The sequence below is a fragment of the Lemur catta genome, chromosome 1, assembly GCF_020740605.2.
Source record: "Lemur catta isolate mLemCat1 chromosome 1, mLemCat1.pri, whole genome shotgun sequence".
Taxonomy (NCBI): Eukaryota; Metazoa; Chordata; class Mammalia; order Primates; family Lemuridae; genus Lemur; species Lemur catta.
In genome coordinates, this window is record NC_059128.1 from 186,529,630 (window position 1) to 186,817,987 (window position 288,358).

The window sequence follows — 288,358 nt, forward strand, 5'->3', positions numbered from 1 at the left end:
TCATCCATTGATGGGTACTTAGATTGTTTCCATATCTTGGTGAATGTGAATAGTGCCGTGATAAACATGAAAGTACAGACATCTCCTCAATTTACTGATTTAAATTCCTTTGGATATATACCCAGTAGTGGGATTGCTGGATCATATGGTAGTTCTGTTTTTAATTTTTTGAGGAACCTCCAAAAGGTTTTCCATAATGGCTGTACTAATTTACATTCCCACCAACAGTGTATGAATTCTCTTTTCTCCCTGTCCTCACCAACACTTGTTATCCTTTGTCTTTTTGATAATAGCCATTCTAGCTAGGGTGAGGTGATAGCTCATTGTGGTTTTGATTTGCATTTCCCTGATGATTAGTGATGTTGAGCATTTTTTAGCAGTGCCCCAGTGCAGTGCTGGTCTCTGGGTCTGTGGGCTTTGGGTACAACTCAGCACTGAGTCAGCCTCTGGGGCCAAAAATTCTGGTCATGGTGGTCCAATGGCTAAAGCAGTAATGGGCTTAGGGACCTTGCCAGTCAACCTACTCTGAATCTCTGGACAGGCTTACCACCAAATGAAGTACCCAAACCATGTCTCTGCTGCCTTTTGAACTGGAGTTCTGCCTAGCTTCCCTCACCACCAATCCTCCCAGGGATCAGAGTCCCAGAATCCACCCTCTTTGGCTATGTCATCATTTTGATTGCAGAGCTGTCTACCTTCCAAACTTTTGCCTAGTCTCTTCTCTGGGAGCCTGTTAATGTAGTTCTCTACCTGTCAGTTCTGGAAGTTGCTGGATCTTCCCAGATCACCACCCATATCACCCAGCTGCCCAACCTGACAGGCCAGAAGACAGAGTGTTCTGCAGTGGGAAGCAGGGGTATGGGGTGTGTGGGTGGGAGCAAGGGGCAGTATGTGAGGAGGTCACCAAAGAGAGTTACTGTAAAAAAGGCCACATGGTCAGAAGGTGGATTGCCAAGAATAAAGCATCACAATGTTGCCCAGTTGAGCTTTGACTAGCTTAAAAGGTCTGGTCTTTGATTCCTTGTTGATGACTGCTGTGATGTATGTCTTAATCTGTTTGTGCTGCCATAACAAAATACATGCTACTGAGTAATTTATAAAGAACAGGAATTTAGTTCTCATAGTTCTGGAGGCTGGTATGTCCAAGATCAAGGTGCCAGCAGGTTTGGTGTCTGGTGAGGGTGTCTCTGCTTCTAAGATGGTGCCTTGAATGCTGCTTCCTCCAGAGGGGACAAACATTGTTTCTTCACATGGAGGACGAACAGAAGAGAGAACCCATTCTCTCAAGCCTTTATCAGGCCCCAATCCTGTTTATGAAGCTCTTCCCTGATGACTGAATCGCCTCCTAAAGGCCCCACCCCTTGATACTATCACATTGGTGATTAAGTTTCAAATTATGAATTTTGTGGGACACATTCAGACCACAGCAATGCACTTCTGTAGTTAGTGACTCTTTTTCATGACATTACCCTTTTCCCTCCCATTTGATCTCCTATCCCTGAATATTCTTCAGGTTTAACTCTGAGTATTTAGTCATCATAGGGATCTTCTTTCATATCAGGAGGTAGTTATTGTCATCACTGTTTTGTGCCGTAAGTGGTTGGATCTTATTCTTCAGGCTTGTATAAATGTCTGGAGATCTAAAAATCCATTTTCTCTGACAACTTGTTTATGTGTGTTCTCATATTTGCCATTCAGTAAAAGGCCTTTAACACAGAGGTTTTAATTTTCAAACAATAATTAGGAAAGAAAGCACTTCACGTGGCGGCAGAAGATTTCAGAGAAATTGCACCATCTTCTTCCTTAGTCCAAAAATATGTTGCTAAACCAGTAAGTTAAAGGGGTTACAATTTCTCCAAACTAAATAATTTCTTTTCCAAATCCTACCTAAAAGTGAGATTCACTAGGAAAATTTTGCCTTTTAGAGCAAGTCTAGGTTTTATTTATTTATTTTTTGCCTCAGCTGCTTCACTAACTGAAAACAAAACAAAACAAAGCACACATGGAGTAGAAGCTTTAAGCAAGTATGTTCTTACACCGTAAGAACACGAGACCCACTTGAGACCACCTGGATTGTTCCCACCTGGGAATAACAATTTGTGTTCCCAATTAAACTTCCTGAAATGTTCTCATAGGAAGCTCACATTTATGAACTTTTTAAGTAACCAGGAACTCTAAGTCCTGATAAAGTAAAGGGATTTAGCAGGAACTTTTCAGATATGAGGGCAATTTCTCCGCAGGCTACGTCTGTTGGATAACTGTATGGATCCCTTTCCTAACCACAAAGCAGTTGATCCCCGACTTGGAGAAGAACAGAATAGTGACCATTACTCATTGATGACTTTGTTGGGAGGAAAATAACGGCTTGTGGAGTTTTTGTCATCATAACAGATTAGATATCCTGAAAACCTCTCAATACAAAACACCTAGAAATGATGAATCAGATATAGCATATATTCTTTAAAATGTTGAGCTCACAAGAATACAGGGGACACCAAAATTGCTGAGGTGATGCTGTTACTAGTCCCCAGTCCTGCCTGGAGGGTATTTGGTGACCTTGGGGATCAAGAGGTTGGGGTTTCTGACGTGTGGGGACTAGAGGCACGGCTTCAAGCCATGCAAGGTGGGGAGGTGGAACCAAGTTTCTGCAAAATGACAAGGATCCTCACAAGGTCATGCCACCAAGAGAAAGATGCTCAGGCAAAGGGAGATGGCAAGTGACATTGTATGTTTCACCTGGGCTCTGGGTAGGAAAAAGTATTCAGCTTCTGCCTATATATGGTTTTGAGGTTTAATTTATATAATCTGAGTGGTCAGAAACTCCAAGTCAAGATAGTCACACGAAGTGGTCTAGTTTGATAGCACTTCTGCCACCCAGTAGAACGGGAAAATGAAGAAAACCTCTCCTGGCAGCCATGTGTGCTCACCAAGGGCTCCCTGGCCTGCCTGGTCTAGGGCCACTGTATGGTGGGGAGGGGAGCACAGCCTCGGTCCCTGCCCCAAGGGGCCTGGAGGTCAGGGGCCTGGAGCTGGCCTTGCTTGCCATCCTCCCACAGTGACGTGGGATGTGGTCGGTGACCCAAAACCCCGAGGGGAGACAATCCTCCCCAGGCGTGGGGATAGAGTGAGACACCTGCTTCCAAGAGTGTGGGAGGCAGGAGAAGAAGTCTCCTCTTGATCAGGGGGAAGCTAGTCCCCTCTAGTTGTGTGGGAATTGGGGGTGATGACTCAGTCTGGGTATTTTCTCATGTAGGGGTGGACTTGTCATTTCCTGCTGATGGAGCCAATTCTGGGAAGAGGCAGGAGTGGCCCCTCAGCATAGCCAGTACCCCTCTCCCTTCTGCCAGCTTCGGTCTTCTCAGGACTCTGCCCACTCCCGCGAGAGACACATGGAGGAGGAGGAAAGTATGGCTCTAGGCTTCTGACGGCCTGGTCCTGTGAACCAGTGACCTCTGAAGATGTTACACTGGGTTTCACCCGGGAGGAGTGGGGACTGCCGGACCTCAGATGGAAGTCCCTGTACTGGGAAGTGATGCTGGAGAACTGCAGGAACCTGGTCTCCGTGGAACATCAGCTTTCCAAGCCAGATGTGGTATCTCAGAGGAGGCAGAAGAGTTTTGGCCCATGGAGAGAGGAATTCCTCAAGACACCTTTCCAGAATATCCTGGGCCTCGGCTCCACCCTCAGTTGGATCCTCTTCCTGCCAGAGTCCCCTGATGAACATTGAAGTTGTTGAGGGCCTCATACTGAACCAGGAGTGGCTGGTCCACTGAATGCCCAGACCCTAGCCCTGTATGCTGAAGATGGGGGGCCTGAGCCCCAAAACCTTCAGAGAGCCAGTCCCATAGCTGGGCAAGCATCCTGACCCTGAGGCCACTCGCCAGAGGTTCTGAAAGTTCCTTTATGAGGATGTGACAGGTCCCCAAAAGGCCCTGGCCCAGCTTTGTGAGCTGTGTCACCAGTGGCTGTGGCCCGAGGTGTACTCCAAGGAGCAAGATGTGGAGCTGCTGGTGCTGGAGCAGCGCCTGGGGACACTGCCTGGGAAGCTGAGGACACGGCTAGAATCGCAGCACCTGGAGGACTGCCAGGGGCTAGTGGCCCTGGTGGAGGATGTGACCTGCACACCTGAGGGGGAGGCACTGCTTGCACAGCCTGCCCAGGTCCTGGCCTGCTCTCTTGAGGTCACTGCCCGGCAGGAGGAGAAGCAGGAGGAGGACCCGGCATCAGTGACGGTGCTTCCTAAGGAGCCAGTGACCTTCCAGGATGTGGCTGTGGACGTCAGCTGGGAGGAGTGGAGGCTGCTGGCCCCGACACAGAAGATCAAGTACCATGACATGATGCTGGAGACCTTCGGTCACCTGGTCTCTGTGGGGTGGGAGACTATGTTGGAAAGAAAACAGGTAACTCCAAATTTTGACATTCCTGAGCCGGAACCAGCCCATACCCTGAAAGCACAAGAATTCTCAAGGGATTGTGCCGAGTCCTCGACCTCAGAAGATGTCTTACAGGCTGGAATTCTGGAAGTCCCAGACACAGTGTTCAAACAAGTGAAGTCCGCTCAGGAAAAAGTCCTCCCTCAGAAAGAGCAGTGTGAAAGCCCTGGGACCCAGGCAAACCCTTGTCTCGATATAAGCCAAGTTTTGCTCCAGAAAATTCCTCCCAGAAAACTTTTGCACAAACGTGGCTCGCAGGTTAAAAGCATGACACGTAATTCACACGTACAATTTCATCAGAAGAGCTGTGAAAGGGACAAAGCCAGGAAAAGCAGTAGTTGTAGGAAAGCCTTTGGCTGGAGTGCTAAGCAGATTACATTTGTAAGAATTCCCAGGGGAAGCCAAGTTTGCCGATGCAGTGAATGTGGTAAAATGTTCTGGAACCTGAGATACTCCTCTGTGCGTAAAAAAACCACACTGGAGAGAGGCCCTGTGTGTGTCAGGACTGTGGGAAAGTGTGTTCAGAGCTAAGCCCTACCCATGTCAGGTCTGCAGAGAAGCCTTCCCCAGGGCTCCCACCTCATCAGGCAGCAGAGGACTCACGCTGGGGAGCGCCCCTCATCGGCGCAGCAAATGCGGAAAGGCCTCTGCCCGGAGCACGCACCCTATCAGGCACCAGAAAACCCACAACACGACAAAGTGGAAGAAGTAGCAGCCCACCTCATAGCCCTCAAATAAATTGAAGAAACACTGCCTTTTCATCTTGATCCTGCAATATAGCATGCACGGGTCTGGGTGGGAATTGGGACTGAACGTGAAAGAGAAGCATTGAGTGAGGACATTCCCAAGATCGAAGGACAGCCAGCACATAATGAGTAAACAAGAAAATGAGTGGGGAGTTGTTGTTAACATACTGGTTGGAAAAAAGATTTAATTTTTCAGTCAGTTGCTTTGCTATTATTGCTTCATTCATTAAAAGTGATACTAGTGGAATCTGAAAATGCTTATAATAAGTTATAAAGGTAGGTAATTAATAATCTGTGCACTGATATTATGTCCATGGTAAAGTATTTACATGTATGGACAAGGACTAAAAGAGAATGTGGATAAATAAACTACATATTTCTGTGTAGAAAAAAGAAGAGTGAGAGTTAATACAAACAAGAAGCAACGTGATTAGAGCCTCCCAAAAGGTCAAAAAATGAAAATATTAAGTACAATATGTTTTATTCAAAGTTATTAAAACAGTAAAATATAGATTAAACAATGACAATGGAATAAGATACTACTAAAAATACCTGGAAGATTCAAAAAAAGAAACAAATAAAAATTCTGGAAATAAAAATATAACCATTGAAATGAAAACTTGGTGTATGGGATAAACAGCAGGACACAGTCAGAGAAAGAATGAGTGAATTGTGAGATAACTCTAAGAGAATTATGTAGAATGTAGTACAAAGAGATGAAAAAATGGAAATATGAAAGATAGGCTAAAACATATGGAAGATAAGATGTGTAGGCCAAACATACATTTAGAAGGTAATTCATTCCATTTGTAGGTATTTTACTCCAAAGGAATGAAAACATGTCACGAAAAGATTTGTATAAGAATGTTCATAGTAGCCTTACTAGCGATAGCCAAAAAGTAGAAGCAACTCCAGTGTTTATCTGCTGGAGAATGGATAAACAAATTTTGGTATATTCATACAATGGGATTGTATTCGGCAATGAAAAGGAATGAACCATTAATGCACATAACCACATGGATGAACCTCAAAAATGTTATGTTGTGAGAATGAAGCCAGAGATAAGAGAATGCATACTATATGATCCCATTTATGTGAAGTTATAGAATAGGCTAATCTATGGTAGTTGTCACAGGGAAGGGGCATGAGGAAATTTCTGGGATGATAGTAACATTCTGTATCTTGTTTTGGGTGTTGATAACTTGGGTTTAGACAATTATTGAAACTCATATATTGAAAATGTGTGATATGTAAATTTTATTGCAGGTAAATTATTCCCTCCCCACCAAAATTAAAAGTTGAAAAGTGAAAAGAAGAAGAGAAACCAACCAAGGATACATGCCTGGAAAATGTAGAGAGTCCCTAAATTTTTTTTTTTTTTTAAGACAGGGTCTCACTCTGCTGCCTAGGCTAGACTGCAGTGGCGTGATCATAGCTCATTGCAATCTCAAACTCCTGGGCTCAGGCGATCCTCCTGGCTCAGCCTCCCAAGTATCTGGGACTATAGGCATGTGCCACCACGCCTGGCTAATTAAAAAAAATTTTTTTTGTAGAGATGGGGTCTTGCTATGTTGTTCAGGCTGGTCTCAAGCTCCTGGGCTCGAGTGATCCTCCCACCTCGGCCTCCCAAAGTGCTAGGATTACCAGTATAAGCCACCACTCCTGGCCACCCCTAAAAATTCATGTGAAAAAGCAAATAATAAAGGAATGTACACAAAATATAAACAGAAATTTCATAGAAGAGAAAATTTTTAGAGCCAATGAATACATGGAAAGTGGAAAGTACTAGAAATCATAGGAATACAAATGAAAACAACTCCATTTTGGTGCCTATCAGATATGTAAAAAAATTAAGTCTGAAATAATTCCAAAATGCTGACAAGGATGTAAGCAATGGGCATTTTCCTACACTGCAAGTGGGAGTTTAAATTGATACAATTATCCCTGCTTCCCTTGTCCTCTCCTTTAAAAAAAAAAAGACAAAAGAATAAAAAAAAAATCAATACAATCATTTTGAAGGATAATTTGGAAATATTTATTAAAGGTAAATTATGATCTAGCAATTCCACTCTGGGGTATACCCTAGGTCAGCAGTTCTTAAACTCTTTGGTCCCAGGATCCTTTTAAACTTTTAAAAATTGTTGAGAATACCAAAGAGATTTTTAAAATATGAGTTGTACCTATTTATATTTACCAAATTAGAAAATAAAATTGAGAAATTAAAAAATACATTCATTAAGTCATTTAACAAGCAAAAATAAGCCCATTATATGTTAACATGAATAACATATTTTATAAGGTAATTATATTTTCCCAAGCAAAAATTTTAGCAAGAAGAGTGGCATCATCTTACACTTCTGCAAATATGCTTGACTTAATAGAAGACAGCTGGATTCTGTTTCTGTATTCAGTTTCTTGTGGTATATTGTTTTGATTTCAGTATATGAAGAAAATACAGACACAAACAAATGTGGAAATGGAAAAGAGAGGAGTATCCTAATAGCTTTTTCAGATAATTGTGGCTATTCTTCTTTGATACTGTACCCAAAACTAACAAGTGGTAGTTTCTTAAAGGTTAGTTTGAAACCATATTAATGAGCTTTTAACACTCTGTTAATTGAAATCCATGGTTTATCTTGCATCTTGAGTGGACTTTTTATGCATACCTAATTTTGTAACATTTTGCATTGGTCATTTGGAAAATATTGGTTTACTGAATTTTATAGATTTTCAAAATGTTGATATGTTTACATTGTACAGTATCAGAAAAATCACCACAAATTTCATCAGAGAAATCATGAAATATTGAGAAGCTGTGCAGCTCACAGTGTTAAATTCAAGTTTTCAAAATGTCAAATTTTATTATCAACAATACTGTCAGTTTTCTGGCAGGCTCATATCATTCATTTTTGAGAAAATGTCTGCTAAATACCTAAGAGTTTAATAGTCAGTTTGCCAGTCATACTTTCAAATAAAGATGATGTTCTATGAAAAAAGGTAGTAGCTCATTTTACAACTCAAAATGTCACACAAGTGCTGGGCATGGTGGCTCACACCTGTAATCCTAGTACTCTGGGAGGTCGAGGCGGGAGGATTGCTCGAGGTCAGGAGTTCGAGACCAGCCTGAGCAAGAGCGAGACCCCCGTCTCTACTAAAAAATAGAAAGAAATTATCTGGACAACTAAAAATATAGAAAAAAAATTAGCCGGGCATGGTGGCGCATGCCTGTAGTCCCAGGTACTTACTCGGGAGGCTGAGGCAGAAGGATTGCTTGAGCCCAGGAGTTTGAGGTTGCTGTGAGCTAGGCTGATGCCATGGCACTCTAGCCAGGGCAAAAGAGGGAGATTCTGTCTCAAAAAAAAAAAAAAAAAAAAAAGTCACACAAGTGCTTTTTCTTGAGGTAACCATTGTACTTTGGTATGTAACAGAAGTACTTCATGCTTATTTCTCATTTTCATATACAGAATATTAAATAGATAATTATGCAACGGTATAAATTTAATAAAATGAATATTCTTCAATGAGTTTTTAAAGCTATCAGTGCACAGTAGTGAAGCATACAATCATTCCTAGTGTAGCTTGGTGCCACTGCCTTGATTTATGCTAAGGTGCTAGCAGTTTTACTTACTTTTGCTTTTGCACCATCAGTGTAAACGTCAATACAGTGAAAAAGGTAAATGTCATCTTCTCATTATTATGAAATTATTTTGGTCTCATGAATTGCTTGAAATGGTCTTGGGCCCATCAAGGGTCTCTGGCCCATACTTCAAAAATTGTTGGCTGAAGAAATATTTGACTTTGCATACGAAGAACCAGTATTTTGATTTTTTTGTTAATTTTTTTTGTTATTGCAAAGATCAGATCCCCCAGCAAGTGGATAAAAATTTGAATTATGCACAAAGGAATTATGTATCTCAACTAGAGATTAATATATCAAGATAGATAAGTCTTACAACCATGAGACTTGAAAATAGAGAGTCATGCAATATGACACAATTTATGTAAAGTTTAAATATATACAAAACAATATTATGTATTTTTTATAGATGTATATTGGGTAGTAAGCATGTATGGAAATGTATTGGAATGATAATTACCCAATTCAGGATAGTAGTTAGCTGTGTGAGATAGGAAAGGAATACATAGAGCTGGGGTCCCCAACTCCTGGGCCTGTTAGGAACCAGGCTGCACAGCTGGAGTTGAGTGGCAGGTGAGTGAGCAAAGCTTCATCTGTGTTTACAGCCACTTCCCATTGCTCGCATCACTGCCTAAGCTCCGCCTCCTGTCAGATCAGCAGGGGCAGTAGATTCTCATAGGAGCATGAACCCTACGGTAAACTGCACATGTGAGGGATCTAGGTTGTGCGCTCCTTATGAGAGTCTAATGCCTGATGATCTGAAGTGGAGCTGAGAAAGTGACTAGCACTGGGGAGCGGCTGCAGATACAGATTATCTTTAGCAGAGCAGTTTGCACAATAAATGTACTGTGCTTGAATCATACCGAAACCATTCCCATCCCCTACCAGCCTCGCCCGCAGGCCCCATCGGTAGAAAAATTGTCTTCCGTGAAACTGGTTCCTGGTGCCAAAAATGTTGGGGACCGCTGATATAGAGAGCTTCACATGCACTTGTAATGCTTTACTTCTAAGCTGAGGGGGGTTGTAAGGGGTTCATTATATTATTCTTCATAGCTTTTCTATTCTGAAGAATTTCATAATAAAGAGCAGACTATCTTTAATCATTCTTTCAAATTCTTTTTTGTGAAATTAAGCAGTCATATAGGTGAATTATTAGTATTGAAACTTTATAGCATGTAGCTATAAAGTCAGAGACTAACTTCGCAGTAACAGTGTAATTCCCCTTAGTAACATCACAAAAATTCCACCATATGGGTCTCCTTATTTTCCTTTGGTACCATGCCTACCAAAATTCAGTGCTTAGATTGGTTAATATTATCCCCAAGGCATCCATTCTTAGTCACATAAAGCATCTCTCAGTATCCCTTCTCCGTTGCAGGTATGAACCTGCTGTGTCCTGCCCCTATGGTGTTCCAGACCATCAATTTATTCTCTTGATATGTTTGGCATTCTCAGCAGACAGAGCTCTGTGTGGGTGTGCTATTTTAGTTCCATCTTCAGAGGCTGGCTCCTTGCCCTCTTAAACTTTGTCCCTGGAGTGGGCACACTTTGCTCTGCTCGTGTCACTATAACCTCAGCAGCCTCTGAACTTCTGCTCATTCCCCTGGAGCCTGTACTTTCCAGTGCTTTGAAATTTAAAACAGACTGGCTGGGCGTCAGTGTAGTGATGGCAGAGACAAAATTACACATAATTTTCATAATGCCTTTTTCATTTAGGGGGACATCACATTTTTCTCAGGGGCTTTTATTTAAAATAAACAACAAAGACAAAACCTTCACACCCTCTCGCTTTTTTGAAGCAGATATCCTAAATATGGAAATATTACATAAATAAATAATCGGGACCCTTGATTTCACTTGGATGAGCTTTGTGAAAGATTGCTTGAAAGTTGAACAGTTTCCCCCATTCCTCTACTCTAAAATATGTTTCCGACTTAATTGTGACGCACCAGATGTTGTTTGGGCTACATAGTTTTGAGCCCCCACCCCAATTACTTTTATTCATCCGGTACACTAGCATTGTGCTACTGGTTTTCACTCAGGAATGCTATTTTAAAAAAATTGTAACAATCTGTTAACCAATATGTTTTTAAACAATTCCTTGTTTTTCATTTTATCTCCTGTGGCACCCCTGTACCCTCCTTCTGGGCCCCCCACTCCATCATTCAAACTAGGCAGAAGCCATAATTGCCTCAGAAAAGGATGTTGAAAAGAAATTAGGGAGACGTAACAGTAAATTGTAAATGTTTGAATTTCAGAATAGATTTCTGAAACTTACAGCAGAGATAATACTTTGAGAAAATAGGGTTTTAAGTCTCAAAAGTCAGGATTTTGAGGCTAAAAAATCCGTAACTTTGAAGAACTAGGTTATGAACTTTGTTGCATAAATAATACATTTGGAAGGATCCTTGTTGAGAAGGGAGATTTGGGAAAACCTGAATAAATGGAGAATGCTCTGAGTTGACTGACTTTATCCTAAATTGACTAAGATTACTTTTTTGCCACCAGTTGAAATGGGATCCAGGGCTCACGACATAAATTAAGTTTGAATATGAAGAAATACAGAAGATTACATTATTTATATATTTGAATTTGTAAGCTAAGGTTTGTACCCTTATACACCCTTATGAAACATGCTTTGCCCTTATGGGGAGATATTGAGGCTGTTGTTGCTGTATTACAGTGTTCTCTTTGTGCAGCTCTGTAGGAAACATCTTGGGGTCTCAGTACTGGGAGAGCTTTTCTTCCTCTAGGTAACTGTTTATTCTTAGTCTGGGGAAACTGCAACTCATGAATCTGATTAAATGTCTCTGTTAACTGGCTGCATGGAAGCATTGTGTCAACTCTGAACACTATCTTTTGCTAGTATGTAGAACCTCGTGGGATGCATCTCATCTACTTACCTCGTCCTGGTGACTAGTCTCCCCACCTTGCTTTCCTTTTGCCCTTATCTCTTTATTTACTCTCAGTCTGGCTGGACTCTCTGGGAAGCGGACTCTGAGGCAGAGTTTAATGAGCAGGATGCTTATAAAGGAGTGCCCATGGGATCCACACCTGTGGAAGGGAGTGGAGAGGAATCAGGACTGGGAAGGGGGAGAAATTGAGCTTCAGTGCAGCTCCAAGCATACTCTAAGTGGAACACACATGGAGCTCTTCTTGCAGCTAGAATCAGCCCTCTGAGGTGTTCCAAGTTAAGCCTGAATGGCCGGGTCTTTATACTTCCTCCCCACCCATTCATTAGATGTCATCTGCCCCAGGAAGAGGCAAGAGGAAGAGACCTTGGCCAGGGGGTGCTCTGCAGCTGGTCAGTCCTTGAAGGGGATGATACGTAAGGCTGTCTGCCCGCAGCAGCCCCAGCAACCTGGGCCTTTCATTGAAAGGGCCTTGGTGATGCATCAGTGCCCACCAAACTTATTCTAAAAATCTAGTATATATTTCTCAAATCCAACACTTGTGAGAATAGTGTAAAAAAAGATTAAAAATCATAAATAATTTTTGGAACAAGACACAAAATAAGTACTTAAAAATAAGTGGCCCTTGTTCTCTCCCTTGCCCATTTGTGTTGTCTCATCTTAAATTTGATCCCGAGTCTTGGCACATGCAATCTCTCTTATTTGATCATAAGAGTGTGAAAGGAGAGGTCTAAAATAGAAGAAAATTCAATTTCTTCTTCAAGATCCAGGATCTTGTCATCTCTTCAGTGGAGGCTTAGCTGACCCCTCGTGGGCAGAGCTAGGTGCCCCCTCCCCTGTCTCCACCATGCCCCCACATCACGGTGCCACGATCTCTTTATATATTGATTCTCTCACAGACAGGACTCCCCTCAAACCTGACCCCCTTTGAATGTTCTCTTTATCAGGAATGGTGCTGCCACCAATCCACTGGTGCCAGAATTTTGGGGGCAGGTTCCCACCAATCACAAAGTCCTGCAATTTGTATTTCTAAAATATCTCTCTAACCCCCCATTTTTTCCCATTCCCAGGGCTACTACTTTCTTTCAAGCTCTCATTATAGTTCTTGTCTGGACTATTGTAATAGCTGTCTATCTTTCTCCCAGTTTCTATTCTTGCTTCCCCAACAATCCTTTCTCTGCACAGCAGTTAGAGTAATCTTATAAAAATGCAGACCTGCTCATATCATCCCTGCTTTAAACCTGTCCATAGCTCTCCCCCAGGGCCTGCATGACTTGCCCACCTCTCGACCTCACCACCTCCATACTGGCCTGTTTGGGTTCCTCCAATGTGCTGCATGCCTTTTTCCCCAGCGTCTTCTCACATTCTGTTCTTCTGGTCTACTTTTCTCCACCTCCCTCCTAGACTAATACCTCCTGCTCCTCCTCTCAATCTCAGTCTCTTTCTCCAGGAAGCCATCCTAACTTCCTAACTATCACAATCTATCAGCTGTGCTTCTTTACAGGATAAGTCATATTGCAATGTCATAATTAAGAAAAGACTTTAACATCTTTCTCTTCTACTAGGATATGTATTCCGCACAGTCTGGGACATTGGAATCGCCTTAGCATTCCCAATGACCAGCACAGGTCCTGCACATAGGAGGTGCTTTATGTATTGATTTACTTACTAAACAAAATGTACTTATTGTCTCAGTCTGTTTAGGCTGCTACAACAAAATATCTTAGACTGGATAACTCATAAACAACAGAAATTTATTTCTCACTGTGCTGGAGGCTGAGAAGTTCCACATCAGGGTGTCTTGTGAGGGCCTGTTCCTTATACCTGGCGCCTTCTAGCTGTGTCTTCACACAAGGGAAGGGCAAACAAGCTCCTCTGGGCCTCTTTTGTAAGGGCACTAATCCTACTCATGAGGGCAGAACCCTCATTGTCTAATCACCTCCCAAAGGCCCCACCTCTTAACATCACAACATTGAGGATTAGGTTTTAACATATGAATTTTGGGGGGTGGGGGACACAAATATTCAGACCATAGCATGTACTTACTGAGTTTCTTAAATGAATAGACAATTTATTTGTCACCTATCTTTGAGTCCCCATGCCCTAGCATGGTATCTGGCATATGTTGGGTGCTCAATAAGTATTTTTTTCTTCAGAGAAAGCTATGTTGCCCAGGCTGAAGTGTTGGGGCTATTCACAGGCACGATCGCAGCACACTATAGCCTCAAACTCCTGGGCTCAAGCAATCCTCCTGCCTCAGCTTTCTGAGCAGCTGGAACTACAGGTGCACACCACACATCTGGCTAATAGTGTTTGTTGAATGAATGACTGAATCAAACTATGTGAAGAGTTCTCTTTGGGAACAGGGAGCAGACATTATGTATGGCTGCAGGAGAGAGAACCCAGACTAAAGGTTAGAAATTATGGAAAGGCAGAATTTTCAAAAAAACAAATAACTTTAAGTGATGGGTATCCTAATGGGAACCATATTTGAACACCTCTATTCAACGTTTTTGAGTTTTGAATGATTACAAACAATTATCATTATTATTTATTTTTTTTCTGACTTTTCTACAATAAATGTTGTTTTCATAATCAGAAAAAGTTTATTTTAAAAAGATATGAACTGATGATAAAGTAATGGGCTCTCTGTCCCTAGAAGCATTTGAGCAGCTGGGAATGACACCTGCCAATAATGACAAGGGAGAAACTTCTCCATGGGAAGGGGAGGTTGAGTCTGGCAAGCTGTAAGATCCTTCCAACTGCAAGTGCCTGTGATGCTGTTAACTGAGTGATAAATGCTGAATCTCCTTTCTTAGAAGAATTTGGCCTAGTTTACTTGGCTGCCTCACATTCTGCCGGTGGCTTCATTACATTGGAACCTCACTGTGACAGTATTGGCTGCAGAGGAAGTTAATTTGTATTCACATGAGGATGATATAACAGCAGGATTTCAGGAGATAATAATATTATAGTGATGCCAAAAACATGAATATGTAGGAATGAGGTGTTTGTGTAGACAAACATAAGATATCCCTCTATGAAATATTTGAGTGAGTCTTGATCAAAATGTTTTCAAATCAGCACTTAAGGCACATATACCCTCAGTTTTATGGTTAATTGTCCAAGATAGATATTTCCAAAATGTGCTTTTGGCTAAATAAAAAAGATGAACCATATTCTGACTTTTGTGTTTATAAGCTAGTTTGGCAAACAAAATCATTGCTTTTCTCTCTCAAGAGAAAAAACATTTAGACCATTTCTTGCATAATATAATAGCTCTGAATTAAGAGAAAACAGAATATCTCCAAAGGAAATCTGGTGTGTAGAAGTGAATCTCTGTTAAAAACAGTGGAACACATAAAGTTTCTTCTGATTATATAAAATCCCAGTTGAAAGTGAGAAAGAGGGAGGGAGATGGAGTGAGAGGAGAGAGAGATTGGAAATACAGATATAAGATAAGATAATGAAGTAATAAGATTGATTTCTACAAAGCATATATGAAAACAATTGTTTTGTTATCAAAACACCTGTTTAAAAGTATATGTGTTCATATATGTTTATGGATATATACTATGGATATTATATTAATATTAACACGAGTGGACTGACAGTTAAAAAATAAAAAAAGGCAAAAATAATTCTAAGAGAATTCAAAAAAGGGAAAATTAGAATTTACTATTATTAGCACCCTTTGCCTTTGGTTTCCAATGTGGTCCCATGGAGCACTGTTAATCTAGGAACAAATGAGTCTGCCACTTGTTTAAGTCCTTTGCATTTTTACCTTATTTGAATACTTTATAACTCCTCCAGATGCTCAGTACCAAAGTGAATTCTAATACTTTTATTAATTGAAAGACAGAGGAAATGCAATTTTTTTCTATTCAGTGTAAGCTTTCAAAAGGTTTGTCTATAAAGACATAAAGGAGCTGTGTAAACACAATGTGTCTGATTATCATTTTGTAGAAAAACGTAGAAGAAAGCTCCAGGATTTCCCATTCCCTCATATGTCCCATACTCCCAGAAAGTTTTTCTTTGAAACAGACAAATTCAATATGTACTGGGATTGGAGGGGAGGAGGAATGAGAAGAATGTCAATATGGAATACGCTCTGCTAAGGCTGGAGTTCTCATGGCAGGACCCGGGAGCTAAACTTATCACCAGAGCCGGCTGCCTGTTGTGCCAAGCACATGGCTGTAGACCTGGCACAACCTTGTAACAGAAGGACCTCTGTGAGGAGGTAGAAATCTGCCTCATCAAAACACATGTAACAGAACCCTCCTCACCTGGGCAAGTACCTGCAAAACCCAGCCATGGGGATTGTCCTGCTCCCCTGAAGTTCATGCAGCCCACACCCATTCCGCCCATTCTGCTGTAGGTCTCCCTCTGCTCTTCCCTGCTTCTCCCACTTCCAGCCTGGCTCCAGACCTTGCTTCCCTACTCTTGTCTTTGGTATGATTGACTTTGAAAGTCTTTTCTGGAAATGCTCCCACTTGATCTGGAATTCCTCCTTAGACATCATCCTAATTTTATCCCTGGGCTCCCCAGTCTGTGACCGTGGGTAAAAGACACACCACACATGCTCCCTGTCTTCCTCTCTGCCATCTCGGGACACTCCTTACCCAGCTTCCCTGCCAGGGAAGGGGACTTGGGTAAAGGAGAGCACAGGAAGTAGGGTACAGAAACACGGCTTGTTTGTGGACATTATCCATCCTCAGCCCTCTCAAAAGAGAGGGCAAGCACCTACAGGAACGGCTGATGTCTTGCCTTTGGGGATGGACGCATTGGGGGCATTTTAACCACTATCTTTTACAATTTCTTACATTTGCAATATGCCTTATTGTTCACAAAAACTGTAACATACAGTTCTGATTACTGTGAAACAAACCTTTGTGAAACTGTTGATACTTACTTTTACTCATTGGTTTACATTTTGTTCCCCCACATTTTAACATCTCTGAAATTGGTAGGTGTTTCATAATCAGCAGTGTTTTGCCATCACTCTCCACCAGCAATAGCTGTGACTGGTGTCTGTAATTGCCTATTGGTGTGCAAACTTGGTCTTTCTTTGTGTTGTCACATCAGTTGATTTATGTGGATGGTCGACACTACATGTTACATGTGTTAATTGCTGTTTACTATGTCTTATGCATGTTACAATAAGATTTAACTTTGAAACAAGAAGTTATCATGTAGACAGAAAAGCACAGAAGCAGAGGAGTGGAATGAAGTGTGACGTTAATGAACCAAGGAGCCATCGTTGGAGAAGTGACCATGGTTCCATATGATCTTGCAAAGCAGCCACCAAATGTTTTGCCTAAGAAAGGAAGACATCAACACGTAGATAAATGTTTCATTTTCTTGTTGAAGTGGATACAAAAGAATTACCTCTCCACACACCGAGCCGTATACCTAAACTAAAGTCAGGAGAAACTGCCAAATCCCTCAGAATAGAAAAAAGACATTTTGAAGTGACAAAACCACTCATAGAACTATCGTTAACACATTACATCATAGTTTCCTTGGAGGATTTTTTTCCTTACTTAAGGGTAGATAAAAACTGAATTGTCTTTTTCAAGCATCTATTAAGTTAAAGCTTCTCTGCTGGATGCTTTTACATGACACGTATACCTCACACCAACTCTGCTCTGTAGCCATTATCATCCCCAATGTAAGTGTGAAAGATGAATAACTTGCACAGGTTGATAATCTAGATTTGGTGGAACAAGGGCTTGAATCCTCACACGTCTGTGCCCAGAGCCTGTGCCACGTTCCCTAGACTCTTCCGCCTCCATAGTCGTCTTTCTGATTTTCCAGTCCCTTTGTCTTTCAGGAGAATCTTTGGGGAGGCATGATCCCAAGGGGTCTACACCCTGGCGTTATTCTGAAACAAGATGATATCTTTTATTTTTATTGTTTTTTCATCTAAAAACTTAGATCTTGGGGAGTGGAAATCCTTACTAGGTCATTTAAGCTGTCATATTTATTTCTCTGCAACGCACCTTGAATTCAGCTCACATATTCTCTCACCTCATCTCACAGTTGTTTCCTAAAGTGAGTGATGCTTCCTTAGCCACATAACCTTTCTTTATGCCTGAGAATATGTCAGCACCACAAATAGGCCTGTAGGTGCCTATGGAAAGTAGGTGAATTGAAGATGACCCAGTAAATGCACTTGGCATGATCAGCCAAGGAACAAAACTCAGTATTAGAAAAGTATTGAACATTTATTCTTACCAAACTCCAGATTCTCAGAAATAACCAGATGAGATTTTCACACATAAACATTTATGCTTCCAAGGCTATCTGGGAGGGGAAAAAAAATGAAAACCACTTGGATTTCTGCGCATGATTATAATTTAATTCATACCAACATTTTTAAAGGTTTAAGCATGTTTAGAAAAGTGGTTTCTTCTTAGATGGGATCAGGAATGGCAGCTCTCTTGGGAAAGGCCAGTCTGTGGTAAACCAGCCGGCACCAGGGATGTAAATGCCAGAAATGTACGCGGGAAGCCGATGACTCTGAAATTCCTAGTGTGATTCTGAACCCAGGAGAATTTACTTGCATTTGGAATTACTGCATCATGGAATGAAACTGGAAAGATCATTATTCATATTTCATACATTTACTTCTTTTTAGATCCGGTTCAAAGGCACTGAGAGTTCTGTTCTAAACTAGAGGCATCCAATTCATTAAATCACAAGGACTGCGAAGCAAGTAGTAAAAATAATTTTTTTTCTACAAATTGAGCTGGTAGGGCCATTCTCTTCTTTCTTAGGCCAAGCATTCAGGGCAAAAATAATCAGGACATAGCTGTTGTTTTACCACAAGCTCTGGGCTATGAAAGGTTTGAGCACATTGTTGGTATTCAAATTGTTAATAACTAAAGCAATGTCACCTAATACTTTGTGACTATTTGGTACCAGTTTTTCCTAATTGATTAAAACAGCTAGAGTTATTCACTGACTCTTAAGAATGGGTTGGTAAATTTTAAAGCAATATTTAGAGAATCGTTTACAACTATACCTGTCCTCACCCTTTTCCTGCCCAACTTCATAGGAAAAAATGCCCCTCTAGTCCAAGGTGAGTCCCCTATGTATGCTCTGAATGTATACATCAAAGTTAAATATACCATCTGCCTCACCTCTCAACCTGTTGCTTCTGAATTTTCTCTCTCAGTGAATACCATCATCATCCCCCAAGTTTCCCAAGCACCTAGAAACCAGCAGAGACTCTTCCCTTCCCTCCTTCCCTTTCCATTCTTTTTTTTTTTGAGACAGAGTCTCACTCTGTTGCCCAGGGCTAGCATGCCATGGTGTCAACCTAGCTCACAGCAACCTCAAACTCCTGGGCTCAAGCAATCCTTCTGCCTCACAGTCTCCTGAGTAGCTGGGACTACAGGCATGCGCCACCATGCCTGGCTAATTTTTTCTACATATTTTTAGTTGTCCAGCTAATTTCTTTCTATTTTTAGTAGAGATAGGGTCTCGCTCTTGCTCAGGCTGGTCTCGAACTCCTGACCTTGAGCGATCCTCCCACCTCGGCCTCCCAGAATACTAGGATTACAGATGTGAGCCACTGCGCCCGGTCTCCTTTCCATTCTTATTCTCCAGCTCTATCCAATCCACTAGTGTCCTGTCCATTTTGCTAACTGAACATTTTTCCTTCCTATTTCTCTCTATTTCCTCTGTTACTACATCAGTCCACGTCCTCACCACCTTAGGAGAGCCTCAGAAATGGTCTCCCTGCTATGATTTGTGATAATCCTACAATATACTCTCTATATTATGAACAAGATTATCTTTCTGAATGAGCAAATCTGCTTAAAACCTTTTTTTTTTTTTTTTTTTGAGACAGAGTCTCACTTTGTTGCCCGGGCTAGAGTGAGTGCCATGGCGTCAGCCTAGCTCACAGCAACCTCAAACTCCTGGGCTTAAGCGATCCTACTGCCTCAGCCTCCTGAGTAGCTGGGACTACAGGCATGCGCCACCATGCCCGGCTAATTTTTTCTACATATTTTTAGTTGTCCAGCTAATTTCTTTCTATTTTTAGTAGAGACAGGGTCTCGCTTGCTCAGGCTGGTCTCGAACTCCTGACCTCGAGTGATCCTCCCACCTCGGCCTCCCAGAGTGCTAGGATTACAGGCGTGAGCCACTGCGCCTGGCCTCCTTTCCATTCTTATTCTCCAGCTCCATCCCATCCACTTAGTGTCCTGTACATTTTGCTAATTGAACATTTTTCCTTCCTATTTCTCTCTATTTCCTTTGTTACTACATCAGTCCAGGTCCTCAGCACCGTAGGAGAGCCTCAGAAATGGTCTCCCTGCTATGATTTGTGATATTCCTACAATATACTCTCTATACTATGAGCAAGATTATCTTTCTGAATGAGCCAATCTGCTTAAAACCTTTTAATGGTGCTTCACCATCTTAAGGAAAAAGTTTAAGATCCTGGGTGTGGAGCCAAGCCCTTCCTGCTATGGTCCCACAGAGCTGTTCAGCATCACTCTGTACTTTTCCCCATAGGCCCCTCATGTTTCAACCCAAGGAAGAACTTCCCATTTTGCAAATGGACCATGTTCCCTCTCCCTCCTTTGCGTTTTTGAGGCGGTTCTCTCTACTGACCATTTGCTCCTTGTTTGTCAACAGCATTCCTATTAGTTCTTTGAGCCTTGCTCATTCTCTAGTACCTCCGGCAGCAGTGAGGGAGCCTGCTCTGAGTTTAAAGTCACTCAATGCTGCCTTCTCCTGTGTTTCCATGGGATCCTGTGCACACCTTCATCAAGGCACTTGCCACACAGCATTTACGTTTTTGTTGCATGTGTCTGTCTCTCCCACTGCACTTGAAACTCCTGGAAGAGAGAAGCTGTGTCTATTATCTTTCTATCTCCAGGCCAAGCCTGGTACATGTTACTTAGTATGCACTCAATAAATTGCTGCCGAATAAAGGAGTTTCAATCCTTTCTATTACTTCTGGAAACGTTACTCAAGCAAAGTTATTTTTTCTTTTTCTGTATTTTTAATTCCATCTTTCCCTTAAGTCTCTTTCATCCTAAAAACAAAACACTTTCTTCATCTTAGCCCCATTGTGTTGAAAGGATAGTCCAATTATTGCTTTAAACTCCTAACCTCCCATTGATTCTTCAGCCCACTGAAATCTTAACTCCACCACTCCAGTGAAATCTTTCTTACCAATGACACCAGTTGCTTCCTAATTGTGAAAGTCAAGCTTTATCTTAAGTGATTATTCTTCAGGATTTCAAATTGTTGACCTCTTCTTTTTTTCCTGAAAAATCTTTACTAATTTGGCTTTTGTGACAAAGAGCCTTTATTAATTCTTTTTTCTTCGTATTCTTCCTGAGTAATTTCATATAATTTTGCATCTTCAGTGACTACTTATATATCCAATGAACTGAAATTTTGACTTCCAGGGCTCTATTTCCAATGGGTAATAACTTCTGTAACTTGTAATACCCTCAAACTTTACATGTTAAAACTGAATTAAGTTTACTTTCTCAAACATGGCTCCTTTTATATTTCTTATCCTAGTGAATTAGCAGTAGAGTCAGGGTGTTAATAACTTATAATATTTCTCCAGGCTTCTATACTACACTACACAATAAATTTCAAGAAAAAATTCTTCTCTATATGTATTCCAAATTAAATTTTGTATTAGACATTGCTGTATAACAAATCACCACAAATTTAGCAGTTAAAAACAGCGTGCATTTATTTTCTCAAAGTTTTTGTGGGTCAAGAGTCCAAGCATGGTTTAGCTGAGTCCTCTACTCAGAGCTTCACAAAGCTATAATCACGATGTTGGCTGGGGCTGGGCTCTAATCCGAGGCTCGGAGTCTTCTTTTGTGATCACATGATTATTAATAAAATTCATTTCTCTGCAGCTGTAGAACTTGAGGCAGCTTGCTTATTCAAGGCCAGTAGAAGAGAGAGTCTCTGACTTGCTCACCAACTTTTAAAGGACTCATCTGATTAGGTCAGGCCCACTCAGGATATCTCTTCAATTAACTCGAAGTCAGCTGATCAGAGACCTTAAGTAAACCTGCAAAATCTTTTCACCTTTGCTGCATAATGCAACATAATTATGGGAGAGACGATCTCATTGTCTTTGTCATATTCTATTAGTTAGAAGCAAGTTATAGGCCCCCGCCCACACTCAACAGGAAGAGGATTATACCAGGGCATGGGTCACTGGGAATCATTCTAGAATTCTGTCTACTATAGCTTAGTTAAAGAAATATATATGGGTAATAGAAAAAAACCAATAAATGTTTGTAATTTGGAGGCATTAAAAAGTTGAATACATAGAAGGAAATTATAGAACTTTAGTTTAAAATGTTAAAGTTTACTGGAGATGGCATATATTTTGAAGATAGAGAAAATGGTTTTCTATGCTTATTCTATCTTACAGTTACTGGTGTCGGCAGTAGATGTATCCAAATACCTAAACTTTAGATTATATTATATGAACCTAAAGGGAATAATTAAACAAGTAATTCTGAAAGATAGACATTTATAATAATTTCACAAGTGGCTTAATTTGAGGACCATTTTACCACATGTTAGACCCATTTTACTTAAGTGAGGATAATGTAATTATTAGTAAGTTATATGGTTTTTCTCAGTGTACATTAATTTAACTTTTCTAATAGGTTTTCTTTTTTTCCCTTTTTCTTTTAATACATTTGACAGACTGATTTTCATCAGAAGTGTGAATTTTTCCTCAGGATAGTTCAGGCATCTTTCAAAGTTGTTTCTTACAATTTTAAATGACATATCTACACAAGTATCTTTATCAGTGACTTGTTCCTTCCTGGCTCCCCACCATCTGAGGGCATTCTTGATAGCTCCTTTCCCTTGTGTGTACCAGACAGATATTCTGGAGTTAAAACAAAAGCTGTTAGGGTATGAAATTTACTAAGAATCCTGCCATTTTAGACTCCTCTTCTTAGGGACAACAATTCCACTGGTATTTAGTAAAAAACAACATGCTTGGTGAATTTATCTTGTTTTCTTGACATTGGCAATGATAACGCAATGCCTGTGGTGTACAATTGCGTGAGGATGGCTTGTAAATCCCTAGAGATATGTGGTTACTTCTCTACTTTCCCTCTCTTTTGCTTGGGCAACAGCCACATTGATGCATTGGAGCCATTCTTCTGCATTCTTCTCATCCTTGGCCTTGAAAACGTAGGTTTTATTGTCTGTGAAGATTTCGAAAGCCCGAGGGAGAGAGCGGTCCCTGCGTTTCTTGGCCACAGCTTTCACACTCTGTACTTTGCTGAGTTCTATTGGGGAGTCATCCGGATCGTCTTTCTGAAATGCATGGGAAGGAAAGAACATGAGCTGGCTCTTACTGTAGGCAAGGGTCTCTGACTACTGGAGAATTTTCCAAGAGGGCCAGAATCCTTTTGCTCTCTATGGCTCGAGATCTTTGTTATTTTGGGTGCTAAGGCCTCAAAGAGTCATTAGGATAATGGAAGGAGTGGGCAATTGAGCCTTTGTTATAACATTGTAACTTGGCATAAGATAGCCAATTTATAGAATATTATTATAAAGTGGGATTTGGGAAAAATGCTTAATTCACAGTTCTTAATTTCCTGTCTTTTTCTATTGATTTTAATACTATTAATAAAGTGCAGCAGTACAATTTGTAATACTATTAACTCAGAATTTCAGATAGTTTGGGAGTCATGAAATTGAATTTTCATTTGTGCTACTTCTAAGAAAGATTTGCCAAACCCTTAATTGAATGAACAAGGTTCCAGTGTTTGAATAGATAAAACTGTTTTTGAAACTCTAGGTAGCTTTGAAACCATGCTTTGTCTACAAACACTAAGTGAAGGAATATTTAATGATGTTATATTTGCCTGTTATCAAAGCAGAGGCTTAAGCATCTCTACAACACCAGCATCATCACACTAGGCTAGCATGAATAGTTTTGTTTTTAATTTTAATGTCTAGCTCTGACTTTATAGCATGAATAATTTTAAGGGATCAGATACTTCTTTAAAGCAATTTTGGGTCTTTACCTGAATACATTTCTTCTTCTTCTTTTTTTCTTTGCCTGCAACATTTTTCCTTCATATATATGTTATGTATATGATATATATGTTATATACATCATGCATATGTTATACATATTATATGTATATTTTTAGCCAGGGTCTTGCTCTGTCACCACTGGAGTGCAGTGGTATCATCATAGCTCGCTGCAATCTCAAACTCCTGAGCTTAAGTGATTGTCCTGCCTCAGTGTCCTGAGCAGCTGGGGCTACAGGTGTGCACCACCATGCCTAGCTAATATTTCTGTTTTTTGTAGAGACAGGATCTTACTATGTTGCTCAGGCTGGTTTCAAACTGCTGAACTTAACTGATCTTCCTGCCTCAGCCTTCCAAAATGCTACGATTCCAGGCACAAGCCATCATGCCTGGCCTGTTTTTTAATTTTTTTTTAAGCAGGGAGTATATTTGGTCTGAGTTTGCAATCCAGGAGCATAGATTCAAGTTGCCCTGAATATATGTTCCCTCCCTGAATACATTTTATCTACTGGAGAATGTATCTGTGGCTGAGAATCTTGCCAATTCTCCTTTCTCAGCTCTCCTCTTATAATAATCACCCTTCTTTCACTTTGCAATGAAAAGGCACCCTCCTCACCCACCTCATGCTTTCTACGGTGTATTGTCCAACATGGAAAAACCTCAGGAGCACCAAACAAAAAAGCAATTCAAAATATTGATGTCAGGAAAGTATCCATCAACCAAGGCAACATAGTCACTCCCCATCTATTTCATTAAGAGATGCATTTCCAATAGCATTTCCATTTTTTTAATGTTTAACAAATATTTATTAAATTTGGTATTATACTTGTGGATTTTCTTGAATGATATGACTTTTCAAAAATATAATTCAATAAGAAAAAAATCTTAACACTTAGAGACTAGTGGGCGCAAGAAATTAAAACAATTAAGTTTTAATATATATACTTAATTTTAGTGTAGTGAAAAATGGTAGGGAAATCAAGATAAAATGATGTGGGAGAAGTAGAACGGAAATACGATTTCAAAGAAAAAAGAAATGGTATAAACATTATTATTAAAGAAGAGCTAATTTATGTATCCATTTTTAAAAAAGGGCTGGTGTTAGGTATCGAAGTGCTATGGTATTTTATTCCAATGGTTACATTTAAATAAGAGATGTGTTCTTTTTACTTCAAAGTGTCAAATTTACAATTCAACAGAAATTACAGTTTGTGCAACTGTTTAAACACAGTAAAAAAAGTGTTGATGAAACTTAAAATGCTACAAGGTCTTGCATAGATTTTTCAAAATTCTTTTAGAGGATTTACAGGATAAAGTTTGAAGACATGTACACTAGCCAATACTTTATTTAGCCTAATTTGTTTTATAATAAGTATCTGATAGTAATACAATAGTATTTCTTTGCATAGAATTTCTATATATATAGAATAGTATTCCTATAGAATATAGAATAGTATTTTTACAGTACAGAAATTGATACATGGAGGAACTAATCAAGAAAATAAAAGGTTTCCTTCCTGATGTTAGGTTGAGGGGAATAAGCAAGAAAGAAAACAAAAAGTTACCATAGTAATTTAAAGAGGAACAATGAATCAACTAAGATAAGAATAGAAAGAAAGTCAAAGGACACTGTTTCTTAGCTAGTTGGTGGAGACCAAGACCTTAGGAATGCAAAAGTAAAAAATTACACTATAATCTTTCAACCTCAGTTCTCATTTTAAAATGCACATTTCTTTTATTTGAAAGGAAGGGCCTTTTACGATGTGGCTGAAGCTTCAGCAGGACTGCTGACCACTGGTAGTTATTGTGTCCCTGGAGATTAGAGGTATTTTGCTGTGGCCCCATGATATATTAAATTATTTCTCACTATTCCAGCCACATGTTCTGTTAGATTTCTGGAATGTAAAACCACTATTTCTTAATAAAGATGTCAAACAAGCTAGCTAATTATAAAATAGCTTATTCTTTAAGCTTCATTAAAAAGCCCTGAATCAAGAAGTATAAAGGTCATTATTTGAGTTCAGGAAAAACTCATTCCTATGGACTAAACTCTGCTTTGTCTCAAGGGAATCTGAGAAATCACTACATCTTTACTTCTATTCCTGATTTCTTGAATAAAAACAGCAAACTCATATGTTCATTTTAAATACTTGAAAAATGTTTCAGTGTGAACCTATGCTTAAAAACTATTGTTTCTCTAAATCTCTAATAACTGTCTAAATTGAACATACTATTATATTTCTCTTTCAAAAAGATCTTCAGCCACTGAAGAATCTATCTGTGTATGTCATAACACACCCAGATGAAAAAGGTAACATGAGATCAAAGTAGGTGTCACAAAAATATTTTTTTTATTTGAAAAATTAACAGGAAGTCATTAATTAAAAGAGTACTGGTTAGAATTTATCATAATTCAGTTACATTATTCTTGATTCCAGTTGAATAAAATGTTCAAATAAGTTTTTGTAAAAGAGGACTCTAAAGATATAGTGCATATATCTAGAATGAATTGCCATTTTTAACTAATTTAACTCCTTTCGTTCATTAATTCAGACACACTTTGGTGTATGTGATGGTTAAGCTTATTACGTGTCAACTTGATTGGGCTAAGGGATACCCAGATAGCTGGTAAAACATAATTTCTGGGTGTGTCTCTGAGAGTCCTTCTGGAAGAGATTAGCATTTGAATCAGTAGACTAGGAAAGAAGATCCACCCTCACCAATGTGGATGGGCATCATCCAATCCATTGTGGATTTGGATAGAACAAAAAGGTGGGGGGGAAGGTGAATTTGCTCTCTCTTCCTGAGTGGAGACATTTGTTTTCTCCTGCCCTTGGACATCAGAGCTTCTGGTTCTTGGGCCTTCAAACTCTGGGACTTATACCAGCATCTCCTTCCCCCGCTCCCAGGGGCTGTCAGGCATTTGGCCTTGGACTGAGAGTTTTCTTTTTTTTTTTTTTTTGAGAAAGAGTCTCACTCTGTTGCCTGGGTTAGAGTGCTGTGGCATCAGCCTAACTCACAGCAACCTTGAACTCCTGGGCTCAAACAATCCTGCCTCAGCCTCCCGAGTAGCTGGGATTACAGACATGTGCCACCATGCCTGGCTAATTTTTTCTATATACTTTTAGCTGTCCAGATCATTTCTTTCTATTTTTAGTAGAGACAGGGGTCTTGCTCTTGCTCAGGTTGATCTCGAACTCCTGACCTCGAGCGATCCTCCTCTTAGGCTTCCCAGAGTGCTAGGATTACAGGCGTGAGCCACCACGCCCGGCCTGGACTGAGAGTTATACCACTGATTCTCCTGATTCTCAGGTCTTAGGACACAGACTGAATTACAACAGTTTTTCTGGTTCTCTGGTTTGCTGACAGCATATTGTGGAACTTCTCAGCCTCCATAATTTCATGAGCCAATTCCCATAGTAAATCTCTTATATAACTATATTCATCCTATTGGTTCTGTTTCTGTCAAGAGCCATGACTAACACAGTTTACCATTGGCTCTGTATTTTAAGTATACATGGGGAGCAGTAGAGTATGCTGTTCCAGAGGTTTCCTACTGAAAATTCAGAATACAGATAACTACAGAGCATCTTATTCAGATTGAAAATTATGCTAAATGAATACTTATTAATTCTATTAGAATTGTATCCTATTTATTAACTGTATATTAAATGAATAAAAGATAATAATATTTTTCCCTAAACAAAATTGAACTTCATTGACTATAAAAGATATTTAAAATGAATCAGCCTCATTCTTTCCTTCCTGCCTACTGTCCCTCTTCCTTGGACCCCTACCTGCAAATATAACCTGTAGTTATAAACAAAAATCAGAGTCAATATCATAAGCCATAAATTTATGTAGGTGGCCCTCCAGGAAACAAAAGCCATGGTGTTTGAGTCCAGACCACCACGTAGTCCGTCTGCTAAAACTTAAGGCAACTCAAACAAGCTTCCATAATAAACTGAAGAGACAGTGAACCAACTAACACAGGAATGAACAGACTAGACAAAGGGAAATATGTAATCAAATAATGCTGTAATATTGTAAAATGGAGAAGGAAAAAATTATCAGGGTTCTGACTCAAGATAACATGCCTAGCCGGTTGGTGGAGATCAAAACCTCAAAAATGCAAGTGTAAGAGATGACAAAGGAACTTACAGACTTTCCTTTTTGAAACAGAAGTTGATTTCCAGCCAGTGTAAAATAACGAGTTTTCCACCTTTTGATGAACTTCCATCTGACTTGCTTCTCTTTAAGTTTTCCTTCTATGAGAGGCTGGCCATCTTGATTTACAACTGTGGAAGGTAACAGAATGATCAAGTCATTTATTTTCCATTATTTATTTGGCAAGTGATCAAAAAAGTCAGAATTGCACAGTGAACCAGAATCCAGTAAGCGTATCTGGAAAGTGGGCTCATAAATTAGGATTTTGCTTAACGTTTTCTCCTTTGTCCCTAAAAGAATGCACAATTCAGATATGATAATGAAAAATGTTGAAAACCTTCATTGAGATTTTCAAAAGGAATTAGTTCACAGAAAGAGCATCTGGGTAGCAATATTAAAGGTTCATCCGGATATCCAGCTTTCTGTGCTTCTTGGCTTCTCTGTTTCATAGTATTCTGTTCCTTAGGTTGGAATGACCAGATCAATTTAGAACAGTTTGAAATGTTGGCATAAAATATCTAGCATACCATAACCTTCATTTTGATTTCGTCAGTAACTAGGTAATAAAAAACAAATTTCCATTCTTTATGACACATGAACTGCTAGAAATATAGCTTTATAATCACAAACCAAGTATATTTAGCTTTTGGCAGCAAAAGTCAATGCAGCACTTCAAAAGGCATGTTTCCTAAAGCCATAACATTAAGCTACAAAGGCAAACTTACCCAATTCTTGTATTAATACATGTTATTTAACTCTCTGGAACACACAATCTCTCTTTTCCGTATTCTTATCTTCACCTAGTCAACAACTGATCATTTCATATTTCAACTAAAATGTTGCTTCTTTTGGGAAACTTTCCCCAAACCCAGACAAGAGTGGCTTCCCCTCTAAATGTTCTCATAGCACATTGTATATTTCTTTTATATCAGGTATTATCATTTGTAGATAGGTATTGTTTATCTGATGAATATCTTTCTTTCTCATCCAACTGGAAGGTCCACAAGGGCAGAGTCTTTGGTTTGTTCACTGTTGAATCACCAAGAATCTAACATAGTACCTAGTAAATAGTAGGAAGTCTATAAATATTTGTTGAATGAATGGATTAATTTTACATTGAAGCAGAGTGTGTATGATTACACATAATCATAGAATTAGAAGATACATTACTATATCAGAAGTTTAAATGTTGAACTGAAAATTTTCATTTTTCTTACCAACTACATAAGATTTATCCTTCAAATTCATATGAAAGCACATTATTTTAGCAGAAAGGGACAATGGAAAGCTCAATTTGGAGTAGGACAATATTTATTTATTTATATACATTTGTGTTCAATTTTCATAGCACCTTGAAAGTAATGAAATTTGTTCCATCTCTTTGGAAAAAATACGGACAGTTCCCATTTGACCATATGAACACATCTGTTTTTCCTATGCTACCATTTCTTTTTTTTTTTTAATTTTAGAGACAGAGTCTTTTTCTGTCACTCAGGCTAGAGTGCAATGTGCAGTGATAGCTCATTGTACCCTTAAACTCCTGGGCTCATGCAATCCTCTTGCCTCAGCCTCTTGAGTAGCTAGGACTATAGGCACATGCAACCACACCTGACTAATTTTTTGAGTTCGTTTTTTTTTTTGTAGAGATGAGGCCTTACTATATTGCCCAGGCTGGTCTCAAACTCCTGGCCTCAAGAGATCCTCCCACCTTGACCTCCCAAAGTGCTGGAATTACAGATGTGAGCCACTGTACCTGGCCTCTTTTTTTAATGTAGGTCAAATAACTACCTCATACAGGAGGATTTTCCACCTTGACAGAGCATTTTTAGGATAACAATAATGAAAGTATAGTTTTCATAAACAAAGTTCTATTAAGGCTAGTTTGGCTTTTTTAAAAAAAAGTTTTTGAAAAATTGAATAGTCTGACGACTATTCAATCAACTGTTCCATTGGCAACTCCAAATTAAGGCTAAAAACTGAGAATGCATATCAAATATATTGTTAGATAGTGATAAGGCCTAAGATGAAAATAGAATAGGAAGTGAGTGACTTGGTGGTTTGGCATGCATGCATTTAAGAGGTCAGGAAAGAACCTGGGCATTCAAAGTGACATGTGGTCTAAGACCTCAGTGATGAGAAGTTTCTGCCATCGTCTGAGACGCTCCCTGGTGGCCAGTACTGTGCATAGCAGAGGCCAGGGAAAGCAGAAACCGTGAAGGATAAATTGAAAATCAATCTCAAGAAAATTATTTCAGTGTTCTGCTTTGCTTTACTATGAATCATCTGATTTAGAGCATTTTTAAAGCTAGTAATGTGCTTTGAAAACTTAAATTTTCCATAAACATACTGGTGGCTTCCTTGGTGCAGCCCCACACTCTGCAGTGACCTCGATTAAAGCACTTACGACACCGCATCATCCCCCTGCGGTACACGTTCTCTGGGAACAGGGGCAGCCTTAGCACAGTGCCTGCCTGGGCTAGCGGCTCAGCACCTGCTTGTTAACGATGTGCTGCTGAGTCATAAAAACTGCGACAGTCTACCCGGGAGGAGGAAGAAAGTTTTAAGAGGGGAATCGAAGAGGAGGGAAAAGGGGGAAAATACATAAAAACCAAGAGCAACAAAAAACCCAACCCCATTTTCCGTGTTTTCAAATGTCAAAATATTACTAATCTAATTATAATGTTCAAGGATTTTGAATGAACTCAGAAGATTTAGGTTTGAGTCCTTTCAACCACCATTTTCTGATCAGCAAATACGAAATAGAAACCGTCCCCTCCCACTTAACAGGGAGGTTGAGAGGTCAAAAATCAAAACAAAGAAATGTCTGCGAGGATGCTAGGTACACAGCAAGGCAAAAGCACTACTGCTCCCACCCCGACTTTTAGTAAAGACTTTCCTTTCCAGTTTGTAATCACATTGCTTTCTTGCCATGGTTTTAATGGTAAGATGATTTGATGTAATGCCATTTAATAATGGTACATTTTTCCTGTCTTAGTCTCTCATATTTACTCAAAGAAGCATTTGAAATATTTATGATATCTGAGATGACTTTAAATCATGATCAGTATAGATAATGTTTAAGCACATGCATGTATCCTTTTGGATCTGACATCGTGGATTAGCTACTGTATTTCTCCTCAAGGCAGACCCGAATGAAGAGTGTGTGGGACAAAAGTCTGCAAGGAGCACTTGGCAAAAGTGTTGAAGGACTCTCTAGAGACAGGGGTGAATGGAATATAATGGCCATGACAGAGACTCAAGACAAAATGATAGGGTTACTAAGAACAAAGGATGAAGAACTTCAGAGATATTCTGCTAAGCAAAAAGTTTTCATTTTAGCTCAGTAAAACTTTATTCCAGGAAAAACGTCCATGAAATGGGTTTTAGGATGGAAATGTTAGCAGAACTTTATGGCAGCTGAATGTTAGGGCCGAAATTTAGGCATAAGGGTCAGCTTCAGATAATTCAGTAAAAGCCAGGCTATTTGTAGTTGCAAAATTAATCTTAAAATAGTTTCAAAAGACAAAGAAAAAAAAGACTTAAAACATTTCCAACTACAATCCCACATCTTAAAATTTTTTTAGCAGTTATGTCTGTCATAGGCAATTGGGCATGTGTTATTTTAATAGGTATATTGTCCATAGCATGTCCTTGTAAGCAAGTAATTCTCATATAACATCATGGCCTCTTCACAACCAAAACAAAGAATTAATTTTTTAAGGATTATCATATTCCATTTTTAAAATAACATGTGGCATGATCATGTACCTAAAATGATCTTATTTACATGTACCACATACAGGATATTCAATCAAGCATTTTCTCACTTTCTAACAACACATTATTTCATTCAAAGCACCACAATTTGGCTAAGACATTCTCTACTAACCTGGATCTGTTCCTTTCTTTAAATATCAACTGGCTGAAAAAGGTATGGATTATTCAACTGAATTCTCAAGTGCAGTTGGAACCCAAACTGTAACTGTGTTTATCAACAAAAGTTCTTTAGAATGCTAATACAAATGTTTATTCATTAATTGTACCCCTTTCTTTTTTTCTTTTTTTTTTTGTGAAACAGAGTTTTGCTCTGTTGCCCAGGCTAGAGTGCCATGGCGGCAGCCTAGCTCAAAGGAACCTCAGACTCCTGGGCTCAAGTAATCCTCCTGCCTCAGCCTCCCGAGTAGCTGGGACTACAGGCATGCGCCACCATGCCTGGCTAATTTTTTTTATATATGTTTTTAGCTGTCCATATAATTTCTTTCTATTTTTAGTAGAGACAGGGTCTCGTTCTTGCTCAGGCTAGTCTCGAACTCCTCACCTTGAGCGATCCTCCCGCCTCGGCCTCCCAGAGTGCTAGGATTATAGGCGTGAGCCACCGCACCCGGCCAATTGTACCTCTTTCTGCACCAAGAGTTGAAAATATTTATGTCAATAAAAAATGAATTTTGAAGGTGCTAATCTTCCTCAACATGTTGATGAATGAGAGTACAATATTAACAGATAGATCCCTTAGAGCAGAGAAGCCCACAGCAGAAAGGATAAAGCAATAAGGAATATTCATCTATTTATCCATCAGCCATTCATTCATCCATCTCACATGTGTTTTTGAACACAGATGGGCTGAAAGGCACTGTATTTAGATTTGAGGGGTTACCAAAGCCTGCTCACAGGGAGCTTGAATATCATCTTACAGGGGGAAATAAAGCATTTTACAAACTCCAGGTCAACGTGGAGTTTGACAAGTGCAACTGGAGAAGTATAAGCCAAGTGTTATAACATTCAAAAAGAGGAAATTCCACTTTCAGTTGAATGGAGGTGACATGAAAGCTGGGCCCTTGATGAAGAAGAGGGAAAGAATTTTCCAGAAAGAGTACAGAAAAGGATAGAGGCAGCAACAGAGAAGGGTGATGGAAAATACACAAAAGAACCTAAAGAAGCTGGAAGAATCAATTAACCCAGAAACAAGTGCATAAAGCAGTTGCTCTGGGACATCCATGGGCTGAGGACTGAGGGTATGAGCCAATTTAAGCTTTTCTAGTTATCAGATCTGGGAAAGAGACTGGGTATCAGTCATGGGGAGGTCAAACTGGACATCACTGGGAAGCTTTTCTGAAGCTTCACCAGAAAGGACTAATGAGGGGTAGAGCCTGTGAGGGTCCTGCCAGCACAGGCATGAAACCTCATGAACCCCAGATGGCAACAGCTATGGGTCATGCTGAATCTGGGTGGAAAACAGACTGTATCACAAGCTGAGCAACTGAGGGGAGTTAATAAAGGGACTGTTTACCTAGGTGTGAGTGAGGTGTAGGAAGAGTACTTTCAGGGGCCAGTAACCATGCAGGCATGACACCCTCTGTGTGAAGAGGAGAGGGGAAAGAGCAGTCAGAACCCAAGACCTGTACAGGGGGCACTGCCTGATAGGAGCTGTGGCCTGGAGCACAGGGCACCGCTGATCTCTGTGTCTGAGCAGGGAGGGAGCCCGCAAGTAAATGATGCGACCTCACTCTCCTCCCTCCCTCTGACCTCCAGCTGGTGTCCCCAGTGGTCCAGGGGAGCTGAAAGCCAGAGGTAAAGGGGCCTGTTTATGCAGGCACCGTGTGGTAGCCTTGTGGGACATGGAGCTGGGTGGGAGAGACGGGGAATAGCAGCGATTGAGCACAGGCTATGCATCAAATTGGGCCAAGTTGGAATATATGAGGGGACTTCACAAGTTTGTGGGAAAATGGAATCAAAAGGTAAAAATAAAAAACATAAACTTTATTTCTCAATAAAAACTCCATCAAGTTCAAGACACTTTTGTAACCAGCGATACCAGCCATTTAGTCCATCCCTGAAGAACGGAGGGTCCTGGGATTTTAACCATGTCAGTGCAGTCTACTTTGGTTTCCTTTGCCATTTTGAATGTACTGGGGAAGAGTTTAAGGAACACTTTCTCTCACTTGCTCCTCTGGTTAACTTGGACTTGTTTTTACCAAGTCTAATACATATCCTGTTCCAGCACGGCATCCTCTGATAGGCCATTCCTGATGTCCTCTGGCTGGTGTAGATACATCTTTTTTTTTTCTTTTATTTTGCGACAGAGTCTCACTGTGTTGCCCCTGGTAGAGTGAAGTGGCATCATCAAAGCTTACTGCAACCTCAAACTCCTGGGCTGAAGCGATCCTCCTGCCTCAGCCTCTCAAGTAGCTGGGACTATAGGCATGTGCCAGCTACTTTTTTCTATTTTTAGTAGAGATGGGGTCTCACTCTTGCTCAGGTTGGTCTCTAACTCCTGACCTCAAACAATCCTCCTGCCTTGGCTTCCCAGAGTGCTAGGATTATAGGTGTGAGCCACTGCACCAGCCAGTAAAGTCTTTTTTTATATTATTAACTGAAGAATAATGGTGTCCTTTAAAGGTTTTTTAGGATCAGAAAACAAAAAGAAGTCAGTAAGAGCCAAGTCAGGATTGTCAGGCAGACGCCGAATGATTTCCCATTGCCCTTGTTTGATGAGGCATGAGCAGGAGCACTGTCCTGGTAGAGGAGGACTCTTTGGTGCAGGCTTGCTGGGTGTTTTTCTGCTAAAGCTTTGGATAACTTTCTCAAATCACTCTCATAATAAACAGATGTTATTGTTCTTTGGCCCCTCAGAAAATCAACAAGCAAAATGCCTTGAGTATCCCCCAAAACTATTGCCATGACTTTTGTTCTTGACCAATCTGCTTTTGTTTTGGCTGGACCAAAGTATTTGTACCTGCAACTTGCCTACCTGAGTTTTTTCCCCACACTGTAGTAGCTTGTGCGCTACAGGCATGGTGGTGATTGCCTTCTTATGGAGGATTGCCTTATTAAAGGTAGAAAGAAGAAAAAGGGTGAAGACCCTGGGTCCAAAGATTAGCGAAAACTCCCTTTTATGTCTTGATGGTGGAATTGACTAGCAGTAAATGAGGTGCCTCCGGTGGTTTTTTCTCAGTTAATAAGAGAATTTAAAATCCAGGTAATTCTTGCTATGAAAGACTAAGTTCTGCTTTTTATCACCATTCATGAATTCTCCTATTCTTTTATTTACAATGCCTTTATTGAATACCTACCATGTATGAGGCACATGCCAGGTGATGAGGATACAAAGACAAATAAGACAGTCTCAATCTTTTTTTTTTAATTAGGAGAGAATTTATTTTAAAACTATCATCTTAAACTACAAGGATGTCCTTTAAACATCAAAATTAAACATGTCAAAGAAGAAGTCATATTGTCAAAATGTCCACTTAATCCAGCCAAACTACTCAAACTCAGCCTTTGCTGACTTTCTATAACCCCATTTTAAAAAGCATTTTTAAAAATTTTTTACTTTTAAAATTTTTTTTTCAAGACAGGGTCTCATTCTGTCATCCAGACTAGAGTGCGGTGGCATCATCATAGCTCACTACAACCTCAAACTTCCAGGCTCAAGTGATCCTCCTTCCTCAGCCTCCTGAGTAGCTAGGATTACGGGTACATGCCACCAGGCCTGGCTAATTTCTTTATATTTTAAATAGAGATGGGATCTTGTTCTTGCTCAGAGCTGGTCTCGAATTCCTGGGCTCAAGCAATCCTCCCACTTTGACCTCCCAAAGTGCTAGGATTACACGTGTGAGCCACTATGTCTGGCCGTTTTTCTTTTTTAAATAAGAGAAAGTAGACATACATATTGGTAAGTGCTAACTGTCCATATTTACACAGAGACACAGTGTACTCTCCGAGCCCAATATATAGAGAAAGGAGGGAAAAGGCTAGAATTCTCTACACTACTACTTCCAGCTTCCAGCAGAGTGAAAGGAGCAGGTGTTTCTTTTTTGCTGTAGAGCTTGGTGGTGTTGATTCCATACAGTTTTTGTTGAGACAGAAAGGGATAAAAATGAATTTGGAACAGAAAGGGGTAGAGATTCTTTTCCCATTGTATTCTGCTCAAGGTATTTCCCTGTCCCCGAAATAAGTTGAGAACCATGGTGTAGAGAAAAGAGACCTCAAGAAAAGGGCAACTAAGCACAAAAGGGGTGTGGGGGGGAGAAAGACTGCAACTTGCTCCCAGGGACTAGAGAAAATTTTTGAAAGGGAAGATTGAAATCCATCAGTGTTCTGTTAATCATCTTCTCCTTCATCCTGCTCTCTTTCCTCTTCTTCATCATCATGTTCATCTTTTTCACCTTCATCCTCACCCCCTTCTTCATCAATATCTTCTAAACTTTCTTCTTCATCATCATCATCTTCTCCTTCCCCTTCTTCAGCATCCATATCAGGAACCAAGTAGTACTGTAATGGATTTGGCCAAATATCATCTTTGATGACCTCTCCTAGTTTATCTGCACCTGCATCAGAATGGTCAGTAAACCAGGTAAAGAGGCTCTCTGGTTCCTAATGCTGCATCTTCCTGCTGGCTTTACTCTGCATTTGACTGAAATGTTTCATCAATTTTTTTTCTAGATTTCCATTTAATTTCAGTGGACTTTGAAGATGGATCACCACTCTCATTCAGATGAAATTCTTTGGAGAGAACTTTATTTTCAAAGTAAGGATTTTCGTCAAAATAAAAATCTATTCTGTAACCTGATTTATCATCTTCAAACTCTGTCACTTCAGCTTTGATCAACAAATTTAGTACCTCTTCGTCCTCCTCCTCAAGCAGTGCCCACACTTGTGGATGGCTGACAAATGTCACCCCACAAGTTGGGATTTTGGTGATCAATTTTGACCTCTTCTGAAAAATGGTTGGTGGAGTTGTTATATTTCTTTTCTACTTTCAAAATTTCCTCACTGGCTTGTTCATTAAGTCTGTCTACTTTATTTGGTACTTCATCAATATGTTCAATTGCTTCTTGATATTCTTTTTCTTTCTTTTTCAGCCAGCCCAGGGAGGCCCATGTGTCCTTGAGTGGTGGGGCAGTAGGTGGTCTTGGTTTCTACTTTTGAGGTGGGAGGGGAGACTGGCCTTTGGGGGCCATGCTGTGAGGAAAGTCTGAGAACCAGACTTCTTGGCTGGAGGAAGCTCAGAAAATGTGACAGTCTTAACCTTTGTGATGTAGAGGACTGCGGTAGGGAAGCTAGTACAGAGTCAACTGTAGTACAGTGGGACAAATAGCAGAACAGAGCCATGCACAGGATTTTACTGAAACACACTGAGCTGAATTCTCAGGGACAAGTAAGTAGCAGTTATGAAGGTGATGAGAAGAAGGCTATTCTGCAAAAAATAAAAAATCATGGCAAAGGGCCAAGGCTGAGGGAGGGGGCACTAAATGCCTTCTGGGAATGGTAACTCATTCGATGTGACTGGAACTTGGGAGGGAGCAGGGTGGGGACCGAGAGGCAAGAGATGAGGTGTGAAATTCACCATGAGGCCAATCCTAAAGAGCCTTGGGCATCATGCAAAGTGGAATCTGATGCTTTGTAATGTAACATAATGAAAAGTGATAATTTTTGTAGTCATACAATCCCTTTTATCTCAAGAGCACAAGAGTTCAATAATTCAGTCACCATTTTATTTGAAGAGTTGTTGCAATTCTGAATATCTTTCTAACCAATTATAATTTACTTAAACATAGTGTGCTGAATGCCATGTTTACTCCTGATTATAATAGGTCATGTAGGTCTATCCACAAAACTTCCTCTGGTATAGGCATATAGTTTACAGAGTAAGGGCACTGTCTTTGGAGCCAGACTTCAACTGAAGTCCAGAATCTGCTACTTATCAGCTGACTGGTCTTGGGCAAATTATTTCAACCTCACTGAGCTTCAGTTTCCTGTTCTCTAGAGTTGTTACGCTTAACAAGGGGCCAACACAAATGGCTATGCAGTTTGTTCACCACACAAGGGCACTCGGCCGAGGTGGTAAACGGGGGCTGAAATTCATCCCAAATTTTGCAGATTGAGCCTTATATCCCCAAGCGGACCACATCCACATAAATGAAGTCACATGAAAGTGCTGTGGAGCTTAACAGTGGCCTTGCTTAACTGACCCTTGGTCACAGTAAGGGATTAATAAATAGTAGCTGCTGTCATCATGACCATGGATCAATATGAAATGAACAAGATCATCCTTTTACTGTGATGATGAACAGGTGGTTTAAGAAATATAGTATCTTAAGGGCCTATATGACAGTGCTAGGAATAGTGATAGATTTCACAGTAAGGCCGGGAATTTTTTTAAGATTCCAGGCCTGCAGACTTTGAATTTATACCTTTAATAAAAATGCAGGTGTGAGAGGCAATTAAAAGAGTCCCAAAAGGAAGGCAAACTTTTTATTTTATTTTATTTTATTTTATTTCAGCTCATCATGGGGGTACATAAGTTCAGGTCATATACATTGTCCTTGTCCTGCCCATCCCCCCGAGTCAGAGTCCCAAGCGCGTCCATTCTCATTCTCCAGACAGTGCGCCTGGCACTCATCATGTATTCATACCTCCATCCCCTCCCCCACCCCACCTCCCCGGGTCTGCACCTTCAAGCATGACCATTCCCCAGAGGGTGCGCAACGCACTCGTCATGTAGGCATACACCCATCCCCTCCCCCCACCCCCCCATCCCAGTCTGATATCCAATTGGTATCCTTCCCCGATGTACATTTAGGTGATGATCAGGGAAACCAGTTTTCTGGTGAGTACATGTGATGCTTGTTTTTCCATTCTTTGGATACTTCACTTAGTATAATGGGTTCCAGCTCTCTCCAGGAGAACCAAAGAGATGTCGTATCATTGTTATTTCTTATAGCTGAGTAGTACTCCATGGTATACATATACCACAGTTTACTAATCCATTCGTGGATTGATGGGCACTTGGGTTATTTCCACATCTTTGCGATTGTGAATTGTGCTGCTATAAACATTCGGGTACAGGTGTCTTTGTTAAAGAATGACTTTTGTTCTTCTGGGTATATGCCCAATAATGGAATTGCTGGATCAAATGGTAGGTCTACTTGAATCTGTTTAAGGTATCTCCATATTGCTTTCCATAGGGGTTGCACTAGTTTGCATTCCCACCAGCAGTGTATGAGTGTTCCTGTCTCTCCGCATCCACGCCAACATGTGTTGTTTTGGGATTTTTTGATAAAGGCTATTCTCACCGGAGTTAAGTGGTATCTCATTGTGGTTTTGATTTGCATTTCCCTGATGATTAGGGATGTTGAGCATTTTTTGATACGTTTTTTGGCCATTCTTATGTCTTCTTTTGAAAAATTTCTATTCATGTCCTTTGCCCATTTTTTGATAGGATTGTTTGATTTTTTCTTGCTGATTTTCCTGAGTTCTAAATAGATTCTTGTTATCAGTCTTTTATCTGATGTGTAGTATGCGAAAATTTTTTCCCATTCTGTAGGCTGTCTGTTTATTTTCGTGACTGTTTCTTTGGCTGTGCAGAAGCTTTTTAATGTAATCAGGTCCCATTCGTTTATTTTTGTTGTTGCTGCGATTGCCTTAGGGGTTTTCTTCATAAATTCTTTGCCTAGACCAATGTCTGTGAGAGTCTTTCCTACATTTTCTTCTAGAATTCTAATCGTTTCCCATTTAAGGTTTAAATCTGTTATCCACCGTGATTTGATTTTTGTGAGAGGTGAAATCTGTGGGTCCTGTTTCAGTCTTCTACATGTGGCTATCCAGTTTTCCCAGCACCATTTATTGAATAGGGACTCTTGTCCCCAGAGTATGTTTTTGTCTATTTTGTCAAAGATTAGATGGTTATATGAGGATGGTTTTATATTTGGGTTTTCTGTTCTGTTCCACTGGTCTGTGTCCCTGCCCTTGTGCCAATACCAAGCAGTTTTAAGCACCACAGCTTTGTAGTATAGTTTGAAGTCTGGCAAATCAATACCTCCCATTTTGTTTTTATTGCTTAAGATTGCTTTTGCTATACGGGGTCTTCTCTGTTTCCATACAAAGTGTACAATTATTTTTTCTAAATCTGTGAAAAATGATGTTGGTAATTTAATAGGAATTGCATTGAATCTATAGATTACTTTGGGTAGTATAGACATTTTAACGATGTTAATTCTTCCAATCCATGAGCATGGTATGGATTTCCACTTATTTACGTGTTCTGCAATTTCCTTCCTTAGCGTTTCATAGTTCTCTTTATAGAGGTCCTTTACCTCTTTAGTTAAATATATTCCTAGATATTTTATTTTCTTTGTTGCTATTTTGAAAGGTATTGAGTCCTTAATTTGGTTCTCCGATTGAATGGTATTGGCATATATGAATGCCTCTGATTTGTGTGTATTGACTTTGTAACCTGAGACATTACTGAATTCGTTAATTAATTCCAGGAGTCTCTTGGTTGAGTCCTTGGGGTTTTCCAGATACAACATCATATCATCAGCAAAGAGTGAGAGTTTGATCTCTTCTGTCCCTATTTGGACACCTTTGATTCTGCTCTCTTGTCTGATAGCTCTCGCAAGGACTTCCAATACTATGTTGAAAAGTAATGGGGACAGTGGGCAGCCTTGTCTGGTTCCAGTTCTGAGTGGGAATGCTTTCAATTTTTCCCCATTCAGTATGATGTTGGCTGTGGGTTTGTCATATATGGCTTGTATTATTTTTAGGTAGGTCCCATTTATGCCTATGTTGTTAAGTGTTTTTATCATAAAAGGGTGTTGAATTTTGTCAAATGCTTTTTCTGCATCTATTGAGAGATCATATGGTCTTTATTTTTGCTTCTATTTATGTGGTTAATTACATTTATAGATTTTCGTATGTTGAACCACCCCTGCATCTCTGGGATGAAGCCTACTTGGTCGTGATGAATTATTTTTTTAATCAGCACTTGGATACGATTTGCTAGGATTTTATTGAGAATTTTTGCATCTACGTTCATGAGAGAAATTGGTCTGTAGTTTTCTTTTTTTGTTGCATCCTTTCCTGGTTTTGGTATCAATGTTATATTGGCTTGGTAGAATGTGTTGGGGAGAATTCCATCCTTCTCAATATTGAAGAATAGTTTATGTAGGATGGGCACCAGTTCATCTTTGTATGTATGGTAAAATTCAGGTGTGAACCCATCTGGACCCGGGCTTTTCTTTTTGGGAAGGTTTTTTATTGCTGTTTCAATTTCAGTTCTTGATATTGGTCTATTCAGGAATTCTATTTCTTCCTGATTGAGCTTGGGAAGGCTGTGTGTTTCTAAAAATTTGTCCATTTCCTCCTCATTTTCCAATTTGTGTGCATAAAGATTTTTGTAATATTCATGGATAATGTCATGGATCTCTGTGGCTTCGGTTGTGATTTCTCCTTTTATGTTCCTGATGGAAGTTATTAAAGATTTTTCTTTTCTGCTCTTGGTTAGTCTAGCCAGTGGTGTGTCTATTTTATTTATCTTTTCAAAGAACCAACTTTTTGTTTTATTAATTTCCCTTATAGTATTTTTGTTGTCTTTTTCATTTAATTCTGATTTGATCTTAACAATTTCTCGCCTTCTGCTGGGTTTGGGGTCAGTCTGTTCTTCTTTCTCCAGCTCTTTGAGTCTATTCACTAAGTTGTCTATTTGTAAGTTGTCTGTCTTTTTGAAATAGGCATTTATGGAAATGAATTTTCCTCTCAGGACTGCTTTAGCTGCATCCCATAGATTTTGATAAGTTGTGTCACCTTTGTCATTTAATTCAAAGAATGTTTTGATTTCTGACTTAATTTCTTCCTTTACAAAATTGTTATTCAGAAGAAGGTTGTTTAGCTTCCATGACTTTGAGTAGGAATGAGAGTTCCTGTTAGGGTTCATTATTACTTTTATTCCATTGTGATCTGAGAAGATGCAGGGTATGATTTCTATTTTTTTAATTTTTTTAAGACTTGCTTTATGGCCTAGGATATGGTCAATCTTAGAGAATGTTCTGTGAGCCGACGAGAAGAATGTATATTCAGTGGATTTCGGGTAGAATGTCCTGTAGATGTCAGTCAGGCCCATTTGTTCTAGCATTCTGTTTAAGTCTACTATGTCTTTGCTTATTTTCTGCTTGGAGGATCTGTCCTGTGCTGTCAGTGGGGTGTTAAAGTCTCCAACTATTAAAGTGTTGTTGTCTATCATTTGATTTAGATCGAGTAGGATTTGCTTTATGAATCTGGGTGCACCTAGATTGGGTGTATATATATTAAGTATGGTTATGTCTTCTTGTTGAATTGTGCCTTTCACCAGTATGTAGTAACCGTCTTTGTCTTTTATTACTTTTGTTGGTTTAAAGACTAAGTTATTGGAAATTAAAACTGCCACACCAGCTTTCTTTTGGCTACCATTTGCTTGAAATATCAAGTTCCATCCTTTTATTTTCAGTCTAAATGCATCTTTGCTGGTTAAGTGTGTTTCCTGAAGGCAGCAGATACTTGGTTTGTGTTTTTTTATCCATTGGCCCAGTCTATGTCTCTTGAGTGGGGAATTCAGGCCATTGACATTTAGTGAGAGAACTGATAATTGGGATAGATTTCTGTTTATCTTATTGGGTAGAACTTCTTTTCTATGTTTTCTCTCTTGAGCCATTGTGGTGGCTAGAATTTGATCTTTAGTTCTTGGGTGGTTTTACATTCATGGGTCTTTGTTGTGATGATCCGTGTGTAACTCTCTTTTGAGTACTTCTTGGAGGGGTGGTCTTGTCTTGGTGAATTCCCTCAGTCCTTGTTTATCTGAGAATGTCTTAATTTCTCCTTCATATAGAAAGCTTAGCTTAGCTGGGTACAAGATTCTAGGCTGGGCATTATTCTGTTTCAGAAGAGTGAGAATGGGGCCCCAACTTCTTCTTGCTTGTAAAGTTTCAGTTGAGAAATCTGGCGTAATTCTAATGGGTCTCCCTTTGTATGTTACTTGTTTCTTTCTCCTTACAGCTTGAAGAAGGGTCTCTTTAGTGGATATTTTGGTCAGTCTGATGACTATGTGGCGTGGTGTTTTCCTATTTGCTATGAATCTACCAGGGGTTCTTTGAGCTTCTTGGACCTGTATATCTAAAGTTTTAGCAAGGCCTGGGAAATTTTCTTCTATTATGTCTTCAAATAGTTTATCTAGCCCTTGCTTATTATCTTCTTCACCTTCAGGGATGCCTATAACTCTCACGTTAGGTTTCTTCACATAATCCCACATTTCTTGGAGACTCTGATCTTTTTTCTTATTTCTTTGCTCTATCTCTGTGACTGTCTTATTTAATTGGAAAGAGTTATCTTCGATCTCTGAGATTCTTTCTTCTATTTGATCTACCCTGTTCTTGAGACTTTCCACTGTGTTTTGTAGCTCCCTGAATAAATCCCTCATTTCTAGGAGTTCAGTTTGGTTTTTCTTCAATATGTCTATTTCTTTAGTGAATGTTTCTTCCAAATCCTGGAATTTTTTTGCGGTTTCTTTGCGTTGGATATCAATTTTTTCTTGTATATCATTCAGCTTATTTATAACCCAAGACTGAAATTCTTCTGGTAACATGTTGGTATTCTGAAACTGGCTTGTGCCAATTGGAGGAGAGTTGGTATTTCTCTTTGGGGGCGAGGTTTCCGTTTGGCTTTTTGTGCTCCCCATATTTTTCCACTGAGCCCTTCCCATCTGGCTCTATCGTTAGATCTTTTCTCACAGCTTTAGTCTAGTTAACAGCACGTCTTGTACTCTGTTCTTAGGCTGTGAAACAGTCTAGGTATGTTGCTTCCTTTGTCTATAGGGGGAGACTGTTGTGTGCTGTTTAGAGTTTTTTTTCTATCTCAGTTGGGGGACTGCTTCTGATGGGTCCACCCCCAGAGGGTTGGCTTGACCTAAGACCAGTTTGGCAAGTTAAATCACTGTGTTGTGGACTTTCAGTTAGTAGGCAGGATTCACACTATTTGCAAGCAGAAAGCCTCTTCTCCCTCTCTTTTTCTTTTCCTTCCTTCTTCTTGTTTTTTTTTTTTTCTCCTTTCCTCTTCCTTCTTCTTCCCCCCCGACTTCAAACTTTTTTTTTTTTTTTTTTTTTTTGAGTAACTGATCCATTTATTCACCAAGACTGTCATTTCCCAGCAAATCCAGTAACATGTTGTGCTGCGTTGGGAGTATTTGCTATGTTTCCTGTGGATGCTCCCTTTTATTCCCAGACTTCCTGCTTATTCTTGTGACAGGCTGGAAGGAGTGACAATATACAGTATAACTACTATTCACATGGCACACTGATTTCCATCCAGACTCAGAAATTCCTTATACTTAAGACAATTTTGTCTCAAAAGTATTGCATTGTGCACAAGCAACTCATATTTGAGACTGTCATGAGTTTATTTGTGATATTTAAATTTCTAGATATCCTTTCCTGATTGTTAAAGATAAATGGCTTCAAAAGAAGGCATATTCTGAAAGAAAAAATATAAACCCCAAATACTTAGTTTTTAAGTAAGAACTGAAAAAAAGGTACAGTATGTTATTTTTTTCTCCCTTCAAATCACTGCTTCTGAGAATTATGACTCCTATATAGTCTATGGGGAATTTCTTTGTATATGTAGAAAGTTTCAAATCAACTTCAATCCCCTCTTGTGGTTTTACTGATTTTTTTTTTTGTGTGTGTGTCTGTGTGTGCCATTTCTAAGAAAGCCAACTATAATTACAGAGGATGTTCTTAAAAAAGGATACAAGCATTAAATGAGGGGGACATAGGAGCCACATTTAGTAGACTGAGTGCCTGTGGTTTTTGAAATTGCCAGGATCATAACAAACGGTATGTTTCTTGTGAATATCCAGGCAGTGCTTTAGAGTCAGGCAGTGTTTTAGAGTGCCATATTTCTTTACTTGTAGTGAATAAACAAGGAGGCATAATCAGCACTGATGTTGTAACATCTTACAAGGTGAGGTGGGGACCAAAATAGGACAAACTATGTTTGACAGTAACCCTTTTAGGGCACTGGCACATGTGACTGAATGGCTTCCTCTCAGTAATTTCATATCCATTAAAACATAGTGTGCTTTCTAGGCTTCTCTGATCAATCACTGATGTATCGATCCAAAAAAGCTGCAGAACTACTATTTTATAAGCCTTAAAAACTATGTGCTCTGAGAGCAACTTATATGAGAATTATCTGCTGGTTTGTTAAAATGCACAATCCAAAGCATTATCCTCAATCTACCTAATCAAAATTGGGGGGTGGGGTGAGGGACCCTGCATTTTTAACAAAGTCCCCAGGTGATTCTATGTTGCTCAAAAACTTCTAAGAAATAATTAGCATCTTCGTGGTAGGTGACAGTAATAGGTCATATGATATACGAAAGAGTAAAGCTGCAAAACCAAAAGTAGGGGGAAAATTGTTATGACCTTTCTATGAAATTAAAGAATGAGAAGGCAGTATGAGATCATATTCACGTTCTTGGCTTCAGTCAATAGTGTTACAGAAAAAATGTTCAGAATTAATGTTTGTGGAATTTGACTTATTGTGTTATAAGTGAGAAAAAAATGCTAAGGGCACTTTCCAAGAAGGTAACCTGCTCACCAGTTCTGAGCAGCATGTGTGTTCACCTTTGTACCTTTATGAGAAATTCATCAGAGAAGATTGGCCCAGACTTTCCAAGTAATGACTGATAGAGAGCAATAGGAAAAGAGCAAGAGGGTGAAAATAAAGAAGATTGAGACTTAGGGTTAAGGTTTTAATAAAAAAGAGTTTCACACACATATACCGTGTTGGTCCCACTTAGTATCATTAGCAAGTTCTTATAGGTAGATATTACTGGCAACATCTGGCCATAGGACTTTAGTTTTAAATGTTGAACTCTTTTCCGTACTGCCTGGACATTGTTAAGCTTGCCCAGTAATTGGGAAAAATAGCTCTGATATACTTGCTTCAGGTCTATGATAACAAGAGCCACTGTTTGAGTTGTATAAGGTGAGCACATTGTAACCACTGTCCCACCTGCCCATACATTGTTGGTATTCTGGAACATTTTAAGATGTTACCTACAACTTTTAACAAGAGTTCCATCTGTTGTGGTTCAACACTTGGCTTGAAATCTTTTGGCAATGAATAGAAGTTTATAATGTCTGCACTGGAAGCTTTAGCTATAATATATACAACATCATGTGCTATATGTTTTATATGTATATGTATATATATGAATAAACACACATACATACACACAAATATGTGTACATATACATACATATATATGCATGTTATTAATACACACATATATAAATACATCACACATTCTGATAAATACAATGATCTGTTTATGATAGTACTCTTGAAAGTAACTTATTTAAGAAGAGACTGTTTATACAAAGAATACATTTGGCACAAAAGATCTGCTGCAAGTGTCATAATATGAGTATCTATCTTTTTTATCCTAAAACGAATCACTGTGAATTCATGAATTTTTTGGTGTCACCACTTGACTGACAAAAGTTTTGCTGCTGAAAAATTTCTAAGAAGATACAAACTTTGGTCATTCATTTATTTATTCAATGTTTATTGAGCATCTGTTGCATACTAAGGGCTGAGGATGGGTGGATGAGCAGAGCCCATTTCACAGAGCTTACTATTTACTGGAGGAAATAGACATTGACCAAATAGTCACACATAAAAAAGCAAGATAGCATCCGTAACCAACATTAAGGAGGAAAGGTCTGAGGTGCTTTGAGGACCTTAGTATTACCCAAGGAGGTTACAGAAGCCTTTCCTGAAACTGTAAATTTGAGTTGTGATCAGAAGGCTAAGATCTACATTAAAAGGGGAGAAAGGGAATTCCACGGAAGAAAAAAAATCACATATGAAAGCCTGGTGGCAGGAAGAAGCGTGGGGAGTGTGGGAAATGGAAAGAAGGTTCTTCTGGACAGAGCACAGAGAGAGCAGAGGGCATGCAGGGCAAGATGAAGCTGGAGAGGCTGGGAGAGACCATTCCATGTGAGACCGTGAACGCCATGTTATGCAGTTTGGCCTTTAAGCTAAGAGCTATGGGAAGTTATGTAAGATTTCACACAAGGGGTGGCATCATCAGATTTGGGCTTCTGGCTGTAGTGTGGGAGGCAGATTGGAAGAGTCCAGAGTAGTTCAATGAGGAGGCTATTGTCATTATTTTAGGTAAGAGGTGATGGCAGCTAGCACTAGGGCTGTGGAGAGAGGTGGACAGATTTGAGAGCGATTGAGAAAGTAAAATCCTCAATTTTGGGGTGGTAGATTGGATGCGGGTGAAGGAGAGGGCAGTGGGTCTCTGGCTGGTGCAACAGGTTGAGTAACGTTGTTTTGCTGAGCTAAGGAATGATGGAAGAAGATCAAGTGTTTTGGGGGAGCAAAGGAAACATAATCCTGACTTTTAATTTAAATGAGCTGAGTTTGAGGTACCTTAGAAGCAGTCAAGTAGATGGTGGGAGATATAAATCTGGTGTTCAAGGAGAGGATTGGATGGCATAGATGTATTTGGAAGTTGTCTCATAGAGGTGGCTACTGCTACTGTAAAACCAGTGAACTTGGTTGGGGAAAGAGTATACGGTGAGGAGAAGAGAGTTACCCCAACAATGAGTAGCTGGGTAAAGGCAAGTGGGCTCAGAATGGAGGCTGAGAAGGAGTGTCTAGAGAGTAGAAGGGAACCACAGGACTGTCTCACAGAAACTAAAGGAAGAGAATGTTTTAAGGAGGAGGAATAGGTCAGCAAAATTGAATGCTGCTAAGAGGCAAGTAGCATGAGGACTGAGACATGTCCAGTTCATGGATAACTTGCAGGTTGCTAATGTCTGTAGAGAGAGATGATGGGGTTAGAAGCCAGATTAGAGGGGTTGGGTCATGAGGAGGAGGAGACAAGAAGTGGAGAGAGGGACAATTCTCTTGGCTTTAAAGGGAAGGTGAGAAATAAGGCAGTAGGTGGAGAGAACGGAGAGGTTAAGCCACTTGAATATGTTTAAATGCTAATGGGAGGGTTCAGCTGGAAGGAGAAATTGAATAGAGAAGAGAAAAAGGTTAATCGCTACTATCAAGTTTCTGAGAGAAAGGGAATACAACCACCCTATAGAGATATTTGATGACTTTATTCTATGTGACTGCTAAAAAGCACCAATATGTCTTTTATTTATTTATTTATTTATTTATTTATTTAGAGACAGAGTCTCACTCTGTTGCCTGGACTAGAGTGCCATGGCATCAGCCTAGCTCACAGCAACCTCAAACTCCTGGGCTCAAGCAATCCTCCTGCCTCAGCCTTCCAAGTAGCTGGGACTATAGACACGTGCCACCATGCCCGGCTAATTTTTCTATATATATTTTTAGCTGTCCATATAATTTCCCTTCTATTTTTAGTAGAGACGGGGTCTCACTCTTGCTCAGGCTGGTATCAAACTCCTGAGCTCAAACAATCCTCCTGCCTCGGCCTCCCAGAGTGCTAGGATTACAGGCATGAGTCACTGCGCCCGGCCACAATATGTCTTTTAAATGGTTGAGTTTGCAGCTGAAAAAGTTTTATTCTTAATATATTTATATAGGTAAACAAAAAAATTAGGATTACTCTTAAAGGTGATGACTAGAGCTCTTTTAAAAATATACTAAGTGCTTTATTTCAAAAACTGAACAAAAATTCTTGAAATCAATGTCATCTTAAGCCTGTATGATGATGAGACTGCTTTGCTCACTTTAGTCTGCCCTTCCAAAGCTTCTCCTCATCCATGTATTGGCTTGACTCAGCTTGTTCTCCCTGTGGAAAAGGACATACCTCCATGTGTAGTGATTTGTTTGTGGATAATCACAGAGTGACTAATGTTTTGCTGCAAATATAAGGCCTATCAGACACTCTTACCCAATGTCAAGATAAGATTGTTGACCCAATATGGAAAGGCAGAAAGAACAGGAAAATGTTGCTCAATGAAAAATGGAAGTGAACCCCTGGGGGGTGTTAGATCACTGATCTTAGCTTGTTTCCCATCAAGGCTCACAAGTTATTAGCGAGTTTACCATGGGCTCTGTGTGTATGTGCATGTTGACACATTTTAGTATAATATTAAAATTGGGTTTCTATAACATGTTGAAACCTCGTACACAGCAACAATTTCTTTTTATGAAAGATTATTTTCCAACATATGCTATTTCAAGGGTTCAATTCAGTTAGATTATTTTTAATTTTGAGAAAGTATTACATTTTTTAAAGTTAGATTTTAAAGTTGCATTTCAAAACAAATCCTATTTTCTTCCGTAATAATCTTATCACTTATGTGATTCATGAATTACTCTATCATCCATCTATTTGCCAATGCTTATTAAACACTATTATGTGCCAGGCACTGGGTAGGACACACAAAGATGAATAATCTATGGTTCTTCCTCCTGTACTGTCTAGTGGGGGAGATTTATGGCCATGTGCCATGTGCAGTATGGAAGTTGGGGCAGGGGACAGAAAGGTCGGACAGAGGAGAGGAAGTTATTCTGCTTGGGAGTAGTGTGTATATGTGCGTCCATATGTGTGGGGGGGGTAAGGGGAGAAAGAGAGAATGAGAGTGTGTGGAAAGTTTAACAGAGAGAGAAATGCCCATGCCATGGAGGCATGGAACAGGAAGATGGAAGATGGGGACAGGGGAAAAAGGAAGAAGGTTTCAGGATAATAAATCATCTGAGTTGATAAGTGCATACTTGTTTTGTCATTGAGTAATTCAAAGTATCTTTGAACAAAAAGCTGGGGTTCAATTTTATGTAATCAACACCTATTCAATAGTCACTAACAGTACAGAAATGTGAAAAATGTGAAGTTGTCTTGTAGCAAGCATTGCACTGTTTTGGGTACTCTACCAACATTTAGCATGTAAGTCAGTGCTCTGATGTCTGTGCTAAGAGGGAAGACAAACCCACCATTGCATAAATCCAAACAGGATTTTCTTTCATGAGTTCTAAAGTTCTGTGAGAGTTGACACTAAAATGAAATGGAAAAGTTTCATATTAATGGACTCACAGGGATATTTGTGGCCTTACAGGATGGGTCCTTTCAGAGGTCATTTAGTCCATTTTCACGCAGGCATCTGGAGCAGAAAGTCATCCAGCTCACATGAAGAGTGGCCTCCAAGGAGAGCCACAGCTGCTGGCAGCAGTCGTTTCTACTGTCTGAAGAAAATCTCCTGACAGAGGAGGACTGTTTCATACTATCATTTTGAAACCATCTCTATTTGCTCATGTTATATAATGGACATCATGTTCTTATAACAATATTTGAAATCAAATTCTAAAGAGGAATCATGATAAAAGGTTGCATGAAAAAATTCTTTCATTTTCCTTCAGAACCTAAGGAGACCTCCTACTGATGATCACACTCAAATTCTAAATGCTGGTGACTAAGAGAGTAATCACATGGGATTACTCAGATTTATAGAGGAGTACATGAGTGCCAAAACTCGAAGTTGTTTTTGGAGGGTGTAAGAACAAAGGCATCCCATGTGTCTCGAGAATAAGAGTGAAAGTCACGACCTAGTTCTTCCTCTCACTTTTAAAAAAATGTGACTGAATAGAAAGCCAGATGTGTTCCAGGACGGACCAGCTGACTAACTCTTACTGTTAACATGCACTGTGCAGTTCCAAGACTCAAGGGCAACCGATAAAGGGGATTTGCTTGGTTTTCCAGAAACAAGTTCTGTTCTGTTAAATCTACTTGCTCAATCTCTATTTTCTCATTCATATGGAGTAATTGGATTTGCAATAAACACCACAAGGCAAGTCTCTGAGGATTATTGAGTTATTAAAGTGATTTTTTAATCTTATACTCTGTACTTTCATAAAATGATTATCAGAAACTGAATCAGCAATTGGAGGGATTGAAAATAGCTTCTAATATAATCATTTCCTGTAAGTAATAACTTCCCACATGTTATCATACCAGTCTCTGCTCTTCTTTAGGTGCAATAAGTCATTGAAGAGGTAGATCACTTCTAAAAATTAAATCTGCCTCTAGGTATTTATCATATATTGTAACATTATGGAATTATTATTCTTGGAATTTCCAATATTCCATATCCTTAACTTGGATTTGCCCTAGAGGTTGAAATTTCAGGTTCTAGAATCAACCTGTCTGAATTAAAATCCTGGTTCCACCGCTGGGTAGCTGTGTGAGCTTGGGAAAATTACTTAATCTCTCTGTTTTTCAGTTTCCTCATCTGTAAAATGGAGTTAATAATGGTGACAAAAATGAGAAAAATGCATGTAAATGTCAGCATCTATGCTGAGATCAATTTAGAATTTAGAATGATAAATGCTAGCAATTATAATCATTTCGGGGCCTCTACACTATTATGGCATTTTATTTCCCCTGACTTTATCTGTATTTAATTAGATAAAAAATGTTTTATTGATCACCAGACATACAGATCCTGTGAATTTCTGTGTGTTGATGGCGAAGTTGGTGGGAAGATGGTAATGAGCCTTTACCTGAAGAGGGAAATATATGTGAGGTGATCATGCAAGTCAGCTGATGTGATGTCAGTTCTGAAGGAGTCCCATGGCTGTCTGTATACTGTTTTATATTTTGGATGTCTTTCCTGATGTCTAATTGAAATTCTCTAATTGCTTCATGTTTCTTCCTTATTCACAGAGAGGCTGGGCAGTAGTTTTTAAAAAATAGTCAGGCTGGGCATGGTGGCTCTTGCCTGTAATCCTAGCACTCTGGGAGGCCGAGGCGGGAGGATCGCTCGAGGTCAGGAGTTCAAGACCAGCCTGAGCAAGAGTGAGACCCTGTCTCTACTAAAAAATAGAAAGAAATTAACCAAACAACTAAAAATATATAGAAAAAATTAGCCAGGCATGGTGGCGCATGCCTGTAGTCCCAGCCACTCGGGAGGCTGAGGCAGGAGGATCACCTGAGCCCAAGAGTTTGAGGTTGCTGTGAGCTAGGCTAACGCCATGGCATGCTAGCCCTGGGCAACAGAGTGAGACTGTCTCAAAAAAATAAAAATATATTAAAAATAAATAAATAAAAAATATTCAAAGAGGAAATAGCACTGATCTCCATTTACCAGATTCAAAATACTCTGAGTATGGTATAATGACATATTTGATATTATTGGCACATAATCACAATCTTGAAATAACACATTTTCATATTCAAGAACATTTGACTTTGCCATTTCTAAATATTATTCATTCATTCATTCACTCAACGAATATTTATCAAATGCTAAAAACATAAAAGGTAGTACGGTAGATTTTCTCATATACCTTCTGGGCCTAACTGGATTGTGAATCCCTTTCACAGCAGAGACATTGTACCTAATTCATATTTCTATTCCAAGGATCAACCTGTAGAAGCCACTCAACCAATGCAACAAATATGCATTGCATAAATGAAAAATGGGATTGCAAGCACTATGCTATCTGTGTATATCCAATAAAGTTTTTATTCCTATGTCTTGATCATCTTTAAGCTTTGAATTTAAGCAGAACATGAATGCAAATACCATCTCCATGAATAACATATTTGGCAGCAGTATTCTGTTAGACCTTTCACTTAGATTAAACATATAATTTATATGCTTACATAAAGAAAGAAGATGAAATCAACAACCTCCATAAACTTTTCAAGAAGTCAAAGTGTTTTGGTGAAAGAAAAACAGTTTAAAACAGGATTTCTCTCAAACTCAAATCCCCTTTCATGTAGCAAAAGGAAATGAACAGAGAAATTCAAACCCACTGAAGTTTTCAGGGCCAAACATTTTGATGCAATATGTTCTGCCATAAAATGTTTGGCCTTGTTTGAATTTTTATTGCTATATATTCTCAGTCTATATTTAACTATGAGAAACACAAATAAGAAAGAGTGAAGGTGCAAAATGTACTTTTTAAGTGCATAGCAGTGAATTTAAGAAAACATATATTAAAGGAACATTTTGTGTTTTCAGCTTTCAGCCCCTTTTCTGAGGCCTTCCTCAGCCAGATATGATTAAATATTTATTGAACTGAAGACTCAGCTTACTTGGAGTGAAAACTCTTAAGGGCATCTCAGAGCCACCTAAGATAAGTGCCTTATTTCACTAGCTTGCAAATAAAGTTTCTTTTATGCTCTTTTTATACATGAAATAAGGTCTAATTAGAAAGTTTTATAATGGAGAGAGTCAATTCCCCAATTCCTTATTTGGTCGAATTACTTTTTAAAAATTGGGGTGTTCACTCTGGCACCGGCTCAATCCAGACTCTGTAATCAGCCCACAATCTGTGGCTCACAAAGGCTGGCATCCTGACTGCCAGTTTCTGCCATCCACACCTTTTCCGTGGGGTAATACATTTTAATTGCTACTTCTCCATGAGTCCCTCACATCTCCATCTGGCCAAACAAACACACTTTTTCAATTCAGCCTCAACATCTTGGCAGTTAACAAGAGGATAGACTTGCCACAATAGGTAATCTTTAAGATGCATAAAAACCTAAAATTAAATGACCAGGTACAGGTGGTATAATCAATGGCTTTCTAGAGGAAGGCTCATCTACAAAGTGGCTTTGTGTTCAGCAGTGTTTAACATTGCTCCCTTGGTCTAAACTGTAGCTCCCAAGCAGTGGCAGCATTGAGAACTCTCTCCTCTCAGAGGACAAATGTGTGATGAAATATTCCATTTCCAATGACAGCATAACTTTTTGGATATAGGCTTCTTATCAATCTATTTCCACTGGTCAGATTGTGCCAAGTGTAACCAGGAGCCAGAATGGTGAAATGGTTAGAAGCATGGGTTCGCGAGTCAGGATTGGGTACAAATCCTGCTGCTGTTAATTTATTACCAGTGTGATCTTGGGCAGTTGCCAAATGTTTCTGTGCCTCAGTTTCCCCATCAGTAAAACAGAGATAATATCAGCACTTTCCTCATAAGATTATTGCAAGGACTGATTAAATGAGATGAGATATCTCATGTGTTTAACATAGGACTTGGCTCATATTCACTAATAATTATTATTTTAGGCAAGGTCAGTAGACCAAGTTCTTTGGGCAGTAGAAAGGAAGGGGAAAGGTAAATAACCAGCCATGTGGTTATTCCTCAAATAATTCCTTCCTCTTTAGCGTTTTGCTTTTTACACAGTTCAATCATGAAGCAACAGATTAGGGAAGACTATGAGACAACATGTTCTGTGTGTTCATTCACTCGTTTAGCGTGGTCTCATTGCTTTGAGGTTCTGAAACACCCCTTGACAGAATGCTTGTTTTTTTCTAACCCTCAGGGTCATTTGGGTGAAATGGAGAATGCTTCTAGGGCAAAATGGCCCAAACTGCTTTCTTGATAACGGCATAGAGGTAAGGGATTGTTTCTCTCTCCTTTCCAACATCTTCCCTTTTTCTCATGACCACTTTTGGTGAGATGCCTTTCTCAGCATGAAGCAGAGGAGATAAGGCACAAACCTGCACGTTATTACAACTTAGGATGTTTATGCAAGAGGAAGGCCAAATAGAACAGCAGGACTTGCAGATCCCTGTAAATCCAAGGGGCACAAATGGTTCTTAGCAGCAAGTGGGGGTCTCTCACCAGTTGCTTTTTCAGGGTTGTTGCACATGAAGCATTGCCATGCTCCTGCTGTTTCGCTGAAGCCAAACACGTCAAAGAACCTCACTTCCTCCAGATGCAGCTGTACCTGGTCCAGATCCTGTTTCAGGAACACAATGCACAAAGAACATAAGCTGATCTGCCTGCTACATAGCATTCTGAGACTGGAAAAAGGGGATGTGGAATCAGGATGGCCAATGCTCAGTCTCAGTACTAAGGGCCATGAGGGAGCATTGAAAACAACTTCTCTTGGCCAGTCATGGAAAAAAGCAGTCCGCTCAAACTCTTCCATGGGAGCACTCATAAATGCAGAGGGAGTGAGCAGAGGCTCCAGAGCTGGGTGTTAGAGGTGGGGAGCTGAGGTGTCAGAGTCTGAAGTGGCCCAGAATGTTCTTGCATCTAGTAGCAGCTCCAGATTTTCTAAAAAGGAGGGCTATCCAAATGGCAGTGTGGCTAAAAGAAATGCTGCTGGGGGATTTGTCTTTTATTTACATTTTATACGAAATTATGAACCAGTTATCCATATAAAAATTTCATTTTTCTTAGGTTGGCTTCATAGGCAGCTGATGGAAAATATGGGGGTGGGCTTAATCTCTCAGCCCTTGGCTCCAGCACTATTTTAGTCTCATGCTTTATCTTAAAAGTATATGCAAATTTTGCATGCTATTTCTTAATATAGCTGTATTGGTTTTAATGGAAGGTAATGCCTTACATTATTTGTCAGTAAATTAGTTAACTGTTTTTCCTCCAAATCGTTAAGTAAAATTGACGTATCAAGAAGACTGCCCATGTTTTATGTGCCCTGTGGCACTCTGCCAATGTGCTCTTGTTTAAGAGGCAGAAGAGAGAGGTCCCGCTAGCCTGTATATGGATGGAAAACTATTAGCCTAACCAAATTAAATAGCTCTACTGTCCTCCTGAGCCTTTCCTATCATGTAAATAACTTGTATCCTTCGGTACAGGGTGGTCAGAACCGCACTCTTAAAAGACTACTCCTAAGAGGGATTTAATGTTCTTGCTAGTCTTGCAGGTGCCCAGCCGACTTAATGTATTTGTCCTCTGTTCAGCTGTGGTTTTATTTCCTTTCTTCTGACCTACATGCTCTTATCTTCACTATCTATAGTAACAGTTCTTAGTATTCTCAAGAGCCAAGTAGTGTAGGCACTGTTTGCACTGCTTATAATGGATCTAAATAGAGAATGGTTAAGTGCTTCCCAGATCCTATACCAAAGCTCCTGACTCCCAGTTTTACATTTTTTGATAGAGGTGAGAAGTATGCCCAACTATAAGATCCTTGAGAGCAGATACACAAATACTTCATTCACAGTTGTACCGCCAGAGCCTAGTCCAGCATCAGGAATGGATTAACATTGTTTTGCAAGCCCAGTGCAAAGCCTGTTTTCCAACAAACTATATGAAAATTTAAAGAGAATTCTTTTTAGAGAATATTTACACTCCCTGGAACATAAACACAGTGAGGACAGGAATTTTGTCTGTTGTGTTGGCCACTGTAACCTTAGCACCTAAAAGTGGCCTGTTGCATAGCAAGCACTAAATAAATCTTTGTGGAATAATGAAAGGCGTATACTGAGACTAGAAATAAATATTTTTCCTTATCCTTTATTAAGACTATTATGACTTGTGTTCTAGGATTGGACAATTTGGAGGCTCAACATACTGAATACGGCATTCTAAGTTACTAATATTTCAAATAATATCATGGGCATTCCAATAGGCACTGTATATATAGGAAAGTTGTTTAACAAAAGTGATTTTAAATATGTACAATGGAGATAAAGGAGACTTTTTAAAAAAATGCATGTTGCCCAAGATAAAGACTGAAGAAGCACTGGGGAGTTTTGTAGGTTTCAAAGGATGAACTCCATATTAAAATTTATGGGGAAAAAGCAGATGTTCATAAATATCAGTTTCAAAACTGCTAAGTCTCTGAAGTCTGTACTTGGCCATTGGCATGCAGATTACTTCTACTTCTTTGTTTCCTACACAATTAAGGATCAATTTTTCATTCACCATAAACACTACTAGCAAACAAAGTACTTAAAATAATACTTAGGGGTTCCTCAATTTTTTTTTGTTCTGAGACCAGAAACATCCCAGGTTGTTGCCTATAATTCACACTTCTCTTGGCAAAAAGTTACTTAAAAAGTTTAAGACAGATGGCAAGCCATATCCCAGTGTTCAAGTTCTGAAGCCAAAAGCAGGCTTACCTCTTCAGAGGATTTAGGTGTTGTGCAAAGGGAACTGAGTTAAGAAGATATGTGGTAGTTCTATGAACTCTTGAAGTTGGTAATAACAGCCAACTTTGAATAGAGAGACAGATGAAATGTGTGTAGTTTCAAATATTTGTGGAAAATCAAAGCAAAATAAATTGCAAAGCAAGCAAACACAAACTAACAACCAGTGATACCTAGATTTTTAGAATTTGACCTCTTAAATGAGCTTAAGGTCATTATTTCTCTCTTCTATTTATCTTCTTTGCCCTTTTAGGTTCTATAGCTTTCCCAGGCCTTGCCTAAGAATTGCTATATGGCTTCTATTTTTTTTTTTAAACAAGAGAACAAAAATCAATTTGTTTACAGAATTATAAACTTCCTTTAAGACAACTAGACTCTGGAAGAGTGGTACAAATAATTTATATCTACCTCTAAATCACTCCCTAAGCATTTCAGTTCTAATGAGATTGTGGCAAACACACCCTGGGTGACCTCCCAATAACTTTCACTTCCTGATGTTCATCTGTTTGTATAATCCCTTCCCCTTGAGTGTAGGAGGGACCTATGACTTGTTTCTAACCATGAATACGTCAAAGATGATGGGATGTCAATCCCATTATTATTACACACACACACACACACACACACACACACACACACACACACACACACTCAAGACCCATCTTGCTAGCAGATGCACAGGGAGACTTTCTTGCTGACCTTGAAGAAGCAGGCTGCCATATTATGAACTGCAGGGAACTATGGGTGGCCTCTGGGACCTAAAGGCAACCTTCAGCCGATAGCCGGTAGGCAAATAAGGCCTTCAGTTCCACAACAGCAAAGAAATGGTTTCTGCCAACAACCTGAGTGAGTTTGAAGGCAGACCCTTCCCATTTTAACCTCTAAATGAGAACACAAACCAGCCATACCTTGACTATAGTCTTGTGAGACCTTGGGTGGGATACCCAGCTAAGTCACAACTGTAGTCCTGACCCTCTGAAACTGTGATATAATAAATATATGTTGTTTTAAGTTGCTAGGTTTGTGATGATCTGGTATGCAGCATTGAAAACTACCACGGAGATTGTGCCATGAAGAGGAAGGGAAAGTGACACCCTGTCAGCCAATTCTCAGTGAAAATGATGATTCTATTTACAGGAGTCACCTTCTCCTAACTACATTCCAAATCATGCCTCAATAAAACTTGAAAAATATTGAAGCTCAAATAATTTCCATTGACTCAATAAAAGGTATATAATCCACAGTAGGCATGCACTAAGAAGGATTTTCCTGACAAGCATCATTTAGTTCAAGAAGGTGAAAAGTCACTGGAGGGAAAATGATCTTTTTAAACAATTGGTTAAATGAATGTTTCTTCAGTTTTAGAAAAAAAGTCATTAATGAGAGTAGGAATTTGGAAGGCTATATAAAAAATATAAGTCAGGCAGCACAGAAAGATGAGAGGATAGTTGCAAGATTATTTCGCTATCAAATGACAGCGTGAGTCAACGCCAGTCGATTCTGTAAAAGTGCATAGCGGCCTCTGAGTCTACCTACTGAGAGAAGGTGTTCTGAAGTAATTTTCCAGAAATCAGTGAAAGCATACATCTGGAAGAACTTTGGGTTTTGGTGCATTTACATTCTGTCCTAAAGCTATTTGTGTATAGATATAAAACATAGGATTGCCTTATGTTCTCTGTGAGCCTGTGGGTAATAGGATCACTCTAAGCATATATTTCAAGAGTGTTTCAAGAAACAGAAACAAGATTTTTTAAAATCACCAATATTTTCACATAATAATAAAGAATTTATGTTTTTATCATTATTTCTAGTGCACATACTCTAACTATATGGAACCCAGGGCGTGAAATAAATCTATTGAGGGAATATAACTAACAGCTCATCTTTATATTGTCTTACATTGCACAGGTGTAGTGTCTTGTAAAAAATGATGTATGCTGCATAAACTGGCAAGGAGACTTAAAAGAATATCCATGCTATAATTCAAGTTTTTATGTCTTTCAATTTCTAAAAAATATTTCTATTGAACTCAATTTATAATGCTTGGGTATTCATAGCACTTGGTGTCAGGAACAATGGATAAGGAGATGAAGGGGACACAGTCCTGCATTCCAAGGAAGTAAGAAGCTGATTCACTGGGTCTACAGGATTCCTCGCAGAAGAAAATGGAAATGCACCTTCATTGGGGCATGGTGTGATTATTATTCAACTTCTTCTGGTGTGACTCTTTGGCCTTCAACTGGATTAAAGCTCCTTAGCATGAAGATTGACTTCTTTCTTATCTTGTAGCTTCTGAAAATACTTAGTATAGACTTTGCCCATAGTAAATGTTCAGTGAATTATTATAAATTTTTACTGATTGAGGCACATAGATTTTATCTCTAATTTACATCAACAGTAGCATTTAGATTTTTAAAACTATTAAGACTTTTCAGAATACTTTTATTTTTAAAAAAATATGCCTGCATCTGTATGGGTATTATAAGATTTCATTTTTATTCAATTTTATTTAACAAGTTTTTAGCATAAAATGCTAATAATTAAAGAAGAATGTTTGTCTGAATCCATCAATGTAGCATGCTGACTGCTTGTTCTCAAGAGCCTCATCTTTTCTAGCTTGTTAATTCTCAGTTGACATTAGCATCAGGAATCCCTGGGAAACTTGTTACAAACATCAGATACAGGTCTCACTCCTGGAAGCCTAACGTAAGTTTGTGGTGGACCATGCACATCTGCATTTTTAAACCAGCTGCCCCAAGTTATTCTGATGTGCACTGACTGGAAAATTAATCTTCTACCCTTGGGAACAGATGTGGGGATGGCTGACTTGTGTCCATTGATTGGTATTTGAGGAATTTGTCAATAGAAATTTGTCAATCTCCATGTGCATATGCTCATTCTTTTCCACAGTAGTTTGGTTTCGTATCACAAAATGCATAGTCTGGTCACAAGAGCAACGTTTTTACTTTTGAAAATCAGAGATGCTATCATTCCAAATTGTGCAATAAGGAAAGAAAAGATGAGGTGTGAAAATCAAACTTATTGGGCCTAATTTGAAAGTTGAAAGAGGCTGGGGTGTGTGGGGAGGGAGGTGGGTGACAGGTGGGAGACAGACTATAAGCAGAGGCAGCAAGGATGCTGGCATGAAAGAACTATCACTACAGATCCCTAAATAGACTTAACTTTCTATTTTTGAGTCCCTGTGTATTGGGAAGAATTGAATTCTTCTTGTCAATTTGTGGCAATTCTGACATGGGTCTTGTTCCTACAAGTGGCTGGAACAAAGCACTCATGATGTTTGATTCATTTCAGAGAGAAGTTCTGAAGAACACTTTCCTTTAAATACTAACATGTATGATAGAATATTTGATTTAGCTGAAAAAGTCAAATTTTCACATTCATCTAAAAATCATGAAAAAATAATGTGACTGCAGAATATTGGTAGTTAACGTGATAAGAGTTTAAATAAAACAGTTTATGAGGCTGGGCAAGGTGGCTCAAGCTTGTAATCTTAGCACTTTGGGAGGCTGTATAGGATGATATCTGGTTCTCATTGTCTTGCCCCAGGGCTGACAACTGAGGCAAAAGAGAACTTTAGAGGTGACTTGCTGTAAGTGAAAAATAATAATCTGCTATGCTCCAGAAACCTTGCTTGTATGAGACATTAAAATCTAACATTATTTATATCCGTGACTTCCTATTCACTTTCCAAAATGGCTGTCCAATTTACATTCCCACCAGCAGAGCATAAAGATTTTTTCCCCACATTATAATGGGAGGCCTTTCTAGGCTCTGAATTTTCTGGAAGAATTACTTTCTTAAGTGTGAAATAGGCTATGCTTTTGTTGAACCTCAGCATACTGGTCTGATTGCATCAGGAGCTTGCAGCAATTTCCAGTGACTTCTTACATGATTGTTTCTTAAGCCATGAGAAAAATCAATGTCACTTCTATAGAAATCATTCTATTTTTCTCCATCTTTATTGCTTTTGCTAGTGAGAAACATTCCAGGTTCTGGGAATCAGACCACCATTTTTAGGTACAAGTATTTTAATATACTTATGCATGTCAACATTTGGCCAGGATCTAGTTTTAAGAATTATCATTTTGTTTACATGTTTACTACTTGGAGTCATTGCAGAAGGGATACAACTGACTCTACCATAGACTTATAGCGAAGGCATTACTTTCCACAGTATTGGAAATTTAGATGTCTCCATTTAGGCATTTAACAGGGCAGAGAGTTAAGCACTGGTGAAATAACAGTGATAGAGGAAGATGTGGTAAGTTGACCTACCCCTTAGTAGAGAAATGGATAAAGTAAATTATGGTCTATTTATACAATGGAAAATTTTGCAGATGCTAAAATGAATGAGCTAGCTCTATGAATAGACATATTTTTAAAAAACATAATTTAAGTGCAGAAAGCACATTGCAAAAGATATATGCAATATAATAACATTTAGGTAAAATTTTAAAAGAATAGTACAAAAACATTCGTGGAAATAATACACACCATCCTCAAGAGGGTAGTTGCAACAGTTTCTTCCTTTTTGTAAAGGGAAACATTTGAAGCAAATATGGAAGAAATGTTAACATCTCTTCTACCTTGTGGTGGGAATGGGTATCATATTTCTGTACTTTTCTGATTTTATGAGCTATTTCATAATTTAATAAAAATAGAAGTGAGGCAGAGAACACAGTTCAGTGAAGCAAAGAGACTGGCAGGGGTTAGAATCTGTGAGGTAGAAGGTTCTGCATGTTGGGGGGAGTGGCCCTTGGTACCCCTCCAGTCTCCCATAGAGAAGTCTCCTTATTTGTCCTGTCTGATGCTGGACTTGGTGGTGAAAGTCATTAAAGGACCATGTCTTTCTGCTGATTTTTGCACTTAATCTTGTCAGAGAGCTCCATGTTACAGTTTCTTTTAATCTTGCTCTTCAAACTTGGAGACAAAGAATCAAGCATGAAATACAAAGTGTTTGAAATATGTCCTATTTTGTTTTAGAAAGCAAAACAAAGCATGCTTACACCAGGTTCTATTAATGCATTAGGGAAGTATTACAGAATGAGTTAAATGACAGAGGTGATACTCAGAAATAAGCTACTTCCTGGCAAGTGGTAGCTATGAAGAACATAAGTTTTGGAGCCAGAAGATCAAAGTTTGAGCTCTGACAATGTCATTTATTAGCAGTTCTTGGGAAAATAGCTTAATTTTTCAGTCCTTTCAAAGTGGCCTCTCAGATTGTAAATTTACTGTGATCCCTAAGCAGTCTCCTTCAGGGCATTGTTGCCACAATCAATTCATGGATAATCACACTACTTTGCAAATTGTGGAGAAATAATAAAAAGTCGTCATAATGATGATGATTTGAATTAAGCAAGGTAAGAATCTCCTTTTTATGCATATAAAATATAGTGGGGTTTTTTTTGTCTCTGAGCTAGATAAATGTATGTAAGTCTTTCTGAAATGAATGACTTAAGAAACACTGATATTAGGTGCTCGAGAAACATATTTAGTTTTCTAAAATCAAGTAACATACTTATCTGTTTTTGTTAGTTTGTTGACAAACCTAGGAGAACTGGATGTAATGAGGTGCAAACATAGATGTAATGCAACATGAACATTTCAAAGGGGAGGAATTACATGCACATGTTTGATGGGGCCTTAATGAGATGTACAAATAGAAATGCATGTAGAAATGTCCATGGGTAATGGTGTAATGAGATGCATAAATGGATGGGTGTAATGATAAAGGCATTTGGGGGTGTAATGTGATTTATAAATGGGAGCATTAAATAGGGAGGGTGGAAAGTGCAGGTTGTGATGAGAAGCAGAAAGAATACGGTGGTAAGCATGAATGGAAGAGCTAATAACATGTGCATGATGAGGATGTAATGAGATGAAAACAGGATGACATAGTGAATTTCACTGATGGAGGGGTGTAATGAGCTGTGTAGAAAGAAAGGAATAATGACAAGCATAAAAGGAAGGATTTAATACTATGAATAAAGAAACAGGCACAGGAAAATGTGAGCACTGAAGGGAGGAACAGAAAAAAAGGAACATTGGTAAAGGGATGGGGAATAACAAGGTGGGTCAACGGAGCACTCTAATGAGATGCTAGAGTGAAAAGGTGCAATGATGCGCACCCATTTAGGGAATCATTAGGCACACACACAGGAGGATAATGAGGTACGGGGCCTGATCAGACACAGACCACAGCATTCAGTTCTTACTGAGGAGGTAAAAAATGGAAAAAATTCAGAGTAGAGTCACAAAGATATCTAAATCCAGAAAGGAGAAGACTACAGAGGTAATTTAACCACAGCCTTGAAGTTTATGAAATAATAGTTTTAGAGCTGCTGTTTATAGGGTATTTACTCTATGTCAGGTACTCTGCTCATTTTACCTTCCTAACAATCCTATGATGGAGTTGGATTTGTTACTAGTTTATAGATGAGGAAATCAAGCTGCGTTGAGGTTAACTGATTGGCTCAGGTTCTCTGAGCTTGTCGATGGTGGGGCTGTCACTCAACCCAAATAAGCTGGATTCCAATTGTCTTTGTTCTGTTTTAGTGTTTGCTTAGAGTAGGCCATGGGACCTCTTGCCCCAGAACTATAAGGATCACTTGTCAAAGATGCAGAGTCACAGTCCTACCCCAGTGAGCACCATTTCCAAGCTCTGCAAGAGGCCCCAGGAGCTTGCATTTTTAACAAGTTCCCTAGGGATCTTTGCATGCACTAAGGTCTGGGAACTACTTAACAGAACCAGGGCTAGAGTGGAGGTGATCCAGTGCTGCCCCCAGCTCTGGTGAAAGATCTTAAAGAAAGCATGAGGAATGTAACGTGAGGAATTTGGATTGGTTACGAGGGGGACTGTCTATTAGTAGAAGGAATTACCTGGAATGAGGCATCATTTAGCAGAGTTATTTATTTTTTTTAAGTCTCCTTCCCCTCAGACTGGTCTTCAATAGGAACCCAAAATTATATTGAACAGATGATAAAAATGCAAAAAATGTATTGAAAATAATTAGAACCTAGAAAATAGTTGTTTACTGAATTTAAAAAATAGTCACTCCACATTCCTATAATCTCCAAGGGGAAGAGGATGACGTGTCCTTATAACCAGAAGTTTGCCAATACATTTGTGACTTTCAGGGTTCTAAAATTAAACAAAAATAGTGCCACTGCCTGTTCTCTTTCTCCATATATTTAGTGTTTAGATATCTAAATTGATATGATATTTTAGGTAAAAACAAGATTTTATATTTTGAAATGAATGTTAAACTTGGGTGACTACTCACATTTTAGTGACACAACCTCTGCTCAAACCTTTTCAGAAGTCTCTTTTGAAATTGTTTTCAGAGTGTATTTGTGAGCCACACAAGAAAACAAGGTCCATTACTTTAGTGAAACACACAGCTCTTAACCTGGAAACTTATTATTCAGTCTGAGCGGTCTTCTTTTGTAATATACCTGTGCCCAGATAATTTTTGGGCTACTTATGAAAATAAAACTCATTCTCAAAGGATGAAACCTTTGTCACGACTGAGAATAAATAGTCACAAAACATTTATGGAGTAGCTGCTCTGCCTCAGGCCCTGGCAGGTGCTGGGGAATGCAGATATGAATGGGAAGACCCTGATCCCACAGTCTATCGTAGGCACAAAGATATTAAAATCAAACTATTCTGTGGTTGGGTTTGCTGATTGCTTTCTTGACATATGCATGAAAGGTTATGGGAACGCAGCCGAGGGGATCAATCATTTTGTTTGGAGGGGCTCTTGCTTAGAAAGTACAATAAAACAGTGCTTGCCACTGTTCACTGAGCTCTTACTATATGCCAGGCACTGTTCCAAAGAGTTTTCAGGTATCATGTCTTTTAAATCTCATAACATCCCTGTGAAGTGGGTATTATTATTTTCTGCACTTGGCAGGTAAAGAAGAAGAGGCACAGAGAGGTTGTATAACAGAACTGGTAAGTCAGTCATGGAGGCAGGATTCAAACCCAGACCCTGAGTCTCTAGCTACCACACCTTTGTGTGGCATGAAAAGAGGGACTGCTTATTCTGATAGCTCAGTGTCCAGGGTTTGTGGCATTCACACAATATCCATGAGAGCAGCAAGGGGAAAAAAAAGGTTTTACTTATGCACTGAATATTTAAGAAATGAACCAAACTGCTATTAGATTAGAACAGACATTTCAGAGGTACTGCATACCTCTGTTCCCCCAGGAATAGAGTTATTTCGTTAACTATTTTTCTAAAGGTTCTTTTTTTAATTTCCTTGACTGATGCAGAACATCTGGCTGACTGTGAAGGAATGTTCATGACAGTAGTAAAATTCACATGGCTTATTATAGGATAGTCTGGTTTGTGAAACATGAAGGGAATACAATACATATGACAAACCAGGATTTCAACTAAACTGAGAAAACATTTCTATGCCAACTTAAATTTATTTAAAAAAGCATATGTACAGCATAAGTAAGGTATATGTGGATGGTGGTTAGGGAGGTATGGATAGTATATATTAATTAGCTAAGTGTAAGGGTAATAACTTTTTATGAGAGACAATGAGTTTTTTTTTTTTTTTTTTTAGGGACAAGAAGATTTAAAAACAAGGACTATAAAACAACAGGCCAATGTATAACAATGAAATCTGTGTTTTTAATAGTGACTAAAACTGTCCCTTAGGTTCAATGTGTTTATAAAATCACATGCAATTACTTAACAAAATGGGTTGTTTGTACAGAATTATTTAAATGAGTGGCCCTGATTGATGTATAGCTGTTAAGGGAAAGAAATGAATCCAAATGAAAGTAGAGATGATATTTAGGGCAGTGAAGTTTAGAATTTGGCTGTACTTCCAAACTCAGTGGTCCTAAAGCATCATTTCTTTCTCTCAAGAACTCTTCACCTGTGAAACTGTTCTCTTGTGTTAGTCACATTAATCACAGATGAACTATTATATGGCTATGATGTGGGAGTGTGAGTCTGCTGATGCTGCCTAAACTGTGATAAAAATCATCTTGTGCTTAAGCTGAAACTCTCCCGGCCTTACTAGCATTGCAAGCCTTATCCACAGAGCATGCTGTAAACACAACCGTGGCCAATTAACCTCATCTCACCCCTGATGCTGTTGTCTGTCTACCTTAACCTTGGCCAGCTGCCAGGTGGATGCTCTTGTGTTGTTATTTCAAGGGGAACAGGAGAGTGTGTGTTGGGGCTGCGAGGAGAAGCCAAGGGTTCCTGTGAAAAGAAACTCTGCACAAATCCATCATCCTCTTCACTCAGAAAATAACTTTGTTTTTTTCTGGGCTCTAAAGACCATCTTTCTGTTTCCCAAACTGGTTTTCCTATGTGCAGATGCTTCCTTTTCAGCATTTTAAATTTTTTCTTTTGGTCTGCATCTTTACCCTCTATCTACTCAAACACAGATCGCCCCTATCTTGAAATCTTTCACCATTTCATTACCACTGAACCAAAAGACAAAAATCCAAGCCCAGATGAACTCCATTGCAGCCCCCGACAGCCGATCACGCTGGAGAAAATCAGACTCCTACTTGACTCCAGATCCATAACCTCAGGCCCCAAATGGGTGCTCCTTACTGCCTGACAGCCTGTGTGTTTCTCTAGGAAGCTCATGGTTCCTTTCTCTGAGGCTTTCATTTCAGACCTTCTCTTTCCTCAAATTTCCTACCTTCCACCCAGCTCTCTTCTGTTATTGGTGAGGCTGATGGCTTCACCTCTTATTTCATTGAAAAATTTGAAAACCCATCAAAAAACACACTCATCTTTCCACAACCAAATCTGTGAATTGATCTGGCTCTACATCCATCACCTTTTCTCCCACCTGCCTTGTCAGTCTCATCTTCTCTACTGCATCACGCAAACAACTTACAAGCGTGCTCTGAAGGCTTCCATTTTTAACCATCTCCACAGTCCCTCTACTTACCAACCACTCAGCAGCAAACTTCTTAAAACAGGTCTCTTTGTATGCTGTGCTTCCTACTTCCTTCTCTCCTTCTTGTTCCTCCACCTACTTCTGTCTAGACCTTGCCCTTAAAACTCCATTAAAACCATTCTTCTGAGTTGCCCAACTGGGTGGACACTTATCTTGATCTGGCTGCTGAATTTCATATAATTTCTTTCTCTCTGCTTCTTGGACATCTCTTGGTATCTGTGACTCTACACTTCCTGAGTTTCTTTTGTCTCTCAGCTGCTCTCTGGACTCAGCCCTGAACTGGGCCCTTCTCTATACCATCTTCCCAGATGGCTTCAGTCTTCCTGTGGTTTCATCTCTTGTATGCTGCTGGGACCCTCACCTGTATTTCTGGCCTAAGTCACTTCACCTTTGCATATCCAGCTGCCTACAGGACAACCCCACGGGCACATCTCACAGGCACTTGGAACTTAGGCTGTCTGAAAGTCTTGCTTCCCAGCCCTTCCATCACCCACTTGCCCATACCCAGAGCTAATTTTCTCCTAGTTTTACCTGCTGTAATAAAGGGTACCACCATGCCAGAAACTTGTTATCAGCAAGTTCCATTCCCCACTTTCCCTCACCCTCACACACCATCATTTGCTTGTCATGTCACTTCACCTCCAACATTTATATTGAATGTGTCATATTTCTATCCCTACCAGGACCATCCATGTTCAAGTTACTCTCTTCCCTCACATGGATTAGCAATAGCCTCCTGTGTAATCTCCCTAATTCCACCCTTTCCCTTTCAGATCTAGTCTTGAGTGATGTTTGAAAACAAGCTGGGTACAATGAACAGAAAGCTTATGTTCCCCGACCCTCAAATTCTTATGTGGAAATCTTAACTCCCAAGGTGATGGTGTTGGAAACTGGGGCCTTTGGGAGGTGATTAGGTCTTGGAGATGGAACCCTCATAAGTGAGATTAATGCCCTTCCAAAAGAGGTCCAAGAAATACTGCTTGTCCCTTCCACCATGTGAAGAGACAGGGAGAGGGTGCCATCTATAAGCCAGGAAGTGGGCCCTCACCGGATACTAAATCTGGCTTGATCTTGGACTTCCCAGCCTCCAGAACTGTGAAAAATAAATTTCTGTTGGTTATAAGCTACTCAGTTAATGGTATTTTGTTATAGAAGCCCAAATCAACTAAGACACTGGGTAATGTCTGCTGTTGAAAACTCTACAGTGTCTTCCCGTACACTGCAATAAAATCTAAGCTCCTTGCTGTGGCCTACAAGGCTGGGAGTGAATTCTCCTTGACTAACTGTCCTGTCTTTACTCTCAGCTTTGTTCACTGGCTCGACTCTGGTCCTTTCACTTGTTCCAATGATGTGAAAGGGCGGGCTGCTCACTTCTGGTTGCACGTGATGTAGGAGAAAGAAAATATTAGAATTTTCACTTTTATTTTTCATCTCATCCTTTAAAATTTATATTTTTGAATATGTTTTATAATGAAAAATCAAGTTTGTAAATAATACATGTATATAGTTCATAAATAAATAAATATGCACACATTTAAGGTGTTTGCTCAAAAAATTTTTTTTGATAGAATGCATGCTTTACATTTGGAGGAGAATGCTCTAATATGCCAAGGTTTTTCCTTTTCCTTATTCTTCCCTTTTTTTGTTGTGTTTTCTTGGCCTAAAGGCCTTTGTGCAAATTGTTCTCTTTGCCAGGAAAACCCATCTGACATCTATCTGCTCAGAGAAGCTTTCCTCGACCATCTAACAAATGCTCAACTATCTTTAGGCATTTTATTTTTTTTAATGGTATTTATCAGTGTGGAATTTTGTATTTGTGTCTCAGTATATTGATTGCTTTCATCAGAGCAGGTATTATAATTGTTTATGTTTAGTCTCTGTACAGTGGTTGGCATAGAGCCTGCATTCATAAAAAATATTTTTGAGTGAATTACTTAGAGTCATATTTACCATGATTTCACTGTGATTTTTTTTTTTTTTGGTCTCCTCCATATTATTCCTTGTGTGATTCTTCTTACATGGAACTATTTTTTTTGTTTGTTTTTTAAAAGAAACCCAAACTGTATAATTTCCACCCTCTTTCCAACTAGCTCCCTCCCTAAGCAAAGAGTACCCCAGACATTTGCATCTGCATCCACATTGCATCTTCAATCTGCTCTCCTAACCCCCTGGCCTCCAGTTCCTACTATGATTTGCAGTGTCCATGTAGCCTTCCCCTTAATCATCGGAGTAACCTCTTGGCCTGGCTTTTTTGGTAGATTTCTATTTACACCTTCTTTTTATCTCTTTCGGGCACTTTTGCTACTTAGATACTGCCTTGGATTTTCCTAGTTCTGAGCTCATAGCCTAAAAGCCTAGAAACCCCTATGCCCATCTGGTTTTCTAAAGTCCCCATCCCCACGCCTATCAAGCTTACTCTGAAAATAAGGTTCTCTCAAACGCTGATTCACATTGCTCTCCCTGGAGGCTGACCTTGTACAGCGCTTGTCATTTCCATCACACATGTAGACTGAAGTCTCTCATAAGACTTTGAACTGTTATATCCTATGTATAAAAAGCCCACTTTTTATTTACTTACTTACGCATTTATTTATTCAAGCACATTAACACTTTAACTCAAAACACTAAATCTAAGCCTTTGGGAGCATCATAAGGTCTCCTTGTATTCCACCCAGAATTGGTGCTTCAGTTTTATTTATGCCTCGACACTTCAGCCAATTACCCTGGGAACTGTCAAATGTGTTTGTAGCAATGTGGACTGAGAACAAATCTCCAAATGTTAGCCAGATGGGGCACATTTTATTTCAGCAGAAAATTTAATTTAATTTTTTTTGTTTCCATAATGGGCATAGTTTTGAGACCTCATTTCTATGGCATATGGAATTTTCCCATGCCTTGGGAACTGGAATATGTGTGTCAATAATGGCATTTTCTCTTTCAAATTCTGGCCCTTTAGCAATCCCCCAGTCGACTTTGTCAGCTGTCTGGTCCTCTGATAATCAGAGCACCTCTCTCTGTGAAGGGTTGGGCAGCACATGCACTGAATGGAATTATTAATAATAGTCTCTAGTTGCTCCATGGAGATCCTTCTCATTTCTTCAATAAATCAAATGGCTTTCCATCCTCTTTCTAAAAACCTTTATTTTATAATGGAAATTGATTATCTTAGAATGGGATTTTCTTTAAGTAAACCTCTCATTTACATAACACAATATAACTTAAAGTAATATTTTTTTCCTTGATTATAAAAGAAATACATAGAGAAAAATTAGAAAATGCTAATCCCATCAGCCAGAGCTAACCACTGTTAACATTTTGGTATATTTTCTTTTGGTTGTTTTAATAGGCAATCCTCCAAATGATATTCTTTATATAAAATAATTTTGTATCCTGAAATATATAGTATTTACCATAAGTATGTTTTATGTTATTAAACATGTCTCATAAACATGATTTTTCATGGTTTTAAATATTCTTTTATATGGATGCATAATAATTTCATTTTCCCATCTTTAGACATTGCATTTACAAACCACTTCGCAATACTTAAGTTTTGTACACATTTCAGATTATTTCTTTAGAACAGATTCCTAGAAATGAAATCACTGTGTGAAAGGATAAGAACATTTTTAAGACTTTTGACCTGCATTGCTAAATTGCTTTTTAGAAATGTTGAAATAATTTACACTCCAACTAGAAATCCATGAGTGTCTAAACCCTCTTGCTGCAGCCAGCACTGATTATTATATTTTTAAAAATGGGTTAAAAAGGGTGACTTGTTATTGTAACTTTGACTACTTTGACTACTAATGAGGCTGAATACGTTTTTTTAGACTTAGTCTCCTCTCAGTATTTGCTCATGTTCTTGGCCCATTGATTATTGATTTCCATGAACTTATAGCAGTATCATAAAGATACTAAACCTTGTAACCATGCTTGTTGCAAATATTTTCATTTTAAATTATTGTGTATTACAGGTTTTGTTCTTTATAAACTCTGTATTTTTATACAGTCAAATCTACCAATTCTCTACTCTGTGACATTACTTAAAGGTTTAATTAAATTTAAAAAAAGAAAGAAAGCAAATTATGTATATAGGATAATGTACTACGTACCTGCCAGTCAAACTTAATAAGTGCTGATATTTTGGTTCTGATTATTTAAAAGTAAAATCATTGATGAAATTGAGATCTTCTTAATTCCTTTCCTGAGCAACATTTTCCTCCTTCCTTTTCCCATTTTCTTCTTACCCAAAGGCAATCCCATCATGAATTTGGTGTGATTCTAAATATGGTGTATTTTTATCACCCATAAATAATGCCTAACACTGCTTGATGTTTTTGAAAATTTATGTAACAAAATTTATGCTATCATAGTATTCATATCATAGTGTTACAGCTTGCTTATTAAAGCAAAATATTGTTATATTTTCAAGATTTATCTCATGCTATTTCATATAGGTCTGAGTCACTTTTACTGCCTGTATGGCATGACTATATCAGAGCATTTTTCTCCATTCCCCTACTGACAGACATTTGTATTGTTCCTAATGTTTTGCTGCAAACAGTGCTAACAGTTAATGTATCTGTACATGTTTCCTGCTGCATGTATTAAGAGCTTCATCTAAAAAAGAATTGCAGGACAATAGGGGACATGAATATATAATATAACCAGCAGTTGCCAGATTGCTGTGCGCAGAAAGCTATAAATGGAAATTTGTTTTAAAGTTTGTCTAGGATAGAACATTTTTTTATGTTATAATACAAAACTTTCTTGTGCTTAAGCATTTTTCTGATAAGCTTTAAATGGAATTAAGACTTCTGGAAAGCTAGTTACTCACCCATTTTGACAGTCAGCTAGCTGCCATTCATGAGTCTAATGATTATATATATTTTTTCTTAAGTACTTTTTTCTAAGTTGGTTTACCTGTTTTATTTCCATAAATAGTGTATGAACATTCCCATTTTTCTCACATCTTTGACAAGACTTGTCACAATTTTTTGTTCTTGCCAGTCTGCATTGTAAAATGGCACATTTTTAAAATTTAAACCAATTACTTCAATGATTTTTAGTGAATCTGAACATCTTGTTCTATGTGTTTTGGCAATTTGAGTTTTCTATTTAGTGAATTTTCTGTTCATGTTCTTTTTCAGTTTTCTCTTGGGGTGTCTCTTCCTTGTTGATTTGTAGATTTTTGTGTCCATTGTACATATTTCAAATGCTTTCTCCCAGCTTGTGCTTGTCTTTCACTTTGTTATAGTGTTTTGTCATATAGAAAAGAAAGCTTTTTGTGTAGTCACATTTATTTGTATTTCCTTTATGATTTCTGCTTATCTATGTTTTAAAACCTTTCTTATCCTGAGGTCATAAAGACAAGCTTTGTTGTTTCCTTCTAATTATTGTAAGATTTCATTGGTTACATTTAGGTCTTTAGTATATGTGGAGCTAATTGATCTATATAGTGTCTGAGAGGGATCTACTTTTATATTTTCAGTCCAGAAAGTCACAGGATCTCCAGTAAAATGTTAAATGTTGAGAGTGATAATAGGGCATCCTTGTCTAATTTGAATTATGCCTTTAAATTTTTTTATATGTATAAAGTTAACCCTAGGGTTTTGATAGTATTCTCTTTTTTTGTAGGTTTTTAAAAAAGGATTTAACTTGTTTTATATATAAACAATTATATATAAAAAACCAATTATATAAAGAAAGGATTTTCTTTGAAAGTAATATATATATCCCCCTGCTCCCAGCCTCCCAAGTAGCTAGGACTACAGCAGCACATCAGCACACCTGGCTAATTTTTAAAAATTTTTTCATAGAAACAGGGTCTCACTATGTTGCCTAGGCTGGTCTTGAACTTCTGGGCTCAAGCGATCTTCCCTCCTTGGCCTTTCAAAGTGCTAGGATTATAGCTGTGAGCCACTGGGCCAGGCATATACACAGCAACTGATTATATGTATATATTTGTGTTGGTTTCTGGACTAGTCTGTTACATTTATCTGTATGTTAATTCTTTCCATAAAAGTGGAATGATTTAATAATCATAGGAATGTTCTCTTTTATTTTATTTTCTCTCAAAAATTTTCAAATTAGTATTATCTATCTAGCCTTCTGGCTACATTTTACTATCACTTCATAAAGCATCAAAAATCATCCTGCTAGAATTTAAATTGGAACTCAGTTAACCTGTTAATTAACTTAGGAAGTACTAACGTCTTTGTAATATTTGTTATTCCCAGTCAGGAATCTGGTATGTTACTATGCCTATTCAAGTCTTATTTCTCTTCACTGCTCTGCAAATTTGAGAAAATTAATTTTTCTTTTGCTCAGTGTGCCCACTTGTAAAATGGGAATAATAATTCTATCTCATAGTGTTGTTGTTGAAATTCAGTGAAATAATTAATATTAAGTGTTAAAAGGACAGTGACTAGCACATGCTAAGTGCCCAGTAAACTATTATTCATATTAATTCTAATAGTTTCTCTTTATTCTCATATTATCTGAAAGTAATGTTGATTTTATCTTCTTATTTCAAGTAGTATACTCCTTATTTCTATCTTGTATTCTATTTGTTCAACATGGCACTATTATTATTTTTAAATGCCTAGTATGAGCCAGACATGCTCTGCCAATACCCTGAATTCTATAATGAACAAGACAGACAAGATCCTTGTTCTCATGGAGCTTATATTCTCATATTGGCTCATGCTTTTTGAACAATATTAAATTATAAAGGTTAAAGCAGGTATTCTTCTTTTATTTGAGTATTTAGCAAAAACATATTAAGTAGTTCACCACTAAGCACCATTTTTCTTTTGTTATAAGACAAATATTCATCATTCTAAGAAAACATCTTTCCACCACTAGTTAGTAGTAGTGCTCATTCATTTTATTTAGTCAACCCGTATCGAGTGTCATTTGTATGCTAGGTAATGCTCTGGGTGCTGCGTGTACACTGACAAGCATATGTTCTCATGGAAAACTAGTCTAATTGGGGACCCAGACATTAATATAATTTTTATAGAAACTGTATTGTTAAAATGGTTGTTAGATTTGATCAAATGTCATTTAAATATCTAGAGATGATAACACTTTTTCTTATTTAAACTATTGAATTGATGCATTGTACTAATATTAAACTTTTCTTATATTTGTGTAACTTAAAAATATTATAGCACTATATTACATAAGAACTTTCACACTTTGACCCCTGTGTGGGGGTGATACATAGTTTGCAAGTGGTAATTTGATTGAATTTTATACTGAAAATTCATGTTTGAAATCTGTAGAATGTTTTCTGATACTGTTGGTCTGAACAAATTATTCTAGAAAAGTGTAATAATGAGTACAGTTGTTATTCAGGTTTGTCTTTTTACCTCCACTCTGAGCCTCTTTCAATGCATCTAACACAGATTTTGAATTTGTGTTATTTGGTGGGAGCAGAGAGTGCCATGCTTGCTAGGAATCAGAATATTAGCTCACATTTATTGAGAGATCTTGTGCCACTGTTCTAAGAGGTTTGTACATATTAATTCATTCAGTTCTCCAAACAGCTCTGTGAGGTAGGTACTAATGTAATCTCCATTGTCAGATACAGAAACCGGGCCACACAGACAATGGATGCAGAACTGGCGAGTAGTAGAGCCAGATTTTAAACCCAGGTGATCTGGCTTCAGTGCCAACAGCTTAACTATTCTGGTAGGTGTATGAATCAAGAAAGGTAGGTTATGCTGCAATAACTAACACTGAAACTTCAGTTTTTAAAAAAACAAAAGATTGTTTCTTTCTCATGTGAAGTGTGTGGTGGGACGGGTGGCTCTCCAGAACAACCATCCTCCATGTGCTGGCTCTGAATTCCTGGCTGTGTCCATCTTCTGGCAACTCAATATCAACTTTTGCTTCTACAATCACCACAGTGGGGAAAAGAGGGAACAAAGGAGATGGCACACTGGCTTTTAAAAGCTTCCACTTGGAGTGACACATAGCCTTCTCCTATTTCATTGGTTGAAGCAAGTCACATGGCCACATCTTCAATAGGCAGGGAAATGTGACTCTCTCATGTGCCCAGAGGAACGAAGCACCCGATCATTAGTGATGGCCCCGATGTCACCAGGGTAGGCACCCAGCTCTAGCTCTGCTACTGACCTCAACAAGTCCCTTTGCTTCCAATTTTAACATCTGGAAAATGACAGGGTTTTTTTTATGTCTTCAATTGATACCTGTTACTTATTGAGAGCCTACCATGTGCCAAGCACCTTGTGACCCTGGCAATACAAAGGTAAAACATGGTGAAATCCCCATCCTCAAGCAGTTTGCAATTTAATGGAGAACTTACTGATAATTTTCAGCCTAAAACCCCAAGATTCTATTAAAAAGCAACCACAATAACAAACTTATCTTCATGTCTTCCAGAATGTTACATTCTAGATACTCAGGTATTTTATCAGAACTTTCTTCCTTCTTCCTTGTGTATCCAATTGGCTGTAGTGAAACTCCATCACAAAAGCAGATACACACATGATCATCTCTTTTGGATCATTATGTATGTATATGCTGTCAAATAGCATGAAAATAAAGGAGACTTTGCACCGTTCTCACAGCTATTTTAAATTCAGTACACAGAGCACTTCATAAAAATAGGAGAATATCACTGTGAGAAATACCTGGGCAGATAACTTTGTACATAATGTACATTCCAGATATCAATGTTTTTTCTATTACTCATGAATAAACCCAAATTATAAAACTTTAAAAATTTCAAAAAATTTGGTTTACAGTTAATTTTCCCCTAGAGGAATATTTATTGGTATGAAATAGAAGAAATATGAATCACTATACTTGTGAGCATGCATAAAACTGGTTTGCAAATTTTTTTAATCTCTTAGGATTTGAAGCAGCCTGCCAAGTTTTAATTTACTAGTTGCCTCTAGTTAAAATACAGTTCACAATGAAAAATTTATGAGAACTTGAGGCATTGTCTTTAAACATGATTCAGCAGTTAAAAATTTGAACAAAATGTGCAAAGAATTCCATTTTATTTTACACTGTTGTAATTGTGGTATTTCCTTTATTTTTAGTACTGCGTGTTCTATTCTTAAACCGAAGCCAAAAAATAGTGATGCAATAGTTGGATATGTCTTTAGTGTCTTACAGACCATTATAAATAAACTTCTGATTAATCATATTCATTTCTCATCCTGTTACAATTCTTCAGCACTTAAAAGCTATTGGGTTAGTTTCACAATATAACAGTTTTTGATAAGTTAATTTACTATTAATACTTGCTTATACTTTGAACTTATTTGATATTGGCATGGTTGTTCTTCTCAACAGTAAAACATGGGTAGAGACCATGATCACATATTCCCAGAATCTCTGGTTTGCCAAGTAAGTAACCATTACCTATTATTTCTTAAAGGCAAAATAAAAATAATCAGAATCTTTGATTATAGGCAGGGCTTAAAGAGAGAAGCTGGTAATATTTACTAGAAAAGATCAATAACCATGCTCTTCTTTCAATATACATATTCCCCTTGAGTGATCCGATCTTATTCTATGATATCAAGTGCTACTTTGTGACTCCCAAATCCTCATCTCCAGGCATGGCTTTATTCCTAAACTGACATCACTACCTGGTTATCCAAATAATTAACTTGGATTCAAAATATGTAAACCAGAATACTTTATCTTCTCATCTCTGACCTCCAAACCCCTATTGGCTTCCTTTGTGGTCTCTCTTTTTCCAGATGTTATCATCATCCATTTGGCTAAACAATGCACCTGGAGTCACCCTGGGTTCTTCCATTTTCCTTATCAAACACTAAGTCCTGTTGATTTGACTTCCTTAATAGCTCTCCACTCCATCCTTTTCCTACAACTTCCAATTCTAAGGTTAGAACTAATTCCGGCCTTCTTCTTAGTCCGTTTGTGCTGCTATAATGAAATACCTGAGACTGGGTAATTTATAAATACTAGAAAATTATTTCCTCAGAGTTCTGGAGGCTGGGAGATCAAGGAGCAGGAAGGTTTGGTGTCTGGTGAGGGCCTCTGCTTCCAATATGGTGCATTGTATGCTACATCCTTACACAGTGAAGTTGGAAAGGCAAGGGGCCTAGCTAGTTCCCTCCAGCCCTTCTATAGGGTTGCTTATCCCATTTATGAGGGTTTCACCCTCAATGCCTTAATCACCTCCTGAATGCCCCACCTGATAGTACTATCATTTTGAGGTTTAAGTTCCCACATATGAATTTTGGAGAGACACAGCACCTTTATTTCCTACCTAACAACAGCAATAGCCTCCTAAGCAGCCTCCCTGTCTCCAGTCAGGCTTACTCTAATTATTCCCTGCTGCACCTAGGCCTGTGACTTTTCTCATGGTGAAATCTGAGCATGTCCATGTACCTCCACTGCTGGTTTCACTCTCTTGAATAAATGAATCTAGTTCCACACTCTGGCCTTTTCCCAGTTCACTGCTTGCCGAGAGGGCTAAGTCAACTGTGCCCTGAGAGTGAAACCCTGTTTGCACCCTCCTGAAATGCTCTGTGTCTCATTTCATACTTGCCTGCCTCTGTAGAGCTCTTTTTTACCCTGACCATGCTCTCTTTCTTCTTTTGCTTTGTGGTGATTATAGAGGACAAGGGAATGAGAGGAAGTATGGAGGGAAGAAATGAAAAGCACCAAGGAACCTGGAGCCTGATTCCAGTTGCTCTGTCCTTTTCAGTCCTTGAGTCCACAATCTCATTCTGTAAAATATATATATATATATATTTAGACAGCATCTTGCTCTGTCACCCAGGCTGGAGTACAGTGGTATGATTATAGTTCACTGCAACCTCGAACTGCTGGGCTCAAGCTTTCCTCCCACTTTAGCCTCCCAGTAGCTGGGACTACAGGTACATGCCACCATGCCTAGCTAATTTGTTTTTTTAAAAACAATTTTTGTAGAGACAAGGTCTCACTATAGTGCCCTGGCTGGTCTCAAACTCCTGGCCTCAAGTGATCTTCCCACCTCAGCTGCCCAAAGTACTGGGATTACAGGCGTGAGCCACCACCATACCCCGCCAATGTTTTCTATTTCACGCTGTGCATGCAGTTTTTGTGTGGTTCTGAGTGGGCTGTATTGTGTCAGTCTATGGACCTCAAAGGGCAGTGATCTTGTCTACAGATGCCACTCTGTCCAGAGTCCACTATGGCACTACATGAATATAATTACTTAATAAGTGTTTTTTGATAATGATAAAAGAAGTAAAGAAAAGAAGGAAAAAAATGAATTGTTAAGAAAAAGGCAAACTGTACAAAGGTGATCTTGAATCTTGGCTTAAAATAATGCATCCAAGGAAGAAGAATTTACCTTCTGCTGTGGAAACGTGGACTCCATCATGGCTGCTTCAAAGCTGTGAGCACCCCCTGCCTGGGTCTTCTCCCACAGAGCTCTGAGGAATTGCACAGAACGACTCTGTATGGACAGGGGCTCAGGAAACAGGCTCTGAAAGGGTATTAAAGAGAGAAACATAATATATTATCTGTTGTCCCAACAATATTTTTTATTTCAATAGATTCAAGGCATACAATTTTTTTTTTTTTTTTTGCTACATGGATGAATTGTATAATGCTGAAGTCAGGGCTTTCAGTGTACCCATCACCAAAATACTGTACATTGTACCCAATAGGTATATTTTTATCTCTCATCATCTCTCACTTTCCCCTCTTCTTAGTTTCAGTGTCCATTATGCTGCTTTATGACCACATATATCCCTTGTTTAGCTTCCACTGAGAGAACATGTTGCATTTTTTTTTCATTCCTGAGATACTTCACTTAAGATAATGGTCTTCAGTTCCATCAAAGTTGCTGCAAAAGACATTATTTCATTCATTTTATGGTGAGTAATACTCCATGGTATATATTAATATATGTATATCTCTCTCTCACATTTGCTTTATCCACTCATCAGTTGATGGGCACTTAGGTTGATTCCATATCTTTGCAATTGTGAATTGTGCTGTGATAAACATCTGGGTGCAGGCGTCTTTCTTATAAAATGGCTTCTTTTCCATTGGGTAGATACTGAGTAGTGGGATTATTGGATTGAATGGTAGGTCTACTTTCAGTTCTTTGAGAAATCTCCATACTGTTTTCCATAGATGTTGTACTAGTTTACATTCCCACCAACAGTTTAGAAGCATCCCCTTTTGATGGCATCTGCACCAACATCTATTGTTTTTTTTTTTTGAGACAGAGTCTTGCTTTGTTGCCCAGGCTAGAGTGAGTGCCGTGGCGTTAGCCTAGCTCACAGCAACCTCAGACTCCTGGGCTTCAGCGATCCTACTGCCTCAGCCTCCTGGGTAGCTGGGACTACAGGCATGTGCCACCATGCCTGGCTAATTTTTGCTATATATATGTTTTAGTTGGCCAGATAATTTCTTTCTATTTTTTTAGTAGAGACAGGGCCTCACTCTTGCTCAGGCTGGTCTCGAACTCCTTTCCTTGAGCAATCCACCCGCCTCAGCCTCCCAGAGTGCTAGGATTACAGGCGTGAGCCACCGCGCCCGGCCTTGACTTTTTAATAATGGCCATTCTGACAGGGGTAAGGTGGTATCTCATTGTGATTTTAATTTGCATTTCCTTGATTATTAGTGATGGTGAGTATTTTTAAAATATGTTTGTTGGCTATTTGTCTATTTTCTTTTGAAAAACATCTCTTCGTATCTTTAGCACAGTTTTTGATGGGGTTATTCATTGTTTTCATGCTAATTTGTTTGAGTTCTTTGTAGATTCTGGATATTAGCCCTTTGTCAGATGTACAGTTTGTGAATATTTTCCTCCCATTCTATAGGTTGTCTATTTACTCTGTTGATTGTTTCCTTTGTTGTGCAGAAACTTTTTAGTTTAATTAAATCTCACTTATTTATTTTTGTTTTTGTTGTATTTGCTTTTGGGATCTTAGCCATAAATCCTTTGCCTAAGCCAATGTCCTGAAGAATTTTTCCCATGTTTTCTTCTAGAATTTTTAATGTTTCAGGTCTTCCACTTAAGTCTTTAATCCATTCTTGAGTAAACTTGAGTACACGGTGAGAGATAGGGATCTAGTTTCATTCTTCTGCGTGTGGCTATCCAGTTTTCCCAGCACCATTTATTGAATAGGGTGTCCATTCCCCAGTGTATGTTTTTGTCTGCTTTGTCAAAAATCAGTTGGTTGTAACTATATAGCATTATTTTGGGTTTCTCTATTCTATTCCATTAGTCTATGTGGCTACCTTTATACCACTACCATGCTGTTTTGGTTACTAGTGCCTTGTAGTATAATTTGAAGTCAGGTAATGTGATACCTCCAGATTTGTTCTTTTTTGTTAGGATTGCCTTGGGTATGTGGGCTCTTTTTTTGGTCCACATGAAGTTTAGGAGTATTTTTTCTAGATTTGTGAAAAATGACCTTGATATTTTGATGGGAATTGCATTAAATTTGTAAGTCATTTTGGGCAATATGGACATTTTAACAAAGTTGATTTTTCCAATCCATGAGCATGGGATGTTTTCCTATTTGTTTGTGTCACTTACAATGACTTTCATCAGTGTTTTGTAGTTCTCCTTATAGAGATATTTCACAAATATATTCCTTGGGTAAGTGTATTCCTAGGTATTTTATTGTATTTGCAGCTGTGGTAAATGGTATTGAATTCTTGATTTGACTCTCAGCTTGACTATTATTAGTGTATAGAAATAATATTGATTTGTGTACATTATTAATTTCATAACCTGAGACTTTATTGAATTCCTTTATCAATTCTGGGAGTCTTTTGGTAGAGTTTTTAGGGTTTTCTAGATACAAGATCATATTGTTGGCAAACAAGAATAGTTTGACCTCCTCTTTCCCAATTTGCATACCCTTTATTTCTTTATCTTGCTTGATTACTCTGGCTAGGAATTCCAATACTATGCTGAATAGAAGTGGTGACAGTGGGAACCCTTGTCTTGTTTCAGTTCTTAGGGGGAATGCTTTTAAGTTTTCCCCATTCAGTATGATATTGGCTGTGGGTTTGTCATACATGGCTTTTATTATTTTGAGGTATGTTTCTTCTATGCCTACTTTGTTGAGGTTTTTTTTCTATCATGAAGGGGTGCTGGATTTTATCTAATGCTTTTTCTTATTGAGATAATCATATGGTTCTTGTTTTTAATTTTGTTTATGTGGTGAGCCACATTTATTGATTTGCATATGTTGAACTACCCTTGCATCCCAGGATGAAACCCACCTAATGATGGTAAATTTTCTTTTTTGATGTGCTGTTGGATTTGGTTTCCAAGTATTTTGTTTGATGTTTTTATCTGTGTTCATCAGGGATATTAGTCTGTAGTTTTCTTTTTCTATTGAGTCCTATCCTGGCTTTGGTATCAGGGTGATACTGGATTCATAGAATGAGTGCGGGAGGAATTCCTCCTTCTTGATATTATGGAATAGTTTCAGTAACATAGGTGCCAGTTCTTTGTATGTCTGATTTGGTGGTGAATGTGTCCAGTTTGGGGCTTCTTTTGTTGGGAGATTTTTTTTTTTTTTTGAGACAGAGTCTGAGTAGAGTGCTATGGCATCAGCCTAGCTCACAGCAACCTCAAACTCCTGGGCTCAACTGACCCTCTTGCCTCAACCTCCCAAGTAGTTGGGACTACAGGTGCACAGTAGAGACCAGGTCTTGCTCTTGCTCAGGCTGGTCTTAAACTCCTAAGCTCAAGCAATCCTCCCACCTTGGCCTTCCAGAATGCTAGGATTACAGGTGTGAGCCATCCTGCCAGGCCGTGTTGGGAGATTTTTTATTATGGTATCAATCTCACTGCTCATTATTGCTCTGTTCATGATTTCTCTTCTTGATTCAAACTTGGGAGTTTGTATGTTTCCAAAAATTTGTCCATTTCCTCTAGATTTTCTAGTTTGTGTGCACAGAGGTTTTCATAGTACTCACAGATGATATTTTGTATTTACATGTATTGATTCAATGTATTCTTTTTCACTGAGAAATGAAATTGAACTTATTTGAGTTCTTTCTCTTCTATTTTTGGTTAATAGCTAGTGGTCTATCAATTTTATCTTTTCAAAGAGTCAACTTTCTGTTTCATTAACCTTTGTATTGATTTTTGGTTTCCATTTCATTTACTTCTTCTCTGATCTTTGTTATTTCTTTTTTTTTTTTGCTAGACTTGGGTTTAGTTTGTTCTTCTTTTTCTAATTCCTTGAGGTGTGACATTAGATTGTTAAGTTGTAACATTTCTGAGTTTTTTTTTTTTATATATAGGCATTTAAAGCTTCCCTCTTAGCGCTGCTTTTGGTGCTTGTGTCATCTTTGTCATTCAGTTCAAAAAATCTTTTGAATTCCATCCTGATTTTGTCATCAACCCTTGATTTTGTCATCAAGGATTAGTTAGAAACAGGTTATTTAATTTCCATATGTATCTTTAGTTTTGAGAATTCCTTTGGGAATTGATTATTACTTTTATTCCACTGTAGTCTGAGAAGATACATGTAATGATTTTGATTTTTCTGAATTTGCTGAGACTTGTTTTGTGACCTAACATATGATCTATCTTGGAAAAAGTCCTGTGTGCTAATAAGAAGAATGTACATTTTGTAGATTTTTTGTAGAATATTCTGTAAATGTCTGTTAGGTCCTTTGTTTTAGAGTCTCATTTAAGTCCAGTGTTTCTTTGTTGATTTTCTATTTCAATAATCTGTCCAGTTCTGTTAGCGGAGTGTTGAAGTTCCTGGCAATTATGATGTTGCTATTTATTTCCTTGCTTAAATCTAGTAGAATTTGTTTTATGAGTCTGAGAGCTCCTATGTTAGGTACATATTTATTTAGGATTGTTATATCTTATTGCTGAACTACTTCCTTTATCATATATAATGACCATCTTTGTCTTTTTACTATTGTTGACTTAAAGTCTATTTTATCTGATATTAGAATAGTTATTCTTACTTGTTTTTGGTTTCCATCTGCATGGAATATTTTTTTCATTCTTTTACCTTGAGTCTATGAGAATCTTTGCAAGTTAAATGGATTTCTTGGAGACAGCATATTTTGGGTTATGTTTTGTTTTTTATTTATTTTTTGTCCATTCAGCCAATCTATATCTTTTAAATGGAGCATTAAAACTGTTTACATTCAATGTTAGTATTGATATGTGTGATACTTTTCTGTTCATCATTGTGATTTTTTCCTAGTTGCTTTGTTTTCTTCCTTGTGTTAGTGTTTACTAAGAGCTGTGAGCTTTAACTTTTAGATGTTTTTACACTGGTGGAATTGATTATTCTGTTATATGAATAAAGCACTTTTAAGCATCTCTGGTAGGGCAGGTCTAGTTGTCACAAATGACCTTAGTGTTTACTTATCTGGAAAAAACTTTATTTCTCCTTCATTTATGAAACTTAGTTTTGCAGGATACAAAATTCTTGGCTGACAGTTATTCTGTTTAAGGAATGGAACCCCGATCTCTTCTGGGTTGTAATGTTTCTGCTGAGAAGTCTGCCATTAGTCTGATAGGTTTTCTTTTGTATATTACTTGATGCTTTCATCTTGCATCTTGTAGAATTTTCTCCTTCACTTTGACTTTGGCCAGACTGATGACTATGTGCCTTAGTCATGTCCTATTTGCCATGAATCTTCCAGGTGGTTCAATGACCTTCTTGTTTCTGGATGTCTAAATCTCTAGCAATACCATGAAAATTTTCCTCAATTATTCCCTCAAATAGCTTTTCCATGCTTTTTGCTTTTTCTCCTTCTCCCTGAGGAATACCTATGATTCTTATATTCATTCTCTTTACATAGTCCTATATTTCTTGGAGAGATTGTTCATTCTTCCTGATTTCTTTTTCTACATTTTTGACTCACTGGATTAATTCAAAAGCCTTGTCTTCAAGATCTGTAATTCTTTCTTCTGCTTGATTAGTCTGTTGTTTAAACTTTCTACTGTATTTTGAAATTCCCTAAATGACTCTTTCATTTCTAGAATTTCTGTTATATTTTTTCTTATAATATCTATCTCCTTAGTGAATTTTTCATTCATGTCCTAAATTGTTTTGTTTCTTTGTGTTGGTTTCCAACATTCTCATCAATCCCATTGATCTTACTTGCCATTCACATTTTGACTTCCATCTCTGACGTTTCAACATTTCCTTTTGGTTGGAGTCCATTGCTGGAGAACTATTGTGATCTTCTGGGAGTCTCAAAACAGCTTGCTTTTTTATGTTGCCAGAGTTCTTATGCTGATTCTTTCTCATCTGAAACCTTTTCCCTCACCTCAAGACAGATAGCTCTGCTGTACATTGTTTCTCCGCTGCTGGAAACTCTGTTGCTTAGTGAAGGGAGGGAGAGGTCCCTGGATGGCATGCTTGAGTCCTACTCAGGAAGATTGACCAAGCAGAAGAGGCGCAGATACACTGTGAGCTTTTAACACTGCTGCTCTCCTGCTTCTCCCTGCTCCCCTGTGGTAATCACTGGTGGTTGGCACATGTGGTCTGAGTGCATGCCCCACCCAGGCCCATCAGTGGCAGTGTTAACAGGCAATAGTGGCAGTAGCTGCAACACTCAGATGGCAGTGGCAGGCACCCAGGGCCATGGGTGCTCTCTCTGTCTGAGTCCTGCAGCAGCTCTGGCTTAGCAGGGCTGCCTGTGCTCCCCGGCAGCAGAAGGAGTGCACAGCACCTGCCCATGAGAGTGCCTGGCTTCTCTGCTCCCTCCCCACCCTGGCAGGGGTGATGTGGAGGCAGTAGCAATGGATCTAACCCCAGGTAGACACAGCATTCTGGGACTGGGACCTCAAAATGGTGCCTGCCATAGCACCTTGGGTTTGTAAGTCAGCAGGACCTTGCTGTGCCTTCTCTTCAGAGCAATGCCCCCTGCACAGTCTCCAGTCAGCTCCCAATGTCAGTTGAGCAACCTGCTGTGGTGGAGGGGCCCTCACGTAGCTCTGATTGCAATGTCCTCAAGGGAAGTGTGGAGCTCTGGGGTTCTCTCCTCAGTTCCTTCCCCATGTCTGGGCACCTTCCCCGTGTACCTCTGGTCCTGCCAAGCAGCTTGCTCCACTTCTCTTTCCATCACTTTGTGAGACTCCTCTCACTTCTCTGTTGATTCCCAATGCTCTCTCTTAGGTGATTGATCGGAAGGTGAATATCCCCTTGCCACTTTCAATCCTCTCCATGACAGTGGCATGTGTAGGCTGCTTCTAGTCTGCCATCTTGGTGCCCAACAACAATATTGTTTGTTTTGTGGTATTATTTAGGCTTGGTTTGAACTTTAACATGATTTAAATTTAAATGATACAAGGAAAAGATCTATCTTAAAGATTAAACATATGACATGTTTCAGGTTTTCATTTTTTTTTTTCGAGACAGAGTCTCACTTTGTTGCCCAGGCTAGAGTGAGTGCCGTGGCGTCAGCCTAGCTCACAGCAACCTCAAACTCCTGGGCTTAAGCGATCCTACTGCCTCAGCCTTCTGGGTAGCTGGGACTACAGGCATGTGCCACCATGCCCGGCTAATTTTTTCTATATATATTTTAGTTGGCCAGATAATTTCTTTCTATTTTTAGTAGAGGTGGGGTCTCGCTCTTGCTCAGGCTGGTCTTGAACTCCTGAGCTCAAACAATCCACCCACCTTGGCCTCCCATAGTGCCAGGATTACAGGCGTGAGCCACCACGCCCGGCCTAGGTTTTCATTTTTGACAGAAAATTAAAATTATTTAATAAGATTTTCAAAGCAGTTGATAGTGATCTCTATAAATATGTCTAACCTTTGTAATACAGTGTTTATCTCAATGATTTCCCAAGAATGTTACTTAATTGGAATGTGGTTAATATAAATATTCATATTTATTTTATCAAAGATCTGGGGATTAAGGAATAAAATTAAAACTAGAGTACAAAAATTCAGTTTATTTACATAGAATAGATCATGAGGAATATAAATTAAATAACTAAGAGTTCGTATACAATTACTCAAATATGAACAGTGTTAGTGGGTGTTGTGGGGAACACAAAAACACTTTTAATCTTAAAAGTATTATGGGTGAATATTCTTAGAGCTTTAAGATAATTTCTCTGTGTTGAGCAATAAGAATGTTAATGGAAAGAAAATCACATTTACTTATATTTTACTCACACCAATCAAAATCAATTTTTCAAACAAAGATTTAAACTTGTTTTGGTATATTCACTAATCAATGATGTATCTAAAAATCATTTATATGCTGTGATGTTGTACTTGTAAATGTGAGAAGCCTTTCAATTCAAAGGAATCATTTTATAAAAACCTATAGGACATCTATAAAGGGTATAAAATACTATTTATATGCACATAATAGTGTGCGTATATATATATAAATATATAAACTTTTATGCATGATATATTATAATGAGATTGGCTTATAAAGTCATATAAGGGGGCCAAGATGGCAGACTAGAAGCACTGACTTATGAGGCTCTCTAAGTGGTCTGTGTGTACAAAACTTCTACTTAGTGAATGAGGATTAATAAACATTTTTCCAGAAAATCTCATGTTACTATCAAAAAGAGCTGTTTCTAGTACTGGGAGGGAAAAGGTGAAGGATCTTAGACCCTAACTAAGTAGGCCACAGATTTAAAACCCATAAAAACCAGTAACAGATAGATGATTATGCAACCCGTAATGTGGATCTAGAAATTTCTTGATTATTATCAGAAACTTATGCAGCATACAATTTTCCATTTTAAGAAAAGGACTTGATTTAATGAATCATTAGTCTAAACAGGAGCATTTAGACTGACATTTGTGAATTTGAGAACTCCATGAATGTGTGAAGTTAATAGAAAAGAGAAAAAGTCTGGCCCAGTGCACATACTAGTGCTGGGTTTGTAATATCAAGTTAAAGTTTCACTTTTATTCACCCCAAAGCCAGGATTGACCCATAAGATCACGTAATATCAAAGGCGCAGATAAAGAAAGAAACCATTATAGGAAAATGAACACAGAAGAAACAAAACATAAATATATACTTTTTGATGATTTTGCTTAAAGAGAAAGATAAAGAATTAGACTAAGTCAATAAAATAAGACTGAGGGCCAAAAAAAAAAAAAAAAAAAAATCAAAGTTTCTTGGTTTGTTTTGAAAAAACTGACAGCTGTTAAGAACAAAGCCAGATGAAACCAAATATAAATCACTGATGAAAACTATATGAAAATATAAGCAAATAGAAGAAAAATAAGGTCATTAGTTGAAGAAAAGGAAGAAAAGTCAATGTTGTTTTTTATAATATATTCATATATAATTTGGTTCACATCAAAATATGAGTTGTTCTCTATGAGACATTATTGAGTGTCCTTAAGAAGATTTGCTATGAAAAAAATTGTATTTCTAAGGCATTTCTAATCTGTCTCTTTTCTTAATTACTATGGTTCTACTTTATGATTATGATGTATTCAGAATTAAAAATCATTTTTTTCTCAATAAGCCTGACTTGATTTTATAAAGAAATATAACTGTCTAGTTGGTGATTTTTGTAGGAGCCATTATAGAAATATTTTATTAACAGAAGTAAATACATTATCTTATAACTTGGCTTAATTTTCAACCATATAACATTTGCATTTTGTTTTTTCTGCCTTCACTGTCCCTGCTTCTAGCTGCATCCTCCCATTTTATTTTTCAACACAGGTACAACAGTGAAAAGATCACTGGATCAGGGGTCAGATGACTTGAGTTCTGCCCTTATTATCTGTAAAAATGATATCTAAGGTTCCTTATATTACTAACGTAACATAATTTACATTCAAATTTTATGTCAAAGTTTAATGCATGCAGGATAACTACTTCCAAATAAGAATCTCTTTTGATACTAACATCTTTGCATCAAATTCTTCCTTGGTAAATTATAAGTTGCTCTGTATATAGTTTCACTTATATACATATTCCTATAGAAAAAAGTGGCATTTTAGTATCTTAGCAATGTCAAAAGGAATACATTGACACTAATACCAACTGGAGATTGGAAGACTAGAAATAAAGGCTAGTGCTACCTAAGGAAAGCTATTCCCCCAAATAAGTTGTTGTTGTTGAGCCATTTTTCATTTTTAAAGTTAAGGATATTTAAGATATTAATATGTTTGGTCTGTTGATTAACAATCCAGAGTCTTTTATAGAAAATTCATGTTAAAAATTATTAATGAAATATATATATTGTTATTATCTACATATCAACTCTGGCCAAAGAATTGATAATTGAATAAAAATGATTATAGACTCATATCCCATAAGCTCATTAAGGAGTCTGCCGAGCACAAATTATACACACCTGCTGAAACAGAAACATGATCTGGATCCATGGCTGAGGTTCTTGGCTGATGAGAATAAAACTGGACTTACTGTATAGGCAGTAATGACCCTTCAGGGAGCATGTGAAGAACAGCTTTGCTACACAACTCCTAACAGTATCTAGAAACAAATACACAAAGCGTTAAACATTAGGTTCTTCCCAGAGTTACATTTTATCCTTCAACACACAAACACCTTTGGAAAATATTCTTCAGTTTTCAGACTGTGAGCTAGTAACGCCAAACAACTATGCATTTGGGAGGGGATTCATTTCATGGAATGTAGATTTAAATGAAGATGATTTAAACAGGTTGTATTCTATCCATCTCTCTCTTGTTCTAATTAGCAATGTGTGAAGAATCAATCCTATGGAAGAAAAAACTTCTCAGCAATAAAAAGAGAGATACCATGTTATTTTGATCTGATTGGACACCTTGAAGTGATAATCTGGGAAGCATAAACAAATGGATGGAGGAAATTTGTGCAGGGAGACAGCTTCCAGAATAACTCTGGCTGAGCTGTGGCTTCCTGTGAACTGGCCTGGTCTGGTTTGAAAAGGTCATTTCATCTTGAAGAGCTTCAAGCAGGGAGACAGAATGAGATTATCCTTTAGGGACAAGAAAATGGGTGGATGAGTGATATAGAGCAGAGGTGATGAGGAGGCATATATAGGGACAGTCAATAATGAATGAACGAATGAATGATGCAAATATGGGTTGAGATTCTATGTGATAGACACCATGTTAAGTACTGGATAATAATGGTTATCATTGATGGATTTCCACATGCATTATGTGTTTGATTTCATTTAATTTTTACAACCCTACAAGATGGGTGTTGTTTCTATTTTAAAGATGAGACAGAATCTCGCTCTGTTGCCCTGGCTAGAGTGCCGTGGCATCATCCCAGCTCACAAAAACCTCAAACTCTGGGGCTCAAGCAATCCTTCTGCCTCAGCCTCCCAAGTAGCTGGGACTACAGGCACGCACCACCATGACTTGCTAATTTTTTCTATATATATTTTTAGTTGTCCCGCTAATTTCTTTCTATTTTTAGTAGAGATGGGGTCTCGCTCTTGCTCAGACTGGTCTCGAACTCCTGAGCTCAAACAATTCGCCACCTCGGCCTCCCAGAGTGCCAGGATTACAGGCGTGAGCCACCATGCCCGGCCTTAACCTGATTTTTTAAATGAAAAGTTTTAAAAATTAATAGATTCGGTATGCCCTACTTTAAAAAATGAAAATGGATGAGAGTTTATTAAAAGTTGATGGAGACCCTAGTAAGGGTCACAGAAGCAGCCCCCACCTAAGACAGTGTATTGAATTCTCTAGAGCATGGGGGAGGAAGTGTTCCATCAGAGGTCAGGTGTGAGGGAAGAAACAGGCTTTTCAGGAAAAGTTTAGAAAAGCTAAGGGAGAGTGGCCAATGACAGATTAAAAGAGGAGGCCTTGGAAACAACAATAAAGCCATAGGTCAAGTTAGAGATATATACAGAAATCTTAATAATTAATAGCATTCTGTGATTCTGAAATGCTGATATGGAAAAGGAATAATTTTTGTGAAAGTAATTGTTTTTGGGAATTAAAAAAATTTTAGGTTGAACATACAATATCCTTGCATAAAATCAGAAATCATTTCTGTATTCTGTGGGTGAATGGGTCATGAGATGTAAAGAGTGCTTGACATTTCACTGGACAGACCAGAAGGCCTGGCACCGAGAAAGACCTATGAAAATAGAATGGAATACAATATTAACCTAAAATTGCCCTATCAGAAATGTTTGACAATGGTAATTAAAAAAAAAAATTGGCACTGATGCTCTGAAAAATTGAATTTAAATTAATCTATGCCAAAGAAATAGGAAACCAAGTATTTCATAAGAGCATACACACAAAAATGGTATTTGAAATAAATCTAGGTGTAATTTATACATTGAGACAGCAATATGTTTTAATAGAAAGTTTCAAAACGGAACAAATTCTTTTCTAAGAATCCATGCAGTTAGCTTGACAGTTGCAAGTTGGACTTCAGGCTTTTACCATTAAAAAGTAGTTTTCGTCATTTTCTTTGCTCTAAATTTTTACTGCTCAGTTATGTCTTCATTTGAAAATAAACATCGATTAGATTTATTTTATTCACCCCGAGTCTACTAGCTTTTTATACAAAAACTACAGGGGTCTCAGATCACATAAAATGGACAGAGTGGTAAAAGAGAAAGATCTTTAACTTAGAAGTATATACACTGGCTATAAAAATAAATACATTCTGTGCTATAAGACTTTTCTTAATGCTTTCGGTAAACCTGGTCAAAATCAACATTTTTCTTCTCATTTTTTTAAGAGCTTTCTTAGCTTGGAAAATTTTCCCTACAACATAGAGATTTAGTTGTCTAACCTATAGATTAGTCTCTATGATTTTTTTCCCTCCTGTTCGCTCCATGGTATCGTATGGTAGGCGTGCAATTAATGGCTGTTGGATGAATGAATGAATGAATGTCAGACATGGTGCTGAGAGCAGTAGGGGCTGTGATGTAGACCCTGTTCCTAAGAAGCTAATAGCCAAATGGGAGAAACGTCTGTATGCAATGGTTATAGGTTGTTTTATGTTTATGAGATAATGGAGGGACACACAACTGTGACTACTCGGAGAAATGAGCGATGCATGCTGACTGGAGAAGAAGGGAGCCTCAGGGAGGAGGAAATATCTGAGGTGGATCTTGAAAAATGACCACGATTTTGAACTTAGAAAAAGTGTGAGGGAGATGAACATTTTAAGTGTAGGGGACTCTGAAAAAAAAAAAATCACATAAGGCATGAATGTTCAAGGTAATTTCAGGTAGTATGTTTAGTGTATATGGGTCATTAAAATGTTTTCCACTTATATAATTGGTACCCAAAGGCTTATTTATTTTTCTAGACTCAATGTTGAAGAGAGAGGAAGTCATGCTTTCTTAAATACAGAATGCTTTCTGTATTCCACCAAATCTGATAGTTATTGCCTTACTTTTGCTAGAATGTGGCTTCTTTTTCTAAAAAATCAAAAGATTTAGTTTGGTCTTTATAAAGACTGATGTCAATAAGAGTACTGATAGCACTATATAATGTATAATATGGTAAAAACCCCCAAATATAGACATTACACAGATGGATAAATTTAAAGACATGACACAAAAATACAAGAATGTTCGGTCATCTTTTTGAGTCAAAATCTTTAAGAATCATTTTGGAATTCTTTGTTTCTTCTGCCACTTTTCTTCCACAGTGCCGTTGAGACGCCTTCATTCCTGCCCTGCATTCACTCTGCCACATCTGAGAAACACACCGTTCTTCTTGGGAGACTGTCCTCTTATAATCCATCTCCCAGGGTAGCCACTTATATATAGTCAATGCCACTATACAGTTTTTATTTAGAGATAAGTGCCTTTTAAGATTAAAAATGGAATATGGCTTTGATTTTTTAAAATAGCTAGTAGAAATATTAGAGTTGGCTTTATTTTTAGGAAGGAAGGATAAGTTAGCTCTTGTTTTGAATTCTTTACCAAACTTATCCTTTGAAAGTTCCCTCCCAGCTAAATAAGAGTCAAATAAATGTATCTGGCTTGTTTCCCAGGGTGTTCAACAATGAGCCAGTCTTGCTCATATCTAAACTATATTTCAAGAATGATTTATAAAAACTCAAACACAGGAACAGGTTTGCTGAAATTGCTAGACTAAAAGTATTCACACATTGAATGTAGCTTATAAATAAAACAACAAGGAGGCATTTTGAGGGATTTAGGAAGGGAGCTAATTTTCACTGACTCCTTACTTTGTACCTAGACGTTAAGTGTAACAAATTACATTTAACTTTCTGAAGTAGGCTTTGCTATCTTCTTTTTACTGAAGAAGAAATCTCAAGATCAAACTTCCAGGAAGCAGTTGAGCTGTAGTTTGAACCCAGGGGCCAGAGCCTATTCTCTTTCCAGTACATAATTGAATGGCTCAGATAAAATAAAGGTAATAAAAGTACCTCAAAAAGTAAGTATGATTCAATGGAAAGATTATTGGCCAAGGAGTCAGACAAACAGAGTCTTAGTGGGTAGTCTGTGTTACCTTTCTTGTCTGTCTTTTGGCTTTTTATCTGTAAAAATGGGGGCAAACCAAAAGCTGATCTAGAATGAAAGAAAAAAGCTAATCTACTTTTAAAAAATTTGCATTTTATTTGCTTATTATCTTTCTCTCCTAGATTGTAAGCTCCATGAGGGTAAGGATATTTTTTATTGTGGTAAATTATCTAAACATAAAATTTACCATTTTAACCATTTTTAGATATACAGCTCAGTGGTGCCGAGTACTTTCAAATTGTCGTGAACCATCACCACCACCCATCTCCAGAACTGTTTCGTCCTTCGTCAATGAAATCCTGTACCCGTTAAACTCCCCAGTCCCCTCTCCCCACCAGCCCCTGGCAAACACCATTCTGCTTTCTGTCTCTCTGAATTTGACTACTTTAGATATCTCAGATAAGTAGGATTATACGATAGTTGTTTTGTTGTTCTGGCTTGTTTCACTTAGCATAATATCTTCAAGATTCTTCCATGTGGTAGCATGTATCAGAATTTCATTTCTTTTTAAGGCTGAATAATTTTCCATTGTATGTATATACCATTTTTTGCTTATTCATTTATCTGTTGATGGAAATTTGAGTTAATACTTTTTGGGTACTGTGAATAATGCTGCTATGAACATAAATATAAAATATTTATTTGAGGCTCTGATTTAAATTCTTTGTGGTATATATCAAGAAGTGGCATTGTTGGAGTATATGGTAATTCTATGTTTAATTTTTTGAGGAGCTGTCATATTAGAATGAAATTTTCATCTCCAAAATTCAATGATTCAATGAGAGGCCTATGAAGAAATGTGTCTGTGGTGACTGTCCAGAGCTACCAGGGCTTGCTCTTGGAACTCAGGACAGGAGGGATGACAACAGGATCCGTTAGTCTTCCTCCTACTTGTCGCTAGCCAGACAGAAACCTCTGAAGCCATTTTTTCAATCTCCCATTTAATTATCCTTTAATGTATTGCAAAGACATGGAATACAAAATACTGACACAATGAATAAATAATACTGTCATTTAATTTATTATTTTTTTTTCGAGACAGGGTCTCACTCTGTTGCCCAGGCTGGAGTGCAGTGGCTATCCACAGGTGCTGTCATAACACACTGCAGCCTCAAACTCCTGGCCTCTGGCAATCCTCATCCTTGTGTAGCTGGGACTACAGGCTCTTGCTATTACACCCAGCTCAAACTTAATACCAAATGATTTGCAAAATATATTATATTTGACTAAAACTGTAGTTTTCTTCTCCCCCCCAATTAAAGTTTAGAAGTTTTGAACAGAATAGCAATTATTTCATAACTTTATATAGGAAATAGAACAAAAGATATTTTAAGATAAAACAAAATTAGATTCTCAAAAGAAAAGATGAATTTCTGAAATGACTATTTGAACTTAGATAATTTTTCAGGAGTACACATCTTGGTATTTTGAGGGCTCAGTTCTGTAGAAGTGCTCAGATATGTGTGTAGCTGAACTGATCTGTACTAAGAAAAAACTATCAAATTTCTCATATGATGAGAATCTAGGGCAGGAAGATAATGGGAAAGAGGACTTTGTCTAGTCTACTTACAACATTATTGGTAGAAAAATACACGGTTCCTTTGCAGCAGCTGGTTGGCCACTAGCCATATCACATGCACCTGTGTCCCCACCCAGAGCAAAAGTACTACACTCATTTCCCCCTCGTGGCAAAAATTTGAGCCAGTTCTTAAGTAGGCATGACAGATGCTTTTGTTCTGAATAATACAGAGAATAAAATAAAGTTCTTTTGCAAATGATTGCTTTAATAACACATGCCCTCAGATGCCACCTTAGCAAAATAAGCTTAGGAGATGTGCTTAGGAGAAAGAACATTTTCATCCAAATGAGAGATTGTCTCCTAAAAGTACTATTCAAATGATCAGATGGGATTAACTTTAAATAGGGACTCTTAGTTAATTTTCCCCCTCACTAACCAGTAGTTGGTCACTCATGATCAGCTCTAGAAAAAATGATGGTACATTTTCTCTGCAAATCTAAGTTGTAATGCAAAATAAATTTTGTAATCTTATAATAAGTGAAAAAGTAATCACAGAGAATAAAACTACTGCACAGTGAACAAAAACACTCAGGTAGAGAAAGAAATCTTGTCCTAATAAAAAAATCAGGGCGTTTCGGGCACACTTATAAGAGTCCTTTACCAGAGGGTAGAGGTTTGCTGGAGGACGTTGGACATTTTGCATGTGAAGGCTGAAATCTAATCACACACAGTGGTATGTAGTATCCCTTGGTACATATATACATGCAAATTTTTTATGTGAATACTCTTTAAAAATTGTGTCTGCTTTCTGTTTTATGTTGCTATTAAAGAACAAAGTGAGACTTGCCCATCAACCTACTTCAAATCAGGTGATGGAGAACCTTGAATGCTCTCACAACCAATGTTTCTGCTCTGAGAGAGGGACCGAAGAGCTTTTCCTTTCAGAATCCACTTTAGGCCCAACTTCCTACACCCCTCATCCAAAGTCCAACTCTCCTCCAAGGTGCTGGTTAGAAGCACAGACTCTGTAGCTAGACTTTCCTACTTACTAGCTGTGTGTCTTTGGGCAAGTTACATAACCTCTCTGTGGCTCATTTGTGAACAATAATAATAATACTACCTGTTTCTAAGGGTTGTTTAGGGTTACCAGCCATCCTGGTTTGCCTGGAACTAAGGTGGCTCCCAGGACTCGATTTTTCCAGTGCTATCACGAGGAAAGTGCCAGGCAAACTGGATGAGTTGGTCCCTCTAGTTAATGTGAGCAGGAATGAATTAATTCATGTGATGCTCTCAGACAGACGTGCTTGGCACAGAGCAAGTGTTTAATAGTGCTTGTTATCATTATTATTAACACTATTACTATGACTATTACTACTATTGTGTATGGAAAAATAAGAAAAAATGATCCCTCAGCCACGTGGAAGTTTGAATGTTGCTGTAATGCTGTTTTGATTAGAGTAAAGGGACTTCATAATGATCCATGGAATCTAGGTTGCTTAGTGTCCTGAAATTTTCACCTAATTGCTTATTTTAAAATTAACTTACTACACAGAGTTAATGTTGATGTGCAGGCTGAAATCAAATTCTATTAATATACAACTGAAAGAAATTTCTCTGGGGTCAGGACAAAAGTACAAGATCTAGCAAGAAAGAAGATCTTTTAACAGTGCTTGAAACCTTGTTCTCTCCAAGATTCTCCAAGGTTCCAAAACTCCAAGCCATGTGTATGTGAGGCTTTTGATCCTCATGCCATTTTGAGTCTGAAGTGCAGAAATGTGTCAAGAATGCCACCAGGAAGCTCTAAGGAAATACTTAATTCTTTACTGTAATCAAAGCATTATAAGTGAGAGGAAGACATTCTTTTGTTGCAGAATAAGGTGAAAGAAAGTTGACATTAATTGATTGGTTGGTTTATATGTACTGGGCACTGTTCTAAGATCTTTATGTGTGTATTGCTTTCTAAGACTCATGCCTTTTGAGGAAGAATCTGGGAGCTCAAAGGCATCAAATAATTTCCACGAGGTCACATAGTAAATGACAATCAAGATAAACCCAGATTGTTTCACTCCAGGCCCACTGTACTCTACAGCCTACGTAGCGATATGCTTAGGATGGAGCAGCAATTAACATTCTAAGTCAAGGAGGGATTAAATTTATACCCAACTATTTTTAATTATTTAAATCTTATAAATTATATATTACTTTCATTTACACTGTATTTAGAGATTTAGTGATAGTTCACTTTTGCTTTTAGTTGCAGTTTTGATCTTTACAATCTAATTGAATGAATTATGTGGCACATTCCCATCCATGCCCAAAATTCTCTTGAGGGAAGCCCAAGTGGTTGACCCATGAAATCCCAACTTAAGGTATTACTGTTCCCCAGCGGGAGCCACCTGAACTGAAGGCATCAGGAATCAAAGAAACAAGTAAAAGAAATAAAGTGCCTCTGTTGGATTAGCCTTGGAAACCAGAACATCTATAGTAAAAGCAAATGTCATAACCATAAAATTATTTTTTTATAAATTAATGTTTCACATGACAGAGGTCCATCTATCTTTGAAAGTCTTAGTTTCATTCTTGCTTCTTTCAAGTTATATTTATGTGTAACTTATTTCATTCGTATGTGACCTAAAATCCCATGATGATATTAATCATCATAATTAACATTAAACAGAGTTGACATTTTTACTGTTTCTGGTTAATTATTTCTGCATTCATTTTCTTACTACTACCTGGAGAACTAGTTACATCGTAAAATAGAGTAGCCATGTTAATCAGCTTTCAGAAACTCAACCTTCTAGTCGTAAATTTGAAACAGCTGGTTATATATTTTGTTCTGTAGAAGAAGACAGAAAGACCTATTGAAAAACTAAAATGAAATAGAGTTGAATTCTCCCTGCCTCGACTGGCTATTTCCCAGTGGTCCTTGAGGCAGCACAAACTTTGGGTGCAAAGATGGCGTTCATTCAACAGTGGCTGTAGGACTGTTCTGTTGCTCCCAGAAGTTCTGACATCTCAGAAATTTGCCTTGTGGGGGAAATCTCATGCCAAGGGCCAGTTCAAAATCATAGAGTCCCAGAGTTGGAAGATACACTGACTGGTGGTCTCCCTCCTATAAGGCAGGATTGCAAGAGAACCAGTTCTGAAAACCCTTCTTTTCTTTAAAATCTTGAGATCCAAAATACTTGATGGCATGGTGAAGCTCACAATTCAATTTGCCCCATGTTTTTAGATCATATTGACTTTATTTTAAAATGAAATACAATGTTTCCACATTAGCAAGGCCTCTACTGTCAATTTTTCTGCTTCACCGAGAGCCCTCTCTTGGGATAGGGGAATCTGGGGATCAGAAAGTCAAGATAAAGGCATTTATGATTCAGAGCCTACTCGAGAAGAGTGGAGATATTTAAAACCCATCCGCACTGTATGACAGCTTCTTGCTCAAAGGAAACCTCTAAGCAGAAAACCGGGGGCTGGTACCCCCAGGAGAGGGCCTTTCACATTCATGAACATACAACCATCTGAGCAACCACACAGGATCTGGTATTGTTCTGTATGGGGAAAAAAAAAAAACTCTAAAAGAAAACACCTCATTATTAATGGACCCCCTTAGACTGAGAGAAGTGGCAGCAAATGCAATACATGACGAGGGCTCTTTCCCAGAATTTGTATGGCTAAAAGGCAAGAGGTAGCTAAAGTACTATTTCCATGAGCACTTATGAGGAGCCTGAAAAGCCCTTGTGCTCCAGGTATAGGGTTGTGGAGCCTGCTCTTGCCTGTTGGCCCTGGTCACCTATCAAGAACAACAGTCTCCCAAGGGAGGCTTTTCCTCAGCCACATGCAGAACCAAGAGAGGCGGACCTGGTGGTTACCCGGGAGCTCTGAGACCACTAATATGAATGGGCTGTAGACAGTTCCGGTTGGGGATGAACAGAGGTGGAGATACATGAACAGTAAGCCATGGGTTTTCGTTCTCTCTACTGGTGAGAACCACCCCATGTCACTGTTGGAATGCAAGCCATCTCTGAATCCTGCCAACTGCTGCCAGTGCCCTCCTGTCTGGGCATTGGCCTGTGTGTGGATCTCCCTCTGTCCACCCGGGTGGACCTTGCTGGAAACATGACCTTGGCATTGATATGCAGCCAAGAACTGCATCTGTCCAAGAGCTCTTGCTGCCCTGCAACCTTCATCCTTTTAAATATGACTCTGGACCTCATTTTCAGGGTCACTGCTGACTGCCACATAGGCTTTCCACTGCATGATTTGGGGACAGGGGTGTCATTCTCACAGGCCACAGTATAAATGGTGCCCTCTGGAGCGGGGCAATACAGAGGCTCTGTGAGTCCAATGCAAGTGAGCCACATTCCTAGGACAGTGTGATCTGGGACTGTATGGTGATCCCTGGAGGAGGCTGACATTCTATTCTAGTTAGTTTCTTTTCATTCATCACCTCTTACCCCAATTCCCTGCGCTTATGATATTCTTTACTTCTTTCAATCCCCTGCATACCTTGTGGCAAAGACCCTGTTTTATGACTCAACCAAACCTCACTTAGCTTACTAACTCTAGTCCCAGAAATGGGAGACAGGGAAGGAGAGATATATTTGAGAAATTGGATATAACTCTTGTTCCAACAGAAGACTACTGCAGAGGGCCACAGGACACCTCTGACCACAGCAATGGCCTTGCATAGCATGTAAATTTGCACTGAGAGGGAACCATACTTCTTGCAGTCTTTTCATGGTTCATGTATGTTCAATGGTAATTAGGTAAACACATAATAAAAGAAATAGAAATATACTTGTACTTTGGAGATTTAAATAAAAACAATCTGGTTTTTTTTTTTTTTTTTGAGACAGAGTCTCACTCTGTTGCCCTGGCTAGAGTGCCGTGGCGTCAAGCTCACAGCAACCTCAAACTCTTGGGCTTAAGCAATCCATCTGCCTCAGCCTCCCGAGTAGCTGGGACTACAGGCATGTACCACATGCCTGGCTAATTTTTTCTATATATATTTTTAGCTGTCCAGCTAATTTCTTTCTATTTTTAGTAGAGACAGGGTCTCGCTCTTGCTCAGGCTGGTCTTGAACTCCTGACCTCAAGTGATCCTCCTGCCTCAGCCTCCCAGAGTGCTAGGATAACAGGCATGAGCCACCATGCCCGGCCAACAGTCTGTTCTTTAAGAACTGAAATGTTACCAACATTGTTCTGAGCACTTGAGAGCCCTCTGCCAGTGTGCATTAGCTTTGTTATCACAGAATAAGGTCAGCTCACCCCGTAGCTAGGGGATAATGGCACAGACCTTCCTGCTAGGCAACCTAGGTTCAAATCCTATGTCTACCATCTGCCAGTTATGTGATCTTGGGAAAATTTTGTTTTCTATATTTTAATTTCCACTTTTGTAATTTGGGAATAATAATATCTACCTTACAGGGTAGAATAAGACATTTAAAATACTACCTAGTACACAGTGCTTGCTGCCATTGTTAACATAGAAAGGTTAACACAGACCACTATATAATTATGCTTTTAGTGTTTATTTATGGAAGCTCTGCTGCTTATTAAGTATGGAGTTTGCCACAGATTGTGTGGTCATATATTTAAAAAATTTTTTGTTGTAGTAAAATACACATAACATAAAATTTATGATTTTAGCCATTTTAAAATGTACAATTCAGTGACATTAAGGACGTTCTGATGTTGGGCATCCATCAACATTGTATAGTTCTAGAACTTTCTCATCTCCCCAAATGGAAACCCCTTACCCATTAAACAGTTACTCCTCATTCCCCCTCCTCCTAGCCCCTGGCAACCACAAATCTGCATTTCGTCTCTACTGATTTGCCTATTCTGGAGATTTTATATAAACAGAATCATAACAAATAGCCCTTTGTGTCTGGCTTCTTTCACTTAGTATAATGTTTTCAAGGTTCATTTATGTTGTAGCATGCACCAGTATTTCATTTTCTTGTGGATGAATAATATTCCGTTGTATGGGTATACTACATTTGTTTATCCATTCATTCATTGATGGACATTTGGGTTGTTTCCACCTTTTGGTTATTGGAGTCACACAGCTATGAACATTCATGTACATGCTTTGGTTTAAACACTTGTTTTCAATTCTTTGGGGTATATACCCCAGGATGGAATTGCTGGGTCCTATGGTAATTCCACGTCTAACTTGTTGAGGAATGGTCATATATTTTTAAATAATTATTTCCTTATCTTTATAATGTCCAAATTTAAAAATAAAACTGTCATATTAATTGTGAAGGAGATGTTTCTGAATAGTGATACCTGCTGTCACTTTCCTGGTCTCCTGTTGTACAGATAGCTGTGCAGCAGCTCTTACAAACAGCGCTCAAATCAGGATCATTTCTGATTGGGTGACTCACGGCTTACAATTACAGAAAAAGGTTATTGTGGCAACGTTGTTCAAATTTTTGGATTAATTTCAGTGTTGTTTCTAAAATTTTCAGGAATTTAGCCAATAATCCCCCCAAAGTAGGAATATGAAATATAAATTATGAAACTAACAAAATTGAACTTATCTTTAAATGACTATATTGACACTTTTATTACTTCTCCAGTGAATTTTTGTTATCCACTAGAAAGAATGCGCTCTCCAACAACAGCAATGAGTCTCACTCAGCGCTGGGAAGCGGAACTTGATGCAGCACTTACTTATCCAATCATAAAACCTCCAGGGAAGTTCATTTGGAATAACTCAGCATTTTCCTACCACACACTCTTGATGGTCCAAACAGTTAGGATACAAAGTTAGATGTCCAAACAGTAACGATACAAAGTAGTCAATATCAACATGATCAGAAATAAATCTGGGGTATTTTCATAGGAGTTAGCACAGTTTGTAGACATGAAAGTAATTTTGGAATTTATATGAATTTTAAATCAAATACATACACTTTTTTTTTTTGCATAATGGTAATGTAGTTGATTTCTGGCAATGATACAGAGTCACTTTGTGGTCACATTTAGTCAGTGGAAGCCCAGATGTTATAAATAAACATTTGGCTCTACCAAGCAGAGATTTATCAAAAGTCGTACAGAGGCAAATAAGGCAGGCAAGCCGTGATCCCCTGCAGGTACCATTCCATGTGCTACCAATTACTTTGCAATTCTACAAAATGTGTAACAGCAACCAGATTTGGGGCACAGAAAATTTTAGGAAATTTTATTATTAAACTCCACTAACATGGGCCTGTTTACATTTTTTCCCTCGAGGAAGGAAGGATGAGCCTAAGATTGTCTATATATGAGTCATCCATCACATTGCTCTCTTCAGCTGGCAATTCTGAACTAAGACCTTCTGGCCTGGCCACCACCAGGCCTCAAGACAATGCTTGTGGTAGGGTGATATGTATTTACCAGAAGGTTTGATTGTGTCAGACAGGTTGGTACAGGGTGTGCAGGACCTCCATGTAGTGTGTATCAACTATATCAAACTCTCTGAAGCCCTTACTGTAATAGAAGTGGCCTTATAGCAACTCCTAACCAAGCCTGGTTTCCTAAGATGCCCACCATTTATTGTAATTTGATTTCATGATCATGTGGCTGACATGAGAAAGTTAGGGGGCATCTTGTTTCATTCGCTGCTGCTAAGTGGGGTTTCATTGAATAGAAAGCAACTAATTTTGTGCAGCCAATTCTGGGGATATGCCATGAGTTTGAAAGCCAATTTTAGAACATAATTCTAGTGTAAAGGAAACACAATTCTTCAGGCTACAAGTTAGACTGAAAGTCTCTGCGGAAGGTAGTTACAATTGTACTCTTAGAGGACAAGTTCTGAAAAATGTTACAGATTACTTTTCATTGGTCTAGTTGCCGTAACAACAAGGATAGCCATTAAGCTTGAGGGAGGTTGATTTCATTTGTTATCCTGTACCAGGAAATGTCCAATGTCTTCATTATCAACAAATACTTTGGGGATTTACCAAGAATGGGGCATTGGGCTGGGGGCTAAAACAGTAAAAAGACTCATCAAGAGTCTTACAATTTAAAAACAAGATAGTAGGAATATGTGAATAGATTAAATAAAAAAAAGAGCAATCCAAGATCAAGTGCCAAATTTTTTGCTCAATAAGTTATAATAATTCCCTATTTTTCTGTTTTCTTTTTGGAGGGGGTAGGGGTTAGTAAAGAAGAAGGTGGTCAACATAGAAGTTGCAAAAATAAAATCCTAAATATCCAGGCATACAAATGTTAAAATGGGCTAATAGTACACTTTATAAAGATTTTTTCTAAGAAATAAAAAAAATTATTAAAAGGTGTTTATTATAATATAGACAAAAACTCATAAGAATTTTCAAAAGCTCACTCATTCAACAAGTATTTACTGAGTTCCTACAGTGCAAACATTTGATATGCAATAGTCTATAAAAGAGGTGCTACCTAGTTTTTTCTGGTGGAGGAGAAAAACAATAAAAATTATATACAAAAATACAAATGTGATAAGTACCATGAAGGAAGAAAACACACACAAAAAAACCCTCAAAGAATAATACAGGAGCAGAAAATTTAGACTGTGTTGGGGTCCAAGACAGCTGCTCTTAGGAAGGGACAAGTGGGAATGAGCGAGGTGGAGAGTGAGGGGCAAAGTGGTCCCGATCTGGGTCCTGAGTGGGAAGGAACCTGGGCAATGGGGTTGGCGTACAGTGGCGAGGGGAGAGGGGTAGGGGCTCAGTTGTGCAGTCTTCAAAGACCATGCCAGGCCTGGTGGCCTTTGTTTTTGTTTTTAAATTTGTAAAGACCTTGACCGTGATAGATGACTTCGAAGTCAACTTAGGCTGGATGCCCTCTAAGATCTACTGGCAACTCTTGTAATAGAACTCTAAAAACTATTTCTGGCAACAGGGGCAGTCTATTTTCCAAGCATGCACAGGAGGAGGACTTAGAAAAGACCTCCCTCCATGTCCCACCTTTAGGAGATCACATTCCCAAAAAGCAACTTACATCAAACTCAGTGATTCACAGGAAACGATGTGACTGCATTTTGCTTCAAGAATAAAATGGTAATAAAGGGTTTAACAAAATGGGGTTGGTCAATTTTATTTCTTTTTTAAGATTATAACTTCTCCTCCCTGTTTGAACCACTGTGCACCTCACTCTGAGCGAGATGCCCAAAGCTCTTCCTGCAGGGCCAACACGGCAAATGCCCACAATTTTACCTCTCTCTGATGTTGCTGAGGTGGTCTTTCCCCCCAAACAACTGCCACTTAACATAAATCCAAGCGTAAATACTGTGGGCTGTCTGCAGATGTCCTTGCAGGTGGTCCCGGGTGTGAAGGTGCCCTCAGTATCCACATTAAGGTAAAAATCCAGGAGCAGACAGCATCTAGTGGTAGCAGTGATGGCCGAGACAATGCTCCACTGCCAGGGAAGAGTCATGGCTTCCTGTATTTCATGTCTTTCCTAATCCACTTGGGGAGGAGGGACTGCTGATTTTAACTTTATATTCTGTCAAAACTGAAAATCAGTAACCAGTCCCCTCCCTCATCACCTTCATCAATATTATGATGCTCAAAGTCAATGAAATGCTCTCTGAAAAGCTGCTGCTGAAAAGCCCAAAGTCTGTGGGTATTGGTACATTGGGAGGTGTTTTTTCTTTGACATTCTCAAGTAGATTAGACCAGCAGCATAAAGAATGAAAGGAATGTGCATGGGGTAAGGAAATGCAAACACAACTGAGACAGGAGAGGAGAACATCAAAGGGAGGGAGAGGATAGGAAGATTTACTATGAGTAAAGGAAGTCAAATCAAAGGAAAGATAATCCTGCCCAAGAAGTACAAATGTTTTTCCCTCTGAATAGAGCACACAGGACCTGAATATAACCAGCGTCTGCTGTGGGACAAAAGAGAGAACAGAGTACAAAGAGTGTTCACCTCTGAAAAAACAAACCAGTCAACTGTGCATGTGTTTTTTTCTCATCAATTCTCCAAATATTCTGCTGGGAAAAGGAGACGGGAGTTAATGGCTCAAAGTTAGTGAAGCCTGTTTTATATGACCCCAGCGACCCTTGAAGTTTGCATCTGTCACAACCAAACACACTGCTTCCTAACACACGGCCTTTGTTTACTGGGCTCGAGCAGGGTGGTGGAGCGAGGCACCACATAGCCCAGTGGGCACCATAGCTACCAGCCTCCCTCGCCAGCCACTTCCTTCCTATGGACAGAAACCCTGACATGCAAATCAGCAGCCTAGAAGCCGTCTTTCTGGCATTTCTTGTCTTCCCATTTTCTGCCCCTCCCTCATCAATGGCTACTAAGAGTGACTGCAAATATTAGCAGATATTTCCCTTGGGTCTTAGAAAGAAGGCTGGAGGGAGAGGGTTTCAGAATAGCTTAATAGCAGTGAAGCAATGGATGTTAAACTGCTAGTTATTGTTGGCCCTATTCTCCTCATTCCAAAAGCCCCCTGAATACCACAATGTTTATAATTAGAGTTAGAGCCAGCTCCCTCCCCAATTCAATTACTTCGAGTTTTACAAATGAGCTAAGTGTGGTAGCTCAACAGCGACAGGGCCCAGGTTTACCGAGGAGCAGTTTGCGGCCAGCAGAGTTGTACAAAATCTGTCTTACGTGGTGCCTCTCTTGGACCACAAGTGGTTTTGCCTGAGCCCTGTTTAGGGCTAGGTCAGTGAACACTGTTGCATCTGCTTTCCTGTGCCAAACACTTTGTTGACATCCTTTGTCTGCCGTCTTCTCCCCCATTCTCCTAAGCTGATACCTTTCAATTGCATTGCTATTATTTAAGTGGGATTTAGGTGTTAGTGGAGAATGAACATATGTTCAATTAGCCATGCTGACTGCAAGTCTTGCAAGGAGGGTCAAAAACCCTCAAATGCCATTTAACATAAAACTCCTGGTGAATGTGGCAACTGGAAAAAAATGATGGCTTAGAGCAAGAGTTGATAAACTACTGTCCATGGGCCAAGTCTGACTCACTGCTTATTTGTTTAAACAAAGTTTTCTTGGCGCACAGTCATGGCCATCCACTTATGTGTGATCTCTCACTGCTCTCACAAACAATGGCAGAGTGGAGTAGCAGCAACAGAGACCACATGACCTGTCTCTGTCCAGAAATGTTTACTACCTGGTGTTTTGCAGAAAAAGTTTGCCAACCCTTGGTCTGGAACACAAGCTGATTAACAGTGAATAATATTTGTAAAACAAGATATAAACAGTTTTCTATATTTTAAACTTGTTTGAAGAAAGTTAAAATTTTGGGAATTATTATATTTACTTTTATTGTCAAAGAATGCCATAGGCAGGAAAGAAATATATTTCACCAAGGAATGCAAAGGAATATCTTCTTAAAGAAAGGTATCAATCTAAATACAACATCTTGAATCCAATATAGCAGTGAGATAAATGTTTCTCATAGAGAGAAATCTAACATTTCTTTACATATAAAATTAATAAAATGCCAGCTAACAGGTCTGTTTTCAGTGTTTCCACAAAAATATTCTATTTCAAAGATCATCCTGCTAAAATTTTGTAGCAAAGGAAGCTATAGCTGAACATTGCTAGTTTAGATCTTTAAATTGTACTTCTAAACTATTCCATATTTTCAAACCTAAATTTTCACCATCATGATTAAAAAGTGAAGCATCTTTGAAAAATAGTCCTCCCTCATAAGGTCAAAATATTTCCCAACATAGAAAAAAATCCTGGAATGAAATACATAAAGTTCCTAACTGTGTTAAAATGACAGGATTGAGGCTGATTTTCTTTAGCTTTGTCTCATTTTCCAAATTTTTACAATGAACATTATACTTTTATAATTGTAAAAAAAATTACTTTCACTAAAAATCTTTTTCCAACAGGAAATAAGAATCGGGCCGTGCCATTATAATAGATTCAGTTAACCTATCAATTGTCACAACATTATTATCACAGTGGGCTGGCCCCCCAAAGGATAAGTGGTCAACTAAGTTTGTTTTATATATAAAATGATTTCAGCTGATACCAGCCTCAGATGTGCTAAATACGCAGAAACTAAGAATTGTGTCTGGAGATCATTGGGTATAGATACATTGATATTTAAAATATTTTTTCTTCAGCTCCCATTTTTAGTTTGGAGAATAAGGTGCCACCACATGTGTACCTGTCCTGGGGAGAAGTCTTCACCAGGTCCACCCTTCAACCCAGGCCTTTCCTGGATATGGGTGGGCTGGGGGGGGTGGGGAGGAGTTACACAGTGCCCCTCCCCCTAACAGTTTCCTAGAGATGAAAGTCCATGTGTAATTAATGTCCACGATAGTTAGAGCCTATAATGTGAATATTGAATTTAGAAGTAAAAATACTAAGAGCTTTTAAAAGTAATACATTTTAGATGCTTCCCTTAATTAATTTTCAAATATGCAATGCATCGGCCATCATTGCAGAGGAAGACATTGAGATGCAGAGGCTCAGTCTGTAAGCCGAAGCCTCTGGCTCCCGCCTGGCTGCTGGAGACCATGCTACAGACTCCCCACCCCAAATGGCTCACTCCTGCACTTCTCTACTGGTATAAATAATGATGATGAAGCTTATTTACTAAAAATCACCTAACAGTTCCCATCAGTTTCCACTAATTCTGTGTTTTCTTCAACATATCAAACGTTTGAAAGCTACCACGCATATATTCCCAGCAAATGGTTAACATCTTTACCATTCTGCCTCGTTTTCAGTGCTGAGCTTGAAGGATAATTTATTTGTGACAGTTTCCATGACTTTTCACACTTTTATGTTTCAATTAACTTTTCCTAATTAAATAAGGGCTGTTACTCTAACCATAAGTGAAGAGTCATATGCAATGTTAAAGCCTACAGAAAGAGTGTGATTCAGTTGCAAGCCAGGACTGTGTACTAACAGTATGTACATCATCTACTAGGTCCGGCACTGGGCAGGCCTGCTCCGTGCTCTTCATTTGTTTGTTCATTTGTTCTTTTCCTCACTGAGGTGTGCAGTGCTGAGCACTTGCTCTGTGCCCAGCACTGTGCTAGGCACTTGGGATAGCGAAGGTCAAGACCCTGCGGTCATATCGCAAGGATATGAACTCGGAACTTTGGTGCTGACACCTGTTCTTAGTTGTTGTGATTGGGATGCTCCACTCTGGCTCTGACTCTGGGACCCCAACCCTTCACCACTCTCAGTAGGTATCCCACAAAGTATTTGTGTGTGGGAGGTGTTAGATAACTGGATTATTTAAAACAGAGCCCTAAGAGCCAAGGCTGTTGGAAACCTAAACAAGGCACACTGAATCCTACTTCAGGGCCCAAGGAATCTCTCCAGGCTCCAAGGGCTGTTCCTGTCCCACCTTGAGTTTGGTTGAGGCCCCCAGGGTCTGAAAAGACTGTATCTAGTGCCGTGGATTTCTGCTTGCCCAGCTGGGAACTTCATATGAGGGCAGTAGAAGTCTTCAGGAAGCCTCTCTCAGGGGACAAAGAAGTATTTTAGGAAAGTCATTTATCTGTGAAGGCATTGACTTGTGACCTGGGAAGGCCTATGCTGGCTGCAGGGGCTGACTGTGGCTGGATCTGTTGCTGCATCGAGTTCTCTGCCCTGGTCAGCTGGCCACCAAAGATGGCGACCCTGCTCCTGCCCCTGGGTGGGTGCTGCCAAGTGCTGGGCCCTGCATTGGGTGGGCAGGGTAGAGGCAGCTAAGGGCTCCACTGCTCTTATGATACTGGCCCATTCACTGGGGACCTCCCACACCCTCACTCCCTCTTGCATTGTCCTGTGTCTCCAGACCCTCATCTGTCTGGAGAATGTGACAGAGGTGGGAACACAGATGAATGCACTGCTAATAGAAATTATCTCAGGCTTCTTTCCAAGAAGGTGGGGTGGTGAGGGTGTAGAATGTGGATTGAAAAAGAGAAGGGGAATTCCTCGTAGACCCTTTGGTTCATATATTGTACCTAACCTCCCCTACTCCTCCATTATTTTATCGTAGTGGCATTCCAGGCCAATCTTGCCTAAAGTGAATGAATAGAGTGGCTTACTCACATCTCCCTGCACAAAACTTGCCCACAGCCTGCTGATTCCGTGTCAGGTTATTTTCATTTTTATTCACTGTATTTGAGATAGAAGGAAAGAAGTGTGACTAAAACCAGAAAAAGATTACTTTTGCTTCAAAATTCATTAAGTTTATCGTTATGGCAATCTGGGTTCAGGCCTCTTATTAAGATCAGTAAAGGTCATTTCTCGATGAGTTGTCTATTATCAGTAAAACACCTCATACAGATTGGAGGAACTTACAAAGCATATCTTGGTGGATAAAGTGAAAATGAGTTTGAAACACATGGATTACATTTCCTTAAAAATGTGCTTGAGTTCAAAAGTTAACAGTAGTAATGCTTGACTAAAAGCTTTTGAGAATTTCTTAAGTGTTTGAAAAACCAGTTCCTAAGTTGAACTTAGATGGGTTCTTTCACCCATTAGGGCAATTTAACTCACATTAAACATATTCACAGATAATACTTTCACTAATCAAGGATGGCAATATGCCATTGTTTTATTTTTTGCTTTGGAAATTTCCTCATATTTTGGTGCTTTAAATTCTCAATTAGACCCTTTTATTTATATAGTTACTGAATTACTTTAAGAAGATAAAATAGTTCTCCTTGCTGTTGCAAATAAATTCAAATCACACAAGAGTCCAGGGAATATAAAGTTAAATATGACAAAATTTCCAGAAACAGCAACAAACATCTTGTGTTTAATGAACAACTGACATTATACTGAGAGATTGTACAGTATCAATACTGCAAGAACATAAAGAATATCTATGCTTGTCTTGTTTCTTTTATAGTAGACTTACCTGTTTATTACAGTTTAAAGATTTTGTTAAAAATACAATCAAACAAAAAGCCCTATGGTGTAACTGTATTTATGAGTTGGTGTGACTGTAAAATAAAATCTCAGTAGGTATAATAAGGATGTAGGAATAATCTTAACTGTCTTGTTTGCATTTATTGGAAAAGATAGCATTTATTTAAGTATATTCAAGGTTATTTTTAAAATAATTTAGAAAAAAAATCATGTAGATTCACTGGAGAGAAGATGGTCCAAAGAACAATGATATCAGTTCCTGTTGGAAGAAATGAAGGCCTCCAGGAGCTGAGGTGGAGCAGGATGGCTGACTAGAGATACCTGTTGCTCATTCTGCCACAATAAAGGACTAAGGCCATAGACACATAGCTGAGATTTTCCTGAAGTAGTGAAGGGAGAGGGCTGGAGTGCAGCAGGAGGTGGGTGGAGATGCACATCCCATGGTGACTGGAAGCCCAGGAGGGTAGCATGGAGGCACCCAGCCTCCACAGCCCTCTCTCCTGCCTGGAGAGTATTGAACAATCTGGCCTATTTTCTCCCGACTGTAGCAAACTGATGAATGCAGATATTTGGAGAAAGGGCAGGAAATTAATATGAAAGAAAACGTTCTTCTTACTTTATATTAGAGATATACATAATATATCATAGACATACATACATAAAATATAAATTAACATAATTAGCAATCAAGTTGTTTGAGGCTGATGAAAAGCTTGGCCAAATAAAGTTTTATATTTTGTCAGTGCTGCCATACAATACTTAGAATTAATTGCATTTAGAACATAAAGGACCTTGAAGGTTATCCAGCCCAGTGTTTTTTAACTTTCTTTAAGTTTCTTGTTTTAAATACCCATCAGGAAGACTTATGTATAAAACCATTTAGGTTAGAGCTGCTCTGTTTGCAGGGCAGGGGGAGGGAGGAAATTGGGGAATCTAGAGCCCCTTTGAAGGGGTCCCTCAGAGCCTTCAGGGATCACAGCTTGAGAACCCATGACACCGTCATATACTCTTGGGATAAGGGTGAGGAAGTGGCAGCCCAAGGAGGTAAAGTAACCTGTTGAAGGAATTGGAATTGCCCTACAGCAGAGCTGAGACTGGAACCTAGTTTAGACGGGATGCTGGGAGCCCAAGTAATAACTCTAGGTCTTAATTACCTGCATCTCTATTATTGAAGCCAATTCTTCTTATTAAATAATTCCAAACCTTGCAGAAATGCATATATTAAAATGTGCACGTTCCCCCTTCCCTCTCCACTTTTCCTCCATTCACATCAATCTGATTCTTCAGGGAAAACTAGTGGTAATACTTTGATGTGTATCCTTCTAGAACTTTCCCTCTCCCTCCAAATTTATACATATATGCATATATGTAAATCCTTTCCTTTGTCTTGGCTCTTCTCAGCCAGCTCTATTTCTTTTTATCATTGCACTTTACACTTTTTAACATCCTACATGCTTTACTTATTTCCGTTATTTATCATATGTCTTTTCCCACTAGAACCATCTCCATGAAGGCAAGAATATTTGCTTATTTTGATCAATGATGTTTCCCTGGTTCCTAGAATGGTGCTGGCATGTAGTAGGCATTCAAAAATATTTGTAGAATGAATGGATGAATGGATAAATGAAGAATGAATAGTCAAGATGAAGAGGGAAAGCAGGATTTTTAGGGAAGTTAAACAATTCTACAATCACCACCTACGATGGTGAATACATGTCATTATACATTTGTCAAAACCCCTAGAAGATACAATACCAAAAGTGAACCTCAGTATAAACTATGGGCTTTGGGTGATAATGATATGTCAGTATGGGTTCATCAATTGCACAAATGTACTGCCGTAGTGGGGGAGTTTTTGCGTGGGGATGGGGGTAAATGGGAACTCTCTGTACTTTCCCTTCAATTTTGCTATGAACCTAAAACTGCTATCAAAAATAAAGTTTATTAATTAAAACAAGTGAGCGGTCATCTCAAAAGTCATGTGTCTAAAACCAAACTCTTGATTTCTATCTCCCTGCATGTCCTCTCCCTGGTCTTAGCTGTCTCAGTAAAGGACACCTCTATCTATTGCATGATCAGGCTCAACTCGCCAGCACTGCTGACAACTTTCCTTTGAAATATATCTGGAGTGAACTCTTCTCACCACCTGTCGTCCAAGTTCCCACACATAAAGTGTCCTTCTTGGCTTAGTGTTTGCTGTGCCATCCTAGATTCTCCTTCTCATTCAGGTCTCCATTGCAAAATCACTTCAGTAGAGAGCCTGCCCCCAACCACTCTGCCTAAATAGCAGTCCCATTTCCCCCGTCTCTCTACCCCCAACTCTGTTTTGTTTCATAGTGTCTATCACTACTTGACTTTGTGCTATATATTTTCTTTTTTATTCTTGGTCTATATCATCCCACAGAATAAGTTCCAAGACAGTAGAGACTTGGTTTTGTTTGCTGCTATATCCCCAGTGCCTAGCATACAGTAAGCACTCAATAAATGTTTGTTGAATGAATGAATGAATGAATGAATGAATTTCTTGCCTGTAGAATAGCAGTTGCCTCTCTCTAGCTCCATCTGCAGACTATTCTCCACACTGCAGGTAGGGAGATCTTTTCAAATCTGACTTTTCTCTTAGGATAGACTCCTGTGGGGTCTGGCCCCATCTGCCTTGAACAGCCCTCTCCCCTCACTTCACCTCAGTGCTCCCCAAGGGCCAGCTTTCGGTCCCTGGAGTGGACTGTGCTTTCTCTCCACAGGAGAGACATTTGCACAGGCTCTTTTCTCTGACAGACGGCTCTGTCCTGCCCCCACACCTCTACTTACCCTTCACGTTTCTCAAGAGTCCCTTCTCCTGGGAAGCCTCCTTGTCTCTTCAGTTTAGGTCAGCTTCCATGTGATGTGCCCTCACAGAACCATGTTATTTCCTGAAGATAACTTATGTCACTTTGTAACTATGCATTTATGTAAGTCCCATGAAAGCAGACACCGTGACTATTTTGAGGACAATTGACAATTGTGTCCCCTGCCCACAGCACAGTGCCTGGTACACACAGGATTCCCAATAAGTGTTGGCTGATGAGTGAATGAAGGCGTAAATGAGCACGGCAACCTCCACTGTCCCCAGACAGGTCTCCAAAGAACATCCAAAGCATATAAAAAAGGACTTTTTGGTCATCATTAACCAATTCCTCAGCTTTGAGAGAGTAGGGAACCCTAGGGATGGCTGGCTGAGTCGTGTCATGCCTGGCCCAACACCAGGTGCTTTGTGCACAAACACCAAAGAAACAGACGCAAGGTTCTTGGGCCCGAGGCCTTGGAAATCTTGTTGGGGAGACATGGTCACTTCTCATTGTCCCTAGCCATGCAGACAAGATATTACTTCCCAGATTAACATTTCTTCAAGCATTAAACTTAAGTGATCATTTTTAAAAAGCAGTTTTTGTCTGGTCACAGTGACTCATGCCTGTAATCCCAACACTTTGGGAGGCTGAAGCAGGAGGATCACTTGAGGCCAGGAGTTTGAGACCAGCCTGGGCAATGTAGCGAGACCCTTTCTCTACAAAAAATAAGAAATATTAGCCGTGCTTGGTGACATGTGCCTGTAGTACCAGCTACTCAGGAGGCTGAGGCAGGAGGATTATTTGAGCCCAGCTGTTTGAAGCTGCACTGAACTATGATTGTGCCACTGCACTCCAGCCTAGGTGACAGAGCAAGACATTGTCTCAAAAAAAAGTAGTTTTTATTTAAACTTATAAACTATAGGGTTTCACATGAGAAGCAGAGTTACACTCTCAGAGTTTCTGCGATAGCATTATGTTTCTTGCATTTGTGTCTTATTTTAATGCTAGCATAATATTTTAATGGCTGTAGGATAATTGATGTAAATATTTTATCTGAAAAATGATTATTTTCTATAAAACAATTTATCCTTAAAAGTTTGTTGAATCTTTTTATAAGAAAAGAAAAAAACCTGTGTTTCATTCACCAGTCGCTAATGTAGACAGGGCAAAAATGTGGACACAGGAATTAGCTATCCTTTCCTTAGCTCCTTTTTGCTCACTCCCAGTGGGCCTGCCAGCATGTGACACAAGGCCCTGTCGTCTGCTATTGGTCAATATGTACCTCTCTGAAAATTAACTGTGACACAGATAAATGCCTGCCAAATTATCAGATACCTGGATTCCTTAGTTTCAACTATGTAATTGCCTATGCTTTTGGAAAAACATTTAAATATCCTCCATCATCTGAAACTGATAGTTGCTGTGTAGCAAACAGGAGGAAATTATCTACCCTCTCCCACCCTGCCTTTTCCTCTGGCTTATCAAAACTCTTTACCCAGACATATGATCTCTTTTCAGTTTCCTGGCTACCAACTCTTCATCACCAACAGAGCTCAAAAATATGGATTTGTTCTGTTGGCTCTGTTTTTAAATGAGATTTGACGATATCCAGGGACCAGTCTGTTTCCCTGTTGGGCATATACTGCCAGTATCATAATGAAAGTAAATGGAACAATAACATTCACTTTACTGAAATTTGGTTTGTGGTAAACTGGATTGGCATGTACTCTTCTTCCGGGGACCGTCCGTGGCTCAGGACCATTTTGTAAGGCATTGTATCCTTTGGAGTAAAGACAGTCCCCAAATGACAGTAACAGATGACTGATAATAATCTCTGAGTCTGAGCTTCCCTAAAAAAGTATAAAAATACTGACTGTGGATTTAAGGGTACATTGCCATATAACCTTCTATTTTAAAAATGATACATTTAGAAACATATATTCAATAATATGAAATATGCCACAGCAAACTACTGCTCTCACACCACCTTCGTCTCCTCCTCCTCTTCCTCCTTCATTAAAGGTCCTTTAATATGTTGACCTTTAGAGTGAGATATATTCAAATACACTTCTGCGCATTTTTGCCCTGTTTATGTACTTACTTTTTCCTCTGTTTATTTGTTAGCAAGGTCCCTTTAAGTCAATTAGAGATACCCTTGAGGTGGATGCTATATTAGGGGAACTAATCTTTTCAAGGTTTAGGATGACTTATGCCATGGACAGTCAGATAAGCCCTTCCGGATCTTCACACAAAATGGCCTAAATGTGTACATGTGCTCACCGACTTAATTATACTTTGTGTTATTTTCTAGTTGGGTGAATATGTATCTCATCTGTAGGTAAATATCAGGTAACCCAAGGTAAAGACAAGCCATCTACCCCTTTGTACAACAGCGTTGTAAGAAACAATTTTCTTTTTTTTTAATTTTTGAAATATTCAAAGAAAACCAAACTTTTTTCTCTGAAGAAGAGCTTTTGAAAATATAATTAATAGGAAATAAAATTATCTGATGTCCTCTTTTGGAACTTTGCAACATGTTAAGTTGTGGATTTAAGTGCCTAACATCATTACTAGTGATTTGTGGTTACGTGCCTGAGCCTTGCACCTACTCGTGGCTAGGGAGGTATAAGGGCAGTGATCTGACCTTAACTCAGTAGAAGAGTTTGGAGATGATCTTTTCAAAAGGATTTTTAGACCTTCCTTTAATCCTGTTATTTGGATATCTCTCATGGGCTCTTACAGATAACTGGGACCAGGATATGTGTGGCAGGAGAAAGTGAAAGTAGAAACCAGACATTGTCATGTCCTCTATCAACTAAATTCTACTCTTTGGAGACACAGGAGCTGATGAGTAAGATAATCCAAGAAAATTCCTGAAGCATTAAGAAAAATTCTCTAAAAAAGTTTTCCCTAAAAGTGTCCTTCAAACAGGGGCCCAAGAGACCACCTAAATGAAACGAGGCTCCAAGGAATTTGTAGCATCTTCCTATTTGCTGTTTCTCCTTCTCAAATTGTGTGACAAAGCTTTAGGATTCTTCTGACTCCAAATTTTACAACTTCAACTCATGGAGAAATTATCCTGATTCTGTGATTAGACCAATGTATAAGGAAGGAAAGAAGGAAGGAAGGAAGGAAGGAAGGAAGGAAGGGAGAAACCTCCCCCAGAACCATTAAGTGGATGAGTGGATGAACATTATCATCATTCCCCAGACTGGACCAACTGGACAAGAAGGATGTAAGGACCCCACAATCACCCTAGTACTGGGGTTGGACTTGACTACATGCAAATTTTCATAAGGAAGCTTTATTGTAATTAACCATGAAAACAATGCGCACTCCTTGATATTTACAATGAATTTTATTTTAAGAAAAATCAACTCATGTGGGTCTAATTGAGAAAGGACTACATTACTAGCTTAAAAATTAGCTTTCTGAAAGTCAGGTTTGCTGATATGCTCTACAGATGGAATGCATTTTCACCCGGTCAGGAAATACTTCAAAGTAACGTTGATGGGTTCTTGTAAGCTTTCATATCATCCCTATGGATCTCCAGTGATGGGCCAGATTTTCAAGGATTTATTTCAATATCATGTGTTTTTTTTTAACCTCTAATCATTTTTATTCACATAAATGAATACCAATGATTCAGATTTTTAAAATTCCCTTTGGCAGATAAACTAAATTCTTCCTGTTGGCCAGGCATGGTGCCTCATGCCTGTAATTGTAGCACTCCAGGAGGCCGAGGCAAGAGGATCACTTGAGCTCAGGAATTTGAGACCAGCCTGAGCAAGAATGAGGCCCCATCTCTACTATTAAAGAAATTTTTTTTTAAATAAAAAAAATTTTTAAAATTCTTCCTGTCATATATAAATATAAACAGGCAGTGACATTAGACCATTGCTCTGCTTTTGAATACATAGGTTTTAATGGTTACTAAACCAGCATAAATACCAGAGGCCTACAAGGCTCAGGAGTGAATTACTAACCTGGTAATAAAAGGCTTTTTTATATCCAAAATCACACTGCTGACTCAACCTCAATGAGACCTGGGGTTTGACATTTTTTCCAGACATGATGATAAATATGCACTGATCCATTTACACTGCATTACACTCCATTGCCTGTCTCCAGTGTGATCAATATCATGCAATAATAGATGGCTGACTGGGGTTAAGATGCTATTTGTGACCTTAACTCTACTCATACCGAGTTCTGCTGTGCAGTGACAAGTGAGGTTCCTATTCTTTCAACATAGTTTATTACTGAAGTATTAGGTTGAAGCATTTGAAATTGATGTTTCTGTAGATCAAAATAGTCAAATATCAATTTTTTCATATGGCCAAACTTAATACAAAAAGATTTTCTTTCAAGGATTGTTTTATTATGTTGTTACAATATGGACTTCGTAACAGCAGTCCAAAATTATGCTTAACACTTTGCTGTTGTTTCCTGCCAGCTATTTGTCTCTTTAAGTGTTTTAGAAGTAGTTTTTATGCTTCTTCTCTTTGTTTCTTGATTACTGTGCATAAATCATCAAGAAAAATCAAATATCTTTCTTATATATCAATAACACATTAAACCTTACACAATTAAGCCTAATTTCTTTTTCAATAAGTTTTTAAGGAAAGAAAAGTAATATTGTCATGCCAAGCGATCTTATGACAATAAGCAAAATTGTGTCAGCCAGATGACTGCTGGTGTTTCACTGAATGGTTTACACTGTTTCTGAAATATTAACATTTCCCCTGCAATCAGCCTGAGTCCTTTCTCAGTGGATACATTAGCTGTGAGTCATATGAATCTTCTATCCCTCACACATATCTCTATGCAAGGAATTGCCCAGGAAATTACAAAAGTATGAATGAATGTCAATTTAAAAAAATACATATTCAATTTTAAGTCATCTCTGGTATAAAACATCAATATCCAAAGAAAATACTCTACTTTTCTTTTAAAGTAAATATAATGGATTTATTCAATATTTAGGGGAACAAACCAATTACCTTGTTAACTCTCAAACTACAGATGCTCCTCAATTTACAATGGGGTATGCCTTGATAAACTATAAGCTGAGCATTTTTTCATATGCTTGTTGGCCATTAGTCTATCTTCTTTTGAAAAGTTTCTGTTCATGTCTTTTACACACTTTTTGATAGGGTTGTTTGATTTTTTTTCTTCCTGATTTTCCTGAGTTCTATATAGATTCTAGTTATCAGCCCTTTATCGGATGTGTAACATGGGAGTATTTTCTTCCATTCTGCTGGTTGTCTGTGTATTCTCGTGATGGTTTCCTTGGCTGTGCAGAAGCTTGGAATTCTATTCAGCCACAAAAAACAATGGTATCTAGCACCTCTTGTATTATCCTGGATAGAGTGGGAGCCCATTCTACTAAGTGAAGTATCCCAAGAATGGAAAGACAGCACCACATGTACTCACCATCAAATTGGTTTTAACTGATCAACACTTAAATGCACATATAGTAATAACATTCATTGGGTGTCAGGCAGTTGGTAGTGGGGAGCAGGGGATGGGTATATATACACCTAATGGGTATGGACACCATCTTGGGGATGGACATGTTTGAAGCCCTGATTCAGGTGGGGAAAAGGCACTATAAGTAACCTAAACATTTGTACCCCCATAATATGCTGGAATAAAAAAATTAAAAAACAAAACAAAACAGAACACAAAAACAACAACAAAAAATATATAAGTTGAAAATGCATTTAGTACACCTAACCTACCAAACATCATAGCTTAGCCTAACCTACCTTAAATGTCTTCAGAACACTTACATTAGCCTGCAGTTGGGCAAAATCATCTAACACAAGGCCTATATTATAATAGATTTATTATAAAGAATTTTGAATCAAAATTCAAATTTCAAAGTACAGTTTCTACAGAACATATATCACTTTTGCACCATTGTAAAGTTGAAAAATCATGTTGTACCATCATAAATCAGGGACAGTATGTAATTTTAACTCCCAATATAATTTAAGACAAAAAGAAATATCATGTGTTTTTGACAACTAGATGCTTGAAGTAGCTCTACAGAACTTACCCCACATTTCCACAAGGTTAAAACTAACAGTATAACAAACCTTTAATGCTTGAGGCCAAACTTAAAAAGAAAAAAACACCATTTTAACTTTATGTTTGCTATAGACTCCTTCTGTTAAACTGGGAAATTCACTTAACTTCTCTGACATTAAATTCTCCAACTTGTGCATTAGATACATAGATTATTAGCATATTGGGCAATTGTAAAGTGTTTAGCTTTATTGATTTTAGCTATTTCCTAGCCCTGGTATACTTATTATTTAATTATACTTATATTTAAATATAAGCAATGTGACTTTTATTGTCACCATTTTAAAAATAGTTTTAAGAAGGTTAATCAAATTATTCCAAACACCTTTGAAAGTGTCAGATTCTACACAGACATGCTAAGTGATAACGTAATGTCATTACCAAATGCTTGAATCACCCGACTTTCCCATTTGTTAGCGTGAGAATGCTAACTGAAAAGTAGCATTTGAAGTGGAAGAAGGAATAGGAAGTAGAGTAGGGAAATCAGGACCCTCCCAGCTGCTAAGCCTGATAGCCAGTGGGTGGGTGAATATGACTTGATTTCCTGTCCTTCCGCTATGTTTTTTGCTGGAGGCTGAGCTGTCTGGCTTTTTCTATGAGGGCTGTAGCCTGTGAGAAGATGGCATTTTCTGCCAGAGTGCCAGGACCATCACCTAAATCTCAAAGAATGAACATGGCTACTGTCTAAAAACTGTTGTAGGAAAGATCTTATGAGCCTGGCAGTGCCTTTGAGCCGTCCACACTTGTTCAACGCACTACCAGAAAAGTGAGCCTGCCCCTAGTACTATGGCATCTTAGGACTTGTGTCTCAAATCCATTACCTTTCCTAGGACTAGGAAGGAGTAGGGCACAAAATGTAAAGGCATGCCAGAAAAAAATTTAGTAATTAAGACAAACATTTTAAAAACATGAAAGTTAGTGCAGAAAATCTATAATAAATAAAATATCAAAATTGTAACTAGAGAGAGGATCGATATTACCAATAACTCCTTTTGCCTCAGGCTCCAAAATGGCTCAGTAAGACATTTTTACTGATCCTGTCATTACTTAAAACTTTACTAAGATTTTTTGGTGCTGCCTGAAGGAGGTCTTGGCTGCCCCTGACATCCTTTTTTTTTTTCACTTTGTCCTTTGTTTTCTGACTAGCTCACACCCTTTCTGGCTCCTACCTCTTAAGTCCCCTCCTGACTACCTACTGTTTTGTCCTTTTCTTTCTGTACAGATGGTCCCTGATTTAAGACGGTTTGACTTACGACTTTTGGACTTCCTGACGGTGTGAAAGTGATACTCATTTAGTAGAAACCGTAGGTTGAGTGCCCACACAACCATTCTACTTTTCACTTTCAGTACAGTATTCAATAAATTACATGAGACATCAACACTTTATTATAAGGTAGGCTTTATTTTTTTCCAACTATAGGCTAACGTTTAAGTGTTTTGAGCACGTTTAAGGTAGGCTAAGCTAAGCTATGATGTTTGGTAACTTAGGTGTATTAAATACATTTTCAGCTTATGGTATTTTCAGCTTACAATGGGTTTGTGGGGATGTAGCCACATTATAAGTTGAGGAGCATCTGTACTTTAATCTCTAAGAGGTCAGGGAGGTGTCTGGTTTATAGCTGAATCTTGAGCACATTAGCACAGTGCCTGGCACACAGAAGTTGAATAGTAGAAAAAGCTCTTGCAGCTGATGCTCAATGTCATGCACAGCTTTCTCGCGTGATTATGTGGATGGAACATGTCTCTGGCTGGATGCCTACTCCAGAGCCTGCTTCTTGGCCACAGACCTCTATTCAGGGTTTTCCTGAACCCTGGGGACAGGGAACTAGAAATAATATATCTTGAGGTTTGCAAAAATCAGACAGTCAGTGAACTTAGGTGCACCTAAGCAGGTTCAAATAGGAATCAGGAAGATGATCACCTTTACTGAAAAAAAAAGATAACTAAAATAATACAAGGTATATTAAAAATTATCTATTTTTGCCAAAGATCCAGAAAACAGTATGACAATTTATGTAATCTGAGTTTGTGTGTGTGTGTGTGTGTGTGTGTGCAGTGACTTTTGAAATTCCTCAGGTTTGGGAATTTCATGGTACTTACCTTCAATGGTACACTGATCAGGGACTGGAATCTTCTTTCCGATTTCCAAGGCATATGCTTTCACTTTACTGAGGTTTTCCTTCAAGTGCAAGTAGAGCTTATCTTGGTATTCTGTAGGACTTGCGGGTGTCTCCGGAGTTTCTTCCTGGAAGTTTTCTTTAACAGTTTCTGGTGAATTCTCTGATTCTATATGTATAATATTTGGGTGTGAAACTGAAGAATTTCCCAGCTGTGATCTGTCAGTGTCTGTCTTAAAGGGTAACTTGTCACTTCTTTGGCTAAGTGGGTCTATTTCTGAAAGAGAGATGCTGGCTGGTATCTCTCCATTCTCTACATCTTCCCCATCATCTGAACTCACACCCTTTGTGAGCACAGTGTGCAAAGCCAAACTTTTTGACCTAGAGGACAAACACAGGGAAAGTTGAAGAAGTTACCATTCACTGATAAGGAAAAGAAATGGTAGTAACACTGGGACAAAAAGTTACTTCTTCTGGAGTGTGAAACTGTTAACAGATTTGATAAAATGTAGACCACCAATAAATTAGGTAATAAACCAAACCTTTGAAAATCTAGGTCACTTCCCAAAACAAAGATTTAAAAATCAATTCCATGGCAAAATTGACTGGAAAATGGTAGACTTATTCTTTTTTTACTTTTGCTTCTGATTTTTCATCAGAAATCAAGAGAAGCCATTCTTCATATTGGCATATTTATATTTTAAAAATTAAGCCATAGATTTGTTTTCTGTTTGTATTCCCCATTTAAAATAGTGAGCTTCTTTGGATAATGAGAACATTGTGAATAATATTTCATTCATGAAAGGACAGAACTTTGGATGGCTATAGGTAAAAGATATATAAAATGCCCACTATAACAGCAGGATAATAAAACCAATAGCAAACATGAAGTGCATACTTTAAAAAACTAACCAAACAATATTTATACCTGTTAAATCTAATGTTTTTTCTTTCTTCCTTAGAAACTTGGCCCAAACTATATCTTCTAATAGAGCCAGGGGTATTGCTCTCAGCATTTATTTTGTCTTCAAAAGCCTGGATTTTAACTTGGAGCTTTTCATGGTCTTCTTTTTCAGCTACCATGATCTTGGTTTCTTCCATTCTCTCAGGGGATTCAATTTCAGAGCTGATTTTTCTTCTAAAGGAATAGAAATCTTTGCATTAGATGCCAGTAAAACACACCCTTCAGAACAGTATTACTCTCTATTTGACTGTCTCTTATTCAGAAATAAAAACTTTGCCTGATAATTTTTTTGTAACTAGTCACATACTAAATGTTTATTGAATACTTACTGTGGGCATAGGTCTTTGAAATTGCTTCTGTAGCTTATTTCATCAGAAATTTAGAAACTGTGGTGTTTATGTCAACTTTGTATTAGAAATACTTTTTGAAGTGTTCAAAGAATAAAAAACAGTTTTTATGGTCATCTACCATATCCTCATCTAGAAACTCTCCTATGTATGGCTTTCACATAAAATTCATGCCAGACATTTTCTAGAAAATTTATATGTGCTGATATGTACTATCAATTTTGTACTAAAATTGATAGCGTAAGAATATTTCATATAGACTGTAAACTCATGGCTTTGTTGATTTTATGGAAATCGGCATAACTTTCACCTTGGAAGCAAGAAATATCTTTTTGAATTTTAAGATATTGGATGAAGGAGGTTTTCTATAAATGAAATTAATAGTTCCAAATATCTTCTATAGCAGAGTTTATAAACCACTCTGTGGGTCATTAAAATTACCTCCTTTAAAGTGGAGGCCATATGTTGTAGAATTTTGGAATTCTTCTGCAGACTAACAGTGCCTTGGCTATAGCTAAGAGCCTGCAGATAAGCTGCAGAAATAGCTCTCTGATGCTCACTGAGGTGCTGAATAATTACAGAAGAGTAATATGCATCTATCCTCCCTGATCTGTCTACTAATATTAGCTGGCCTAGAACTACTTTAATTCTTATTTAGCAATTGCTATTCATCATAACATGTCATGTTAGGATTAATTCTTTCCTTATAAAAACAAAGGTAAAGTGAACTGTTTTCCTTCACCATACTCCTCACATCAGATGTGTAGGTTTCTTTTTCCTTACACCAATTCTCCAAGTCTCCAGACACCAAATGGGTGTCCTACAATTCAGTTTGATCCTGGCACTAACTACCCAGAATTAGCCTAAGACTCCACAGCCTGTGCCCAATTCCGATGCCAGTTGAAGGTACAGGGTGCCCAGCTCACCCAGACTCTCTCCAACTTGGCTATAAAGTCATGAGATTCCCACAACCACCTCACCCCCATGGTCCAATAATTCACTAGAACAACTCATAGGACCCAGGAAAGCACTTTAGCTGATTATTGCTCGTTTATTATAAAGGATACAACTCAAAACACAGCCAAATGGATGAGATCATAGGGCAAGGGAGAGGGGAAGGGGCACAAAGCTTCTGTACCCTCTCCGATTGTGCCCCCTCCCCAAAGCTCCATGTGTTCATCAACCCAGAAGCTCCCCAAATCCTGTCTTTTACAGGTTTTTATGGAGGTCTCATTATGCAGGCATGAGTGATTAAATTATTGCTGTTATGATTGACTCAGTCTTCAGCTCCTCTCCCCTTCTCAGAGGTTGGAGGTGAGGGGGTGAGGGGATGAGGTAGGGCTGAAATTCCCAGCCCTGTAATGATGCCTTGGTCTTTCCAGCAAACAGACCCCATCCTGAAGCTATCTAGAGGTACCCAGCCACTAGTCATCTCATTAGCATACAAAAGACACCCGTCACTCTGGAGATTCCAAGGGTTTAGGAGTTGTGTGCCAGGAACTGGGGACAAAGACAAAATATTTATTTTTTTATTACTCCACATGATAATCCCCCAAAATGCATTCACCAAGATGGTTTAACGATTTTGTTGGTTTGTCTGTGTGTACTTACTTGGCTCTCGTTAGCATTTTTCCTTGATGTTGAGGAAAGGGCCTCAGACTTACAGAAAAATCCTAGCTTTTTCAAACATATGGTTATTTTATCTGAAGGGCCAAAGTGAACCTGGCATAGCTGGGTGAGGGTGAGGGAAAAACATGATTATTTTTTAAACAGCACTGCTTATCAGGGAGAACCAATGCAGAAGGGCTGGTGACTATTCTACCCATCCTGGCATTGTATCTGCAGTGGGCACTGGTGAAGGTGAATTGGCAGGGTTGGATACCGCAGTTTTCCTGTCTGGCTCAGAGAACAGTCCTGGCATTGAGGGAAGGTTTGTGGTTACAGCCCCTCGGTGGTCACAGCCCCTCGGTGGTCAGAATCCACCTGTGAGTCCAGCCCAGGAACAGCTGCTGGTGGTTCCAAGTGGTAAGAAGAGTTGATCATCTATTAGGTAACAAGGCAATTGTTTGTTGCCTAATAAACTGTTGCTTATTTAAAATTAAAATTTAAAAATATTTTACTTACATAATTCATGTAGGTTTCCTATGGCTTTACATAATGTTCATTTATTTATGCACGCCATGCTTGAATGAAATATACATGAGTAGATTTCAAGAACTAGTACATGGGAATGAAGGCTAATCTTGAAAATGATTTTTTTTCTAACATATACGTGATACTGGCTGCACACAAATAGATGGGAGGCTTGGACATCTTTTAGCCAGAAGATTCTAGATGTTTACTCCTATTACAAATGAAACCAAGATAATGCTATCACTGGATGGTATTTCACAAACCATGATGATTACCAAGGTTAATTATAAAAGATCTAATGAACCTTCTCAACACAAGAAATTTTGGGGAGTGTTATTTTTTATCCATGTCAGTCCTTGTACTAAATACTAAAGTATTTCTCTGGTTCCTTGGAACTTAATCACATTTCAAAACTGAAAGATAGCTTTATTTTAACAATTTCTAAAGTTGTAATTATTAAAACTTAAAAAATTTGTAAAGCACAAAACATAGCCCAAAATGTATATCTCAGATATTGAGCATTATACAATTTTTAACATTTTCTTATTTCATTTCATTTTTTAGATATGGGATCTTAATATGTTGTCCAGGCTGGACTTGAACTTCTGAGCTCAACAGATTCTCCCGCTTCAGCCCTCTGAGTAGCTGGGACTATAGGCATGAGCCAATGTGCCCAGTTATACCAATTTTTAAATCTCAAAACATATGAGTTGTCAGAGGAACAATTTCTCATGAATTTATAATTTTTTTCTCTCTGTGCAAAGCTCTGGGTTGTAATAATATTTACAATAATCACATTTTCTTCCCCCAAATTTCAAATTTCATATAATTATAGGATAAAGATAATTTTATTGTATGAGCTTCTGATTTTTGAAAAATTTTTTCTTACTTATAGAGATCTTTTATTTGTTATGCTTTTTTTTTTTTAACATTCTTTTTTATTTTTCTATTGCCTGGGCTAGAGTGCTGTGGTGTCAGCCTAGCTCACAGCAATCTCGAACTCCTGCGATCAAGAAATCCTCTTGCCTTAGCCTCCCGAGTAGGTGAGACTATAGGCAAAAACCACTATGCCGAGCTACTTTTTTCTATATGTGTTTTTAGTTGTCCAGCTAATTTCGTTCTAGTTTTAGTAGAGACGGGGTCTTGCTCTTGCTCAGGCTGGTCTTGAACTCCTGAGCTCACACAATCCACCCGCCTTGACCTCCCAGAGTGCTAGGATTACAGGTGTGAGCCACCACGCCTCGCCTTGTTATACTCTTTATATCAATTTCATCATCTATAAAATGGAAATAATAACCATACATAACTCAGGGGTTTGTTGGAAAGATTAAATGACAGAATCAGCATGAATTACTGTTCCTAGCACACAATGGGCAGCCAACAGACACCAGATTTCATTACTATTAGGCTTTAGGAGGAGATGTTCACTCAGGCCCCTTTACCTGCCTGTGTCTCCAGTGACTGGGTATTGGTTACTAAGCCCCAGACCCTGAAGGAGTCAGAGCTTTAGAAGCTGGGAGCAGCCTTCCTTCAGTCTCTGGTTGTTTTATAGCATCCTCCTGAGAAGACTTTGGGCATGAGAGAAGTTATGGGGTAATCCCTACACATCCACTGACCCCAAGAGGGGCAGGTTTGGTGCCTCTAGGGTAAGGTTGTCAGTAAAATATTGGAAACTCAGCCAAATCTGAATTTCAGATAAATGACAAATATTTCGCATAGGTATGTCCCTAGTGGGACATACTAAATATGTATTATACTATACTAAAATTATTATACTTTCACTAAAAAGTGCTAAGAAATGATTTGTTCTTTATCTGAAATGCAACTGGGTATCCCATATTTCTATTTGCTAAATTTGGCAATGCTGCTCTGGAATAAACCCCTGTTGCTCGGCACGCAGGGACCTGTACTGCTCATGCTTGCTCCCCCGTTTCTGGCACAGGGCTTGGCACGTGTGGGTACCTGGACTCTTCATGGAATAAGTGAACTGAGTGGTGTCTGAAGTTAGCCTGCAAACCCCACCCCCAACCCCCAAACCTCCAGAGGTCTACCAGATGCCTGTGAGGCACTGGCCACTTCTCCTGGCCCAGCAGGGGTGGGGGTGGCATGGTGCTGTTTGGTACCTATGAAATTTGTAGAGAAGCAGGGAGCTAGAGTGGGAGCAAAAAGAGGAATTTGCAAAGGAGCAAATAAGAAGAGTGAAGAAGCAATAATAAAATGTATGGGCCAAAGAAATGCTCTTTGGATATAAGGCTGATGAGTATTGCTGATGAGTAGAATTCTTACCGCAAAGACTTTCTTTTCTACATCTACACCATCTTGCTTGTTTTTATGATTGGGAGATTTGTATAGCACAGAAGTCAGGGATCAGGAGTGGTAATAAGAGTCACTGAGGCAGCCAAGGCCTCCAGGCAGATCAAAGAGAACTTTCTGTCTATGGCCATCAACCCTTCTGGGCATGCCAAAGAGTTTGGCTGGCAGGGAGGTAGGACAAATTTTGATTCCAATGGGTTGGAAAGTCAGGAAATGGTATTATTAATGAATGGAAGGTTTGTTTGGGTTTGTAATAAACATTCCCTGCTCCTTTACTTCTCCTCTTCCTTTTTAAATTTAATATAAAAAGATAGGAGAGAAGACCTTTTCTAGAGATAAACAAACTCTTCTGCTTTTCTTCTAGAGCAAGGAAACATACCACCAATATGCAAGTACTGGTGCAGCCATTGGTCCTGTGTGTGTTTACTTGTGCAGTGGTTGGGGTGGGGCTGGCAGGCTGGGCTCATGAAAGGGGTTGTTATTTCTTTTCCATTTGTCACTTTTAACCCCAGAGGTAATTTTATAGAAATCTTTGCCAGAGTTCTGTAATCCTCTAAATATTAACTTGGCCTTAACTCAACACACCAGGTTACAAGAGGCTCAGATAATTTCCAGTCTGAACGGTTTCTGGTCTCTGTTGCCAAAGTAAAGTTTTTAAAGGTACCTCTAAGGATGCCCTGAGGAGGCCTAATTACCTCCCTCCTGAGGACTCCGCTTAGAAACAGAGGGGCCCTTGGGCAGCTCGCTGCTCTCACTAAACTGGGAGATGAGATTACAAAACTGGCAGGGGTGGCGAGATTGGGAGCCTCTCTTTCTGGCTCTTTAAATAAAAAAATAATAATGTTAGTTAATGTTTGATGACCTTGGCATATGATCCCATGTCTACAATATGTACTCCTGCAGAGTTAAGCTTGTTAGAGCAGAAGTAGGAGAAGGTAATGAACCAAATCCACATCGGGGTCCTAAATTCTTAGAATGTTATGTTCCTTCCTCCTCAGCAATTTCTTGGGTCATCAATCACCATAAGAATGACAGAGATGATCCTCCAGGTCCACAGTGCTAGCATCTGTTTCAGGGCTGCAAAGAACAATGTTGCTCGAACAGCTATGCTGGAATATCCCGGGAAAGAACAACAGTAAGTCTAGGTTCTTGCTAATCTGTTCTGCCTCTGACCTGCTCAGTGGACAAGAGCAGAGATGGGCAGGCACCTGGTTATATGCCCATGCCAATGGTAGAACTTTGCTGAAATAAGATGGCTCTATGGCATTTTATTCACACTACAATTTTGAAGGGATTTCAAAAAGAGACAGTTGTGGAGAAATGGACTGAACATGACCTCACAGGGGAAAGATCTAGATTCATGACTCCAATCTCATGTTTATTTGTGATGTGGCACATCTCTTTATAACGCTGTCTTATTTTTGTCATATAAAAATGGGACTAATGATACTGCATCATCAGATTGCCGAATGCATTATATAAGATAATGGATTTGACAGTGTAGCCCATATAGAATAGACATGTCAAGCCATGGCAAAACCCTGAGTGGCTGCTGCTTAGTGTGGACATTTGACACTGACAGAAGGAGGCTTGTGCATGTGGCACCAAACCTGGAAGATGAGCTTTTCCTGCTCAAAGCCAGGGAGAACTATACAATCCCTTTTCCAACTGTAGCATCCTAGAGAGTGTGTACTAAAAGAGAGCCCCCTGTGTGAGCACACAAGGACTGGGAATTAGTTAAATTAAAAAATCTCTGTGCTTCAAGTGTCAATTCTGAGCAACTGAAGACATAGAGAGAATTTCTTGCAATTTGAATAAAAGTATAAAAGCCCCGATACAAGGCAGTGACCCTCCTAATGCAGATGCTCAGTCATTTGCTCACTTTTCAGTCATTCAGCCAACATGGGAAAGAATGAGACATGGAAAAAGGATCAGTAAAAAATGCAAAAACCCTGCCGTTGCTACCCAGTGTGGGGTCCCTGGACCAGTGGTGTCAGCGTTGCCTTGGAGCTTGTCAGAAATGCAGAATCTCAGGCTCTGCCCCAAACCTACTGAGTCAGAATGAGCATTTTAACACAATCACCAGGTGTCTGGTGGCGCATTCAAGTTGGAGAAGCACGGGCTCAGACAATGAAGAACAGCATCTGAAGCAGACCAGGGCAGAGGCATTTTCCCTCAATCAAGCAAGACTGCTAAGGGTGTCACTAATTCTGTAGTGAGGAGAGACTTAAAACAATCTTCATTACTGATGATGAGCTTTGTCATTTCAGGGTCTCTGTAAATTCTGAGGTACAGGCGTCTTTTCAGTTTTTGCCACTGGTAGATACTGGTCCAGACAGACCCCGAATCTTTAGTTGAGATTCCCGAGACTAGACCGGGCAGCCCAGGTGAGCAGCAGCCTTAACAGAAGCCTGTCCCATCCTAACAAATTGCCACCTGGATGTGGCACAAACTGCAAAAGCACTTTGTATGTTATAAAGGAGTATAAAATATAGAGTAGCAATGTCGTCAAAGCACTTGGAATCAGGAGTGAGGCACGTGCTCTTCTCTGTAGGCTGACTTCATCGTCTGGGAGCAAGAGCAGGTAATAGGGTCTGACTGAGAGGATTAAACAGTTAAAACATTGTCCCTCTCCAGCATTTGACACTGGAGGTGCAGGAAGATTGGGCAAAATTTTTCTTTTTGATACATTCTCTCATAGTCTTCACCTCAAATACAATACCCTACCTCATTTTTAATAGATAGAAACGTAGCTACTCCAAAATGGAGAGATATAATTTGTCAAAAACACATCAATGAATGAGCCGGGATAGAACTCCATGCAAAATCCTGCTATTCAATTTCTAGTCTACCTAGAATTCAGCATTTACCTGTAGTAAAGACTAGCTAACAGCCTTCAGGCTACCAACTAATAGAAAGTCCACCATTTGCCTTATGATAAATATGAATAATATTAAGAACTGTTTTGCCTCAGCTGTAACCCACCCCACAGTGCCTGCATCTCACGGCTGAAATGGTGTGTGTTCACCATCTTTCATGCACTAAATCTCTTTACTTTAGGTCCCAAAGAAAAGTTTGGGGGTAAAATGTTAGATATTAAAGAAAGGTCTCAGATTTGTCTGGGTTCAGCTGCATCTAGGATCTAATGCAATGGTTTTCAAATTACCTGTAGTAAAAAGCTGTTTTTTTTTTTGTTTTTTGAATTTTCATGTATCACAGGCCATTACTGTTTTTATAAAAAACAGTAAAAGTAAATTATCAGAGAATTACAATGAATAAAAAAAAATACAATGTCCACTGATCATGCACTTGGATATTGCAGCAATGTCAAATTGCTACAAAAGTTCTAACCTCTTATTTTCAATTTCCATAATAACGTTGTCACAGTCTGATAAGAAACAGTTTGCAGATGGGTGCTGGTCTAGTGGATAGACCAAGTAAACTCACCTATTCTAATGCCCACCTGGAGCAAAGAGCTAATGCTGATAATGGACATGTTCTGAGGGCTTTCTGTGTATAGGTACTCACAGCTCTAAATCCTGTACATGAATTATTTCTCATGTAATTATTCTCATGAATTACTTCTCATGTACCTATTAGTAGTTCCATTTACAGATGAAGAAACTGAGGCAGAAAGATGTGGAGTAACTTACTGAAGGTCACTTAGTCAACCCAGCATCAAATGCAGGTGTTTGCCTCCAGAGCTCACAGGCCACACCTGCCCTCCACACGGCCTCTCAGCTGGCGTTTGGTTCAGGGCATCTGAATATACCCCAGGAATAAATAATACATATTATGGGATTGGTGATAGCGCAGTAATCAGGAAGAATTATTTCACCTAATGTCTCGGAGTAATATCTTGTGGGGACCAGACACCAGAACAAGGTTGATGTATAGTCACTGAGCAACTCTTCACATTCGTTGGAAAAATGAATTTTGGCACCCTCTTTTAACCCAAACAAAAAAGGTGTTCAAAACTCAGAAAATGTCATGCAAATGGCAACTTTCAAGTTCAATCATGACAGATGCCAAAAAAGGAACAGGGAGCATTTAGGGAATCAAAATAGCAAACAGCTAGCTCATAGGGTCCAGGAAGACGTCTGAGCACCAGCTGTCACCCCTTCCGCGTGGGGTATAGAGGGTCAGTCCCTCCTCTCACTTCTTCTCCACAGGGCACTTCTTCTTCCTACTAGAACATTGGTGTTCTCTGTCTTGTTTGAAATGGGAAACCAGGTCATAGGCGCCAGACAAAAGGCACTCTTCCTTTTTTGTGTGTACTGTGTTTTGAACATTGCTATGATACAGGAAAGCGGCCTGGCTCCCCGGTGAAGCTGAAGTTGGATTGCTCACACTCCATGGCAGGGCTGCTCGCCCCCGTCTCCAGCCCCTTTGTCCACACACTGCAGAGCCAGCCCCTCTGGGGCCTCACACCCCTGGGCTGGCTCCATTGTCTCCAGAGCTGATAGTGATGTCCCCTACCTGCATTTCTTGCTGATAAATGAATTCCTGAAATACCTTTAAAGACCTCCACATCACCCTAAAGCTGCTTTAAGGAAGGACAACCGGTGGAGTAAATGAACAACAGATGGAACATAAATGGGACCACATGTCAGACTTAACCTCTTCAGTAAGAAGAGGGCGAGCAACTGGAGCCTTCCCTTCCTTTCCTACGCACACAGGGGTAACGACAGCCACAGCTACTGCCACAAACGGCTGCTACGATTTTCTTTATACAAGTGACTGCCATTGACCTCTAGAAGAAAAGATATACTCATTTCTTATCAAAACTCTGGCTTCATTCTTAAAAGTTAACTTGGTGGGGCGAAATTATAGTCAGCTTTTTCTAAGCAGGGGGCAAAACTGACCAGAACATCACATGTTTTTAATTAAGGTCCTGACTCGCGTGCACTCCCTCAGCCAACAGTTGCTCTCAAAGAATGAATTTCCCTTTGTATAAACATGTCTTTCCTAAAAAAGTAGGAGTTCGTATAAGCACTTTTAAGACCTTATTTTCCTTCTACAGGGCACAGGTTCTGAATATTAGCTCTTCAAGCTCGTGGGAGACAAGAGGGACACAGAAAGATACCTAACACCTCCAGGCAGACGGCAGGTAGTGAAGGAGTGGAGAGGCAGTATGAGCTGTTACTGCAGCTCAGAGGAAGGTCAGGTCACCATGGGCGAGGATGGGTGTGGAAGGCCTCATGGGGAAGTGGTACCAAACTGGAGTCTTGGAGAATGGCAGCCTTCAATGGGAACAGAGGCATGAAGAGGGCATTCTAGAAGGTAATGGTAAAGGGTAGTGGGGTACAACTTTTGGGAGGAATAGGCAAAAGTTACCCATGACATTCCTTCAAATTCTTTTGAATTATCTATGAAATACCATGAACAGTATAACTCTTGACCATGCTAAAATTTGAGATTCATTGGACCAGATCAAAGGAAGAAATTAAAGGAAACTCAATGAACTGATATTTGAGCATTTACACTATTGCCCCTCCAGGAATCACCATGGGCCTACAGCGGGGTGGGAGAGAATTTTTCTTTGTTCTTGTCTGTCCACAAGGTTTACTCCATTATGCCTTAGTATGAAGCCTCTATAATCCTAATGCAGGTGAAAAGACTTTATTGTGAGGACTAAACAATATAACAGACGTGGAAGCCCCTATACAAGATCTGCCATGTGGTAGGAGCTGGTTAAAAGTTTAATCAGTCCTATGGATGCAGCATTTTTTGCAGTGTTGTAGAGAAGTAATTAGCCTCCTGTTCTCTGAAAATTCTGTCGTGGACTCAGTGAAGAGCCATCACTCTCAAACTCTTGAACAATGTCTTGGGGAACTGTGTATTTCACCAGGGTTAGGTTCTGATATGACTCCCAGGATGTCAAGATGGGAACTCTGGAATGATAGGGTCTCACAGTTTGAAAACAGTCTTCACAGGCCATGTTGTCTGACTACACATTATGGCCACACATGGAATCAAATCCCTGGCTCTTCTCTATAATCTATTTCTTTGATGTCCAGTGCATGGAATGTGGTGTCAACCAAAATTTTGGGCCCACTCCAAGGAGGATAGATTTCCTGAAGTCATTCTTCCGTGAACATAATCTTCTTATTCTATTTTCCCTTTATTCTCCCCCATGTGCTGTTGTTTTATTTCCTTGTTTCATCTTTTTACACTTATACCAAAATCAGATTTACACCTACCCAATCAGTTTTTACTATAATTTACTTTGCATTCTCTTTTTTTAATTTTCAGGCCTGATTCTTCTCTTTCTTTCTTTCTTTCTTTCTTTCTTTCTTTCTTTCTTTCTTTCTTTCTTTCTTTCTTTCTTTTCTTTCTTTCTTTCTTTCTCTTTTTTTTGAGACAGAGTCTAACTTTGTTGCCTGGGCTAGAGTTTCATGGTGTCAGCGTAGCTCACAGCAACCTCAAACTCCCGGGCTTAAGCAATCCTCCTGCCTCAGTCTCCCACGAGTAGCTGGGACTACAGGCATGCACCACCATGCCCAGATAATTTTTCCTATATATTTTTAGTTGTCCAGCTAATTTCCTTCTATTTTTAGTAGAGAGGGGGGGTCTCTTGCTCAGGCTGGTCTCGAACTCCTGAGCCCAAACTATCCTCCCGCCTTGGCCTCCCAGTGTGCTAGGATTACAGGCTGAGCCACCATGCCTGGCCAGGCCTGCTTCTTAAAAACAAAGAGCAAACACAAAATCTCATCATCACTACTACCATCACCACCAAAACAATAAAAGAAATACTACCCATTTAACTAAGCCAATGTTTCGGGAAACTTTAACCACACACTTTGTCTTAAACTTTTCTTACAAACAACGTCTTTTTTTCCCCCATGACTTTGATGGCTTTGGCTAGGGTTTGAAAGCTGGATTTGAGGGAATTGTAACCTTCCCCCTCCTCCACCCCAAGCCTGAGACCTGGGGCTGTGTGCAGGGACCCTTTCTCCTGTTTCTTCTGATTTTTCCTTCTGCCTTTTGCCATCACCATCCTCTCTCCCTATCTGTTCTTATTTCTGCTATTTGTCTCCCCATTCCTGCTTTCTTTCCACAATTTCCATCCTCCAAGGTTTCCATTCCCAGTTGGGGCCTTAGCCTAACCTCCTACTAAGACCACCTGTGACAGACTGCTCCCATTCTGATGACGCCTGATTAGAGCAGCCTCCCTGGCGCCACATTCATTTGGCAACGGCATCTTCTAGTCAATGATCACTTGCCTGCTCTGCTCAGCCACTCACAGAGTTGCCAGGAGCTCACTCTCTCCTTCCCCAGCTTCCACTGGGTCCTGGCAGGCAAACAGCCCGATGACCGGGTCTGCCTGGAGGGCTAGACAGGGTTGTGAAAGGTACACATCTCTTCCCCTATCCTGACACCTTCTCCTTTTCAATCCACAATTGCTTTTGTACCCCTTTTTCTTCTCCTGAATTAATTTCAAAATCTAAATGCTTTGCTTGGCTGTTCTGTTATTTAGCCTCTGTTGGTTTATTATTTAGATATAAACATTCTTTCTAAAACAGAGGAACAGGAAAAGTATTATGTGCTCACCTGATGCAACTAACAAAACTAGCCCCATTTATTCTGAGTCATTTGGCACAAGGAAGGCTCCTGTCTGCTTCAGTTTTTCATTCTCTCTAGGATGCTAATTGTTTTTCTTTTGATAATCTTGTAGTTTTGGCCTGAAGTCTAAAATCTGGCTTGCTGGGCTATGTGTCAGATTTGTAAATTAGATGACATCTGTTTTGAATTTTATCATCCTTAATTTTCTTTCAAGTTCTCTTCACTTATTCATTTCCCCTTTAATTGTAGGGATCAGACTTTGCTGCATGCTTTAGACAAAAGTGTAGACCTTTCTGCTTTGGGGGGCAGAGATGAAAATGACTGAAGCTAAATGGTCACAATGAAGGCTATTCAAGGAAGAGATGTTGGGAGAGAAGCCTTAGCAACCACCCCAGAAAGGATGAGCAGTTAACACAAAAGGCTGGCTGTCCACACCAGTGTTTTGAGGTTCCCACTGAATAATTACAATTGATTAGAAGAAGATTGACAGTGAGGATCGAGCTGAAAGGAGTATTTTGCATTGAGAGTGGTCGGGCTGCTGATGTCAGTGGTGGGGGTGTGAGGTGAGTGGTGACCTTTCCATCTTTTCACATTTAGTTGTGCTTTCGTTGTCCCCTACCCCAAAAAATAGTAGAGGAAGGAGAACATAAACTGATTCTCATACATTCAGCCTCATCTTGATTGTGAGATCCTATTTTTCCCTCCTATCTACATATCTTCTAAATTCTTCTTTTCATGGGGAAATTGCTTTTTGCTAATTGGGTTAGGCCTACTTATTAAAAATTAATTTTCCTGTTAAGATGCCTAATGTAACACGTTTGTATAACATTTTTTTCGTTTATATAAACTTTTTTTTTTTTTTTTGAGACAGAGTCTCACTCTGTTGCCCAGGCTAGAATGAGTGCCGTGGCATCAGCCTTGCTCACAGCAACCTCAAACTCCTGGGCTGAAGCGATCCTCCTGCCTCAGCCTCCCGAGTAGCTGGGACTACAGGCATGAGCCACCATGCCCGGCTAATTTTTTCTATATATATTTTTAGCTGTCCAAATCATTTCTTTCAATTTTTTTTTTTTTAGTAGAGATGGGGTCTCGCTCTTGCTCAGACTGGTCTCAAACTCCTGAGCTCAAACAATCTGCCTGCCTCGGCCTCCCATAGTGCTGGGATTACAGGCATGAGCCACCTCGCCTGGCCTATATAAACTTTTTTTTACACATATAATCTCAGAGATGTCAGCTGGTCTCTTGAAACCTTGCACCTGTAGGGGCAATAGAGAATGGGTGGACGCTGGCCAGGACGTGTGCTCAAGCTTCCGCCTCTGATGTGTGTCCTCCATGGCTGGGAGAAGACACGAGCAGCCTGGCCATGTACGCGGCACACAATGGCTCCCCCAAAGAGACTGTAAATCAAATTTCTGAAACCACATCACAAACGTTGGCCCACAGTGACTTTGTGGTTGCATATAAATAAATGACAAATTCCTTCATGAAGCTGGCCTTGAGTTTTTTGGATGCTGCCATGTTTAGGTTGTTTCTAGTCAAGTCATGGGTCTGGGAAAAATGCTATTTTTGAATGACATATATATATGTGTGTGTGTGTGTGTATATATATACATATATATATATATATAGCAGTGATTCTCAACTGGGGGAAATTTTGTCTCTTTGGGGACATTTGGCACTATCTGGAGACGTTTTTGGTTGTCACAACTGAGAAGGGATGCTGCTACTAGCATCTAGTGAGTAGAGGCCAGCATTGCTGGTAAACATTCCATGATGCACATGGCAGCCCCACAACCAGGAATTATCTAGCTCAAATATCAATAGCTCAAGGCTGAGAAAACATGATATGGAAACATCTATATATTGAACCAGCTGACAACCTTTTGTATGCTCAATCAAACCTATTGTGTTGAGACAAAAGGACATTTGCAATCAGTCTTCTTCTGATGAATAGTTATTATTGACTTTGATGGCCGTATTTGTCAGGCAATATTCTCTGTTTGTAGTGGGGCTAAGAGACACTTCCAGATGGGCTCCCCCCTGCCACCTCCTTTCTTTGTTATCAGCATCATCTTCCCTCTCTATGCAGTCACTCAAACTAGGTGTCTCTGGGTTTTCATCCACTCCCTTCTCGTTCTCCTTACCCCATCTCCCATAGGTGATCAATTCCTCATAGTTCTGTGATTTCTCACTAAAATGATCTGCCCTGACTTCTTAGGCTTCCATCACTGACTTTGTCTAGGCCTCCCTTTGTTTAGGCTCCAATAATAGTATCCTGGTCTCTCTCTCTCTCTGTCTCTCTCTGTTACCAGCCTGCTGCTCCAGCCAAATCCATTCAGTGCTCCACAATGTTAGTCACTCCTCATTCACCTATTCCCTTGGTAAAAAAAAATATTTGAATACTTACCGTCTGCTAATTACTGTTCTAAGACCTGCGGTCATTCCGTGGATTAAAATCTTTCTAAACCTCCATGTTGCTTACTGAACAAGCCCCTTACTTCTGATACAGCATGTAAGGCCTCTGATAATCTGCCTCTAACCTAACTCTTCAACTTACCCTCCTGCCCTACCCTGATGTACTTGCCCCAGCCACACTGAAAAAATTATTTTTCCTTAGACTGGGTCACACACTCTTAAGTCCTTGTATCTTTGCCTGTGCTATTACCTCTATTTGTTATGTTCTTTCTACCCTTACCTGGGGAATTCTCATTCATCCTGTGCAACTTAACCTAGTGTCTGGCACATGGAAGATGCTCAATACATAGGGAATGAACTTAAATTTCACCTTCTCTGTGAAACATTCTTCAATTCCCTGGATGCTGGTCAGTGCATCTCTCTTACTCCATAACCCATTGTATGCATGTCTATCAAAACTCCATCACATACACTGACTGTGAACCCCTAAAAGCAGGGATATTGTCTCATGTCCCTCAAGATCTCCAGGCTCTATGCCATGCTGAGCCTAAAGTGGATGCTGTGACAAAGGGCTCACTACTGTATCAAGATGGCTTCTTGTGTTTGGGAATCTTGTTTCATACTGGAAATGGTATGCATCATTTGTTATGCCCAAAACCCACCAAATCTGACACTGGTCTCAAATGGGCCCTGCCCGTCCTCCAGAACTGCATACCTTCAAATACTCAGGATTGAAGTGCGAAGGTGGGGTTTGAGTCCATCCCCTATAGCTTAGTCACTATGTAACATTGGGAAGTTATTTGTTTAACCAGTCTCTGAGCCTCTGTTTCTTCTTCCATAAAGTTAGGAATAATGATATCTGCCCTTCTTGTCTTGTAGGGTGGTTATGAGGATCAAATGAGATTATGTATTTGAAAGCACTTTGTAGTTAATTCTAAAATTCATAAAGCTTTTCAAGTTTCTCACTATTCAAAATGTAGCAAAACAAACAAACAAAAAAAATTGACACTCCCCTAACCATAAAGGCTTCCTTTTTTTTTTTCCGAAGGACAAACTTCTTGGAAAGGCCAGTTTTGTGCATTTTGTCTACTCTCTCTCTCTTCAATGCGAGGTATCCTGTTTTTTGCCCAGCCAGACCACTGGCAACTTCTTCTCCACAATCATCAATAATTTCCTCATGGCCACCACCCAGGGACACTTTCCCGTCCTTCTCTCATTTGATCTGACTCCAGTCTGCCTCTTCCGGAGACATTCTCTGCATTGAGGCCAGACTGCGCTTCCTGAGATATGGATCCTGATTATATCCTGCCATGTACAAAACCCCACAATGACTCCTCACTGCCTACAGGGTAAAATTCAAACTCCTTAGTAAGGTCTGTTGGGCCCACCATCCTCTGGTCCCTGCCTACCACTTCATCACCATCTCCTAATATTGTTTTCCTTGTAACATACACCCCAGTCAAACAAAATGACTTCTGTTTCCAGAAAGTGTTTTTGTACAAGCTGCCCAAAGACAGCCTGGTGCAAGTCATTCATCTCTCAATACTTGATTCAAAATATCACCTCTTCTGGGAAACCTTTCCTGATCCCAGCTTCCCACCCCCCCTCCTTCCATACAGAAGTGTAGTACATACCCCATCTCAAAACTCTTTGAACCCATCTTGATTAGCATGATCTTCCTGCCATTCTCTAATTATGCACTTAAATATTTATCTCTTCTACTAGATAGTGAGCTCCCTGAACACGAGGAACATGTTTTATCTCTCTCTATGTCTAGCTCCCTGGCACATAGTAAACTTTTTTCAGTTGTTAAGTCTAACTCCTTAAACTGTTAAATGCTTGTTGAGTAAATATATGTTATAAAACATTATTATTTGTATTGCATTCTTATTCCTTTACCATATTTTGTGCACTTTTTTGATTTTTTTTTTGGTTACATTCTGGTTTACACAGATTAGGAAAAAAAAATTTGGCAAGTACCCTAATTTATTCAGACATTATTCTCTGTTGAGATAGTGAGTCTGGCTTTTCTTGGGAACTTTCATGCCTACAAAGGAAAGCTTAGCTATGCTCTACATCCATGTGTTCTCAACAACTTCCCGAATTGCAAGGAACTCCTGCTCACCTGCCACTACCAGCCTTGGCATTTTCCAGTTGTAGGGTAAGGAGCTTGGCAATGGCGGTGAAGCTGTTGCTCATGCGGAAGATGTCTCTGCTCTGAGGGCCCAGGATGGAGGAGAAGGTGTCGGTGATGCTCTTAATCTCCAGCAGGAGAATATGATGAAATGAATGCTCCATGTTGGCCAACTGGCTCACCAGGTACCTCAGGCAGCTCCTGGCTCTCTCCTGCCAAGAACAATGAAGAAAACAGGTCTATATTTTAAAAGAAAATCCAAGTAGTCCCATGACCAGCAGATGACAATTCTAAAGGGAGTTGACTTAGGGAGCTAGCTGAAGCTAAATAATAAGTTTCATTCATCATTCCTCTTAATCTGCTTCTTTGAGATTTTAAATTTGTTCCTGATTTCCAAGATAAACTAATATGCAAATGTTCTTATTAGCCTGTCTTTCCAGGTCAAAACCTCCCAAGCACCATCAATGATCTGACCCCACACATCCGCCTTCCCAGCTATGTGAATTGCTTACTCCACCTGCCCGGCACTGGCAGGGGTCAGCAGTCTCAAAGTGAGCCTTGACCCTGGCTCCCTCAATTCATCTTCTGTCACATGGCCACATAACCCACTGCTGTGTGCAGTTTACTTCCTTCCCACAGGTATTCTTACTCCTTTGTTCATTTTAAGCATCTTTCAACATATTACAGTTTTTATGTGCTTGGCCAATTATATTATCTAGCTTTAAACAACCTAACTCTCATGAGTAACTTAAATAAGTTTCTTCAGAGAAATTGAAGATTAAGGACAATATGAATAATGCAGGCATGAGGAAATAACAAGAAAATGGCTCAGCTGACACGTCTCTTACATCTATTAAAGCTCCTCAATAGCCACATTTGGAGGTAATGTGATCTAATCCAACATGACTAGAAGTTAGCCAAAACAAATTCAAAATTATCCAGAAGGTTGTTTGAAATGTAGATTTGTACCCAATAGAAATAATTATATACCGTTAATTTAAAAATAACAATTTAAAGTATGGCTTATTTCATCTTTAACTTCCCTTTTAAAGTCTTATTTCTTGTGTATGTTAAATTTTTTTTATAATGTTGGTATTATAGAACATATGGATAATTATAAATAAATATGTATTGGTGGTTGCTGCTCAAAGTCCTTCTAACTGATTGGTACATGGGTTTAAATTAGTATTCTAGTTAGGAATTATTATTTACCCTTTGTTCTAGCATTTGAAGTTTAATTTCCTTCAAGGGAACTCTGTGTGAATTTTCACTGCACTATAGACTCTTTTAAAAATCGTGTTTAGTACTTAATTGCATTTGATTATTTGCTTACCCATGCTTTTATTCAATCACAAATAGACACTGCATGCCTATAATGTGCCTGTGCTAGACTCTAGATGGCAAAGGTGGAATACATTTAAGGGACTCATGATTCCTCCTTTCATTTAATTCCCTAATGTTTACATGTGTCAGTCAAGTCTCCTGAAAGTGCTACTTCTCATTCATCAATCATCAACCTGGCACAGACTTGAGCCTGTAGATTTTGCACCCAGCGTGTGTGTCTCAATTCACTGATTTAAGCAAACCTTATGTGTCAAAATATGACCTTGTAAATAAAGTATGCAGTTGCAAAGGAATTCTGTGCTTTACAAGAAATGTTTACTACAGAAGAGACTTGGGTAGTGAAGTCCCCTAGTCTTTAATACTTAATTTTCAAAGACTCCATGTACAGTTGCACTGGAGCACACCTTTGGGGGAAGTGGGGTACATCTGCCAATCAAGTCTTATTATTTTTTAAGCCCCACTAGGGCACAGAGCTCTATGGGTGTGTGGGACAGAGGCTTGTGCTTTCATAAGCTGGACAGCTACTTGAAGCTGAAGATATTTATTTGTTAAAGGATAACAATATTAGATGAATGAAAAAATAAAGACCATTGGCACATGTTCCTGAAAGCCCCTGTTTCATATTTTGGCTCACACAATGGCCAGATTGCAGAATGACACTGAAATGTTCTTGGAGCCAAGGGTTTTTTTTTTGTAATATAGACTCATTTATTCATACAAGGGCTCTGTGCATGAATTTATAGTATGCAATGCACCACAGGGGCATTTTCTATTCCCCATGTAAAGGGAAAAGCTGGTTGTGGGAAAAGCTGGCTAGTGTATGCCAGGCCCCATTCTAAAAGTTAGGAACACTGAGCTGAAGAAAAAGGACAAAAATCTCTGCTATCATAATGAGGTAGAGAGAAAATAAACAAAATACCTATGTAAAATATATAGTGTGTTGGATGGAGAAATGTGCCTCAAAGGAAAATAAAGCAGAAGGGGGAGGTAGGGGGGTGTCAGTGTTAAACAGTGTAGTCAGGTCACATCTCAGAGAGAAGGAAACATTTGAATTCCACGAGGTTTTAGAACCTAAACCCAGCATTCTCAGAAAATAGTTGTAGTAAAATTCATTCTGCTTGATACAGGGAGGTAGGAAGATATAGGAACTGGGACACATGAGATGTGGCATTTTGTCTATTGTTTGTTCTACTGAAAATGTAATTTCAAATTTCAAGTAACTTCCTCACTTTTAGAATCAGATTCTTCTTTAGCATTTTTAAAAGCTATTTCACAAACACTTCATTTGCTTATCCAATAAATGTCCCCAAGGTTTCATAAAGAATCCTTCTCACTATAGAAATTAGCAAGCCCCTTCTTTAACGCATATGCCTTCTAAAAGGTGAATTAGGTGGCTGTGTGGAGATTTGCTGAAATCAACATAATTCTGAATGATCTTCTGGCAGCTAAACTGAGCTGAAGGGAAATCAATCACAGGGCAGGAACAAGAAAAATTATAACTGCTCTGGAACTAAAGTATGAAACCAAGCCAACCTCACATCGTTTGCTCTGAAACTCTGGAGCACATCCACGTACCTCACAAGGGTAACAGATGTGATTTTGGATTAGAAAGTGCGATATTAGGGCAAGAAGGGGGTTAGGAGATTCTGATTTCTTTCTGGGCTCGGTAGTATTTTGTCTCTGGACACTAGTGACTGCATTTTTCTGCTCTTAGTCGTCCATTGTGGGAATAGGGGCTGCAGCACCTGTGTGCCTTAATTGTGGGCCTGGCCCTGTCCCTTCTGACCCATAGAGAACACTTAGTCCGAATGCCAAGTCTATTCTATATACTTGTAAGGTATTTACTCACGTAACCCTCCAAATAATTCTATGAGATCAGTACTAGGATTGCCGTCATTTTACAAGGGGAAAACTGGGCACAGAGAGGAGACCAACTTGCTCAAGGCTCAAGGTCACATCTGCCCTCTCTGTCTAAATCTGTACCGTCCCTGGCTATGCCGCCAGCCTCTCCCATCAAAAAACACAAACCCATCCATGCATATATGTTCCACTTTTTTTTTCTGCAACTCATTCATCATCAGAATGATATGGTCCTTTTCATTTAGGCATTTTTAATTTAGTTATTTAAACATCATAAATACTTTATAAATACAAAATAGATCAGGTTTCTCAAACTTTTTGGTTTCAGGACCCCTTTACCCTCTTAAAAATTATTGAAGACTCCAAAAAGTTTTTGTTTTCCTGGGTTATATGTATTTATATTTACCATATTGAAAATTAAAACTGAAAAATTAAATAAACATATTTCTGTGAAAAATAACATTTTCTAAAACAGAAAAGATAGTGAGAAGAGTGGTATTCCTCTGCATTTTTGCAAATTTCTTCAGGTACTACTTAATGGACAACATCTGGATTCTCATATCTGTTTCTGTTTTTGATCTGTTAAATCTGGCCTCACAAAGATATGTAGTTGGGAAAAGGAGGGCTATTTTCAAAATAGCCTTGATAATTGTAAATATTCTTCTTGGACATTACATCAAAACTCAACAAGCAGTAGTTTCTTAAAGGTCAGTTGCAATATGCAGCATTAAATTTTTGTACCCTATTACATTAAAATCCACTGGTCTGTCTTACGCTTGGAATAGATCTTTTACCCATGCATGATTTTGTAATGTTAAGCATTGGTCATTGGGAAAATGCTGGTTCAGTGAGTTAGATGTATCTTCCAAAGGCTGATGCATTTCATTATATGATATCAAAACATTGCATTCATTATTGTCACCACTGATCTCATTAGAAAAGTCTTTTAAGTATTAGGAAACTGCCAAGTTTGCAGTAGTGGATACAGATTCTCCAAAATTCTAATTTTCACTTGCAAGTTCAAATTGTATTATTGGCAACAAATACTAATAGCAGTAGTTTTGCTTGAAGTGAAAGGCTTACTTCATTCATTTCCCAGATAATTTCTACCAAATAGCCAAAACTAAATAATCATAGGTTGTTTGTCAGTCATTATTTTAAGCAAAAACCATTCCATGAAAAAAGTGGTTAGTTTAGCTGGTAGGCCAATAACACAAGTGCTTTTTCTTAAGATACAAGACCATTTAGTGTCTCTGCAGCTCCCCTTCTTTCCTTCACCCATGGCAGGCATCACCCCTTAATTACAGCACTCTTCCCTGCTGACCCGAGAAGTTGGCTGCACATTGGAATCACCTGGGAAGCTGTTCGAACAATGCTAATGCCCAGTAAAGCAGGGGCACTTCCCAATTCCTATTTCATTTCATTGAAATGGCAGAGTCCAGGCGTAGGAAGTTTTAAACCTCCCAGATGATTCCAATGTGCAGCCAGGGTGGAGAACCACTGGTCTATGTAAAGTCCTAAATCTCCAAAAATCCAAGAATTTGCTGATTTAGGAAATGTGGATTTGGTCCTATAATCCACATTTTTCTCTCCTCTATCCTTTATCAATTCACAAAAGTAATAAAAAATAATACATTTGGTTGCCTGAATAAAAGTATTTTATTTCCTGGGCATCTGTTATTCTTGATGTAAACATTATCTTTCTTCATAGTTCAACTCTGAAGTCTTTGCACACACCAGAGATACACTTGCAGAGGCCATTGAAAATGTAAAGCAAATGAACTTATTTTTAATGCTTTCTCAGTGGGACTTTGCCAGGGCAACCCCAGGCTTTTCTTAGAAGCCTGCGTGTGGCCTGTGGTGCTCAACTACTTGGAGGTATATTTATTCCATGGAAGTCCCTTTCCTAATGACTGGGGGTAGGTTGCTAGCTCCAGACCAAGAGTTACAGGGTTTGTACTGCTGCCTCCTCCCACCCAATTCTTCTTTGGCTGCAAGAAACTCTGGAGCAGGGGGACCAACTCGTTCTGTTTGCCCTGAGATTTTCCCGGTTTTAGCCCTAAAACTCCCTTGTCCCAGGAAACTCCTCTATCACAGGCAAATTGGGACAGCTGGTCACCCCACTCTGGAGTCTGTGGGCAGACAGGAAATTATTTCAGCTCAGAGGACTCTGCTCAACAGACTCACATTGCAGGTGAATACGACCACTATATACACCTCTCTCTGTATATAAACGGTCAGCCCTCCACATCCTTGGGCTCTGCATCCACAGATTCAATTAACTGCAGATCAAAAATATTCAGGAAAAAACAATAAAAATAATAATACAACAATAAAAGATAATACAAACAAAAAATCAATATAGTATAACAACTATTTATGCAGCATTTACATTGTATTAGGTGTTACAAGTAATCTAGAGATGATTTAAAGTACAGGAGAGGATGTGTGTAGGTTATGCAAATACTACACTATTTTATATAAGGGGGTAGAGCATCCTCAAATGTTGGAATCCTTGGGGATCCAGGAACCAATCCCCCTTGGATACCAAGGGACAACTGGATGCACGTATATATAATATATTTACCTGTACATTCAATTCTCATTATTTGTGGTAGCTATGTTCTATAAAGTTACCACAAACACTCAATTGGACAGTACTAAAGTATTGCTTCTAGGGGAAATATAGGGTTAGGTTCACTGCAAGTCTCTGGTCACAACATTTTCATCAACTGACCAATACATAACCTTTTTAAAAACATGTGTTTCTGCTTAAATACATCTTATTTAATATAAATTGTTGATTCATTAAAATTGTACTCCCAGGCAACAGCAGTGTAACTCATGCCTGAACAAAGCTTACCTACCACATGTGTTTTCTCTATAAGGCATATCACATCTTCTCGTGCTTAGGAACACTAGAGAGCACTTTAGCATTACACTTGGGACTTTAAACAGTGAAATCACTACCACAAAAGGCACTAAATAGGCCATGAAAAGAATTATAGACAATTATTTACAGTGTGAAAGCTGAAACAGAAGGCAGAGCATCGCCTTGTTCGACCTTAGCTGGGAACAACTAAAATGTTTTGCTACCCTGCACGTGTCTATGAATGACCATGAAAGCTCCATGAGTATTGATTCAGGGTTACAAAGACAGTTTAGCAAGTAGGTGAATTTGAAAATATGAAATCACTGAGATAGATAGATGGCTAGATAGAGATGCATAGGTAGGTAGATAGACCAATTGATCAATGGATCTAAGATCTTTGTAGATCTTCTACAAAAGGAAAAAGACATTCTGCTGTTAAGACGTGATTTTCTATGAAGTCATTGCAATCATGGCTGGAGAAATGCAATGTCAGCTCTACTGAGGTCAAGTGAAATTGTGTTCGAGTTTTAGATGTCCGGCATATCCTCCAGTTTGTCTTTCCTTGTACTTCCCACTATCAGCAGATTTTATTGCCTTCACACTAATTGGACCTTTCTTTCATTAGCAAGTTACTATAAATGCAAGCGCTGTTTTCCATCCATACATTAACTCTTCTCCCTATTACAGATTGTTTTGTAGCTGTGACCTAACTTGGATGTGCAGATTGAAGACTCTGGACAACTATTTGCTTTTCATTTACAACTCAGTTGTTTACAGCAGAATACAAAAAGTGTGGTTAGAATGGCATATGCTGAAATCCTTTTATTATTCTTTGGTTCTCCCAGTAAAAGAGTAAAAAAAAGATGTTTGAATAATGTCATATTTTAAAAGAAAAGATCCATTGGTTTGAAACAATGAACTATGCCTGAATGAGAATTGTAATTATGAGAAAGTCAAAGGAGAAACTTATTTGCTAATCCTTTTTCAATGGAATCTGATATGCTTGGTAAGACATTTATGAAGTGGTATTAATTGGAGATATTGGAATCCATTTCATTTTAGGAGCTGGTTGTGACTTGGTTATTTGTGACCATTTTTAAAAGAATACCCCTGAAATATTTTTCTCTTTCCCTCCCTCCATTAACAACTTGGTTTCCATTAGGGCAGACCTTTGGCTGCTGGAAGACCTTCCTCTCCTTCCCTTCCTTGTGCTCTCCTGTGACAATTAATTTTATGTGTCAACTTAACTGGGTTAAGGGATACCCAGATAACTGGTAAAATATTATTTCTGGCTGTGTCTGTGAGGGTGTTTACAGACAAGAGTAGCATTTGAATCAATAAGTTAGTAAAGAAGATCCACCCTTACCAATGTGGGCTGGCATCATCTAATCCATGGAGGGCCCAGATAGAGCAAAGACAGAGGGAGGGCAAATCTATACCCTCTTCCATTGGTTTTACTTCTCTGGAGGATCTTAATACAACTCCTATAAGCATCTTTAAACCAATCCTAATGTCACTTCTATGAAAACACCCCTGATTCACCCAGCCAAATCTGGTTGCTCCTATCTCTGTATTCCTTGGACCTCTGTTGGTGTCTTACATCCTTTCCTGGAATTTTTGTGTCAAGTTGACTTTCTTTCTTCATTGTGCCCCTCGAGGGCTGGACCATGCTATGTTCATGTTTGTATTTCCAATGCCTGGTTCATTTCCTGGCATAGAGTAATGTCTATTGTTATTAGAAATTTCCACCGGCACCCCCAGCAGTCCTGTGCCCAGCTCTGGAACTGTGAGGGTGGTGAAACCTAATGCCTGTCAGCAAAGTAGGGGGTTTTATCTTTATACCTTGTTGAGATGTTTTTTTCTTTTGGCATGGTTGGCTTTATATTGAGACAAACTTGGAATGATTTCTGCCTCTGTCCTTTATTAGCTGTAAAACTTTGAGCATCTCATTTAACTATTTTGAGCCTCAGTTTCTTTATCTGTAAACTGGAGCTAGCAGTTCAGTGGCAGAGACATTTGATTGCCACTTCTTTCTACTGGTAGCACCCCCATCCTGCCACAAAGTGAAAATGACAGCTATTTGATTTCTCAGGCTTCTTTGCAACTAGGGATGGGCAACTGGACTTGAGGTAAAGTTTTCTGGAGTGGTACACTCCTGGGAAATGTTTTTTCCCAAAATAAAAAGAGAAGGAGGGATATATCCCTTTTCTTTAATCAGACATTGTTGTATCTACATGGCCAACCTGCATCTGGGGCAGCCACCTGCAAGTGTGAGGGGGCATGTTTACACAGCCAATTCAAATATACTGAGGATAGTGGAGAGAGGACGAAAAGAGCCTTATCATCAAGGCTTCTTGATGACGTTATAGAACTCCTGAACAAACCTTGGACCGACCATGGTTTCCAGGCTTCTTGTTATGTGAGTTAATAAATATTCTTATTGCTAAACCAGATTTTGTTGATTATGGTATTACAAAACTCAGCTGACATAAATACTTCATGATGTTGTTGTAAGGAATGATGAAATAATAACTGTAATGAATTTGGCATAGAGTTGGTGATTAAAAAATGATAGCAATTATTATTATAATGTTATTTTTAATATGATACGATGATGCCAGAAATATCAATGAATTAAAAGAATAAGTCACTTGGTAGAGCCTGCATGTTTCATTATAAAGATTATTGTTATCAAGGCCAGGCATACTGTCCAGCACAGAGTAGATGTTCAATGATTCTATTTTTTTGACACTATGGAGTATACATATGAAAGAATATACATAAATATATGTAAGTAATGAAACAGAAGATTGTTAGTAATCTTCTGTGATGGCATCTGTGAGCTCTTCCCTCTCCCATCTCCCTTCTTTCCTCCTTATACCTCCCTTGCAGAGAAATCTCTATCAACTTTTAAAAGCCATTTTTAACCAATGGAAATCACTCTGGAAGGGGTAAATTTCTACCCATTGGAGGTATATAATTCTTTGTCCTATTATACTGGAACAGTTTTGGTACCTCCCATTCAGTTGTTTATTCAGAGTTTGAGATATTAACCTCTAAAATAATATTTTAATATTCTCATTGACTGGTGGGTTTAGAGCCACTTTCTTTAGAAGATCCAGAACCGTAACTGAGACCAAGCCACCAAATCCTGCTAACCCGGCTCTCCCATTGGATTCAGCTGGTCTGTCTGAGCAGTGTGTTCAGGTTCCCCAGCCTTGCTCAGGCCTACTAAACTGCACCCATGCTGGAGATTTATAGCTCTTTCTCAAACATTTTCCAGCAATAGCTTAAATAGTTCTGCTTCCTAAAATCTTTCCTTGAAAAAGAGATGTGGTTAGGTATTTGGGTTTCAAGAAGCTTTATTTACTGCGTGCAAAGTAGAATTGGTAAGTAAAGGACTTAGCAAGGAGAGTGTTGACTGTTCAAATTGTCAGTACATGTGAAATATTTTCTTTGGAAAAAGGTTAACGTGGAAAATTTTACCTTCAGTTAATGCAAAGGTGTTGGTACCATGTAGAGTCCTCACAGCTGTACATTGTTTGAGCAGGTGTGTGCAGTAACATGGTGGTTTACCGAATGGGCTCTGAAGCTCCTTCAGAGTTTGGATCTGGCACTGTGACTAACCAGTCATGGACTTTGGGCAAGTTTTCCCTAACTCTTCATGGCTCAGTTTATAAAATGGGTTAATCATGTTACCTACCTCATAGAGTGGTTGTAAGGTTTCAATGAGTTAAAAACACGAAGCATTCAGAACAACGCCTGGTACATAAATGCTACATAAAAGTTAGCTATTATTATTACTTGAGTGTCAAAAATTCTAAATGCAAATGCAGAAATATTTGAATTACCACAAAAACTAAAACAAACCATAGCAGAAGCTATATAGACTCTTAATTTTTCCCAATTAATTTATTTTGTGAATTAATAAGAGTTTGGAAATTCTAGAAATGTCCAAAACCCCCAAACCAACTCAGTTTAAATAAATGTGGGCCAGTGTCTTGATAACTTGCAAAAAACAGTTTACCCAGAAGGGAAATATGCTCAACATTTTACTGAGAAAGCCAATTTCCTTTTTAAAAAAAATTACATCAAAACACTATAAAATTTAAAATTTTCCCAGTGATCTGAACCCAATTTTAGCTCATTATCTATAGATATCTAGATCTTTTTCTCTTTGCAATCATTCCTTAGTCTTTTTCAGTTTTTTCCTGTTTATGGAGAAAAAATATTATAACATTTTCAATTCTGCAAAAAGTTGCTGTTACTGAAGTAAGCAAGCCAGTAAGGGTCAAGCTATCTAGGAATCTATAAGTTCCAAGATAATTGCATAATTAATAAATTTCATTCTTTAAAATTATGCTACCCAGACAAGGATATGCTATTTTAGCCTTAAAAATATACACACATGCTTGCAAGGACAGTACACATCAAATGTTAGTTTATCATTTTCGAAAACTAATACTTAATAATGTTTTTAACAGAACATTGAGAAGGCAGGCTGCCTGAAATCTTTCTTTTCTGAAACAAAGCTGAGAATAAATAAATAAAAACCTTGTTAATATCATTTTTAGGTAGATAATCCTCCAACTTTGAGCTGATTTTTAGAATCACATTCTGAAAAGCCACATTCTTCAATTCTTTCTTTTGTCTTCAAAGGATAAATGTCTCAATTTTTCTGTATATTAGCTTAGGGTAATTGAATACATTTTTCTACCCATTATAAAGAACAACTCTATTAGAATTTAAACATATTTACATATTTTAAATGATCATTTAGTCACATGTAAAGGGAATAAGTTCCCGTCCTTTATTATTTTTGATTCAGTTTGCATGATTTCAGGAACTAAATCACAGTTTCTGTGGGCACATGGGAGAGTAATAAATCATGCTTAGTAAAACAATGCTGTCTGGGCAAAACAATTCTTAAAAATAAATGCCAGTAATAAAAGTTAAGAAACAGTGGATAAAAACAGATGTATCCTTTGTTTTGTATGAACTTCAAATTTTGTAACATGGCAAAAATTATAGATAAATTGGACTCAGTTCAACACTATGCATTTGGCACAAAGCAAACTTATTCTTGTGGAAAAAAATGAGGATAATTTTTGTATTTATAAAGCTATTATGGCTTGGGTTTACTTAAGTGTAGAACTTACTATATCTTCCTCAAAAAGATGTTTGAATGAAATTGATTTAGGATTTAAAATAGAAATCAGAGGATATGAGAAGCAGCTTAATAGCCTATGCTATTTGAGACAATAATGTAACCAAATAAATTGTGTCTTTAGTTTGATCGATTTTTTAAAAAAGCAAAAAACTTCACATGGTCTGCTATCAAATAAATTTTTTTAATTTAAAATATTTTTCCCCAAATAGCATTCAATGTGGCCATGTTTATGTTTTAAAACCCAAATCCTTCTCCATTTGTGCTGAGGGTTTATTTTCCAGCATCTTTTCATTGCATTGATTCCCAAATACTTACAAATCTTAAAGCTTGTAGAAGTCTATCTAATTTGAGCTTCAAACATAGTGTTATTTTGTGGATTGATAAAAGATTTAGAGTTCTATAGTTTGGACTTACTCTTTAAAAACTAGGGGCTTGGGAACTTAGCCTCTTAAAGGTAAATCTTTTGTGTGGGCTCAAGGGACCCAGAATGAATTGTACTGAGCCAGAATTTCTTCTCCCACTATGCCATGGTTCCCCATGTAAATGACCTCTCATTGATTATCCTGAACAATGGTTCCACTATTTCTTTTGCCTCAATTAAACAAAGTTTTTGAAAGACCACTGGGGACTTTAGCATTGAAAAATTTCTAGAGAACTCAAAGAAGCAGCCCATCTTTAATTACACAATATCTGTTTAGCAAATGTGGTGTTATCACTGAGAGAAAGAAAAAAGTAACCACAGGCCTTCTAACCCAATCGTAGAAACTATTTTGAAGAAAGATGTTTGTTATGGGTCCAAAAGAAAAGAAAGAAAAAGAAAGAAAGAAAAGAAAAGAAAGAAAGAAAGGAAGGAAGGAAGGAAGGAAGGGAGGGAGGGAGGGAGGGAGGAAGGAAGGAAGGAAGGAAGGAAGGAAAGAAAGAAAGAAAGAAAGAAAGAAAGAAAGAAAGAAAGAAAGAAAGAAAGAAAGAAAGAAAGAAAGAAAGAGAGAGAGAGAGAAAGAAAGAAAGAAATTGTATTTGAACCTTTTGCCAGGAAAAAAAATGTGCTTTTTGCTCATTAGAAAAAGGAATGGTATGGTGTATGGTAAGATTTAACTCAGATGAACTACACATCAGCTACAATTGAACTTTCCATAATTTACTCATTACATGACCTAATTTACTCATTACATAATTAGATGTAAGGTGCCTATCTTTCTTTGTACCTACTTATTTTAAAAATAAATGGCCAGAATGATTTATTCATGGTACTTGAGAGGTACCTCCTCGATTACAAGTTAGACAGAAGAATTTGGGTATTATTTCATTACTTATAGGGAAGAATGAAATGGAAAAATATATTTTGCAGAAGTGTAAATCTTGCCTGGGATTGGTGATTTCCTTAGCTAGGAAAGTGTGATACAACTTCTCTGATACTTACCCACCAATCCTTCCAACACCCCCTTTTTTAGTTCCTGGATTCTGCCTTGAGTTAATTTTTTTTGGTCTCATGACAACTGTGTTCTTATTGTGAACTGCCTTAATTGCTTTCTGAAAGTAAGCAGGGAATGAATGTATGAATGAATGAATGAAGGCAAATAGGATAGAGTTGTGAAGGTACCCCTGGCTAGGGTGCCCTTGAAAGAAAAAGTTTGAAATATGCTTGCCTGGAGAAAAGAATCACTCTCTAAATTGCTTTCCTCTCATTTGTGATCTCACCTTAATCTAAACAGTGGAAAAAGAATAAAACAGTTTAGATTTTCAGATAGGGTTGTGTCAAGATCTAGAATGAACCCATGCTTTAATCTTGCCATTTCTCAATAGAAGAACAGATGAGTCACCTCATTGTAACTATAATCCCCGTTGTATCTACTGAATGGGATGCTAAAATCCATGCATCTTGCCTTTGAGGTCATTCTCACTTCTTATGGTGGTGGACGGAAGAATATATTTTTCAGAAAACATTAGTAACTTGTACTGTTTCCCCACATCACCACCCTACCCCCCTGCACTTTAATTTGTACTTACTCTTCCTGAAGGAGAAGTTGATAGCCAAACAGTGCTTTAGGAATGTGTAGCTATTACAGAGAAGGTAGGCTCTGGGAAGTGGTTTGGATGGAGAAAGGAAGATGTAAATGGATAGGGACCCTCATCCAGGAGAATGCTGCCTACAGCTGAAGGAAGTTTGCCCTCTAAAGCAGAAAGCAGTAGAAGGAAGAGGAGTGGGAGTTTAGTCTAATCCAGGGATTTCTAAAATCAATCATACTTAGTAAGTAAAGATTTCAATAATGTGGAATAGTTAGGGCTAACTTTATTTTCCACTTTTCTGAATGAATGGCTAGATATTTGAACCTCTACAGGCTCTATAAAGCACTGAAGGTTAAGAAATATTACCCAGACAACTTCCATTTACTCATCCACAGTTCTGGAAACATTTGTTTTCTATTCATCTCAAATTTATTAATCCTAAATAATAACAACTATTTATTTATGTACTTTAGATTTATTTATTACTTAACAAGAAATAAACTGATGTCAAGATACCCTTCTCAGTGTAATTTCTTGTATTTTACCTACGTGTATTCATGTAGGTAATAGCAATCATTCTGGTTAATACTATGAACTATAATGTGTGAACATTTCCGTGCGATGGTCCATTGCTGACAAGCCAACTCTGAGATGCATCTTTCCTAAAGGGCTTTAGTGCCGTCCATATAAACCAGCACCAAGTCCCCAACTCCTACTGACTACGCAATAAATTCAGGCTTAAATTTTGGGATAAATAATGAAGGTCGAAATGTAAATATAAGTCCAAAAAAGTGTAGTCAAGCTTTGCAACAAAATTCATTTACTTTCAAGTGCTCTTTTCATATGTATTTTGAGAGTGCCATTGTAATACAACTTTACATCATAGTGACAACATCCCTGTGTCAAATGCTGTGGGGAGTTTTGGGAATGCTTCCAGAGCCTGCTTGAACTATAACAAATCAAGTACCACTAAAAAAATAAAAACTTAAGCAATAGGAAAATCTTGTACATATTTGCTATGATATTCTGTATGAAACCATTAATTAGGAACACCTTCCCTCTTTCTATAGGAGTGGAGATGAAGTGAGGAACTCTAAGAATATTATACAGGAAGTGTAAATGCATCACAATTTTTGCCCAGTGAAGGATAATTTCTAAATGAATAATAAACAAAGCCCCTCTCAATAGCAGAAGGGTTGAATCTTATTTAACTTTGCACTCTGTACAGTGCCTTGCACGTAGCGAGTGTGTGATAAATATTCATAAGCTGTATTATAAATAATGCTTGATGTTTTCTGGGCTCCTGTTTATACTGACATCGCCAAAGATGATAATTTTTTAAAGGTTATTCATCATTTATGTTGAAACAAATGGGTATTACAAAGAAACCTATGGGAGTATGGCCGTGTGTGTCTGTAAACATATATGTATCATGCATACATGTCCATATGTGGGCATGTCCAGACCCTCAGGGGTGTTCTATAGCAGATAAATCCTCTAGGGCCTAGATCTTCAGGAGCAGTGCTTCTTACATGTTCATAAGCACACACACATCACCTGGGGATCTCATTAAATTATAGATTCTGATTCAAGTTCCTCAGAGCCCCCCAATGCTCCTGGTCTGAGGACCACAGTTTGGGCAACACACAAGATACAGACCAACAGATCCTGAAAATCAGTAGCCACAGCTATCGCCTAGAACTCAGCATCTGTAGTTTTCCTGGCCCTCCTCAAACACAGCCTGCCAAGTCATCAGATGCCATCTACTAGAAAAAGACGCTGATGTTCAGTCAAGTCCCAATCTCTACATAATAGTCAGTTGGCAAGTATCTGTGGACTACTTGCTATGAGCCCATTATTTGAATGGGTAGTGCCATAGGGTATGAGGAGGTGTAAGGTATAATTCCTTCCTTCAGAGTGCTTACAGTGAGTTGGTAATGTGTGCATTCCTGCACTAAATGAATGGAAAGCAAATGCAACCAGAAGACAATCAGATGCTAACCTTTGTGTTGCAGATACACTCTCTCAAATGTTCAGAGCAGGGCAGATCCCAATGGTATAGGGAGGTCATAGAAATGCCTTTGCCTTTGATTGGACTCCCCAGAAACAGAATCTGAGATGATTTAAGTGCAAATTGTTTATTTGGAAACTTTAGGAAACCAGTAGGGAAGTAGAAGAGGGAGAAAGAGAAGGGAAACAGCTCAGAAAGTAGCCTGGGAAATATAGGGGAAAGTTTACCTCATTTGAGGAACAAGGGAGTTGGGGTATTTCTACACCAACTCCCATCACTGGTTGGGGGCTGCTTGGGGGAGCATTAATTCCTCACATATGTGTCCTGCCATGTATGTTAGCAGAATGGCTTGTGAAGTTGGGGAAATCGTAAGGCAAAGAAATGCAATGCTGGTAGTTGGAAGTAGCTGGCTCTTATCAAAGTGATTTAGGTCTGAAGGCCATGGGCAGGGCAAGGACTGCTGCTATAGTCTTAAGAGAATCACAGGTCTTGGGCTGGAATTAGCAAGTACTTCATCTTCTCCAACCCACCTGCTGCCAATGCCCAGTTGTCCTTTCCGGTGAATCTGCTCATGTCTAGAAAAGGCACTCACTAAGTACAATTTTCTGTCTTGCTTGGGCCAGGCACGTGCCTACTTCCCTTGCAGCCACCAGTGTAAGAATGTCAGACGGTCCCCCTCTGCAAAGAGGAAGATCAGGTCGGTGGGATCAGGGCTGCCCATTTGTAGGATCTGATCCTGAGGGGAGACGGTCAGGCAGATACCCCTGTACATGCTGCTGCAGCGTTGTGGGACTGCCAGTTGTGGGTTCAGTCAGTCAGGCCAAATTACAGTTGATAATTACAAGACATTGTTGAAAATTGTTGCAATATGTAACTTTTGTAACCATTATTTACTACTGTACATTTGCAACTATTTGTGGGGACTGTTTGCCCTTTTACCAGCACTTTAGTTTCCTGGGAACTCTAAAGTACATAGGATCACATTTCCTTGTCGGCACTATGAAGGGAAGCAAGCTACTCTTCCAATATCACCTGGGGCCTGGTAATGAATCAGCTGAGAGAGAGAAGGTAGAAAGCAGGAACTGTGTGCGAATCAATGAGGAGTTTTCACAATCTGGCCCCAGTCCACCGTCCAGCCCCTTATCTCTCCCTCTCCTCCATTATTCATCTTATGCTCCCGGTGTTTGAAACCCTTCCTGGTTCCTAGAAGACTGAAGGCCCTTTCCCAGCTGATGGCCACTGAATGTGATGTGACCTCTCCACGGATACCTTCCTCCTCGCCCCGTGACATAACCCTCTCATCGTACAACCAAACTTATAACATTCTCCCAAATCTCCCACATACAGGGCTAGTTCTTTCCTTCTTGGTCCAGTTCAAAAGGCAGGAATAGCAAGCCCCAAATTAAATTCTAATTGTACATCTCCTCTGCCCCCGTTCACTGTGAACTCCTCTGGGGCAGGGAACATGTCTTTCTCCTCCCTGTGTCCCCATCACTGGCACTGGGTCTTATACTCAGGAAAAATCAGCAACTCAACCCTGTGTCATTTGGTGGTGGGAGGATATGCAATATCAGCATTCTTATTTGAAAATAGAGTTGTATGTTCTCAAAATTTGTTTTTGTTTTCTTTACACTTTGTAAAAGTTTATTATTAGTATTATATATTTACAGCTAGCATGTAAACTTTTTACAATATAAAAAAATAATGCTATTTTCATTTTGGAAAAAAGTCTTCCCCAATTGATGACAATTTTGTAGTAATAAGTAGCATCCACCTGGAACCAACATCCCAAAGTCATTGAGCCTATCAAAGTTTTAATTAAATTCATCATCCCTGGAGAAATTGTGGTTTTAAGTCACAGGTCGTTCCACTTATAGAATGGCCCCTATGATCTTTAGTCTTGATTTGCAAGTTAAATGTGCAAATCATCCATCCAGCTCCCATTTCGCAGGATGTTATTCAACAGTCAGGATGAGGACAGTAATATGGTTCTCTCAGTTGCCTTTGTCATTCTTTTCCTTTTCCTCCTGAAAGTGTTTTTGTAGGCTTGCCGGATGTCACAGAAATGTGACCTGGGCAAGATGTGTGTCACTTCTTTACTTAAAAAGTCTCCATGACTCTGAGCCCAGAGAGGATGTAATAAATACATCCTGGTGCTTGGCCAGCAAGTTCCAGCCAGTTTGAAAAACAAGGCAGAGGGCACAGGATTTAACACCCACAATGGCAGCGGCTGCACTCAGGGGCACAGCATTTGATTCTACACAGGTGCAGCCTGTTGGTCTTCAGCTAAGGAAAACAAGTGGCCATAGCATCCTTCCATGTGCTGTGAGATCATTTGTAAGTGCATTTTTAAGCACCACATCTCTGTTTCCTCCATAAGTCTGCTGCTTTGTAGGTCTGCACAGAGCGGGGACAAAACATGGTGATGGAGTGTATGCTACACACTAGTATTTGCTTTCTAATGAGCCAGGTCCTAAAGTAAGGTAAATTTGATATTAAACTAAAATTTGTTTCAGTTCATTTATTTGAGACTTAAGTAGGTGGATAGACGCATGAATTCAAGTCTGTCTCTTAAAAATATCAAAGCCATTCTTAACATAGTCTATTTTCCATGTTGACCCATGTTAGGAAAGAGGGCTATAATAACTATAATACCTGAACAAGTGGGCTGAGACCACTGCATGGCTGAGAGAGTCTAATGAGGGAAGAAAATAATGAAAAATAATGAAATCCTCTAAAATTGAAACAAACATTCTATTTCAGTCCTCCGTGGACAAGAAATGTCAACCTGGCTTGGGTTTAACTTAAACCACTTCAGATTTCGTTAATGAGACTTTTTAAAAACAAAATTGCTGAAAATCTATTTGAGCTGTTTTTATAGGTGGGGAGGTAGAGACCACCTGCCCTTTGTGAAAAGCAATGTACTTCCAGGGCCCCAAAGAAAAAAGGCCTATTTTAAATTATAAAATTTCATGAAATGGGTCTTTGTTATTTTTGTTATTTTTATTCCCCCCAGGAATGATGTTCTGTAATATAAATATAAAGCAGATATATATTCCACCCTGAGAAAAAAATCAACATAAACCCATTATTTCCTAAAAAAGAAAAAAGCTATAGCCAGTTCTTCTTTCCACTTTTAATGATACATGCAGTTTTCTATGGTGCCTCATTCCAATTCTGTCTGTCCTAATTTTGATTTGTCCCACATATACCCACCCATTCAGCCACTTTCCTTGCAGAAGCAGGGACAAGGTAAGCCATTTATCTAGTCGCTATCTTTCCTAATTTCAGTCTGTTAGGGTCAAGTTTCAGCTTGTATACAAACAAAAGCAATGAGAAAGCCTTAAGAAACAATGAGTAAAGTATTAAAATGTTGATATTCATTGAATGTTTACTATTTGTTAAACACTATTCTACATGGTTTATCTCATTAAATCCTCACAACAAACCTATGAGGTGAATAATATCACTATTCCCATTTTATAGATGAAGAAACTGAGTCAAAAGGTTTACGCAACTTGCTCAAGTTCACATAGCTGGTAAGTGGCTGAGTCTGACTCCCAGGCCACACTCTTAGTCAGCGTATTATACTGGATGGCTGCCCCTACCATAAGCCAGCTCATTCAAGTGATGGAATCTTGCCCAGACATATCCAAGGTAGTGATCACTGCTCAGTCTACAGTGGTAAATGTTCCTTCATGGACCTGTACTTCAACCAATTTGCTGCCTGCTGATGCCTCATATTTAAAAACGTCTTTTCATGATCCATTTGGTTTCACTTTTCACTCATGTCACCTACTAGGAGCCAGGATCTGCTAGAATCATGGATGGCCAGGCCTCATCCATGGATAATGGATAATGAGCCCATGCTCCCCTGTCAACCTCATTCTCATCTTTCACCTACTAGAGATCAGAGATAAATTGTATAGGTGCAGAAGTATACAGCCCTCACCACATTAATATTTCCTTCTCTTCTCTAAGTTATAATTATGCCATCTAGAATAGGTAGCAGAGACACGATTGAATGAAAGTTCAAGTGAGAATCCAACCTTCAATTACTAATACTTTTGAGTGCTCATTCATTCTTGTCCCATAGGTAAATTCAGCTGGATATGATGTGATTTCTTTCCTTTGGAAGCTCAGAGACTCATGGAGGAGAAATAGACATGAACTCGCAAATGACAACATGGCACAGTTGGTATGACATTTGAGGTATCACCAAGGTGATCATATATGGGAGTATAGATGGCAGTGGGGGTGGGAGGTGGTGACTAACTTTGGTTAAGGGGGCTGGGAAGAACTCACAGAGTAGGTAACATTTGAGCTGAGTCAGGAGAGATAAGTAGAAGAGGGTAAAAACTATCCAAACAGAATAGGCTATGAAGATCATAACATACATCAGAGCAAGGTGTGTTCAGGGAAAGATGTAAAATCCTGAGTAGACAGAATGTAGGGGGCAGGAGCAGACCGGACAGGTAAGAGCTGAAGCTAGAGAGGGAAGCTGTAGCCAAGCCAAGGAGTTCAGATAGTAACCTGCAGGCGAAAGTTCAGGCTTCAGAAGACTTTGTGCAAGGAAGTGGGATCCCACTTGCTTTTTTCCCTCTCTCATTGGCCCTCTCCAGCTATGTAGGTTTTTATTATATTGCTGATGCTATTTTATTGTTATTCTTAGTTGAAATTTCATCAAACACTTATATGCCAGGCACTGTGCAAAGTGCTTTATATGAATTATCCGGATGTATATTTGGGGAACCCATAGGAGCTACTAGGGAGTCATTTCTGCTGTGTTGTCTGAGAGGTCTCCACTGCAATCTTCTTATTTGAGAAAGACAAAAGAAACCATGTATTTTTGCTACATTTAGGACACACCTGATAAAATACTATTTCTTATTTATGAATTTGCCACACCTGAGCATAACACAGAAGTGGGGTAAATCCTGGCATTATGAAGAACTGGGTGTGACCTTTACTGGACAGAAAGGTGCACCTCAAGGGCAACAATTCATCAATTGCTCCAGAAGCAACTTTTTCTGCCCTTTGGTCCTTCCAGTTGCATTCTTCATTCAATAGATGTGCTTTGGAGGCCACCATGTACCTGGAAACGATCTGTGAGTCATCATGGCCTCCCATAGTGACACAAACATACATGGCTATTAAACATGACTTCATTTAAGTTTGGGCAAAAAAGATCCCTGAGTTAATTTGGGAGATAGAGAAAGTAAGAATCGGTAGGATTTTATTTTTCATTTTACACATGCAATTCCGGGTGTAATAGAGATAGAAAAATTGTGACACGGCTATCAAGCTGTTGGAAACAGTTTGCCCACCCAGATGGGCCCTGATTTGAAAGACAGGCACACCCGCTTGGTTCCCAATAAACAGCCCTGCAGTTCTTACACCTGGCTTCATGCAAGCACAGAAGGTGAGGCATAAGCCAATTAACAACTTATGTGATTCTGGGCTCATTCTAACCCCGTGGCTATCTCTGATTGTATACCCCCAGGAAACTCCCCTTTTCTTCTTAAAGATAAAACCGTGGGGTTTGCTGGAAGCCAGAAAACAAGCGAGGGGTCTAACAGTAGGGTCCAATCAGACACAGATTGTACATTTCACAAATCGGAGCATCTCAAAGTTAGATTGACTTTTCTGTATTTCAAAAATCATTTAAATCCCAGTAATGAAATTATCTGGTACTTTGAACCTCTGAAAACAACTGAAGGTTTTACTCTGGTGTTAAAGAGAAAAATGTCAACTTAAGCCAATTTTTAGATGAGACCAGAATAGGATGAGAGAGAGGATCCTTGGGCCAAATATCACCAGGGTCCTGTGGTTGTCTTATCATAAACACTGCAAAAAGCCCATGTCTCATAAAGTCCCATTGCCTTTCTATAGACCAAGCTCTCCACACAGAAAGTGGTGGGGCTTTTTCAGGGCGAAGTTTTTGCTGCTCTCTCTTTATTGCAATTTCCTTTCCCAGGACCCCACCCTGGACTTCCTTTCTCATGCCCACCTTTTAATGTTTATTTTTGAAAGAGGTTGGGTAGAAATATACATATATACATATTTTGCCTATTGGTTTTGGTCTTTAGGAATATTGTTCCACAAGATTTTATTTAGAAAGTTGAACAAAGTCACTCAAATTGAGCAGTTACTAGCTGCTTAGACTACTACAATGATTCTTGGGACATCTGGACTTTAGCACTTCTTAAAACTAAAAGGACTTTCTAATAGTAATATTTTAGGCATTAGAAATGAATAAGAAGGGGCATTATATCTGAGCAAAATAGACTGCCTGACATTTATAGGTAATTTCATTAGACCAATCTTAAGTGAAATGAAATAATGGAATCAAAGAATATCAGAGCCAGAAGGGAGCTAATCCAGTATAAAGCCATTATTTTTGAGAAGAGAGAACAGATCCAGAGAATGAAATGCACTGGCCAGCTGCAACAGAGACAGTTTTTCCTCCATCATTTTTCCTACCCTTCTTTCTTGATTAGCTGAGCATGTGGCAACCTGAATCCAGGCTACATGTTCCAGCCTCCTTAGTGGTTAGACATGGTCGTGCTAAGCTTTGTTTTATTTAGCCAATGGGAGGTAAATAAAGGTTGTGTTTGACTGTCTGGAAGAGTTTTTCTCTGCTTTTCCCTTCTTGATGGTTGAAATTCTGACAAGATAGGTGGAGCTGGTACCATCTTGGACCATGAAATGGAAGCCTTGTGCTGTCTGGTGTGCTCAGGGATGGAAGAGCAACAAGGTAGATGGAACCTGGGTCTCTGAAATATGGCACTTTAGATTGACTGTCTTCTACAGTTCTTTATCTGTGAGAAAAATAGATGTCCATCTTTGTTTAAGTCACTCTTGTTTTGGATTTGTCTGTTACTCTCAGCCAAACCAACTCTAAATTGCTATACCAGTAGTCTAGAAAATTGTCAGTTGATTAGCAATGGCTTGATGGAAGAGGACAGGATGGGTGGTGGGCAAGGCCTGATTCTAAATCTAAGAGAGAAAACACTTTAAATATTTTCTGTCGGAAGTTTCCAAATGCTGATCCATAAATAGCTGCATCAGAATTACTCTGGTTCCCATAAATCCAGATTCCTGATTCCCTCTCCTGGAGATTTTGATTTAGTAGGTATTCTATGGGGTCCAAGACATTATTTAAAAGCTCCCCATGTAATCCTGATACCCAGATATATTTGGCAGCTATTTGATCTACAATTGTTCTCTGCTGGGGGTGAAGAGTGGGTGAATCAGACCATCAGAACAATTTGTTTGTTTTGGGGAAAAAAGCAAATAAATTTGAATTCTGAAAAAATTTATTTCTCAGGCTATTTGGATCCACCTCTCCTTCTCCCTGTGCCCACTGAGAATCTCATGGATGTCGAATGTGGCCTAACAGACCACTCTTTCTAACTAGCCTTAGCCAAACCTCCAGTGACACAATTGCATGTGGTTAGATTGCATGTGGCTAGTGTTTTGGACTTTTTTTTTTTTTTTACATATTATGTTTTCCATGGGAAGTTTAGTCAACTCCAATGTGCATGACTATATGTTAATAAATCATAAATGTATTTGTGACAAAAAGAACTATCATTAAAGTACAGAAAGAGTACACTTTTTAAAGATTCCCAGGCCTCACACCTCAGAGGCTGAATTTTTTGGTCCTTGCAAAGATCTGCAAAGTCAGCAGATTCAGTTAAACGGCTGCCAGCTGAAGTTGGCCTAATAACACTTGGGCATACCAGCAGGTCCTCTTGGCAGCAAAAGTGACAGGTAGAGGAAAGTGCTACCAGAGGTAGACCATAGCAGGTGTGAGACATTCCTAACAGCAGTGAACAGAAAGGGATTATACTAAGCAGCATGTCTGCACCAAAGAAATAAATTCCCTTTCTAGATCCATCCTCATGTTGACATGTGCAGGCTTGGGAGTTCTGTTCTCCTGCCTTCTTCTGGGAAGCCAGAGGAGAAAGATCCTCTTCCAGGAAGAAACCCAGGACTCACGGAACTCTCCACAACTCTCAGCAAAAATAAAATAAAACAGCACCAAAGATCCATTTTAAGAAAAAATTTGAAAGTGAATACCAAGGGTACCAAAGATCGCATTCCAACTTGGTCACTAACTAACCCAGTCTGAGTCTGGGTAAGTCACATAAGCTTTCTGGTTTTTAATTTTATCCTGTGCAGAATCAAGGAGTTGAACTTGATGAATTGTGAAATCACTTTTAAAAGATGGACAATTTTATACGATTTATCTAATAGCTAATTATGTTATATATAAGTGGATTAAGAGAAAATCTTCTCTTGATCAATTATATATTTGCTTTCATTTTAAAAAGATAAAAATCCAAAATCCTAATATAAAATCATTGGACAGACACACGTCTTCAGAACCTGAATTTCTAAAAACTTTCTCAGTTGCCTAATTCCCATGAACTCAGAAGGCATCCTGCTGTCTCTACTGAAAGATTTCATTATGCAAATATTTAGGCTAGTACTTTTAAACATCCATGAAGGTTTATTTCAACGTCCCAAATAACATCATCCAGTGGGCTCAAAACATATGGAGCCCAGGCACTTGTTGACAGGATAGCCCTGGGCTCTCGTTAATCAGTAGTCTCTGAAACCTAATTCTGTGCTTACTGATGGTCTGAGTTAAGAGAAATTGCAACAAGAAATGAGATAAAGCTTTTATTGGCTGCTGTTGTTACAAAGTGGTCTTGAATCTATCATAGTGCTCTCTTCCTTTTAACTCTCCTCCTTCCTCAGGTAACATTCCAGCAATAAAATCCTCACTTTCTAATCCTTTCATATAACCCTGCTACCTTGACCCAGAGGATATTGTCCATGCAACAGGATTGGAAGGAAAATGGGAACTCTCAGAATTCCCAGAGCTCGTAGATTAAGTATGATTGGAATTCAGGGAAATGGAAAGAAAAAAGCCAAACTTACTTCATCCACATGCCCAACAGCTCCATAGATCCTTGCCATTTGTCCAATGAGGTAGGGGAATCTCTCACCAATCTCTTTCAGCATTGGAAGAAAACTATTTAAAGCTACCGGTTCATAACTTGCTATCTCTATGAGGATGTTTAGGATGATGTCATTATGGGTTGAATCCTTCAAATGCCCAATGAGGAAAGGAATACACTTCTGAACTACCTACAAAGAGAGAGGAGAGGAGAAGGGAAGAAAGAAGAAACAAAGAGAAAAGTTAATTAAATCAGAATCGATTTTGAAAGCAAACATTTTGTGACCAAATGTTTTTCTTCAATTTTCCAATTTTCTGAATGCAACACATTCTGGGATTGGTACCCTTTTTGGAACTCAAGCAAATCTCCCAAATGTGGAATCTAAAATTTACAATAAAACCTTCAGGGATTTTAATTTATTTAAAAAAAAACAAAAAAACCCCCAAAACTCTATGCCCTGCTGTGAAAGAGTGAAGTTTACAAAATACTTTAATGCTTCTACTCATAAATCAAGTTTTGATGTGTATGTCCTTATCAGGAATGCTACATTTCCTCCAACCACCATGAAAACTATAATTTAAAGGAAAATATAAGTATGCAAGAGATTCTTGTTGATTTTATTCAAAGCTTCAAGTTGCAGACATACTGCTTAGAAATGTTTAATAATAAAAATAAGAAAGCAGGAAAGATCTTCCACATTTTCTTCAGTTTTCTATTTTGGTCACAAAATGTTAATAAGACAAAATTATTAAAGCAAAATGCTTTATACCATGTTTCCCTATTTAATATTTTTTCTTGATTCCTTATGCTTTTATGAATACAAAGATGAAATAATTCATATTAAAAAATGGAACTCATGTGGAATGAGATTACTATGTTGTTTTTTTTTTTTGAGACAGAGTCTCGCTCTGCCACCCAGGCTAGAGTACTGTGGCACCAGCCTAGCTAACAGCAACTTCAAACTCCTGGGCTCAAGTGATCTTCCTGCCTCAGCCTCCGGAGTCGCTGGGACTACAGGTACTTGCCACTGCACCCGGCTAATTTTTCTATTTTTAGTAGAGACAGAGTCTCACTCTTGCTCAGGGTGGTCTTGAACTCCTGACCTCAAGCGATGCTCCTACCTCAGCCTCCCAGAGTGCTAGGATTACAGGTGTGAGCCACCAATGCCTGGCCATGGGGTCACTATGTTAATAAACAAATATGTCACATACTGACAAGCAATTTAATGAATTGTTTTGTCTGCTAAAATAAAAGAACTATAAAGGGAAAACTGTGGAAAGTGAACTATAAAAGTAAAAAAGATTTGCTCATCTATATTTTGCTACACTTATTTCTTTTGTTTGTTATGGATTTGCTTTTTTTATTTGTTACTTTTTTGGCAAGGAATACTTTAAATGTACCTTCCAGTATTAAAGCCAAATCTGATGCCCAGCTCAATCTGCCCAAGGCTGAACTCATAATCTACACCCTGCCAAAAACCTGCTTCTCCCACCACTCCCTCTGGCCCCAAGTGTCTCCTTTCTCCATAAACAATACCATTATCCACCTGGCTACTCAAGCCAGAAATCTGGGAGTCATCTCTACTACTGTTTGTCCCTTACCAGCAGCCATACATGAACAATCACCAAGTCCTGTTGATTCGACAACCCAAGTGTCCCACAGTTCTGTCCATTCCCCTCCATTTCTATTCATCTGTCCATTCCCTCATCCACAAATATCGATGAAGTCCTTCCTATTTGCAAGGTGCTACTGTAGATGCTAAGTCTGATAGGATTCCTGCCATCATGGAATAATCCACTGTCTAGTAAGGGAGACATTCAGTAAAACAAATAGTTACATCAGAAACGCACAATTCTAAATTTTAATATAGGGATCTGTCAGAGATGGTCTCAGGGCCCTAATTTAGGCTGGTGGAGGTGGGGGAGTGGTTAGAGAAGGCCTCTCTTAGGGGGACATGAAGCTGATATTACTGACCCAGGCATCCTGCATATAGGTTATTCCACAGGCTCCTAACCGGTCTACCCGCCTTCAGGTTTGCCTGCCCAATCCCTTCTCCCCCTATGGTCAAAATGGTGTCCCTTCTCTTCTGAAAACCCTTCAGTCACTTGCCCTTGCTGTCAAGACAGAAACTTGTCTTACCTTCCCTGACCTGACTCCTGCCCCTCTTCCCATACTCAACCCCCTCTCCCGTTCCACCCTCCCCCATCCAGACCCCACCATATGTCACACTTCAACAATGCTGAATTCTTAAAACATTTTCTTGCCCTGCTAAGTTTTCTCTTGCACCTGGGATATTACCCACGTGATTCACTCTGCCTGGAATTCTTGTTTCCCCTATTTTGCTGGAGTAACTCCTAATTATTCTTGAGGCCTCAGATGAATTGTTGTGTCCTTTAAAAGCCATTCTCAACTCCTCTCCTCTTTCCTCTCAGTCTAGTGCCTCTGCTGAAGCTCCTGCTGTGCCCTAAGTGGTTCTGAGCAGGTCCTTCTCATGCTTCCTTCTTAGTGCTGGTCTAGATGTCTGTCTTTGGGCAGGATTGAGAGCTCTACAAGGTCAAGCATCATGTCTATTTTGTAGACCATCGTATACCCAATGCCTAGTAGAGAGCCTGGCCAGAGGTGAATTAATGAGTATTTGAGGAACAAATCAAAGAAAGGAAATTTTTTTTTTTTTTTTTTTTGAGACAGAGTCTCACTCTGTTGCCTGGGCTAGAATGAGTGCCGTGGCATCAGCCTAGCTCACAGCAACCTCAAACTCCTGGGCTCAAGGGATCCTTCTGCCTCAGCCTCCCGAGTAGCTGGGACTACAGGCATGTGCCACCATGCCCGGCTAATTTTTTCTATATATATTTTTAGCTGTCCATATAATTTCTTTCTATTTTTTAGTAGAGATGGGGTCTTGCTCTTGCTCAGGCTGGAAGAAAGGAAATTTTTAAATGACTTTACAGGGTGTCATTTGAATAAAATATTTCCCCCATCCCAAAGTAGTTGAAGAGTTGTACATAATGTCTAAACATATACACTGTCATGTGTCGTATACAACATGACTAACAGGGATATAAAAGAAGAAAGTTTCGAGCTAACTAAAATTATCCTACATATAGATTCAGACTTTATATTCATATCTAGTACTTTTGGAGGAAAGCACAGGGCTAGTTTCTGGTAAATGGCATATATGAATGGCCAGTTCTATAAATGCTGCCTGTGCATTCGGGAGTGATTTGATGTCCTCAGAAGAAGCCATGAGAGGTCCCTGGCACATACAGCAGAAGTGTCAGCCAGCTGCTCTGGGTGAGGGCAACATACTTAACTTGAGTTTTTTAGAATGGAAAATGCTTACACATTTCCTTCCCCATTCTAAAAAATTCCATTTCCCAGCCCTTATTCTTCAGGTCCTATTCCTGGAACACCAGGGTCTCTGTGACATGTGCTTCTAGTCATGCCAATTTTATTTTTTAATTTAAACTCCAGCCATACATCCCAAGCCACACAGCATGTGTTTTATCTGTCACTCCATAAAGAACAAAACGAAAGGAAAGGAAAGGAAAGGAAAGGAAAGAAAAGGATAGGAAAGGAAAGGAAGAAGAAAGGAAAAGAAGGGAGGAAGAGAGGAAGAGTGAGTGAGTGAGGGAAGGAGGCAGGAAGAGAGGAAGGAAGGAAGGAAGGAAGGGAGGGAGAGAGGGAGGGAGGGAGCAGCAAGCAATCAAGAAAGCAGGAAGGCTCACTCTACAGGCTCCGAATATCTCTACGGACAGTTTTAGGGAGGGTAGTCTGGCTGTAATGGCCAGGGGGAGACATGGACATTGCCCATATGAAGATTGGAGGGGAGATAAAGACAAGGCAGGTGTGACAAACCACCTCACTGAGTCACTTGGTACCAGCACTGTTCCCAACCTCTCCAAACTCAGGCTTCTCCATTTATAAAACAAAAAGCTGTTGTGAGGATTAAATGAGATAATGTCTGTATACAATGCCTACACAGTGCCTGGCACATGGTATGAGCTCAGCCACCATTAGTGCCTTTTGCCCACCCCCACCCACGGGAGCCAGCACTGGGAGAACTACCCCCCTGTACCCTTCTCAAGTGGAAGCTGCTCAGTGACTTCTCCAGGCCAAGAGAGGAGGCAGCTGGGAGTCAAAGGGCCTGGTTTCAAAGTCCTGGAGCTGTCTTACCATTCACTACCTGTGTGACAGTGGTCAACCTCAGAGGGCATCCATTTTGGCTGATGTAAAATGAAGAAGAAATAACACATCATAGAGTTATTGGTAGGATTAAAGAGCTATTAGAGGTAACAAAAAAAAAAAAAGTCCTTTGTGAATGACCAAGATCTTTGCAAATAGTACTAACTCATCTGTGTAAAGAAATACTCATGAAGGGACTTGTGTGCCACGTACTGTGCTGGGCAGTGGGGACACGGTGGTGGACAAAACAGTTCTCACATCTTAAGCATTTGTATCCCCTCAAAGTGGTCCAGAAGGAGAGACTAGCACAAATTCGTCACAATATGAAATTTGCCATGTCAGGGACTGGGAGAAAGAAGGTGGCAGAGAGGATTTCTGGCAAGAGAGTGCCATCTAGGCTGTTGCCTAAAGGACTGGAATAGCCAGCCAAGAGAGGGTGGCAGTGGTGAGGGATGAACATTCCAGGTGGACAATATAGCATGTGTGCCTGGGAGAGAGTGCCCATCAGCGAGTCCCGGGGACTGCAGTTGTTCAAGGTGTTGGGGCTAGAGGGGCCCTATGAGGCCAGGTAGTGATCAGAGGCCTAGTTTTAAATGGCCTTATAAGCCCTGTCCTGAGTCTCTGGGCAGCCACAGAAGGGCCGTATCCAGGAGTCTGACAAGACCTCTTTGAATCTTTTTATTGAACTCCTGCTATGTGCCCAGCACTATGCTATGGAGTACATATGAATATGTAGACATGAGGCTTGTGCACATCAAGGAATTTACAGTGCACTGAATAAGACACACATGCAAAAATAATGACAATATATTTTTTTAAGGGAAAAAACAAAGATGCATACTGGGAACACAGAGGTCCCCAGGCCTCTGCCCAAGCTCTGGCCTTGGTGCTCAACGTGTGTTCCCTGGAGGAACAGCAGCAGCACCACTTCGACACTTATGAAAAAGATAGAATTGAGGTCCCCACCCCAGGTCTACTGAACCAAAATCTCTGGGGGTGAGGCTCAGGCATTGGCCTGTCTTCCTGGTCTCATCTCTTGAAGCCGCCTGTGAAGCGTGTTTTCCAGTGTCCAGGACTCCCAGCCTTGTGTCACCTGCACAAAACTATGCGTTCTTCTGGGTCTGGCCCTGATGTTACTTCCTTTGTGGGACTTCATGACACCTACTTCCCCCTAAGGCAGAATTTACATATATAATGTACTTTTTACCTCCAGTTGTTTTCTCTTTGCTGCTACATGCAAAAGCCGTAGTAAATGGTACTGTTCTGCTTGTCCCAGCTGAGACATTAAGGCCAGGAGTTCTGTCAGGTGTCTGTTAATTGGCTGAGGCTGCTTTTCATACACAGCAGGTAGCACCCTTAACAACATGACATTACCTGTTGAAGGAACAATAAGAGGAACGATGACTTTATCAGCCCATGAGTAATAGAAATAACATTATTGTCAATGCAATAACCTTAGCACTTACACATTAAATAGCACAGACTGATGGCCAAGTCTTCTGCTAAAAATATCACTAAAGCATAATATAAACTGATTTCATAAAAAAATATTTTATGATATGATCAGCATCATTATTTAATGAAAAATTTTCCTGAGTAACACACCATGGGGATAGAGGAACTTTGACAGTAACCAGACCACACCCTTAAAATGAAACAGTTCCGATAAAGAATTCGTCATGAGAGACAACATTTGGATGATTAAATGAAAATTAAGCAGTGACATAAGCATGAACCTAAATGAAGCTGAACCAAAAAAAAAAAAGTGCAGAGGAATATATTCACGTTCCTGAGACATACGGAGGTATGATTTAGACAACTGACTTATAGAAACTATGCCTTATTTTTATCGATAGTTTAAAAAGCCAACAATGCAAATTTAAATTCCCAGTTTCTGCACTATTTCTAGGGAAGTTTAGGCTCAGCTTGTTTGTCATATGTTATATGCCTCAAAGACATGTATAGACAACTGGATTTTACAATGGCAAAACCTCAAGAAAAAATATTACATTAGCTATAGGAACTTATCTGCAAACAACATATGGGCAACATCTGCTTATCACTTTATGGTATGGATTTTTTTTCTCAAAATTCTCTCAAGTACTTAAATGTCTCAGGGGAATTGGTTTTTAGGGATTTCTTGAACAAGAATTTCCTTGACTCTCTTTACTTTTACTTTAAATCTGGCTCTGTATATAGAAGACATACACAGAAAGAATCAAATAAGGAGGAGTTACACATATGTGGACTTTCATTAGTAGTGGCAACATGTGTATATATAAAAGACATTTAGAAATGACTCTTAAAGAACGAAGGCCAGGATTTTCAGAATATCAATATCTAAATTTAATGAAAGGATGATTTTGAATCAAATTGAACATATTTGGGTGACAATAAATAATGAGAATTGCTTTTTCCACATGTGGTTCATACAATTAGTGTCAAACAAGTTTTAGTCACATGCCCACACAGTAAAAGATGGTGAAAATATTTCAGGTTTTCTTTCAAAAAAAGTTGTGTCCATCGGTATTTATTTTCAACAATTTAATTTTAAACAATTTGTATTGTTTGTTTTCTGTTTATTTTTACTAAGAGCTTATCTTTAAAGGATCAGGAATTTTTAATGTAATACTCAATTTGTACAGAACATGCTAGATCATAGAACTTAGTCATGTGGACATACCGATCAACTGCTGAAAAAGGTTATGTTAAATGGGACAATAGTTGGAATCTAAGACAGGAAACTGGTGTAAGGCTTTTTGGTACAACACTCACTAAAGTCCCTGGGAGCCTTGAAAGGGAAAATACCAGATTAGTCATTTTCAGCTGACTACAATTTCAATCAAGTAATACAAAAATAAATGCGGAAGAACTTTTTTTGAATTATAAACTGATGAATGCACCAGGGTTTAGAAATCTTATAAATTCCACTCATAACTAATATAGTCTTTTTAATTATGAAATATTTCAAGCCATCTGACAAATGTAGGCAATAATGTAAGGGACACTGGTGTGCTCACCAACCAGCTTTGACAGAACTTAACCTTGTGCCATAATTACTTCCCTTCCCATTCGTTTCCTTTTCCCCTCATAGGCAACCATCATCCTAAAGGTAGTATTTATTGTCCTCATGAGTGTTTTTACACTTTAATTACATGTGTATCAATAAACATCTTATAGTGTTTTTTTGCCTGCTTTAGAATTTTATATAAATAGCATCATACTGTACATATCCTTTGTAATATGTTTTTTTCTCGTTTAATGTTATGTTGAAGCTTTATCTCTAAGAAGCTCTCCTTCATTTATTCTCATAGCTATATGGTATTCCATTGTATAAATATGCAACAATTTATTCATATACTCTATGGTTGAAAGACATCATATTATTGATATTATTGTTATTTGCTTTTACCAATAGTGCTACAGTTGGTGCTATACCTATCTCTTTATGCATAAGTGGCAGATATTCCCTAGGGCAGTGTTTCTGAGTTTAATGTGCTTAGAAATCACCTGGACATCTTGTTAAAACATAGATGCTGATTCACCTGGTTGGAGGCAGGACTTGAGAATATGAATTTCTAACAAGCTCTCAGGTGATGCTGATGGTCCCTGGCCACATAATTAAGTGGCAAAGTAGTGGATATGTCCCTGGGAGATGAATTTCTTGATGTTCCAAAATTTCTTTGTGCAGTGGTTGTTTTAGTTTTCTTATAGCTGCCATAAGAAATTATTGCAATTGTTATTAGTGGCCTGAAGTTATACATATTTATTATCTTATATTTCTGTAGTTCAGAAGTCTGATGTGAGTCTCACTAAGCTAAAATCAAGTTGTTGGCAGGGCTGGGTTTCGTCCTGGAGCCTCTAGGAGAGAATCTGTTTCCTTTTCCAGCTTTTAGAGGCCACTTGTATTTCTTGGTTTGTGGCCTCTCCTTCCTCTTCACAGCCAGCAACATGACATCTCTCTGCTCCTTTTTCTGTTACCACATCTCTCCCTCTGATTCTCTCTTCTGCCTCTCTTTTCCACTTTTAGAGATGCTATGATTACACTGGGCCCACCCGAGTAATGTAGGATTATCTCCCTATCTTGTATAGCAATCTTATCCTATCTGAAATGCAATATGACATAACATGTTCACAGGTTCTGGGGGACCATTATGCTGCCTACCACCAAGATTATAACAATTTACACTCTCACCAGCAGCATGAGTGTTTCTGTTGCTCCACATTCTTGCTAACATTTAGTCTTGAGAGACACTGGTGTTTTGCTAATCTGATGGGGTGTAAGATAGTATCTCATTTTTTTTGTTTGTTTTAATTTTTATTTCCTTAATTTCTCGTGAGGCTGAGCATTCTTTTTACATATATTTACAGGTCATTTCCTCTTTTGTAATTTGGCCACTTATATCCTTTGCCCATTTTCTATTGAGATGCTTACTTTCTTCTTATTAATGTGTAGAAATTTTTTATTTTTTCTGGAGACCATTCTTTTTGTTGGCTTATCAATTTTAAATTATCATCTTAAAATAGTTTATTTTTTTTAATTTTTTACCTTATAGCTTATTTTTTTTTGTTATTGAAAAATCTTTCCATGTTCTAGGTTCATAAAAACATTCTCCTATATTTTCTCCTAAAATCAATATGGTTTATTTCTTGGTATTCATCTTTAACCCATCTGGAATTTACTTTTGTCCATATAGGGAAGGAATATAATTATATTTTTTTCTTTGAGTATAAATAGTTGTTCCAGCACCATTTATTGAGGAGTCAATTGTTACTCTTCTGATTTGCAACACCTCTTTCATATACCAGGTTTTCCTAATTCTAGTTTCTATTTCTGGACATCTATCTATCCATTCATCAGTTCCACATTTTCTTAATTACAACAACTTTACAAAAAATCGTTATATCTCATGGGGCAAATTTCCTCACCTTCTACTTCTTCAAATTACTCTTGGCTGCTCTATACAAATTTTGGTATCAGTTTACCAACTTGCTTGAAAAACCAGGCTGAGTTTTTTTTTTTTTTCCCATATTGAATATACAGACTAATTTGGGATAACTGACATCTTTGTAAAACTGAGTCTTCCCGTTCATTCAAGAACGTGATTTATCTTTCTCTGTGTAGATCTTTTTTATGTTTTTCAATAAAGTTTTGTAATTAGCTATGCCTTATGTATTTTATGTTAAATTGATGTTGTTACTGTAAATGAAAAAATTTTAACTTATCTGCTAATAAAAAAGCAATAGATTCTTGTATGTTGATTTAAAATCCAACAAAACTTGCTCAATTCTTTTATTAATAATGTCTTTTGAGTCTGTTAGGTTTTCTGTATATAGGTGATCAATTCATGATGACTGATAATAGCTTTGTTTCTTTCTTTCCATCCTATTGTTTGTGCTTCTTCTCCTTGTGTCCTCATGTCCTACTTTACTGGCTGGGACCTCCAATATATACTTTGACAAATAGAATGAGTGTTTACAGGTATCCTTGTGTTATTCCTGTTTTTAAAGAGTATGTTTCCAGGGATTTAAAATTACATATCTATCTGTTTCTATAGATCTGATGTTTATATTTGTCAGTTCAAGTAAGTTCCTGTCTGCTTTCTGCTTTGATCATTGAGTGTTGAATTTTACCATGTGCTTTTTCTCATTTGATGACATCATCATGATTCTTTTCCTTTAAAGTGTTAATGTGATTGTAACATTTAATCAATCTTGCAGTATTGAAATAAACATGATGTATTTTATACATTATTAATGAGTTTGGCTAATACTTTATTAAGAGTTTTTGCATTTATGTTCTTAAATAAGACTGGCTGCAGTTTTCCTTTCTTATACTGTCCTTGTCTCTTTTTGGTATCACACTTGCTAGACATATAAAAAGAATTTACTGCATTCCTGCACACTCTATTCTCAGAAGGAGTTTATATAAGATGGGGATTATGTGTTCCTTGAGTGTTTGGTAGAACATGGTATAAAACCATCTGGGCAGTGCCCTATAGATTTCAAAATATCACACTTTATGTAGTTTAAGTTTCTGTATCCTTTGGCGGGTTTTTTTTTTTTTTTTTTTGGCATTTGAATGATCAGTCATGATGGGGTGGACTTATTAGTTATATTAAAACCTCCCTCCATGATTATGGATCTGTCAACTTTTCCTTATAATTCTGTCAATCTTTGGTGTATATTTTTTGAAACTATGTTACTAGATAGTTCTGAGATATCTTTCTGTTAAAGTGTTTCTTTTATCATAATTTAATTATCCCCTTTTGCCTAAGTCTATTTTTGACTAATATTATTATCTCTATGCTAGCACTTCCTTGGTATGTTCTTCTCCTACCCTCCTTTTAATTTTTTTACTTTCAACATTTCTACTTTCTTATGTTTTATGTGTAGCTCTTATAAGTGACAGCTGGATTTTTAAAGTATCGCTATCTGACAACCTTTGTCTCTTAACTGGAAACTGTGTTTCATTAACATTTATGGCTATTATTGGCATATTTGGATTTATTTTTACCGCATTACATTGTGCTTTTTATTTTGCTTTGTGATTTTCTTTCCTCCTTCATTGCTTTCTATTGAGATCAAGTTTTTTTTTTTTTTTAAATTACCTCTATTTCCCTTATTTGGGTTTCTATTTCCTTTTGGGTTTTGGTGGTTGTTCTTAAAATTACAAAAAACATTTTTTTTTTTTTTTTTTAAGACAAAGTCTCACTCTGTCACCCAGGCTGGAATGCAGTGGCATTACCATAGCTCTCTGCAGCCTTGAGCTCCTGGGCTCAAGAGATTCTCCTGCCTCAGCCTCCCAAGTAGCTGGGACTATAGATGCATACCACAATACCCCACTATTTGCTTTTTATATTTTTTTGTAGAGATGGGGTCATGCTGTTGCCCAGGCTGATTTTGAACTCCTGACCTTAAGCAATCCTCCCACCTCAGCCTCCCAAAATGCTAGGATTACAGGCATAATCCACTGCACCCAGCCAACAAACATTCTTGAACAAAGCAAAATTAATTAATTTATCATCCTTCTGAACAATGAAAGGATTTTAGTATATTTTTACTGAACATAGAAGGAGTACATTTTGAATTATTTTCTTATATCTGTCTTCCAGTTCATTAATATTCTCTTCAGCTTTGCCTAATTTGCCATTCAATCCATTCCTTGAGCTTTTTAGAATTCTAACTATAAATTATATTTGATTATTTAAAAAAAATCCACCTAGCCTTTCTCGTTTTGATGTCTTGTTCTTATTCTTATTCTTTTCTCATATTTCCAGTTACTTCTTTAGATCTTAAATCATTTTAAACACACTTATTTTCTAGTTTTTAGCTGATATTTTAAATAAATGAAGTAGTTGGGGAGGGGTGTCTAATCCTTTTTGGTTTCTGCTGATTCTCATTTATGATGGCCTGTTTCCTCATATGATTAAATATCTTTGTGAATTCATTTTTTACTGTGGTAGATAGTATATATTGAAATTCCAAATATGTGTGAGGGGAGGCCCAAAGTCACAAACTCTTAGGGACCTTGTAGAGTTCAAAGAGAAACATGATTGCTTCCTATTTTCTAGTGCTAGGGCAGAGAGTCAGATTATACCTAGTGAAATCTAATATACAACCCTTGGAGGGTCCTGGTTTTAGTGAGGCTCTCACTTCTAACTCCCTACTCTGAGCCTAAGCTTTGCTCCCACGTGGTCATCAACAGGTGGTGGTGATAGAACTAATAACCCTACACCTTTCACCCCCTCCAGAGTAGTCCTAGCATCCACTCATGGGCTTACTGTTCTGTTTTTGATTTCCTCTCTGTGGCCCCCAGATATTTCCCTTACTTCATTGGGAGCTCATCAGTACCTTTTAAGTTTTTATTATTAAAATGTAAATATATTTCTAGGTGCTTTGCACAGAACAGTTTTCAGCTGATACAGACCTCTAAATATTGTCAGAAGCAGAAATCCCTAAATTTGCTTTTATAACATGATCCTTGCCTCTAAGCCTCATAGAATAATATAATATCTACATAATACCATATTATGAAAAGAAGCACACCAAAAATCAGTTTATTCCTTTTCTCCAGCTCTTTCCCATTTTAGGTTTACCCAGTTGTACGATGTTGTTTGTCATTAAAAAGATGTGTTTATAAAAGTACAGTTGCAACTCCAGGATTAAATACAGGATAACCCGGAATGGACCTGGCTTCTAGGGTAATAGAAATTCTTAATATGTTGGTTTATCTTGGACTCAGAGTCATTTTCACAGCTTAGACCTGAAAAACAGTGTATAAAGGAAAAGTGAAAAAAAATATTTTCTGTACATAAAGGATTGTGAAATAAGAGCTCACACAAAATGCTGAAATGATGATTTGCCTTCACACATCAGTGCTGGGTGAATTCTCTCTCCCCCTACCCACTCGGCCTTTACCCCTCTTTGTTACCAATTCAAGTTATAACAGCTAATCCTCAAGGGGAAGGTGGAAGCCCAGTTTCCTCTTTCCCCTCTGACCCTCCTCCAATTAATCTGAGGCAGTGTAAACCTTTACGGTTTAATATTGTGTAACTTCCACGTCTCCCTCGCCCTCCCACCCAGCCCCTTCCCCCGCAAATTCAGGGGAACTCCCATTACCGCAGTGCCACCAGCATTACTCATTCATCCCCATTCAGGCTTTCCCCAGCATTTATTAAGGGCTCTCTGCCCCTGCCTCTCACTCTCCCTCTCCTCTGCTCAAACTCAGCTCACTTGAGAGCCTCTTGCCTCTTCCCCTCCTGCCAGTTGTGGAAAGACCTTTGCCTCTTTCCAGCGATGTATCTCCTTGGGATTCTGTTTTGTGCTCTCTGGTCTGCGTTGTTGGCTGAGAACTCGGATGATTATGAGCTCATGTACGTGAATTTGGACAACGAAATAGACAATGGACTCCATCCCACCAGCGAGGACCGTAAGTTCCTTTTAACTGTTTCTCTGCTAACCCTAACTGCATAGCCACCTCTTTTAGTCTAAATAATATACATATACTTTGTAGCCAACGAAACAAGCTAAAAACTGTAGCTTGTTTTGCAAAAGAAGCACTTGAGGAAAGAGGGAGGTTTCAAAAAGTTATTTCTGTAACAGATACATAATGGGTTGAACCATATGAAATGGCCGATATTCTACTGTTTTGAGCTACATAAATGGCAATTTCATACAGTACAACCAAATCTATACCTGAATGAATAGTTTCTGTGTCATTCTTTGAGATATTTACACGTTGCTTTTCGGAGGTGTCCTTAAAGGGAAGGAGGATGCGGGGGGGGGGACGGGCTGTAACTTGGCACCACCGAGGGAGGTCAGCTTTGCAAAGTGTGTTCACCGAAGGCCTGGGTGGGCTGGTAACGTGTGTGTCCCGCGCCCTAGCCACGCCGTGCGACTGCAGTCGGGAGCACTCCGAGTGGGACAAGCTTTTCATCATGCTGGAGAACTCTCAGATGAGGGAAGGCATGCTGCTGCAGGCCACGGACGACGTCCTCCGGGGCGAGCTGCAGAAGCTGCGGGCGGAGCTGGGCCGGCTCGCGGGCAGCCTGGCGAGACAGTGCGCGCCGGCTGCCCCCGAGGAGGCCAGGCCGGCCCCGGCGCTGGACGAGCTGCTGCAGGCGAGTCGCGATGCGGGCCGCAGGCTGGCGCTCCTGGAGCGCGCCGAGGCGCAGCGCCCGGAGGAGGCGGGGCGCGCCCTGGGCGCGGTGCTGGAGGAGCTGCGGCGGACGCGAGCCGACCTGCGCGCGGTGCGGGGCTGGGCGGCCCGGCGCTGGCTGCCAGCAGGTAAGAACGCGGCGAGCCCGGACCCCCCCTGCGGCTTTGTTCCGCGAGCGCGTAGCGGCGAGCCACGTCAGGCAACCTCCTAGGAGAAGCTTTAATGCGGAAACGCAGACACAGACCTCTATTTCTGCATGCACGGCCACAGAGCTCAGACACACCATACAAGGCGGGAAAATTGGCTTTAAAAAGTGTTTCTTAGCCCTGAGGGACCCCGAAGAAAGCTGTGAACGTAACCATCACGGTCTTGAAATAGACGTGCAGGACTCCTAACACCTGATCCGACCGGGCGTTGCAGCAGTTCCACTGGCCCGTTATAACCGTGACCCCTTTCTCTGCCCAGCTTCCCTCCGTTAGGGATTTCCACGTCTTCTAATTTTATCCTGCCTGGGTCTTTAGAAGAGCTCTGGTTTCCCGCGCTATTTTAGGGCCCCTCGGCCGGCCTCTCCTCCCGCCCCCCCCCCCCATTACGAGCAAGAGGCTTGAGGCTGAATCTGATCTCTGGTTCAGCGGAATTCCTCAGGGGTCCTCTAGCTCCTGGGTCTGTGGAATTAGCGCGACAGTGGAGGTGGGACGGTGTGCAGTTTGGGACTCAACGTGGAACAGTCGGGTGTAGGAGCCGTGTAAGCGACTCCAGCCCGACCCCGGGGATTCAGAGAATGGGGCCAAACAGGAGAGAGAGACTGTTCCAACCAGATGCAACTTGTCAAAGTCCCATGTGACACTCCATGAATCCCCAAGCAAACGTGTGCTCCCAAAATAATACATTTTACAGATGGTTAATTAAAAGAAAGAAATAGAAGATTTGGAGCCAAGTAATACTCCTTTATAAGCCAAAATTTCTAAGAAATGGTGGTGTGAGAATTATTTTGGATTATATTAGAAAGTCAGTGTCCTGGGTAAGAAAATATAACTTACACTTTGCCTGAAAATCTCAGAAACAGAAAACAATTACAATGCCATCCTTCCCTATATTTCCAGTAAAACAACTCTTATTGGATGGGGTAGAGGGAAGAATCATAAGCACGTTTGAGAGCATATTTCATTTAAAGTTACAGAAACCAAACCGGAGTATTAGTCTTTTCTAAATATTGGAGATCTATTTATCAGTACAGAGCATATTTCCTTAAATATTAAATAGGGCTTCAGAGGAGAAAAAGCACAAAATCAAATATACGGTAGTAAATCCTTAATGTAATAGGAGACAAATTTTAATTCTGCAGCTATGTTAATGGATGTGATTTCTTGTTTTGCAAACTGTGCAAAGTCATTGTGCATATAATGTACCTGAAAAACGGAAGAATTATCCTATTTTTTAATCTTCACTTCTGCATATTAGTTGGAGCAGAAGAGAGATGTTTTTCTGAGTTCTAAGATGTTCATTCTTATTACAGCCAATAATATGTTTACCCACATGCTTTGCCTTCTTTTCTCTTGGTCTCCTGCCGGCTTGGCTTCTAAGGGATTCCTAGTCATTCTGTTGTCAGCCTCCTAAGAACCTGGTTTTAATTTTGTATGGTCTTTGAGAATATAATCAGAAAACCCTATTAGTTAAAAGTCATTTCATGAGAGAGTTCCTGACATTTTAAAGAGGTATCAAGAGCCCCAGTCACTGGTCCCCAAAAGAAGACCACAAAAAAATTGCCAATATGCAGTTCCACTCCATGAATCGCGTGGCCAGTGCAGCCTAGAGAGAACTGAGTCTCTGAGATGCAATCAAGAAATGCTTTGGAATGCAATCCCGACTGGACTTATTTAAACAGGAAATCACTTAATTAGATTGCGGTGGGTGCCCTCTTGAACACTACTGAAACTTCATAGAGAATATCTCAAATGCCCATGGGTATGGTGAATTTTTGTTTAATGATTTTTACTTAATTAACATAGCTAGAAAAAATGCACCTAGCAATTTCATTTGAAAAAAGAATCAATGCCTCGTGAAAAAATTAATTTAAAAAAATCTTAAAAATTCAAATTACTCAGTGAAAAGGTTAATACCAAAGAATAACAGGACCAGTTTTGTGCTTTAGTGGTATAGTTACTTTTATGATTTTCTGAATTTCCCTATTTTCTTTGGCTATTACTAAAGGATAAAGTCCACATCTGTTTAATGTTTTCAGGACAGAGCCTAACCCTGAGCCACTTGTAGGAGTTCAATATAGTTTACACACTTTACATGGATGTTTGGTTTCTGCAAGTTTTGTCTCTTCACCAGTTAGTCTTTAAATGCTCTGGGAGTTTGCTTTTCAAAGGAATCTTATGGCAAATCCTTAGGCTGCTATAATGTGAATACTTAGGCCTAATTTAGTTTTTTAAAAAAATCTTTTCTTTTAATAAAATAAAATTCTTATTATTTATCTTGGCAAAATAATGTATGTGTAAAATAACACAGAGCTCACCTGTTAAAAGCTTTAGCACCATCATTTCACAGACATACCAAAAGGTCTTATTTCAGCATCTCCAGTTCCCCAACTAGCCATGTTGCCTCGAGATGCACACAGGTGGAGGCTTACTGAACTTTCCATCCCAAGACTGAAAGACTCCTCCTTCTGAGCAGTCTTTATCAGAAACATGTTTTCCAACCAGGCCCTTGCAAGAATTTACTCCTCTTAAAGTTTTTCTATTACTAATTATATAGTATTTATAAACATGTGGCCAAAGTAAGAATTTTTGAGTGTATCTTTGGTCTACCCAGTTCGTCTTGAGTGCTACATACACTTGTTGCTTACAGACTTGCAGAATATTAGAAGGCTTTTGTAGACAACACTAAACCCTGGAAGATTGTGGTGCTCATCCAAAGCTGCCCAGCTCATTAGTAGTAAAACAAACTGAATTCCAGCCCTCCTAACCAAATCCAGGGGTTCTATTATTAAGAGACAATGTAGTGTGCTGGTTAAGGGTGTGTACTCTGCAACCAGCCTGCACAAGTTCAAACTCCAGTTTTACTACTAATTAGCTATGTAAACATAGATAAGTTACTTTTGCCTCAGTTTTTTCATCTGTAAAATGGGAATAAAAAGACTATCTCTTAAGGTTGTTATGAGTCTTAAAATGACATATAAAGGGATTAGAACAGTGTCTGGTACATAGTGAGTACCCAGTAAGTGTTAGTCATTATTACACATTGCTCTCTTTCAAAGGTAGTTTTCTAAAAACTCTGCAAAGTTTACAAATACCTGAGAACATGTGGCATATTAAAATGTATTCTATAATAACATCACTATTCTAGAATTTTGTTGCAAAATTTCTGTTAATAATAGCTAAATGGAATGAACTAGATCCATTGAATTTCATAGTTTTTTTTTTTTTCTTTCTTGAGACAGAGTCTCACTCTGTTCCCTGGGCTAGAGTGCCCTGGCATCAGCCTAGCTCACAGCAACCTCAAACTCCTGGGCTCAAGCAATCCTACTGCCTCAGCCTCCTGAGTAGCTGGGACTACAAGCATGCACCACCAATCCTGGCTAATTTTTTCTACATATTTTTAGTTGTCCAGCTAATTTCTTTCTATTTTTTTAGTAGAGGCAGGGTCTTGCTCTTGCTTAGGCTGGTCTCGAACTCCTTAGCTCAAACGATCCACCCGCCTCAGCCTCCCAAGTGTTAGGGATTACAGGCGTGAGCCATCATGCCTGGCCCATAGTTTTATTATTTTAGGAGCTTGGTGGAGACAAGCACAGAGAACCAGGTTGGGCTCTAAATTCATGAAAATTATAGAATCATTGTTTGATGTTAATTCATAGTGATTCAACATTTTTTTAAAAAGCAATAACAAAGAAAATATGCTAATTGGGAAGGGAAGTAGTAATGGTTTTTATTATTTTGTGGGTTTGGACTAGTTGACTCTTTCTTTGCTCTATTTGTATACCTTCTCCATTTAGATGCTTCATTGAATAAGGCAATTGGCTTTCCTTATTCTCATTTTTGCTCTACAGAGATTACACTTGAGGTCCCTTAAGTAATAATATTAATATAATGTTGCATGTAGTTTTCAACTGTAGTCATTAAAATGTTGATGTTAAAATAACTAAATGCCAGAATAATTCTGAATGCATTTGTATTTTCTCTCATCTTCTTCTTACTTTCTTGGTACTCTAGGTTGTGAAACAGCTATTTTATTCCCAATGCGTTCCAAGAAGATTTTTGGAAGTGTGCATCCAGTGAGACCAATGCAGCTTGAGTCTTTTAGCGCCTGCATTTGGGTCAAAGCAACCGATGTATTAAACAAAACCATCCTGTTTTCCTATGGCACAAAGAAGAATCCGTATGAGATCCAGCTGTACCTCAGCTATCAGTCCATAGTGTTTGTGGTGGGTGGAGAGGAGAACAAACTGGTTGCTGATACTGTGGTTTCCCTGGGAAGGTGGACCCACCTGTGTGGCACCTGGAATTCAGAGAAAGGGCTCACATCCTTGTGGGTAAATGGTGAACTGGTGGCTACCACTGTTGACATGGCCAGAGGTCACATTGTTCCAGAGGGAGGAATCCTGCAGATTGGCCAAGAAAAGAATGGCTGCTGTGTGGGCCATAGCTTTGATGAAACATTAGCCTTTTCTGGAAGACTCACAGGCTTCAATATCTGGGATCGTGTTCTCAGCAATGAAGAGATAAGAGAGACTGGAGGAGCAGAGTCTTGTCACATCCGGGGCAATGTTGTTGGGTGGGGAGTCACAGAGATTCAGCCACATGGAGGAGCTCAGTATGTTTTATAAGTGTTGTGAAATTTTACTTGAAGCCAAAGAAAGAAACTAACATTTTAAATATATGCCAGTTGGGATGGTCTAAAAACCTCAATGCATAATAAGAACACTTGAGATTAATGAAGGAGAGAGTTGAGTTCAATCTTTATTTATCTTGGCAAAATGCTGAATAAACAATTGAAAGTAACACATTGGAGAAAGCTTTTGGGAATTTTGTTACTAGACTTCATGCCACGGTGCTTTCAGATTAATGCTGTGTTTTTGTCAGATAAACTCTCAAATATTTAAAAGGACTGTATTGTTGAACAGAAGGACAATTGTTTTACTTTTCTTTGGTTAATTTTGTTTGGCCAGAGAGGAATTTTATATTGAAATAATAACAAAAAAAGATTTGTTGTCCATTGTTCATTGTTATTGGTATGTACCTTATTACAAAAAATGATGATAAAAACATATTTATATTACAAGATGACTTAACAAATATAAATGTAGGTTATGTGTTATAATCAAATGTCACTCTTGAGAAAATAGACATATAAGTTATATTGTAAAATGGATTTGTATTAATTTTATTAAGACTATTTTTGTAAAGCTCTACTGTAAATAAAATGTTTTATAAAACTAGCTCATGTCATCTAATTATAAATTTAAGAGATGTTTTAGAGCAAACCCACACTTTTTTCATCTAAAGTAGGCAATTAGCTTTCAGAGACTATCTTATAAATAGCAATAGTTAATACTGTTAGAAATAAACTACAGGATTGTGTTAAGCTTTATCTTGTTATAAATCATAAGCAAGAAATATGATCTTGGCCAAGTCAATTCATCTCTTTGGGTTTTAGTTTTCTTAACTGAGAAATCAAAGAATTGAGGAAATAATGATGTCTAGGTCTCTTCCAATTTGATGATTCCAAGAGTTTATACAACTTTCTGTACTGTGTAACATGAAAAAAAATCAAACATCATTCATAACAGTTCCCCAGAATCACCTGATGCTTGCAAGCAGTGGCTTAGGACTGTTTTTGGGAGATCTAAGAATCTGGAAAAGAAAATGAAAGCACAGCGCATTTTCTTACTCACGAAGGAGAGGACAGTCAAGCCATTTCACACTGTAGATGGGCAGTAAGACTTCCTCACCACACTAGGGTTCTCCTGGACATTCTGTGCAAGGGCTGGTAGAAGGGCCTTAAAAGCCACTTCTGAAATACGGTAGAACCACAGGAATGATGTGTCCTCCTAAAGATAGAGCCTGGATAACCACAGGTCATTTCCTGTTCATAAGGTTTGGAGAATAGGGCCAGGAGTAATTCTGTAACTAACTAGCTGGGTATCCTTTGTTACACTTTGTAACTAACCAGCTGGTTGTCAGACAAGTGACTTAACTCTTCTGGATCTTCTCAGTAAAAGGAGAGGATTGGACTCTCAGTGACTTTTGGCAATACAATTCCGTGAATCTAATAATTCTTGAGGATGCTCATGATATAAGTACAGCTTCATTCCACTTGTGAGACCCACAAAACCAGGCTGATGAGTCGTCTCTAAGAAAAGCACTGGTAGTTATGAGCTGATAGGCCAGTCTCAGACTGTTGGAGATTACATAATTCAAAGTTGCAGGCACACTGGGAACATGCAAAGCCCCTGTCCAGCCATTATCTACACCAGCAGTCCCCAACCTTTTTGGCACCAGGGACTGGTTTCATGGAAGACAATTTTTCTACAGACATGAAGTCGTGGGAGGTGGGAGGCACAGCTCAGGGGGGAAGAGGAGCTCAGGTGGTGATGGCAGTGATGGGGAGTGGCTGCAAATAAAGATGAAGCTTCCCTTGTTCAGCGCTGCTCACCTCCTGCTGTGCGGCACCCTGGTTCCTAAGTTTCATGGAAGACAATTTTTCTGTGGATGGAGGTGGGCGTGAGGGGGTGAAGGTGGGGATCCACGGCCCAGGGGTTGGGAAATACAGGTCTACACCACTTGAACTCTCAGCCAGAAGAAGAAAAACTGAACCCAAACTTTGGCAGAAAATTAAGCATGCTTTCAATTCCTTTCCACCTTTCAGCATGAGTTATATCTGTTTAAGAGACCACAAATGATGTAGGCCAAGATAAATGCAAACTCATATGCTTACAGAATTAAATGTAAGGAAACTTAAGTTTTTTGCTTTTTGTTTTTTAGTAATTACATGTTGAGGTTAAAGAAGAAACAGAAGAAAATAATTTTGGGGTTATAAAAATAGAAATTTCATCTGCTCTAGCTGTAAGTTTTCACAGGTGTTCTAGGGACTCTAATTATTCCTTGATATCTATTTTCTCTCTTCTTAGTAACAGAATTCTAGTTTTCGTGGCACACATGGCAACTCACAGTAAAGTCTAAATTTTTCAGCGTTACTTGCAGCTAAGTGTGGCCATATGACTAAGTTCTGATCAATGTTCAAATATTGTATGTGATTCTCTTTCCCTTTCTTCTTCTGTCTGATTGGAATATGGTACTGATGGCTGGCATTTCATCAACCATCTTAGACCATGAGATTCCATACAGCATTATAGAAGAGGCCTGGGTTTCTGATGATTGTGAAGTCACCTAGCCAGCCCTGGGCTCCCTGCCCCAGATTTCTTTTACATGATTGAAAAATATACTTTTGTCTTATTTAATCCATTATTAGTTGATCACCCAAGCTAATCCTGATCCTGTAATTTTTCTAATTAAAAAGACCATGCATTTTATTTTCTCCAAAATACTCATAGCCTAAACTCAGAAAACATATTTTACAAATTCTCAGAAATTTTGATATCTGACTTTTTTTTTTACTAACCAATAACATTTAATGAGCTTGAGACTATACAAGTGTCAGCAAAAGGAGGAACTAAGAAATGTGTAAAACTGAGATAAATATCTAAAAACAAATAACAGCATGCACACTGGCACAAACTAACAGCACTTAGTTTAGCACACTGGCACACAGTTTCATTCACCAGAATAGTTATTGAGAGCATCACCATATTAGGGCTTAGTGAAATAATTGTGCAAGATGACTCCAGTAAGTAGGAAAAAAAATGTATGTGTAACTAACACATAATGCATTATTTGTATAAAATATTATTTGTGTGCATTAGGGTGACCAACTGTCCTGGTTTACCAGGGACTGTCCCAGCTTTAGCACTGAAAGTCCCACGTCCTGAGAACCCCTCAGTCCCAGGCAAACTGTCTGTCATTCTAGTATATTTGTATGTCTGTCCAGTAAAGTAATGTTTTTGCAGAGATGATAATATATGAACAAAACACAATTGACATATTTTCCTTGTCCATTACAATAGAAATTGGCTTTTAAATATTAATTCCTTTAAAATATATTCAGAACATTTGATTACTAAACATATATTGTATAATTTTAGAGCTTAGTTATTTACAATTACTTGACTTTAACAAATAATTAGATTTGTAAAAAAACCAAGACATTATAATTGATTTTTATTTCATTTCTTGTTAAATCTTATAATAGAAAGATCTTCTTTGAGAAGTTTACTAAGGCCAAATGTTTCCAGAATTGTATTTTATCCACCTAAGAAATAGAACTCCTAAGGTTAAAAGTCTTGGTTAAAGTAATTGTGTATTTTCATTTATATATTCTTGGATTCAATGAGCATGAGAACTCATATTGCTGATCCTTGCATTCAGTTTTATAAATCTGGGGTGTAGAAGAAAGTTTGCCGAGCTTGGGGTCAGAAATCTAGTGTTTAAAAATCCTGGCACCATTGCCTACTAACTTACTAACTATAAGATGTTGGACCTGTCAGCTAATCTTTGTGAGTCTCAAATTAGCCAGGAAATTAGGAATAACAAGACTTGCTTACCTTGTTGAAGGGTTATTAAGCAAATAACGTACATAAAAGTGCTTTCTAGACCATAAAATAATATTTGAAATAAGATAGTTATCTTAAAAAATGTTTTTCCAAGTTGTTTCCAGTGGATTAAAACATAAATAAGAAAACGAAAACATACAAATAATGAATATAAGGATTCTCTTCCATTGGGGGTAAGTCATTTTCAGAATTCAGCACATGGATGTCCAGATCTGTGCAGACTTTGTTCTACTTCACAGCAACATCTGCTGGTCAAGTCATGAAGGTGCAAACTCTGATTTCTATCAGATCCAAGACTTGGTTAACAATTCAGAAGGGGTCCTTTTCTGTTCCAAGATGTTTCTATTCCTTGATCTGTATTTGGATTGCCTTTTTATAACATTAAATTTAATATTTTCCTATGTGTATTAATATTCAGGCTTGAATATTCTTAATAAGATTGCTTAGTAGTTTATTTCCTAGAATATTTGATTAATAAATTCTTTCCCAACAACCTGTAATATGGTGAATTTAAAAACCTTTTCCTTTAAGAATAATCATATCATGAATTTTTAATGGCTAAGCATCTCCCAGAGATTATGAAACTCCATGAATGTATATGGTTCTTCCTCCTATATTTTATTAATAATATGGATCTGGTACATGGCAAATGCTCAATTGGCAATGACAGTAACCACCATGAGGATGATCATGATGATAAGAAGAGGAATCATAGTAACCACTGATAAACTATAGGCCGAGTATTATGCAAAGTGTGGATATTTTACCTACTTAAGCCTTATCCATTCTGTGTGGTACATATTATTACTGCCATAATAAGTGGGGTGGGGGTGTGTCAATTTTCTATCTCCATTTTTCTCAGAGAGTTCACCAATCAACGGTTTGAATTTTGTCTCACACAGAGAAAGAAATGAGGTGAATTTATCATAATTAACTAGACAGTCTTTTCCAGGCTGTTGCCAGTAAGTCAGAAAGGAATTTGGACTCTTGCTGAGATAATATTGCATTTTCCTTTCCAAAGACTTTCTACTTAAGTTTCAAATCATTTGAGATTATCTTGTAACTTGTGCCAGAGGATCATGTAAAAGGCATAAGAGACGCATATTTCTTTATTATTATCACTGATTCAGAAATGAAGAAAAAGGAATTAGATTTGATAGCAATGGTGTGCATTGCATCACAAAGTTCCAAATCAAAATTTGGAAAAGGCTTCCATTTTTTTTCCTTTTTCAGATAATCCCTGATAGTTGTGGATACTCCCATTTTAGGGGTCTTCAATAATATTGTCAGCTTCTTGGGTGAAAGATATGCTAACTCATGCTGCACTAAGCATTGGCTGTGCTTTTATTTTCCAATACTGGACGGGTATTACAGCTCATCTTCATATGACAAAGAAGAAGGTTGGAGCATTATTCAGGAACACTGGAAAACAACCCCTCTGAGAACTTCCCCTCTGAATAGGTTCCGATGTTAAAAAACATCAAATTACCCCTGATGTGATTTAAGCTGAAAATAAATTTATTACCCAAATGACATCCTTGTCTTATTTTTTAATTCAAAGGGAAGCATTCAATATTTTCTGAGTAAGTTAGATTAGTTTAGATTAGTTTTTTGTGGATATCCATTATCAGAATAAGGATGTTCCCTTTTATTGCTAGTTTGCTGAGAGATTTTTTTTTATTATGAATAGACTCTGAATTTGACAGAAGGAGAGCTTTAAATTTGTCTTATATATTTAGGTTTTTATTCCATCTGATATTAATTTACGCATGGTGTTATATCTACAATTGTCCCAGAACCATTTGTTGAACAGTCTAACCTTCTCTACTGCAAAGATTCCCCTGGTGTATCCGTTTTCATATATGCATGGGTTTGTTTCTTGCTTCTCTATTTTAGTCCACGGTTATTTGCCTGTTCTTGCACTGGTGCTACACTGTCTTAATTACTATGCTTTCACAATGTCTCGATATCTGGTGGGAAATTATCAGCCCCTCCTCTTCTCCAGCAACTCCCATCTTCTTATCCTATGAAATTATTTTGGATATCTGCTTCACTTTATCTAACCTGTGAATTTTAAAATGAGCCTGTCATCTTTCATGGAAATCTCTGTTGGCATTTTATTAAAATTTATCTGAATTTATTAAAAACTTACATCTTTGCTACATCAAGTTCTGCCATCGATGAACATAGTCTATTTCTGCATTTGCTTACTCTTTATTTAATTGCTTTCAATAAACTTTTATAACTTTATTCTCAAAAGCCACATAAATCTTTCCCTCTAGGCATTGTATATTTTCTACTTTAAATAATAGTTTTAATATTATATTTTCAATTTATTATTACTGGTATATAGGAAAACAACTGGTTTCTATAAATTGATCTCACTTCCAGCAACTTAACTGGAATTTCTCTAATTATGTGTTAAGATTTACTGGAGAGTATTTGTATTTTCTACTATAAACAGTCACATTTTCTAGAAATAATGATTGTTTTGTCACTTCCTTTCTGATTGTTATAACTTCATTTATCTTTTTGGTCTAGGCTAGGACTTCTAGTGCCCATAATAAATAGAAGTACGTAGGTACTTGTCTCATTCCTGACTTTAAAGGAATGCTTCTACTATTTCCCCATTATATATACACATATATTTGTGTGTGTGGGTATATATATATGTGTACATATATATATGTATACAAACATGCACACACTTAAATGGGTTAAGGAACTTCTCCAAAATTTCTAGTTTGAAATTTTTTTTTCATAAATGGGTACTGAATTTTATGAGATGATTTTACTAATCACATAATTTTTCCCCTTTAGTCTTTTATGACAAGAAATTACATTTTGAATATTAAGCCATCCTGTATTCCTGGGATAAACTTAACTTGGTTATTATGCATTTTATAAAGTAGACATAACAATAGTTCCTTTCTCATAAAATACTGGGGGAGAATTATATGCATTAAAAAACCAGTACCTGATATATAGTAAGAATTCAGCAAATGTTAACTGTTATTTTCCATAAGCACTGCTAGAGTTATTTTGCTATAATTTTTTATTTATGATTTGTCCATCTATGTTCATAATTAAGACGGGCCTCCACTTTTCTTTCTCATACTGTCCTTGTCTGGTATTGATATTATGGCTATGCGAGCCTTGTAGAATTAGTTGGAAAACATACTTGTGTTTCAATTATATGAAAGAATTTAGGTAAGATTATAATGATCTATTCTTTGTATATTTGTTATAATTTGCCTATGAAGCTAAATGGGACAGTTTTAAAAAATTTGTTAAACTTTTTTGGTGGATTTAAAAATATTGATATAATTATCTTATTTGATGTAGATAAATTCAGATTTTCTATCCCCTTAGCTCTCAAGTATGAATCGAGATAACACTCTGATTATGCCTTTAATTCTTTTCCAAAAGTAAGTCCCTTTTACAATTTCCTTCTCACTGGGAGAATTCAGAGCATACAAAACAAACAAATGGAGTCTAAACAATTTGAATAAAATGAATTTGCATTTACATTTAATGTAAAAGTAGATGTTACTTATATATAACCATTAATCATGAGAAGTAGCAAAAATTGGCTTAGAAGTATTGAAATATTTGCTGTCAGGGATAAATACACAGCCCGTTTGACAAAATCTCTCATGACTGACTTATAAGCAAAAAGGGCACATTTAGTTTTGAATCAGAGACATATATATATATATATATATATATATATATATATATATATATATATATATATATATATATATATAAAATACAATTGTAAAAAATATGATCAATTGCCTGGGCATGGTGGCGCATGCCTGTAATCTTAGCAATTTGGGAGGCTGAGGTGGGAGGATCACTTGAGGCCAGGAGTTCGAGACCAGCCTGAGCAACATAGTGAGACCTTCATCTCTACAAAAAATAAAAAAATTAGCTGGATGTGGTGGCACACACCTATAGTCCCAGCTACTTGGGAGGCTGAGGTGTGAAAATCGCTTGCACCCAGGAGTTGGAAGCTGCAGTGAGCTATGATCGAGCCACTATACTCCAGCTTGGGCAACAGAGCAAGACCCTGTCTCATATATATATATGATTATATATATACACATATATAATCAATGAAATAGTAGCAACCAAGTCTAAGGGGCAAAGACCACAGGTACACCACAAGGCTCACCTGACCCCATCTGGTCAACATTTTTTATCTGTATTTTAAAATGAAGATCGGAGTGGCTCTGCTCATAAAATTTACAGGTGACAAAAACCTTGGAAGAACTGCAGATACACTGAGATGGAAGAAATATTATCCAATAAGATTTTGGCACACCAAAGCAGTGGGCTGCATCTCATAAGAAAAAGGGTAAAGGATTAAAATAAGTACTTACATAAGACTCAAAAAACCAGCTAAATGCAGAGTATGGCAGAAACTGCTGAATATGCTAAAACAATTTTATAAAAAAGAAAACTGTAGAGATTCTGAATAGAAGTTAAAGATGTGATTCTGTGATTGATAAAAAAAGTGAATTTGATTCTAGGTTGCATTAAGGCAAATATAGTTTCTCAACAGGGAGGATAAATCCATTTTAGTCCTCACAGGCAAGATTGAACCTGGAATATTATGCTCAGCCATGCACTCCAAAGTGTGTGATGCCCACAGGAAATCCAGAGCACATTCAGGGGAGGGCCAACTGAAGGAGGGGGCAATGTACATCTTGCAAATGGATGCAGAATGAAGTCATCCTCTGCTCAGTGAGTGAACTGAGAGGGAAACTGCAGATGTAATGCCTGGGGAAGAGAAGAGGGGAGTGCAAAGGGGAGGAGTGGTAAAATATGAAAGTTGTGGCCCAATTTTTGAAAGCTTGTCATGTGAAAGAGAAAGTAGGGTTCATGATCTAAGGAGAGAGGCCTAGTCAAAAGTGGGAGGCCACAGGAAGAAAAGTTTTAATTCAACAAAAGGAAAAAATATCTAATACTCAGATTTGTCCAGAGATAAAGTGGATTGTCACAGGAAATGTGAGTTCCCTAGCCTTAAAGGGATTCCAATTTAAGGAGGCAATCATGATTATCATCATCAGCATGTTAGCTAATATTTATCAAAAACTAACTGTATCCTGGGGCATTATCTCATATAGTGGTCTCAACATCTCTATTGACATATGAGGAAACAGAGTTTCAGAAAGATAAAAATACAACTAGCATTTGGTGGAGCTGAGATTTAATTGCAAAAGTAGTTTTTAGAGTAAAATGGCAAGGGTTTGAATCTTGCTTTTAACTTCTCTGAGCTTTAACTTACTCATTTATAAAATGATATGGTAGACATTTCTGGTTTCTCAGTCCCCAGTATTCATTCGCTCCACTGCTGGCAGCAGCCCTGGATTCCTTTGGAGGATCTACCCCTTCTCTACTCCCCGTCCTTGTAGTTCTGCTGCAGCTGACTCTCATCTCCTGCTTTGAGGGTGGCTCATGACCCCAGCCTGGCCGACTGAAGTACAGTGTCCCCTGGCAACGATGATAGGTTGGTTCAGAAATGGTCATGTGGCCTCTGTCAGGTCAAATAGAGAAAGTGAGACTGGATATGGACTTTCTTTTGCTTAGTTGATATTTATGATGACGTGACTGGAATGTGTGGAGGCCCCACACCATGAAGCACGAAAGAGAAACCAAGCCACAGGAAACAGAGCTGAGTGGTGACTTTTGGGACCACCACTGAGCCCTGAATCGACCCATATGGGACGTCTGATATACTCGTGGACTTTTCAGTCCCGTGTGCCAATAACATGTCATTGTTGCTCCTCCTCCTCCTCCTTTTTCTTCATCAAGCCATTCATACCTGAGGGTTCTGTTACTTAAAATACTAATGACTGGTAAAATGGGTAATAACAGGACTTCTGTTATGAGGTTCTTGTGGGCATTAAATAATATAATGAATATAAATGGCTTAATACAGTATCTGACAAAAAGAATGTGTGCAATGAATTTTATCCATTGTGGTTAATGTTGTTATAATAGTAATTATCATCATTGAATGGTTGAACATTCAATGTTTTTTGTAGAAGTAGAAATATGGGAGAATGAAGATTGGTATAGTATAAGTCAAAGAAGGTCTAAAGGGGAGAAAAACTATAGGTAATGAAGAAAAATCCCAACAATGACTCTCAAGGCTGTTTGGCAAGGACATAAGACATATTTGCAAAGCAGAAAAGTTACTGCTCAGAGACAATGACAAGATCCCTTCTGCTTTGTAACTCAATGTGTCATGGGCTCATGTATAACAGTAGAGTTTTACAGTCACATCAGTCTTAAAAATCTAAATCCTGAAATATGTAGCCCCAACCTTTCATAGGTCAAGTTACCATTCATTTTATGGTAATTTTCATAGTGCCAGATCAAATCAACCAAATCATTTGCTTATTGCAAACGCTTGCAGTGAATTTAGAAAGTGTATTTTGTGTTTCAAAGATTTCTTTGTAATTGAAAAAGCATTTTTAAAAAGCCAAATAAATGAGCTAAGTTCTTGGCAGCTGTAAAGAGCTAATGCAATTTTTCACAAATCTGTTACTCACAAATCTGACTATTATGGTTTTTAAATGTGTGGTATATATAAGTGTTTGTAATTCCTATAAAATCTGTTCCAAAAATGGAGCTAAGTTGGTGAAAAAAAGCACGATTGCTTTTCTAGACTTTTAGCAAATTTAATATGATGTATAGAGTAAAATTAGTAATTTAATCCTGTAGCCAAAGGAAATTAGAGAGGAAAATACTAACTAGCATTCTTAATGACAAATCTTTAGAGGGGAGCACAGGCTGAGTGATACACTTCCACCATTATGCTAGAGTTCTGGGCATCCAGCAGACCATTGGAGTGGCTGATCAGAAGTCTGGGGGTGGTGCTGAGAACTCTCCTTAGGAATCCCTGATACAATGAACCTAAGTTAGGAACAAAACCTTACCCCTTGGCAGGCAGTAGACATTTTGAGAACTGTAGTACCAGTTTGTTGGTAACCCAGACTCCTGGGTAGATAACTCAGTTCCAAGGAAAGGAAAGAGAATTTTAGGTAAAACAGAACCAACTATTTTACTGCAAATGTGATAACACGGTTTGGCACTGCTCTGGGGCCTCTCTACCAAGGTGTAACACCAAAAACAAAGACTGGTGTTCTCTCCCACCCTGCCACAGTCTGCCACATGCAACTGGTGAGCTGAGGACTGGTGGCTCTGCAAGCTTCTTCAGGACTAGGGGCTCTGCAAGCTTCAGCTGGCTCAGCATAGGGGTGCAGAGGCTGCCATCACTGGCAGAGCAGCATGGTGTCCATTCCTGGGACCTCCACAGTAGTGGCCCCAGGCTCTGCCAGGCTCAGGGTGGTGAAGGAGGACAGCACCCCAGCATCGGTAGAAGCACATGGGCAGCATGGGCTTGAGGACTGCTCTGGATACCTTGGGAAGAGAGCACACAGAGGGCCCTTAAGAAATACTTGGACTGAAAGCACTTTACAGGGGTTTGATTCTCAACCTGAGCATGTGAAGGGTTGTGTCAGTAAACTGGGGGCTGAGATACTCACGGGGACATGACGCATCTTTTTTTTTTTTTTTTTTTGAGACAGAGTCTCACTTTGTTGCCCGGGCTAGAGTGAGTGCCATGGCATCAGCCTAGCTCACAGCAACTTCAAACTCCTGGGCTTAAGCGATCCTACTGCCTCAGCCTCCCAAGTAGCTGGGACTACAGGCATGCGCCACCATGCCCAGCTAATTTTTTCTATATATATTTTTAGTTGTCCAGATAATTTATTTCTATTTTTAGTAGAGACGGGGTCTCGCTCAGGCTGGTCTTGAACTCCTGACCTCGAGCGATCCACCCGCCTCGGCCTCCCAGAGGGCTAGGATTACAGGCGTGAGCCACAACGCATTTTTATTAAATGAGGACTGGGGACATTTGGATGCATATAAAATAATAGTGTCTATTGTTCTCTGACCCTAAATCCAAAATACATGGTCTCTGATAGATCTGAAACCAAAGGGAAAAAAGAGAAGACAAGGATAATATTTTGTATGGACTAACTTGACCTCTTTCATTCAAATACTGGAACAATTAACAGAGGTGTCTTGATTTGATTTTTTATGTTAGTATTTAACGCATTTATGAATCAGTCTGAAATCACGTCCACATTTAAGAAGTCATTACACACTTTCTGGTGTATTTTCTCTAACAAAAGACATTTCTTGCTTTTGGAAACCAAATGAAGAGGAGGTTTTCCATCTACCACTGACAGCTGTAGCACATGCTCCACTCAGTACATAGAGATGAGCTCTCCACAGCTGGTAGTTGGGCAAGGTGACCAGAAACATGGAAAACACAGTTCTCCAAATTGAGAAATGTAGACTTGGAAGGAAGGTTGCAACTCATCTAATGAATCCAAGTAATTCATCTGCCCTGTGGAGAGACACAGACTCAGCCAGTCCAAGTGACCTTTTGCATGTTCACAAGTCAACTAGTGGCAAAGCAGAAAATTTAACTTGCCTCTAATACTCTAGGTCTCACCTTCCACCAAACATAAATGCTTCCTGAAAATACTTTTGAATGACTCCTAACACATGTCCTCAAGCCTTTTCACCATACCTTGGAGAATGCTTTTTACTATAACTTCCGTGTGATCAGCCAGGAGGTCCGCCTTGGAAATTGCAGCTAGGGACAGGTAGTTGGACATATTCCTGCACAGTTCCTTGGTGCCTCTGTGGAGGAATTTCACTGCAATGGGGATGGCTAATGCCATCACAGGGGGCCGGTTGTAATTCTGAGGAAATATAAGAAAGCATCAAATAAGTGACTCATTTATTCAGGTATTCATTCATTCATTCAAAAAACATTTATTGAGCTAAGCCCCCAGAGTGCAGCTGTGAAAACACAGGCCCTGCCCTGTTTGCATTGTATTGGGGAACTCTGGGAACTCTTGGTCTTGTTTGGGAGATCTAAGACAAACAGGCAGTTAACAGCCTAGGCTGATGAGGGCTGTGACAGGCAAAGTGCAGGGTGCTAAGGGAGCAAAGAAGGAGCACCCAATCCAGTCTTTGGGGTGTCAAGAAAGACCTCCTGGAGGAGGCGATCTCTTAGCTGGGATCTAATGGATGAATGGGAGATGGCTGGGTGATGGCTGAATAAAGAGCAGACAGAAAGAAGGAAGAGCACATGCAAAGGCACAGACTCCAGGGAGTGCTTGGTGCATTGGGGAGTTGTAAGCAGCTCAGCATGGCTGGAGGGTGGTACCTGCCAAGAAACTGTGGGGGGAGGGAGGGGAGGAGAGGGATGGGAGAGGAACAACAGGGCATGATCCTAAAAGGTTTGACATGCCAGGCTAAGGAGTTCAGGATTGATCTTTAGGGAAATTGGAAGTCACTGATGAGAGTTATAACTTCAGATTTGTACTTGAGAAAACAACCAAAGGAATGTTGAAGAAGTTGCTTTTTGATTATACCTTAAAAACTGAAGTTTCAGCTAATGAGATTTGGAAGAAAAAAATAAATGAACATAAGACTAAAAACTAAAGGAATGCTGGATCCTAAAATAATTTCCTTGTTGATTTGCTTTGAGATTGAACATATTTTATATGTCCTTACATATAAAATAGTGCTATCAGCATTCAGTTACCTAATTAGGGAATAATATTTGGAAAATATGAGTTGTTTTCTTAAAAATGAATGGTACATATTTACTACCTCTGACTATCAATCCACCACTTAGACTGACTATACAGAAAAAGTTGCACAGTGCACAATGTGTTTGGGGAGCTCACTTTATATTATTATATTATAAATGAAAAGTGGTTGTTTTTCTCTGTGAAAAGTTCTTATTTTTCCACCCATGGAGTATGCCCTCTAGTACCTCCTACAATTTTGGGTTTATGGTAGGTACTCAATATCTGCCAAATTGATTAACTAATAAAGAAAATGTAAATATATTGGGATAGTTGTAACTGGGAGCATAATGTGGCGGGAAGGGCATCTGATGGAAAAGCAAGACTCTGGATTCTAATCTCAGCTCTGCCACCATCTTGCAAGGTGATCAAGTGATCATGGAGACATCATCCAGCTCTCTATGTGTCACTTGTAAAAGTGATTATCATCATCTTTTCCAACCAAACAGTCTTTGATAAAAGACTTGACAAAAGAAACCCAAAGCAGACATGTCATCAACTGCGTGACACAGGGAGACTTTCTAGGCTGCTGAGGGATCACGGACCTTGTAAATAGGGTCAAGTAATGACTACCATCCAAATAGAGATCTACCTTAGGGTAATCAACATCTAAGTTTGTCTGCATGAGATTGAGGACATTAAGGGAAAACATACAATGGTAGACAAGAGTATTATGACAGAAACTACTAACTGTCCACTAATAACAATTTACCTCCTTTTCTTTCAGTAATATATTCCTGAATTTCAGTTGGGATATGACCACACAGCTAAAGGCTGCATTTCTCAGCCTTCTTTGCAATTAGATGTGGCCACGTACAAAATTCTGACCAATGGGGTAGAAGTGGCAGAAATGTGTTCAACTTCTAGGTTACTATTACCACAAAGTAACTTGGCTTCTTATTCCTTTTTTCACTTTAATTCTGGTTGGAATGAGTATGTAGTATCAAAGATTAAAGCAGACCATGAGTTAGAAACCTTGTGTTGAGTAATATAGAGAAAATAGAAGGAGACTGGACTTGTGATACCATAGTAGCGTCAAATTAGCCCTGGACTAATGCTCTTAAATTGACTGATGAGAGACAAATAAAGTTCTGTGTTGCTTAATCCACTGTTATATTTAGATCTTTGTTATAGCAGCTAAGCCTGTACCCTGATTAAAACAATGCAAAGCCAGGACCATGTTCATTCTTCAACTTTCCTCTGTAGCTTAAAGAGAAAGTTATATAATGAAATGTTGAATTCCATATTTATGCATCACACCCTACAATAAGGGCAAAAGAAAGGACATGAGGGAAACAAAAATTGTCATTGATACATATGGTCCCTGAGAAATATGTCATCTTAGAAATGGGACAATTGGGTCATATTGGATATTCATATGGGAGAAAAATATATCTTGACATCTATATCTGCCATAACAAAAGTCAATCCCAGACAGATTGCAACTCTAAAGGTGAAAAATAAAACAACAATGGTAGAAAAGAAAACACAGGAGAACATCTTGATGGCCTCACAGATGGCCTCACAGTAGATTTCCTCAAACCTAACTAAAAAAGTATTAACACAAAGAAAAAGTCATAACGTGGATAAAATTAAGATCTTTTATTCATCAAGAAATATCATTAAGAAAGTGAAAAGATAATTTAACTAGTGAAAGAACATATTTGTAATACATTTTTACAACAAAGGTTTACTAGTACTCAGAATATGCACAAAAGCTCTTCCAAATTAATAAGAAAAGGACAGGCAACCAAATAAAAAAAAAATAGACAGAGGACTTGAAGAGATACTTTACAAAAGAAGACACCAAAATATCCAGAAACATGAAAATATGCTCAATTTCATTAATCAATAATTTTTGTTTGGGTTCTGATTACAGAGTTGTATTTATTTAGTGAGAATTTATCCAAAGATAATATGACCTCTTTTCTGAAAAAGAAGTATAGATGTATAATTTCAGATTTCAGCTATTCTTTTAAGTGGACTCAAAAGTTAGTATGAATACAGAATTGAATGTTGTATGGTTGTACTATATAAACAACCCTTGTCTTTGTGTGTTATGAATGACAATGACATGCAACAGTGGATTCAGTGAAGCCAAGAGTATAATAATGGTGGTGACAGTGTCAGGAAGATGAGTCATTTATTCACACTGAATATGGGAGTCAGCTAAAGTAAATATTATGGGATGACTGAGGCACTCAAATGTATGTTCTTGATAGACTTAGTGTGTCTTGGGAGTGACGATAACATTGTAACATTCGTATCTTGATGTCGACACTATAAATCCTTCCTGAAGTCACAGAAAATGTTATTGCTGTGGTTTTTACCCACCTCCAAACCATCAGCCACTAGACTTACGCCCAACATCCATTCATCTTTCCTCTGGAGACTCCCCTAATTCCTTTCTGGGGAACTATCCAAGAGTACTTCTAATGAAGGCATTTCCACCTTTGGTCTCAAGGATGATCAAGTGACTCACACACTGACCAGTCAGAAAATCACATTTTCCTGGTCCAATCAATAGGCTCAAGGATAGGCAATTTACCAAATTATAATTAAGGAGCCATGAAAGGTTCTGTGAAAGAAATTCTCTCTCTTCTGCTGTATTTAAAGTACTGAGAAGGGAAGATTAAGAGTAGCTGCCACCATCTTGTAGGAGCAGCCATAAGAGAGAACCTGCATGAGACTCAGGGAAACATGGATCTATCTGAGAGAAAAGTTGAGAGAAACCACGTCCTTGTATTATGAGTTGAGCCCCATGCCTAAGGCTGTACCTGAGGCCAGTTCTATCCCTAAATTTTCTAAACAAGCCAATTAAATATCTTTTGGCTAAGCTTTCTCCCAGCCCCAGTCACTAGAAACAAAAATAGAACTGATAAATCTTTAATCCATCCCTTGAGTTTTATCCATTTTTCAGATGCAGGAGTTAATCTGACTTCTGAGCAGAGAAAATAGGTGTTCTACAACCTAACTTGATATCCCACCATTGAGGCAGCCATATTGAAAGCTCTGACCCCATTCTTTGGTGACAAATCATGTGTCTATATAGTAGGTCCACCCAGTAGGTCTCTGTCCTATCTAAGAGTTCCTAACACCACCAAAGTACCAGGACCATGGCTTCCAGCCAGTCTTCTCTGATGACTTCTCTGAAACCCCTCAGTCTCACCTATATAATTTCTTGGGTTACTCCTATAGGAAGCTAATCTCTCCATTGGCTTTTTGCATGTAGGTTTTTTCTAGTTTAACTTTTAGATGACATATTTTTGTCCTCATCATGACTGGTCAAAGCCCCAGCTCTGAGGGTGGAACACAGTCCCATAATTCTACTTTGTCCTCCCTTCCAGTGATTTTAATTGGACCTGATATGACTGGGCCATTACTGACGTGATGAACTATGAGACCTCTCTGCAAGGCTCGCTGTTCCCCTTCCCCAGAGGTTATGGTTAGCCTCAGCTTCGGAAGTCTGGGCATGTGCTTGCTCAGGCCACACATAATTGTTTGGATTCACTGAGGTCAACTCACCAAAGAATTTCTAAACGGCTGGTGAATAACCAAGCACGACAATGTACTCATCCACAGTGGGGGGCTTTCCTAGCTCAAACCTAAGGTATCGTTTTCACATTTTCAGGAGACCAAGGAGCCAGATTAGAAACCAGAATGTTCCCACATGGGCACAAAGTCAGATCAGAGCAGACAGAGATCCTTAGGGATATTTCATCCAGGCCATGGCAACACCTGATTAAAATAACACTCCTGTCCTATAACTGAATCCCCATCTCTGGTGACTAGAACTTGCCATTCATTAGATTCAGTCTCTACCTCCCTCCCCAGTAGTGCTGGGTAAACATGCCAAGATAGTGACTCCACCTTGAGCATCCTCTTTTTAACATACTCGTCAAACAGGTGGTGTTTAGGAAAGCCAATTGATGTGGCCAATTTTCTCAATTATATTCTATCTCTGCTCCCTTGAGTTATATTCAAGTTACTTATTAGAGCATTAGGTGTTCCCCAAACCCCTCAGTCTCACCTATATAATTTCTTGGGTTACTCCTATAGGAAGCCAACCTCTCCACTGCATGTAGGTTTTTTCCATTTTAACTTTTGGATGACATATTTTTGTCCCTGTCATGACTGGTCGAAGCCTCCCCTTTAATCCATTGTGAGGGTGGAACACAATTGCGTAATTCTTCTCAACAAAGAACCCCATGCCTAAGTTTACTTTATCTACTCTGGGTCTATCCCCAAGAACAACTTGCAGGTAGAGAGGTACACATCTTCCATCAGAGGAATGTTTTAAAGCACATGTACCTGTAACCTTCTGAGAAACCAGACCAAAGGTGGAAGCACTGGGAAGTGTTCCCTACTTCCTGTCCACACAGACAGGCACAGTGACAGACCAACGGAAATCAGTATTCCCATCAACTGATGTTTGTAAACCACTATTGCCAGCAGTAATGAAAGAACAGGCTATCTTAACAGATTTGATCATATTCTTTTATAATTCTAGATGTTTTAGAGAAAATTAGTGGGCAGCCATTTAAGCCTCTGAAGTATGGTACCAAGTAAAGTGTATAAAATCCCCCCAAAACATATAATGTCATTATTATTTTTAAAAAAATTAACGCACTCAATTTTTCTGTTTTCCTCCCATATGTCATTTGGTAATCTTTCAAATGACATGGAAAGTGAAACATTAAGCAAAGAGCAAATAGTTCATATAAACCCCGAAAAATTGCCACCAAAGGCTCTCAACCTGCAAACCATGTAGCCAGCTTCTAGTGCTTCAAGAAGCCATGGGCACTGCTGATGGCAACAGGATGTAGGTAAGGGGCTGGGAGGCCAGGATGAAACTGGACAGATGAGGGTCCTACAGATCTAACAATGACCAAACAAGCCTCTTTTCAATGGTAGAGCTTCACTTTCAAAAGCAGCAAAAGGAGGTGCTAATGCAGTAGATCTCAGGCCCATGGAATTATTTTATCTCTAGAATTATTTCGATCACAGAAATGCTAATGGCACACATGCAGAGAAAGCCCTATGACTATGGTTTTACAAACAAATCACTTTAACAGCAGCTGATAATGCCAGAGCCTATGGCCAACCTCGCCCCTCAGTGCAGACGTGAGACTGTTGGTGTGAGTATTGTCTTACACATAGTTTGGTGCTCAGGGAACAATTCAGGGAAGCACAGCCTAGAAATAAAGACTTGCTCATGGGGACAGTTATATCTAGCTGTAGAGGTAAAACAAGAGGGCCTTGTCTTACGATGCCAAGAATTATATTTCTTAACTAGATTAGCACCAATTTGAGCTTGTGGTGGAACTTTTCCTTTTGAAAATGCATTTTGGGAAGGTTTCCCAGTGTTTTAGACTTGAAAGGAACAAAGCTAAATAGAAAAGATGTCTATCTAAGGTGATAGCAGCTAAAAAGCTCCTTGGCTCTCAGGCCTTAAATTCAACTAAGAGCTATAAAAAGGATTAAGCTCAAGAAATATCAAACTTCATTTATTAAAATAGGGTTCCTTGGTTAATTCATTCAGCATCATCAAGCACAAACTAATTTTGGATTTGGACATAAAATGGTCAATTCTTCACAGCATAGCTACATGTAAATTCTAATTGGCACATATGTCTGAGTTTTTCCAGTGTATTTTCTGACAGGTAATAGTGATCAGGTCTCAGGAACCTGGGGGTGTGTATCCTGGTCTCCTCCCATTTCATGCCGCTGTCTGAGGATTAGTTACTGAAGTCTACTCTGGAGAGAAGTGTATCTGCTATGGAAGCCAGAGGGCAGTCACGTCTCCTGAGCACATTCATTCATTCAACCATTCAATAAATATTATTTGAGTTTCTACTATGTGCCAGGTACTATGCTAGGCACTGGGACCACTTCAGCGAATAAAACAGAGCTTATGATTTGGGGAGAAGAGAGACAGACAATAAACACTGGCTGTAATAAATAATTACATCAATAGCTTTTAAGGAAGTGTTGAGTGCTGTTTTAGAGTCTTCTGCAGAAGATGATAATGATGATAATACCAACCAGAGTTAATATTCATGCAGCACTTCCTATGTCCTAAATATCTGGCCTATTATTTAAGGTCTATTATTAATTTAATCCTTACAACAACACATGAAGCAGCTCCTCTTATCATTGACATTTTACAGATGAGGCAATTAAGGCACAGAATGACTAATTTGCCCAAGATCACATTACAGCTAAAATGGTAGAGCTGCGATTGCCTATTGAATAAACTTCTAAGTTCACATAACCAGTCCCACCTCTAAGAGTTATGAAGGAAATTGTCTCAACTGTCCAAGGCACTTTGTGCCAGCCAGGGGCAGTTTGCATCGCCACACAGCATTGACTGGGGAAGAGGAACTGAGAGGAGTGTGGAATCAAGGAGACTGGAGAGTGGGTCCTTCTATAAAGAGGAAAAATAGATACTTCTCATTTTCCAGCAATGGATTTGGGGATTTTTTCTTTCCCCTCCTACCCCCAGACAGTCCCCTGTGGTTACTACCATAGCAGGAATGGGGGAAGAGATAAAATGCAGAACTGATTAAATACATGGCAACAGCCCTGCTAAGTGATTTGGTTGGGGAAAAGGCTGTAACTGCTATAACCAGTACCGTGAGGATAAAGACAGGCATTGGCTCTCAGCCTTCATGATGGTTGGCCTGTCAGTTCTCTAGAATTTCATTCTAGTACATCAACTATGTCAATAATTATAATGGCCCTGAGGTGCATTTTAATTTTCATCAACTCTCTCCAAATTTGCATTTATCCTAGAATGTAATATGGCTTGTGTGCATATCTTCTCTTTTAAGATTTTACAAGGGCAATGAAATGGGTAACAACCAATTCCATACAGATACTTGGTCAGAGGAAGCTGTTAACCCTAGATAAGCTGTAGTTTGAATTAGTTACTTCCATATAGCAGCTAGACCACAAATGGAGATTGCTTTTGTACTAAAAGATCCTCTTCATGTGCACCTACCACCACCTATTAAAAGTACTGGACTTCAATGGTTTGATGTCTTGAGTGGAGCTAGCTGGATGCTTATTTCCACTGCTCAACAAGACTGGATTTATTTGCTAGCCACAAATCACTACTTTTATTGAGCACTTACTATGTAGCAATGTATTACGTGAACACTTTATATGTGGTATCACCTTTAACCCTTGTAACAGTCCTGAGCAGTAGTTATTGTTACCTCCATTTTGCAGATGGCAGAACAGAGACTAAGAGAGAGAAAATACCTTGGCAATCTCTCATCTTGGTAAGACCAAGATCCATATGACTTGGAAGCCTTCAAGATTTAAAGTTCTTTGCTGTTCTGCCTCTCAACATCTCCTGAGGCAGTCAGAATTTCAGACTGGGAGATGATCTGATTCAAGTATTTGTTTTATCCATGACAATTTGAGAGACTTGTCTAAAGACACAGTAAGGGTTAGTATATGGCCCAAGACAACAAGATAGATCTCACAAGTGCATGTCCCATGTACCGATTTTGTATTGAGGAAGTAGAAATTAAGTTCTGGAATCTTAAAAGTCATTTTAAGGTTAATGTGGCAAATTCATAAGTTTAGAGTTCAAGAAAAGAAGGAATTCAGTATAATTACCAATTAAAAGGGAACAGGAATGTTTGCCTGAAGTAGGTTTGAAGGTAGGCTGAAAAAGGAAATTTGGGGAAGAAAAAAAAAGCGTGTGTGTGTGTGTGTGTGTGTGTGTGTGTGTGTGTGTGTGTGTGTATGTGTGTGAGAACACATTTTGCTTATCATGACAGTCAAGTGGCTAGAAAAAAAAAATCTAATGAAATGGCCAAGCGTGTGGGAAACATAAATGGCTGCGTGTGCCTGATCCGATGCACAACACTGGGATTGCCTGCCTTGGGAGGTGGGGCGGGGTCAAGAAGGAGTCACTCTTTTTGTCCTTTCATTTTGTGCAAGCTAAAAATGCTGAGTACCTAACTTTTGAAAGTTGGTCTACTGTTTAATTTCTCTGAAACAATAGAACAAAATGAGTCTTTTGGATTTCTACATGCTTCCTACAAAAACCTAAATTACAAGCAGTACAAAATAATCTTTTCAACGTGTATGGCAAGCCAAAAAGTGCCCCTCAAATTTGATAAAAGGTGAACACAAATTCTGAGATTACAGTTTTGCCTTTGGTTCCTGGGGCTGACTTTCTGGGACCACATCCCAGAGGTGGCCATACAAGATGCTGAACTTTGCTGAAAGGTGAGTTTGCCTTTAGGGCCTCCTGCCTTCCATTACAGCAGCTTCTGTCTCCTCCTGAGGGCACACGATGGACACCCCATGCCCACACGGGCCCTACAGGCTGGAGTTGCTGCCCACTTCTGTTACTTACCCATCCTGGTCTACCAAGAGGCCTCTCCCTCAGCCCTTCTCTCTGTCCCTTCCCAAAATACCAGTCCTTGACCTCAGGACCCTGCTCTCAGCAGTCTTACAAACTCATTGACACTGAGTGTTGAGCATCAGTAAGTTGATTCCATGTCCTACCCTCACCACCTTTAAGCAAGAGATATGCCTTACCCAGAATAAAACATCCTTTATGTTAGAATTTTGAGCATTTTGGAAAAGAGCGTGCTTATAATTCTCTGACCCTGGCCTAATTTCACAAATCTGTACTTTTGTACAAGCTATTATATTTTTCTCTGCTTAGAATGTTCTCTCATTCCACCTTGCCTGTTTGGTGAAATTCCTGCTCACTACTCATAACCATTTCCAAACATGACCTCCTTCCAGAAGACCTTCCCTGACTCTAGAACTGTGTTAACACAGGAGACATCATCCAGAGAAAGCTCCTGAGCACGTGAAATGTGGCTAGTCCAAAGTAAGATGTGCTAAAACACACACCAGATATTTATCCACAACTTAGTATAAAAAACTATTTCATTAGTTACATTGATTTTATGTTAAAATGACAATATTTTGGATATATTGGGCTAAGGAAAACATATTATCAAAATCAATTTCTCTTTCTTTTTACTTCTTTTTAAGCAACTGCTAGAAAATTTACAATTGCACATGTGGCTTGCTTTTGTGGCTTGCATTATATTTCCATCCCACAGCACCACTTTAGAGTCCAGACCAGTGGTTCTGAACCTGCAGAGGGAGCTAGAAAGTACGGCTGATTTGTGAGTAGCTCTGAATGTCTGTGAAATGGCACCTTAGAGTGAAATAATCTCTGTTTTTGATGTATATCAATAATATATTCAAGATAATCAATGAAGAACACACTTATTAGGTCTTTGGTGTTTCTCAAGCAGTATTCATCTTTCATCAGTTTTGCTAAAATCCTCATTTCCTCTCCACCCATCCCTAATCCTGGGGACAAAGAAGAAACACTGTGGTGGTGCATAGAATCTTTTGTTGAGCTGACCAGTCCCAGCACTGAGCAGATAAAGTGAAATAAAATCCACCTAAGCATGCACAACTGTGACAGACAAAAAGAAGACGAAAGGAAGCTAATGACAGCTGTCACGCACAGTGCTAAGCACTTTAACACAACCAGAATTTCTTGAACTGCGCTCAGTGGAACACCAGTTCCGAGGGATGTTCATCAGTGTTGTGTTGGGGGTGGGAGGGGAAAGGAGCTTCCATGGTCAAATCAAATTGCAAAATGGTGGCCTAAACAAAGGTGACCAGATTTCTTCACTGTAGGACTTGACGAAACTTTAATATGTTGTGAAATATTGTGATAGCTCAAAAGGGAAAAATTGAATTCAGTGTTTCCCAACTACTTATTGACCACAGAAATTTTTTTGAGAAATACCTATCAACATCATTGACTGGTAAATTTGTTATAGATACTGTCATTTAATTTGCACTTTACAGGGAGGAAACTGTGGTTTAAGAAGTTAAATGACTGGCCCTAATTTCAATGTTACACAACTGGTTTATGGCTGAGCCAAAATTCCAAATTCAAGTTTACACCAGAGGAGGGAATTAAATATGGTCAGAACAGGCAAATGTCATCAGGGAGAGTTCACAATATATATAGAAATACACTTAAAAATGAATTAGTCAATTCTTCCCACATTCCCTGAGCTCACTGCCCTCAGTTCAGTCTCTGCTTCCTCTTTGGATGAAAAAGATCTCCTCTTCTGAATTTCCCAGTACTCCTCCTTTGGATCTTGGAACATATTGCTTTATTGTTAACTTTTTGTCTCTCCAAATAGATTAGAGGCTTGCTGTGGTATTCTTTTGAATTCCCTGCAGTGTCTCTTGCATATAGTAGAGGCTTGATACTTTTGCTGTTAATTACCAGCCTGTCCAGCTTAGCTATTGATGATTTGTGGTATCTTTTTACAGTATCTAAATGCTACAGAAACCGGCTCTTGGTTCAGAGACACCGCGTGTTCAACTAACCTGCCAACCCAGTATCAAATAGCCTGATATTGAGCGCTGACATACCTGCAAAATGCAACTCATGATATCAGATGCTATTTTTGCATGAGGAGTGTCTTCGTCTTTCCCGGAGGGCCTCAGGTTGTGTTCCAAGCAGGAGTCCCAGAGCCCCACAAGGGCCTTTGCATGCTTTTCAATGGACTCTGTCTCTCTGATGGCTGTTGTGATTCTTGTGATACAGATTTCAACGACTGCTTGGTCATTGTTATTGGTTTGGTAATCCTGTTTAGAAAAAAAAACCTTCATGTTAAATAATACTCCAGATTAAGACAAAATACTAACTCAGTCTATTACAAAGTGGGTACACCAGGCTGTGTGCTAAGGAGTGAGGGTGTAAAGTCCAATACAATAAGGGCCTTCTTCACTGGAGATTGTGATCTTGTGGAAGAGGCAGGTACGCAAACATGCTGAAATGGAGCAGGTTCACCCTGTCTCTGATACACAGGGAGCAGGGAGAGTCCAAAGGAGCACAACTATTCGCTTGCAGGTAGGTTTAGTCTCCAGGCTATTTCAGATTCTAAGTCCATTAAAGGTAGGGGTTACTTTTAACTCTGACATTTCAGGAAACTTTGTGAAATGTTTCAAATTACCCTCCAATTTCCCTTCATCATTAGCTTTCTTTCTTTTTCGGGACACAATGGAACATATCATTTCATCTCTCCCAAATCCATTTCAGTTTTCCCCAACTAAATTTCACCCTATTCCCCTCAAAGATCTCGTCATCTCTACTGAGAGATAATAGGACCCTACAAAACATATAAATATGCAACACAGGCCTGTAACTTTCATTTGGAAAATTGGTCTGTGTACTTCACATGGTGGATTCATAAAACTGAAAACATAACAGAGCAGCAAAGTGTTTAGATCCTTACATTGTCACATGGGAAATGATGGGGCTTTTCTGTCCAACTGTAAGATCCAGCCCTAGCAATCTTTTTTTTTTTTTTACTACTATAACTATCAACATCTTGTACATGAAGTCATCTCTACGTTTCAAATTATTTATAGCCTAGATTTTCCAGAAATTTCTGAGACAAAGGACAGAAACATTTTAAAGGCTCATGATACATAGAGCTAAGCTACGTTCCAGAAAAGTCTTACTAATTTAAACTCCCGTCAGCTGGGATCTCCTCATTGCACGTTTGCAAGAACAGAGCATCTTTAATTTTTGTTCATTTAATCAATGAAGAAAAGTATCTTATAGCTGTTTTACTTAGAAATTTCCTTGACTAAAAGTGAGGTTGACTATTTCTACATGTTTATTGGCCATTTGTAATTCCTCCTTTGGGAACAGCCCGCTATATCTTATGTCTATTTTTCTTTAGATGGCTTCTTTTTTTTTTGGTCCTCCTTTGGTGCAATATCTTTTTCTATTAAGGGTATTAAGTTAACATTTGACACTTGGTTGCAAATATGTCTCCATGTTTTATTATTTCTGGGGGTTTTTTTTGCTGCTATCCATTGACATGCTAAAATTTTAGATAAATCTGTCAATCATTTGGCGTTTCATTGTTTTTCTTTTTTAAAACTGGAAATTTAAGTTGTTTAAATTATTTATTTATTTAATACATGGTATGAAAATTCAAAAGATGTAAAAAAAGGTTTGCAGTAAAAAGTTAGTGTCCCTCTCAGCCCTGTTCCTCATCCCCCCCATTCCTTTTCCCAGTGGAAACCAGCCTAAGCAGTTCCTTACATATTTTTCCGGAGACATTCTGAACACATGCAGACATCACCTATAGACTCCTTTCTTTTGGTGTGATTCCTTTAACAGCTTTTTCTAACTTCAAAAAAACGTTTTTCCTTATACAAAAGTTTAATAAAAATCAACTCTATTTTTTCAGATTAAAAAACTTGACAAAACATTCAACATTTGTTATTTTAGGAATGAATCTTTTAACCATTAACTTAGCTCTTAAATCTATCTGGTATTTATAGAAGTAAAGAAAGATGTATTTTTTTTTTCTAAATAGCTAATCTAATTTTCCCAGCATCATTTATTGAATAATTCATTTCTTCCCAATTGTTTTTATACATATCAGGTTCTATTTCAAGGCTGTCTTTTCTGTCTGTGTGTGCCATTTCTCAATTCTTTTACAATATTAATTTTGCCACTCTCCTCACATAAACTCCAAAAATTTTTAAAGGTGTTTCTGAGTGTATTTTATGTCTTTTTGTTGCTGTTAACATAATCTTTGTATTTTTTTTGTTCTCATTAGAACTCTTCGTTACTGCTGATTAAATGAACCTATTGCTTTTTGTATTTATTTTGTACCCGGCTGTTTAGCTCAACTATTCTTAATGATAATACATTTTCAGATCATTCTCTTGAGTTTTCTAAAAAGATGTCTGTATTTTATGCAGCCTTTCTGAGATCTAAAACTTTTATATATCTCATGGCTTGTTATTTCAGCTAGAATTTCCTAAGCTATTCCACATAAAATTGGAGCAAGAATACTGGTTTAGTTCCTATTATGAATTCCTGATTTTGGATATAAAATTTTATGGTCAAAAATAAGAAAATACAGTAAATGCTTTAAATCATATAGAATGCATCACTTTCTATTTCAAAGTTTATATATTTGATTTAACTTCTCTAGTAAGCATTATGCAGGCTTTATTGAGTGAGATAGATATTTTATAATATTATAACTTATAATATTAAAGAAGTGTCAATTTACTACTTTATTGAGTTTACTTTTTAATCAAGAATGGATGGTGAATTTCATTTAATGCCTTTTTAGCATCTACAGATATATCATAGTTTTGTCCATAGATCAATCTATTTGATAAATTATAGAAATAAATTTCCCAGTATTAGTTAACTTTGTATTCCTGGAATATATCTTACTGGGTTCTGGGAAATCAGTTTTTTACTGTGCTGGTAAATTCTGTTTTTACTATTTTATTTAAAATTTTTGCATCAATATTTGGTCTTTATGTTTGTCAAGTTTACTATCAATTTTATGCTAATTTTATAAAAGGATTTTAGAAAATTTGAGCTCTTTATTCTATTATTATTTGACCTTAATGTGTCCTGGCCCAAGAGAAGTGAATTAAAATTTCCTGCAACTAATGTGTCTATCTGTTTTTCCTGGTATCTCCTGGAATTGTTGATTTATAAATATTGTTGCTATATAATTTAATGCATAGATAATCTTTACAACTCTTGTGAACTGAATTGTTTGGCAAAAAAAGTGCCTTTTTTGTTTTATTTAATATTTTTGGCATAAATTTTTTCTTATCTGATATAAAGATCATGATCCCTGTTTCTTTTGATTTGCATTTGCCCAGCATCATTTGCCCATTCTATTTTTATTTAAAATTTCTTTTACAACCTATGTTGCATCAAATAAATGGTTGACTCTTTTGATATAACTTTCTAGAAAACAATTTAGTAGTCATTATTCAATGATTCTTAATAGACAAAAAAATATGCCTAGTATGTGAGGTATACAAAAATAAGAAGGCAGTACTTCATCATCTTCTGATTCTGAACCATTCTATCATAATCAACAGTTTTAGCATGGTGGGGATGCACACAAACCTCACGGATCTTCATTTGAGAACAGAAGGCCCTGCCTTAGCGAATGAGTGAGCAAACTCCTTCTCACAGTCTTCAGCAAAGAGGAGTTTTCACAGTCTTCAGCATTGATTTTTCTATCTCAGAGTATCATTTTCTATGTGCTATCTGGTAATTTGACATAGTGCAAAAAAAAAAAATAGCCCATATATTAGGTTTGAATGTGTGATATGGTTTTGTTGTAAACATTAAAATGACTTCTTAAATTTGAATTATTAGCATGTTTTACAATGAAGTAAATTATTGTTTAACTTTCCATCTTTTTAAAAATATTTTCTAAATCATTTTAGTGAATGTATGTCTCTTGTTTGCTGGATTTTGTGATTCAATCTAGAAGTGTTTTTTAAAAGAAATAGGTGAGTTTTTGCTCATTTACATGAAGAGATAAGATAGATATATTTGGCCTTAAATATGTCATATTAGTTTATATTATATGTCATGTTAGTTTCTATTATGCTTTTATTTTTTCTTAACTTTTGAAGTTCAAATATTTTACTAGGAAGTAGTACATCTTGGCTCAGACACACAAGCAAGGCTAGAGGGCACACATAAGCTGTGTGAGCAGGTGACCCTGACAGCTATATCATTTACTACTACAGAAATGACACCTTACATTCAGGTGAGACTTAACGGCCACATGCAGGGTTCCCTTATGACCAGCTGACAAAGGAGGAAAATGTCTCAAAGTGATTTATTATTGGGTTGGCTGGCTATCTGGGTGCAAGTAAAAATTGGACTGCTGTTACAGTATACTCAGGTGTGGCCCTGAAAGATGGCAGTGAGGGCACATTCTCCCACTGGGCAGAGCTTCAGCCCATGCACCTTTGTGTATAGGTAAGAGCTATGAATCACAGGCAGTGGTGGATGGCTTGGCTGAATGGACAAGGGCCTGGGAGAAGAAAGACTGAGAAATCAGAGATAAGGAACTCTGGGAGTGTGGACAGACACATGGGATTGGGCACAAAGTGTAAATACCTTTTTTATCCATGCTAATGCCCATGAGAGCATTCACCACAGAAGAGGCACTAAAAATCAAAGTAAATAGAATGACTCAGCCATGTGATATCAATGAAGCCTCTGTCATCAGCCACCCCAGTGTGATCCAGGGGGTGCACAAATGGAGTAACTGTGGTGAGGGATCGAAGCTGTGCATCACCCAACACTGCCTTGATGTGAAGTCTGCAGCAACAGAGGCCAGCACTGAGCCCTCAGAAGGGCACCATCCCTCAAGGAAACCAATCAATCACAGAGATGCCTGATCCTCTCACTAACCTCCCCTTCTTATAAATTTTCTCAGGACAAGAGATCAATCAGCATCTCAGAGAAGCTGTTTCCATATGGGATGAACAGAGGCACTCATCTCCTCAGCTGGTGGTTTATAGCTAAGTCTGTCTGCAGAAACTTTCCTTGGTTAAAGGGAATAGACTCACTCAATGTTTTCTTCTTCCCTTTGGACAGCCTGCATTCAACGACTAGTCCAGGTGTGGATGTGAAGGCCTGTTCTCCTGTCTTAGGATGATTCTGAGGGGTCATTACAGCTCCAGAGCTCCCTCTGAGATTGCTTGAGGCTTTTTCTCAGAACTACATCACAGTTCAACTTCTCCCTCTGCACAATTCTTCTTCATCCACCCCCCCCAGTAGGTACTATTTCTAAGAGCACTGCCCTGTAAATTTCCTACATGTTAACCATTTCACAGTTTGTTTTCTTGATAACCTAATTATAACAGGGTTTATATAGATGACATTGAGAATCATAGTAAACCATATCCATATAATATTAATAGCTTAACAATATGGCCGGGCATGGTGGCTCACGCCTGTAATCTCAGCACTCTGGGAGGCCGAGGCAGGCAGATTGTTTGAGCTCAGGAGTTTGAGACCAGCCCCAGCAGAGTGAGACCCCGTCTCTACTAAAAATAGAATGAAATTCTGTGGACAGCTAAAAATATATATCTAGAAAAAATTAGCCGGGCATGGTGGCACATGCCTGTAGTCCCAGCTACTTGGGAGGCTGAGGCAGAAGGATTGCTCAAGCCCAGGAGTTTGAGGTTGCTGTGAGCAAGGCTGACGCCACGGCACTCTAGCCCAGGCAACAGAGTGAGACTCTGTCTCAAAAAAAAAAAAAAAAAAAAAAGAGCAAAAAAACAATAAATGGCAAAGAGGTTTTCATTTGGATGAAAAAAGCCTCAATAAAAGCTGAAAGTGCAACTCAATGAAAATAGATGACATATCTCTGTGTCTTGATCATGAACACCAAGACTCAATTTCCATGCTAAGAAAGTACTGGATTATCAGAGAAATTTGAAAGGGGCCTCTGGAATGAGGCTCGTGTGTTCAGAATAATGTCAGCGAGATTGTTGAACATAAGGAATATAGTTTATGATTTCTAACTAGAAAAGTTAAGCAGCTGCCCATAAGGATAAATTACTTCACATTGCTCATAATTGTAGCTAGTATAGCAATATTAGGTATAGATACATCAGTTATGAACGTTAATATTACTGTGAACCTCTTAAAGCTATGAATTTCATATTCCATAGCACTTTACTAAAAAGTAAAGAGATTTTTCAATTTAAACAATTTTATATATTTAAATACTATATACAATATGAAGGACAAGATATTCTCCAAAAAAGAGATTTCCTTCAAAAAAAGGGAAAAATCTGAATAACCAGTTAACTGCTTCCTTCAACAAATACTCAAAAAGATAAAAAGAAAAACCTTTTAAACTTGTTTTAGTTGTGTAATTGAATAGTTTAAAGCTTTTTGGTGAGGGATCAGCTTTGTAATTAGGGTTTTCTGATTTACATTCAAGAAAATATCCTGTTCTTATTACATATGTGTGTGTGTGCGCATGTGTTTATGTTTGAGCTCAATACTGGGTCAGTATCTGTGTATTCAAATGAGCAGCTTCTAAGGACCAGAGCTATTTAATGTCAAACCCACCAAACCATATTTAGAGACTCATTCTCACAGTGATCTGGTCATTGTCAATTTCAAAGTAATTTATCCTAAAGTGGTAAAGATGTCAAATTGGAGAAGTAGGACAATGAAAAAGCCACAAATCGTGCTGTTTCAGGCCTAGTTATCAGGATGGCTCACTCCGGCTCAGCCACAGACACTATCCTCCACGTCAGCATCTATTAACCTTTTAAGTCGCCCTTCTCTATGCTGAAAACACTCTCCAGGGAATGGCCCACTGGCAAAGGGAATGAAGAACACCTGAGATAAAGCAGTTCGTGATGGGAAGAATAAATTTGGCATGGAAATGGAAGTTTGGAAGAGAAGATGGAGATATCCCAAGGTAGAGGATGTAGTTATTTCTTCCTTCTTTTAGAGACAGCATAGCATAGTGGCTAAGAACATGGGCTGTGTCAGACTGCCCATGCTAAATGCTAGGTTCTGCTCTTAGCAGCTCTGCTATGTCAGGCAATCTCTTATCTCTCTATGCCTCAATTTCCTAATCGTTTAAATCAGGATATTATTAATATCTACCTTCTAGGACTGTTGTAAGACTTAAATGAATTAATATATGGAAAGGATTTACAACAGTGTCTGACACATAGTAAGTGCAGATAAATGCCAGGTATTATTTTGTTATTTCCCTTAAGGCTACCAGAACCCTAAAAGCCAGCCTTGGGTTTAGAACATATGATGAGTTACAAATATTTTCTCCTGTGATTGATATTTTTATACATTTATTTCATAACCACTTAATAATGTACAGGACAAAGACTATGTAGTTATTACTCTCTTATAGTCATATTCTACATTGGCATCTATACTAATAAACCTTTATATTTCCATCACTTTTTCCACTTTTAAAAGCACGCATATGTGTATTATGTTGTTTACTTTATCACTCCAAGAATCTCCAAAACCAAGACACTAACAACAACAGCAAGTCATCCCAGAGCTGATAATATTACTGGGATTCCTCATAAAAGCAACCATAATATCACTTCGGGGTGTAACACATTCAACCCAGGCCATTCAGTATTCACATAAGTATAATCCTATTTAAACTTAAATTAAAAATCTCAAATTATAAAATACTCAAGGAAATTACCAATATGAGCAAAAGTCAGCATATTAAACACAGTAGATTAGATATTCAAAAACTTCAGGTAATGAAATTATTGACCTCAAATTATGAAATTATATGTTTAAAATCATTCAATGTATAAAGAAAAATTCTTTTTATGAGAAAACCACAAAGTCATTTTAAAAGTAACTTCTAGAAATGAAAAATTCAATAGATAGATGAAACAGTGAATAAGATATAGCTGAAGGAAAAACTCAATGGATTGGAAGACAGAACTGAGGAAATGAAAAATAATGTATCACATAGAAATGGAAAATACAAAAGACCAAGAAACATGAAGGATAAAATAGGGTAGAATATCAAGGATATGAGGACAATGATTTTGTCTGCTTTGTTTACTATTATATTCTTAATGTGTAGAATATTACTGAAAGATAGCATGTGTTCAATAAATATTTGTTGAATGTACAAGTGAGTGAATAAATAGGATCTTCAAAAGGAGAGATCAGATAGAGAAGGCAACATTTGAGATAATGCTTAAGAACTTTCCAAAACTGATAAAAAGAAAACCTCAAACTCACAAAACACAATGAAGATTGAGTAGAAATATACAAAAAACCCCTCACATTTAGACATGTAATAGGGAAGCCATAGAACAACAAAGACACAGAGAAAATATTAAAACAGAGAAAAAAAGTAGATCAGATGGAAAGAAATGGCAATTAAGTTGACAGCAGATCTCATAATAGCAGTAATCAAAATTACTGAGAAATGGCTGCTAATCTAAAAATCTATTTCCAGATAATGATTCAAAATTAAGAGGAAGAATAAGGACTTTTTCATAAAAATAAACATTGAGAGTGTTTATCATTACCAGACCTTCACTGAAGGGACTTTTTTTTTTTTGAAATGGGGTCTTGATATGTTGCCCAGGCTGGAGTGCAGTGGCTATTCACAGGCAAAATCATAGCACATTGTAACCTTGAACTCCTGGCCTCAAGCAATCTTCCTGCCTCAGCCTCCCAGTAGGTGGGACTATAGGCACGTGCCATTGCTGAGGGACTTTTAAAATGTATACTTCAGAAAATAAGAACTTGGATTCAGGGGGTAAAAAAGAAAGGCAATGAAAAAAATGATAAGTGAAAAAAGAAATAGGGAAATATTAGGTACTTTAAGTAAGCATTGGCTGTTTTAAAAAATCAGTCATTTTAAAGAATAATTTCAAGGATATTAAACAAAGTGAATAAAAGTGCTGGTTAATAACATATAAGATGGCCACTAAAGTGTTCCAAGATCATTCTAGGAATAGGAGGAGAAGAGAGCTCCTGAATAACTTTAGACATAATTATACAATTAAACATAAGAAGGTATCAATAATAAGATCAACCATTATTTCATGTATTACAAAGAAAAAGACTGCCAATTACATTGTGAGTGGCATCATGCCTTAAAGAGAGTCCTACACAAGACATGAATTGATCATACTAGACTCTCTTTTTCTCTGAAATTTTTTCATTTATTTCAAGGAAATTGTTCATTTCTCCAGGTCTCAGTTGTATTACTTATGAATAATACAATTATAATACATATAGTGTAATAAGTGATCCTTTACCAATATCTCAGTAACAAAAAATATCATTTTTTAAGGTTCCACAATGTACTCAGTTATTGCCTTGTAAGAAAATATGGAATTGTTGTCATTCCCTCAATGATGAATATTTGATTCACTAATATAAAATTTATACCCTCATGCTGTCTTTCCATGCCTTTCTGCATACACACCACAATACGTTTTTGTTTTAGTGCCACATTATAGTCTAGTAGTTTTGAAAACATTTTAAATGAATATTTAACTCAACATTGGTAGGAACAATGATGCATCTGATTCAATTGGAATGATAAAATAAGGAGCAATATGACAAGTTCATGCACATGTAGACAACGGCAACTACATATGCCTACCGTCTGGCCAATAGCAATCAGAAAATTGCTATCAATTATAAAACACATCTTTGTTTCAGAAATATTAATATGTAAGAAATATCTATTTTAGAATTGATGAAATATTGTGACTGCTTGCTAAAATGTTAAAGGCAACTGCATTAAAAGAATAGAAATAAAATGTGTAACCCTCAAACCACTAATCCCAATAGAGGTGGTAAATGAAATGACAAAAACTTAATCAAAAAATTGCAGAAAAGAAGATAAATGTAGAAAAATCAGGAAATATAAAAAGATAAAATTAAGAAATACATCCAAATATATTACTGATTTATCACAATAAATGCAAGTTGGCTAAATTTATATTGATGGACAGATATTTTCAATTTGGATTATTTTAAAAATGTATTTACATAGTGTTTACAAATTATATTTAAGTCATAATGATGGAAAGGTGAAAGTAAAATGATAGAGAAAGAAAAAATAGGTATTATAACTACTACCTCAAAGAAAACAGGGAAAACTTACTAGGAATAAAGATGCTCAGCATATACTCATAAAAGGAAAAGTTCTCCAAGAAAGAAATAACAATTCTAAACTTGTGCATACCTCATTAAAAAGCCCTCAAATTTATAAGGCAAGCTTGACAAAATTGCAAGGAGAAATTGACAAATCCAAAATTATGGAGGAAAATGTAAAAAAAATCTCAATAATTGACAGTCCAAGACAAACACAAACTTATTGAAAATATAGAAAATTTGAACAATGTCATTAACAAGAGTTCTCTAATCAACATACTTAATATATGACACCTAATAAATAGAGAATGCACACTTCTTTCAAGCGCAAATGAAACATTTAAAGAGGCAGCATAATGTGGCCAAGAATACAGTTTCTGACGTCAAACTCTGGGTTTTATTCTTGGCTCTACTACTTACTCTACTTAATGTAACCTTGGACAAGTTACATTATTAACCTCTCTGTGCCTCAGTTTCCTCATCTATAAAATGAAGATAACATTAGTATACTTATCTCAGAAACTAACTGTAATAAATGTATTAACATGTGAAAAGCTCTTAGAACAGATTCTGGCACATAGAAAGTGCTGCATAAGTCTTAGTTATTATTATTTACACGGATTAGCCATAAACTATGCAACAAAGCAATTCTCAACCATTTCCAAACAACTGGTATCATCAGTTCACATTCTCTGACTACATGCAGTTAATTTTTAACTAAACAAAAAGATTATAAAAATTGTTCAAGAAATTGAAAAACTGACTTCTAAATGACTAATGAGTCAGAGGAAATCGCAATAAAAAAAATGAGTCAGAGGAAATCGCAATAACAGTAAGAAAATATTTAGAATTCACAATGAAAATATATCTCAAAACTTGTAGAATGATAGAATGATGCTAAGTGGTACCTAGCAAGAAATTTATGGTCTTAAATGCTTATATTAGAAATGCTTATATTAGCAAATTAAAATAATCAATAACTTAATTATACAGTTGAGGAAATTAGAAAAAGAATAGCAGAATAAAGCCAGACAAAGCATAAAAAGAAAAACAATAAAGATTTAAAAAGAAATTAATAAGTTTAAAAAGAGATCCTATATGGATGATCAGTAAACCAAAATGGAAAAAAAAAGGGGGAGTGAGACTGAGGCAGGAGGATCGCTTGAAGCTAGGAGTTTGAGACCAGCCTGAGCAACACAGAGAGACCCCATGTCTAAAAAAAAATTTAAAAGGAGACAAAGCTCTGCAAATATTGGCAAAAGAAAACTATCAATGAAAAAGTATGTTTAAGTAAAGATGGTGCAGAAGACAAAAATAATTCAAACAATTTTATGCCAACAGATTTGAAGACTCAGATAAAATATAAAATTGCCTAGAAAATATATTTTACCAAAAGTGACTAAAGCAAAACGTCCTATTATCCTCAAAGAATGAATCAATAGTTTAAAAATCTATTAATTAAAAAAAAAAAAAACCTCATGGTGCCAGAGAGTTTAATAGCTTTCGATGAAATCTTCCAGGATTAGATCATCACACCATTATAAAACTCTTGTAAATAACAGAAACTGTGGGAAATTTCTTAACTCATTTTATGAGACTAGTGTGTATAACTTCATGTCAAAGCCAGGTAAAGACAGTGGAACAAAGGCCAATCTCATAAATAAACATAGTTTCAAAACTTCTTTAAAAATAGCAAACCAAATTTTAAAATCCATTAAAATAAATGATAAATTTAACTTTATCCCAGGACTGCAATAATGGGTTTATATTTGAAAAATCTGTTACTGTAATTCACATTAACAGATTAAAGGGGAAGATAGGATTATCTCAGGGTAGAAAGAGCAATTGATAAAATTAAACAATTATTAGAGAAACAGGAATAAAAGGAATGCCCTTAACCTGATAAAGGGTATTAACAAAAGCCTGGAGTAAACATTACGCTTACATCAAAAAATCAGAAAACTCCCTTAAATAAAGAATGAAAGAAAGATAACACATTCAATTCAAACTTGTTCTGGAGAGCTAGTCAGGACAATGAGACAAAGAAATCAAATAAAAGGCACAACGGTTGGAAAGGAAGAAACACCACCAATATTTTAAGGGATGATTGTATATAAAAAAAATTCCAAAGAATGTGCTTTCCCATTTAAAACATATTCTCTCTTGACTTCCTCCTCTCTCCCCATCTTTCTAAACACCAGTTTGCTCTCTCCCCGTCTTCTAAATATCAGCCCATTTCTCTATGGGAAAATGCCCTGGCTTGTCACTGATCATTTTCTTCAATTCTTCTCCTATTGTCTTCAACTAACTCCAGTCTGGCTTTCACGCTGACCCATCCGATGATACTGCCCTTGGTCAATTCATGATGTCTGAATCTCAGTCAACTCTCTGTTGCTAATCTCGTTTAACCTATCAGCAGCATTTGACATCACTCTATCCCTGGAACAGTATCTACACCTGGCTTTCCAGGCACCTTGCTTTTCTGGCTTTCTTCCTCTTTCACTGAATTTTTCTTCTCAGTCTGTTTTACTGATCCTTCATCATCTCCTTGGCCTCTGAGCACTGGACTCAGTCTTTGAAATTACTTATTTTTTGGCTATACTTCCTCCCTTGGTGATCTCCTTCAAGTCTCAAGGCTGATAAATTTTAAAATTATAACTTCCAGCTAAGATTTCTCTCCTGAACTCCAGACACATATATTCAAATACCTACACGACACCTCCAATCAGAACCTGACAGCTCAGACTTTACAAGTTGAAAGCAGAACTTGTGTTTCCTACACTCCCTCTCCTTCACCCTCCCTCCCCAAATCTCTTCCTTCCTTAGTCTTTCTCATCTTATTTAATGACAGCTTCATCATGCTAATGTTTTAGGCAGAAATTCTTTAAGTTTTTTTTTTTTTTCTCTCTCTCTCCATACCCACATCAGCAAATCCTGTTGGTTCCATCCTCAAAATATATCCAGAATCATCTCACCACCACCATTGCTCCGTGAAGGTCAGAGTCTCTGATGCTGCTTCTCTGGATTATTGCAGTAGCTGCTTAACTGACCTCCCTGATTTCACCCTTGCTTTACAAAGACTATTCCCAAAACAGGAAAAGAAAAATCTGATCATGTTACTTCCACCCAGAACTCTCCAATGGCTTTTCAAGGTCCTACATTCTTCAGCCTCTTCTCCCTTTTCCCTTTGCTCCCTTCACTGGAGCCACCCACCCTGGCCTTCCTGCTGTTCCTCAAAAACTCTAGGCCTCAGGACCTTTGTACTTAATGACTCTTCTGCCTGAAATGATTTCCTCCAGATATTCACTAGTATTGCTTCCTCATCTCCTCCAAGGTTTGCTTAAATGTCAGCTTCTGTGTTACTTCTCAATAGACTACTGTGTCTGCCCTATTTAAAATCTCAAACCTCCAATCCCCCATTCCCATCATCTGCTTTATGTTTCTACATAGCACTTACATAGCATCTTCTAATATAATGCACATTTTTCTTACTTATTTTCTGTCTTAACTAAATGGATGATGTTAGAGATCTTTCATCCATTTTGCTTACTCCTGTATTCCAGCATCCAGTACAGTGTCTGGCACATAGTGGGCACCTAATAAACATTTGTTGAATAAATGGGAAAATGTATATAGACAAATTATTAGGATTAGTAGGAGAGTTGAGTGAGTTTGCTGGATATAAGATCACCATACAAGAATCATTTGTGTTATAGTCACCTGAAAAAAACAGTTGGAAAGCACAATTTAAAAAAAATGTTAGTTATAGTCTCAGCAAAAAAATAGAAAATATTTATAAATTTAATAAAAGGTGTACAAGATTCTTAAGAGCCTTAAGAAAAAAATTACAAGACTTAATTAAAGATATTTAAGACTATCTAAATAAATGGATAGAAATACAATGTCTACAGATAAGAAGACAGTGCCTAATGATATTAATTTTCTTCAAATCAATCTATAGATATAGAATCCAGTTAAGATACTGACAGAATTATTCATAAGTTTTTATGAATAATTGAAAAGCATAATATAAAATTATTAATGAACAAAAACAACTGAAAGCAATTTTAAAGAAGTTTGGGGATACTGTCCTACTAGATTTCGAGACTTCTTATAAAGTAAGAGACAAACTACATATTGGCATGTACAACCTACCTAAGTGACAAAGGACTAATACAGGAATATACAAAACACTCCAAGTTAATAAGAAAAGATGTTAAACCACAATAGAAAAAGGAAAAGGGAAAAAAAAACCCAAACAATAAAAAGGCACTTCACTGAAGAGGAAACTCAATGGCAAATAACAAATATATGAAAAAAATGGTCAACCTTACTAATAATGAAAGAAGTACACATTTAAACAACAATTACATGCTACTTCACTCAGAGTGAAAAAAACCACTTTTATTTTATTTATTTATTTATTTACTTATTTATTTATTTGAGACAGAGTCTCACTCTGTTGCCTAGGCTAGAGTGCCCTGGCATCAGCCTAGTTCATAGCAACCTCAAACTCCCGGGCTCAAGCAATCCTACTGCCTCAGCCTCCCGAGTAGCTGGGACTACAGGCATGTGCCACCATGCCCAGCTAATTTTTTCTATATATTTTTAGTTGTCCAGCTAATTTCTTTCTATATTTTGAGTAGAGATGGGGTCTGGCTCTTGCTCAGGCTGGTCTCGAACTCCCGAGCTCAAACAATCTGCCAGCCTCTGCCTCCCAGTGCTAAGATTACAGTCATGAGCCACCATGCCCAGCCAGACTTTTAAAATTCAATAAAAGCAAGTATTAGTGGGGATATAAAGTAACTGGAACTTTCATACACTGCCAATGGGAGTGGAAATTGGCATAACCACATTGGAAAGTAATTTGGTTGTACATCATAAAGTTGGAAGTGCACAAAACCCCCAAATCCAGTTGTTTCACTATTAACTGTGTCCTTTAGAGATACACATTTGCCAAAATTGCCAAATACAAGAATGTTTACTATAGCATTGTTTAAATAATAAATGTCAATCAAAACAATGGGTGAATTAGGGCATATTTATATAATGAAATACTCTGTCCCAGTAAAAATAAATGAATTGGAACTACATGTACCAACATGAATAAATCTCAAAAATATAATATTAAGCCTAATGTACCAACATGGATAAATCTCAAAAATATAATATTAAGCCCATGACAACATTTATGTAAAGTTTAAAGACATGAAATACAATGCTATGAATAATTTTTGAGCCATGCATATGTAGCAAAATAAATAAATAAATGTATAACCCAAAACAAACCAACCATGCATGGATAAATACCACAATCAGGATATTAGTTACCTTGGAAACCATAAGAAAGGAGAATTAAATTAAAGAGAGACATGCAAGGGATTTTCAGTTGTATCTAACTTCTTAAATTGGGTAATTCTCTGTGCCTAATGTGTTTCATTGTTTAAAATTGAAGAGAACTGGAAGGTGGGTGGATTGGTTGGGCATTGGGCAAACATCAATGGATAGGTGGGAGAAGTGGATGAGTGGGTAAAGAGACAATCTCACTTGAAATAGTCTGGGAGAAAGGCCAACTTAATACAGGAAATGATGATTAGGTGAAAGTAGTTCAGAAAGGTCTTGAAATAAAAAGACAAAACTGAAAGGCATGTTTGGGAACTTGGAGAGAATTTTGAGTGAGGAGTCACATTTTCAAAGCAAAGCACAAGTACAAAATATTGTATCGCAGTGTTTTGTAGCAACTGGTGGAAAAAGAGGGCAGAGACTAGAGAGTGAAATCTAGTAAGGTTCAATTATTTTGTGAGTGATTTTGGGGAAGTATTAGAGGCTTGCTTGCCAAAGTTTTGGATTCCACAAAGGTGAGCCTGATAAGTAATATATTGGACAGAATCATAATGTTTAAGAGGTATGAATATGCTGGAATGAGGGTCTGTAAGACAAGACTATTTGTGCAGTGGTTTAAAATGTGTCATAATACACTTAGCCTTTTTAAAATGATCTAATTACAAGTTTTGATCCAACCTGAAGGCCTTAGCATGTCACAGAATAAATGTGGATAACTGTGTAATGTTACTATTAAAAAGAAATTTTAGAAACAGTGCATCTGACTAGTATCAGTAATTGTTCTAAGCAATTGGTCCAAGTACTTACAATGATAAATTACAATAATAAATTAGGAACATTCCAGAGGGTAACCAGAATGTAGGCAGTACTTAAGAGCTTCAATGAGGCATTCTCAAACAAGGTGGAGACCAGTTTGCCCTTTGAGGATTAAACTAATAAAGTCCATTTGTATGAGTGGAATTAGCCAGCTACAGGCCTAAACAGAGACACTATGTGTCTGTGGGTGATTCTGCAGATGAGTTAGATGTAATTTCAGGGAGGAAGGGCTGGAATGTGATTTTAGTGGAAGAGAAAGAAACCTAATCAGTAACGATATTTCTTATCTAGAGAAAGACAAAGTAAATAGACTTGGGGAGAACAGCAGGAAGCACACAAGAACTCTGAACCATGTGTGTTATAATTTTCATTATAAATCAATAAGTAAGCATTCCAATCTGTATTTCCAAGTCTGGTATTTGGATAGCATGATTTCAATAACATTTCTCATGTCCTGGCAAAACTGAGTTTTCCACACCTAAGAATTGAGGGCTACAACGTGAGGTGGTGTAACCTTTCCCTGACATAGGCCCCTTCTGTGTTGTGGAAAACCCAAGGGCACTAAGGATATTTAGTTGGTAAGAGAGAAACCAGAGGTGACATCTGATGCTTATCTTCAAAGTTTTAAAGTTTTTCTTGTAGGAGCAGAGGTTAGACTCTTGCTTGTTGAGAGCAAAGAACAGAACAAAGAACAAGAACAATTGGTAGAAAGTACAAAGAGTAAGATTTCATCTGGCTAAAAGGAGGAACATATTAACCATTTAAACTTCCAACAATGGAACAGCTATCTCTTTGATTCTTTGATCATAAGCGACTGAAAAAGTCTGGATAACTACAGCAAAAATAACAATAATAATAATAATAATAATTAAAAGATACAAGGTGGCTCATGATTTGAAGGAAAAGCAGAAGTACCTGGTTTTAGAAGGGACAGTGAGCAAGGCAGATACAGTGAGAGAGGGGCGGAAAAAAATGACTGTTTCTTTGGTGCACTATCATCATGATAAATCACCTTCTACTGACTTCTTTCTTAGAATTATTGGGGAAAAAATTCTGATTGGCAAGTTTGGGTCAGGTATCTTACTCCTTCCTTCCCCCTCTCCTGGTAGGACAGGGTAAGGAGCCATCATTGGTAGGAAACTTTGATGAAGGTCCCATCAAGGTTTCATGCAATGGAAAAGGGTAACTTACTAAAGGCAAATTGAAGAGCTGGAGACCTCATCATTGCAAATGCAGAAGGAGAGGCCACCTGTCCATCAGCAATCCAAAGAAAGGTATTTCTGTGCTAGGAAGAAGATGGAAAAGGCAATGTAGAAGGCTCCTTCCTGTTCTATGTTTCTGAAGAGGAATTGAGAAGTGGAATTGATTACTGAGATCCAAGGTCATCTGGAAAAACTTAATAAGGAAGAGCTGGGCCCAGATCCAAGAGAACTATGGGACGCAGCTAGCAGGAGAGTAAGCTGTAGAGTAGGCATGGTGGTTCAGTGTACTAATCAGAAAAGGAAGATAAGGAGCTGCTGGTATTGGTCACTCAAACTGAATATATCTAAATTAGAAGTTACCGGCCAGGCACTTTGCCTCACGCCTATAAACCTAGCACTCTGGGAGGCTGAGGTGGGAGGATCATCTGAGCTCAGGAGTTCAAAACCAGCCTGAGCAAGAGTGAGATCCCGTCTCTACTAAAAAATAGAAAGAAATTAGCTGGACAACTAAAAATGTATACAGAAAAAATTAGCCAGGCATGGTGGCACGTGCCTGTAGTCCCAGCTACTCGGAAGGCTAAGACAGGAGGATTGCTTGAGCCCAGGAGTTTGAGGTTGCTGTGAGCTAGGCTGACGCCACGGCACTCTAGCCTGGGCAACAGAGTGAGACTCTGTCTCAAAAAAAAAAAAAAAAAAAGAAGTTCCCGTCTTTCTTCTACTCTATGCCATGGTTTAGATAGAGAAATGGAAGAAGTAAGATGTGATAGAAGTTAGCAGAGGAAGAAGATGCGTGAGCTCCTGGCTTTCCAGCCCTGCTGGCCAAGTGGGAGGCTGATTGGAGGCCGTGGATGGACAATGCTCCTAATCACAAGGGACCTGCCAGCCTGAATAGTTAACCAGTGCCGACACAGAACAGAACTCACCAGTCCTAAACTCTGACTGTCACACCTGTGAGGCAAAACAACTAAGGAAGGAAACAAAAGAAATCACTGGCCACTAGTGACCTCTAGTGGAAATAGGTTTTAGGGAACTTAGATATTTTTTGGTTTTTTTCCTGTTAGGAAGATGAAAATCAGTCGCATTTTTAGCCAATTTATTTGCAGAGGAGTATGAAGGAAGGGGCTGCTGGAAACAGCACAAAAACCCTACCGAAAAAGTGGAAATGTACCAGAAAAATTTGTGTTTTGAGTCTAAGTTGATTAATGTTCTGGAAAAAATGTGGACATGTAACTGCTGTTGAGAACATTACCTGGGAAGAGAAGAGTGTTTGGGCAGAAAAGAAGAGTGACTTCATTGGTCACTGGGGAATGTGGCATTTTGACAGCAGCCACCAAGAGAACACGCTAACAGGCTTGAAGAGGAGGTTGCACTGGTTGCCTGTATGCCTTTTAAACATCTCTTCTCTGTAACATGGAAGAGAGCTGTTATCTCTGAAATATGTACACATTTGCCAATTCAGTATTTTATGGCTTAGGTCCTGCCAATTTCCTCTTCCCAGTGGGTGTCTGTGCCAAGTGCTGGCAAATGCTGTTGAACTTGGAGGATGTAAGAGGATGCCTGGTGGCTTAGGCCTTTGAAGTGGAGCCAATTTCAGGGAGGGTCTAAGTACAACCAAGAAGGTCAACATCAAACCATGCTGGGCACTCCACATCCATGCCCTTTGGAAGGTGCTTTCGTAATCTCGACGTTGAGGAGAAGCAAAGGAATAGGAGGATTGATGGCGGTTTTAAATCTGTCTGATCATACTGGGGACTAATAATGGATAACTGGAATTAAATGGAGGGAGGGGGTAGGAAAAGGAGCAAAGGAAAGATAAAAAATAGAGGCAATACAGAAGGAAACAGAATCAGCGTTATCAAGCCCTGGGCAACTGTCACTTCTGGCAGCAGAGCGATCTCGTTGTCCTTGTCTCATATTACCTGCGTGGCAGGAGGTGTCATCCTGCCTTCTTTCATTATTCAGCCTCCACCACACACCCTGCTCTGTTTACTGACGCTCTTGTGCAGCTCGGCAGGTCTGCTTTCCCTGAATTTACTCCCTCTCCTCTCCATGTCATTTCAAGGATGTAAAAATAGTCCCTTAATAATATTTTTGTGAGAATTCCATTCTGGTCTGCAATTTCCAGAGTCCTTGTCTCTGTGAGTGGGCAAAAGGTAGCCTAACTGCCCCCTAAACCAACAGCTTCCCTGGTGTTATTTTTTAGATGCCAACTAAACCACAGAGCAGAGTTAAGAGAGACCAGTATTAGTGGTCACTCCTCTTTCCCCTGCAAAGCTCCTTTCCCGGGGATATATATATCAACCTTTGGCTCTAAGATAGGTCATTTCAGGGATCTAGTCTATAAACCAGTTTACTTACTGAAGATGAGCTAATTATTTTAATTTGCTCCAAAGCTTCTGTCAGGCTGTCTTCAATTTCAGAGTCATCTAAGGAGAAGAGGTCTCCAGCTCGTGAAAGATCTTTTTGTCCCAAAACAAGTCTGAACAGTTGATGCATGATGTGGAGGAATTTGATTAGTTGACTTTCTACAGATCCAGGGCCATGTGTTTCAGTTATCAGAGGTCAGGAAGGCAAAAACACATGGCAAGAGGTTTACTTTGTATTCCATGAAAAGGGTCATTTTTCTCCAGACTTTGAGGTCTTCATTGACACCCTCTGCAAGGGAAACAAATGACATAATATAGCCATTGGCAGTATGGCATGAGCTCAGACTATGAACTTGGTGCCCAGCAGAGAAAGAAAGAAGGAAAAAAAAAAAAGATACTTAGAAACATGTTCACAGAATACCGGATCTTGGCTGGATGATCTTCAAATGAGCTCTTTCCTTAGTTTTGTCTCAAATCTCCTGTCAGAAAGTATTAAGTTTCTTCAGAATTTAATTTGAACCTTAAAAAACCTCATGAGCCCCATACTTATTTTTCTCCTGTGTTCTCTTTTCTGCATCCTTTTCTCCATGCCATAAGAAAACAAGCAGATAAGCAACAAACATGCACAACACTTGCCAGATTTTCCCCAGACAGATTCTCATGGAAATCAAACAGAAAGGGGGAATGAAAGGAAAGAGTATAGGAAACATCTAGATCCATGGCTTGGGGCTTTTCTAGAAACTTTCTTTCTTTTTAGAACTTGCTGTATTGGCAATAGAAGTCCCCCAGCCAAGTGTAAAAGGTTATCCTGATGCTTACTCTACTCCCATGTACTCTCTAATGAAGTAGCAACGGAATAAGGGATGCTGCCTAGGAATATGGAATTAGATAAATCTCTACCGAACATAAACATGAACTTGAATTCTTTTTTTTTTTTTTTTGAGACAGAATCTTGCTCTGTCACCTGGGCTAGAGTGCCGTGGCATCAGCCTAGCTCACAGCAACCTCAAAGTCCTGGGTTCAAGTGATTTTCCTGCATCAGCCTCCCAAATAGCTGGGATTACAGGTACATGCCACCACACCCAGCTAATTTTTCTATTTTTAGTAGAGACGAGGTCTTGCTTTTGCTCAGGCTGGTCTCGAACTTCTAACCTCAAGCCATCCTCCTGCCTTGACCTACCAGAATGCTAGGATTACAGGCGTGAACCACTGCACCCGGCATGAACTTGAATTCGAACACTGAAATTGAATGTGATAGCATTGGCATGCAGGCTAAGGAAGAGGGCTTTGAGATCAGGAGATCCTCCCTCTATTCCCACAATTGAAATAATAAAGTTCCACTATACTTCTTATCCAATTCACAGTCCACAGAGAGTAGGGCAATGGCACAAGCTAGATATCTGGTTATTCTCAGCAGCTCCCTTCTGGGCCTAATAAAATCACAGACCATTTACACTGGCAGAGACCTCTGTCATCATTTAATGGCCAGGGAGGTTTAATCACTTCTCCGAGGTCCCATAGTAGCTGTGGCAGAGCTGTTCTCCTGATTTCAGGTCAGTGGGCTTTCCTCAGAGTTTACAGTGGAGTGAAAATTACTTCATACATGGAGGTAACTTACAAATGCAGCCACATGCTCACATAGAGTCAAGAGTTAGTTATTTACTATAAGCAATAGGCAATTCTGCTTAGCATTTCACTCTGAATGTGTTCCCCAGAATGCATGTGAAAAGCGGAAGGGGAGTCTGTTTTTTCCCTGGGCAGTTTCAGACCTCTCTTCTGAGCCATAGCTGTGCTGAATGCAATTTTCAAATTTAACGATACATACCCTCCACATAACATGGTCTCTAAACACAAGCCAAATCTTTCATCAGGCATTCAACCAAATAGGCTACTTGTAGTATTCCAAATGGTGCAAGTCGTGGGTCATTTTAGGGATTTCAAGAGCAGTATTGGCCCATATGCAATTTTTGTACTATCTACCAGCTTTTGTAATGTGATGCCTGATACTTACATACCCTTATCTATGTGCCAGGCATAGACACTTTGCAAATATTAACTCATTTAATCCTTATAATAACTATATGAAGATATATCACCCCCATTTAAAATGAGGAAACTGAGGCAGTTAAATAACTTGCCGAAGCCACATAGCTAGTAAGCTGGAGAACTGGGATGTGAACCCAGTGTTAGGCTCCAAGTTCACAACTGCTATGACATATTAACTCCATGTAAAATGTGAGGCTACTGTTAAGAGTAGAGGTGCTCAGAACATTATTAACATTTAGGGATGAAGGCATGGGTAGGGTCATGAAGCAAGAAAATGAATTCCTTTTCCCTCCTACACTGACCCTGCATCCTTGCCCATCTATGCCCTGGAATTCAGGCCAACCAGAGGGCAGGGAGTTACAAGGAAATGGAGCTTAGAGGAAGAGGAAAGGAGGGTGGTAAGATTTCAGCGGGTAGAGGAAGGGCAGAGTGAGGGTACGACAAAGTAGTTTGCACTCTGGCAGATATGGAAGGATGAATTACAATTATCTACAAAAAAAATTATGGCAGTATTTTCCCGAATTTTTCTCTTAACATATTCTTCCCCCAGTCTCAGATATTTGCAGTGACAGAATCTCTGAATCTCTGCAGTGAAATTGTATTCAGGAAAATTGGATGGAAACGACTTCGCCTTGACCAGTCAGCTTGCTGGACAATATCTGGCACTTCATGAAGCAGATTCAGCTGCCCTAGACACATTAGCTCAGGAGCTTCAAGCAGAGAAATACTTGCTGGCAAAGAGGAGCATCCCCAGGGTTTCCCGGGGCTCCTTTTTCATACTCCATGCTTACGTGACACTTGGTATGTAGCCCCACATTCATGCTTCCAACTTCACCTGTTACTCTTGAGGGCCCATCACCCACAAAACATTTCTCTGGGCACTTAGTAGGAACACCAAGTTGTTCAACACACAGCCATACAGGAAAACTTTTGCAAATCTAGGAATGCCATAGGGAGAAATGAGACTTGCACCAAACCTTCTACGACATGTGGACAACCAAGAGAAAAGTACCCTGGGTACTATAAAAAGAAGTTTGGGGAAGTATAAAGGACAGAGAGGCCACTCCTAGGAGAAAAGGATAAGGAATGGCTTGTGGAGGAAATGGTGTTTAAGCAGCACCTTTCAGAATCGGTAAGATTTTTACAGGTTTTATTTGCCGCTTGCACATGTGCTGAGTACGTACTAAATCAGCAGCTTGTCTGGAGACTGGGATTCAAGTCCCAGCTTGGCCACGCAGTGGTTGTGGGAACTTTAGTTCATGCTTTCCTTTCCCTGAGACTTGGTTGTCTTAATCTGCAAAACGGGACTAATGGACACCTAGTCTATCCCACTGGGACACTTTGAATAGCAGAGTTGATAATGCATAAAAGAGCCTTTTGAAAATAATGACACCAACAGCTGATATTTAGTGTTTGGCTTGTGTCAGGCATTTCTCTGAGTGCTTCCCAAGTAGAGTCACTTAATTCTCACCACAGTTCCATGCAATAAAAAACTGATGATCAGAGGGGAAGTAACCACTGGCCCAGAGGCATTAGAGGGCAAGTTGCAGAGTTAGGATCGAAGGCAGTTGGTCTCCCGAGACAAAGTGCGCTCAGGGCTTTGTATAGTCACATACATGACTGTGTGGGATAGTTATTATTGAGCTACCTCCCTTCTCACCAGCTCTCATTTAATGAGTGGCCCCCATGCTGCACATCTGTTCCTAGATAAGGATTGGCAAGACATGTTAGCTATTTTCCAGCAGCTCGCATCAATGTTTTGCTCAGGTGTTTTGCTTCTCCTGCTGGTTTTTCCACAATAGCACAGAAGGTCAGAGCTAGATCAAATTCTATCTCATCTTCTGAGAAATTCCCTACCCTTATAATTGTCATAGTCCTGTGGCCTATATACATACATACATATACACACAAGCATACATGTGCACACACATGCACATATATGCACACGCTCAAATACTTGATAGATATTATTACCAAAAAGGAAACAGGACCTGGGAGGTCAAGTATCATACCTGAGGTTACACAAACAGCCAAGATTCACATCCAGGTAGGTCAGACTCCAAATCTCATACTTTTGGTACTATAAAAAAAAAAAACCTGACATAAAATTCTTTCTTACTCCCCACTTTAATTTGTGTCCCTTATAATTTCTTTCCCTAATCTTTAAAAAATTCTAATCTGAGGACCACCTTTTCATTATTTAGTTTTGTTTTTTGTTCTTGTTTTGTTTTTTTTAAACCAGGTATTGGCTGTCAAGTTAACTTTCTGTAAGGAGAAACAGAAACCACAAAAAGAGAAATGACTCCGCACCAAGCAGGGCACATTTCAGGGAGTCACGGCTGTCCCCTGCAGACTCAGTTTACCTGTGTACTACTCCTCAAAGGCGCACTGTACTCAGCTGGTTTGAGACTGGGCAGGAGATTCAGGCAGCAGACTCCAAGGGCACAGAGAGTGGAATCCACTCAGCTCAGTGAACCTGAAGTTGTTCATTGTGGTGCTGGTGCCGGGTGGAAGAATTCAAGGAATGCAGCCTGATGCCACGGGCAGCTCCAGAGCCCGGTCAGGTGACAGGCTGCACCTCACCCAGCAGAGAGTTACCTCTGAGTGAAACCCTCTGTTTCCTGGGGTGAAACACAAAGCCTGCTCCAGTAAAGGAGAGTTGTTTTTAACAGAGAAAACAAAACTCCTTGTGTTCGTGAAAATCTATACTTTCCCAGGGAAGAATGGGGGTGCGGGTGGGGTAAGCCATGCAGGAAACACAGCTTTCACCAGGAACTCCAGCAGGTGAATGGAAAGGCTACAGGGAGCCATCTCACAAAGCCCCACGGGAAGAAGAGAGAACTGTTGCTGAATTAACACTTCCCTCTCCCACAAGATTTCACATATGTATTTGAAACACTGTCCAGTAAGAGTCACAGCTCCTAAAGAAACTATCCCCTTGCTCAGCCTCTAGATTAACATTGTTGAAAGTTTAAAGATGCAGAAAGTTGCTAATAAATGGGACAAACTTCACAAACATGCTGTTTGCTGGGAAGTTCTTCATAAAAATCCATGTGGACCAGACATGTTGAATTTGTACTTTTAAGTATTGCAGCAACACCCAGCAAATATTTATCCTGCTTAATCTATTGACACTCTAATGGAGAAAAAGGGTCTTTCTTTATTGTTTAAACAGTTGACAGGGCATTTATAAAACCATGTTTTTAAACTGTATTCTTCCCTACCCCTCATTTTTCTGTTCCTGTGGTAGATCTATTGTCATCAGACCATCTTTCCACTGGCAGATTGGACAGGTGGCTGTCCTCCAGGTAATCCATCTTCATGTTCACTAGATGTGGACGCTGTGAATGTCTCCTGGAGAGTGCTGCCCACAAAGGTGTGCATTCAGGGTGGCCACAATTAAATCAGCTCATTTGCTTAAGAGAATGACCTCATAAATCTTCCTAGACACTTGGTGATCCATCGTATTTTTATGCCTCCACATACAGAGGACTGTTCCCTTGAAGAGTTCCTTTATAAAAATGTAGAATCCAGCCATCCATGAGTAGGTGCATTCTTTCATTAGTATTTTCTGATTTATAAGATACTAATGAAGTCTTCCCTTTTAATGAAATACACTATATTTCTTTAGCCTTTCCTCATTATCCTCTATTCATTATTACTGGTTTTTATCCCTCTATTTTATCCAGTTTTCTTACATTTTGAAGAAAGTGTAGGGTCCTTGATTGGACACTCTCTATAGGACTCCAGTATGAGGAGCAGAGTAGTAAGAGCGTGGGAACCTGGACACAACTAGCTTCCAATCTCAGCTCTGCCTGCAGTGTAAACTTGGGCAGATTAATTAGGTTCCCTTACCCTCAGGTTCCTCATTTGCACTGGAGGATTATGGTATGGGTTGTTGGGAGATTTACTAACACAGAGCCTGGCGTATAGAAACCCTAAAATAAGTGACAGCAATCACACCCTTAACAGTGTTATTATGGTTATTATTATAGGTCATTCCCCTGTTAACATAGCCTCATGTCATACCTTTTAAAAGCTAATACACTACTGTACTGCTAAGTAAACTGAGTTCACTGCATTAAAGATGCATAGGTCTTTTCCATTTGTGCCATATTTATATCTTAGTTGTTCTTTTCCTCAGTCTTAAACCTGGGTAGATCATTTTTCATCTGTAAACTTCACTATCTTGAATGTGTCCCTGTTGATTTTTGGGCAACTTTATCTTGTTCCCTGGAGAGATAGCCTTACTGTGATCCTACCCTCACCAAGGCTCAACAATAACAGTGAATTTTTTTACAGAGCAGAAATGGACTAGAAAACGATGTATCTCAGACTTTTTGTGACTGGGTAATCCAAATACCAGAGCTTTCCATGTAAGTGCAGTACTAGCTCCCATGTTTATTAATGAGAAGGGTGTGCCCCACCAGGGCACCAGCTACTTTCTTTACGACTTTTCAAGGTGACCCACATCCAGTGTACTCTAATAGAATATTGGTGGCTTACTCTATTACACATTTGTAGATTCTGCTAAATGAAAATATGTATGAACCAGAGGACTTAATTTTCCCACTACTGGGATACCACTTGTAAAAACTAAAGTTCTTGGGGGGAAGGATTACAATCATCAGAATTAAGAAGCCAGTTTATGCTAAAGAATTCAGCTTCTAGCTTCCAACTTAGGTTAGGATAGGCCCTGGTTTCCTCACTTCAGAAAATTCTAGAATAGCAATATTTTATTTACCTGCATCAAAACATTTTCATTTTATTCACGTGAATAAAAATGCCCATTGACTAACTTAGACTCATTTGGGTTCTAGAAACTTTAAAATAAAGTTCTCAGATAGATTTTCCCTTGAAAGAAAGGATTAAAGATTCTTTTGAAGGAGCATCTTTTTCACACAGTGTGAAAGGACTACAGGCGTTCCCATGGGAATTGGCCGCATACATTTCAGCCCTTTCCACAAGATGTCTATTGTTCCCTGGATGTCTCTCAGTTTCCTCTGCTGTGGTGTGTTGCTGCACTTCACTTCTACTGAAAGCCTCTGAGGCTGGGTTATTCCAAATGATGCTAAAGGACTCAGCCCTCAGACTTTTTGCTAGAACTCATACAGTCTAAGTTTGTGGCAAGCTTAAAGAAATAGATTTGGTGGCCTATTGAGGCAAGAGCTCAAAACATCTAATTAATTTTGAATATATATTTCAACTTATCAAAACACAGAAAGAAACATTTTCCTTCAAGGAGAATGAGATAGTTATTTTCAAGGCTTAAACTTTAAAGCTAAGAATTTTGTGACTTGTCATAATAATTTCATTATATATTCATTTTCTCCTGTAAATTTTGATTTTGCAGGTCATGTTTGCCCTGAAATGATATAAATCTTGCTAAAAAATAATCTGAATTCAAATTCTGTGGGTTTATTTTTCCAGAAAACATACTCAAACTATAACAAAAATTCAAGGTTAAAAATGTATTAAACAGCTATATGACCAATTCACATAATCTCCTGAGTATTTTTTCTATTCTTTAAATTGAAAAAATATATAAATGTCATTGAATCCAATGGTTGATTACTACAGCAATTTAAATACGTGTCTGAAAGAACAAAAAAGTGGTTGTATTCAATTATGATTTGTAAGAGATCTGAAATATCAAAGGAAAAAAACAGCAGTAACAACAAACAATAATGGTTACTCTGTCCAACCCACTGACGGCAATGATGCTACAGTATTTAATTTTCGTCAAAAATCATACAAAAGGCCAGTTTCTTCGCTGGTTGCAAAATATTTCTTGAGATAAACAAAAGTATGAAACAGAAATGAGATTAGACTATTACAGAGTAAAACAAAAATGCACATAATATGAATCTAGAAGCACAGCTTTCTGGTTCTGAGGCCTAGAGACATGTTTTAATAACCCACAGAGAAGTGGCTTTTTTGCCCTAATAACTGAAATGCAGGCAGGCATGGCTAGACCCACAGCTCCCAAATGCACTTTATCTGCATAAGCAGCCAGCCCCTGGAAGTTCCTCAGCTCTACTCCCCTAGCCCCGTTCCTTGCCTCCTCGCTGCAGCTTCTGACATTTACTTTAATTAGCTTTTGTTTTTGCTGAACAAAAGGACTGGAAAGGAGACAGCCATACCTCTTAGTACAGGAAACTCTGGCCGTCATAGGAAATAGAAGGCAAAAAGCTTGATCTTTAGAGCACTTCGGCGGGGACCCATGACCATGCTCAGAGGCAGCCCTGCAGCCCCGGCCCGTCCTGTGGGCTGTGGCCGCGCCTCTCCGCGCGCCGCTTGTCAAGCCAGCGGTGCGCTTCATTCCCTCCCCGTGGACTCACCGTGAGGAATCGGGCAAATGAGTAACTTCTCCTCCCTCTCTCAAACTTCTGCTTAGACCTAACAATTGGCACAAAGCTTCGCTTATTTCTACAGTAGATTTACAGATTTCTCTGAGCAGATCCGTAGTTGGAAAGAATTAGATTTGCCTAACAACTAGTAATTTAGGTTCTGTTAATGAATAACTCACTTTAAGGAATCAAGGAAGTTTTAGGTTAATATCAGATATGGAGCCTTTTAGCAGGTATCAGCGAAAAAGCTTGGGGAGGGATGGAGGGATGGGAGTAGTAGAACGAGATGGTATTTAAGCCAAATATGATAGAAGAAAAATACAAGAGAAGCAAAATGACAAGTCTGAAGGAGCAAAAGTCTTACTATGTCATTGGTATTGCTAATGAAACATTGAACAAATAAATGAAGCAGCACTAGGGACTTTTCCAAGCCAGCATGATTCCTTTTTGAAACCACTCAAATTGCTAACTCACTTCCTTTTATCATTCAAATATAGAACTCCTCCTCTAATTCATTGGGGGTCTCTCACAAGCAGTCCCACATCTCCTCACATCTCTCTTCCTTAAGGAGCATGCACTTCAAAACCTTTAATGTATAAATTAATAGGTGATGCCCAGTGGATTATTATATCTGGAGGCTCTTCTCTCCCTTTAAGTGTATGGCACAGGCGTTTTTCCCTTATCGATCTGAGGTTTTGCCGACACATAAAGTGATAGAACATTTCTGAGCCTCTCCCAGCCAGAGCTTTTGGTCAAACAGTGTGAGTGTAGGGGGGCTGGGTACAGCGGGGAAGAGTCAGGTGTAAGGTGGACAGATGGAAATATCAATATTTCCATGTCACTGGCAATCATGCTGGCATGCAAATAAATTGCTGGTTCAATTAAAAGCCATACTCATGGGGTGAAGATTACTTTCTCCTGTTTTTAATCACCCAACATCCACTTCTACTTCCAAGCAGGACTGTACCCAAATTTCCTTTGGGAAACCACATCCTCTGGGTAGAGTTGATGCCCATAAATGAGCCCAATTGGTCTTAGTCAAACCCCTGATCAAAGTGACTAATTTAGGGGAGGTGATCACCTCCAGGCCAATGAGAGGACAAAGGTGAATGTTCAGCTTTGAGGGGAAAAGTCTCTGGTGCTGGACTTGATGACAAGAAGATATTATATAAGGTCTGGTTGTTATCACTGTATTGCCACTAAGAAACCTGGTGACTTCATTTGGGCCCCTTAAACCAGTCCCCTAGAGCTAGCAAGATCTACTCCTCAGCTGATAAATTCCCTAATAGCTTAGTGATTTTAGTTTCAGTTTTCTGTCATTTACCATCAAAAAATTCCCACCTGACAGAATCAGCATAACCCAGGCTTGTGGGAGGACTCTCCTTGGTGCAGCTACTTGAAAAATAAGTGGACTAAGAGATGCACGAGGAACTGCCTCTGGTAAACGGGCCCCTCCAATGACAGCACAGGTTCCACTAACAACTAGTAGAAGCAGGAAAGGCCTGGGAAGGAATGCAGCCATTCAGTGAACCTGAAAATGGCACTTTCCAAATTCATTGTTCCTAACCAGTTACATGTTGACTTGCCTAATACTTCCACTTTAACCTCCTAGACTTGCCTGGCAGTCATACAGCCACATACTGTATGACTTTGATAAAGCTGGTCAGGGAATCCATTCATTCATGCATAATTTTTTAACTTTTTCTTGGGTAATTAGTTTTGTAGTGTATTGTTTTACCTCTATTTTTCCCCCCTGTTCCTGCATAATTCCCACAAATCCCTCCCCCACCTTGGGAAACTTGAAATAAAACATTATCTCTAACCACAAAATCAGACTAAGACATTTTCTTTACAGAAAATAGGTAAATTCTAAGGCAACTTTAAATGGGTGAATTACATATGAGCACTGAAAGTTCCTGAATGATCTCACTTTCTATCAATAGCTTTTCCTACCTGAAATCACTAATGCTCCTTCGGGCACACAATCTCTACAGTCAGCGCTCCACCTTGGAAGAGTCTGTTACAGGCACAGAGACTGAGACATAGCCAGGAACTCCCTCTCAGCTTAGCAAAATAGCATGTGGCTGGAACTGTGAGAGTCAAGTTTTTTTAAGAACAAAATCTATGGCTAAGGCTTATTCATTCTGCTTCATTATAATAAAGAATATTTTGTTTGAAAGTGTGGCACTCAAAGCAATATCTTTTACTCCCAAGTTAGAAAATACTCATAATTTTCCCAAACTGGCTCCTCCAACTGTGTTTATCTTGGTGATCTACCAAGTACACAAACAAGAAAGCTGAGTGTTGACCTATGTTCCTTCCACTCCTTTTCTCACCCACATCCAGTTACTCTCTGGGTCCTGTCCATTTTGTATCCTAAGGTGGCCCTCAACAATCCATTTTCTGGTGTTTATATTCCTTTTGTATAATTGTTTTCCCCGTGTGTGTGTAGGACTTGTGACTTCCTTCTAACCAATAGAATATTGGTAAGATGACAGAATGCTATTCCTATGATTACTTTACGTTACTAAAACTCCATCTTGCTGCCAACCTCTCTCTAGATTCTCCTTGCTGGCTTGATGAAGTCAGCAGCCATGTTGAGAAAGCCCACATGGCAAGGAACTATGGGTGGCCTATAGGAGCTAAGGGTGGCCTCCAGCCAACAACCAGCAAGAAGCTAGTGACCTCAGTCCTTCAGACACAAAGAAATGAATTCTTCTAACACCCTTAGTGAACTTGGAAGAAGGTCCTGCCCCAGATAAGCTTCTAGATGAGAACATAGCCCAGCCAATACCTTGACTGCAGCCCTGTGAGACCCTGAACAGAAGACTTATCTAAGCGAAGTCTGGACTTTTTACTTAGAGAAAGTATGAAATAATAAATAAGTGTATGCTACTCTAAGCAAATAAGTTTGTGGCAATTTGTTACATAGCAATAGAAAATGAATACATGACCATTTTCCCATGTCCACTGCCACAGATAAATAGCTATTATTTCCATAAAGTCTTCATCCTCTCATGCCTGGATATTGACAGCAGTATCTTTGAAGGTCTCACTGCTTCCAACATGGCCCCTTCAACTCCATTCTCAACTCTGCCATGAAATCACCTTTCTAACTGTGATATGTGTCTTTCACTTAAAATTCATAAGTGTCACCCATAGTCTGAGGCTGAAATCCAAATTCTTTTGCTTGGCACACAAGGGACTTTGTAATCTGGTCTGCACCCATCTCTCCATCTTTGCTTCCACCACTCATGCACACACAACCGTGTGTAGTGAGGTCACCACCTTCAGAATATATCCAGGAGCCTGTCACCTTCCACCATCTTTACCACCACTGATGTGGTCATAACACCATCATCTCATGTCTAACTTGGATTATTGCAATGGCTCTCTGCCTTCAGTATTTGATGTGTTAAAATATAGTCTAAACAGAACATCCAAATGATTCTATTAAACTGCAAGTCAGAACTGACTCTGCTCTGCAATGGAAAGGCTCCCCATCTCACCCTGAGCCAAAGTCCTTTCAATGATTATTAGCAAAGCCCTATATGATATGGCTTCTTCCTTCTCCCTCCACATCTTCAACTTCATTTCCTACCACTCTTGCTTTTGATCTCTCTGTTCCACTTATACTAGACATACACAGAGTTTCCTTGCTTTCCTTGGACGCATTCAATATATTCCCACCAGAGGCTTGGTAGGCTCCTGCCCCAGAAGTCCATATGGCTTGCTCCTTCGCTTCCTTCATATCTTTACCCATACATCACTGGTACACGCTTACCCTGATCATTCTATATAAAATTGCAACACTTTCTCCCTTTTCGGCATGCCTCATTTCCTGCTTTATTTTTAATCTTTGCCCATAGCACTTACTATCAACTGACATACCATATATTCACTCATTTCTTCTTTTATTTTCCTTCTCCCTCACTGCTCTTCCTAGAACATAAACTTTATGTGGGAAAGACTTTATTTGTTTAGTTAATTCCTAGAATTTGACATGGTGTCTGGCTGGGCATGGATATAGTATGGACTTGAGTTGTTGGAATCACCTTTGAATAAATAAGTGAAGGTAATTATAGCTCGATCATACTCTCTATGCAAGACTGTGATTTAGAAGTGAACAACTTGATGAAGGATAACTGTGCAGAAACCACTTTGTCATTGATAGTAGTAGAAACTTCCACCTTTCATGGGCAGACATGGTTGTAGGTCAAGTTCCCAGCTCAGCAGTGGCACCTGTGGGGGCCATGGTGGTTTCCCATAGGATTTAGTGCAGGATCACTAAGGGGCTTCTTATTAGGCCTGTTCTCCAGTGTTGTTTTGTGTGTGTGTGTGTGTATGTTTCTGAGACAGGGTCTCACTCTGCTGCCTAGGCTAGAGTGCAGTGGTGTCATCATAGCTCACTGCAACTTCAGACCCCCTTCAGATCCAGGCTCAAGTGATTCTGCTGCTTCAGCTTCCTGTGTAATGGTGACTACAGGTGCACACCACCATGCCCAGCTGATTTTTCTATTTTTTTTTTTTTTTAGAGATGAGGTCTTGCTATGTTGCTCAAGCTGGTCTTGAACTCTTGGCCTCAAGTGATCCTCCTGCCTTGGCCTCCCAAAGTGCTAGTATTACAGGTGTGAGCCACCTGTGCCTGGCCTTCCTGTGTGGCTTTGATTCTTCGGTTCTCCAAGCAATTTTGTGAACTCCCATTATCCTTTTAACAAAATCCACTTCTGTTTAATCAGCCAAGAACTGCTTCTGTCACTTGCAATTAAAAAACCCCAACTGATGATATACTCATCATTCTCCCTTTTGCTTCCGTGCCTTGATCCTGCCAGCCCCTCAGCCTGAAACACCCTAGTCTGTCTATAAAATGCCAACTCATCCTTTAACCATAATTCTTACATCTTCCAAGTAGAACTCATCATATCTCCCCTTGTCTTCACAGGGTAACTTATCCAGACCTCTGCCATATTATTCTCATTCTCTCCCACTAGCTGACAAACCCTCCAGGCTAGGGACCAAGTTTTCATTCATCTGAGGAACTCCAGTTCTAGCCTACTATTGGCACAAAGGAAGAATTCAATAAAAAAAATTCATTAATGAAGGGCTTCCTTTATAAAAACATCAGTGAAATGATAATTTTACAAACGAAAATAATTCTGATGCAGAAGGAACGAAAGGTATAGCAAAGAAACTCATTGACTTACATACAAGTTTTTCCTTGTCAAATTGGTAAAAAAAAAAAAAAAAAAAAAAAAAAAAATTCTAATTTTCCCAGTACTAACAAAGAGGAAGAAAGGGGGCGTATCCTTTTACTAAAAAAATGCTAACCACAGCTTTCACCTCTCACAAAAATCAAATCACGGTGGATAACAGACTTAAACCTTAGGTGGGAAACTATTAGAATTCTAGAAGAAAATGTAGGAAAGACTCTACAGACATTGGCCTAGGCAAAGAATTTATGAAGAAGACCCCTAAAGCAATCACAGCAACAACAAAAATAAATAAATGAGACCTGATCAAATTAAAAAGCTTCTGCACAGCCAAAGAAACAGTCATGAGAGTAAACAGACAACCTACAGAATGGGAAAAAATTTTCGCACACTACACATCAGATAAAAGATTGATAACAAGAATCTATTTAGAACTCAGGAAAATCAGTAAGAAAAAATCGAACAACCCTATCAAAAAGTAGGCAAAGGACATGAATAGAAATTTTTCAAAAGAAGATATAAAAATGGCTAACAAACATATGAAAAAATGTTCAACATCTCTAATCATCAGGGAAATGCAAATCAAAACCACAATGAGATATCACTTAACTCCAGTGAGAATGGCCTTTATCAAAAAGTCCCAAAACAATACATGTTGGCGTGGATGCAGAGAGACAGGAACACTCATACAGTGCTGGTGGGACTGTAAACTAGTGCAACCCCTATGGAAAGCAATATGGAGATACCTTAAACAGATTCAAGTAGACCTACCATTCGATCCAGCAATCCCATTGTTGGGCATCTACCCAGAAGAACAAAAGTCATTCTATAAAAAAGACACCTGCACCCGAATGTTTATAGCAGCACAATTCACAATTGCAAAGATGTGGAAACAACCCAAATGCCCATCAATTCATGAATAGATTAGCAAAATGTGGTATATGTATACCATGGAATGTTACTCAGCTATAAGAAATAACGGTGATATGGCATCTCTTTGGTTCTCCTGGAGAGAGTTGGAACCCATTCTATTAAGTGAAGTATCCCAAAAATGGAAAAATAAGGACCACATGTACTCACCAGCAAACTGGTTTCCCTGATCATCACCTAAGTGCACATTTGGGAATAACACCAATTGGGTATCAGACAGAGGTGGGGGCTGGGGGAAAGGGATGGGTGTATACCTACTTGATGAGTGCAATGTGCACTGTCTGGGGAATGGACACGCTTGAAGTTCTGACTGGGGGGGATGGGGGTAGGGGATGGGTGCATACCTACGTGATGAGTGCGATGAGCACTGTCTAGGGAATGGACACGCTTGAAGCTCAGACTTGGGGGGATGGGGGGGGATGGGCAATATATATAACCTGAACTTGTGTACTCCCATAATGAGCTGAAATAAAAAAATAAATAACTAAATGCTAATCAGCCTGATAGGAAAAACAGAGAGAAAACACAAATTTTCTGTATCACGAATAAAAGAGTTAATGTCACTGCAGATTCTACAGATATTAAAATAAAAATAAGAAAATATTATGGAAATTTTATGTCAATGAATTTGACAACTTAGATGAAATGGACAAATTCCTTGAAGGACAAAAACTGTCAAAGCTTGCTCAAGAAAAACTAGATAACCAAAATAGCCCTAAGCTAATTTACTTTAAAAATGGAATTATTGTTAAAAACACTCACAGAAAACTTGAGGTCCATATGGCTTCACTGGTATTCTAAAAAACACTTAAGAAAGAAATAATACCAACTGTACACAAATTCTTTCAGAAACTTTATTTTATTTCACAAGTCATTCTATGAAGACACTATTACCCACCATATGAAAACCAGACAGTGTAGTATCAGATCAAGATAGACAAATGGATCAAAACAGACCAGAAATGGACCCGCACATATATGGACAACTAATCTCTATATAAAGGCATTTCAGTGGAGAAAGAATAGTCTTTCAACAAACAGTACTGTAACAATTGAATGTCTAAATGTTTAAAACAACCTTTGATCCATATTTTATACCACATACAACAATTAACTAAAAATGGATAATAGACATAAAAGTAAAAGTTAAAACTATAAAACTTTTAAAAGAAAACATACAACAGAATTTTTATGACCTTAGGTTAAGTAACAGTTTCTTAGATATAGTAGCAAAAACGTGATATGTAAAAGAAAAAAGTTTGATAAATTGAACTTCATCAAAATTAAAATCTTTTGCTCTTCAAAAGATACTGTTAAGAAATTGAAAGACCAATTCCAAAATCTGAAATCCAAAACACTTCTGGTCCCAAGCATTTCAGATAAGAGATACTCAACCTGTGTTTGGATCCAGCCTTTCTATATCTGTATCTTCATCCAAAAGAAATGAAAACATATGTCTGTACAAATGTACATAAATGTCTATAGCAGCTTTGTTTATAATGTCTAAAACTAGAAAAAACCCAATGTCCATGAGCAGATGACTAGATAAACACTGTGGTATATCTGTGCAATGAAATACTACTCAGTAGCATAAAGGACTGAAATATTTAGATACAACCTGGACGAATCTCAAAATAATTACACAGTGTGAAATTAGTCAGTAAAAAAAGAGAATTACTGTGTGATTCTATTTAAATAAATTCTTGAAAAATGCAAACTAATCTATGGGTACAGAAAGAAGATCCATAGTTACTTGAATATGTTGGAGAGGGGAGCAAGAGCTGTGAGGGAGGAGTTACACAAAGGGTCATGAAGAAACTTTTGGAAGTGAGAGTGTGCTCATTATCTTGATTGGCATGACTTCACAAGTGTATACATATGTCAAAACCTATTAAAGAGTACACTTTAAATGTATGGAATTATGTTCATTACACCTCAACAAAGTTGTTAAAAAATTATGCCTAGTACTGGCAAAGAAGGAGGAAAGATGTGTTTCTACTGAAGAAATTATTTTATAATCTTCTCTTTTCACATATGTTGTGAGTATCTTTCCAGATCAACAATGTTCATCTGTCTTATCACTTTAATAGATGATATTCCATGTATATTCTATAAACATATCATATTTTTTCCATCTTAACCATGCTCCAACGTTGGAATATTTTGTTTTTTTCCTGCGTTTTTTATAGAAATTGATCCATCTCTTCTTAGCATGGAGCCTGCATATCAAGTGATATTGTGAAGAGTGGCCTTTGTAAGACCAGAAAATTTTTCATGATAAATTCCCCAAGGGCATTGGGAACCTTCTCATTCTTCATTATATAACTAAGGTAAAGAGTCGAGTGACTTTTACCTGAAAAAAGTGTATCTGCTCAGTAGAGCTACTCAGACTAGCTTTAGTCATGCAAGAAAAAAAGGGGCCGCTTTTTCATGGATAAATATCCAGATAGGTAAACAAATGATAAATAGATAGATAGATAAACTAATCACCAGGGTGTTAATGATGGATGTTTACTCTGATGAGATCACAGGAATGCCTTCTTTTCTTGTTTTACTTTCCATTATTCACCGATTTTCCTGACCTAATCATGTTATTTTTAGATAGAAAAAAACATGTTAACATTAATAAATTTAAAATGAAGTTACATAACAGTTACTAGAATTCACTCAGCTATAGAAAAAAATCTCCTGACCTGATCTGAATTTTTGTCTTTGCAATGCAAAGTCATGATAGAAAGTTCAACTGATTTTAAAAACTCATGAAATTAGATTTCTACCAATGCTTTTAGAATTGAAACAAATTTATTGAAACAGACATTTCAGATGATAAAACCACTACATTAGAATTTTTGAGCCCCATGAAAATATGAAATCTTTAAAAAAACCCTGAAAATCTTAAAGTTAAAGAAAATATTTTCATTACCCATAATTAGTAACAATACTTTGTCATATTGGTTTCCAGTTCTATTAGATAAATTACAAATACACTCAATATTCACTCACTCAGGAGCAAAAACCATAATGAGTTTGGTGTATCACATTAAATGTTTGTACTTTTGCACTCTTATAGGTTCATAAAAATTTACAATATGGGTTTGCATGAGTAGGTTTAGTAACTTCTACAAACTGTCATGTGTTACATACTAACAATTGTCTGCATCTTATTTTTTCATTCATTACAATGCTTTGAGAGCTATTAATATATAAATAATTTATATTCATATGTAAATATTTTTATATATGAAAATTTTTTCAGTCATTACTGTGCTTTGAGAGCGATTTATACATAAATAAAGAATGTGGCTACATGTAGATGGATGGTAGGATAGATAGATACCCTTTTAATGGCTGATAGTATTTCATCTTATGAATATAGCACATTCTATTATATATATATCCATTCCACTATTGATGAAGTTGTAAGCGGTTTGCAGAATTTTATTGACAGATAATGTGCATTTGGGGTTGAAAGAGCACACCTGGGTTGGACTGCCTAAGTTCACATCTAGCCCTACCATTTACTAGCCACATAACCCAGGTCAACTTTCTCAACCTTTATGCTATGTTAGATTTTTTTTTTAAGTCTATAAGGCAAGGAACTTAATGGTTCTTACCTCCTAGAGTTGTTATGAGGATTATATGAGATAATATTTGTAAAGTGCTTGGAATCACGTCTGGAATGTAATAAGTGCTACATGAGTGTTTGTTAAATACAAGCCAGAAGGACCATCCTTGTAAGTGCTTCCTTGTGCACAGTTGCAGGAATTTGTCTAGGATTCATATCCGGAAGTGAAATTTCTGGGTTGTAGGGAATGTAATTTTTTAATTTTATTAAACACTGCCAAAATACACTTCAAAATGTCTGCATCAACCAAAACTCCCACAAGAAGGATGCCTTTTTTCACATATCTGACACTGTTCAACAAAGACTCCTTAATTTGACCTGTTGATGGATGAAAATGGTATCTTTTTGTATTAATTTACCTTTTCCTGATAGCTGTTGAGAGTAAACATATTTTAAATTCTGAATATATCTCTAATTTCTTCTCTGTTAAATGCCTGTTCAAATTCATATTATTTTCATGGATTTATATAGTGTTTTTTTCTTACTGATTTAAAGGAGTACTTTACATACTGACATATTAAATAAAGCTTTGTATGCTACATACATTGTAATTGTATTTAATTTGTGTTTCAGCTTTATTTTGAGGGGTTTTGCTGTACAAAAGTTTTGTTTTTTTAAATTTAAAATTTAAAAATGTAACACACTCATATAGTTTAAAAATTTTTTAAATATATATTAAAAGGTATAGAGTGAAAAGATACCCAACCCTGGTCTCCATTGTGTTAGCGTGTTGTTGCTGCCCCTCTGCCACAACAAACAACATGTATCCTTTCAAAGTTTCTTAATTCAAACACAAGAAAATACAAGTACATATTTTATTTCCACAATTTTACATAAATGGTTATTTGCTATTTACATTCAGTCCTGCATATTGCCTTAATCACTTAACTGTATATCTTGGTGCTCTTTCCATCTCAGCGTGTGGAGAGTGTACTCATTCTATTTAAAGCTGCATATTATTCCACTGTGCAGATGTGCCATCATTTATTTAATAATGGGCATATGGGTAATTTTAATATTTTTTCATTCCTAAAAATAGAGCAATAAATTAGATTGAATGCTTTTTGTCCTTAAAAAAATTTATCTTTCACTTTATGGTTCAGATATTTTGTCTTATTTAGGAAATCTTTGCTTACCCTAAGTTCATAAACATAGATACTCTCTTATATTTTCTTCTAGAACATGTAGAGATTTTTTCATATTTAGATTTTAATACAAAATTTATTTTTTGTTCATAATGTGACATAGGAATCTGGTTTTATTTTCTGTATATAGGTAGCAAATTTTTTGAACACAATTTTTTTTAAATGGTATGCTCTTTATTGATTTATGATACCAGCTCTGTTATATTCCAAGTTTACATATATGTTTGGGTTTATTTTAAGAGTCTTTACTATGTTCCATTGGTCTATTTTTCTTCCTCTGTGTCAATACTACACTGTCTTTATTATCTTAGTTTTATCTTGAAATTGTGTAGAAAGAATATCCACTTTTTGTTCTTTCTTTCTGATATTGTCTTAGCAATCTTTGACCATATAAATTTTACGTGCAATCATAGACCACAGAAATCAATTTGAGATCTGATTAGAATTGTAATGGAAATATAGATTATTTGGGAAGTATTACTATCTTTGCAATGTTGAATTAATTCATGAACAAGGTAAAACTTCCACTTATTCAAGTTCTCTTTTATGTTGTTCAATAAACTATTACATATTGTTTCCATTAAGTTAATGCACACATTCATAGGGTTTATTCCTAGATACTTTATAGTTCTTTTGCTGTTATTTCTTTTTTATGTGATTCTTTTTTTATATTACATTTTCTATTTTATTATGCCTTGTATTGTGAAACTTTAAAGATTTTTGTATATTGATTTTTATTCACAACCTTGTTGAACCCTATTATTAGTTCTAAATGTTTATCTATAGATTCTCTTATCGTAGGCAATCTTATCATCTGCAAATACAATTTTATCTTTTTTTAAAATTCATATACCTCCTACTTTTTTTCAAAATTCATTTGTACTCCCTTCTGATTTTTTTTCCAAACCATCTTTCCATTAGTCGTTTGAAAGAACCAGATTCAGTTTTATTGGCCAGCCTCCCTCCTGCCTTGTTTTTTTTTTTTGTAGTTTCTATTTCATTAATTTCTGCTTTTATCTCTATTGTTTCTTTTTTACAACTTTTATTGGGTTTACTTCCTTTAGCTAGTCTCTTGGAATGACTACTTAGCTTACTCTTATTCTTTTTTTTTGGTTTCCTAAAAAACTTCCTTTAAATTGTATTTATAGATTTTATATTCTTATTTTTATTACTTTCTTCCTTCTACTTTTTTTCGGTTTATTTTGCTGTTCTTTTTCTGTTTTCCTGAGCTTGAAGTTCAGGTTATTGATTTTCAGCATTTCTTCTTTCCTCATATTTGCCTTAACACCGTAAATGTCCTTATAGGTGTGGCTGTAGCTGCCACCCATAAGTTTTGATATATTTTTATTATCATTGAGTTCAAAATATTTTCTGTTTTTATTGTGACTTTTTTCTGGCTCATGAATTATTTAGAAGTCTATTGTTTGATTTCCAAACATATTGATATTTTTTCTAGTTACTTTTTTATTCTCTCACTGTTGGCAAAGAGCCCACTCTATTCAATCCTTTCAAATATTTTGAACCTTGTTTTATATCTCAGCATATCATTTAAACAACGTTCTGAATGTTGGATTTAGTGTTTTATTTATGTACTTTAGATCAAATTTACTTAGTTTTCCAAATGTTACTTTTTATATGGCTTTTCCTAGTAGATATTTAGAGGTTGTATTATGAATACAATTTCCTGATTGGAATTTCCTGTTTTGGAATTGTCCATTTTTTCTTATGTCTATTTTGAAGTTCAGTCTATTTTGTAATTATATCTATTTTGAGTCTCTGTTATACTTGGACAGAAAATTAGAATTGTTATAATCTTCTTGGTGGATAAAAACTTTTATGAAGCATTCTTTATCAATAGTAATACTTTTTCTTTTAAAGTCAGCATTAAAAGAAAAAGTGATAATAATGTAACTATACAATCTTTTGGTTAATATTTGCATGGTATATCTTTTGTATCCTTTGAATTTTAACCTCTCTTTACCCTTATGTTTTAGATGTCTCTCTCTTTCTTTTTTATTTAACATCATGTGGTTCTTGGGCTTTCTTTCAATCTGATCGTCTTTGCCATTTAATTAAAACATTTAGATCATTTTTATTTACTCTTATTACTTATATATTTGGAGTTGGGGTTAAGTTTAACATCTTAGTATTTGTTTTCCATTTGTTCTGCTTGTTTTATTATTCTTTTTGCTTTCTTGCTTTTGTTTTATTAAGCATTTTTATTCCTCTTTTTTCCTCAATAAGTTTAGAAATCATATACTCATTTACTATTTTTTAGCACTTATTTAGAGAATATAGCATGTATATGTGTATGCAATATTATACGTATATATATAATAAGGGTATGTATGTATACATACAGAGCAATCTCCACAAGACATTATTTCAACAGTGATATTATGATGTGCCTAAGTGTGAATTTCTTTTAATTTATCCCGCTTAGGATTCACAGGGCTTCTTGAATCTGTGTTTTGAGATCATTTCTGGAGTGTTCTTAGCCCTTGTCTCTTCAAATCATGATTCTTGCCCTATTTCCTTTTCTCTTTTCCTCACTGGTCTTCAATTACATGTATGGTAAACTTCTTTATTGTACTATTTATGTCTCTTAATTTCACTTGTAGTTTCTATCCTTTTACTTTCAGTACTTCATTCTGATTTTTTTTCTGATCTGTCTTCCAGTTTATTAAGTCTCTCTTCAACTATGAATAATATACTCTGTTATCCACTAAAATTTTAATTTCAGTTCTTGTATTTTTTTGCTTCTAGAATTTGTACTTGCTTCCTTTTAATATAAAGATTCCAATTCTCTGCCAAATTTTTAATTGTATCCTTTTCTCTCCTCCTTCAACATGGTAAGCATAATTATTTTAAGGTCTGTACTTAATAATTTCAATATCTGGAGACCCGGTGAGTCATTTCTGTTGGCTGGGTTTTTTCCTAGTTTTTAATTCATATCTTGTTTCCTTGCATGCTAGTTTACTTATGTGCGTGTGAGTGTGCATATATGAATGCATGCGAATGGACATTGTATTTGCAATGTCCAATGTAGAAATAATTTAATGCTAAGGATGTCATGTTCTCAGGAAGAGGATTTATATTTGCTTATGTCAGGTACCTGGAGACATTAGCAGCTCTTGGTATCATCTCAATCCAGTTTTAAGTGTTGAGATAAATTTCAACTGAACTCAGTTCCCTATTTCCAGTTTATCTTGTCCTTGGGATACAGCCCCTCAGAGTTGCTACAGGGGGTTTCTATAAGTCCCCTTCCCTTCCTTATGGGTTCTGAACTCGAATGACCACTACCTTTTCTCTGTGAAGCTGTGAAAAGTAATATACCACTTCTCAGCCTCTTAGACTTTCAGGTTCCCCTTGAGTCAGCAAAGCTCACTGAGAAAAAAATCACTCCAAAGCCAACTTCACCTTCCTGGGCTTTGATCCTCCTTCACATCTTGACTCACTGATACTTTATTATCTTTTTGGATTTTTAAAACCTTGAAGCAAATTTTCCACACACTTAAAAAATTATTTTGCCGTTATTTTATTGTCTTTAGCATAACAGTTGGTCAGATTTACCTAGCCTATCTTTATTGAAAGTAGAATTCTGAAGCAGTAAGTTTTTATTTCAAAATGCACTATTTTTTCACAAACTTAGAAAATTAGTCTACATATGTAATGGGACTGTACTGAATTTGAATATATTTGTTTTAAAATGGCATTTATGGATATTTTTGTGGAATTTTTGCAAACTTAGCTTTAAAAGTTCAAGAGTTCACATTGTGAAGACATTAAATAAACAATAACTTGCCTTGAAAAATGTCTAAACTCCAAATTATGCTTCACCAGCCTATATAAATCCAGTTCTTTATAAGAGATAGTATTAGTGTTGCCAGGGAAATACCTTATCTAGTTCCTTTATCCTTGAGTTATCATAAAAAAATTTCCACCAAAATTTCAGGGACAAAACAATGACTAACTTTCTTAACTGAAAGGAGTTTCAGAAAACAACTAGTAAGGCTGATAAAAAACATATGCAAGAAGGTAAGACCATGAAATTAAATGGTTTTTTTTTAATGTAGGTACTATTGTCTTCATTTTTACTACCCTATAAAGAATGGTTTGTAGTCTTGATACAACCCCCATCCTTAATGTTCATTATTAAAACAACACTTAATTAAGTGGTGGACAAAGCCAAAAACATGCTGTGGTTTAAGAAAATCTCTTAGGTTATTTTCAGATGTTTCTAGTTTGGCAAAAGCCAAAGCATATTTTGCTGAGCGAATTTTATTCCTGTGTGTATTTTAAGGAAAATCTAACCCATGTGTTTTGTTTCATTAATATTTTGCCAAGTTAAATGGCTCTTTTGTAAGATATATTTAATGTTAAGTTATTTTTATGAGGCTTTTTCCTTGGATTATGAATTCATATGTCACCTAAAGTAAGTGTACTTTGATCCAAATATCTTGTAGTTATGAAGTCAGAAACCCACAAATCTTGGGTGATTTCCCAACAGTGCCAAATACAATATTTCATTTCTACCACTAACATCATGATTTTTTCCTCATATTTGTCAATCATCACTTTATTGGAAAAATAAGAGTTATCCACCTTTTTAAGTCTTGCGTTTTGCTAAATGTCCAGAAAAGACCATGGCCCAATTCAATATGGACCACTAACCTCAAATGGTGGGTATAGATCTAAGTGTACGCTTTGCATAACGACTAAATCACAGCTATAGTTACTTAAAAGTATGATATAAGTGGACCCATAAGAGAACTTGATGAATACTAACCCATAAAGAGTATCAAAAATGACTGGTGCCAGAAGGAACTTATTTTTTTCTGAGATAAGCCTCGCTTTGTTGCCCAGGCTGGAGTGTAGTGGTGTGATAATAGCTCACTGCAGCCTCAAACTCCTGGGCTCAAGTGATGATCTTCCTGCCTCAGCCTTCCAAGCAGCTGGGACCATAGGTGCATGTCACGACACCAGGCAAACTTTTTTTTTAACTTTTTGTAGAGATGGGGTTTTGCTATGTTGCCCAGGCTTGTCAAACTTCTGACTTCAAGCAATCCTGCCACTGTGGCCTCCCAAAGTGCTTGGATTACAGGTGTGACCCACCATGCCTGGCCACTGGCCAGAACTTTGAATCAGTACTGGTGGGAATACAAGTTAGTAAACTGCTATAGAAAAACTACTTAGATTATCTAGTAAATTTGCAGATGTGCATGTCCTAAAACCTAATAATTCCACTCCTGAGTATAGTACTACAAAAACTTGCGCGTGTAAACCAGGACACATGAACACAAAAATTCAGTGTCATAATAACAAAAAACTGGAAACAAATATCTACCAATAGGAAAAATGGATGAGTAAGTTGTGATATTCATACAGTGGGATGTATAGATAGCAATGAAAATGAATGAGTAATAGAGACATACATTATTAACATGAATGAATCTCAGAGTGCTGAATGAAAAAACCAAGTCATAGAAAAATACAGTATGATTATATAAATGAAACTCAAAACTTTGTAAAAAAGAATTTAATGCTTAAGAATATGTACAAATATACAACACTATAAGTAGAAACATGGAATGACATAAATAAAATTCAGGATAGTCATTACTTCTCATGTGATAATGGAAAGTGGAGAATCTAGGATATGGGAAGAGTTTCTAAGATTGCATTAATGTTATATTTTTTAAAAGTTATGTGGTATGTGCATACATTTTTGTTTTTATCATTATTTGTATATTTTAAAAATATATTGTGAATATTATTTTGTATTTATTCAACTTTTAAAAATTAATCTTAAGAATTCAGATTCAAGCATGCAATCAACATACTGGATTATTTACCTACAACCCCGATTCCCATGAAACCAAAGCAAAAGGTCCAGTCTGTCAGAGTTTAGTTACATGCTTAATGCTTCCCTTCCTGTCCTAACTTTAAAAAAAAATTCCCTTTGGGTTCTTTCTATGTCTTACATAGCTAGGATAGTTCTTATATTTTTGAATTAGATTAAATACCATCAGGCAGCGTCTGTCATTCCACATAAGTAGTAGTGATTACTCTACCAGAAAAAAAAAATCTATAATAACACAGCATAGTAGTTAATGTTTGACAAGCAAATCTCAGTGGTGTACTATAGCTGTCAGTATTGCCATTAGTAACGTGAAGACACAATGGACTAAATTCTACAAGAGAATACAGCTCTCCCTCAGTCAAAACAAGCACTGAACTCTTTCCAAACAACAAGGAATCTATTTATTGTGAAGAATCAATTATTCACAAATGCAGGGGAGCCAGCCTCCTTCTCTCCCCTTCCTCTGCCTTTCTCCCTCCATCTCTCTGTTCCTACCTTTCTTTCCTTCCTCCTTTCCTTCCTTCCTCTCTTCCTCTCTTCCTCCTTCCCCTCCTTCCTCCTTCTCCCCATTACTTCCTTCCTTTCCTCCCTTCCTTCACCAACTTTATTAAATATCTACTATGTACTAGCTGCCAAATGTTTACATATGTACTGGTGTCCCAAAAGAATTAATGGGACCTTTGGCAGTGCATATATTGCAGTCACAGCTACTTTTTCTCTCTGGCACAGAATGACCCTTACTTTGGTCAATCAAGTGATGCCTTCACAATTTTTGTGGTATTTGTCACTTTGTATAATTTCTTTTGTCTTTTTTATCGTGAGTTATACAATATATATAAATGAGTATATGTAAAATGTATGTTTATATAAATATAATTTAAAGGATGATGAAATTAACATGCTTGCACTCACTACTAAGCTTAAGAAATAGATATAACTGCAATTAGAACGTGTGCCTCCCCAATTTTCCCTTCCTCTCCTCATCCATAAATAATGCACTGCTTGAATTATATATCATCATTCCCTTGCTTTTCTTTATATTAATAGTTTTATAACCTATGTATTTACCTAAATATTTTAAATGTTTTGATATATTAATATTAATGTGATAATATAGTACACATTCTTTTGTGACTCAGTGTTTTCCTTTCAACATTCTATTCTTGTGATTCATCTATGGAGCTGTGGTTGATTTACTTTTTACAGTTGTATAGTATTCCACTGAGTGCCTTTCTCCCACTTTATCCTTTCTTTGTTAATGGACATTTGACTTGTTCTAAGTTTTTTGCTATTACAGCGAGTCAGTTTTGGACATTCTTATACATGTCTCCTGGTGAAAATGTGCAAGTGTTTCTTTAGGGTATATACTTGGCAATGGAGTTGTTAGGTCATGGGATATGTGAATCTCCCAGTTTACTTGAAAATGCTTATTTATTTTCCAAAGTAGTTGTTCTGATTTACATTCTTGTCTGCAGTGGTTGGTAATTCTTTTTTCTACATCATTAACAGTTAATGTCATCTGACTTTTTAATTTTTGCCAATCTGGCATGAAATTATATCTCACTCTAGTTTTAAATTGTAATTCCCTCATCATCAGTGAGTTTGAACACCTTTTACTATTTGTTTGCCATTCATATTTTTCTTCTGTGAAATGCCTATCACATCTTTTGCCTATTTTTCCATTTGGTTCTTTATCTTTTATTATTGATTCATAAGAGATTTCTTTATATGTATTTTTGATGTGAAATCTTTTCCAGATACACATATTGCAAATATGTCCTCCCAGTTTGTGGCTTGAATTTAATGCTCTTTATGTTACTTTAAAATGTCTTTTGATATCTTTATTTTAATGTAGTCAAAATTATAAATATTTTCCTTTATGCTTTGTGCTTTTCGTGTCTTGTTTAAGAAATCCTTCCCTACACAGAGATTATACATATATTCTCCTTTATTGTCTCATAAAGGTTTTTAAAGTTTTGCATTTCAAATTCAAGTCCTTAATCCACAAAGAATTTATTATTGTTTGTGCTGGGATATAGGATCTTTTTAAAATTTTTTGTATGGTAAACCAATAGAGTACCATTTATTTTAGGGGTTTGTCCCTTCTCCAGTGATCTGCACTGCCATCTCCATCTAAACCATTTCCTTCTAGGGTAGGGTCTGCTCTGGGCTCCATGCTTTGTTATTTTAGAAAACAGTCTGTCCTTGCACCAATACCACATTGTATCAATTACCATCGGTAGAGCAAGTTGCCTCATCTTTTCCTTCTTCAGAATGAGTCTGGTTATTCTTGGCTCTCTAAATTTCCATGTAAACTTCAGAATCAGATTGTAACTTCCACGTAAAACTCTCTAAATTTTGAAATAGATGAAATTTACAGTTAATTTGAGGAGAATTAACATTTTTACAATATTAAATTTTCCCATCCACGAGCATGCCATAATTTCAAAATTATTTAGGTCATCTTTCATGTTTTTCAATAAATTATTTTTTTCATATTTGGCTCTTACATTTTTTGCTAAGTACTTTATTTTTGTTGCTATTGTCAATGGTGGGAATGTAAACTGATAAGACTATTTTGGAAAACAATGTGACAGTACCTTATGAAGTGGAAGAAGACTATACCTAGGACCTAGCAATGCCAAGGGATGCTCTTGCCCATGAGCACCAGGAGACTTGTAAAAACAGCATTATTCCTAATATTAAAAAACAAAAACAATTCAATGTCCATGAACGGTATAGTGGATAAGTTATCGTGGTATATTCACTGGAATAGTACACACGATAAAATTAATTAAATCTATGCATTAACTTGTGTCAATATTAAAATTATATTGAGAGAAGAGCAAGTCACAGAAGAGTTCCATATAAAGTGATTCCTTTAATATAAAATACAGTGACAGAAAATATTATATTAAAATATATTAGACAATGTATTAGGGGCACATGCATATGTGGTAGGATTATTTAAAAAGGCAAGGGAATGATTAGCATTAAACTCAGTAAAGCAGTTACTAGAGAATGGAGGAAAATGGGGTTGTTATTGGAAGGGCACACTGGCAGTTTGGAAATATTAGTCATTTTCTAATTCTTAAGTTGGCTGGAGGGAACACGTATTTTTGTTTTATTGTTTTAAAAAATATATGTACATGTGTGTATATGTATGCATGCCATACATACATATTTACTATGCATACATTTGATGTATGATATCATTTATAATAAAACCTTAGTACAAATTGAATTAAAACTTTTAATTATTGAACATTACTTTTTGGTAATCCAAGGAGTATTTTTATGGTTTCATGATGGCTCACTAATGTGTTAGGCTCAGGAATGTGTTCTAGGTCTAAGTTTCTTATTTGGTATCCTTGTACATGGTGTGGTAATAACCTAACCCCAGGGATGTGCTTTAGATTCTTTTGCCTATGTATTGTAAACTTTTTTTAAATTAACATTTTTTGATTGATCCAAGAAAAAGATTCATGAAACCTTGCAGGGCCCTCATGCAGACATGAGTCTGGCCCCGATGACAGCCTTGAGTGACATGTAGTATGTGGCATTGAAACACAATGTGGAAAAAAAAAAATCTAATGATCCTTGAATTTTTTTCTCTTCCCAGCCTTATGGTTGGAGAGCTTTCCTTAGCCCCCTGGACAAATGAAAGTGGAGTAAGGAACAAATTTTGAGACTCTTCTTTTATTTCCAATCCTCCTTTACCGTTAAAAATTATCTAGCTCAATCTTTATCTTTTCAACACATACACAGGACTGTTTCATTGACTGAAATGCACAAAACTCTTATCCAAAAAAATACTCTAGCCCAAATTTTCCTAAACCTCAGCTGTTTTAAATTCCCTTTATAATTTTTGAGATATCCATTTATCACATATGCTATTATATATGTAGTACTTTCTTTAAATTTACTTTAATTTGAATCATTTTTGCTACTCTTAGAAATATTGATGAAATCATGGGTTTGATGTGCAACTCCTATTCTACCTGATATTCATGAAAATAGAATTAGAACTACTAACATTTTTAAAAGTTTTCCATATACCACGTGTGACCAAAGGTCATTCTAGGTATGCCCATGTGCTACACTTTGGAAAAGTTTAATCAAATTTAAAGACCAAAAAAAAGTCTGCTTCTCCTCCCACCTCCTCTGCTCCAATAGTTCATGCTCAACAGAAAGGCGACCAGCAGCCAGCTTTGGCCTCAGCATTTGCCAGGCTGCCAATCTTCCCCTTTGTCTGCAGCATGTTTCCCATTTGGATTTGCTTTCTGCCTTTTATTTGGAATTGCCATCTTTCTGTTGCCCAGCTCACGATAAAAGAGGGTAAATTTATGCCCTGGGAACCCGACATTCTTGCAGCTGCAAGGCCAGCCGTTCGGCCAAGATAAAGTAGCAGAGCAGAATTAACAGACTGGTGCTCAAGTCCCTGTTTATACGTGGGCCAAGTCACTAGGGGAGTGTCTGGCTGTGCTAAGAGTAGGTTGTCAACATCCCCATCAGCATCCTGCCAATAGCAGAGTGACAGCAGGCCCCATAGTCTTCTGTGACAATCCAATTCACACATCTCCTCGGTGATCATCAAGCACTTGAACTTAATTTACTCAAATTCTCCACTGACTTTTTAGCTTGAGCATTCCGGGTTTATTACGTCCTACTTCTTCTCAATGGCATGGGGCATCTATAATCTGGTTTTATTAAAGAGGTTTTTTTTTTTTTTCCCCTCCTCCTTTTAGTTGCTCTTCAAGGTTAGATGGTTGAGATATTTCGAGAAGCCTGCTACTGCCTCCTAGTCCCATAAATGTGTATAGGATGCCATTGGCAGGGCCTTCCAGGTGCATGGCTGAGTCCACTAAGACTCAGTGAAGCCTGAAAGAGAATCAATGTTTCATTCATCAGAAGGCTCTACATTGCATCACATCCTGCTGGACACAGGCTGGACGATGTCTTAATACTAATCAGCTTTCCCTGAGATTGCATTTTAAGGATCGGTATTTTGAAAACCAGAAGTCTTAGTTCTGGCCCTCCCAGCTGCTCGCAGACAATTGTCTGCCCCCTTGCCAGACTGTACAATTTGACACCCTTGTTCAATGACTTCTCACTCATTAAAATGATCAAGATACAAAACTTGTTAGTTAATTTTTCATGCACTTGGGGAATCTGGCTGCATATTTTAATGATCTGCTTTCAGAATGCGCTGATCAAACTGCATATTTTGTTGATTCGCTGTGACATATCCTTAACCACAGTGTTGCTCACGCAGGGTCCTGGGTGATGTGAGCTGCATCCAGGAAGTGCTGAGTGGATGCCGTGTGTGCTAATTGAGCTGTGCAACCCCGCTGAGGCGTTGATGTACTCTTTACTGATTAATCTGAATAATAACCATTTGGAAATTTCATATTCCGTATCCTAGGGCTCAGATGGTATCAAAACCAATATTTATTAGAGCAGCATTTGCCCTAGTTAGACCTTAAGGTATTTTTCTCATTTGCTTAAGGTTTGATAGTGAAAACTGGGGACTTCACACACATACATACACATACACATACACACACACATCCCATGCATAAATGAGATAAACAAGGAAGCCAGGGAGTAAGTCTAGACAAGGTCAAACAGAAAGATAATGGCAATATTTAGCTAGACTCTCTGGATCCTGTTGATGTTGAGAGCTTAAGAATTGGCTCTATGTATTTGGAAAATAAATCATCTGACCTTGCTGTCTCTGACCAAAAGCCATTGACTCCAGATGGCTTCCTCGGGCAGGGCCCCCACCAATGAGGAGGCAGAGAGCTGGGCTACTAGGGCCTTCCTCAAAGGTCAGGGGAGCTGGGTTCCTGTGCAGACCCTACACTTGACCACTTATATGACTCCTAGCAAATAAATCATGATCTTCAGATTCTATTTGCCAAATCTATTTTTTAAAAAGGTGGAAGGGGCCATGGACACCTTCAATTTCTAAATTCTATAAAGTAGGAATAGCCAGGTCATGGGTTTTAAAAACATGTCTACCAAGGGAAATTATTTCACATTATAGATGGAGTTTGCTTTAATATACTACCAAAACACAGTAATAATAAAAAATGGAAAATTAAAACTAAAAATGGGGCTTAGGGATAGCAGGACTGTCCGTTTAGGAAATAAAAAGATAGCATAAGTAAACATGATTTTTCAGCATGCTTCAAATGAAGACTTTTTAGGCACATCATCTGTATGAACCATAAAGAGCCAGATCATAAAAATCTTAGCCTATGTAAGCCATATAGTCTCTGTCACAACTACTCAACGATTCCATTGTAGTGGGAAAACAGCCACAGGAGATGCCATAAAAAAATGAGCATGGCCATGTACCAATAAAACTTTATCTATAAAATCAGGAAGCTGGCTGAATTTGGTCCAAGGGCCATAATTTTTTTTTACCTCTGGTCTAGAAAAGTATTTTATTCAGGGCCAGAATTAAGATTTCTGGTTTTCAAAATACCGACCCTTAAAATGCAATCTCAGGGAAAGCTGATTAGTATCAAGATATCGTCCAGCCTGTGTCCAGCAGGATGTGATGCAATGTAGAGCCTTCAGTTTACTCTTCTGTAAAAATGAAAATATGATAATGCCTACCTTATGAGATGTTAGGAGAATTAAATGAATTAATACAGTACTTAGTACTCGAGCACTTAGAGCCATGACTCACATATAGCAAGTAGTGTAGAAGTATTAGATAATTTTGTTAGTGTTAGTTGTTATTTGAATTGTATAACCCAGTTAATTCATTGTCGTGATCATTCAACTAATATTTATTAAGCCTTTGCTATGTGTCATTTCTGAGTCTTCAGTGGTGATCTAACCAGTCAGAGCCTTTTTGTCACGGCACAGAATAGAATGGCGGGAGTCAGAGGTGAGAAAAGTGATGATTGTACTATTTTACACAGAGAGAGCTGATATGGTAACTTCTATAGAAGGGAAGGCTCAGGGGCACATAGTGGAGACATCCAATCCATGCCTGGGAGGTCAGACTAGGCTTCTAGGAGGAAATGAAAGCTCAGCTGAAATAAGAAAAGCCTGCAGGACTTAGCCAGTCAAAGGGGACAGTGGGGGATAGGACATCACGGGAAAGGTGCAGGAAGTGCCCAGTCAGAGGAAACAGCCTGAGAAGAGTTGAGGACAACTGGACCTTTGAGTAGAGGGAAGTGGTGAGAGAAGCTATAAAGTGGGTAGAACCTCATGGGCCATGTTAAAGGTTTGGGGTCAATCCTGAACTGGAAGCTTGAAAGATTTAAGCAAAGAGATGACATGCTCAAATCTGCATTTTTTTGTTGTTTTGTTTTTAATTTACGCATGATAATTGTACATACTTATGGAGTACAGTGATGTTTATGATGTTTCAATACAGGTACACATTGTGTAAAAATCAAATCAGGGTATTTAATGTATTCATCACCTCAAACATTTATCATTTCTTTGTGGAGAGAACATTCAAATCTTCTCCTCCAGCTATTTTGAAACGTATGATATAATAACGTTAGCCATAGTCTCCCTGCTGTGCAACAGAACACCAGGGCTTATTCCTCACATCTAGCTGTAACTTTGTACCTGTTGACCAATCTCTCCCTACACCCTCCTGGCCCCCTCAGCCTTTGGTAACCACTGTTCTACTCTTATACTTGTATGAGATCAACCTGTTTAGATTTCACAAATGAGTGAGACCATGCAGTATTTGTCTTTACGTGCCTGGCTTGTTTCATTTGACATAATGTCCTCCAGGTTCATCCATGTTGCCACAAAGACAGGATTTCATTCTTTTTATAACTGAGTACTAGTCCATTGTGTGAGATATCATCTCACCCCAATTAGAATGGCTATCATCAAAAAGGCGAAAATAACAAATGCTGGCATGACTGTGGAGAAAGGGGAACTCTTATACAGTGTTTGTGGGAATGTAAATTGGTATGGCCATTATGCAAAACAGTTTGTAGGATCCTTAAAAAAATTAAAAGTACAGCGACCATATGATCCACTAATCCCACTACTGAAGTAAATAAAATAGTATGTTAAAGAAATACCTGCATCGCCAAGTTTACTGCAGCACTATTTACAGTAGCCAAGATATAGAATCAACCTAAGTGTCCAAGAACAGAATACATAAAGAAAATATGGTATTTATACACAGATTTGCATTTGAGATGGAATACTCTGGCCATACATGGAGAATAGATTGGGAGGGGCAAAACATAAAACCAGTGCTTTAAAAACTCAGAAAGGAAACCCTCAAGAGAGGGCAGAATCATGGGGAGAGGAGGAGGGGAGGGTACCAAGAAAGTAAGGCTGGTCAGCCACTTGGAACTTTCTAGAGGGATTATGAAAGATAAGGCCTAAAAAGGGGTCATCAGTGGCCCCCAAGAAAGTGCTAGACTGTGAGGACAGGGGTCACTGGGGATAAACAGATCTATTTCAAGAAAATTTGAAAGAGAAGCAGAAGTAGGTAAGTATAATTGGAACCAAATTGACAAGAGAAAAAAGCATAAAGGAAGTGGCTCACAAGGGAAGAGAAGTGGACAGGTGATGGAGCAGGGAGCTGGAGAGGGCTCCGAGGGACACAATCCAGAGCAGAGCACAGGGCCAGCCTCGGCGGGAAGGAAGGGCTACTCCTCGAGACACACAAGAAACTCTCTTACAGTAATAACAAAAATCAGTCTGTTGAGGACAAAGGAAAGCCAAGCAAAATTACTCCAGATCTTCTTATTTCTTGAGGCAGGCAGCAGGACAGTCTCACTCTGTTGCCCAGACTGGATGGAGTGTGGTGGCATGATCATAGCTCACTACGACCTCAAACTCGTGGCCTCCAGTGATCCTCTTGCCTCAGCCTCCCAAGTATCTGGGACTACAGGTGCACACCACCATGCCCAGCTAATTTTTTAATTTTTTTGTAGAGATAGGGTCTCACTATGTTGTTCAGGCTGGTTGAACTCTTGGCCTCAAGTGATTCTCTCCTGCCTTGGCCTCATAAAGTGCTGGGATTACAGGTGTGAGCCACTGTGCCTGGCCAACCCTATGTCGCCTTCTAAAGTAAGGGAAGGAATATGGTTTCCTGACAGCAGGAAGTGGTAGTATTAGGGCTGGGAACCTGGGGGCAGAGGACACCACGGAGAATGTGATGGATAACAAGAAGAAATGAATAAAACATTTGAAGGAGGCCTCGAGTTCCTGGACCAAAGTTTGAGAGCACAAATACATGATGGACTCTAATAGTGTTATTTGAGGATTCTACCCTCCCTCCCCACTGCCTAAGCAATGCTTGGCAGCCCAGATCCAGAAAAGACAAAACATAAAGTGTGAGTTATCCAGAGGTGTGAACTCGCTAGGTGGGAGTTGCAGAAAGCCAGTGAAGAAGGGGTTGTACAGTGCTGGAGAGAGTGCTGTGGGGACAGTAATGACCCAGGCCAAGGAGTCAGCTGAGTGAAGCCAGAGGATGGGATGGCTGCAGGGACGTATTGGAAGCCTAATTTCCATGCTGTATTAGAGTCAATAAACTGATTTTGTTTCATATCATAACATTCACTAGGATAAATTAATTTCCAAGGCTTATAGGGATGTCATCTTGTGATATGAGAAAACAAAAGTAGCTTATGCCTTATGGTGATTAAAGAGAGGGAAGGTAACTTCCAAGTGTTAGTTAATTGAAATGGAATTCTCCATCCTGTAACTATTTCATAAAATTCTCATTTGAAATCCAGCTTGTGGAGCCCTCACTGAATGAGAGACAGGGGCAGACCTGTCCAGCAGCACGTCTCCCCTAGGCTTCCTTCTGAAGGAGAGCCCTTCTGCCCGGCCTGGCGCGGCCCTCACACCCAAGGCATATCTGCCTGACCTCCTTCCCTTATAGCCGCTCTTCCCAGCTTGAGATTCTTTGTCATACCAATGCTTCCTGATATTTTCAAATACCTGATTTTGGGGCAGCACACTTGAGGGAATTAAAAGGAAAACACTTTTTTAAAAAAAGCAAGTTTCAGAAAACTTCCTATAATTATCCTGCTGTTCTGTTTGCCCACTGGCACCATGTTGCTGCTCGAGTGGAGAAGGTGACTGCCCTGAGCACATTCTCTTATGTCTTCCTGGAGTATAGCTGCACCCTTTTTACTTTATTTTATTTTTTATTATTTCAAAATATTACAGGGGTACAAATGTTTTTGGTTACACGTATCAATTCCATTATGCTTGAGTCCAGGTTATAAGTGTGCCCATCACCCAGACAATGCTCATTGTACCTATTAGGTAGATTTTTGCCCATCCACTCCTTCTTCCTTCCCCCTGTTTGATTTCCACTGAGTTTTACTTCCCTCTGTGCACATGTGTGCTCATCAGTTAATTCCAGTTCCATCAAAATTATCGCAAATGCCCTTAATTCGTGGAAAACAGAATGGAGATTCCTCAAAGAACTAAAAGTAGACCTACCATTTGACCTAGCTACACCCTTTCTGTGACCCTGGTTTCACTTACCATGTCTTCCCATGTCTGCCTTTACCTGTCACTCACAGGAAGTTGACCCCTGTCCCACACCACCCACCCAAACAGCCCTGCTCAGTCAAGTGCCCAGCCCCTGACGGACCTCACCTCAACTGTATAAAAACAAATTGGTCACACTGATCCAAATGTGTCTGGACATGTTTGTCCTCACACACGGAATATGAGTCAAATGGAACCTGGTTTCCATCTCTGGAGCAGCTTTATGGAAACGCTCACCAATCTTCAGCTTCACAATGTTCACAAGAGCTACTGAGCCTTCCGCCCTAGTTGGTGAAAGTCTGTGTCTGGGAGCCATTTTTAAAAACAGAAACACAAATGTTTTTCACTGACTTAAAATGCACACACGGGCAGGTAATAGTGATAACAATTTAGTACCGTGGGCACTATAGGAAAACCGCTTTCTGTACATTATTTCACTTGCTTCTTACAACCCTGCCTACAACCACCACCAACACCTGAAAAGGCACTGATATTACCCTGTTTTTCAGATGGAGTGACTGAAGCTAGCAGAACAGCAAAATGACTCCCTAAAGTCACACAGCTACTAACAGAGGCAAGATTTGAACCCAGCCAGGCTGAGCTCAGAGACAGCACCCCTCCACTACACTGAAATGCCTCATTCAGTGGCTTTTAAATGCATTATAAATGATTCAAGTTTTCTAGAACCTAAGACTGCGGGCTGACCTGACCCGTGTTCTCCTTTCCACCCAGCTACACTCCTTTACTTCTTTGGTAGAGTTACTTCTTCCTTACAGCGATCTTCACAAAGTGTGCTCCACAGGCATCTTATTCACCGTTTCCTGCCTGTTCAGGCCTCTCCCACCTTCACTTTTCTTGCAAGATCTTTTTGCTCACATCTTCCACAAGGGGGCACATTCTGACCATGAAGTTTCTGACGCTCTCGCCAGTCGGCTGAAATACAACCAGCATCACCCTAATGTTTTCATTCTGTTATAAGAAATGGCTTTATTCAAGCTACACTCCTCATTGTTATTTCATAGAGGGGAAATAACAGTAAAAAAGGAAACCATATAATTTTTGTGGACTGTTTCACCATAATTCATTCACTGGATCTCTGTGTTAGGTTGTATGGAATCCATTTAAGCAGGATATTGAAGCTTATGAATGGAAACCTAGTAATTCCTCTTTAATAAACATGAGTTACTTTTATTTCTTAAACTTTATTAGGCACTTACTCAAAACATTACTCAAAAATGCTTGTTAATAATATGAATGATGATTTTGATTCCCTTTGCATTATTACTATGCCTAAAGGCCCCAAATACAAAGTATGGATTATTCATAAAGGCTGAGAAAATGGCTGGCATTTGAATGTAAATCTTTGTGCCTGAGCTTAATTCCATCTTGACACTTCTCACCAACCCTTGTAACGAACGGGGCGGCTGCTACCACAGTGGCCTTTTTGTGTAGCTGAGGACACTAAGGCATGAGGAGACTTGCTCAGGCCTTACAAGGGTCGCATATGAGGGCCGGGGCTGGTTCTCGCTGGCTCTCTGTAGGCCACACTAGTCACCAAGCAGAGCTATCACAAGAGAAAGAAAAAGAATAAAGAAATATACACGCCTGTAGTCCCAGCGATTCGGGAGATCGAGGCAGGAGGATCACTTGAGCCCCGAACTCTGAGGCTGCAGAGAGCTATGAGGACACACCACTGCACTCTAGCCCAGTTGACAGAGACCCTGTCTCAAACAAACAAACAAACAAATAAAGAAATGACAACAGAAAAAGAATAAAGAAATATAATGACAATTTTCACGTTAAAGTCCAGCTTACCTTGTCCTCCTTACCTGCCAGACTTCTAAATGCTGGGAATCCTTCCGGCTTGGTTCCAGGCTCTCTTCTCTTCCCTATCACACTCTTACCCTAGGCAATCGCAGCTGCTCCCAGGACTTTGAATATCTCCCCAGGCCTCTCCTCTCACATATATCCCCCTGCTCCTATCTTAATGCCTTCCTGAAAGATTCATGTGGATAACTCCTTGCCATACTTAACTGAATAAGCCCAAAATGGAACAATTGATTTCCTACCACAGCCCTGAAAAAGCATCACCATCCTCCTAGCATCCGCCCTTTCCCTACTTCAGGAAATGGCCCTAATATCTACCTGGTTAATAAAACCACACACCTGGGAATCATCCTGACATCCACCTTTGCCTCCTCCCAAACTCAAATGCATCAGCCAGTCTTCTTGATTGTATCTAAATCTTGTACTTTTCCACTTTTTTTTTTTCCATTTCATATTCCACTTTAGCTCAAGGTTCTCTGGCCTGGACCACGGCAGGGGCCTCTCACTGGAACTCTGTTTCCATTCTTGTTCCTCTTGCCAGCAATCCAGTCCCCACACAGAAACCAGATTAGTCTTCTTAAAATATAGATTTGATGATTATTTCTCCTGCTTAAAACCCTTCAAGGACTTCTCATTGCACTTAGAATAAATCCCAGCTCTTACCGTGGCCCATGAGGCCCTGTAAATCCTGGTCCCTGCCCCGGGTCCAGCTTTGCCCCATTGCTCACCGCGCCCAGCTGGCCTGTGGGTTCCAGAGCAAGCCATGCGCTCTCACGCCCCAGGGCCTTTGTGCAGGCTCTTCCTCCAGGCCTTCCCTGACCACTCTAGCTAGGTCATCCCTGCTTATTTTCTAGTACCCTGATTATTTCCTTCCTGAGACTTTTCACAGCCTATAAATATTTTATTAATCTATTTACTTACTCATTTGTTTTATATCTCTCCCCAACTATGTAATCTCAAAAGCTGGTTCAGTCAATAAAACTCACCATTCATAAAAGACATATACGAAAATATGAGTTTGTTTACAAATCCCCATTCTGCCAAGGTAAGAAATTCAATCTAACTTGAGATGGTCTCCTATCTACTTCCCTGGGGTTGTACCCAATTTGTAGGGGGATTTCATGGGTACTCGGTTAAGACATCCATGTTCTCTGTCCAAACTAGCACCTGCCAGGACACCTATTGTCCTTCCAAGCCTCTGTCAGTGGTTCATAGAGGCCACCAGAGGGACATACTCTTCCCAGTCATAAGGCCTCCTCCATCCAGGGGTTCTCACCACTGTTTCTATCAGGTACAAGACACATTATTCTGTAGCTCCTGCACCATGCTGGGATCTGGACAGACCATGCTGTTGGGTGAAGCTTGCCCTGTCTCAATCTGACCCTGCAGTCATTCCTACCTGGGGATAGGCACAGGGCTCATTTTTCAGGACCCATCAACATCTGCACTCTTATTCCTCCCCTCCAACTCCCCTATCCTCTCACTTCAGGAAATCTTTCCCTAAAAGGAAGAGGGGAGGAGAGAGATAGGAGCCTTGCTCTTAGCTTTGGGGTCGCTTCACCAAATATTTTGTCTATATCAAGTCCTGTGTGTTCCTGCGGACCTAATCTTTTGAAACTCAAAAGCAAAGGGAAACTCTTTTCTGTTTTCTCTTTTCACACCACTTCCCTAAATCTATGAACCCAAAAAACCTAACTGACTGAGTTGGGGAAAAGAGCTTAAAAAGGAGGTGGGAATACACACACACACACACACACACACACAAAATATGTGCATGGTTTAAAAATATTTCTCCATTACACTAGTATTGTGCCTGGTACATTGTTGGTTTGAAACAGGTATTTGTAAACTTAAAAATTAATAATAAATGAATGAATATATGCTCAATGTTGTCAGAAAACTGCAGTTAACTAAATAAACAGGCCAGATAACAAATTTGGAGGGACAAGATCCATTATTTACCCTCTTGCTGAGTGTTTGATTCTCGATAGCCTTCCACATAGAGACACAATTATGGCTGATTCTTCAGGGATGATGATAACCACTTTACAGACTTCTTTGAACTCCTTATAACAAAATATAAGAGAATGATGGTTTATAGAAATCAGTTTATTATAATGTCTTCTCCATGAGCAGAATACTTTCCAAAATTCTTCCATTAAACTGTTTTATAATCTCTCTTACAAGACAATGTAGACTATGAGTAGGCCTTTAAGGTTTACTGAGAATTTAGATTCTTTTAAAAGTAGTACAAACTGAAAAAAAAAACAACGTAAGATTAAATGATCCTTTTTCACTGGCATATAGAAAAAAGCTACCTAATTGATAGTAGCAGGAACTCTACAAGAGTTCACTGCCCACACCATGACTGTCCACACCATGACTGCAAAAATACTGCTACACCTGGCACAGCTACTATAGATGGACATCCCAATAACAACTGCTCAGGATTCTGAATAGCCCAGAGTTGGCAGTTTGTGATCCCACAGTTAAAGAGGAGAGTTTATGCCCTCTTCCCTGTCATTGCTCCCCATTGCTGGGCTGAGAAGGAGAGGAAGTAGCCCTCCATGTGGGACTCTGTATGCTCCCTAGGCTAGGACAGCTGGGGAAGACAGATTTAGGGAGAAGGAAGACAGGCACATGAAAGGCAGCCCAAGCATCCCAGATGGGTTTGCTGTGGTGATCATGTCTTCAAGGCAGTTTCTCTTCTAGGTAAAAGAATATGATTCCAAGACTTCGGAATCCCAGGCCAGCAAAACAATAACAAGAATTAAAGAAAACTAATATATGACTGTCAACTTTTAAAACTTTACTAAGTTTAGGGCACTTTTACAAAAAAATCCACAACTTAAAATTTTCTATCTACTTTCCCATAGAGGAAAGGATATTTTAACATATTCTCCCCATCTCCGCTTCTATCCCACCTCCACCAAAAGGGGGGAGATGCTTTGGAAGATCATTATCTCAAGGTAAAAGTCAATTCTTTAAACTGAATAAATTTAGTTTTATGAACAACTTCTTATGCAGTCTGTACCTTTCTCTCTCTGATTTGGACCAGTGAAAACCTTATTGTGGATCTGTACGGGATCAACAATAGGCATTTGGGAAACACTGATTTTGAGACTCCAACTCTCCTGAGGGAATTTGGGAATAGACAGCAGGAGACTCTCTGCTGGAAAGAGTTGTCTACACTCACTGTCTTCTCCGCCTCACCTCCCTTCACCCTGCACAAGAAAGGCCTGTCCTCTTCCCTCATGTCACTGAAATTGGTCTCACTAAGGTCACCAGTGGCTTCCTACTGACCCAATCTAAAGGACACTTCTCAGCCATCCGTCTTCCTCTCTCTGGCATGGAACACTGTCATACTTTTTCTTTAGTATTATTACCCTTTACCCCTAGAGAATTAGGTTCTGCTTTCTCTGGCTTTTTACACACAATTGAGTCAGACAAGAGAGTTTAGCTATAAAATATTAAAAATAATAAGATATGTGTACTTTGGGAAAATTTTGAAAGAATCCTTTTTTTTCTTGTATGTGGAAATATATATATATATATATATATATCATTGCCAAACACAAATAATTTAGGAAAATGAATATTTGCTTCTTTTTAGGACAGTCAGAAGAGGGTAGAGGGTACAATCATGTTTTATCATGATTTTATCAATCATTTACAGTGAGAAAAATAGCAGAAAAACAGCTTTATCTAGGCCCCCATAAGATGATTTTTTCTTGCAGCTTACTGTATTGAATTTAACTCCAAAATTGCAAAACAAAACAAAAAAATTCAAGTTCTAAGAGGACTAAAACCTTACTATTAGCAGTAATTTTTGTCCTTATTTCTCCAAAGATAGCATTACAATGCTTATGTTTCTTCTCTGTTTCTTCAATTTGTGTCTAAAATGTATCTCTGTAGCTGATCTTTCTTTCCTAAAAGAGTATTGTCCATAATACTGATGTGTAAGATATTCCTTTTTTATTGTACATCTTAGAGTTTAGCACTATCATAGAGATGAAATTGGCCTCTAACTCTTCTTAAAACCTTAGGATTTTAAGAGTTAAATTATTAAATTGCCAAAGTACTGAACACAAGCTTATTCTTACTACAAACTGAACAGTTTATTCATTTAAGTTTTAGAAATATTTCTGAGATTTAAATAACCTCTTGATAGACCCCTTCTTAATCCTTGTACAGAATAAGTGCTCAACCAGTAAAATGCAAAAGAAAGCCACAATGGGAAGCTATTTCAAACTTATCAAAGGCAAAAATCTAAAACATGTTCCAATATCAAATGTTGAGGAAATGGAGCACAGAGGACACCACTGACTTCTAGTAGAGTGTGCTATCACCTTCGAGAAAAAATTGGTAATATCTTGTAAAGTTGAAGAAGTACATACTCATGGCAATTCCACTCCCTATTAAAAGCCCTAAATTAATACACACATATATGGACCAGGAGATACACAAGAATGTTCACAGTATCATTTCTGTAAATGCTTCCTCTCAACCATTCCAAAAAGAGAAAAAACAAAAACATAAAACCCAGGAGACTGGGTAAATAAATTTTAGAATATTCACACAATGACCTAGTATACAGCGGTGAAAATTAATGAACCACAGCTGTATCTTTCAACATGGATGAGTTTCACAAATGCAATTAAACTAAAATAAGCATATACAGAGTATGAATCTTTGCACAGAATACAGCTGTCTACAGCCATTCTCTACTTTCTACTTTGTAATAGAATACCAATATTACTTGGCAAATTGCTTCCCAGAATAGCAGGGACCTTGCAGCTTGGTGTGGGCACGTGATCTAGTCCTAGCCAATGAGCTGAAGTGGAAGTGATGATTAAGACTTTCAAGAACTTTGTAAAGTAAAATGGTTGTGCTCAGCTGCTAATGACCCTTTTCTGCCCTTTTACTTTTTTCCTTCCTTCCAGCCAGCAGTGTGGACATATGACTTCGAAAATGGAAACCATAAGCTAGGATGGTAGAGAAAATAGGTACCTGGATTCCTAAGTACCACCATAAAAGCTCTAGATGGCCTTCCTCCAGATTTCCTTAATGCGATAAAGGAGTAAACTTGTATTTTGTTTAAACTGCTGTCATTTTGTTGTTTTCTGTTAGATATACTTTTTTTTCTATTTACATCTGATACAGATGTGCATAATATACAGATGTAAACAAGGTCTAAAAACATGCAAAGCAACTAGCCTGTAGCAAAAGCATGGGAAAGCACACAATGGCACACCACAAATTTAGGATAGTGATTACTTGTGGGCTCAGATACAGGGGAAGGAGATGGGAGATATATATACACCTGTATTGCATTTTGCTGTGTTTTATTTTTTATGCCTTTTGTATGTCTTAACTACTGACATAATACTGTTTAAGACATTTAAACAGGCAAAGCCTTTGGAAGTCTTCCAGCGTAAAGCATACGGAATTATCATTATGGACTCTGCATTCCATCTGCCTCTCTCAAGTCTCCCTGCTCTTTGGTGAAAGGAGTTGGATAAACAAATAAACTCACTGATTCTTTTGAATCTTTTCCTTAAAGGCCAAAACTCCATGTACTGCCTCTCCTCTACCCTACTCTTGCTCCTCACCAATATTCAGAATTGCAGAGAAGCCTTCCCTTCAGCCCTTTCAGCCAAAAGTCTTCCTAGCTTTATAAAATTTTTATACTTCCTTTCCAAGTGTCACCTCAGCTGGTGTTCCCAGAGAGAGAGAAGCAGGGGGAAAAGACAGAGGACCTCTATCATCTCTGCGCCTTGGGGTGGAGTTTGGTCTATTTCACATTAAGCTTTCCATTGCTCAGAAGGCATCATTCCAAAGCGCAAGAGAAGCAGGAGCTTTGATACATGGCTGTTGCTTGATGCTTGGCACATCTGACTGCCATCTCCCCACCATGCTAAGAGGATGTCAAATCTGTGCAGCATTCAGGAGGAGCATGCCAAGAGCAGAACAGCTTCTCCAGTGACAGTGAACAATTTCCCTCTGGAATGTTTCACGAATGGGCTGATGCGATTAGACAGCGTGCCTTTCTTGGAAGACTTTATAGACACAATCACTTATATAAAGATGAAAGTGGTGTTTTGGAGAAAATGCCAAGTTGCAAATCTGAGGTGGAGAAGACATTCCATTAACCTTGTATCTAGTAGGCTGTCTATTAATTTCAAATGATAAAGGGATGTCAGATAAAGCCAATTAGCATAAAACACTCTTAGTCAGCTTTGCAAACCTTCAACAAATAGCAACAAGAGTGAAGGATGTTTGGAGTTAGAGCTTTTCCAAGGGACTATTAAAAGTGATTGTGTCTTCATGTTCTTTTATCTTGTGTATTCTATGTGCTAAGTCCTAAGGAAATTACTAAGTGATTTCTTAAATCCACTCTTCTTCCTGTCTTTTCTCTCCTTTGTGATTTAACGTCCTGGATCTCTTTGCAGAAAAAAGACAAATGGTGGCATATTTTTCTGTGGAAGGAAACACATGAATACACCTGACACCCAGAATGACTGGGAGTCCTTCCACCTGATGGAGAACTGTCACTTTGGAATTCCTGGTGCAATTGTAGTGATGAGATTTCCACTTGGGGTTATTTTAGCACTTAAGAATGAGGATTGAGGCACCATGGGTGAACACGTACAAACTGACTTTGTGTGACAGTGACTTTGTTTTCCAAATATATTCTCAGGTGTACTACTGCAGGTACAATTTTAAATGTTCACCTTATGGTTCCAGATCAACATGGAAGACACAGGAACCACTGAAGTATGAAATTTTCTACTACTATCAAGAGCATAGGGGTAAAGATCATGCCTTGCTCATTGTTGTTTGCCTAGTACCTGGCATACTATGGGAGCTCAATAACAATTTTTGAGTGAATAAAGTCATATACATCAAATTAAACAATGAATGATAGGACCATGTATGATAACTACCAAAATGTGATACTGACCATATGAGGTATAGAAGCTAAATAAGTTAGGGAGACAATAATAATAATTATAATGACTATATCTAGCATTTAATGAGTGTTTACTGTGTTCCGTGGACTTTCCCTAGTGCTTTACATTATTCAATCTATCACAAGACATAAATATTTGTATTAGTGAAGATAATGCTTCCTGCTCTTAACAAACTCCAAAATGCATAATGGCTTGAACACAACAGAAGGTTTTTTTGTTTTGTTTTTTTTTACTGATCGAAGTCTAATATAAGTATTCTTGTAGGCAGGCAGTTCTTCCCCAAATGGAAATCCAGGGGGCCCAAGCTCCTTCTACACCTTGTTCCTCCTTCATTTCCAATGTGTGGCTTCCTAGGATGTTCTGGGCACTGACGTCTAGCTAGCAAATGAGGGAAGAATGGGTGCAGAAGGTGTGCCCACTTCCAAAACACATGAACAGAAAGCAACATGTATCACTTCTGCTTACATTTCATTGAGATAATCACACAGCCTCACATAGATGTGAAGGGGGCCAGAAATGTAGTTCTGGGCCAGGCAGCCACTTCACAGGACACTTCTACACTATGGAAGGGGAATAAGAATCACCCATCCTTGAATCCCCTTATTATCTCTATTTTGCAGTTGAAGAAATTGACTCAGAGAAAGAAGCAACTTGCCTGAAATCTGAGTGGCAGAATACATTGTACTTCTTGGAAACATTCTCTACTTTTAAAATTACTGCATTTTCTTGAGTATTTGCTTTGTTGATGATTATGGATACCTATAGCTAATCAGGCACTATTAGATGTAACAGGAGGGAAATCCGTAGGCTAAATTCAACTGAAAAATAAAGCTCCATAAGGAGTATCTCATCCATGCAACCTCACCTCCTCCACCTCTGTTTGGAAATGTGTGGTTAGTTTTGATTGTCACAAACAGTAGGGCACTATTCAAATGTAATAATCAAGGCCAGGGTTGCTAAATGTACTAAATATAGTGCCTAAGACAGCAGGACTCTATGAAGAATTGTCCCATCCAAAAATCCAGTGATGTCTCTATGAGACAGTAGACTAAGGTTGTCCCTTCTGACATGTCCCTCCATATTGGTGTGGAGAAAAGATGAATGCTGAGAACAAGCTAGTAAAGTAGTTTAGATGGAGCATAGATTCTGGGATTGGATGGTTTTTGCCTGAGTTCAGTCCTGTCACTTATAAGCTAGGTTAGGGGAAGTTAGGTTATCAAAATTACTCAAGTAAGATAAGGAATGACTGCTTGAAGTGGACTAGGAAGCAGAGAGAAGAGAGTCCACTCCGGAAAGATTTAGCTCTGTGTAGATACAGGCTGTGGTTATGGTAAGGGATGAGAGAGAGCATCATTAAGCAGAGACAGACATGGGGAGTCAAAGATCAACCCTGCCCTCTGGATGTTTCCAGTCTTGAATGGAAGCATGTGTAGGCCATTCAGGCCAGAAGACTGAAATTAGTTTCACTGTGCTGAAATCAAGGTGTTGTACCTCGCCAGGTTCTGTTGCCTCCCAGCCTCTGCCAGCTTCTGGTAGCTGCTGGCATCTCTTGGTTTGTGGCCACATGACTGCAATCTCTCCCTCTTCCTCACATGGCCTTCTCCTCTTCTATGTCAAGGCTCCCTCTGCCTTTCTTTTATAAGGATACATGTGATTGCATTAGGGCCCAGTGGATAATCCAGAATAATCTCCCACCTAAAAATCTTTAATTTAATCACATTGCAAAGTTCTTTTTGGCCCTATAAGGTATCTTTCACAGGTTCCAAGCATAGTACCTGGATATCCTGGAGTGGAGGATGGAGGGAATTATTCTGCCTACAACAGAAAGCCTAGCTTTTTATTGTACACAGTAAAACGTGTTGGTGTGCAAGTGTGAGCACATCTGTGCATGTGACTATGTGAATGTGCTTACGACTGCATGTTTGAGTGTAGTGCGTGCGAGTTTGGTGTACATGCAACTATGCATATGTGTGCACACGTCTGGGTGGGGGTGCTTGTGACTAGTGGGTGCGAGCACGGTCCGTGCCTTGCACTGCCAGGGGCCTGGTCCTTGGTCCCCGGTTACCTTCCAGCCGCCTGCAGGGGCCACTGTCCAGTCCTGGCATCGCGCCATCCTGTGCCCCCTGATTTGTCCTCTTCGGGACGCTTGGATTGGTGGGTCCCGGTGAAGGCAATAAAGCCAGCGGCCGCTTGGGGCAGGTGCCGAGCTGGAAGGGCGGGCAGCGGCCTTGGGTGCGAACTTCAGATGCCTGCAGGATAGGGGCGGGGCTGTGGATTGCTTACTGGATGTTCGGTGTGAATCTGGGGAGTCTGCAGAGAAGAGACAAGGCTGGGCAGGACCTTAAATCCTGTTCTCGACTGAGGCAGCCATTGCCAAGTCCTCTCAACCACTCATTGGGCTTGGAAAAAAAATAGGGCGCGTCCCAGGGGTCTGGAAGAGGAGCTGGGAAGTCCAGGGCCTGAAAATCTAAATTCTGCCTGGGAAGGGGGCGGTGGCGGGAGTGGCAGGACCCTGTTAGGATGGTGCCCCTAAAACCTGGCAGCGAGCTTGGTGGGGACGTGCTACCCCCACCCCCACTCCACCCCACCGCATCCCTGGAGGGAGGGGAGGGCTGTGGGCCCACCCGAGAGCTCAGGCGGGACAGCTTTTCCTCCCTGCTCTGTGGGAGACACCTGCCGCTGGCCAACCCAGGGCAGCCGTGGCGTGCGTATTGTGTGTTTCTCCTTCACGAATTTCTTCTCATTGTCTGAGGTTGGGCCCGAATGCCCGATACATTTCCTCGAGGTCGGTAAATTGGCTCTGGGCTTCCCTGGATTCGCTTGGATAAGTTGGGTATTCTGATGGGAGACCTAAGACCAGCTTTGTGCAGAATGACCACCCCCCACCCCAAAAGTCCAACTCTGAATCTCACTTGTGAGCCTCTGAGAATACCAAGGTGGGAACTTGGGGAAAATTCAGATTCCTGGGCCCAGGGTGCAGGTCCAGGTGGATCAAACTTTGAGAATCCTACTGTAGAAACATGAGACAATCTTGAGCCCAGTCAAACTCCTAGAGCCCTTTCATCTTTGTAGAGAACTTGGTGAGGAGGAAGAAAGGCTTCTTTGCCCAAAGAGCCCGTGCTTTGCTGTCTGACTTCAGAGACGTTGTGGCCCAGCAGAGCGTGCAGGAGTTTAAATTTGAGCTCACGGCTCGCCCTACGACCTTGGGCAACTCACTTAACCCCTCCAAGCCTGAGTTTTCTCCTATCTCTATGAGAATTGAAGACCATAGCTTCTGAAAATATCTCATGCAGTGCCTAGCACTTAGCAGGCACTCAACAAATGATAATAGTATCATTAAATTACCTTATTATCTTATGTAATAAGTCCTCATTGAATAGGGGCTTATATCAACGCATGGAAATAGGAAGAAAAGTGGGAGATGGAGAGGGAAGACGAGGTGTCATGGTTTATATTTCATTCCCGGCCTGTAGGTACTTAACATCTATAGGTGTTGAGAGAGAGAGCATCTCATCTGGTTGCCATTAATGGCATATGATGGTTGTGGGTACTTTCAGGGGATGGAGATGTACAGAAAGTATGTGATTTTGTGTTGGCCTATTTAGGCATGAAGGTTTCTAGCAAAAAAGGGGCTGCACAGCTGGTTCTCTACAACATATCCTTCCCAAGAAGAGTTTCTAGGGCAATAGCTCTCAAACTTCTCTCCTGGAAATATTAATACTAAGAGCTACAACTAGTGATATCTGACTGCCAAAATAGGCCAGGCAGAGTCATCTTCCAAATTACAGGGGGGAAAATTCAGTTAGCAAAATTATCTCATTTTTAAGTTTTTCCTCACACACATTTCCTAAAGCTTTGATTTCTGTTACAACTTATTGCTTTGTGAGTATGAATGGAAGGCAGAATGAATGACCAAGGAGCACACGACTGTTAACAGCAAGATTCCAAAGCAGCTAACTGTGCGGTAGGACAACTCATATCTTTTTTTCGTGCTCCAGCTTGTGATTTTGGTATTGTAACACATAATTTAATCCCATATCAAGCTAGTAAAGATACTTCTCATTCATGTGATAAAATTACATATCTCATATTTTGTGATGCTTGTCAGAGAGATTAAAATTTTGAAGACTCTACTTCCTAAACTCTTTTGAGAGCCTCAGCTATAGAATTGAGGGATAAAGTCTTGCTTGAGAGACCCTAAGATCTCTTCTTGACTGCTTGGGAAAGACTCTCAAACTCTCTGTGCCTCAGTTTGAACATATACAAATTAGAATAATAATTCCTACTTTTTTGAAGATTAAAGGATATAGATACAAAGTATCTAACAGTTCTTGGTACATAATAGGTGTTCAGCAAACAGCCTAAACTGACATAAATAAGAAAGCACCCAACGGGCATAGTATGTGAACTACAGCAGTGCTTCTCACACTTTAATGTGCACAGGAATCACCTGGAATCTTGTTAAAACACAGTCTGATTCTTCATAGGTCTGGGCTGGGGCCTGAGATTCTGCATTGCAAACAAGCTCCCAGATGTTGCCAAAACTGCTGGTCTGCAGACCACAATTTAGTAAGCAGGAACTAAACTTCAGTATATGTTAATAGCAACAGCACAGGTGATGGGTGTTGAGAGATGGGCTTGGCCAAGTAGCCCCTTGGGAGAAGCCCCAGACAGGAGATAAAGGATTGATCAAGGGGAAATCTACGTATAAGTATGAATTTTTCATTAGGGAATGTTTCTATCTTCTAAATAGAATTTTGCTCTTGAATTCCCCTGGCTGATGGTTTTCTTTCCTTGGTGTTGACTTGGGTTTATGCTGAAGTTAATGTAATACTAAGCATTCCCTGTACATACTCTCCAGATACTCTCTCCATATCACTGAGAGTGGTGGGGTTTCTGAAACTTGACTCCTGTTGTCTGTGGGACATAGAGCCAGGGAAGGAACCAATCTTTTTTTAAGTGTATTTTTAAGCATTAAAAAATTTTTAATTGCTATATAATAGATGTACATATTTTGGGGATACGTGTGATAATTTGATACATTCATAAAATCAAATCATGGTAATTGGGATATCCATCACCTTAAATATTTATCTTTTTTTATGCTAGTAACATTTCAATTATTTTGAAATGTACAATGGATTAATGTTAACTGTAGTGACCCTACTGATCTATCAAACACTGTGTCTTATTTCTTCCATCTAAACATATATTTGTACCCATTAATCAACCTCTCTTCATCCCCCCTCCACCTTATTCCTTCCAGCCTCTGGTATCTACCAATCTACTGTGTATCTTCATGAAATCCACTTTTTTAGTTCCCACATATGACTGAGAACATGTGATATTTATCTTTCTATGCTTGGCTTATTTCACTCAACATAATTCACCTCCAGTTCCTTCCATGTTGCTGCAAATGATAGGATTCCATTCTTTTTAATGGCTGAATAATATTCCATTGTATATATATATATATATATATATATTTTTTTTTTTTTTCTTTATCAGTTTATCCAAGTATGGGCACTTGGGTTGATTCCATGTCTTGACTATTGTGAATCGTGCTATAATAAACATGGGAGTGGAGATGTCTCTTCAATATATTGATTTCCTTTCCTTTGGATATGGTAATTCTGTTTTAGTTTTTTGAGGAATTTCTGTACTGTTTTCCATAGTGGCTATTCCAATTTACATTCTCACCAACAATGGGAAAAAGGGTTTCCATTTTTCCACATCCTACCACTGTTCATTATTGCTTGCCTTTTTGATAAAAGTCATTCTAACTGAGGTGAGATGATAACACATTGTGGTTTTGATTTGCATTTCTTTGATGATTAGCGATGTTGAGCATTTTTTCATAGACATGTTGGCCATTTCTATGTCTTCTTTTGAGAAATGTCTACTTAGATCTTTTCCCCATTTTAATTGGATTATTTGTTTTTTTCACTATTGTTTGTGCTCCTTATATATTCTGGTTATTAATCCCTTGCCAGATGTATGGTTTCCAAATATTTTCTCCCATTGTATGGGTTATCTCTTCATTTTGTTGATTGTTTCCTTTGCTGAGCAGAAGCTTTTTTTGTTGTTGTTTGTTTTGGCTTTTTTTTTTTAAATTTCAGCATATTATGGGGGTACAAAAGTTTAAGTTACGTATATTGCCCTTGCCCCCCCACCAAGTCAGAGCTTCAAGCGTGTCCATTCCCCAGACAGTGCGCATCGCACTCATTATGTAGGTACACACCCATCCCCTCCCCCACCCACATCTGCCCGACACCCAATTAGTGTTATTCCCAAATGTGCACTTAGGTGATGATCAGTGAAACCAATTTGATGGTGAGTACATGTGGTGCTTATTTTTCCATTCTTGGGATACTTCACTTAGTAGAAGCTTTTTAGCTTGATGTAATCTCATTTATCTGTTTTTGCTTTGGGAGATTTTCTTTTATTAGTTTCATAGTTTCATGCTTATATTTAAGTGTTCAATCCATTTTTACTTGACTTTTGTATATGGTGAGAGATAGGGTTCTAATTTTATTCTTCTGCATGTGGTTATCCAGTTTTCCCAGCATCATTTATTGGAGAGACTGCCCTATCCCCATTGTATGTTCTTGGTGACTTTGTTGAAAATGAGTTGGTTATAAATGCATGAATTTATATCAGGTTCTATTCATTCTGTTCCATTGGTCTTTGTGTCTGTTTTTATGCCAGCATCATGCTGTTTTGGTTACTACTGCTTTGTAGAATATTTTGAAGTCAGGTAATGTGATGCCACCAGCTTTGTTCTTTTTGCTCAGGATTGCTTTGGCTGTTCGAGGTCTTTTGTGGTTCCATACAAATTTTAGGATTGTTTATCTATCTCTGTGAAGAATGCCATTGGTATTTTGCTAGGGATTGCATTGAATCTATAAATTGCTTTGGGTAGTATTATCATTTTAACAATATTAATTCCTCTAATCCATGAATATGGAATATCTTTCCATTTTTATCTCTCCTCTTCAATTTCTTTCCTTAGTATTTTATAGTGTCTGTAAGCACATTTGGTTGTCACAACTGGGGGAGGGTGCTACTGGCATCTGGTGGGTAGAAGCCAGGTATGCTGTTAAATATCCTATAACACACAAAACAGCCTCACACAACAGAGAATTATTCAGTCAAAATGTCAATAGTGATGAGGGTGAGAAACCCTGGTTTAGGGTTTACATTTATACAATACATCTTTATTTAATCACAATCTTCTTACAAGTAATATTATACTACTTTATATATAAACTGAACACTTCTATTTTCCTCTCCTGTCTTTTATGCCATTATTGCCATGCATTTTATTTCTACATGTTTTATCATCCACATTGTTTGTATTTTTGCTTTAAATAGTTATATTTAAATAATTTTCAACATGAAAAAATAGCTTAAAGATCTTCACTTAACATGTTTTGTAGAGCAGATCTGCTAACAATGATTTATTTTATTTAGCCTTTGTTGATCTAAAAATGTCTTTATTTTTCCTGTTTTTTTAATAGACATTTTTGCTAGATATAGAATTCTATGATAAGAAGGGATTTTATTATATTATTTATTTTTAAAAAATCATGTTTTGCTTTAAAAGCATCATTCCAGTGGCTCTGGTTTACATTGTTTCTGGTAAGAAGCCAGTTGTAATTCTTATTATTGTTCCTCTGTATGTAAAGTGTCTTCTTTATTTTGTTTTGTTGTTGCTTTTATTTTTGCCTTGGTGCTTGCTTTTAAGATTTTTACTTCATCATTTTTATCACTGGTTTTCAAAATTGTGATTTTGACATGGCTTAGAATGTTTTCTTTTTAGTTATCCTTCTTCATAGTTTCTTGTTCTATGTGTGGACTAACATTTTTAATCAATTATAGAATGTCTCTGGACATTATTTTCTCAAATATCCCCTTTTCCCTGAGATTACAATTATACAGATGTTAGACCACTTGGTTTTATTCCACAGGCCACTGAAGCACTGTTCATTTTGTTTTCAGCCTTTTTTTTTTCTGTGCTCTAATTTATATAGTTTCCATTGCTGTCTTCAAAGATACTGATAGTTTCCTCATCACTGTCTAATCTATTGTTAAGCACAGCCAGTGAATTTTTCATATATAGACATTCCATTTGAACCTTTTAAATATCTTCTACCTTCTTATTACTGTGTTCATGTTTTCTTTTAGTTTCTTTCAACATACAGAGACTATAACAACTAAACGGATACTAATTTCAACATCTCTGTCATTTGGTGTCTATTTCTATTGACTGACTTATTTTTTCTTATTATTGGTCACATTTTCCTGCTTCTTTGCATTTCTTTAATATTTGATTGGATGCTGGACATTATGCTCACCAGTATGACAGTCTTCCTTTAAAACTTTAAAGAGTGTAGGTGCTTGTTTGGGAATGCAGCTACTTTATTTGAAAATCAGTTTGATTATTTTAAGGCTTGTTTGTAAACTTTGTTAGAGTGGGTGTAGAGTACCTCTAAGCCTAGTTTACTCTTATTCCAAAGGCACAGTTTTTTGGGATTTCTATGAAGGTTCCTAGTGGTCAACGTTGTGTCTCCACCCTGCCTGATCAGAACTCAAATGTGTCTTAGTCCTATGTGAGCACCAGTATTTTTTTAAGTTAGTGGTACTCTGGTAGTTTTTCTTTCCCTGATAGCTGTTTTCTACCTGGCCTCAAAGAGTTTTGCCCTACATTGCATTACTATTCAGTCAAAGATACAGGTAACCTATATGCAGATTTCTGGAGCTCTTTTACGGACATAGCTTCCACCTCTCTGGAAATCTGAACTATAATCATTGTTTCCCACTGCCATAATATTTTATTCATGTCTTTTTTTTATTGTGGTAGACAACACATAGAATCTGCCCTTTTAACAAATTTTTAAGTGTGTAGTATTTTTAAATATACGTGCATTGTTTTACAGCAGATCTCTAGAACTTTTTTTATCTTGCATGACTGAAACTCTATATTCACTACACAGCAATTGTCTATTTCTCTCTTCTCACATTCTGGTAATGACCATTCTATCTTTTGCTTCCATGAGTTTAACTACTTTAGATACCTCATATAAGTAGAATCATGCAATATTCGTGCTTCCGTGACTGGCTTATTTCACTTGGCATAATGTCCTTTTTCTGGAAGAGTTTGAAAATGATTGACATTAATTCTTCTTTAAATGTTTAGTAGAATTCTCTAGTGAAGCCATCTGGTCCTGGGCTTTTCTTTGTTGGAAGGTTTTGGATTACTGATTCAATCTTCTTACTAGGTATAGGTCCATTCAGATATTCTATTTCATCAGATTTCAGTCTTGATAGGTTGTATGTTTCTAGGAATTTATCCATTTCTTGTAGTTTATCCAGTTTATTCACATATAATTGTTTGTAGTAGTCTTTTATAATCCTTTTTATTTCTGTGATTTCAGTTGAAATGTCTCATTTTCATTTCTGATTTTATTTAAGTCTTCTCATATTTTTCTTAGTCTTGCTAAGTAAGGGTTTGTCAATTTTGTTGATCTTTTCAAAAGAACTAATCCTTAGTTTTATTGATTTTTTTTCCTATTGTTTTTCTAGTTCACTTATTTATTCACTAGTTTTTATTATTTTCATCCTTCTGCTAACTTTGGGCTTAATTTGCTCTCCTTTTTCTAACTTTTCAAGATGTAAAGTTAAGCAGTTTATTTGAAATCTTTCTTCTTTTTAAATATAGGTATTTACTGCTATAAAATTCCTTTTACTGCATCCCATAAATCTTGGCATGCTGTGTTTTCATTTTTACATGCTCAAGATAATTTCTAATTTTCCTTTTGATTTATTCTTTGATGCATTGGTAATTCGGGAGTATGTAGTTTAATTTCCACATATTTGTGAATCTTCCATTTTTTTCTGCCATTATATCCTAGTTTCCTTTCATTGTGGTTGGAACAGGTACTGGGTATGATTACAATATTAAATTTGTTAAGACTTGTTTGTAATCTAACATGTGCTCTATCCTGGAGAATGTTCTATGTGCTCTTGAGAAGAATGTGGATTCCATTCCTGTTGGTGGAACTCTCTGTCTATGTCTGTTAGGTTCATTTTGTCTATTGTCTTGTTCAAGTCCACTGTTTCATCATTAATCTTCTATCTAGTTTTTATAGCCATTATTGAAAGTAGGATATTGAAATCTCCTACTATTATTGTATAACTATTTATTTCTCCCTTCAATTCTGTCAATATTTACTTCATATATTTGGATCTCCTGAATGGATGCATATATGCTTATAATTGTTATATCTTCTTGGTGCATTGGCCCTTTTATCGTTATACAATGTCCTTCTTTATCTCTTGTGACAGTTTTGACTTAAAGTCTATTTGTGTGATATAAATATAGCCACTTCAGTCTCTTTCAATTACCACTTGAACAGAATATCCCTATCCATCCTTTCATTTTCAGTCTATGCATGTCCTTAAATCTAAATTGAGTCTCTTATAGACAGCGTATAGTCAACTCTTGTTTATCTTTTAAAAATCCATTTAGCTACTCTATATATCTTGATTGCAGAGTTTGATGCATTTCCCAATTATATTTAAAGTGATTACTGATAGTGGAGGACTTATTCTTAACATTATATTAATTGTTTTATGTTTATTTTGTAACATTTTTGTCACATTTTCTTCACTTTCTATCTTCCTTTCTGTTTCATCGAACTTTTTTTTACTAGCATGTTTTGATTCCTTTCTCCTCTTTTGTGTAGCTTTTATAGCTATTTTCTTTGTGGTTACTATGGGGCTTATATAAAATGTATTTATGACAGTCTATTTTAAGTTGATAACAACTTTAATTACATACAAAAACTCTACTGTCTTACTTCTGCTACCCCAAACACTTTATGTTATTAGTTTTCCAAATGATATTTTTTTATGATGTATATACCTTACCACATTTTTATAGTTATATTTTTTTCTTATACTTTTGTCTTTTAAATTCTATACCAGGATTAAATGTTATTTATGTACCATCATTACACTATTTCAGTATTTTGCATTTGTCTATATATTTACCTTTACTAGTGAGTGCTATGCTTACATATTTTTTTATGTTGCTGCCTAGCATCCTTTTATTTCAACTTGAAGGACTCACTTTAGCATTTCTTGTAAGGCAGGTCTAGTGGTGATGAATTTCCTCAGCTTTGTTTATTTTGGAAAGTCTTTATTTCTCCTTCATTTTAGAAGGATAGCTTTGCCAAATATAGTATTCTTAGTTGGCAGTTTTATTCTTTCAGCAATTTGAACGTGTCGTCCAACTCCTTTCTGGCCTGTGAGGTTCTGTTGAGAAATCTGCTGATAGTCTTATGCAAGCTCCCCATGTATGACCCTTTCCTCTTGCTGCTCTAAAAATTCTCTCTTTGGCTTTTGACAAATACATTATAATGTGTCTTATTGTGGTCTTCTTTGGGTTCATCATACTTGAGGTACATTGGGCTTCTTGAATTTGGAAGTCCATAACCTTCCTGGGATTTGGGAAGCTTTTGGCTATTATTTCATCAAATGAGATTTCTGCTTTATTATAAGCAATAGGGTAAAGCAAAGTGTTTTTTTCCTCTAGGTAGATAGTGTCAGATCCCACAGGTGAGGGCTAAGTCCCACAAGACTGCCCTGCACTTCAGATGTCAGGTTGTGACCTATACTTCTGACTAGCCAGCTATGAGTTGGACTTCCCATGATCATCTCCTTGGGTTTGATTAATTTAATGATAGAGCAGACCACAAACTCAGGGAAACACTTTACTTACATTTACCCATTCACTATAAAGGATATTACAAAGGACAAAGATAAATAGCCAGATGAAAGAAAATCATAGGGCAAGTCATGTGAAAGGGGGCATGGATCTTCCATGCTCTCCCCAGCTGCGTCACCCTTCAGCCACCTCCACTTGTTAAGCTATCCAAGAGCTCCCTGAACCCAATGATTTTGGGCTTTTATGGAAGCTTCATTACGTAGGCATTATGATTATATTATTGACCACTGATGATAAATTCAACCTTCAGCCTCTCTCCTCTCCCAGGAGGTTGGGGACATGGGGCTGATCACATGGTTAGTTCTCTTGACAGCCAGATGCCATCCTGAGGCTTTCCAGGAGCCGCAAGCCATCCATTAGTCATCTTATTAACATAAAAAATGACACATCACTTTGGAGAGTCCAACAGTTGTAATAGCTGAGTGTCAGGAAATGGAACAATGTATATTATTAATCACAATATCACATGCCCCTTTCTTCTAGGAATCCCACAATGCATATATTGATCTGCTTGATGGTGTCTCATAAGTCTCTTAGGCTTTCTTCACTCTTCTTTATTCTTTTTCTCCTCCCTCCTCCCCCCATAACTGGATAATATCAAATGATCTGTCTTTGAATTCGCTGATTCTTTCTCCTGTTTGGTCTAGTCTGCTATTGAACTCCTCTAGTGAATTTTTAAATTCAATTATTGTATTCTTCAGCTCAAAAATTTGTTTGGTTCTTTTTTATATTTACTATATGTTGATATTATTATTTTGTCCATGCATCATTTTCCTGAGCTCGTTGAGCTTTTTTATTTACCTGAAGATAGGTAGATGGTTATTTTGAGTCTTTATCAGGTAATTCATATACATTCATTTCTCTAGGGTGAGTTTCTTGAGCTTTATTTTGTTCCATTGGTTGGGTCATGTTTTCATGTTTCTTCACTTTCTTTATTATTTTGTGTTGGGATCTGCACATTTGATAAAACAGCCACCTCCACCAGTTTTTGTTTACTGATTTCATACAGGGAAAGACTTTCAGCCTAGTTAAAGATTATGGTAGCTTCTAGAATCTTTTTTGTGAATACATCTTCTCTATACTTGTGCATGTGAATTTCCAATTAAAGAGTGTTTGCCAGTTTCTTTTATCAAAAGCTCATATTTTTAATCCTTCTGGTATTTGTCTTCAATATTGCAGATTATCTGGAGCTTCCATAAGCCACCTAACTCTTATTTGTTCTCAGTGGCCCCCAGGCATCTAGAATATGCTAAGATCCTTCAGTGTTCCAAGTCAGGTGAGACAGAAAACATTCCCTTGGGCAGACCCCAGAAAAGCTGTAATATTGGAAGCATGCTCTACTATTCTCTTCCCTGGTGCCCCAAATTAGTAGCCACCAAGTTGCATTGGCCTCTGTTTGCTCTACCACAAGTTCTTGGATTAGCAACAAGCCATCCAGCTCTTTCTTGTTCTCAGTGACCCACATCTAGAGTACACTGGATTCCATCAAAACTCTGAGTCAGGGAAGATAGAAAGCAGTTCCCCTGGCAGCCCCTGAAAAGCTGGAACATTGAACACATGCTCCAACTTTTTCTCTTTCCATGAGAACTAGGGAACTGAAGATTACTCTTGCTAGCTCCATGCTGACCATGAGGGAAGAAACAATGGCTAGTGAGCACATGCTAGTTGAAACCATTGCCTTTGTTTCAGCAGCTCCCAACCTGGCACCCTTTCTTGATCAGTGCTTAGATCCAGTCAAAACAAGAGCCAGTTCCCCTGAAGTGTGTGAATGTTAGACATACATTCAGGGAAGGAAAAGGAGAAGCTGGGAGTTGGGAGTTTCCTCTTGATTATGTGGTATTATGTTGGAGAGACTGGCTCTAGCTAGTGAATGTCATAAATTTTCCAATGGGCTTTGATGTGGCTGGTTTTGCACTCACCTGGAGTGCAGAATCATCTTACCTGTTTTGTGGCTTTCTCACAAAGGGATTTGGTCTATGTATTGTTGAATTGGTATCTTCATGGGGGAAAGAGGGTCTGGGGCTTCATCATTTTGATATTGTTCTTTCTTTGTGTCTTCTAAGAGGCTTAACCACATCTATGCTATATTTCATTTAGTGTGTATTTTATTTATATATACAATTCATCATTATATCCCTCACTGGGCTTACCACAGAGTTTTGCACATAGTAGGAGTTTGGATAACATAAAAGACAGCATGACTTACTGATTTTACATTGAATTGTTCCTTTGACACTCACTTCATTCTTTTTTATTATTGGATGTTAGCAAAGAGTGACTGCCTGTCCCATTTGTAGTCACTCCAGTTATTCAGGATGGTACAGTGATTGGTTTCTCCAAGTCACTCTGAATCATTCTGTTATATAAACCTCTTTGGATGACATTGCTGGAAGCAACTGCATAAGCAAACTAGGGGTTGCTGTGTTAGTTAGATTAAAGGCTCAGCTGCTATATCAAAGATCTAATATCTGCTAGAACAAAATGGAATTTTATTTCTCTCCCCTGTCACAATCTAAAGTTAAACAGTTAGATTAACAAAGCCAGTGTGAGAACCCTCCTTCTTCTTTCTAGTTCTTCTGCCACCTTCAACCTATGAATTTCATCTTGTGGTCTAAGATGGTGCAATTCTAGTACTTGCCATTGCTTCTCCCTACCATTCAGCAAATAGAAGAGAAAGTCTAAGTGGGAGGCATGTCCTTTGCCTTAAGTGTATGTCACGGAAGTCCTTGTTGTAGCATGTATCAGTGTTTCACTGCTTTTTATGACTGAATAACATTCCATTGTATGGATTTACCACTTTTTGTTTATACATTCATCTGTTAATGGACATTTGGGCTGGCTCCACCTCTTGGCTATTATGAATAATTCCACTATGAACATTTGTGTACAACTCTTTCTTTGAATACCTGTTTTCAATTCTCTTGAGTGTATACCTAGGAATGGAATTTTGGGGTCACATGTTAATTCCATGTTTAACTTTTTGAGGAACTTCCACATTGTTTTCCACAGTGGCTAAACCATTTTACCGTCCTTCTAGCAATATGTGACAACTCCAATTTCCCCACATCCTTGTCAACACTTGTTATTTACCTTTTCAAAATTTTATTTTATTATAGACATCCTAGTAGGTGAAGTAAAGTATTTGATTGTGATTTTGATTTGCATTTCCCTAATGACTAATGATATTTAATATATTTTTATGTGTTAATTGGCCATTAGTATATCTTCTTCATAGAAGTGTCTGTTTAAATTCTTTGCCCTTATAATAGTAATAATTGTCTTTTTGTTGTTGAGTTGTAAGCGTTCTTTATATATTCTAGATACTAGATCTTTATAAGATATATAATTTACAAATATTTCCTCTCATTCTGTGGATTGTCTTTTCACTTTCTTTGTAATGTTATTTGATGCACAAAAGCTTTTCAATTTTGACACAGTCTAATTTATATTTTCTTTTGTTGCCTATGCTTTTGGTGTCATTCTATTGCCAGATTCACACTCTGTATATTTATCCTTATGTTTTCTTCTAAGAATTTTATAGGCTTGGTTCTTAAATGTAAATTTTTTTTAATGTATTTTGAGTTAGTTTTTGTATATGGTGTGAGGTAAGATTCTGACTTCATTCTTTTTCATATGGATATCTAGTTGTTTCAGCACCATTTGTTGAAAAAATATTTTTTCCTTGTTGGTCTTGGATCCCTTGTTGAAAATCAATTTACCATAGAAATATGAGTTTTTTTCTGAACACTCAATGCTATTCTATTGATCTATGTGTAAATTCTAATGCCAATACAACACTGTTTTGATTATCATGTCTTTGTCATAAGTTTGTAAACCAGGAAGTGTGAGTTTATTTTTTTTTTTCTGGATTGTTTTGACTATATGAGGTTCTTTGCAATTCCAAGTAAATTTTAGGATCAACTTGTACAGTTCTATAAAAGAGGCAGTTGGAATTTTGATAAGAACTTCATTGAATCTATAGATTGCTTTGGGTAATATTGCCATCTTAACAATATTGAGTCTTCCAATCCATGAATATGAAATGTCTTCACATTTATTTAGATCTTTAATTTCTTTCAACAATATTTCCTAAGAAAAATATTTTACACAAAATTTAATTTTTATATTTAATTTTTACAAATTTGGAAATAATTTGTGACCAAACTTCAGTCTGAATCAAAACGTTCTTTTAAAGGGAAAGAGTTCATTCTGACATTAAATTGTATTTTCCAAGAACCAGCACCATTGATCATCCAGCCTTTAATTATGCAATCACAAGGTGCACCTGTGTACCTCCTCAGTTGAGGACAGGAAGGCTTATGTAAATGGGACCTCATGGATTTGGTATCTCCTACAAGAATATATGTATAATTTCTGGGAATACTGGAGTATGGTTATAGAACTTGTTTCCATTTTCTGTTTTCTGTTTGCTACTCTACCGTAAGTTAAGGATCTTGGATTTCAAGTCTATAATTTAATTTAATATTCTTGTCTATAATGTTCTTATTTTTAAAAACATTTAAATATTTTTATATTAAATATTTTAAACATTTCAAACTATTTGAGCTTGCTGTTGAACAAATGTTCTATTTGTATTGTATATTTTGAAGGTGCTAAAGAGTATCATTCTAAAACATTTTGGAATATAACAGCAAGATTGTTGATACAATGCATTGACTAAATTTTTCTTGATTAAGATATACAAATCTTTTATATTTTGTAAAAAAAAAAGCAATAAAGCATATGTAGCTTACCTCTTCACCATTCTATGTTGAAATCCTTTTAAGAATATTCTTTGATAAGAGCAAAAATTTAAATTATCTTTGGTGAGATGCTGAATTATGCTATTCTTTCCTCATGGGCATGGGAATAATTTTCAAAGGAATCCAAGCAGTTTAATTTTGCAGGGCAAAGTTTTCCATCCTTGCTAAGTTTATTTATTTTGAAGTCAAATACCAACTATATCTACTATAGAAAAAATCCCTAGCAAGAGAGAGCTGCTTCAAAGGAAACTATAAAATATTATATGTGTCTAGGTAGGTCATCTGCTTATAAAATATTGCAGAAAGGTACAAAATACAGTCCACAGATGCATTGGAAATCTGAAACATAGTGAAAAGCCTTTTGGAAATCACATTGGTATACCATTCACCACCACTTAATGAGGGAATGAGTCAGCATTGATGTGAGTGGGTTTATAGTCTCAGACGTGAGTTCTGAGAATATTAACTTTTAGGTAGTATGTGTAGCAGTGAAAAAAATCATACTGTTGGAGTCAGGAGCTTTACATTGATGCCCCTTTCTACCACTGACTTGTAGTTGTCATCATTTAGTCTCAATTGGGGCCACCCAATTGAAACCTTGGTCAAATTTCTGCAATAATCACTTCTGGTTAAAAGTTTTTTTTTTTTGAGACAGAGTCTTTGTTGCCCAGGCTAAAGTGCTGTGGCATCAGCCTAGCTCACAGCAACCTCAAACTCCTGGGCTCAAGCGATCCTCCTGCCTCAGACTCCCAAGTAGCTGGGACTACAGGCATGTGCCACCATGCCAGGCTAATTTTTTCTATATATATTTTTAGTTGTCCATATAATTTCTTTTTATTTTTTTAGTAGAGACGGGGTCTCACTCTTGCTCAGGCTGGTCTCAAACTCCTGAGCTCAAACGATCTACCTAACTCACCCTCCCAGAGTGTTAGGATTGCAGGCATGAGCCACCATGCCCGGACTGTTAAAAAAAATTAATCTTACTTTATGGATGTAGAAACTGAGAATCTGAGAGGCTGAATAATTGTCTGATAGCCATGTCGTCAGGTCTTTTGGGCCTCAGGGTCCAATATGATTTTTACTATTCTACACAAAAGGTATCATTGTTAGGCAGTCAAATAGATTTTCACATTCATTTCTCTATATTAGTGCATATGAGCAATTTACTTTGAAGTGAATTTAAAAGAAAAAATGATGCTGACTTAAAATATAATCACTGATAAAGATTTTGAACCTCTAGTGTTATTAATGTTTTAGTGATATATTTAGTCTCTCTAATTATCTGACTTAGTAACTTCCCACATTATGAGGCCAAGAAAACATAAACATGTACTTAGGACATACATATGAATATCCATAGAAATGATAAGAAAAGAGGCAGATTAATGTTTTGGAGTTGCCACTGAGTTTCTTTTAGGTCTTAGATGTGTTTGCTGCTTACTGTGAATGAAGACAGGTCAAAAACAGTCCTAGAGCCTCAACTGGAAGTGAATGAGATGTTTTATTGCTGGGTATCATCAGTTTTGTTTGTATCTGATATTGTGTCGGCTCATCAAGGTCTATGCTCCAAGTGTTTATTTGTCCATAGTAGCTTTCCAGTCAGCTCCATGTAGCCTATGAAACTGGAAAAGTGGCTGAAGCAGTCTCTCTGGGTTTTCTGTATTGCTGGATAGTGGAGACCTAACAAATTTCATAGGCTGCCACCTGACTAACCAACTACCTATTCAGGTAAACCTTTCTCAGGATGTATTGTTACAAGAGTAAAGGTTCTGGGTTATGTGTACATGGAAGGCTTCATTTGCCAAATTTGGCAAATAAAAATACAAGACACCCAGTTAAGATTGCATTTGAGATAAACAATAAATAATTTTTTTAGTATGAGCACATCCTAAATATTGCATGGGTGTTCTGTATTTTATCTGGCAACTCTCTTAATGTGACAACATGCTTAGAGTAGAATAGAGGCTTGTCTGTTTTCAAATCCATATCCAGTCTTAATTTCTTATCTTCATCTAGTTTTAATATTTTCTTGCCTCAAGGTAGCTGAACATGAAATGTTGCCATTAGGGGATAGCTTATTCTTTTCTATACTAAGGCTAAATGGTAATCCACAGATGCTGACACATAGTCCACAATAAAAGTAATCATTAAAAATATAGGTAGTGGCTACAGGCAAACATTTCTACAGCAGTATTCAAATGGAAAAAATTAAGTGAAAGATTTGTAAGGTTTTAGAATACTTTGTTATTGTACTTAATCATGTCAATGACGTTGTCCCCTTCATATACCACACTATAGATATTGGATAATGGTGGCTTTGGATTTTACATTCGTGGATGCCCATCCTTATTTACCACTCCAGGTTTTTACAGCCATTTTCTACATGAACATTGATATAATCATGCTCTCGTAACATACTACAAGTTAAAGAATCAGAAGAAAAAAATGTAAGATCAGTAACAGTTTAATATTTCTATTTGTAATAAAACATTTTCTCATTTAAAAGACAATACAGCATTTTAGAGTTCTTTTCAATGAGATAAGGCATACTTTGATAAGACAAAGCATTTCTCTCAAGCATCCCAGTGCGTCCTTTGAGAATTTTTGGATGTGGCATATTTAGAGTCCATGTAACTATCTTTTATTTCAATTGGTCTGTATGACCAATTGAAAATGAACATAAATGATAAATCAGAAAAATTTTGGTTCCTATAGGTACAGAGAGATTGGCAGGAAAAGTCAAATACTTTTAGAGATTTCTTTAAGTGATAAACAGTACCACTTTTCCTCTTGTGGCTAATCTAAAAAACATATCCTTCACAAAATAATAACCACAGATAGTTCCTGAGTACTTGCTGTTTGTCAGTCCTGTCGGAACTAGTTTAATCCTCAGAGCACCTGGTGGGGCAGGTACTATTTTTATGTTCGGAGGCTGGCGCAGAATAGGCCCTCAACATATATTTGCGGAATAACTGAATACTGTTATTTTCATTTTCACTTTAATTACTGTTTTCTTAAATGACCGCTTGTTTCTTCATTTGTGTGTTTATGAGCCAGCACAACAATGAAATTTGTTTTTAGCTATGTACCAATGAGGGCGACCTCATTTCTCTCCTTGGAAATGGTGAGGTACATTTTTCTACTGCCCCCTGGTGGCTGTACTAGTACAAGGGCAAGAATAGCTACTCAAATTTACAAATCAGCTACAAATTCCAATGGGTACTAGTGTGAGGAAGGCCGGGAGAGGACGCTCAGTTGTGTACCAGGCACTGTGCAAGGCCTTTAAAATGTGCTCTTTGCTGTCATGTATTTCTGATAGCAACTGATTTATTTAGGATCAATTTTACAGATGAGGAAACTGAGGCA

At 38.3% G+C, this 288,358-nt stretch overlaps 2 protein-coding genes and 2 pseudogenes across 9 annotated transcripts; 2 read left to right on the plus strand and 2 right to left on the minus strand.

The window, feature by feature from the left end:
• The first annotated feature begins 3,418 nt into the window (after positions 1–3,418).
• Positions 3,419–5,160, plus strand: LOC123641518 (annotated as a pseudogene).
• A 16,280-nt stretch (positions 5,161–21,440) lies between these two features.
• Positions 21,441–232,501, minus strand: VEPH1 (ventricular zone expressed PH domain containing 1). 8 transcript variants are annotated; one of them, XM_045539536.1, is made up of 15 exons: positions 232,149–232,302; positions 228,018–228,085; positions 223,952–224,248; positions 204,155–204,370; positions 192,637–192,811; positions 166,895–167,061; positions 161,486–161,695; positions 137,261–137,481; positions 120,326–120,535; positions 119,381–119,778; positions 87,881–88,020; positions 77,921–78,055; positions 54,329–54,446; positions 27,950–28,086; positions 21,441–23,062 (listed from the first exon to the last, which is right to left on the minus strand). In XM_045539536.1, the coding sequence occupies exons 3-15, from the start codon at positions 224,087–224,089 to the stop codon at positions 22,826–22,828; spliced, it is 2,502 nt and encodes an 833-aa protein (XP_045395492.1). In that variant the 5' UTR covers positions 224,090–224,248; positions 228,018–228,085; positions 232,149–232,302; the 3' UTR covers positions 21,441–22,825. The 8 variants fall into 8 exon arrangements, with proteins under 8 accessions (XP_045395492.1, XP_045395491.1, XP_045395490.1 ...); XM_045539535.1 differs by lacking the exons at positions 228,018–228,085; positions 232,149–232,302 and adding an exon at positions 232,347–232,501; XM_045539534.1 differs by lacking the exon at positions 228,018–228,085.
• LOC123630212 lies at positions 36,056–36,915 on the minus strand (annotated as a pseudogene).
• Positions 174,336–180,788, plus strand: PTX3 (pentraxin 3). Its single transcript, XM_045539543.1, has 3 exons — positions 174,336–174,619; positions 175,075–175,476; positions 179,563–180,788. The coding sequence occupies exons 1-3, from the start codon at positions 174,487–174,489 to the stop codon at positions 180,174–180,176; spliced, it is 1,149 nt and encodes a 382-aa protein (XP_045395499.1). The 5' UTR covers positions 174,336–174,486; the 3' UTR covers positions 180,177–180,788.
• Positions 232,502–288,358: the final 55,857 nt, after the last annotated feature.

Excerpts from the sequence above, each read along its gene's own strand:
- VEPH1 (XM_045539535.1), bottom strand. The coding sequence starts at position 224,089 with ATGCATCAACTGTTCAGACTTGTTTTGGGACAAAAAGATCTTTCACGA. Across the intron at positions 167,062-192,636 it reads AGTAAAAAGCATTCTCCAAG|GTAATGTCATGTTGTTAAGG; the intron begins GTATGGTGAAAA and ends TTCCTTCAACAG. Across the intron at positions 119,779-120,325 it reads AAAAACATTAGATTTAACAG|GTCAAAAAGTTTGGCTTTGC; the intron begins GTATAAATATTG and ends TTTGTCCTCTAG.
- PTX3 (XM_045539543.1), top strand. The coding sequence starts at position 174,487 with ATGTATCTCCTTGGGATTCTGTTTTGTGCTCTCTGGTCTGCGTTGTTG. Across the intron at positions 174,620-175,074 it reads CCATCCCACCAGCGAGGACC|CCACGCCGTGCGACTGCAGT; the intron begins GTAAGTTCCTTT and ends CCCGCGCCCTAG. Across the intron at positions 175,477-179,562 it reads CCGGCGCTGGCTGCCAGCAG|GTTGTGAAACAGCTATTTTA; the intron begins GTAAGAACGCGG and ends TTGGTACTCTAG.